The 288358-nt window shown below is 46.3% G+C and overlaps 1 long non-coding RNA gene across 1 annotated transcript; it reads right to left on the reverse strand.

Annotated features, from left to right (window-relative positions):
* Positions 1-49032: 49032 nt before the first annotated feature.
* Positions 49033-228855, reverse strand: LOC138265249 (uncharacterized). The gene is made up of 3 exons (XR_011199320.1): positions 228383-228855; positions 194066-194104; positions 49033-49155 (listed from the first exon to the last, which is right to left on the reverse strand). It is a non-coding gene; the product is annotated as an uncharacterized lncRNA (long non-coding RNA).
* Between the last annotated feature and the right edge of the window lie 59503 nt (positions 228856-288358).

Genomic DNA, 288358 nt, shown 5'->3' on the forward strand with positions numbered 1-288358 from the left:
AAACAGGACGCCGGCACTCCAGACAACTCCAATGTTTATTTAATAGCTTTTAAATCCTTTGATGGTAACAATGTATCAGCTTACATCGGCTATGTGTTTCAACCATTACGGTCTTCTTCTTAGCCCAAGTAATAAATAAACATTTCCGTCCTGCCTCCAAATCCCCCTCTGGACACGTTTACAACTGAGCTGTCACATTGGCAGCTACAACACATCTACTTGTCTATGCATCTGCCATCCATCTGCCATCCAGTGTACCCACCACTCAAGGTGACTATATTAACTTTGTATTGAACAGGTAATTTAGCTGTCATTGTTTGGGTCCTGTGTAGGAATGTTGGGCACTGTGGCACACATCTGACAACAGCCTAGATATTATACATATCATGCTAAACTGACCAGTGGCAATTACAGAAGAGGTTAAGTACCTCTGTCTCACACCAATGTGTTCTACTGGTACTACCAGCTGACGATATTGCCCAAGAACTGTTTCACAGCCATTCCTGCCATATGGAGTGTGTGAAGCATACATGTGTTCTGCATTTTTGACAAACTCAGTAAATTGCTTGTATGGGATAAGACCAGCATTGATGTTCATCATGTAGGAACCTGGTGTGTAGATATGTGCCCCTATATTCCTGCATTCTTGTACTGACACTCTGTGACTAAAGATATGTTACACACATCACAATTCCTAAGCGTAGTAGATGTGTCACAGTACACAAAGACATGCTGGTTGTGTAGGTGGTGTTTATTTACAAGTGTGGTAGTGCAATATTTACAATGTCCAGGTCTGTGACCCCATTAGTGAAATCCATACAATTGTGACACAACACAGGTCCAGGGTTGAGGGACATGTCATGGGACATGCTTGGGTGAAGTGTCTTTAAGTGCTGAGGAACATGATTTGCTAATTTGTAGGTGAGAGACGATGACAGTCCATAGCAGACAGGTCAACAGTGTGTCTTTGAAAAGTGCACATATTCAACTTTGCTTACACTGGCATGATCTCAAGCACAGGACAATGGAAAACACTGGCCATGTGGCATGGGCTGGTGCTACCGAGAACTCCTACAGCTGAAGATGATCTGTTCCACATATTCATCCTCCAACGTGTGTGGTGTCTCCTCTGCCCTTGATGGTGGTGTTGGGGAGGCAGAGGGGGCCACACACACTACGGTGATTATAGATGTGGACTCCCAATTCCTGGCAGCTGCCATCTGTGGAACAACATATGGCATCACTGCAGCAAGGAGAAACTGCTGATTTTTTAGAATAGCAGCAACATCCCTGTGGTAGGCAGCCATGTCTGCCCTGAGGGAGGCCAGTTCCCAGTGCATGGAGTCCATCTTGTTCTCAAGCATGCTGCTGCCAGTTTGGGAGGGCAGTTGTTGTGGCCTCTCCCTCATGGCAGCAGCTATGTCCCTCAGACGCTGCTGAACTCCATGCATTGGGGAGTGTGTGCCACGTTTGGCTGCAGTTTGTTCAGTGGCCGTGACTATGTAGGTGCGTATACCCTCTAGGCTGACTGCCATAGTCTGCATCCCCACCCGCAACTCCTTGGCCAGCTCCTGCTGGACTCCTACCACTGTCCTCTCAAAGCTGGTCCCTGGGTCCTTGGAGTCCTCAGATGTGTCCGTGCTGGCAGGTCGTACTACTGGGGTGTTGGGTGAGGCATCTGGGATGGCTGCTACATTATTACTCCTCCTTGCAACTGGAGGTGGTGTCTGGAGGGAAATGAGGACTTCTTGGAGGGTCTCTTGGCTAATGGTTGTCAGCTGGTCATCCAGGTTATCGGGGTACTCCAGGACAGGCAGATCAGGATGTGAGCCATCATCCTCTGCAATGAGATTGTTCAATATCAATCTTTTTGTGTTGTGGCAGTTATGTCACGTCACTGACTTACTATTGGTGGCTCATTGTTGTATTGTTCCTGTAATTCATGGTTGCAGTCCTTTGCCCCACCAGAGTGTCACATGAAGGGAAGCTCAGGTGGGGCAATTTGCTGCTCCATTTCTACTAGGTGTGATCTATGTGCTTTCTGTGGCTTGACAGTATCTTATCATTGTCAATCCTCCTTATACATCCATTTGCATGGTGAGGCCTTGCAATGAGTGTTGCAGTGCTCAAACCACAGCACCACATATGTCAATATGTCACTGTCCCAGTCTTACATGTAACCTTGCACCACCATAGGTTTGGCATTGCCAAGACACTATGCTCTTGCTACCATTGATAGCTCCCCATGTTGATGTATGTGTATGTGTGCTATATACAGAGCACATATAGACCTAGCTGAGTTCAATTTCATCTCCTGTCTGTGCAGATGGGTGCACCTTCCTACACACCTATTATCTCCCCCTCAACGTAGCCATCCTTGTACCATGATACATGAGATGCGGCATGGTGACAGTGCAGCTAATTTGACAGAGGCACAGGGGTAGACCCAGGGATGGCCAGCATGGGTATAATATTTTAGCTGTGTACATCATTATGTATGTGACAGTGCCTAATGGTAAATGAGGTTATGGACATGGCCAGTTAACTGGAGTTGAACTTAGGTCAGGGCCTAGTTTGATGGTGATTCTCCAGGTAGTCATATTGGTCCCTCATTTCAAGTACGGCAGTCCTATGACCACCTGACTGCCATTGTCTATATCAGGGTTCTGCAAAGTTGGTCCTGGAGAGCCGGGTCCATGCCAAATTTTTAGCATATCCACATTTAGAAACAAGATGTTTCAGAAATCTACATTTTTCTAAATGTGGATATGCTAAAAATCTGGCATGGACCTGACTCTTCACGACCGACTTTGCAGAACCCTGGTCTATATGATCACCCCAAACAGCGCAGGTGGTAGTGGCAACTGCTGTCAATGGGGAATGCCCCATGGGCCAATGGGCTATCACTGGCAGGTTCCCACCATCTCACAGACTGGCAATTGCACCTGTCTTGTGACACCAGAACAGTATTATGTTTAACGCTACACTCCAGGTCTGTTCCTGCATTTCCACCAGCCTTTGCATGGCGGTGAAACCCTCATGAAAAAGTTAGTGGTGATGTGGTGTGCCCCTGGGTGCTTCTGCATAGCCCATGCACCTGGCATGGGCAGTGCAGGGGGTCCCATGCCCTGCCCCTTTGCAGTTTCCACTGCCTGATTTGCAGAACTAAGTGCAGCATGTCATGTCACACCCAATGCACCCCAAGACTGGCACTGACTCAATTTGATCCACCAACAATGTTGTGCTAAGTGCCCCACAGAGATACCATGGGCAGACAGATCTCCAACCGCCATCCCAACGTGTGACTAATGATGCCAACCGCAAAGGGTACACTGCACAGGCAGTCTTACCAACACCAAACTTTGCCATGCACCATCCCCCACCTGTCAATGTGGAATCATACACCATTATGTTCACAGTCATACCCCATGCGTTGTAGGTGTGTATTTCTTTACCCATTACTATGTGTCTGACATGGTTGTATCAGAGTAGTTGTGGGCTCAGACTGTAACTGTTATGACCTACAGTTTGCTATATATCTGTGGTACATATTTGCTGTAGTGGCACATTTCTGTTCAGCATCAGGATGTGTGGTTCCACACTACACCAGTTTAGTTAGTCTGGGTGGTGGCATGTTTCTAGTGATACAGGACCAGCCTGCTATTCCCCCAGCGCCTGCTCAGATTATTATTCCCTGGACCCACAGGGCATCCTCACTGCATGTTGGAGTGGTGGCTGCCTTATAAGGATGTGTTGCCAATGTGCGGGGTGGTGGTGCTACCGGCACATGTCTGGGACAGTTGCAATGAATTGTGTGCTGTGAGATACATCACATGTATTTGGGCAAGAAGGCAAAGCAGTTGCAAGGTGTTTCTGCAAAGGACACCACCATGTCGTGACCCCAGGTATGGCATTCACCGACTACCTAGTCTCTGAAATCTTAGTCATGTTGGTAGGGTTAATATGACTATATGCAAGGGATGTTGTGATGACACAACCAGAAGCACAGTCATTATACATGACATCCATCCTGTGTGCTGCATTTGTACATGTACAGCATTTCACCAACACCAGATATCTTTTCTCTGCTTTCTACTACATCTGTTCCCTACTGATGAAGAGCTAAACCCAGAAACACTTCTAGAGGTAGCAGCACTACCTGCACCAACGTTGGTGAAAAACTACAGCGACTTTGAAGTAAATGCACTGCATTTACCAGAATGCAATGGAGTGAACTGTACTAGGATGGGAAGCAGTGTGCTCCCTCTCCCCTTGTGCCTGTGTGAGTATGGGTTTGCATAAAATCCATGGGTGAATGCACAAAAATGCCATGCAGCAGTTATGGAATGCCTACCTGATGCAAAGTAATGCAAGGTGTTGTGTTTTTTTTTTTTTAAAGCCACACAAATCAACATTTGTGTGGCTTTGTAAATATCACAAAGGATTTTACATCAGGGCTGCATGGAAAAAAAGTTACACAATCTTGGTCCGGGAACAAAATCTTTGTAAATCTGGGCCTAAATATACTCAAGTTCCTGATACCAAAAAATTAAAAAGTTGAAACTTTTTTGTCAAATCAGGATGATAAGAAAAACCGACACAGAAATAGTAGATCCAACTACCAAGCCAAGAATGTGTTTACACAGGCATAGCTTAGTCAATAAGATTGGGGAGGGTGAGCTTCAGATTTCCCAACAATCATGCTGGCATATCACTTAATAATGTATTATATGACAAGCAAGGCACGAGGAAGGCTAAAGAGGCAGGGGAGAGGAGTACACATTGTTCGTTGCATTTAAACATTTAAAACCTAATATTTTGCAAAATAATCAATATTTTTTACAACCTTCAAAACAGAGACAAAAAGAGAGTGCATGCGTGTGTGTAGTCTGTGTGGGTATGTAAAAATCCCAAATGCAATCCAATAGACATCCTACGATACCCAACTGAAAGCGCGTGTGCCCAAATACATAGTAGATAATACATTTATTGGGGGGCTGTGTATTTATTTGGGGGTGCAACGCCCACCCCCCACTCCACCACCGAAGCTACACCCCTGGTAATAGCCATTACTCCTTGTGACATCATTTCCTAGGACAGCATTGTGAACTGCATTTGATAACCAGTCCCCCTGCTATAGTCCTTAGAACTTGAGCCCTGGTTAAGTTGCTGCATGCTGCGCGCTTCAAGAGACCCCAGAAAGCAGCTGAGACCACAGACAGGAGAGGTTCTGAGCCAGATCCACTCTCCCTCCTGCACAGAACTTTAAAGCTTGAAAAACAGCGAATAGAGGTGGAATTTCTGAGCATATCTTCCAGTAACATATTCAGGCAAGCAGAGATTAAGTGATCTACACAGAATCACACACTGTTCTGAAGCTGTGATTCAAACCCGGGTGACTAGTGTCACCAGCTCAGTTCACCTACTAAATGCCCACCATGTGTTTATTGTGCAGTTTGAGATTTTAGTCTAAACCTGTTTTGTTATTGGGTCGAGATTTCAGATATGAGGTAAACATCTGAATTGTGTGGAGGCCTGACCATTACAATGCAGTGAGTTCAGTGATTTACTATTACCATACACAGGCATACAGAGGTGTGACGTCACTGAGACAAAGGTGTGTGATGTCACTTCCTTTGAAGTCACCGGGGTCAAAGATCTTGTGGTCTGCCTCGCCCCCTGCTCTGAAAGGTATGCACGAAGGTGTGTGCTTGCGCCTGTTTTTAAGGCGCTTCACTGACTAATGTGCATAGACTTAACTCCCAGTTTCTCCCAGTTAATTCATGAACTACATATCGCCCTGCCCGAAAGCAGGGAGGGTCAATAACTCATCCCAATTTCCGTGCTGTGCTGTCTCCAGCTTAAGCACTAACCGCGAGTCTGTCAGAGTTAACTGTAAGCGCCAGAAACACTGAATTTTTACGGCTCTGCACCAGCATTCAAGTGCATGATATGGCCCCATATCCGGCGCACGCTGCTAATGATTGCTTAAATATTTGTTTAAGAACTAATCAGAAACAGACTGGTGTCAGGGTGGACGCCGTGATCTATATTCCTAGAACGGTTAGGAATCTGCACCAGCATCTCGCATCTCGCAAAATTGACAACCCAAAATGGCCTCTGGACGGACCCATTAACAAACGTAATGTAAGCGCACTGATTTCCTCAGTGCCGGGAAGCCTATTGATTAAGCTGTTATATAGCATAAGAGATACATAAATATTGACCTGCTGGATTAGTGTACTTAAGGCCCATCTCGCCAAGTGCTTTACAGACAACTTTGTAAACAACAGTTTTTATCCTTTTAATATTTAACCTTGTCCGACGTCCTTTGCCTGGATTGATGAAGGAGACATCTTGACTGAGATCTGTACTAGTGACCTTCGTGCAAACCGACGGGAGGGGTTCCAGACTTATAAAGAATTGATGTTTTCAGGAGTTAGTCGCCCTCAAATAACCTTCTTTAACTTTTCCTCTTAGGGGCATATTTACAAGAAAGGGCCCCTGCCCCACCTAACGACACCATAGTTGTGCCATATTTACAAAACGGCGCACCCTGGTGGTCGTTAGGACAATATCCTCAACATTTCTGACGCTATTGTGGCGTTTCGCTCCACTAGTGTCAAATATTTTGATGCTAGTGCAGCAAAGCACAGGGAGGCCCATTGATTAAACTGGGTGTGCCATTTTAACACCTGCTCTGAGCAGGCGTTAAAAATGATGGAAAAAATGGTGCAGTGAAATCTTGTAAATTTCACTGCACCATTTTTTTGGGCATCCCTGTGTCGGAATGCCCCCTTGTATACATTATGCCTGAAGCAGGCATAATGTGGCACAAGGGGTTGCAACTTTGTAAATACGGCGCAGGGGAAAAGCCACCTTAGTGTAAAAAAATGTGAAGCTTTGGTGGCGCATGTTGGAGCTAGGGGCTTGTACATATGCCCATCAGTGTCATTCACTGTTTAGTGAATTTTCTGCATCTGTTCCCTTCGGAGTCACTCATCATGTATATAATCTTTTGCACCTGCCAACCTTACAATAATTCACCATTCAAAAGCCCCTCCTACGCATACCCTCTTTAGAATCATTCACCCTTTAAAGAACCTTACAGTCATTCATCATGTAAAATCCCTTCTGCACATAACTGCCTTGGAGTCATTCACCATTTAAAGAACTTTCTGCACCTGCCATCCTTGCAGTCGCTCACCATTTATAGAATCATTTTCACCTTTCCTTTTTGGAGTCATTCACCATTTAAAGAACCTTCTGCACGTCTCCATTGGAGTCATTCACCATTTAAAAATCCTTTGGCACTTTCCAACCTTGCAGTCATCCACCATTTAAAGAACCTTCTATCCCTGTCATGCTTATAGTCTTTGACAATTTAGGAAACTTCATGAGCATGTCCTTCTTTGAGTTATCCACCATTTATAAACTTTCTGCACTGATCCTCCTTGAAGGCATTCATCACTTAAAGAACATTCCTTACCTGTTACCCTTATTTCTCCTACCTGAAATTATTCACCATTTAACGAACCCTCTGCACCTGCCTCCATTGAAGTTATTCACCATTTAGAGAATCTCCTCCACATTCATCCCTGAAATGATTGACAATTTAAAGAACCTTCTGCATGGGTTCTTCTTGGAGTCATTCAGTATTGAAGGAACCCGCTCGATGTGTTCCCAATGAAGCCATACACCACTTGAAGAACCTTCTCCCTTGTCTTCCATGGAATCATTCACCATTTAAAGATCCTTCTAGATTGGTCCTCCTTTGATTCATTCATCATTAAAAGAACCTTCTGCACATGTAGCTGGACATTTTAAAGAACATTCTACACTTGTCAGCCTTGCAGTCATCCACCATGTAAAGATCTTTCTGCACCTGTTCTCCTTAGAGTCATTGAACATTTAAAGAATCACCTGCCCATGAGCCACCTAGAGTCATTCACCCCTTAAAGAACCGCCCAAACCTGTCAACCTTTCTAGCCATTCACCGTTTAATGACCCTTCTGCAGCTGCCTACTTTGGTGCCATTCTCCATTTAGAAACCTCCTTCACTTACCCTCCTTGGAGTCATTCACTCTTTAGAGAACCTTCTGCACTGGTCAACCTTGCAGTCATTCACAATTTAGAGAGTCTTTTTGTACGTGTTGTCTTGGAGTCATTCGCCATTTACCAAATATTCTGCAATTGTTTCACATGAACACTGGCCCTTAATAATACTTTAATATCTTATGCTCCACATTTTCAGCATTTTATAGATGACTGTAATTTGATGTACCTTTCACTTAGAAGTACTGAGTCACCCACAAGTAAGTGCTATGCAAAGCACTCTGTCGCAAAGAAAATGCATGCTAGTTGCTGGTGTAACAGGCAGTGGTTAATTTGTAAAAAGGTAAGTGCTGGGGCCCAACTTAGAGAAGTGTGACAATTTGAACTATTGCAGGCCACCTTGAGTGCTAAGTGTGGACTAGAAGCACTACTTTCTTATGGGTTTTAAGAATATGGAAATGTGAAATAGTCTGCTGGCCTTAAAAAAGGCAGACCGCCCCCTATTAAGTGCTGGTGTCTAGAAATAGGTGCCTGTGCTCGGCACCAGCAACCACCGGCACAAATTAAACACTGGGGACAGGCCTTACAGTACTCTATAGATAAGGACACATCCGTTTCCATCACCAACTAACACCTGGGAGAGGAAAGCTAAGCTTGTAAGAGAATGCGCTAAATTCTAGGTTGTTGAAGCTGGTGATGCCTCTGGACCGCACCCCCCTTACTATGCCCTAGTTCCTGGTTCCTGCGATCAAACATATATTTTTTCATGTCTTTCAAGTAAATAACCTCAGGACCTAGTTTCTCTTCCTTCTTTCCTTCCTCATACGTCCCCTCCTCTTTGGACTTTAAATCCACATTTCCCTAGCCTGGGACTTCTGAAATCACATTACAGAAATAAGACACCAATGAGTCATATGTGGGTTATACCAGACGCTCACCTATGGATTTAATGCTTCAGGTAATAGCGTTAATGTGCAGCTATCCATGTTTTGAATAATCTTTTGCATCAGCTTCAAGCGAACAACCAACCAATCACAAGAGAAGTTATCAAGAGCCATCATAATAATAGGACTGGAATACTGTAACTAATCTACAATTAATGCCAGCATTTTGTAATGATTTAGGGAAACATTTTAGTCCATCATATTATCGTTCACTGTGCCAACACAGAAAGGGACCAACCGTATGCATTTCAGACTTGGTCCTATTCCAATAGGAAAGGTCCAGCCTGAAAACATGGGCAATGTGTTGTATTGTTCTGTTCCACGCGCTGCATGCCGCGCACGGGCGCACACAGCGCGTGGAACAGAACGTTAGAGACGATTTGGACGGCGATGTAGACGGCGGCCGTTGTGGTCTCCCTCCAGGTTTTTCTAGCATGAATAAATCTTATTTATGAACCCACGGTGAGCTCACTTGGATTCCTTCACTGGCGACGAGGCAACTGAAAGTGCGCCTTCTCCCGCTTGTAAGGATCAATTGAGATCGTTTTTAGGTCTTGCGGAGTACTATTCTAAATTTATTTCCAAGTTGGCTGACAAAACAGTGAATATGAGGAGGTTGTTGTGCGTGAAAGAACAATTTATGTGGTGTGAGAATTGTGAGAGAGAGTTTTGTTTGTTGAAGAAACAAATTGCTTCAGCTCTTAAGCCGTTTGATACTAGGGATGAGATTATAATTAATACTGATGCCAGTTCTGTGGGACTGGGAGCAGTGTTAATGCAAAAAAGAGCTGGAAAGGAAGTGACAATAGCGTATGCTTCTAGACCGTTGAGTTCGTCGGAAATGAATTATTCCACCATCGAAAAGGAAGCATTGGCATGTTGGTGGGGTGTTAACCATTTCCGTAAGTTTGTGTGGGGTTTGAAATTTGAAATTCGTACTGATCACCGTCCATTGGTGGAAGTATTTTCGACCAAGGGTGCGGGTAGGGCCACGCCTAGAATAGCTCTTTGGGTGGCCAGAATGTTGGAATACAACTATGATATGGTGTATTGTCCCGGAAAAAAAAATGTGTTGGCTGATTGCCTGTCAAGGCTTCCAGTAAAGTCGGTACAGGGTGATGAATCTGAACCTGATGAGCTCATAGCTTTTGTGGACGTGGATGTAGGGAGTGTGACAGAAGGCAGGATTTCACATGAAGAGTGGATTACTGAGGTTCAAAAGGATGGCGTGTTACAAGAGGTGATGGGTTATTGTCGTCAAGGATGGCCAAATAGAGGGAGTGCTTCTTGTGAGGCTGAGTACTTTCGACAAGTTGGCGTAGAGTTGTGCATGGAGAACGGTGTTGTGTTCAGGGGTGAGCAGTTGGTGGTTCCAATTGTTTTGCGAGAACGGGTGCTAAAGTTGGCTCACGAGGGTCATCTTGGGATGAGCGCGACTAAGAGGCGGGTCAGATCTGAGTATTGGTGGCCTGGCCTGGATAGGGAGGTGGAGCATCATGTGAGAGAGTGCGTGTTGTGTGCGTGGAGCGACAAGGCTCAAAAGTTGGCGAAAGGTGATATTGTTGTGTCTGATAAGTCGGACGGGCCATGGAAGAAAATTGCTATTGACATTATGGGTCCGTTTAATATTTTAGGAAGTGTGCCTAAATATGCTTTGGTGGTTGTGGATTATTTTTCCAGGTGGCCAGTTGTAAAATTCGTAGAAAATATAAATACAATGTGCGTTGTGGAGTTTTTAATGGATTTATTTGACTCAGAAGGAATTCCTGAGATAATAGTTTCTGACAATGGTGTATAATTCGTATCTGGTGTCATGAAAGATTTCTTATGTAGATTTGACATAGAGCACATCAGAGCATCTGTTTATTACCCACAGAGTAATGGTTTGGTGGAGAGGTGGAATAGAACGTTGAAAGGGGGGTTGCAATTAGCGATTTATAATGGAGTGAGTTGGCGTAAGGCAGTGAAGGATCTGGTTTGGTCTTACCGTACTTCTCCGCATAGTGTTACGGGAAAGTCACCTTTTGAGGTCATGAGAGGTAGAAAACCGAGAGCTTTGTTGACAAAAGGTGTGGGAAGAAAGCAATTGGAGATGAGTGAAATTCCTGATGATTACAAAGTTGGAGATTGGGTGCGAGTGGTGAAGGGTGCATGGTCGGCTAAAGGGGAATCTAAATTTTCAGAGCCTCTGGAGGTGAGAAAAGTGTATAAGTATACTTTGTTGCTGAGCGATGGAAATGTGTGGAACCGAGGAAAAATTATAAAGGTTCCTCCACAGTTTAATCAGGAAAAATTGTGGGAGGTGGAAAACAGTTTGGAAAACAGTGTTGGTAAGAGTTCGACGAGTACTAGGGTAACACCCTTGAATAAGAGTGGACATGTTGGTGTGATGGTGAGAGACAGGTCGATGTTGAGGAAGCCTAAGAGGTTTGTTGATTTTGTCACTGCTTAAAGTAAAGTTGTTGGTATCCACAATATGTGTGCTACACAAGGATATGTTTTTTGTTCTTGTTACTGTGTCGATGCATTACACAAATTAATTATATAATTATCTTATTAAGTTATGTTATGTATTCTATGATATGATGTTTGATTTGTGTTGTAATCACATATATATTTGTTTATGTGATGTTGATGCATTCTATGTATTATTGTTCATTTTCATTGAAGAAAGGGGGATGTGTTGTATTGTTCTGTATTTCATTGTTCAAATAGCGGCCAGAAGGCCTATTTCCTTCCTTGCACGAGGGGCCAGGGCTCACACGTGATCCAAGAAGGACCCTTCAAACCCCAAATCCAGACCCTAAGGTATCTTGGGCCACAGGCTCTGCAAGTCTTAGAAAAGGGTAAAGCAGTATGACACGAACGGAGCAGAGAAAACCAGGTATAATGTCCTGCTTCTCTCTTGGGTAGGGATGTGCCAGTTGCCTTGTAGGGGTGGACAGAATAAACTTATTGACAAGTGTTGCATTTAAAAGTCCCTTAGACTGGTAACACTGACCAAAACATGATTGGATTTAAAAGACCACAAAGGTGTTTGGGAGGAAGGTTTTTGTGAACATTTAGTGGCAAATGGTGCATTTGTAATCGCGCTTCAGTGACATTTGCAAAACCCGGTTGGATGTAATTGCTGCATAGAAAGGGTACTCATATTAATCTACAGCAAGGACGTTTGCTGAGGAATGTTGCACAAATTAGGTTTTTCTATGGATTTCGGGCCAGGGCCGTTTTAAGACATGAGCAAAGTGGGCCCTGGCCCAGGGCCCCAGCATTTCAGGGGGGCCCTGATAGGGCCATCTGTGTTCTACAGAGAGACTTTCCCTGATGACCTTGAATAATTCTTAGTCATATTGTTTTACATACCATTTTATTTCATTTTTAATGTGGGTGATGTTTGAGAGTCCATCATGGACATTTGGCAAAGAAATGTGTTTATGTTTCATGCAACAACCATAAAAAAGTTTCTTTCAGATTTCTTTTAGAACAAAACAGGACCTCACAAATGAGAAATGGTAGGGTTTCAGAGAATATTTGTAATAATTTTAGTGAGCTGCTGCTGTTGAAAAATTAAACATACATGCCACCACCCTGAATATTAGATGTAAACACATTTAGAATCTGGATGAGTGTGCCTGTGCACTGTCAGTGATCTGTCCAAAGAGGGCACGAAAGAGCTGAAATTGGATCATATGTTCAAAGTTGCTCTGAACAGGACCCCCAAAATAATTTTGGCCAAGGGAGCAGCCAGAAAATTAAAATGCCCCCCTCCCACTTGAAACATGACTGCAAAGTGAGCAACTGTGAGCCTCTTAAGAAGAATTCATTTTACCCTCCTTCCATCTAGCCATCCATTTATCCTTACATCTTTGAATCCATCAGTCTGTCCATACCTTCAACTTTAAATATACCCACCCATTGTCCCATCCAACCATCCATCCATATATTCATGTATCCATCTCTTTTAACCATTCATTCTTCATCTGTGTATTCTTCCATAGTTCCACACTTTCAGTCAGTCCTTTCACTCGTCCGTCCAGCCATCCTTTCATTCTACATTTCACCTTTTTCCATCTTTCCATTCACGTTTCTTTCCTTTCTGCCACCCTTCCTTTCTCCTTTCATTCGTTTTCCCTGTGTATCCACCCATCTTTTCTCTCTCATTCTTACTTTTTCTTTCACATCTTTCTCTGTCATGCTCACTGTTTTGCAATGTGTTCATCTCTCTGCGCTTTCCACTATTTATGTTTTTTCTTTATGTGTTGCCTTCCCTGTACATGGCAGCTGAAACCTCATGACCCTCTCATGGTATTTTCTAGACCTGCTATTTATTAGCATTATGACATAAGGGGCCCATAGATAAGTAAGTGTTCATGTGGACCCAGTTCACCAGCTTATCAGGCCCAGTGGGAGCCCCTGCTTAAGCTGCTAAAGTGGGGGGTTCTCCACGGCCCTGCCTTTAGCACAGGGCCCCCCAAATCCCTAAGATGCCCCTGTATCGGGCTAGCAGAATATTATCAATACAATATCATCCCTCTGCTTGTCCACCCTTTCTGCAGCCACCAGCGGTTGTCCTCCTCCCTCTGTTCATCCTCACAATAAGACCAGTCTGCTAGGTCAGAGTTCACGTCTCAAGATCAAACAGCCATGTTTGGCTGATGTAGTGCTTGCAAAACCTGTTGTCATTCCTGCCCCATGACTGCAAGCACTGACCTTCCCAGTCTCTTATTGTGTCTCACTGTTCCACCGGGAGAGAACCTCACATTTACTTTAAGGGGAATGTAGATGCTGGGGTGCATACCACCAGGCTTTAAGTTGTTGACAAATCATAGCACATGTGCATGCTGCCCGTGTGATATGATGCATGCTGTATGCTGAGTAGAGCATGTGTGGTTATGAAGTCAGACATGATTGTTGCATGAGTGACAAGCAATTGGTCGCTGGCTCCTAGGGGAGTAGAAGGGTGAAGCAGTTTGCTCAATTCACATTTTTGGCAGGAATTAGAAGTGAGACAATCCACACTGCCACCTGACAACATTAGAAGGCCTAGTATTCTGTTGGAAAGACTCAGCATTTTGAGATTCTGGTTACCAGATGACTCGATGTCATAAAGGGCCCAGTGCTCCAGTCTTGGGATTTTCTTTTTCACATCACTATATTTAGGGGTGCAATCAAAGCCTTACTCAGTGGTGTATTGATGTTGTTTGTGTCCAATGCTGTTAATGAATACATGATTGCTGGTGTACAAATCTTAATGCATTTCATGCCTGTACTGGCACTCCATCAGCAGTGGCTGCAGTAAATTGATGAAATGCTGGTAGTGGCATGAAATGCACTCGGTTGTTCAATGTAAAGAGTGTTTAGTTGATTGACAACCTTGCATATAATGTACACATTGCAGAAAACTGAACCATAGTACGGAACGCATTATGTAAATTGGGTTCATGTATGAAAACGGCCCTGAACTTGCTTCCACTCACCTAGTCAGTAACCTTTTGGGCTACTATATTTTCAGTTCAATTCCATACATTAGTGGGGAGCAAAATATTAAAATAATTCCAAATGTCAGTTCAAATATTAAACAAATATTATTTCAATATTTTTATTAAATATCTCTGAACAACTATATATCTATATGACTTCCTTATATAACAAAATACCATAATTGTTACAGCCACAGCCAAAATGTGTTTCATGGTTAGAACCCCTTCAATTCAATTCCATATGTTAGTGGGGAGCAAAATATTTAATTAATTTCAAATGTCAGTTCAAATACTAAACAAATATTTTTAAGATATTTTTATTAAATATATCTGAAAAATATATATCTGTATGACTTCCTTACATCACAAAATACCATAATTTGCAGAGCTACAGCCCAAATGTTCTTTATGGTTAGAACCGCTTCTTCAGGGTTCGAGTGCTGCAAGGAAGCGTTCTCCGGGAAGGATCCACCCACTTCAAAGATGCTCTGTCTGTGTTGTGGTGGCTGATGGGTGATTGGTGAGCGCTTGCCCAGTCTGTGGCATTTGAACATCAGAGAGATGATGGAACCTTCAAGGGCATTTGAAAAGTAACAGTCACCTGGAGGTTCCACATGCTGAGATTTTGATGAAGGCAACCTCTGGACATAGGTCGAATGTCAATGGGCCTTTTTGTGTTGTGGTCCCTAGTTAATGGCTTGAGAATCTATGAAGACTCCACAACACTGACCAGAGCACTTTTGAAGTTTGTGAATCCTTCCCAGAGAACACTGCTTTGTGGGACTTGAGCCCTAAAGAAGCGGTTCTAACTGTGACACACGTGTTGGCTGTGGCTGTTTTAATTATGGTGGATCTTAACAGATGGAAAACACAAGGGAAATATATTATCTAATTGCTATACTGGACACTACAAAATCTAATAGTATGCTTGATGGATCAGCTGTATAACAGGAAAATATGTGATATAGATTGTTTTAAAAGTGAATGTACAACAGTATAATAATCCATGTAATGAACTTCTTTTGTGATATAGGTAAGTCATACAGACATATTTGTTCAGAGATTTTTAACAAAATATTGAAATAATATGTGTTTAATTTTTGAACTGGCATTTGTAAAAGATTGAATAGTTTTTTCCTAGTTAACGTATGGAACTGAATTGAATGGAACAGGTTCAACGTTTTTTGCTGTTGTTTGGGGTGGTTATGAATAAAAGCATTCTCTCGGGTGATTACCGAGTTTCAATAACTCCCTTGGCATGGGACACATTTTTAAGAGGACTGAGCTAATTGAGATGAGCCTCTGTGGGTGTGCACCTCCCTAAATCATTAACTGCAAAGAATTGTTCTAGAAAGAGTGGCATCCAGAGTTGGAAGGAGTGTCTTCAAAAAAGGCATTCAACAAACAGTTCTTCATTTTCCTGGTTCATCTCTGGGCAGACTTTAAAGTAATATGCACATAATGAATATTGTACGGAATTGTTTAGAAGACCTATTCAGTGAATGATTCCAAAATAGGTCTCAAAGTCAAAACCCAAACAGACAACATCATTATTGGTGGTGATTGTTAGTCATGCTGGACTGGGTAAAGAGAGCTGCTCTTTTCTCATCAGTAGATGGTCCTTGAACTTAATAAACAAAATAGTAAAAAGACAATGTAAAAAAAGGCATCCATTTCAGTGATTATGCAATCCAATAAATGAGTGATGGAGGCATGGGATTTCAATATTTTCAGCAATAAATCATTCGACCCTAAACTTCATTGTTCTGGTTGATTTCCTATTCTACTGTTCCAGTTATGAAGAATGCCTGGTAGTCTGCTGGGTTAGTACCACCAATCGAGCCTTCGTTACACTTTTCAACCCAGTTTTGTCATGTATCAAGAGCATAATCTGGAAGGCTATTTGACAATGAAGGATGTAGGGCAGGCGGCAAGGTTACAAGCTAGGTATGGTTCTTTCTTTAAATCATAGATTTCCTTAAATTCTCTTTAAATACTTTTTTCACTTTAGTTTATCCTTAGACTGTAAGTTTATTTGATGATGAACTTCATCAATTAGTGATTGGCTATAACTGTGCAACTAAAACAGAACATTGCATAAAGCAGCAGAAACCTCCTAAGTATTCTAAGATGTCCAGCCATTAATTTTTGTGCTTTTAAAAATTCACAAAGTTCAGACATTTTAATCTGAGGAGGCAGTTCATATATTCTAGCTAATGATTTCTGTAGACTATTCACAAACTACATGGCCTATTCAGAAAGGCAACCTACACTTTTGAGTAATTTACACATGTAATTTACTCAAACAATTTTGAGTAACTTTTCTACTTTTGTCTATTCACAAAATCCGAGAGTAAAAAGTGTAAGAATAGCCTGCATACCTAAATTACTCAAAAGTGTAAATTATCTTTGTGAATACCTCCTTCAGTTTGTGAATAGCCTCAAACCCTCAATTTGGGGAGACATGTACTTTTGGAGTAAATTTACACTCAGATTTTATGAATAGCCAAAAAGTAGCAAGCGTACTCAAAAGTATAAATTACTGAAACATGTGAGGTAATTTTGCGAATGAGGCCCTTGTTTTTACACGTGACTGCAGTAAGACCTGAAGCGATTCAGGCATGCTATCACACTTGTTAAACAAGGCGAAAACAGGGAGTTCAAAGGGATTTGGGCAGAGCCCATGCCTCAAGGTGTTTCTGTTGTTGCTGTTTTTGACAGGGGAGCAATTAAATGTAATTAAAAGCAATTGCAGTAAGATTCAAATTGGCTTAGGCAAGCTTTTGTGTGTTTGGCCTTTATCGTTGTCAGGCACATACATTACATAAAATTGAACCAAAGCCAGATAAAGGCCTGAACTGGATTCAGGCAACATGTTTGCAGTGATTTTATATGGAAACACTAATTGGAGAGCTTAAGACCAGATCTTAAGAACTGAAATGGATTTAGACAGCCCTGATGTTATTGTAAATATTTTTCATCCTATCTGTAGAGCGTAGTTAGACCCAGATATCAAGAGGGTCAGCTCGCTCTTTCATGATAGATGGTTTCAATTAAGCTCCGATAATTTAACTCACTTACTTGTTATCTAATGGGGGGCATTGGAAACAACTGAGGTAGCTGTTCTCCATTCTTAATTCTCCATAGGAGGAAGCTGTATCCTTTTTATTTTAGTGGAGAATTATCAGGAAGTGAACTGGCAAACGGATATTTCAAGTATAAGGGGTAAAGTGAGTCTGGATTGTGTGTGTTAGAGAGTTACAGAAATGAAGTATCATAAGCACACTTCAAAGATGACCCACACATGCAGTCAATGAGAATGGTTCAGCCAGAAGAAGGAGAGTAGACAAAAACAATAAACTTTTTCTCAAAAGCAAACTCAGGCCCTCATTACAACCCTGGCGGTCGGTGTTAAAGCGGCGGTAATACCGCCAACAGGCCGGCGGAAAAAAAATGGGATTACGACCATGGTGGAAACCGCCAACATAGACAGCCACTTTAACACTCCGACTGCCACGGCGGTACAAACAAACAGCGCAGCGGACACCGCCAACAGACAGGTGGGAGACAATGTACCGCCCACCCTATCACAACACGGCTATCCGCCACTTTTTCCGGGGCGGAACCAACGCCAATAAAAACACGGCGGAAACAGTACACAGAAGGGAAAACACTCACCTCTCCACACCCCACAAGGAACCAGGACGCCATGGAGCCCGAATTGCAGATCCTGCCGGCGATGGTCTTCCTGCTCCTCTATCAGGATCTCCAATGACGGCGGCGATGACCACGGTGAGTACTGCACCTACAACACAGGGGAGGGGGGAGGGAAAGAGAGTGACACACACACGCAATACGCAACACCCCCACCCCCACCCACAACACCATACACACAAATACATGCTGATACATAACATATACACCCCCCACACCCCCAGAAGAACGCAAGGACAAAAGGAAATGATTGTAACAAGTGTAATCAATAAAAATCCATTAGTCAAAAGTCAAAATCCAGTATATACAAATATGTACACCAACTACACAAGTCCGGCTAGTGCACCAATCATCGTCCGTGGACCACTGGGCCCAAAATGCATGGGCGAGGCCCACACATGATACCTGACTCCAAACGGAGAGAACACTGGAGGGGCATCACATAGAAAATACACAGGCACCTCAGAGGGAGGGGGAGGGGTGGCACCTCAGCCGGATGAACACACAACGCCACTGCTCCACAAGGGGGCTCCATGCCCATTGATGTATCCTGGGGAGTGCAAAGCCCAAGTCTCTCAAGTCTTTTCAGTGGGTGGTTTGCCCATTGATGTATCCTGGGGAGTGCAAAGCCACAGTCTCTCTAGTCTTTTCAGTGGGTGGTTTGCCCACTGCTTTATCCTGGGGAGTGCAAAGCCACAGTCTCCCAAGTCTTTCCAGTGGGTGGTTTGCCCATTGATGTATCCTGGGGAGTGTAAAGCCACAGTCTCTCAAGTCTTTTCAGTGGGTGGTTTGCCCACTGCTTTATCCTGGGGAGTGCAAAGCCACAGTCTCTCAAGTCTTTCCAGTGGGTGGTTTGTCCATTGATGTATCCTGGGGAGTGCAAAGCCACAGTCTCTCAAGTCTTTTCAGTGGGTGGTTTGCCCACTGCTTTATCCTGGGGAGTGCAAAGCCACAGTCTCTCAAGTCCCTCAAGTGGGTAGTTTGCCCATTGATTTATCCTGGGGAGTGCAAAGCCACAGTCTCTCAAGTCTTTCCAGTGGGTGGTTTGCCCATTGATGTATCCTGGAGAGTGCAAAGCCACAGTCTCCCAAGTCTTTTCAGTGGGAGGTTTGACCACTGCTTTATCCTGGGGAGTGCAAAGCCACAGTCTCTAAAGTGGATAACAGTCTCCGCTGGTTCTGGAGGGGGCTTTGTGCCTAGAGTGCTTCATCCTGCCAAGGACTGAGGTAGTGGATGTATCTCTCCACTGGTTCTGGAGGGGGCTTTGTGCCCAGAGTGCTTCATCCTGCCAAGGACTGAGGTAGTGGAAGACTTTCTCCACTGGTTCTGGAGGGGGCCTGGTGCCCAGAGTGCTCCACGTGCAGTGTGGCCGGTACAATTCCCTCACCTGGGTGTGTGTGCCACAAGATTGCCGAGGTACAGGTAGCATGATATGCCATGGAGGCAGCGACATACCCCACACTGCTGTGGCTTCGCATTCCATATGCAGGTGACAACTGTGATGAGAGTGATGCTTCATGGAAGCTGCCCAGGGTCCTGGAACTTACCACCAGCCTCGGACGACTGACCACTGGGGATGGTAGCCATGTCTGCGGTGGTGCCACTGGCTGACGATGTCACAGGGCCTCTGGCTGTGCTTGCGGTGGTGGCAGTCGCGGCGGTGCTGGCTGCGGGCTCTGTGGCGGCGGTGCTGGCTGCAGGCTCGGTGGCGGCGGTGCTTGCTGCGGGCTCTGTGGCTGCGGTGCTGGCTGTGGGCTCTGTGGCGGCGGTGCTGGCTGCAGGCTCTGTGGCAGTGGTGCTGGCTGCGGGCTCTGTGGCGGCGGTGCTGGGGGTGCTGGCGGCGGGGTCTGTGGCAGCGGTGCTGGCGGTGGGGTCTGTGGCGGTGCAGGTGGCGGTGTTCTCCGCCGTACAGGTTGGCGTCGACGTGGACAGAAGATGTGACACTGGTCCCTCAGTCAGTGCCACCATGCCCTCTCCTGACCTGCCCTTCAGTTTTTGGCCCTTCCCCACCTTTGATGGTGGCGCAGCTGTCTTTCCACTATCCCCTTTTGTTTTCCCTGACCCCTTGGTGGCAGGTGTTTTCTGCTTCTCCCTCCGGGATGTGGGCACCTTTTTCACCTTGGCAGGTGGCGGAATGTCCTTGCCCTCGCTCCGTGGCACACTGGCAGCCCTGATGGTTGGCACACTCCATGACCCCGCAGTTGCTGGCACCACTGTGCCTGCGCATGTGGTGGCTGAGGTGCTGGGCTGGGACCTGGAAAGCCTGTCCCTAGGGAAAGGACCGGTTGGGGGGGAAGGTGTAGGGAAGAGGTCAATAGTAGCCAGGAAAAGTTTTTTAGACACACTGGGACGGGTAGATGGAGGGGGTTTGGGAGTGGAGGTAGAGGTAGTGGTTGTAGGAGGTGTACGTCTGCTGAATTTTGGTGAAGGTGCATGGGCTGTAGGCTGTTGTGAGGTGGATGGCTGTTGGGTGGGTGTGTGCCTGCATTTGTGTACTTTGGGAGGAGAGCTCAGAGACACACTGGGAGAGGACACAGGGGATGTGTGAATGGTAGTGGGGGTGGTGAGTGCACGTGAGCGGTGTGTGGTGATGGGCGTGCTGGTGATGGAGGCAGTGGCTGAGGATGTAGTGCATGCAGGGGTGAGTGGAGACGAGACTGGGAGGGAGAAGGGAGACGTGGAGGAGGGGGACACAGTGGAGGCAGTGGATGTTGGTATGTGTGCATGTGTATGATGCTTGTGTGAGTGCCTGTGGGATGTGTGGTGCTTATGGTTGCCTGAGCCACCCTTGTGTGTTGAGGTGTGTGCATGCTGGTCTGAAGGTGTGCTTGGGATAGGCTGAGGTACAGGGGATTGGGTCTGGGTGGAGGAAGTTGGAGGGGGGAGGCTGGACACAGGGACAATGGCTGCCATCAGTGCTGAGGCCAGAGCCTGAAATGCTCTCTTTTGGGCTGCCTGGCCAGAATGAATGCCCTCCAGGTATGCATTTGTTTGTTGCAAATGCCTCTCAACACCCTGGATGGCACCCTGGATGGCATTCAGAATGGTAGATCTCAGGAGGTCAATAGCCTCCTCACTGAGGGCAGCAGGGCTGACTGGGGCAGGGCCTGAGGTGCCTGGGGCGAAGGAGATGCCCACCCTACTGGGTGAGCGGCCACGGGACACACGCTGAGGGGCTGCTGGGAGGGCGGTGCTGGTAGGGGGGGTGGCGGCTGTACCTGTTGATGCGGGGGCACAGAGGGGCCCGCCACCGCAAAGAAGCTCTGATCAGAGGAGGAGTCGCTGTCACTGCTGTCTGCTCCTGTCCCTGCCATGGAGCTCCCCTCGCCCTCCATCCCACTGGTGGCTTCAGACTCTGTTGTTTCGCCCTCCAGGGCCAAGTGGGATGCAACTCCCTCCTGCTCCGGTGCCAATGCTCCTCCGCCTGATGATGCTATTGCACACAAGATCAGGGAGACCACAAAAAAGGGGGGGAAAGACAGAAGAAAGACATGTTCAGTGCATGCAACACCACTACCGTTGGCGGACACTACAGACACAGCAGCCCTCTGCACTATGCCATACACTCATAGTTCCTAGATTAATCAAGGCCTAAGCCCGATTGCTGCACACATGGAAGTCACAGGAGCCTGACTAGGTGTAGATGGCACTAACCACTAGTGGGGTTGGGGTGCCACTGAGCCTGCCTCACAAGGGACCTTGCCTACCAAGCTCGCCCTGGCCTAGGGGAACTCACTGCCCACTTCCCCCACCCAGACACCTCGTAATGCGCACAGAGTCAGCTGAATGAGAGTGTACTCACCCCCTTGTGGCTGCTGTGATGCCCTCAAGCGCCCATCCAACTCCGGGTACGCCACCGCCAGGATCTGGAACATCAGGAGGGTCATGGTGCGACGGGCACCCCTCCCACATTGGGAGGCCATCCCCAGATGGGCCTCCGCCGTCTTCTTGCTCCAGCGGCGAAGGTCCTCCCATCTTTTCTGGCAGTGGGTGCTCCGTCTGTGGTGGACCCCCAGGGTCCGGATGTCCTTGGCGATGGCACGCCAAATAGCCTTCTTCTGGTGGGCGCTGACCTAGAGGAATAGTACAGGGGAAAAGGAAAATCTTTACCCGTCCGGACCGTCATACCCACCCTTGCCCTGACGCACATACGCTCACCGTCCGCACATGTAGGCCTCAGTCCCCCCCCTTTATCTTCCATCCACACCATTCCAAACAGGCATTGCCCATGCAGCATGCTCACAGTGTACTCACCTGTTTGTCTGGAGGACCGTACAGTTGTGTGTACTGGGGGAGGACCCCATCCACTAGTTTCTCCAACTCCTCCGAAGTGAAGGCAGGGGCCCTTTCCCCAGACACATGAGCCATTGTCGCTTCCAGACTGAGGTCACAGCAGCACTTGCAGTGTAGGTCCTCTCCTGTTGAAGGTCAGGTATCAAGTGAGTGAACAGACAGAAAATGGCGGTCACGTCCGCGGCGGTGCGTACCGTCGCCGCCGGCGTACATCGTCATTGGCTCCTCGGACCCATAGGGTCCAATGTTAACCAATGCAGGATTGCGCCGCGGTCTTCAACCGCCTACCGCAACGGTATACAACGCCAGCGCAGTTACCTCATATCCCCTTTTCCGACCTTACAGGTCAGGCAGCCGCCATTACAGGGGGCCACATGGCATTAATATTAACTTTGTCACACCAATGTAGGCCTTGAATACACACAGTAACAGGCACATTGCGGATTAATAAATGTGTGCAAATGACATTTGTGATACCTCAGTGTTGGCTGTCTCTCTGCTCGCTGTTCTCCTCCATAGGGCACATCTGCTGGGGAGGGTGATGAGATGGCGGCATCCTCCGGTGTACAGACCACTGGTGGACCTGTCGACAATGGAAGAGAGACACATAATAGTCACCTACAGACTTGATCGTGCAACAATCCATGAACTGTGTGCCCAGTTGGAGCCAGACCTGATGTCAGCTATCCGCCATCCCACAGGAATCCCCCCTCTAGTGCAGGTCCTGTCAGTACTCCATTTCCTGGCAAGTGCTTCCTTTCAAACTACAGTGGCCATTGCATCAGGGATGTCCCAGCCAATGTTCTCTAACGTGTTGTCCAGAGTGTTGTCTGCCCTGCTGAAACACATGCGCAACTACATTGTGTTCCCTCAGCTGGAGGATTTGCCCACAGTGAAAGGTGACTTCTATGCCCTGGGACATATCCCCAACATCATAGGTGCCATTGATGGGACACATGTGGCCTTGGTACCCCCCACAGGAGTGAACAGGTGTACAGAAACCGGAAGAGCTACCATTCTATGAATGTGCAAATGGTGTGTTTGGCCGACCAGTACATCTCCCATGTGAATGCCAAATTTCCTGGCTCAGTGCATGACGCTTACATTCTGAGGAATAGCAGCATCCCTTATGTGATGGGGCAACTCCAGAGGCACCATGTGTGGCTAATAGGTGAGGACAAGGACCCTATACAGTGTGAATAGTTTTCTGGGTATGGGGTTGTCCCTACGTGTTAGTGTGTGTCTAACAGTTGTCCCTTGATATTTGCAGGTGACTCTGGTTACCCCAACCTGTCATGGCTACTGACCCCAGTGAGAAATCCCAGGACAAGGGCAGAAGAACGCTACAATGAGGCACATGGGTGAACTAGGAGAGTGATTGAACGCACCTTCGGCCTCCTGAAGGCCAGGTTCCGGTGCCTCCATATGACAGGTGGTTCTCTCTACTACTCACCAAAGAAGGTGTGCCAGATCATCGTGGCCTGCTGTATGCTGCACAACCTGGCTTTGCGACGGCAGGTGCCTTTTCTGCAGGAGGATGGTCCAGCTGGTGGTCTTGTGGCAGCTGTGGAGCCTGCGGACAGTGAAGAAGAGGAGGCAGAAGAAGAGGGTTTCGACAACAGAAACAACATAATCATGCAATACTTCCAGTGAGTCACAGGTAAGAAGATGTCACTGCCTCCCACATCTCATACTATCGTTGGAGCTAGCATAAGTCTGTCATTTTCGCTCAGTGTATGGACCCTGACTTGTCACTTTGCCTTTCCATTTCACAGATGTGGGTCCCATTTTGTGCACTCTGCTATATTTCCTCCAGCCCTACAGCTGTGTTACATCGGTATGTGAACAATTAAATTGACATTGCTATATTCCATGGTTATTGCAATTACACGTTTGTGAAAGAACAGACTGACTCCAGATTGTTTTGTGATTGAAGTGTGTTTATTTCTGTGCAAATAAGTGGAGGGGGTTGTAAAATGGGCTGGGGGGATGTTGGAGGAATGTCCATGGCAGAGTCCAGTCTATTTGTTTCACAGGTGCATTGTCCAAAGGGGCATAGGAAGTGGAGCAATGGCAGTTGAAGGAAGGACAGGGTGACAAATTGGGACAGAAGGGTGACATTCTTGGGGGTCTAATTTCCTGGAGGGGTCTTGGCAATGTTCTCTGTCTTGTTCCTGGATCGCAGGGACCATTTCCGGGGTGGTTCTCCATCTGCAGGGGGTAGGGTGCTGGTGTTGTGTTCCTGTGGCGGTGCCTCCTGTCCACTAGCGCCGGCGGAGGTGGAGGGCTGTTCATCGTCCAGGCTAGTGTCAGGGGCCCCTTGTTGTGCCACAGTGTACCTCCTGGTGTTGACAAGGTCTTGCAGCACCCCTACAATGGTGACCAGGGTGTTGTTAATGGACTTCAGGTCCTCCCTGATCCCAAGGTAGTGTTCCTCATGCAGCCGCTGGGTCTCCTGAAACTTGGCCAGTACCGTTGCCATCGTCTCCTGGGAATGATGGTAAGCTCCCATGATGTTGGAGAGGGCCTCGTGGAGAGTGGGTTCCCTGGGCCTGTCCTCCCACTGTCGCACAGCAGTCCTCCCAGTTTCCCCATTTTCCTGAGCCTCTGTCCCCTGAACTGTGTGCCCACTGCCACTGCCCCCAGGTCCCTGATTGTCTTGGGTTAGTGGGTTTGCCTGGGTTCCCTGTAGTGGTGGACACACTGCTGATTGACGTGTCCTGGGGACAGAGGGATGGGCCCGCTGGGTGGGTGCTGTGCTGGTGTTTCCTGAGGGGGGAGGCTCTGTGGTGGCTTGTGCCAGTGTCAGGGGAACCTACTGTCCCGAAGTCCCTGATGGGCCGGGCTTGTCATCTTAATTCAGTTGTGCAAAGTTGCTGTTATCACTGTGGGTCTTGTCTGTGGGGGAACTGGACATGTCTGGTACCTCCTGTCCGGTGACGTTGGGTTGGGGTCCTGCAGGGGTGTAAAGGCATGATTATTGCATCTGTGTGTGCCATTGTGTGCAATGGGTGAGTGACCCTGTACTCCAGTGCTTGCATTCTTGTCTTGGTCCTTGTGTGATATTTGGGTTGTGGTCTGTGTGGGTATCTGAAGTGGAAATGCTCTGGTGATGGGTGTCCATGCTTTGGTGTTGCATGCAGGGCTTGGTGTTGGGATGGGTGGGTTGTGATAGTGGGGCATATGTGAGGTGTTGGAGTGATAGGGTTAAGGGTGAGGGTGAGAGTTTGTGATGGCATGCAGGTAAGGTGGGGGATATAATAGTAAAGCTTTGACTTACCCGAGTCGAGTCCTCCTGCTACTCCTGCGAGGCCCTCAGGTTGCAGTATTGCCAAGACTTGCTCCTCCCATGTTGTTCGTTGTGGGGGAGGAGGCGGGGGTCCACCGCCAGTCCTCTGTACAGCAATCTGGTGTCTGGAGACCATTGAACGCACCTTCCCCCGTAGGTCGTTCCACCTCTTCCTGATGTCATCCCGTGTTCTTGGATGCTGTCCCACTGCGTTGACCCTGTAGACGATTCTGCGCCATAGCTCCATCTTCCTTGCAATGGAGGTGTGCTGCACCTGTGATCCGAATAGCTGTGGCTCTACCCGGATGATTTCCTCCACCATGACCCTGAGCTCTCCTCAGAGAACCTGGGGTGTCGTTGAGGTGCCATGATGTAGTGTGGGTGATGTGTGAGGTGGTGTGTGTTGTGATGTTTGAGGGGATGTGTTGTGTGTTGTTTGAGGTGCGTGGATGTTGTGTAAGTGATGGTGTTGTGTGTTTGTGGATGCTGGTGTTGTTGATGGTGGTGTCTCTCTCGGGCGTGGTATTAGAATTCTGGTAGTAAGGGTTTGTGGGTGATGTGGGTGTGTGTTTTATATTGGATTGGGTGTGTGGGTGTGGTGTGTGTATGTGTATCAGGTGTGTGTATTTCGAATTGTCCAATGTGGTTGTGTTTTGTAAATGTGTGTGTATTTTTAGCGTTGATATGTGGGTTGTGATAGTGTGGGTGTATTCCTGTTGGCGTGACGGTGTCGGTTTTGTTATCCCAGTTTATCACTGACCTTTGGTGTGGCGGACTTGTGTGTGTGTCTGTATTATGGCGGATTCCGAGCTGTGGGTCGTAAAAGCTGTAGCGGAATTCCACGTGCGCAGCGGTATGTTGGTGGTCTTCTGCACGGCTGTAAGCGGCATTTACCACCAGGGTTGTAATGAGGGCCTCAGTCTTTCATTAAATCATTAAATCTTTCATTTAAGCATTATCGATATCTGGCTTAAATTCTGCTCCTGATATACTATCATAAGAAGACGTAGTACCTTCTTCCTCATCTTTGCTTTCCGCTGGGCAATTATCCTCACATTCTTTGGTGTCATTGTGAGAAAGTAGCCTCTTTCTAGCCTTGTTACCCCCACTTTTGGCCTGTTTGTGAGTGTATGTCAGGGTGTTTTCACTGTCTCACTGGTATCCTGCTAGCCAGGGCCCAGTGCTCATAGTGAAAACCCTATGTTTTCAGTATGTTTGTTATGTGTCACTGGGACCCTGCTAGTCAGGACCCCAGTGCTCATAAGTTTGTGACCTATAGGTATGTGTTCCCTGTGTGATGCCTAACTGTCTCACTGAGGCTCTGCTAACCAGAACCTCAGTGGTTATGCTCTCTCTTTACAAATTGTCACTAACAGGCTAGTGACCAATTTACCAATTTACATTGGCTTACTGGAACACCCTTATAATTCCCTAGTATATGGTACTGAGGTACCCAGGGTATTGGGGTTCCAGGAGATCCCTATGGGCTGCAGCATTTATTTTGCCACCCATAGGGAGCTCTGACAATTCTTACACAGGCCTGCCACTGCAGCCTGAGTGAAATAACGTCCACGTTATTTCACAGCCATTTTACACTGCACTTAAGTAACTTATAAGTCACCTATATGTCTAAACTTTACCTGGTAAAGGTTAGGTGCAAAGTTACTTAGTGTGAGGGCACCCTGGCACTAGCCAAGGTGCCCCCACATTGTTCAGGGCCAATTCCCCGGACTTTGTGAGTGCGGGGACACCATTACACGCGTGCACTACATATAGGTCACTACCTATATGTAGCTTCACAATGGTAACTCCGAATATGGCCATGTAACATGTCTATGATCATGGAATTGCCCCCTCTATACCATCCTGGCATAGTTGGCACAATCCCATGATCCCAGTGGTCTGTAGCACAGACCCTGGTACTGCCAAACTGCCTTTCCCGGGGTTTCACTGCAGCTGCTGCTGCTGCCAACCCCTCAGACAGGCTTCTGCCCTCCTGGGGTCCAGCCAGGCCTGGCCCAGGATGGCAGAACAAAGGACTTCTTCTGAGAGAGGGTGTTACACCCTCTCCCTTTGGAAAATGGTGTGAAGGCAGGGGAGGAGTAGCCTCCCCCAGCCTCTGGAAATGCTTTCATGGGCACATTTGGTGCCCATTTCTGCATAAGCCAGTCTACACTGGTTCAGGGACCCCTTAGCCCTGCTCTGGCGCGAAACTGGACATAGGAAAGGGGAGTGACCACTCCCCTGACCTGTACCTCCCCTGGGAGGTGCCCAGAGCTCCTCCAGTGTGCTCCAGACCTCTGCCATCTTGGAAACAGAGGTGCTGCTGGCACACTGGACTGCTCTGAGTGGCCAGTGCCATCAGGTGACGTCAGAGACTCCTTCTGATAGGCTCCTTCAGGTGTTGCTAGCCTATCCTCTCTCCTAGGTAGCCAAACCCTCTTTTCTGGCTATTTAGGATCTCTGTCTCTTGGGATTCCTTAGATAACGAATGCAAGAGCTCATCCGAGTTCCTCTGCATCTCTCTCTTCACCTTCTGCCAAGGAATCGACTGCTGACCGCGCTGGAAGCCTGCAAAACTGCAACATAGTAGCAAAGACGACTACTGCAACTCTGTAACACTGATCCTGCCGCCTTCTCGACTGTTTTCCTGGTGGTGCATGCTGTGGGGGTAGTCTGCCTCCTCTCTGCACTAGAAGCCCCGAAGAAATCTCCCGTGGGTCGACGGAATCTTCTCCCTGCAACCGCAGGCACCAAAGAACTGCATCACCAGTACCTTGGGTCTCCTCTCAGCACGACGAGCGAGGTCCCTTGAATCCAGCAACTCTGTCCAAGTGACTCCCACAGTCCAGTGACTCTTCAGTCCAAGTTTGGTGGAGGTAAGTCCTTGCCTCCCCACGCCAGACTGCATTGCTGGGAACCGTGACTTTTGCACCTACTCCGGCCTCCGTGCACTTCCGGTGGAAATCCTTTGTGCACAGTCCAGCCTGGGTCCACGGCACTCTAACCTGCATTGCACGACCTCCTAAGTTGTTCTCTGGCGACGTGGGACTCCTTTGTGCGACTTCGGGTGAGCACCGTTTCACGCATCCTCGTAGTGCCTGTTTCTGGCACTTCTCCATGTGCTACCTGCTGCTGAGAGGACTCCGTGTCTTGCACGACATCCCCTCTGTCTCCTGACGCAATTTGCGATATCCTGGTCCCACCTGGGCCACAGCAGCGTCCAAAAACCCTTACCACACGATTTGCAGCTAGCAAGGCTTGTTGGCGGTCTTTCGGCGGGAAAACACTTCTGCACAACTCTCCACGGCGTGAGGGATCCGTCCTCCAAAGGGGAAGTCTCTAGACCTTGTTGTTCCTGCAGAAACCTAAGCTTCTACTGTCCAGTAGCAGCTTCTTTTTACCCACAGCTGGCATTTCCTGGGCATCTGCCCATCTCCGACTTGCTTGTGACTTTTGGACTTGGTCCCCTTGTTCCACAGGTACCCTCGACTGGAAATCCATCATTGTTGCATTGCTGGTTTGTGTCTTTCCTGCAGAATTCCCCTATCACGACTTATATGTCCTTTGGGGAACTTTAGTGCACTTTGCACTCACTTTTCAGGGTCTTGGGGTGGGCTATTTTTCTAACCCTTACTATTTTCTAATAGTCCCAGCGACCCTCTACAAGGTCACATAGGTTTGGGGTCTATTCGTGATTCGCATTCCACTTTTGGAGTATATGGTTTGTGTTGCCCCTATCCCTATGTGTCTCCATTGCATCCTATTGTAACTATACATTATTTGCACTGTTTTCTAATACTATTACTGCATATTTTGGTATTGTGTACATATATCTTGTGTATATTTGCTATCCTCATACTGAGGGTACTCACTGAGATACTTTTGGCATATTGTCATAAAAATAAAGTACCTTTATTTTTAGTATAACTTTGTATTGTGTTTTCTTATGATATTGTGCATATGACACTAAGTGGTACTGTAGGAGCTTCACTCGTCTCCTAGTTCAGCCTAAGCTGCTCTGCTAAGCTACCATTATCTATCAGCCTATGCTGCCAGACACCCTATACACTAATAAGGGATAACTGGGCCTGGTGCAAGGTGCAAGTACCCCTAGGTACTCACTACAAGCCAGTCCAGCCTCCTACAGTCATCCTGTCCAGCTCCAGAATATGAGTTGGATGATAAACTAGAGGCAGAATTTGTACAAAAGGGGACATTTATACAACACTCAGACAGTCAACATTTCTGTAAATACCTGGCTAAAAAATTTAACTTGCAAATGGAGAATGAGGGGCCAAACACAAATACAAACATTTTCCAGCAATTGCATTGTATCCCTCCTCCCAGTCTTCCATTAAATAAAGATATTACAGAGGTTTGGATGAGAGAGTGGAAAAATCCAGAAAAGACCTCACTCCACATGCTCTTATCAAGATCGTATCCTGTAGCAAAGAGTGAACTGAATCTTCCTTCTACAGTGACTTTAGAACCAATGTTACCCACTGTGGCTGGCAAACCTTCAGTGATGTGTGATGATATCTCCATAAACTATCCAGTAGACAAAAGTGTAGAATCAGCTATGAAGAAGGACTTTGCTGGGTTAAATATAGCCTTCAGAGGTTCGATCTATTCATTCTGTGCCTCTCAGTCATTTGGTAAAGGCGTTCATGTAATATCTTCAAAAGTATTGCCTGGAAAATATTATGTGGATCTTCTAGAACATATGATGATGAAAGCTAAGTTTATATCTCATGTTTGTTGTGATGAAGTTAAAGCTCTTGCATTTTCAACCTCAACAAATACTGCTGCAAGAAGACAAAGCTATCTTCGAGATTGGAAGTCAGAAGTTTCACAAAAAGCAGCCTTAGTCATGTTGCCATTCAATTATTCATAATTGTTTGGGGGGCAATTAGATGATGTTCTCACTAGAGCTTTTAAAAATCAGAAGCACACTCAAAGGTTCAGAAAGTACGACAAACCTTGTGTAGCAAAAAAGGCATCAAGATTTAAGTTAAAAGGCTCAATGGGATAGAAATAATTCAAAATTCAAGCAGTAATTGTTTGTTTGTTCAGTCTCCTCTTAGGCCCAGAAGAAACACAAAATCTTTGCTATTCTGATCCTTTCCCTCTTTAAGATCCAGTTGGTGAGAGACTTTCACAGTTCTTTCATGGTTGAGAATATTTCATTGAAGAAACCTTGGCACAATCAGGCAAGGGTATTTAATAGACTTCTGTTCTCTACATTTAAGTTCAGAGCCAAATCAGACATTCTGCCCAATGTCTCCATTGAAGCGAAAAGCTGTTCTTCAATGAGAATCAAAGCTTCTTCAAGGGAAGGCAGTGTTTCCCACTTCTGTAAATGTGGTAAGACAAGGGGTTACTCAATACTTTTTCTTTTACCCAAATCTTTGGGGGAATTTAGGCTCATTATAAACTTAAAGCTTCTGATCTGTTTTGTAAGTTCAATTTCAAATTAGTGGCACGTCAGAAAATGTTCTTTTGTTAAACACAGGAGAATGGATGACTTCTATTGACTTAGAAGGTGCTTACCTTCATGTGCACATATGCCTACTTCAACAAAAATTGCTGAGATTTTATGTGAGAGAAAAGCACCTAAAGTATTAATTCTTATGTTTCTTACTAAAATCCTCTCAGAGAGTATTCATGGACATTCTTACATTGGTAGCTCTTCTTCCCACCAAAAGGGGTTGATTCACCCCTATCTAGATGATTGGCTGATTCACTAGCCAACCATACGTCAAGTTCATGAAAGTATAAACTGTGTTTATCTCCTACTTCAAAGACATGACTTTCTGATACATAATCCAAAAACAAATATAATTCGTTGACAGGATATAGACTTCATTGGAGCCTCGATTTCAGATGAAATTGGGAATAATATCCTTGTGCGATCAAAGAGTATTGAAGCTTCAAACATGTCTTTGACTCCTATTCAGGATGCTGATAGCTTCATTCAGAGACTTGCTTCGACTTCAAGGATATATGGTAAGCTGAAGTATTGCAGAAATCTGGATTGAAGTCCTGAATTTTTTTAAGTCTCTGTTTTGTATTCTTTTGTCATATCTTTGTATTTGTCATACATTGATCAAGACTAAAGAGAGGTCCCTTACTGATGCACCTTCTGAATCACTAGGAGCCGGTCTCCAAGGGCTTCAATATTCAAATTTCTATATCTCACAAAGTAAGAGTGGATGTGCAATATTTGTTAATCAAGGACAATTTCAAGAAATTAATTACTCTAAATCTCCCTGCGCTGGTGACTTTAACCGCAGATGTGAGTAGCCTGCAGTTGGAGGCAATCCTGGGTCCATTAACAATACAGGAACTCTGATATTAGTCAGAGAAAGTTCACTCCTTGAAATGGAAAGAGTTGTCAGTCATAAGGAGGGCCCTGTTCAATTGTGCTCCCCATTATCAGGTTTGAGTAGAGGTCGTAAGAAAAGACAATTCAGTGCTGAATGCTTATGTGAATCATTAGTCGGGAACAAGACCAGTTGCACTGGAGTTCTTAGCCTATCAGCGAGGGAGTTGGGCAAACCAGAATCTATTGATTCTGTTAGCACTCCACATTATGTGTGTGGACAATATCATAACAGATCAGTTGAGCAGAGCCCCTCCTGCTCCACACAATTGCCATTTAGTTCCAGACACATTTCAGAAAATTACCAGGAAGGTTAAAACACGGCTGGTAGATCAAGTTGCAAGTGCAGATAACACTATGCTCAAACTATTTCTGTTCAGATTTCCAGATAAGACAGAATGGGCAGTGGATGCACTTACTACACCTTGGCAGCCTCCTTATCTTTCTCTATTGCCTCTTTTTCTAATAATTGCAAGAATACTGCTAGGTTTTCTCAGAAAATGGGTAAAGGTGATCGGTGTAGTTCCTTTCTGGTCTCCAATGAGTTGGTTCCCTCTTTTGAGACTTAAGAGGCGGGGTCTACAGAAGTTAGGTCTATCTAATGCTTTGCCACTATCAATTCAAGAATACAGAAAGATTTCAACACAGAAGTATCAATGCTGGTCTCTTGTGAGCCTTTGTCTGGGTTCCCCATGTTGGATGTGTTTAAAACCTGAATCCAGCAGTTTGAGGGGGAATGGGTTCAGGTGCTGCAAAGGTACCACTGGACAGTAAGCCATCACCTCAAAGTTCTGTGCAGAAGAGTAAATACAGCTTCCTAAATGAAGAGCAACACACTCAGAGCATCAAAGGATACAGCTCAAGTTTTTTAAACATATTTTTATTAGTTCAAATTTTGCTGTGCACCACAATGCATATAGTTATGTAATAATCATCTCCATCTTCTAGCAGAAATAGAGTTGCAGTCTGTTGTAGCCCAACCATGACTTACAATCATTCCACCTGTACAAATGTCTCCAGCCCGCACCTAATTTCTCCTAAGATTCATACATGAGCAATGTTTAAACATCCCTCTTTACTTGTTGCCACCATAGCCATTGCTGTTCCTAACACTGTGTTATCATAACACAATACCTTTGTGACCTCATGATAGGATTCTAGGATGTTAAATACCTTAAATGATCCTGATTATCTGTCCCTGTAAAAGTAGCCACCATCTCCATCTATAAGTCTACTATGGGTTGCCTGCGATGTCCACAAAGTTCGTCACTCCTCAGGGCATGTCTCATCATCTTTCTTCTACCTACTATACAGTGGGTCATTTGGGAATGGCAGTTAATTGCAGTTGCTCTCTTGGCTGGTACCAGTAACCAGGTTTTGGAATTTGGAGCCTACCCACAACTTCTTCAGTCGATATAGCCCAAAGAAGCATATTTCCAACATGCCAAATCTGTTTAGAGTATCTTCCAACTTGGCTATAACCTTCAACTAAAAACTAGTGATACTGGGGCAGTTCCAGACCATAGGCATGAAATCAGCAGCCACTAGAGTGCACAGTGAGCACTCTTTGTCAACTGTCCCAGTGAATACATTTAGGCCCTCATTACAACCCTGACGGTCGGTGATAAAGCGGCGGTAATACCGCCAACAGGCCGGTGGTAAAAAAATGGAATTATGACCACGGCGGAAACTGCTCACACAGACAGCCTCTTTAACACACCGACCGCCACGGCGGTAACAGCCAACAGCCAGGCAGAAGACAATGTACCACCCACACTATTACAACAGGCCTATCCGCCACCTTTTCTGGGGCGGTACCAACGACATCAAAAGCACGGCGGAAGCAGTGCACAGAAGGGAAATGACTCACCCCTGGAGACTTAAGGAAGAACCACGCCGGTATGGAGCCCGAGTTGCAGGTTTTCCCCATGCTCGTCTATCTCCTTCTTCACCATGAATACCAACGCCGGCGAAGATGACCATGGTGAGTACTGCCGCCTAGCACACATGGAAGGGAGGAGGAAAAAGAGAGTAACATACACACGCAACACCCCTGACCCCAACACCATACACACAAACAGATGCAGTAACATTGCATATCCACCCGTACACCTCAGGAAGACTGAAAGGACAAAAGGAATTGATTAAAGTGAGTGTAATAAGATACAATACTAGAAATATACGCCCTTCAAAATCAAATGGAGGGACACTGCCCAGTCCACAATGTCCGTGGGCCACAGGGCTACATCACATATGCCAAGGCCCCACTTGACTCCTGCCACAACACGGAGAGAACATTGCAGGGGCATCAGGTCTAAAATTCGTAGGTACCTCAGGAGAACGGGGAATGAGGGGGCACCTCAGCTGGAAGATGGAGCAACACCATTGGTCTTGGGGGGACAACATGCCCTGCGCGATGTCCTGAGGAGTGCAAGGCCACAGTCTCCCAAGTGGGTGGTCTGCCCACTGCTTGGTACTGGGGAGTGCAAGGCCACAGTCTCTCAAGTGGGTGGTCTGCCCACTGCTTGGTCCTGGGAGTGGAAGGTCACAGTCTCTCAAGTGGGTGGTCTGCCCACTGCTTGGTTCTGGGGAGTGCAAGGCCACAGTCTCCCAAGTGGGTGGTCTGCCCACTGCTTGGTCCTGTGGAGTGCAAGGCCACAGTCTCTCAAGTGGATGGTTTGCCCACTGCTTGGTCCTGGGGAGTGCAAGGCCACAGTCTCTCAAGTAGATGGCTTCTCCACTGGTTCTGGAGGGGGTTTTGTGCCCAGTGTGCTTCATTCTGGCAAGGAGGGGGTGAGTGGATGCCTTCTTCCACTGGTTCTGGAGGGGGCTTTGTGCCCAGTGTGCTTCATCCTTGCAAGAAGGGGGTGAGTGGATGCCTTCTTCCACTGGTTCTGGAGGGGGCTTTGTGCCCAGTGTGCTTCAACCTGGCAAGGAGAGGGTGAGTGGATGCCTTCTTCCACTGGTTCTGGAAGGAGCCTTATGCCCAGTGTGCTTCATCCTGGAAAGGAGGCGGTGAGTGGATGCCTTCTTCCACTGGTTCTGGAGGGGGCCTAGTGCCCCGTGTTCTTCATCCAGGCAAGGAGGGGGTGAGTGGATGCCTTCTTCCACTGGTTCTGGAGGGGGCCTTGTGCCAAGTGTGCTTCATCCTGGCAAGGAGAGGGTGAGTGGATGCCTTCTTCCACTGGTTCTGGAGGGGGCTTTGTGCCCTGTGATGCAGCACATGGGGAGTGCAAGGTCACATTCTCTCACCTGGGTGTCACACCCACAGGATTTGCATGGGCCAGGATGCACTACAGTCCATGGAGGCAGGACTACAAACTGGCCGCCGGCGGTGGAGGCTGCTCAGTGGTGGCAGTGGTGGGGCTGGTGTCGGGGATGCCAGTGGTGGGGGGAGTCTCCAGCCCGTCCTCTGCAGCCTCAGAGGGCTGCCCACAGGGGCTGCTGCTGCTGGTACTGCTGCAGGCAGGGATGCTGGTGGCGGTGCTGGTGTCGGGAATGCCTGTGGTGGGGGGAGGCTTCAGTCCGTCCCCTGCAGCCTCGGACGGCTGAACCGCCATGGTGGGTGGTGGGATCTCTGATTCAGTCCCTGCACCAGGCCTCCTGACCTTCCTGCCTGCAGGGGCAGGCCCCTTGCCCTTCCTATCTTGTGGTGCCTCCTTGCCCTTGTCCTTCACAGCTGTTGGTGCCTCCTTGCCATTCACAGCTGGTGGTGCCTCCTTGTCCTTGTCCTTCCCAGCTGGTGGTGCCTCCTTGCCCTTCACAGCTGGTGGTCCCCCCTTGCCCTTCACAGCTGGTGGTGCCTCCTTGCCCTTCACAGCTGGTGGTGCCTCCTTGCCCTTGTCCTTCACAGCTGGTGGTGCCTCCTTGCCCTTGCCCTTCACAGCTGGTTGTGCCTCCTTGCCCGTGCCCTTCACAGCTGGTGGTGCCTCCTTGCCCTTGCCCTTCCCAGCTGGTGGTGTCTCCTTGTCCTTCCCTTTGGCAGCTGGTGCAGGCACACTGTCAGTAGTTATGGCTGGTTCCTTGGAGCCTCTCCCACCTGCAGTAGCTGCCGACACTACTGTGGCCGTGGACTGGGTGGCTGTGGTGCTAGCCTGGGTTCTGACCACCCTGGTCTGACGTGAAGGGGGGGAGGGATAGGGAAGAGGTCAACGGCAGAGAGGAAAAGCTTCTTAGGGACACTGGGGTGGGAAGAGGGTGAAGGTCTGGGAGGGGAGGAAGAGGCAGTGGTTGTAGGAGGTGTCAGTCTGCTGTGTTTGGGTGCAGGTGCATGGGCTGTATGCTGTTGTGAGGTGGATGGCTGTTGGGTGTCTGAGTGCTTGTGTTTGTGTACCTTGGGAGGAGGGGGCACAGGCACAGTGGGAGAGGACACAGGGAACGTGTGCATGGATGTGGGGTTGGTGACTGCCAGTGAGGGGTGTGTAGTGATAGGCGTGATGGTGATGGAGGTAGTGGATGAGGATGTAGTGCATGCAGGTGTGAGTGGAGATGCTACTGGGAGAGTGGTGGACGAGGAGGAGCAGGGGACACAGTGGAGGCAGTGGATGTTTGCGTGTCTGATTCTGGATGTTGTTTGTGTGAGTGCCTTGGGATGATGTGTGGTGCTTGAGTTTGCCTGAGCCACTCCTGTGTGTTGTCATGGGTGCATGCTTTTCTGAATGTGTGCTTGGGATAGGGTGGGGTTCAGGGGAATGGGACTGGGTAGAGGAAGTTGGAGGGGGGAGGCTAGAGACAGGGACAATGACTGCCATCAGGGAGGAGGCCAGAGCCTGAATTGATCTCTGTTGGCCCGCCATGCCAGAGTGAATGACATCCAGGAATGCATTTGTTTGTTGCAAATGGCCTGCCAGCCCTTGGATTGCATTCACTATGGTTGACCTCCCAACAGACATGGATCGCAGCAGGTCAATAGCCTCCTCACTCAGGGCAACAGGGCTAACTGGGGCAGGGCCAGAGGTGCCTGGGTGAAGGAGATGCCCACCCTCCTGGGTGAGTGGGCACGGGAAACCCGTTGAGGGGCTGCTGGGAGGGCGGTGCTGGTACAGGGGGTGGTGGCTTTACCTGTAGTTGGGGTGGGCACAGAGTTGTCTGCCACCAGCAGGGAGCTTCCATCGGAGTAGGTATCCCTGTCAGAACTGTCCCCTCCTGTCTCCGCCGTGGTGCTCCCCTCGCCCTCCGTCCCACTGGTGTCTTCACCGTCGGTGGATTCGGCCTCCTGGGCCATGTGGGATGCAGCTCCCTCTGACGCCGGTGCCAGTGCTCCTCTGCCAGATGATGCTGATGCACACAAGGACAGGGTGACAAAACAAAAAGGGGGGGAGACAAAGGCTACACTTGGTCAATGGCTGCCCCAACAACACCACTGGCGTACACAGCACACTCACACAGGGAACAGGCCTACGCACTATGCAATGCACTACAAGTCACAATGCTAGTCACCAGCCCTAGGACAGGCATACCAATAGCAGCATACCTGAGACCCACAGACCCCTGCCCAGTAGTGGAGGCCTACTATCTTGGTTGGGGGACTTTCACATCAGAACCCTGCCCAACAGGGGACCTACCATGCAATGTCCTGCCCGGCCTAGGTGCACCCACAGGCCCACATACCCCACCCGGAGACCACCCCACCATGCACAATTTGCAGATTTGGAAACTGTACTGACCCCCTTGTGGCTCCTGTGATGGCTTCAAGCGCCCATCCAGCTCTGGAAAGTCCACTGCCAGTATGCGGAACATCAGGGGGGTCAGGGTTCCTCGTTGGGAGGCCATCCCCAGCTGGGCATCCGCCGTCTTCCATTCCCAGCATCTCAGGTCCTCCCACCGTTTCCGACAGTGGGTGCTCCGCCTGCCGTAGACCCCAGGGTCTGCACGCCCTTGGCGATGGCATGCCATATACCCTTTTTCTGATGGGCGCTGACCTGAAGAAAAATAAACATAGAAAAAGGTATCAGCCATACCGTCCGGCCTCTTACACTCATGGCCCACCATATCCCTCACATCCCTTTACGCACAGACATTGCCCACCATACATGCAGCACTCTGCCCAGGACCCTTCCACACCTCCCCTCTTACACGAGGCCCTCACACACAGCACTCCATACATTCATGCTCCATGCATCGTGCTCACAGTGTACTCATCTGTTGGTCTGGAGGCCCATACAGCTTTCGGTACTGGGGTAGGACCCCATCCACCAGTCTCTCCAACTCCGCAGAGGTGAAGGCAGGGGCCCTTTCCCCAGTGACTTGAGCAATGGTCAGTTCCAGACGCAGGTCACAGCAGCACTTGCAGTGCAGGTCCTCTCCTGTTGAAGGTCAGGTAGCAAGTGAGAGAACAGATAGAAAATGGCAGTCACGTCCGCGGCGGTGCGTACCACCACTGCTGGCGTACATCACCATTAGCAACTGTAACCCATAGGGCCCATAGACAACCAATGAGGAGTTGCACAGTGGTACTCGACCACCTCCTGCAACGGCGCACCACATTAGCGGCATTACCTAATTTCCACCTGTCCATCCACACAGGACAGGCAGACGCCATTTCGGGGGGGGGGGGAGCAGGCCATGGCACCTAACTGCATCACAGTACACATGGGCACTGTTTGGGCCTATCCAACAACATACTGTTTCAGTCACAACATGCAATGCAGTGTATAGTTTGGAAATGTAGAATACTGACCAGATGCTCATTGTTTTGGCCCCTAGATTGCAACCGCTGCGGACGAATAGGAGATGGAGACATCCCCCGTGTAAAGACCCCTGGTGGACTTGCCAACAATGGAGGACAGTCACATTATCTTCACCTACAGACTTGACAGGGCCACAATCCAAGTGCTGTGTGCCCAATTGGAGCCAGACCTGATATCTGCTACCTGTCACCCCACTGGGATCCCCCCTCTTGTGCAGGTGCTATCTGTGCTTCATTTCTTGGCAACTGGTTCTTTCCAAGTGACAGTGGGCTTGGCAGCAGGAATGTCACAGCCAATGTTCTCAATAGTGCTAACAAGAATGTTGTCTGCCCTGATAAAACACATGCGCTGCTACATTGTTTTTCCCCAGGTGGAGGATTTGGCCACAGTGAAAGTTGACTTCTATGCAATGGGACATATGCCCAACAATATTGGGGCAATTGATGGTACACATATTACCTTTCTCCCCCCCGGGGAAATGAACAGGTGTTCAGAGATCGAAAGAGCTTTCAGTTGATGAATGTTCAGATAGTGTGCCTGGCGGACCAGTACATCTCCCGCATCAATTGAAAGCATCCTGGCTATGTACATGATGCCTATATCCTTAGGAATAGCAGCATCCCATATGTGATGGCTCAACTCCAGAGGCACCGGGTGTGGAGAATAGGTGAGCCCATGGTTCTCACCCAGTATATGTTGGTGTATGAGTAAGGGGTTGGCCCTGAGGGTTAGTGTGTCTAACAGGTTTCCCTCAATATTTTCAGGTGACTCTGGTTACCCCAACCTCTCATGGCTACTGACCCCAGTGAGGAATCCCAGAACAAGGGCAGAGGAACGTCACAATGAGACACTTGGGAGAACAAGAAGGATTATAGAGAGGACATTCAGCCTCCTGAAGGCCAGGTTTTGGTGCCTCCATCTAACAGGTGGTTCCCTGTGCTAGTCACCCAAGAAGGTCTGCCAGATCATTGTGGCATGTTGTATGTTGCGCAACCTTGTATTACGTCGCCAGGTGCCTTTTCTGCAGGAGGAGGAGGCTGGAGATGGGCGTGTGGCAGCAGTGGACCCTGTGGACAGTGACGAAGAGGAGGCAGAGGATGAGGATGAGGACAACAGAACATACAACAGTACTTCCAGTGACACACAGGTAAGACACTAACTTCACCTTCCATTGACAGTTATGTGTTGGATATTGGCACTGGAAGGCTGATTTTCCCACTACTATGGCCACTTACTGTACCCTTTGGCATGTCTATTTTCAGATATCTGTGCCCCACTCTGGCTCCTGGTGTGTTGACTGCAGCCAACTACAGGTCATACCTATGTATACATTACTGTACAGTTGAATTTAATGTTTACAGCTTGTTAAACAAATACATAGTTCAATCAATTGACAGACTCCATATTTGTATTTTTTACAAGGGTTTTTATTTATGTGCTAATAAGTGGAGGGGGTATTGCAATGGGCTGGGATGGTGGTGGAGGAGATTCTAGGGTAAAGTGCCAGTCTATTTGTATCACAGGCGCACTGTCCAAGAGGACACAGGAAGTGGAGCAATGGCAGTTCAAGATGGACAGGGTGACAGAGTGGGACAAAAGGGTGACTATCAGGAGAGTCTTATTTCCTGGTGGGGGTCTTGGCAATATTCTCTGGCTTCTGCCTGGATCGCAGGGACCGTTTGCGGGGTGGTTCTCCTTCTACAGGGGGAGGGGTGCTGATGGCCTGTTGTTCCTGTGGCGGGGACTCCTGTCCACTAGCGTCAGCGGAGGTGGAAGGCTGTTCATCGGTTTGGCTAGTGTCAGGGACCCGTTGGTGTGCCACTGCCTCCCTCATGGTGTTGGCCATGTCTGCCAGCAGCCCTGTAATGGTGACCAGGGTGGTGTGGATGTCCCTCAGGTCTTCCCTGATCCCCAGGTACTGTCCCTCCTGCAGCCGCTGGGTCTCCTGCAACTTGGCCTGTATCTGGCCCATCATCTCCGGGGAATGGTGGTATACTCCCAGGATGTTGCCGAGTGACTCGTGGAGAGTCTGTTCCATGGGCCTGTCCTCCCTCTGTCGCACAGCAGTCCTCCCAGCTTCCCTGTTGTCCTGTGCCTCCGTCCCCTGGACCGTGTGCCTACTGCCACTAACCCCAGGTCCCTGATTTGTCTTTTGTTTGTGGGGTGGCCTGGGGTCCCTGTAGTGGTGGACACACTGCTGATTGACGTGTCCTGGGGACAGTGGTATGGGCCCCCTGGGTGGGTGCTGTGCTGGTGTTTCCTGAGGGGGGAGGCTCTGTGGTTGTCTGTGACTGTGCCTGGGTAACCGACTGTAGGTGATGGTTGGTCATCCTGATCCAGGCGTGCAGAGCAGCTGTCATCACTGTGGGCCTCTTCCGGGGGGGACTGGGTGTTGCTGGCACCTCCTCTCTGGTGACGTTGTTTGGGGGACCTGTGGGGATGTAAACGCAGTGTTATTGTTTCTGCGTGTGCCATCTTTTGCTTGTGTGTGTTGCCCTCTATGGTTGTTATTGCCCTGGCAGCTTAGGCTTGTGTGAGTGGTGATTTGGTGGGCTAGGTGATTGTCTCAAGTATGCATGCTTTGGTGATGGGTGTCCATGCAGGTCTGTGATGTGTGTCCATGGATTGGTGTTGCATGCAGGGCTTGGTTGTGGGAAGGGTGGGTTGTGATGGTGGGTGTGTGGGAGGTGGTGGAGTGATGGGAGTGAGGGTATGTGATGGCATGCAGATAGGGGGGGTGAAAGTAGTAAAGATTTGACTTACAAGAGTCTAGTCCTCCTGCTACTCCTGCCAGGCCAGAGGATGCAGTATTGCCAAGACTTGCTCCTCCCATGTTGTTAGTTGTGGGGGAGGAGGTGGGGGTCCACTGCCAGTCCTCTATACTGCTATCTGGTGTCTTGCTACCACAGAACATACCTTCCCCCGTAGGTCATTCCACCTCTTCCTTATGTCATCCCTTGTTCTTGGGTATAGTCCCATGGCGTTGACCCTGTCCACGATCCTCCGCCATAGCTCCATCTTCCTGGCAATGGATGTCTGCTGCACCCGTGATCCGAATAGCTGTGGCTCTACCCAGATGATTTCCTCCACCATGACCCTTAGCTCCTCCTCTGAGAACCTGGGGTGTCTTTTTGGTGCCATGGGTGTAGTGTGTGTGGTGTGTGTGAGGGTGTGTGGGGTGATGTGTTTGGGTGTGTGCTGTAAGGTACGTGGATGGTGTATGGGTGATGGTGTTTTGTGGCTCTGGTTCTGTGGGTGCTGTTGGTCTGTCTCTCTCAGATGGCTATATTTTTTAGTCTTAAGGGTTTGTGGGTAGTGTGGGTGTGTGTTTTATAGTGGTGTGTGTGTGGTGTGTGTATGTGTGTCAGGTGTGTGTAGTTTGAATTGTCCAATGTGGTGTTGTTTTGTATGTGTGTGTGTATTTTGAGCGTGGCGGTATGTACCGCCAATGGTTTTGTGCCATTGAATGTCCGCTGTGGTGATTCGTGGGTCATAATGCCGTGGGCATAGTTCTGTTGGCGTAACGGTGTGGGTTTTGACACCGCCAGTTTATCACTGACCTTTGGGCTGGCGGACTTGTGTGTGTGTCTGTATAGTGACGGATTGCTATGTGTGGGTCATAGTATGTGTAGCGGTAAACCGTGGCGGCGGCAGTATGTTGGCGGCAGTCAGCATGGCGGTAAGCGGGACTTACCACCAATGTCATAATGAGGGCCTTAGCCTAATTCTTATGAGGTAGGATGGGGAAATTAAACTGTGTACATTTAAATCTAGGGGTAGATTTACTAATGTTTCATACAATGTAACACAGCAAGGCCATGGGAGAGAGCTGACCTGTGCCATATTTACAAAGACATGGCACTGTTCAGCTCTCTCCCAGACCTGGCACACTTGTGGCTGCCTAGTACCAATGCAGGCACTCTTGTGCCATGGCAGAAGAGTGCCTACCTTGTTGGCAGTATTGTTTTTGTGCAGGAAGGAATGCCTTCCTGAAAAAAACAATCCGTAGAGGCTTATTCTTCTTTCCATGTGTGTTGCAGAATGCAGCACACATGGAAAGAGGAATTAACAAGAAGAAATAAAGATATTTCTCTTTGTTACGTCAAGTCGGATAGATGTACTATTTTGGTGCAAACTAGGTTTACAGTCTTCAGTAAATATGGGTTTGCATCAGCATCCATGAGTGAATGCATAGGAAAGCCAATGTCCTACCCATGGAACGCCCCCTGCAAAGTAATGGAAAGCTGTGTTATGTGCTGCTTTACTTTTTTTTACTAAGCCATGCAGAGCCATTAAAATTGAACATTGAAAAGTATTTTGCATCAGACTGCATCCTAGTGTTTCTAGAAACTCTTTTTGGATGCTCAAGGACATAATCTCATTCTTTATCTCTCATTGCTCTACTGATGGTTTTTAAGGTCGACATGCTGTCCTTGAACATGACCACGAAAAGAACAGTCTTTTCTAACCAGAATATTATTCTGCACCCACCGTTAAAAGAAAGGAGAATCTGTAGAATTTTGTGTGTTTGTGGCTCCAATTGACCCCCTCCCCAAATATGTCATAGTTCCTGTTCCTGCGCAACACAGATTAAGGACTGAGTTTCAGAGATGCCACCTTCCTCTATCATAGAGGCTAGATTATCCAATGCCCCTTCTTTATAACAATCACTAACAGTGAGGATCCCTGCATTAGAGCACTTCTTCATTCTCCTTGAAGTGAAGAACTCTCCCTTATAAGTAGGGAAATCCACAAGCAGTAGTGCTGGATGATGGAAAGGAAGCTTCTTTGTGTTTTTTACCATCCTTTTGCTGCTATGCATTGCTATTGCCAAACATTTGTAATGTTCAGTTCAGTGCATCTATGTGCCCATCAGGAGAACCTTAAGCACTCCTTCCGGATGTGTCTCAACAACAGACCTCAGCTTTTACACATCATACCCTCAAGCCACCTAACTATCCCCTATGCGGTGAGGTAGTATAGCTCATAGTCTGGAGCCCTCTGCCCCTTCACTTGTTGATCCCTGTAATACGCCTAACAATACCTTATGCCTCCCCTTATCCCAGATATGTTCCCAAAGAAGTGTCTTCTTCTGGCTTTAATCCAGGATTAGGGGATCCAAATGGGAAGGTTTGCAAAAAAGATACAGGACCCATCGGAGCATCACCATCTTAGACAGTGCTATCCTTGCTGCCATTATAAGTAGTTTCAGAGAACACCAGAATTCGACGTTGCATTTCACAGACTGTAATTCTCCACCCACCTTCCACTCCCTAACATCTGTATGGCTTCTTGTCACCAATGCTTTCTTCCTCCAACTGTCACTGACCAGATTCCAGTTAGAATCCCTCGCTTACATTCTGATGCTACACCCACCATCATGCAACATAAGACCTAATACATCTTTCCCCTTAAAACATCATAAATAATATATTCAATGTATTCTCACAACTATAACTACAATATACAAAGTAACAAATAGACATGAATTGACATAAACTTATAATTAAAAAATCATATTTCTGAACGTTTTTAGGAATGTCACCAATGTAATTTTCAAACTTGTTAGGTAACTTTTTCTTCCTTAAAGACATCCTTTCTTCAGAGCAATCTTTACTCACACTCTCATGCCTTTTATCGTTGACTTTTAATTCATTTTTATTTTCTACCTTCAGCTTCTGAACCACAATTTTGATTTGTTCCACCACTTGCCATCTTCTACCTTGACAACATTTTTATAAATAACCAACACCTTCTTAGGCACTGAAAACTTTGACACCCCTTTGGGAGCAATGTAAGAATTTTTAATTCTTACATAAGCCCCCATATTTATGCTAATTGTCTTTCTTGGCTTCTCCACATATTTGTTCTGAGCTTGTATTCTCTTGTCACACACATTGTTTATCTTATTCTTATTAATAGAAATATCTCCCATCCACTGCCTTGTTAATTTTGACGCTGGAACTCTGCCCCTCAACAACACAAAAGGTGACACATCAGTGTTCGCATAACGTGTAGTCTGCACTGCCCATAATAATGTCTTAAGTTCCAGTTTACAGTTCAATCCATTAACTCTAGCTAGCTGCACATTGTCTTTAATGACACTATTCAATCTTTCAACAAGACCATTGCTTCTTGGATGATATAAGGAACTTTTGGTATGATTGACTCCTAAACATTTCATAAAATCAGACAACTGGCAAGATGTAAATTGACAGCCATTGTCCATCACAATTTCATCAGGAATCCCCTCCTTGTCGAAAATTGATTCCAGGAATTCAATGACCTTAGTAGTGTTAACAATTTTCACAAATTTGACTTCTGGCCATCAGCTATAGTAATCTATCAACACTATATCATATTCCAACACCACTCCAGACAGTACCATGGGACCAATAATGTCTACAGCCAGCTTGCTCCATGGTTTGCTGGGCACACTTATAGCTTCAATCGGGCAAGGCAATGGCTTGAGACTTGTCACTAACAGCACACATCATACAGTCCCTCACATAATGTTCCACACTCTTGTGGAAACCTGGCCATCAAAAATATTCATATATTCTCCTTTTCATTGCAAACATGCCTATGTGCCCTTCATGAGATAAGGCTAGTACTTTCTCCTTATACCTTCTGGTACCACCAACCCATTAGATCGCATTACCATTGACTATGGACAATTCTACAAAAACCTGCTTGTAAGCCTCATTAAGCTTCACATGATTTTTCCATTCAGTCCAACCTTGTAAAAAGTAAAATTCCTTTCTTAAATTCCGTCATCTGTACATCTGTGTCACATGAAGCTTCCAATTCCTCTTTCCTTATAGCACCTGCTTAATGACCTTCCACTGTGCATACTAGTTTAGTTCAGTGTCATCCTCAGTTCCTCAGTCCATCATTCACCTTCAGCACCCACACTGGAAGCAGGAAGGCGAGAAAGACAGCTTGCTAGCAGATTTTTTGCTCCAGGCACATATTCAACATGATAATAATATTCTTGCCATCTGTATTGCCATTTAGCTATCCTTGGAGTCGCTCATTCACCACCCTTTGTTGTAAATAGTTGTAGTAATGGTTTATGATTCACCCTAACAGTGAAATGTGTGCCCCACAAATATGGCTTGAAATGAACAATTCCCCACCAAAATGCTAATGCTTCTCTTTCTGTCACAGAGCATGAAGATTCAGCTTCCCTCAAACTGCGAGATGCAAATGCCACCACTTTGTCCTTACCGTGCCTCTTTGGATAATACAGCACCCAGACCTTTTTGACTGGCATCAGTCATAATTATTGTCTCATCTCTGGTGTCAAATGGTTTCAATGGAATAGCATGCATAATTTCCTTCTTTACTCAATCAAATTCTCGGTTACAATCTATATTCAAATTTAACATTTTTCTTTAAAAGAGTCCTCATGCTGTATGTTTTTTCCACACATCTGGGAATAAATCTGATATAGAATTCAGTCAGTCCCCATGAAAGATCTTAATTGATCCTTATTTTCAGGTGCTTGAAAGTCCTCAATATCCTTAACCAGACTTAATTTAGGTTCCAACCCTTCTACTGACAATTTGTATCCTAACTAGTCAATATTTGGTGTGTTAAATTTGCATTTGTTTGCACTGAGAGAAACATCTATGTCTTTTAAAATGGATAAGACTTGATCCAATCTTTTATCATGTTGCACTTTATCTTCCCCAAAAACTAGCACATCATCTTGGAAAGCTACAACACCTTCAATATCTTTATGCAGACTTTCTACGACACTCTGAAATACAGCAGAAGCTGAGGTTACCCCAGATGCCATACGTTTAAATTGAAATAATCCTTCAGGTGTTATAAAAGAAGTCAAATGTCTAGATTCATGATGAAGATGAATCTGATGTCATGTCTAATAAACTAAAAATGCTAGCTTTCTTCAAAGTGGGTAACATTTCAGTAATGTTGGGTAGAGGATGGTGATCAACCCATACTTGATAATTAAGATCAGGCAAATCTACACACATGTGAATACAGCCATTACTCTTGCGAGCTATAACAATAGGGGCAACCCAATCAGATGATTCAACCCTTTCAAAAAGATCCTGTTCACATAGCTGGGCTAATTCTTTTTTACATTCTGCTTGTAATGCTAACCGTACTCTACAAACCTTTTGTACTTTGGGATTTGCCTTCTCAACCAGACTAATCTTGTGAGTGAAACCCTTAAATATCCCAAGTTTTTCCTGGAATACCTCAGGATACACACTCTCCCATCCATTATTTTTGATAGATAAGACTTGTTTGTAATCTTTACCTAAAACTACTTGAGCAGGGTTGTTAGCAACCAACAATATACCCAAATTCTTCTGATCATGCCAACCTAACAAACAGGCATCATCTTTTGCTCAATAAACAATTCCTGTTGAAGTATTACCTTAAAAATTGAGTTCAGCCTCGTACTCCCCAAGTGTCTCTATTGGTTTACCTCTGCAACCTACTGGTTTTATAGTGGAATCCTTTCATTTTATGTGGCTAAAAAATTCTTTCCATTTTTGTTCACTAAATAATGTGAATGGAAATCCAAAATCTGCCATTACTCTCACCTCATTTCCATCAATGATTATAAAGGTCTTTTTACTTTGTCTAAGCACACAGCACACACAGCAACATTATGCATATCATTTTTGGACATGTCATTGATTGTAAATACCTCATACTCATCACTAGTTGTGTCGTCATTATTTTATGCTCTACTGTCTTCCACTTTACAAATTTTGCTATGTAATATTTTTGCTGACGACCTACAAACCCTGGCACAATGCCCCTTTTTTATGCACTTAGCACATACTTTGTCCACAGCAGGACATACATTGACATTTCCCAAGTGAGATGTGCTACCACGTCTATAAAGTTCAAATTGTTTAAAGTTTCCTTTTTTGTGACTTTTTCAGGCAAACAAACCACTCCTTTCTTTTTGCTTTTCTTATTTTTCCCCACTATTAATACACTTTGTTGATGTGATTTTGACTCAATATGTTCATTTGTTCCATGTACGATGTAGTATTCTCTATTCTGGTTGCAATTTCTACCACTTTATTCAACGTTAAGAGCGGAGTTGATTATAAGGTTTCTTGCAACTTCTTATTGATAGATTTTTCAACCAGTTGATCACGTATCATTTCCTCTTCATAGGTTTTGTATTCACAAGATACTGCCAAAATCCTTAAAACTCCCACAAAACTTGCAGCAGATTCACTTGTTACTTGAACTAATTTGTAGAATTCATGCCTTTTCATGATGACATTTTTACATCCCTTAAATATGGTGTCAGGAGATTTGATGGCTGAGGCATATTCATCAATACCCCATCTCCTTCACCTTCTCCTAATGTAATTATCTCTTGAGGAATGTGTTTGAATATTTTGCATCCTTCTGATCCTAAACAGTGCAGTAAGATTGCACATTTTTTCTTGTGTGTCTATATGTATCACCTTCTAGAGCATCCAAATATACTTCAAAACTTTCCTTCCACAATTCTTAATCAGATTCAGGAGAGGCAGGACTTGGTGAAAAAACAGGAGGTGTAATTATTGAATGTTGTATTTTTAAAGTAATATATATCTGTACACAATAGTCTAGTAGATGAAGTTTGCTTGAAATTCTAAAGTGTTTCAATTATACAGTATCTGCTAATGCATGTGAATACACAGTGGATGTAAAGTGATGGGCTTATAATGTAAAATGTTGACAGTTGGTGAGATACTGTTTACTGTTGTGCATTTGTGCATCACAGATGAGTTAATTAAATTTATTATATAATCTTCTCTAGATGTACTTGTCAATGAAAGCGTAGCGTAAAAGATTAGTGACACGATTTTAAAAGAGTGCGTATTACTGTAACTTCGAAGGAATAAAAGCAAATTATGTTGATCAATGATACGCTTTTAGAGGTGTGTGTATCAGCAGTGTTTCAAAAGCTTATGTGATACGCTATCAAAAAGCGTGCATATCACCAAAGCTGAAGGAAGTTGCCATGGAAAGTCAAAACATCCTCAATATGGCTGTCAATGTGAGGAGGCTATGTTGGGGTAGCAAGGTCACGTAAGAAGAGTGCGTCACACAGCTGCATCAGCTTTGAAGTCACGTGGTGAAAATCAACGGAGCACAGGGTAGCGCGGACAGCGCGAGAGTTGTACTCACAATTTTAAGAGTTTCTGGGTATAAGAACATCTCAGCCAAGAGTCAACGTTCAAAGCAGTGATGTCCACACCGAAAGAGGCTGGCCTCGAAAAGGCGAACACCGCGAATTGGCCCAGAATAGTCGAGTCTGCAAATCAAGCACAGCAGAATCACATGTGGGATGAATCATCCTGCTGGGGTCCCTGGTCGCCAATACAGAGTCGTGGGTTGAATTCAGGTAAGTTTATTATACATATATATTAATAATGCAGGCCGATCGTGAAAAACTTCTTTCCACCAATGCCTCCTTCCTCCAACTGTCACTGACCAGGTTCAATTAGAATCCCTTGCTTGCATTCTAATGCTGACATTCTACACCCAATGTCATGCAACATAAGACCTAACACTTCTCTCCTAGGCCCCTGTGTATAATACATTCCTCCCATCCCAAACCATATTCATATTCTTCATAACAGCACTAAGATATCCCCAGTGATCAGTGATAAACGCTTTTTGCATACCTATTTGTGAGTACCACCGCTTCTGGGAATTGCGCCAAAGAGATTCCCTTGTAAATCATGAAAAGCTTTGTGTTTAGGGATGTTTTGCTCTTAGGGGTCAAACTGGTCTGATTTTATTTTTATTTAGTCCTGCAAATAGGGGTACAGATGACTAGCAAGATCCTTACTGAACATGGATAGGGTGAAATTATCTGTGCGTCCTTAGTGGTGGTAGTAAGTGAACCCATTCCAATGAATCCATGTACATATCTGTCAAGAGTGGTACAATCAGGAATGCATAGTTCTGACAGCGTTCTGCCGGAAAGCTGACTGAACTAGGTACCTTGCCCTGAGCAAACTCTTTGCGAGCCGCTTTGATTTAAATTTCCATTATAGGGCCCACTCACTGACTCCCTGGCTTCATTTGTCAACCGTGTCAGGGTAACCTTATCTGGGAAGTATGTTCTGCTGTAGAACTCTCTATCATGCTGTAAGAACACCTTGTGGGTGGTCATCTGGGTATGTACAGGATCCCCAATCTGGTTTCTGATTAGGATTATGAGATTGCTATTACCCTCAGAATGGATCAGCCAAAGGCCTCCCCACTTTGCCTTCCTCCGCATGATTTGTACTTAAGAATTCTGTATGGCTAATGGCTCTCAGGCATTCCACTGTGGTAGCATACTTCTCTTTCTCTTCAAAAAGTTGGGGGTTAAGTAAGCGATCAGCCAAAACTTCTACCTCCATTTTGAAATAGTGCCATCCAGCTTCATTAATTTCTCCTCTAAGGTCCTTCTGACTCCTACAACTTGACTCAGGCAACGCCTACATACCACCACCTTAAATGCCTCCCATTCGGTGCTAACATGCTTGCTCAAGGTCAATGAGAGCTCCTTTCGACTACCCTGCTGGCTAAATATGCTTCACGTGCCAGGAATCAGGGGTCTATGCTCGTTCTGCTTTATGCTCTATGACATTGGCTCCCCATCAAGGGTGGGCCACCGGCCTGCTCGCTATTGCACCTAGACCGCCAAGTGCCATGGTGCAGCCTGCAGCATCGGCCCCACTCTGCTTCCATTAATTCTTCCAGGGCACATGTAGGATTTCCTGGGGGAGCCAGGAAAGGGTATTGGTGTCAGACCCCACTGTGAATCCGTACTCTCGACAGGAGCCACGCACTGGCACAGAGCTGACCATGATCCTCCATCACACAATGGCAGCCGCCATCTTGGGCCTATGCAGCTGCAACAATCATCCACCCCGGATTCCGTTTCAGGCTGACTCTGAGGCCACTGAAGCGCTCCCCTTGTTCCCCACCACACCCAGGGATCAGATAGGTCTGATCTATCCCTCCTCGGGCCTGCAATTATGTAGGATGTCAGGGGATACATGCGGACAGCTGGGAGCTTGCTAAAAAGCAGTCATAATTGCTCACAGCTGACCACGAGTCTCATGTGTACAGCTCAAGCTTAATGTGTCGTCACAAGCCATAAGGTACGTGTTACAGCCTCTGGATGTGTGCAGAAACCCCAGTTTTATAGTCGTGTGAAGGACAACTGCCTAGCAGTCCCCAACAATCCTGTCTTTATTTCCAGGCTATGTGAATCAGATATAGCAAACCTATTAGGAAAACTCAGTACTCAGCAAAGTTTTCTGGAGTTTAATTTAAGAGGTTGGTAATTGTACCAGTTTTGCTCTTGACTGTCCAGGAGCATTGCTGCTATTTTTGTTGGTTCAGCCAGGAGTATGTGTTCCATCTGACTTTTCTTGTGTGATATATTGCTCCAGGTTGGGGAGGGGGTTTTACAAACTGACTTAGTTCTGACCAGGCACAGCTGACAATTAACCTGGTGACCTTTGCAGTATGTGGAAAACCAAGAATACATTTCTTTGAATAGGTGTTCCACAAGGAGTGTAGAGGTACAGCACGTGTATTTGATATTACTGCACTTCACTCTCAGAATAGATCAGACACACCAAAGGTGATAGGGATGTTTGCAATAAATCTTACATACAAGTTTACAAAAGAGGGCCAATGGTGATCATAGGTCTCTGGGAATGTTTGTTTAAAATGGACTCTAGTATGTGTAAAGGCAAATTGTGAAGGTGCCCTACGAACAATGCAGCTAGCATTAAATTCCATGCTTATTGCTATTTTCTTTTTTCACAGTTTGTATATCTGTTCTGAGATGTCTAACCACTAGCAATTGCTTATGGTAGCATTAAAACCCACCATTCTTTTGCCCAACATGCCACCTCAGATTAGACTATGTTATGAATAAATCAGTCTTGGCCCTGCTCCAATAGGAACAGTCCAGTCGGAAGTGCCAAGCCTGGTCTTCTGAGTAACTAAATCCATTACATCTCCATGGAGATGGTTGGAAAATATGGAGGACTTGTGAGCCTGTTTTTAAAAGGTCTTTTTTGGGAAAGGTAGCCTCGCAAGTCATCAGTCCCAGTATGGGAATTAACTTTATTTGTGAAGGTCTTACAAATCTCTGCTTTCAAAGCAAGGGAGGAGGTAGATGGGAAATTGTGTTCACTTAAAAAGTTTTTCTTATTGGCAATAACATCTGCTAGAGAAGATAGAATTAAATAGCAGCTGTTTCTTTTAGGAGTCTCTATTTGCAAGTTGTGATAGTTGTTTTACGCTTTGGACCTAGTTCTCAATCAAAGATAATTTCTCCATTTCATGTTGAACCAGAGATTACCCCCACCTTTGTATTTTCCTTCTTCTTCAGGAGAAAAGTTGTGACATTTATTGGATGGGGTTAGAGCCATTAAAATCTTTATTGCTTGGTTAGAGGACTATAGACTATGTGAAAGTCTATTTATGAACGCTGGAGGTTTTTGATAGAGACATACATCTTCTCCTTCACTTTAAGCCTATGAATAAGAGGGAGCGGCTTTACCGGGCCCTGTTCAGGGATGTTCGCCTTGCTGAATAGCAGCTTCATGGGCAGAAACAGAAGGCGCATCACTTCAACATATTTGCAGACATGCTACACGGGTTACACCGCTGTATTTATTTCACATTACAGATTGCAAATGGGAAATGTAAAGAGATTCGAATTTGCAACCGGTGTGTTAGCTGCTGTGGTTTCAGTAGCTTCTTTTAATATCATCAGGATTTTTTTTAATTTCAGGCTCTTGTTTGTGAATACTGAAATTTCTTTTCGCGAAATTCACGGTTGTGATATGCTACTTTGTTATATCTCCATTATGTGAGGGCAAGACAGGGAGGTAATGTCCTGATTACTTACCAGTAATTTTCATGTAAAGACTAAGAAAAGTAGGGCAGTGGAGGTAATGCTCTGATTACTTACTGGTAATTTTAATTATTCTGAATACCCTTTCTCGCCCTAATACATTCATAATTTTTCCTAACCTCCCATTCTTTCACAAATTGATTCTTGGGGATGACAGAGTTGATGGAGGCTTCCTGGACTATCATATGTCCTCTGATATAGCCAGAATAGTCCAAAAGCGTGGATTAAAGCTGTTAAAAAGGGCCATGGTGCCTGTGAAGGTGTGGCACCCCTCATAATGTAATCACTGAGATAAGGAGGGCTACTCACAGTAATGATGATTACTGGTACGTAATCAGGACGTTAATCAAAACAGGTACAATCCAAGTCCCGTTGCAGTCAGACATTTCATTGGGAGCCACTAGGGGAAACATCGTTAAAAATATTGGGGCAGATTTATGGAAAGTGGTGCTGCACTCAGTGCAGCGCAACTTTCCTTGCACCCCCTACCGCCACCATGTGTGCGTCGTATTTAAAATACGGCGCACCATGGTGCAGGGTAGGGGGCAACAGCGTCATTTTATGTGACACTATTGATGTACTCTGCAGGAGTAGCGCCAAAATGTTTGTGCTACTCCATGGGAGAACATAAGGGCCCATTATAAATAACTGTATGCCCCCCTTGAAGTTAAAAGTGCCGAAAAAATGGGGCAAGGAGATCTCATAGATTTCCTTGCGACGTTTTTTCAGCCCCCCCTAACGGGGGAAAGCCCCCCTTGCATAAATTTTGCCTGGCGCAGGCATAATGTGGCGCAAGGGTTTAAAAAGTGCCGTAATGCAAGCATTGCACAACTTTGTAACTATGGCGCATGGGAAATGCCACCTTAACACCACATTAGCGTCAAAATAATTTTATGAAGTAAATAAAATCAAAAATATATAACAAATAAAGAAAAAAGTGAAGCACTGTGATCAACGAACAAAAGTTCAGCAAAGCTTACCCATACATTTTTATTTTTTTAGTCCTTTTTTTGTCATTCATATAACGTTAGTTTTCTGAAAGGCAGAGTGTTCGAACCTTTTCTTAGTTACTGATGTGGAAATATCCTGGCTGTCTCCAGACATTCAGAACCACTGACAGGCAAAATTAGAGGTGCTTTGCAGCTGAACATGAAGACAAAAAAGTTAGCATCACGGTGTTCAGTTCCTTAAATGTGCCTTTGTTCAGCACAAAAAGAGAAAATACTGCCGCCGTCATAAATTGGAAGGAAAGCAAAGGTCTGACACGTAGCTGGACATTTCAGACAAAAAGGAGATTATTGGAGACATGAAGGAATGTCACGGTTTGAGCTAATCTCAACACCGCTCAGTGCTTTAAAAAGTCACAGTAGGTTTAATGTGCAAGAACTATAACCACTTCCTTTGTATGCAACTCCTGGTGCACACCATGTTTTTCTAACTTTGTAACAATAGAACACATTGTGGGCCAGGCATCGTGAAAAATGCACCATAGTCAGTATTACCTGGCGGGGAATGTTAACTGTAGTAAATCACTATACAATAATATACTATGCACGTGCTCTAAGCATCTTATACTGTCTCTGCCTGGTCTGAAGAGGTGGGGGGAGTTTTAGTCCTCGTAACTTTTGAATTTTTCTTTAAAGTTCACCAGCGTAGAATGGAAAACAGGTGTATTTTTTTTTTATTGTGGCGAAAAGGCCCCGTGCACAGGCTGCAACATTCTGCTGCAGCACAGTGTTATGTTGTGAGAGAGACCGCTGGCCGAGGAGAACCCCTCTGGTATCATCCGGTGGTCTCCCCTATTGTTTAAATCCACAGGTGGTACGCTCCTGACGTAGCCGTGGGGAATGGGGGGGCCCGAGGAGAGAGAGACTCGCTCTAGTCTCTCCGCGGGCCTTTTCGGGACGACAGGAAGTGGCGCGGGTGCGCCTGGATTGGTGGACAGGTAAGTGGGGGTGGGCTTTAGGGATGGGTTAAAAGGGGGTAGAGGGGTGGGGTCGGCCTCTTTCCAGGCCGACCATTACAGGGGGGGCCGGAGGCTTGTCTTGCCAAAGGCTAGTTATACCAACTAGAACGTGTCTGTTAGTTATCTCACTGTGTGCGGCCCCTAGCAGAACCCTCCACGTGAAAACGTAACACACAGGACTAGGTGCATCCTGTTCGGCAGACATGTACCACTGTCACTGTTGTGTTGGGTATCCATCATTTTCCCGCTGCTATAAGCCACGCGGCAGGACTTCTGGCAGCAAAGTAAGTAGATGTAAGTATGTTGTGACCAGACGTCTCGGATTTTCTTGGAGTGTCCCGGTTTTTTGGGGACTGTCCCGGTGTCCCGACTCTTCTCCTAATTTTAAATGTGTCCCGGTTTTTAGGACAAAGGTCATATTATTAAATAATGTCACGGTTTTTGGGACAGAGGTCAGATCTTCTAGGGAAGCAAAAGTTAAAGAGGCCTAAAAACGATGAAATAATTAAAGTATTTCATCTGTTACTGTCAGCCAACACAGTCCCCTGTCTGCTCCTAGCAGAGAGACGAGTGGGGAGCAGAGAGAGATGGGTGGAGGTGGGTTGGGGGTGCAGGGTGGGAGGTCAAGCCATAGCTAATTTTATATATGTAGTCTTGTACATTTTGTGTGTGTGTGTGTGTGTATGTTTCTATATACACACACACACATGTATAGGCACACATTCACAAAGCTATGCAAAAAAACGGGGTAGGCCAGATATAAAAGTGAGAGTAATGTCTTTAGTCCTTCTTTTATGTCTGACCTGTCCCGGTTCTTGCTCCTCAAAATCTGATCAAGTAGATGACCTGAAGGCACAGCAGCAGCATAGGGTGATAAGATTTTCAGACCAAAAATACGGGATAGACATAGAAATAGGAATCAATTGAAATACTGAGGATTATTTTTAACACTGATTCAACTCTTATCAAATCCTACCGTGCTGTGCGAATGAGACTAGGCAGCACAGCAGGAGACGTATTTACTTTTCCAATATATGTAGGGATGCCGGGACAGTCCTTGAAAAACTGGGACTGTCCGGACAAATCCAGGGGGATCTGATCACCTTACATCAGCATCATTCTGCAGGAAATTGGCTCTGTTACTTATGTGATACAAGACTTTCCACAGAGTCGGAGACCTTCACCTGACTTCACGGACATACTTTTTCACCTTGTGCACCCCTACTGACAAGGTTCATCTATGTGCCTGAAGCGGCTCACACTTGCCATGTGCCCAACTACCTCACACTGTTTATCCATCCAATCCAAGCTCCTAGCACCATTTCTCCTAGTGACAGAAGGTGTGAGATCAGTGGTGTCTTGTGAGCTTTCTGACCAGTGGGGCATACGTCTTTCGGTTGGACTCCATTACATGCAAAGAAATGCAGTGAATCTGATCGCCTATGAGCGTTCATGGGGTATGGTGAAAGGGTTCGTCTTGGAGAAAACATTCAAAATAAGTCTAGGTGTGCATTTAAAGCACATTTTTTTTTTTTTACATCTGATGTTCCATTGCTTAGGTGCAATATAAACTGTCAAATATATCAATTATAGTTTCCAATATATCCATCCTTTGCCCTTAGCAAACAGTACCACATCTGTGTTTGCTCAAAAGCACCATAATTGCTTCGAAGTCATCACTTGGGCTTACATCACTGGAATAGCATAGATTGCTATCATCCGTAACATCACAATCATCACCTATTTATGACCATATTATTGAATTAATTATAGGGACTAATCTAGTATTGAATGTAAAGTGTTCCACTTAACACGCATTATGAGGTGCACTCACTATAGAAACATATGACGAAACGTATGTGGTATGACTTTTAATGAAAATGTCATTGTTGGAGGATGGATCATTAGTAGGGATAAGTATGCACCTACCACTAGAAACAAGACCCCCACCCAACATAGGGTCCAGTCAATGTCTCAGTACATTAGCCCCAGGCTCAACCCTTGGTAGCTGGCTGCAAGGAGGCAGGCTTAACTTAGGAGGCAGGTATGTAAATAAGTAAGACACAACACACAATAAAAATCCCACACCAATTTATAAAAATAGGAAATATTTTTATCTTTAACATGACACCAAAAGGATAAGGATCCAATATAGGAAACCAGAGACATGAATTTGTAAAGATTAAATAAAAAAATGTGCTTTCAGGTGCTGAAAAGCCAATAGTGCCAACCGGGCACATCTGGTCACACTAGACTGGGACCAAGTCACAATTCGAGGCCGACCGCGATGAAGCCCTGCTCAGATACTCTAAGTGGGAGGCCTCAATCAAAATGTTACCTTCGGAATTAGAAGCTTTTCTGGAGGATTTTCTCTCAATGTCATGCAGTCCTCTCCAGCAAGCCGATTTTGATGCAACTTTGTCAGAAGGCTTTTCCGTTAGGCCCCAGTCAAATCCTGAAAGTCTGGAGCTCCAGAGCTTTCAGTGGGACAAACTTAAATTCAGGCTGGGTTGCGGTCGAAGGCTTGGATCTCGACTTCAGGTCGGTGCCTCTATAGATCTTTTTCCAAAAGTTGCTCCAAACTTCTCCAAACATCTGAAACTTCTTCCTGATGTCCCCCTTATGGTTTCAAAGTGTCCAAAACACAAATCTGAGGTTTTAGGGGCTCTGAGATGGTCCTTAGAAGTTTGGACTACAATTCCCACAATGCACCTGGCCAAATCCTTAAAAGTGCTCTGGATATACTCCAAGCTGAGGACCTTTTGTGGAGATGGTGCACTGAAGTTCTTTTAACCTGTTGCTTTCAGGGAGTCCACTCCTTAATCTTTTTAGAAGCAAAGCAAAGTCCTCAGGGGTGTACTACCAAGTGTGCAGCAGGAGCAATCCTTCAGAGAGCAGTCTTTTGAGTGCAGGCCAGGGTTCCAGCAGGGCAGTCCTCTTTCTCGTTGTCGTTTCAGGCAGCAGATTTGAGTTGCTATACAGTTCTCACATTTTTATTCATTGGTCTGGAGGGAGAAGCAGGGGAGCACCCCTGTCCAATGAAATGCAGGGAGCCACCCAAAAGCATGACAACTTCCTCCAAAGTGTGGCATATTCTTGTCCCACAAAGCACTTCACTTTAAAAATCCAAGATGGAGGATTCCTCTCCAGGAGAGTAAGACCTGGCTAAAACCAACCTACTGGTGTGGCTCATTCCCATTAACACTCCCCTTCCAGATCATCTGCAAATTCCATTCCTTGGCTTGACATCTGGCTGGGGGGATACATAGAGAGGGGGTAGGCTCGGCTGGCATTCCTTTCTGTCCTGTTCACTTTCAAGCCCAGTTTGATTTATCCAGCCCTCTTTCTGGCCTGTGCTCTGAAGCTGCAGAGCTCCCCCCACCAGATAACCTCAGCTCTATGCAGGCCACTTATCACTTTATCAAAGCAGCCTAGCTAAGCCTGTTAAGGCTGACCAAACAGGGGAGGCTGCTAGAAGGCTGAATTGTGGCTCACAGAAAAGAAAGTCTTATAATGTATTTTCTGCAATAGTTATGATTAATTGAACAGTGGCAAATTCATCATTACCAATCCTTTGAGTCCTTGAATGACATTTCTACCTTCTTCCTAGCAATATTTATACTTCAATAAAATATTCCAAAGTTAACCTATGGAGCTACGTTTCTACAATGGGAAAAACGAAATGGGCAATTGTTCCCTCACAAGGCCATATAAAACATATTTTATAATGTCCCTGCTTATAGTTACATAGCACCCCACACATGGGGCACCTACGGGAGACCTTAGGGGGGACATATGTAAAAATAAGATAGATTACCACTTTGGAAGTACCTTTAATTCCAAAGTCGGTTTTGCATATATTTTACTTTTGAAGACAGTCTGCAAGGCAGGGCTCCCTTTAAAGTGACAGTAGGCAACTCAGCAGTACACCTTTCAGTGCAGGAAATCAAGTGGGCCTCTAAACCTCCCTGCTTTATTATATACTAGGGTCTTATAGGTAGTTTGAATCCCCACTGACTTATTATATACTAGGGACCTACAGGGGCCTGTCATTGCAAAATGTAATTATACCCAATTACCATATACCTTTCTCATCAGAGCACTGGCCCTGGGCCGGGTTAGCCGAGCCCAGAGCACAGTCGGAGTCAGTTACCACCAGTATCATTCAGAAACAATTGAGGTGAATAGGGCTAAAAGGATGACTTTCTCATAGTAATCATTTATTAAAATTGTATTTTGATATTTGCATTAATTGGACTGACTTACCCTAAACTGTAATAGATTTCATAATGTTTATCCTGAAATTATTGATTAACATTGAAGAAATGTTGAAGCAATGTAGTTGCCCATCATATCCATTTACATGTGTTAACAATTCATTTTGTTTGCATTTTACTGTAATGTGGAGCTTAAACTGACAAAGCATAATTAACATTTTATGCTGAAAGACATTAACTTGCAGAGTTTAGTATATCACCCACCTTTTAGGGACTTCAGCCTCCTTAGAACTAGGCTCGGTACATTTTTGCCATGTATTTGTGAATGTACTGTAGGTCGACCACATGCTTGTAAATCTACGTCTCTCAGCGGTGATGTAGTGTCACCTATCCCAGAGCCAGTGGACATTTATTGAAGAAACATTATCATCCAATCCACAGCCAGTAATTTTTGCTCCACATGAGAGTAACCATAGGAACATCTACATTTTCTTAATTTGCTTCATCTTTAAATAACATTTCTAACACAGGGATCTTTATCAATCAGTAGCAGGCCTAGGTTTTTATACATGCGTGCAATCTCAACTTTACAAAATGCACATAACCACTGACATTGCAAAGAAGATGTAAATGTAGGCCAAATGAAACTGCCATAAAATGCTAGAGACAGTTCAGGAAGGGCACTCATGAAATGTTTTAGTACGTTAGGGTGTGATGAGTAGGGCTGCCCCTCCAGATCTAACAATTGTAAGCCTTAGGTAGGTGAGCTATCCCTGAAGTTAGGCAGATACACAGCTCAGACACAAGATCTACCACACAGGTTACAAAGCCCCTTCAGGATGGTAGAGAGAAAACAAAATGTGAAGAAAATGCACCATCACAGACATTAGTAGAGAGTGTTACAGAGTTATACATGGTGAAAGAATAGTGCAGGCCTACGTTCCACAATGATACAAGACAGGTGAAGAGGTCACTGGAAAATAGAGTGCATGATCAACAAGGTCTTTGTTAAAGGACAACCTGTGTTTGCCACCTTTGAGGAATTTAAGGTCACAGCACACAAGCGCCTATTCAGTGTTCTTGGTAATTTGAAAACATGACTGAAAGAATATGAGCAGGAGATAGGAATAGCCAAGTGTACACAGATTCTAATTAGGAGTCTTGGGAGAAGAGCAATAATAAACACATGCATACATATGAAAGAAGCATATAAATGGTTTGTTAAGCATTGTTAGAATTACAACAAAAAATCTGTAGAGAAAAGGTTAGGAGTTTGAGGACACAGGTGATGTGATGTTTTGAAACAAATAATATGGGACTATTGATTAACCTATTATATGCCCTTTTGTAAACAATCATTGCTCAGCAGCTGTCTGTGAACAGCCATTTGAGCAATGCTATCAAAGCACAATGTCCCGTTATATTGGGCACCACACAACCACTTAGGTAGGGAGTCACCAGGTCATCAAAACACATTAGTTTGTTAGAAGCAACTGCCCTCAGTCACTAATAGGTGATATGCTTTATCATCGGGTATTGCTCCTCGTCAGGCCAGCGCTGCAATGCCTGGCAGGCTCCGCAGGAGGGCTCTTTGCTGGAGATCCTTGCTTGTGGTTGACAGGAAAAAGTGAGATGTGGGGAGGACTCGAACAAGTAAAGTTAAAATTGACTATGAGTGCCAGATTGATGTATTGCAAACAACATTATTTAGTACCTATGAATAGGTTAAAAACAAAGTGGGAAATGGCCAGGTATAATGACCTGCTTTCCCCCAAGGGGTGTGAAAAAAAGGTGTGTGTGTGGGGGGGGGGGGGGGAGGGGGAGAGTCCCTCAGCTCAAAAAATGTGAGAGGAGGAAAACCAAAATCTGTGTGAGAACAACTATCTACACTACAGGAATTGTGGTCGACATGTTTCCTGCCCTAATAATCCCTACGGATCTGGTGGCTATTCATCAGGACCTAAAGAGTACCTAGAACTCCCTAAGAAAGTATGAGTGCTCTTCACTAGTGAGATCTATTAATAGTTTTGTTGGAAAACTGTTCCTCTAATGGTGAAGACCTTCTTTGTTTCAGTAATGGTCCCTTGAGAACACATTGATGCTACTACTCCAAGGCTATCATGTATGAGCTCCTTGGAGTAGAGCTTTTCTTCACCTACCCATCATCCATGAACCCGAAACAGCCATTTGAGACCAGCTGTCTACCTATGTGGGGATAGCTACTCTCCTCGCTGTGACTGTAAGCTTGCTTTTTCCTTGCCAAGGGGAGTCCTGTTTTTCTTTATTTCAGTTTCCCAACAACAGTTGGCACAGTGGGACAGCCGAAAAGCTGATGTCGCTAAATGTTACCTCCAAATACGATCTGAACACTCAAATCACCCTCCTGGGCTTAGTGTCCAGAAGTCATTCTATGATCTATGAGACGCATGGTTTGAGGGTTAGCCTCTCTTCAGTGCAGAGGTAAATGACTAGTTGCTACCCACATAGTTTACAGGTTAGAGTCAGACAGTTGTGAATAATATTCAGAGTAGTTTAAGTGTTTATAATTTTTAAAAATGTTGATGATGAATGCATTTGTGTGCATGTAACTAGACATATGGCCATAGAGTAATGTTACTATTGACAGAGTATAATATTGTTGTGATGTATAATGTTTAATATGACTGTTGACTGGTTTCCTATTTGTGAGGACTAGTGTAAGAAATTAAAAACATTGAGTAAACAGATAAAAGATTAGATTATAAAAGCTGCTAGCAATTCAGGGGGTTATGGAGACTCCTTCAGAACGCATGCAAAAGATCATTCCATGTGATCAGAAATGGTTACTCAGTATTTGTGTTCTCGTTTGCCTCAAGAGTATTGTGAATCTCCTAACATTTTCAACAGGGTGGTAAAAAAGAATCTGTCCAACTTTCAGCGTGCCAGTATGTTGTTACAGAATGTTGATGACATATTAGTTTGCAGTTCAACAGAACAACAGTGTAGGGAAGATACAATGGTGGTCCTTATCAGTTTGGCGGTGTTGAAATGCCCCGCCGGCAGTGAAGGTGCGACTGCCGACAGGGTGGCGGTCTGGACCACTGTATTATGATTCAGATGGGAAAATGTGAGCAGACCAGCCACTTCACCACTGCTACCGCCAGAGTGGGAGAGCCGCCGCCGATGGCCATCTTCAGGCAGGCAGAAAGGCCCTTCCCGCCCACCGTATTACGAAATACCACACCACCAAGATTTCCAGGATGGAACCACCGCCACACCAAACCTGGCGGAAGTGAGCCATACATAAGGAAACACTCACCGTAGGGACACAGACGACGCCGAGGCCGACATGGAGAGTGAACTAAAAATCTTCCCAGGGCTGATCCTTGTGACATTCCTCCAGGACCGTGACCACTGACAAAGATGACAACGGTGAGCACAGCCACCTAGCAAACAAGGGAGGGATGGGGACATTACACACCCACACACGCACACTGACACCCTTACACACACACACACACACACACACACCCTCACCACCAACACCACAACGCACCCCCCCAAACTATGTACACAATCTGTACAGGTAGACACTTACCTGACACATGCACAGAAAGAAAATATGAAGCACATACCTGTGTACACGACCCTCCCACTTTAAAACGCAGGACTACAGAAGAACATTGCACCAACATGTCTGTTGGTCGGATATATTGATCCAGAAACTGGAGGCAGAAAAATAAGTACAGACAAGGCCATGGGCCAGTCCACTCAAATAGTCCAGTTCGGCCCACAAGGCCCCCACTTGACTCCCACCATGACCATGGCCTCCACAGGGAAGGGGCATCAATGGGGCAGGCAGGCACCTCAGGGAGCAGGGTAGGTGATGGTGGGTGTGGGGACTCCGGCTTGGGAGGAGGTTTCCCTGGCTTAGGTTTCGGAGTGGGTGGGGTTTTGGGCTTTTCCCTGGCTTAGGTTTCGGAGTGGGTGGGGTTTTGGGCTATCCCTGGGAAGGAGTGGAAGTGGGCTTGGACCGGGGGGGTGGGAGTGGGATCAGGCCTCATACATGTTCTTTTCCTCCTTGGGGAAGGGGCACAGGACTGTGAAGGGAGGAGTAGGGAGGATTCTGATGAGGAAGGAGTGGATTTGGTGAGGCCAAGGTAGCGTTTTGCAACAAGACGGGGTGGGCCAGTGGGTTCCAAAAAGGTTGACACAGGAAAGGAAAAGCTTCTTAGGTGCAGATGGTGGTGTTTTGGAGACAGGTTTGGGTGTTGAGGTTGAGGGAGTGGAATTATTTGGTGTAGGTGTGCTGTCAGTGGATGCAGGTGCGTGCTTCGTCTGCTCATGTTTGGTGGATAACTGTTGCGTGGATGTGTGGGTACGTTTGCATGTACTGGGAGAAGGGGCGGAAACAGTGGGAGTAGACAGGCAGCTAGTGTAGATGGATGCTGTGGGGGTGTCTACAGGCCTGGTGAGTGTGCAGCTAGTGTCTGTGAAAGTTGTGGTGGGTGCGGGTGTGGTGTCTGGGGTGCATTAGTGGATGTCAGCAGTTGTGGTGACTGTGAGAATGGTGGCTGGGGCAGTGACTAAGGGTGCAGAGAATGCGGGTGTGCATTGTGAGGTGACAGACAGGGAGGAGGGGTGGGCGACACAGTTGGGGAAGTGGATGTTGTGGTGTGTGCACTTGGATGTTAGGTGTGTGCCTGCTTGTGGTGGGATGTGTGGTGCCTGTGTTCCTCTTTGAGTATCTTGTGTGTTGTCTTGGGTGCATATTTGTCTGTATGTGTGCTTGGGATGGGTGAAGGGAGTGGGGTGCTGTAAGGGGCAGAGGAGGTGGGAGGGGGGACGGAAGAACCAGGTACACTGGCTGCCGTCAAAGAGGAGGCCAGAGCCTGAAAAGATCTCTTTAGGTCAGACATGGCACTGTGAATGCCTTTCAGGTAAGCATTGTATTGCTGCATCTGGGATGCCAGCCCCTGGATGGCATTCACAATGGTTGTCTGCCCTACAGTGATGGTTCTCCGGAGGTCTATAGCCTCCTCATGGAGGGCTACAGGCCTGACTGGAGCAGGGGCAGAGGTACCTGCGGTGAAGGAGAGACACACCCTCCTTAGTGAGGGGGCACGGGCAACTCAGGGGGTAGCTACTGGGAGGGTGGGGCTGGTATGGGGGGTCGCGGAAGATGTTGTAGATCCGCTGGTCCCAGAAGGGTCCGCCACCACCAGGGATCTGCCATTGGAGGAGCTGTCAGAGTCACTACCTGCTGTGGTAGTTGCCTCTCCCGTGGTGCTCCCCTTCACCCTCCATCCCACTGGTCCCCTTTGCGTCGGTGGTCTCAGCCTCCTGGGTCCCATGGGCAGCAGCATCCCCACTCGCTGGTGCCTCTGCTCCTTCACCAGATGATGCTAATGCACACAAGGACTCAAGAACACAGAGAGGGGGTGTTGGAAAAAAGAAGGAAGTAGGCTGTCAATATCTGATTGAATGGCATGTTGGCACAAATGCACTCCCACCCACCCCAGACACTATCCCTCAACATTACCCACTACATCAAGGTAGGTACCTCTGGTTGGTGCTCTAGCTTCCACACTACACTGACCTACCTACACTTTACTGGCCAACTACAACAACATCCATTCCCTACATTTCCAAATAGGTTGAGTTGGAACAACGAAGAGGGATGCTGTCCCACCACAATGTGTCCAGTCTCAGAGGACAAACACCAGACCCACTAGTCCACCCATGGGACCTGTTACATGGCAAAATACCTACCCCTTCTAAGCAATTACAATCCCACTGAAGGAAAGGGGGACGCCTGCATGGACACACCTGTATACCACCCAGCCATTACTTGCCAACCACCCTTTTGCACCCGACTATACTTCACAAAAAGCAATCTGAACAGTGGTGGTACTCACCCCCTTGTGTCTGCTGTGCTGCCTTCAAATGCCCATCCAACTCAGGATTAGCCACCACCAGAATCCCGGCCATTAGGGGGGTCATAGTCCGACAGGCACCCCTTCCTCGTTGGGAGGCTGTCCCCAGCTGGGCCTCTGTGGTCTTCCGTGCCCAGCGTCTCAGGTCCTCCCACTGCTTCCTGCAGAGGGTGCTCCGCCGGCTGTATACCCCCAGGGTCCGCACTTCTTCGGTGACGGCTAACCAGTATCCCTTCTTCTGATGGGCGCTAACCTGCATGTAACACACAGAGGAAAATGTCGCTGTGAGTGGAGGTGTACCATTAATCAATCAATCAACCAATCAAAAATGTATAGAGTGTGCTACTCACCCGTAAGGGTCTCAAGGCGCTGGGGGAGGGGGAGTCAAAAGGGGGGGCGATTACTGTTTGAAAAGCCATTTCTTAAGATGTTTTCTGAAGAGCAGGAGGTTCTGAGTCTTGCGGAGGGTGGGGGGGAGGGAATTCCAGGTTTTGAGGGCGAGGTAGGAGAAAGATCTGCCTCCGGAGGTGGCGCGTTGGATGCGGGGGACTGTGGCGAGTGTGAGGTCGGCAGAGCGGAGGTGGCGAGTGAGAGTGTGGAAGTTTACTCTTTTATTGAGGTAGGTTGGTCCAGTGTTGTAGAGGGGTTTGTGTGCGTGGATGAGGATTTTGAAGGTGATCCTCTTCCTGACTGGAAGCCGGTGAAGGGATCTGAGGTGTGAGGAGATGTGTTCATGGTGTGGGAGGTCCACGATGAGGCGGGCGGCTACGTTCTGGATCCTCTGGAGTTTTTGCTTGAGCTTGAGTGTGGTGGCGGCGTAGAGGGCGTTTCCGTAGTCTAGCCTGCTGCTGATGAGTGCATGGGTGAAGGTCTTTCTGGTCTCTATGGGAATCCATTTGAAGGTTTTTTGCAGCATGCAGAGGGTGTTGAAACACGAGGAGGTGATGGTGTTGATTTGCTGGGTCATGGAGAGGGAAGGGTCCAGGATGATGCCAAGGTTGCTTTTGTGGTTAGCGGGCGTTGGTGGGGATCCTAAGGCGGTGAGCCACCAGGAGTCGTCCCATATAGTTTTGTTGGGGCCGAAGATGATGATATCTGTTTTGTTGGAGCTTAGCTTGAAGTGGTTTGCTGCCATCCATTTAGCGGTGTCAAGGAGTCCAGCGTGGAGGTTGGTTTTGGCGGTGGTAGGGTTTCGGGTGAGGGAGATGACAAGTTGGGTGTTGTCTGCGTAGGATATGATGGTGATTCCGTGAGGTCGGAGGATGTTGGCGAGCGGGGCCATGTAAATGTTGAAAAGGGTGGGACTGAGGGAGGACCCCTGGGGTACTCCGCAGATGATCTTGGTGGCTGTGGAGTAGAAGGGAGGGAGGCAGACTTTCTGAGTTCTTTCGGTGAGGAAGAAGGCAAGCCAGTCTAGGGCCTTGTGTCGGATAACTACGTTGTGGAGGCGTGTGCGGAGTATTTGGTGGCAGACCGTATCAAAGGCGGCGGAGAGGTCCAGGAGGATGAGTGCTTATTTGGTGGCAGACCGTATCGAAGGCGGCGGAGAGGTCAAGGAGGATGAGTGTGACGGTCTTGCCTTTGTCGACTTTGGCTCTGATGTCATCAGTACATGCGATGAGGGCGGTCTCAGTGCTGTGGTTCTTGCGGAATCCAGACTAGGAGGTGTTGAGTGCGTTGCTTTCCTCTAGGAAGTGAGACAGGCGGGTGTTCACTAGTTTTTCAGCGACTTTGGCGGGGAAGGGGAGAAGCAAAATTGGGCGGTAGTTGGTGAGGTCATCAGGATCTGCTTTGGGCTTTTTCAGGAGTGCGGTGACTTCTGCGTGCTTCTAGGAGTTTGGGAAGGTGGTGGCATCGAAAGAGCTGTTGATTACGGTGCGAAGCTTGGGAGCAATGGTTGGGCTGGCTTTGTTGAAAATGCGGTGGGGACATGGGTCTGAGGGGGAGCCAGAGTGGATGGAATTTATTGTTACTTCGGATTCTTCATTGTTGGTGAGGACCCAGGTGAGTAGTAGGTTGGGGGGGGTGAGTCGTTGCTGATCGTGTCGGTGCTGGGGGTGGCAAATGCCTGTGGTGTGAAGCTGTTGTTTATGTCTAAGATTTTGAGGTGGAAGTGGTTGGAGAGGGAGTCGCAGAGGTGTTGTGTGTGACTGGGGTCAATGTTGCTGGCTTTGGGTTTGGAGAGCTCTTTGATGATGGTGAAGAGTTCCTTGCTGCTGTGTGAGTTACTGTCTATGCGTTCCTTGTAGTAGGCCCTTTTGGTGAGTTGGTGATGTTTGCGTATGGTGGTTTTGAGGGTGGAGAAGTTGGTGGTTGAGGGTTCCTGTCGCCAAGCTTTCTCTGTTTTGCGGCATTCACGCTTGGAGGCTTGGAGTTCAGTGGTGAACCAGGGGGTGTTCTTAATGTTGCGGGTGGTGATGTTTCTTCTAAGAGGGGCGAGTGAGTCTGCGCAGGTTGTGATCCATTCTGTGAGGTTATGGGCAGCAATGTTGGGGGCGTTGGTGTTGGGGGTTTCTGAGCAAGTTGGCCATTCAGGTGTTTTGTGGGGATCTTGTCCCACATGCGGTAGGGTGTAGTGTGTTGGTGGTGGTGTGTGGGGGGTTTGGAGAAGGAGAAGTGGACGCAGTGGTGGTCAGTCCAGTGGAGTTCGGTGGCGTGAGTGTAGGTTATGTGGTTTCTCGAGGTGAAGATTGCATCTAGTGTGTGTCCTGATGAGTGGGTGGGTGATGTGACCAGTTGTTTGAGTCCGAGGTTCGTGAGGTTGTCTAGAAGGGATGTGGAGTTGTGGTCGTGGGGGTTCTCCAGGTGAAAGTTAAAGTCACCAAGGAGGATGTAGTCTGTGGAAGTGAGGGCGTGAGGGCTGATGGTGTCAGCAATGGCGTCACAGAAGGAGGGGCGGGGACCTGGTGGTCTGTAGATGGGGGTTCCTCTGATGGTGGTGTTGTCGTTTATGTGAATTAGGAAGTGCATGTGTTCTGCGCTGTCTAGGGTGTCGTGTGTGTTGGTGGTGACCTTAATGGTGTTTTTGTGAATAATGGTGATGCCACCTCCTGGTTTGTTTAAACGGTCTCAACGATGGAGTTTGTAGCCATCCGGGGTGGCTGTGGCTATGTCGAGCTCAGATGAGGGGTTCATCCAAGTTTCCGTGAGGAAGGCAAAGTCTGGTGAGTGTGATGTGATGAGGTCCCAGAGTTCGATGGCATGCTTGTGTATGGAGCGGGTGTTTAGGAGTATGCAGTTTAGGTGGTTGCGGGGGCTGTTATTGTTGTAGTGTATGATGGTGTTGGTGTGGTGGGTGTTAGTGGCATTGTGGGGTGTGTTGGTGTGGAGGTGTTTGGTGTTGCTGTGGGTTGTGGTGGTGTTTTGGAGTGTGTTAAGGTTGTGGGGCTTGTTGGTGTTGGAGTAGGGTCTGTTGGGGTGCGTGAGGACTGTGTGAGAGTTTTTGGTGTTGATGTTGTGGTATTTGTTGAGGGGAGCATTGGGGTTTGTGTGGGGCGTGTGGGTGTTTCTGGTGTTTGTGGGGGAGCAGGAGAACCGGCACACATTCCGGGTGAAAGGTCCCTGCGTGTGTTTGGGGTTGGCTTGGGTGCAGGCGGGGAGTAGTCCTGGGTTGATGGAGTGGAGTGTGGTTGTTGAGTAGTGTTATCTGGGGGGGGGGTCTGGTTTAGGGGGACCAGGGGGACTGGCACTGGGCGCAGTCCAGGAGCGAACGGGAGCAGACGGGCTTGGCTCTGGTGCGCCATTAAGAAGGTGGGGTGGGAGGGTGGAGCAGCTGCGAGGCAGGAGGGAGGGCCACTGGGCGTGAGGCACAGGTGGGTGCCTGTGGGTGGAGGAGGGCCTCAAACTGCTTTCCAGGTAGCAGGCGGCAGGATAAGGGGCACGGGGGCAGGCTGGTGGTGCCAAGGGGACTCCTGGCCAGAACCCGGTCAGGTAGTCACACGGGGCTCCGTGCAGCAGGCGCCATTAAGAGGGTGGGGTGGGAGGGTGGAGCAGCTGGGAGGCGGGAGGGAGGGCCAATGGGTGTACGAGGGGGGTGGGCCGCAGGGGAGGCAGCGGCGGGGAGAACAGAAATACGGGTGGTGAAAAACAGGCAACGAAAGATATACAGGTGGACACGGGGTCAGAAACACGATATGCGAAACAGCGCAGAAAAACACAAAAGGTCAGGAAAAAGATGGCAATTACAAAATAGACGCAAAAAACGGCAATACAACGGCAATACAATTTACAAAGAACACAGAAGGATTACTTACGCGACAACCAGGGAATGCCTACCACTAGGCACCAGGGATGAGGTGCAGGCGGTGTCTGCGGGTGGAGGAGGGCCTCGAACTGCTGTCCAGGCGGCAGGATAAGGGGCACGGGGGCAGGCTGGTGGAGCCAAGTGGACTCCTGGCCAGAACCCGGTCAGGTAGTCACAAGGGGCTCCGCGCAGCGGGCACCATTAAGAGAGTGGGGTGGGAGGGTGGAACAGCTGGAAGGGAGGGCCACAGGGTGTGCAAGGGGGGCGGGCCGCAGGGGAGGCAGCGGCAGAGGGAACAGTGACCGGCCAGAGCCAGTAGAAAAGCAGGCGGTGAAAAACAGGCAACGAAAGATATACGGGGAGGGCACGGGGCAGAAACGTGCTATGTGAACCAGCGCAGAAAAACACAAAAGGTCAGGAAAAAGATGCTAATAACAAAATAGACACATAAAACGGCGATACAACGGCAATACAAATTACAAAGCACACAGAAGGATTACTTACGCGACAACCAGGGAATGCCTACCACTAGGCACCAGGGATGAGGCGCAGGCGGGTGCCTGCGGGTGGAGGAGGGCCTCGAACTGCTGTCCAGGTGGCAGTTGGCAGGATAAGGGGCACGGGGCAGGCTGGTGGAGCCAAGTGGACTCCTGGCCAGAACCCAGTCAGATCAACACATGGGATACAACAGCACCTGAAAATTTACCATGCAAACTTACTGTCATCCACGAGCCAACACACATATGACCTGACACACTGTACCTATCCATGCCCACATTCTCCAGCCACGTGCACAACCCTCTGATGCATTGGCACACATTCCTAGGACGCATGAATACCACACATCTGGTTCTCTGGTCGCCCATACGGCTTTGCGTACAGAGGTAGGACCCCATCCACCAGCTTCTCCAACTCCAACGATGTGAAGGCTGGGGCCTGTTCCCCTGTAGCCCGTGCCATTTCCAGGACCGGAGTCAGGACACAGCAGCACACTCACTGGAGTAGTGGCCATCTTGAGGTGCAGGAGTCAAGTGGAATAGGCAACCCAAATGGCGTTGGAGACCGCGGCGGTGTGCACCATCACTACTGATGGTGATCTTGATTGGCCCCTGTTTCTGATAGACAGCAATGTTAACCAATGAGCAGTTGCACGGCAGTGAACACCACCTACTGCCATGATGACATACGCCAGCGGTATGATGTCACTACCTACTCTCCACACCTTGTATGACAGGAGGCTGCCATTTTATGAACAAAACGTGTACCCAAACAGGACAGGGGCAGTGCATATGGCGCCATTTCATCTACCGTCAGGTAGCTAGGGGTGACATGACAAATACCTATACCCATATAATGGTTGCAAGTATGCCTACACTGTTGAATGTCCCTTCCACAGCAATCACAACACATTGCCCATTCAGGGTTTGATCCTGCTTCGGAACTGATACTGTGTAGTGTGTGTGGAATACACATGCAATGGATGTGAGAGGTGAATGGAGTGTAATTAGTCTAACAAAACAGCTATCTACCTTTTTTCCTCATAGCTTCTGACCCATGTGGAGAGGTAGGGCTCCATCTGTCTCCAGACCCCTGGTTGATCTGGCTACCATGGAGGAGTGCCACATAATCATCACTTTTTCGCCTGAACCCTAACACAATCCGTGAGGTGTGTGCCCAATTGGAGCATGAACTAATGCCTGCAATAAGAGACCCATATGCCATCCCTCCAACATTGCAGGTACTATCAGTCCTACATTTCTTTGCAACTGGGTCATTTCAGGTGACAGTGGGCATGGCATCTGGTGTGTCACATCCAATATTCAGCAACAGCCTTACTAATTTCCTGTATGGCTTCTTACGACACATGCAGAGCTACATCCAGCTTCCCCAAAGCCCTGATCTCACTTTCGTCAAATCAAATTTTTATGCCATTGCCAACATGCCATATGTGATTGGTGCCATAGATAGCACCCACATACCCCTAAGTTCCCCCGAGCCTATGAACAGGTGTACAGGAATCGCAAAAATTACCACTAACTGAATGTGCAGTTGGTCTGTCTTGCATATCAGTATATCTCACAGGTGGCTGCATGATTCCCTGGATCTGTCCATGATGCCTACATACTGAGGAACAGCAGTGTGCCACACATGATGACACTACTACAGGGGGAGAGAGCCTGGCTAATAGGTGGGTATGTATGACACAGATTTCCAGTCAAACATGACTGTGAGCTTGTTTGCATTGCAGCAAAGTGTGTTTTTAACTAACGTTTAGCCCTCTTCTCAGGTGATTCAGGATATCCAAACATGCAGTGGCTACTGACACCTGTGAGAAATCACAGGACATATGCAGAAAACTGGTACAATGATACCCATGGTCGCACAAGAAGGGGAGACTGAGCGGACCATTGGGCTCCTGAAGGCCAGATTCCACTGCCTGCACATTCCTGGTGGATCACTGTGCCATGCCCCTGACAAGGTGTGTCAGATTGCAGTTGCCTGCTGCATGCTCCATAATTTGGCTCTGAGGAAACATGTTCCACTACTGGAAGAGGAGGATGCTGCACTGCCACCCGTGGGATCTCAGGGGATGGATGAGAGTGATGGAGAAGATGAGGGGGATGAAGTTGACTCCAGGACCCAGCTAATACAGCTCTTCTTCCAATGACTCTCAGGTATATGTTGCACTGTGATGTTAGCTAGACTGGGCTGGATGTCAGTGGCAGATGGTGACTGTACCTCCACAGTTCTGTGTCGAGAGGAGTATGTGTAGGTGTGGATGTTTGGGGATCCAAACAGAGTGTTGATCAGAGTGGTTGCAGTAGTTTCACACATCATCATTACCAGCATGAAACTGTGATGGCTTTTTTCTCCACATACCTCTAAAAGGGTTGTTGTCTGGAGCTCATCTGGATATGCTTCATGGATGTAACACTTGTGGTGGGGCAAGGGCTGACAGTTGTCCTGGCAGGTTGGCATTCCTAGACACTATGGTGGGTGATGTAATGTTCAGTTTCATCTGTCCCTCTACATACATATCCATGTACAAATGTGTTTTTACACATGTCTGAGTAGTGCATAGCCCACATTAGTTATATGTGCTACCTTTAACCTAGTTCCCTATGCTGAAATGGGGGGGGGGTGTATGTCTGGCAGCAAATGTGGCAACAGTTGTATTGGTACAGTGCAGTTAAAATTGTGTTATATTTCTCTTGCCAACAGATGCTGCTATGGTGTCCTACCTCTGACATATGGCTACATCATGAGTGTTGAAGGGATGTATTTAACATTCCTGGAGTGTGCAATGTCACTTACTTTCAACCCACCTCTCTGTACAATGTGTTCCTGCAAGATGTGTGTACTTAGGTTCATGTTTGATGATGTTGGATACATTTAAATCTGAAATATTGGTATGAAACAATAACAATATGTTGGTGTGATCAGGCACTGTTTATTGATGTTGTGCATGACAATAAGGATGGGAATGTGGAAGGGATTGGGCACATGGTGAACTGAGTACTCTATTTCATTTCCACAGCTGTTGATAGCACAAGGGCAGAGTCGATGGGGCCAATGTAAAATGGCCAAATGGCAGTGGATAGCCAACACAATGGCTCAGTGGCACATAAGGGAGACGGTTCAGGGCAGTCACTTCTTGGTGGTGGGCTTAGTCTTGGATACAGAGTAACTGGGTTGTCTGGCTCTCCGGCCACATCTGTGCGGGACTTCCTGGGCTACAGGGGAAGTGGTGCTGGTGTCCTGTGAGTTCTCTGGCAGGGCCATCATTCCACTGGCTGCTGCAGATGTTGCTGGCTGGGCTTTGTCCTGCCTAGTAGAAGGGGCCTGCTGGTGGGTAGTGGACTCTGGGAAGGTGTAAGGCAACCTCTGCAGCACCCATTGCTCCATGGCCTCCTGGTGGTGTGACACATGCAGCCTCTGGTTGTCCAGCAACGTGGCCAGGATCTGGCCAATCTTGTCCTGGCAATGGTGGTATGCCCCCAGGACCTCTGATATGGCCTCAAGGGCAGCCGCATCCCTCCTTGGCCCTATACCCCTGGGCCACTGACACCCTCCTACTGGAACTAGCCCCCTGTGCCTGTGTCCCCGCCACAGCTGGGCAGGTCCCACTTGCACTGGGACCTTCATCATCTTGCCCTGTGGTGGGTGATGACTCCAATCCCTGTACAGGTGGGCAGACAGTCCGTGGACTGGAGACACTGGTGTGGGGACGTTGGGCCCCTGGTGATGGTGATGGCTGAGGGGTGGGGGTGACTGTGGTGTCCTGGCTAAGGCTTCTGGAGGCTGACTGCCCAGTGCTGTGGGATGGGCGGGGGAATTCCTCTTGGTCCAGACATGCAGTTGCACTCTCCTCATTGGAGCCTTCTTCTTCTGGTGGGGGACTTGCACTTCTTGCCATCTCAGGCCGGGTGGCATGGGCTGTGGTACCTGTGTGTCACATCATTAGTTTCCTGTAATGTGTTATGAATTGTGGCTAGTGGGTGATGGTGCAGTGGCAGTCCTAGAGGGGATTTGGCATTGACAGTAGTGTCCCCGAGTATTTTTGTCATTTTCTATGTGTTTGTTTTGTAGTTTTTGCCATTATCGTATTTCTCTTCTGTTTTCTGCCCCCTATGCTGTAATTGCCATTTCCCTTGCAGCACTAGCCATCTGTTTGTTGTGCTACCATTCCCAGTCACTTGCATGCAGGGGCACTTCGGGATAGGTGTGATACATTTTTAGTTAAGGCATTGGTGGTGCATTGTGGGTGATGTAGTGCAACATACATTACATACAGGGGTTTTTGATTGTGCTCACATGGAAGTGTCGTGAGTTGAATGGGGTGTTGTGGGCATGCAACGATTCTGGGTATTATTGAATTTGGGATGTTGGATGTACATGGGATAGGGTGTTTAGTGATAGTGAGAGGGATAGGGTGAGACATGCATTACAGGTGGGATACTTGGTAGGCGAGATTATCTGACGTACCCAAGTCCCTCTGGGTGCAGGATAGCCAGGACCTTCTTCTCCCGGTGTATTCTGGAGGTGGAGGGGGGAGGCCCCGCCAGTTTGCTGTACTGCAATTTGATGTTGTGATGCCATGAATGTACCTTTCCCCGCAGGTCGTTCCACCTCTTCCTGATGTCGTCCCTTGTGCGTGGATGGTTTCCCACTGCGTTCACCTTGTTGACAATCCTCTGCCATAGCTCCATCTTCCTGGTGATGGACATCTGCTGTACCCGTGCCCCAAACAGCTGCAGCCCGACTCATAGTATTTCGTTCACCATGGTCCTTAGCTCCCTGTCAGTGAAGCAGGGGTGCTTAGGAGGTGCTATGGTGTGTGATGTGTGTGGTGTTGTGAGGGGGAGTTGGTGGGGGTGGTGTGGTGTGTGTGTAATTTGTGTTGTTTAGTGCAATAGGTTTTTAGAGTGTGTGTGTGGTGTTCGTGGTAATAGCTATGGTGCAATTGGCATTGCAAAGGATTGTGGGATGTGTGTGTTTTATAGTGCTGTGTGTGGGTATGTGTGGTATGTGTATATGTGTCTCAGATGAGAGGCTTTTGAATGACCCAATGCTTGAGGTTGTTGTTGGTGGGTGCCATCACTATCCGCGGTGGTCTGTGCCGCCAATGGCGTACTGGCGTTGAATGGCCATGGTGCTGATTTGTGGATCATAATTTGGTGGGCAGTTTTTTTATGGCATGGCAGAGACGGGTTGCTGAGTCCCACCTTTCCGCTGTCGTTGGCCCTGGCGGTGTGAGGTTTAGCAGATTTTTGGCTGTTTGGCTTTTTGTACTCATAATACAGCGGAATGCATTCCGCCGACACTGCCGGTCTTTTGGCGGCTGCCAGCACGATGGTTGGCAGTGTTTCCCGCCAAACTCATAATGAGGGCCAATATCTCTTTTGGTTACTGTCAAGCTGAGAGGACATAAGGTAGAGAAAGACAAAGTTCAGTATTATCACGAGTAGGTTCATTACCAATTCAGTTATTGTCAGCTTCCGGTTGATGAGTAACTCCTGAGAGCAGCCTCCATATGTCAAATAACTGAGCCAGAAACTGTTAAGGGAATGCAGAAGTTTCTCAGCCTCTGTAATTATGTGAAACAATGGGTCTTTGTTTACAGTACTTTAATAGCACCCTTGCTGACTTTTATTAAACAGGCGAAAGACAGAAATGATAAGATAATGTGTTCACCAGAAAAGTGGGAAACTTTACAAAAATTGAAAACTGAGATGCCGAATGCCTCAGTTTTGGGGATTCCTGATTACACTAACAAGTTTTATCTCTTTTGTCATTGTAATGGTCAAGTGATGACAGCTGACTTATGCAGAAAATGTCAACTAGGACCTAAACCCATTGCATACTTTAGTGGAAAGTTGGATTCAGTGATGAGAGGACATTATCTCTGTGAGCAAGCTCTCACCACTCCAGCCTTTGCAGTACAGAAGAGTACCTCCTTTGTCATGGGGACACCTTTGATGCTCTATGCAGAACATGCAGGGTTTGTTATTACTCAAAAGGCTAAGACCACCTTAACTATACAAAGAGTATCAGGATAAGAAGTGATACCATCACTACCATCTTTGAAGGCTCTGAAGTGTCATACGGTGAATCCTGCAACATTTTTTGCTTATTCTATATTAGACTCTGAGGATGATACGCATGACTGTCCAATGTATATTCCTAATGAATCTAGTAAAGTAACAGAGGATCCCATTCCCTCTAGTATTGTCTATTTTGTTGATTGTTCCTCTACTACTGACTAGGATACAGGAGTCAGACACACAGGTGCAGCAGTAGTCAGGGCACAACAGCATGATTCTTCAGGTGCACTCATGTACTGGAGCAGTTAACACTACCAGCACATTATTTTGCACAAGCAGCAGAATTGATAGCCTTGATAGCAGCTCTTAAGCAAGGAGTAAGAAAAGTAATGAGGATCTATTCAGAATTGGCTAATGTAGTTACTACTGCACATTCCAGCATTATGAGATGGAGAGGGGAGGCTTTCTGATGTCAGATTGGAGTTCTGTTATGCATAGGAATCTCTCAGAGGCTTTAGTAGAGGCTCTTGCTTTCCCACAGACAGTGGCAGTTGTGAAATGTGTGGCACATACAAACGGACAGGATTTTGTGTCATGAGGTAATACATTAGCAGAGTGGGCAGCTAAAGATGCAGCTAGACACAAACCCCCGTCTGTGCAATCCGGTTCATAAGATATCCCTGATTTAGTGGCCCAGACTGCCTTGCCGCCGAGCCTGAAACAAAAGCTATCACATATAATGTTACACCTCATTCTGCTGAGACAGAGCGTTTACATCATCAAGAGTTACAGGAAGCTGTTCCATTGCATGAGAAACAGTTATGGGAGACTAGAGGGTGCTCCCAGTCAGGGGGACAACCTAATCTATAGACAAATATCTACAGGTAGACCAGTGATGCCTTGGGCTTTACTTAAGATACCTCTTGATCAATAGCACTTGCCAGCCCATTCCTCGAGAAATCATTTTTCTGTGCAAATACAAGACTGGTTCATTCCCACTTTTATGATATGCTTACAATGTACATTCATAACTGTACTGTTTGTCAACAATTTTCTCCAAATACCACATTGAAAGTGATAAATTCTATCATACCACAACCACAAGGTCATTTTAAGGCTCTCCATCTCAACTTTGTGGACATGACAGAAAGGTGCAACAACTATTGGTATCTCATAGTTGTGGTCTGTCCTTTTTCTCGATGGATTGAAGCAAGACCGTGAGTCCACTGAGATGCTACGTTTCTGATTCATGAGGTGATACCCCGCTGAGGAATTTTAGATGGGATAAGATCTAAGATCTGATAACGGCACACACTTTGTTAATGTGATTTTTCACACATCTCACAACAATGTTAGGGATAAAGCATAAACTATCTTCTGTTTATTATACCCAGAGCAATGACATAGTTGAGAGCCTAAACGGCTTACTGAAGAATAAGATCAGCAAGCTATGCCCACAATGCATAAATATGGTTGTATGGCTTAACATTAGCACTATTCTTTCTTACAGTTACTCCTAGTTCTGATCATAACCTGACACCCTGTCAGATAGTGACAGGAAGACTTATCTGCCATTAGAAGTAAGGTACAGGGAAAAAGTGCAGCTGGCATTTTGACTGATAAAATGCATGTTTATCTCACCCACCTAATGAAAACTATAAAGTTAGTTTCTAAACAGGTGACCAAAGGAAAGGAAAAGTGCACCACTGCTGAGGTCGACCTCCCAATTAGGCACATAGGTGACAAGGTGTATGTGAGGATCCATCTATTGAATGTTCAGATTAAACCTGCATCAGACCAAGTACTGCCAGCAATGTAAATGGAACAAGAGGGGTGGAGAAGACTGTGATCATAAAAAATACCACCCTCCACCTCTGCCTATGGACGATTATTTGAACCAGCAAAACAAAGGTTATGTATTTTTGTTTTCCTTTTCCTTGTTTGACTTTTGGCACAATCATTTCTACTATTGCTTCTTTATATTAATGTATAGGTTAATTCTAATATCACACACCTGCGAAGAGAACTGTCTACTCACACTAATGTATCTCATAGTATTCATACTAGGTTGTTAGATAACATGTGGTATCAAACACATGCCAGACATAGGATTAGAAAGTACCAATGAATTGTGTTTTGTGTGCTCATTTATTCCTCATGTCACAGGATCAGATAGGTTACACTTAACTAAAGAAATATTCCCAGGCACAGCTTTATGTCTTTTATGTCTCTACCTGTGTAGGATTAAGGCCTGAATGTCGCCAACACATGTTAGGGTAGTATATATTCTAGCTAATGCTAAAAAATATGACTCTTTAGCAGACGTTTTATACATCCTTACAGACAGGCAGGACATTAAGGATGAGATATCACAAATGAAGAAAACAGGTCACCCTAACACTGCATAATGGATACAAGTGATGTTAGGTTTAGCGTTTATAGTAGCAATACGCCCACCCGCTGAGTGTAATAGTTACTAGTAAATCCTTTATCTCCAGATTGTGTTCACAGGCCAGGATTTAGAGTTTCTAGGTCGGTTTATGCCCAAGATCAATGGCATTCTGGTACTGAATTTTCCTGTAGGGCCATGTCTTTATGGAATGGTACTGATATTTTCTAGATGCAGTAAAAAAATGTGCACGTATATGGGATGATAATGTTGCACAATACACTTGGATGGATTGTACAGTGAGTCCTCAGAAAATCATGAAATTAATGTTGGTTTCTTTATGTTTCAAAGGAAACAGCACCATTAGTGTAGGACAGAATATCAACTACAGTGCCACAAGAGATAATGCGACCTGCAGGGGAGCACCTCCAGCCTCATGGGCTATTATTGGCAGTATGGAGAACTATTGTACATTCAGTTACCAACGAACTGGAGAGGCCTCTGTTCACTAGTGACTTTACACGCTCATGTCCTGGTAATTCTGGGAGTTAACCTTTCTATGCTACAGGAACACATTATGAGTGGTCCAATGCTTTGCTGCATTATCAACGAAAGAGAAGAGCTGTAGAATATTATGGCACTAGCACTTGGAAGGATGTTCCCAAAGAGTACTGGTTGTTTAATGATGCTCAGTTATTCTTTGGAAGCATTCTGCTGTTTATTCAGGCAAAATAACTAGATAGGAACTTCTGAAGACAATTAATACCACAAAAGATGGATTTAATGACATAAAGGAGAAGTTATGTGCCATATGAATGATGATTATGGATCATCATTATGTACTTGACCTAATGATAGCCATGGAATGGGGGTATGCGCCAAGATAGGAATTGCTTGTTGTACCTATGTCCCAGCAAATAATGCAGACAATGGATCTTTGTCAAAGGCTATACAAACTTTGTATAATCTGTAGAAGAAAATGGTAGATGAAGGAGGTGCCCCAGATAATTTGTTCAGTGGGTGGTTTGCTTTACTACCAACCTGGATGTCAGGACTGTTAAAAGCTTTATTGCCAGCCCAGGTGACACTGTTGTTGATGTGCTGTGGTATCCAATTAATTATAGCATGTTGTAGAAGGATCAGTACAAAGGCATGGGGATGTTTTCAAATAGAACACCTACACAAGTAGTAGACACTCGTGGCAATACATATTATCTAGAGCCAAGTGCAGATTTAGGATTAGAGCTAGTAGTTGAAATATCAACTAGGGAGGAATGTTAGAGAGGAAATGAAATTTAAAGAAGATGCACCATTGCAGAGATTAGTAGAGAGTGTTATAGAGTTATATGTGGCGAAAGAACAGTGCAGGCCTATGTTTCAAAATGATGCAAGACAGGTTAAGGGTTCACTGGAAAATACATTGCATGATCAGCAAGGTCTTAGTTAAAGGAAAACCATTGTTTCCAAGCTTAGAGGAATTTATGGTCACAGCACACAGGCACGTATTATGTGTTCTTGGTAAATTGAAAATGTGACTGAAAGAATATGAGCAGGAGATAGAGTTAGCTAAGTGTACACAAAATCTGGCAATGATTCGTGGGAGCAAAGCAATTATACAAACACACACATACATACGAAAGAAGCAACTTAATGGTTTGTTAAGCATTGTTAGAATTACAATAAAGAATGTGTAGAGAAAAGGTTAGGTGTTTGAGGGCACAGGTGATGTGATGTTTTGTAACAAATATGAGACTATTGAGGAACCTGTTATTTGACCTTTTGTAGCAAACATGGTTCATGTAACTATATAAGCAGCTGTCTGTGAACAGCCATTTGAAACCAGCTGTCTGAGTTGGAGTAGCTACTTTCCCTGCCGTGATAGTAAACCTGCTTTTGCCTTGCCAAGAGGAGTCCTGTTTTTCTTTATTTCAATATCTCTACAACAAGGTGTAAGCAGTAGACATACCTCTGAAATTAATGTGCTATTAGAGGCGAAAAATACATTCAACAGACCTACAATTTGAGAATACGTTCCTGATAATCTATCAAAATTCATCAGGAAAGATCCCTGCGTGGATCACAAAATAACTAAAACAAGGAAATGTCACTTATCGACAAGCAAATGATGTCATAACTTCAGCAGTAAGTGCTTGCAGTTCAGCACTAATTCTCACTCAGATACCTGTTTTAAATATTTTACATATCCACCTATGTTGTCGGCAAATATCAGTTGGTTATTTTCTGAAAAAACACCAGTTTTGTCCTCGTACAATGGGCTTTCATTTTTGCTAAATTGCATTTTACTCCACCTATTGTAAGAGTTTCAATCCTGACCTGCGGCACAATATGCTGAATCCTACACACATCTTTGCCTGTACATTTAAGTCCAGTCTGCGGCTATAGTATTGGGACACTCAGATAGCTCAGTCAATCTACCCTATTCCATATGTGCATTAAACCCTGTAACTTCTGGGCTGGATTAACCTCACCACTCTGCTTCTGCCCCTCAAAGCTAACCTGCGGTCACTTGCTACTTGTGTATAGGGATCCCCTCACACCACAGCCAGTGCTCCACAATATTAAACTTTTACCCTCCAAGCAATTCCTTTACTAGGCTCACTCATAGCTCTGCCAGTGCATCTCAACCACATCACAGAGACTACTCTGCTAAATCTGCATTAGGTTCCATCAAAAGCTCTGTCAATATGTTTCAAATCTAACAAGTAAGAGCACCCTCCCCCCCCCCTTATTCCCTTATTGGTACCGACCTATAGCTCCGCCAGTGACTCTGCATTACCTCCGGTGTACTGGGACAAACAGCAAATGTAATTGGAAGAGAGGGAAGAAGACACTGACCTTAATAAGCTGTAACGTTCTAAGGGTATAGTTGACAGAACACACTGGCTCATTTAATTTAATGAAAAAAGGAAACTTGGATTAGACATTTAGAAAGTGCTAAGATACAAAAATGCCAGCTTGGCAGTAGATGCATCCAGGAAGTGTGCTCTAACTGTAGGGATATCACCACAGTAAGTATGGAGAGGCTAGGAACAGAATGAGAACAAGACTAAGACACACATCCTGCCCCCAACTTCTGTTGTGTGAGGCTTCTCTGGGCTTTAACCAGGTACTTATACATTACCCATCTGCAGTGATGCAGAGGCAGATACCTGGATTTCTAGAAGAAGATGGAGTACAACAGAGGAACATAGTGGAGACTGCGCCATTGTGAAGAGCCAGCTGCCTCAGTCTCTGCCAGCCTTTGCCGTGATTCTTGGCCTTCAGCTGAGAATGAGTCCAGGTGGATGGGGGAGATTTGGTGAGGTGGGGGGTCACTTGGAACCTGTTATAATAACAAATAATATGAAGATACATATGAGAAAATAGGCTAAGGCATATAGGTACAGGCTCAGCTCTCCCTGTGCTGCTGCATCGCTCTTGCTCCTGTCTTCTCCTTGACTTTTCTCCCCTTTTTTGTGTGACTTCTTGCTTTTCCCTCATTCTCAGTGCTTTCTCCTTGTTTTTTTCTCTCTCATTTTTGTGTCCCTTCTCCTTGTTTTCCCCTTGTATTCAATGCTTTCTCCTTGCTTTTCCTCCTGTTGTTTGTGCAGCAACGCCAGACCAACACCTCACTACCAGAATTCTGAAGGGCTCTCACGACCTGGCTACTCTATTGAGCATCTGGGACCTGCAAGCACCTGAATAACCTGTCAGGTGATTAGCCACACTTTACAAATCCTGACTGACTGTGACTTGGACACTTTTGTAAAAGAGTTACAAAGAACTTTGGTTCAAACCTTAAGTTGCAGCCTGCCCATCTTTAACAAGCAGGAACTACCCTGAATAATCTAGAGGATTGATAATATAAGATACAGACTGTGCACTAAAAAAGCTTGATACAAATATCTACACCCCCATCAGATCAACTGAGTGAAAACCTGCTCACCATCACTGCATCAGAGTGTCCATCTGTACAGAGATAGTACCTTGTTTAGAGGACCAACCCTGCATAGCTTAAGTGCCCTCCTGTGCATGCAAGATGCTTCCTGTAACATGTAGAGGAAGCTTTCAATGCAGCAGCTGGACTAGCTGACCATCATAATCTGCCCTAAGTAAATGTGTGCTTCTATATTATATATGTTTCTTAGTTGGAATTTGACTCTGAGTGATGTGTCTCTTCATTGCAGTGCAAATGTGGTTGTAGATTGTGTGAACGTAGGTTGCACAGTACTACAAGCAGTCCTGACTCCGTGACCTTCATGTCTTGGCTGGCTCCCCTCCCTAGGAAGATGCAGCCAAGATAGGGTCATGTGTGATAGGAGGTCGGCCAGGCCACATGGCATGGTGCCCTAGCTTTCCTTTAGCTCAAGAGGTTGAGATTTCTAGTTCTAGGCTTGAGTGCATGCACTGATGTAGGCAGAGTAAACAGGGCAGGCTGATTGTACAGGAGGCAGGCTACAATGGCAGGACAGGTATAAGCAGCAGTGTTGCCTCTTGTTCCCGCACCCACCAGCTCCCTTCATCCTCACCTCATTGCCTGCTGCTAGTTCATGGCTCAAAAAAAAGTCTTATCTTGACCAAAGATGATCTAAGTTCAGCCCTCAGGTCCCTGTCTCCTCTCCTCATTGGGTGATCCTCACAGAGCTTTACCGAACCTTGTACATAGCTGTTGAACCTGAGCTTTTGCCATTGCTTGGAGATGCCGCCTCATGACTAGGGTGACTGGATGGTGACCCCAGTCAGAACTCTGGGCCAGGGAACGCAGACAAGGTTTGAATCAAGCCTAGAAACCTCCAGAGCTCCCCAAAGATCAAATACCATCTGCTCCTATCATTAAAGCTGGTGTTGACTGATCAGCTGAGGGAAGGTCAGGGGAAGCCGATTGGTCCAAGTGGCAACTAAAATCTTGTCAGAACAGCTTACTCTTCCAGGTTTTCCTGAACTCTCTGGGTTGGGGGTGCACTTCTACATTCAAAATGTCCTAAGGTATAGTATCTGGTACACGAAGGAACGTTCCTGCATGTTTCTTCTGCAGAATCTCTTTCAGCGTGTCTAGAAGTCATGGGAGGGAGAAAGGTTCCAACTGGGAACATGAAAAGGAGCCAACTTGTCCAAAACCATTGGCTCCTGCACAGGGCGGGTGATGTACTGGCTTGAAAAAGAGACAGTAATGTGATTTCAACATTGTTGATATGTGTTCATGCCTTGCAAACTCTCTTTGGTGAAGCAACACTTGCAGCTGCCACCTCAAAACTGATTAATCTAGTTCTCACATAATATTTGAAACTTGACATCCCCATTATGAGTTGGGCAGAAAGATAGCCTGGACAAGGAGCTGTGAAGAAGCCAAAGGAGACCCCGCAGTGCTTTTCATAACACAAGAATAAATAAACTTGGTGTCTGTCACTCATTTTCTTCCTCCTTGCTTCCTCCTTATTCAAATGTTTGCCATGGACTATAGGGTCTTTCCCATCTTTACCTCTTTGCCATGGAAGCACAGCTTCTTTACAATCCTTTTGACTGGCTGACTTGTATTATTCCACTGATTACATTTAGGGAATTACTTTTTTCTTTTTCTTTAAGCACTCCATAAGAGTGTGCAGTTTCTTCCCCACCAAAACAATGCATCTCCCTTGTGAGCATTCCCCAATACTCCCTACTCTGCACCTTTGCTTCTCTCCCTCATGTGCTATTTTCCATCTACCCCAATGCCCCATACGCTCTGTTCCCCCACCCCTTCCATTGCTCCAGCCTTTTTTAAATCTTTCTTGATAGTTTATTAAATAAATTCCCCTCTGGTACATTGCGCCCCTTGCCATTTTCTCACCCCACACACTCTCTGTTAAGTCCCACCACCTGTTCCTTTATTGCTCCTGCACCCTTGTAGTAGGTAAAAAATGGGAAGGGCCTGGCAGGAACCATTTGCAGCTGTGCTGCTCTACTTATAAAAAAGGGCTTTCAAGCAGATACAAATATGTTGTTTATTTACCAATGTAAGTGGCACCCACCATTTTGGATCAGTAAAAAATAGTCACAAAATGCACCCATGCTGATGCAGTTGATAATTTAGAGCTGTCTCTCTTGTCACAGACGTCAACAATACGTGACACTATGGCCCTCACTACAACTTCGGCGGACTTGAAAAAAGAGCGCTGAAGCCGCGGGCGCAACAATACCGCCAGAGCTGGCGGTATGCGTAGCACCCTATTTTGACATTTCCGCTGGGCCCGCGGACGGAAACAGCGTTTCCGTCCCCTGGCCCAGCGGAAAAGTCACATCCACTATGAAGCCGGCTAATCATAGAGCCAGCGGCAATGTTGATGTGCAGCGGGTTCGGGCAGTGAAATGCGGGATGGGCTGTGCCTGGGGACCCCTGCACTGCCCATGCCAAAAGCATGGGCAGTGCAGGGGTCCCCAGGGGAACCCCGAGTCCCCCTTACCGCCAGCCTTTCCATGGTGGTAAGGCTGGCGGTTGGGGACTCAGCTCTGCCCTGGGGATTATGACCGCCTGGCGGTATAGTGGAGGGGCCAGCGGTATGGCCGTGGCTAATGCGCCACGGTCATAATAAACTGGCGAAACACCGCCAGCCTGTTGGCAGTGTTACCGCCAGTGTTCCGCCGGCCGCCACGGTCGTAATGACCCCCTATATGCATTATGTTAACCAAAGTACGAATAGTTTGAATGTAGAAAGACATAAGAAACCGTTTTAACTATGCATTTGTTTAAACTAGTGTTAAAAATCCTGGAGGTATCGCTAATACATCAAATGTTTGCAAGATTTAATTGATTTGATGTTATAATTTAGGCCTGAGACTAACAGAATGAATTGAAACGCTATTGAATTTCTCATGATTTATGATTTAAATATGTGTGCAAAAATAGAGAAATGCAGTTCTGCATTATCCCAATTGAAATACACTAGTAGAGTCTTTTATTCATTTGAAATGAATGTAACATGCACACTAATGAAGCATAATTAATTTTGAATTCATACGTTTGCATATTAAAATTGTGTTTATTAATAAATGTATTAATCAAATGTATTGCTTTAATCAAATTGCTTTATAAACTTTAATATATTGTTGACCAGTTGGACTTGGGTCATATTTCCAGATGCCCTTTGACCAGACCCTTTGCTGATGAAAAATCCCTGAACGCTGAGCCCCTTAGAGAGGTATCTTCCTCTCTTCTTTGCCCCTTTGAGATGCCCCACTGAAACTTAGACATTTTCTCCCTGCTCCCTGCCCCCTGCCCCCTGCAGAAGACTCTTGATCGAGCTTCCGACATGCTGACGATTTCCCTTTTTATCTATCTTTTGCTCGCCTTAGTTAGTACCTTGTTACTCGAGATTTCCTTTTTCCAAATTATTTTTGCCCTTTCTGTCCTTTTTGTCTTTTGCCCGCATGTTTTTTGCCCCACACATGCTAATCCTTAATTTGGCCATGGTAGGGTTTTCCCTTTGCTTAGCTCAAAACTATAAATTTAATGATTTGAAACTGACTGATGCTTGCTAAGCCTGAGCAGTGTTTACTTTCTATATCACAATTGATCTTGTTAATGTTTTGTGTTTTCCTCACTGAATGCTTAATTTTATTAATGTTAGTCCGCCTGAATCTTTTTCATCACCTTGGGCAACCCTAGGTGATTCTGTATCTTTATAATTTTGTCTTGAGAATTATTTACATGACTTTGAGCTTGAGTTTGTAATAAGTCCCTTAACTTTATTCTTGACTGGAGTTTTCCTTGTATGGCCAAATGGGCCATACTCTTTAACTTAATTGGTTTGTATTGAAATTGAGTTGTATGGTTCTACCACACCCTGTCGCAGGGTACAAAGGTCCATCAGCCTCGATGAGCATTGATTCCTGCAAAGGATGAAAATGCTCTAGCAGAAGTGCGCACTTGTGTGATGACACATGGGTGCGCCTACAGTAAGATGCTTTTATGCATTCCTTCATGACACATTCTTTTTATTTTTGCCAAACATTGGCAAAAGGCATTTTGATTTTTACTGATGCTATACAGCATCGCCAAAAAGCAAAGTCGATAATTCTCAAAGGCAGGACCATTTGCTTTGCCAGTGTTTGTTTCTAATGGGTTAAGCCTATATTGTTTACCTGTTCTGTTTTATTTTACTTTTGGTATTTCCCTTCCCCCATCTGCCAGATATTTTCTAAATGTTTTGCATTTTCCATGATGAATTCCAGCTGTTTTCTACTAAAAAACCCAGAGACAGATTGATTAAAGGATTGTGTTGTCCTTTCGTCATGCAAAGTAACACAAGCACAACGCAACACTAAAGTCAGATTTGCCAAGCCACACAAAGCCACCTTGCGAAGCCCTGCAGTGCTTCGTAAATCTGGAGTAACGCAAGGCAGTGCAAGTCGCTGCCTTGCGTTGCTCTGCACCAGTTACTCTGCCCCAGGGAGGCATTCCATAGGTTGAGTGTGGGTGTTACCATGCAGCCACACTATAGGTATTACCATGCGTGGTATACCTGGGAGTGTGTCAAAATGCTACGCCTTTCCCGCTGAGCCATTCTAGGAGAAATATCGTTATGTCTCCTTGTTTTTCCTCTTTCTACATGGGCTGTATTCTGCAGCACACGTTGAAAAACGAAATAGCCTCAGAGGATTGTTTATGTACAGAAAGGTGCCACTTCCTGCACAAAAACTATCCTGCCTGCAACGCAAGCACCCTTGCACCATGACCCAAGGGTGTCTGCGTTGCCTATTGGCAGCCACAAGTGCACCAGTGGAAGGAGATGACAGGAATTTAATATTGTATATGGCACATTCCTGCCCTCTTCCCTTAATGCAGTGCAGTGGCGAGCAATGCAGCAAGGTGTCTTGCTGAGTTGCATGAAATTTTGATAAATCTGCCCCGCAGGATTGTATATTTTAAGTATCTCACCAGAATCCAGAATCCTGGGGTATAGAGTCCAATTATTCACAGACCATTTCTATGCGTCCTTCTGGAAACAGCGCTCACCCACCAGATTATCACCGCTAGTATTCATTCTCCCAAAAACAAGAAAATGTTAAATGTAGCTTTTGATGTTGCATGTTCAGAGTCCTTACCTCAAATTAATTTTTAGTCTTGTACCTTATTTTTGCCATGGCCTTTAAGATAGCTTGGTGATACAAGCCCCTGCTGCAGAGAGTGGCATTATTAAGATATTCAATACTTTTGCAAAATATAATTATTTTATTTATCAAAAAAAACTATTGGCCTCATTACGAGTCTAGTGGTCTTGAGACTGTCAGTCTCACGGTGGCAGTCGGACAGCCGCAGTCCAGGCGCCTGACTGCCACATTAAGATCCTGGCGGTTGGACCGCCAGGGGACCTCCGTCCCCGCCTGAAACATGGATCCCGCCGGGCTAACGACGCTCTGACTCGTGCTCATCCACAGCAGCGCTGAGTTCAGCACCGCCAAACTGAGCACGAGTCCCCTTTCTGCCAGCCTTTCAATGACAGGGTCCCCGCTATAGAAAGGCTGTGCAGGGGGCCCCTGTATGGCCCATGGCATAGGCACTGCAGGGGACCCCTGCTAGCACCCTCGGAATGCGCACTGTCTGTTTTGCAGACAGTGCACATTCCGAGGGTGCTGGTGTGCTACAGTATTGGCCTCAGAGCGCCGAGACCAATACCGTTGTACTGTTCCCACTGGCCTGACCAGTGGGAACATTGTAATATGATGTTCCAACCGGTCAGTCCGGTGGAAACATTGTAATACAGCGGGGGTGAGGCAGCCGGGTTGGCGGCTGCCTTATCCAAGTGAGTTTGGCAGTCGGCTGGTAATCAGGTCCTTTATCCCTTAGGAACACATCTAAAAAACTCTCACCTATATTGTGTTTTTTTATGTAATAAGTATTAAAGATTATGAAAAGTTATGTATAGAATTATTCTTAAAAAGTGGTATTTAACTGCGACATCAGAGGCCCTAATTTTGGCAGGACTTATTAAAGTTCACATTTATTGAACACACAATATAGGCATTTTGTGTGTAAGGTATTTAGAAACAACAAGTCATTTAAAATCTGCATCTCCAATGAAACGTTCTTGGCAATAAAAATGCAGCCAATAGAGAGGAACAATAGGGTAGAGAGAGGTCTTACAAGAGGGGTAACGAACAGAGAGTAAGACATGACACCCTGAGGGGATTAAAAGAAAAAGGGTATAGGAAGTTGCTGGAAAAGTGCAATTGAGAAAGAATGCAAATAAGTCATTTTCTCTGAGTTAAAACAGAGATACTCTACTCGTCCATCCTGGTGACGAATCTCTTGACTACAGGTTTGATAATCAGAAAGCCTTTCATTGAGTGGAAAAGGATAGTACCAAATTAAAGCGCCACCTTAGCGCTGCCACAGTGTCATTTTTTTAGACTAAGGCGGTGCTGAAGTGGCAATTCCTCCTGTGCCATATTTACAAAGTGGTGCAGTGCATGCATTGCACCACTTTGTAACCTGTTGCTACACATTATGCCTGCACCAGGCATAAAGTATGCAAGGGGGGCGTTTCAGTGCTAGGAGGCCTGCAAAAATGGTGCAATTAAATTTAACCGATTTCACTATGCCATTTTTGGCGTCATTTTAAACTCCCGCTCAGAGCAGGCGTTAAAATGACGCTCCCATACAAACCTATAGGCCTCCTTGCATTTTGCTACACTAGTGTCAAAATATTTGCCACTAGTGAAGCAAAGCGCCACAAAAGCATCAAAAATGTTAACGCTGTTCTACTAACGCCTACCATTGTGCGCCATTATTATAAATACGGCGCAACCATGGAATCGTTAGGTGCATGGGGGGCACAGAAAAAGAGGCACATCAGCTCTGATGCGCCACTTTTTCTTAAATATGGGCCTAAATGTATTGTTTCAGAAAATTAATGCCATTTACCGCCAGCATTGATAGGAATAATTATTAGAGTTTATGAACCTTAAAAAGAATAATAAAAGCATGTTCTTGTAAAATGTTAATGTCAAATAATTGTGCATATTTATTTTAAATCTGGAATTCATAAAATAAAATATTACAGCACATCATGTTAAATGTGTGTAGGTAATTATTTTTTTAAATAGACTTAGTTCATTTAAAAGCAACATCCCTAATGAATAAATGTAAAAATTGAAAGCTACATCATTTTTTTACTAATATGTATTACAATGTATTAAGAATGTACATCATTTTTTCATATATTATTGAATTGTTTAATTAACATTTTAATATTAAGAAAATGTTTCGATTACATTTTAAAATATTTTAAAATATTTATTTAAATTTTTTTTTTACAAAATTCCCAAAATGAATACATTAATTTTAAAGTCTACATTATTTTAATTATTTTGTGTTATTTGCTAAGGAGCATTAAGTCTTTGCCTCTGTTATTTTCTACCAGAGTGTGTTGCAATACCTGTGAGTGGCCATATGTGGTACTTGGCTTACTCCAAACCTGGGTAGTTTTGCACTTTTTTGACCGCGGTAACCTTAGAAGAACAGTTTTTTAATAGCTTTGGGAGTACTCTTGTGTAGGTGTGTGTTTTGTTTTTGCATGTCTCTCCCAAAACCCCTCCGTGACCATTGCTAAGCACTTTCCTTTTAGAAGTAAGCATTCCACATATTCAGGCCACTCCCCCTTCATCCCACCCACATTTACTACTAAAACGTAGATCTGCGGGTGTGCAGATTTCTGCACTCATGATGGAGATCTCCGCATAGAAAAGTAGGGGAGGTGAAGGTGGGAGTTTCCCAGCGTAGGTTTGTAAATTGCCTTTTGTGGTACATGAGTAGCAATATTGTGGTACTACCAAAAGTCCTCTAAAAGGGAGTTTGTGAACAGGTCCCACATGTGAGTAACTATACATGTGTATATTTATCTTTGTGAATAGGCCCCTATGTTTTAGCTTACACTGTTGTGGCTTGTGCTCGTACAATTGCATCATTGGGACCATTCCACATTAGTGCTAACTAATACATTTTGCACATGTGCTAAAGCATTCTATGCAACCAGTTTGCCTGGCCTGTTCACATTTTGCTTACTGTCTCTCGTATCATCGCCATGATATGCTAGATTTCTGCACAGCTACTTTTCCTAAAGAGGGCTTGGGAAAAGGTGCATGAATTACTTACGAGGTGACAAGTATTTTAAATAAAAGGTGCGATTAGCATTAAAAACTCTGGGGCATATGTAAGAGCCACTAGTGCCTCCGGAGCGCCACTTTCGTGACGCTTGGGTGGAGCTAAGCCCTGCGCCGTATTTACAAGGTGGTGTTAAGCCACATTTTTGGGCTTAATGCCACTTTGTAAATACGGCCCCTTCACACGCAGCACTTTGTGTGGAAGGGGCGTGCAATGGGTGTTGCTGTGGGCCACAGCAACACCCATTACGTTTTGACGCTGCCTCAGATTTACGAGTCTTTGTAAACCTGAGGCAGTGCCAAAATCTAACGCCACCCCAAGGGTGGCTTTAGAGTGGTACACTGAGGAGAAATGTTTTTCTATGTGTGCTGCATTTTTTGTAGCAAATCGCTATTTAAGATTGTTTTTGTGCAGGAAGGTTTTCCTTCCTGCACAAAAACAATCTCCTCCTCAACACAGCCATCTTTTCACTATGGTGCAAGGGTGGCTGCGTTGGTGCATGGCAGCATATTTAGCGCCGGTCAGGGGAAACACAGGGGTGCGCTGTATTCTAGTAAATACGGTGCATCTCTGCGTTTTGAAAATGACAGTACACAACGCTGCCAAATATTGGCGCAGCACCATGCACCATCATTTTCCCTTAAATCTGGCTCTTTGTTGGTCATTTTATCACTTTTTATGTGGTTAGGGCGTGGCTTCCCAAATGTTTCATTTACACAATCCTATTCATCTCTACTACCCCAGGTTCAGCAGTGTCCCGAACGTTGTACCTTTATTTTTTAAATTACCTACGAATCATTGCCCTCTGTTGAGGCATTGAAAGTAGTTAATCCCACCTAGTGTAGTTTGTTGATATGCAATTATAGTCCTTAAATTGAAGTTTATAGTGATGGGGGGGGGCTAGAAATTAACAGCTGTTGACTTCATACGGAGCCCAAGGCGCTTAGCACTGGTCCTTCCAAACTTGCCCCCTGCTGCAAACAATACAAGGGTCCCTGCCTGCCTCATGTCCCCGTTTCAGACTTTGTCTGAAGTTGAGATGCAGGCAAACAAATACAGTTAATACTAATCCTCCAAGCAATCTCACTGGCTGGCATGGTTCCAGCATTCCAAATAGAATGATAATGACAATTATCATAATATTGTGATTAATCTGTTTTGACAAATCCAGCTCTCAAACATTTGGTTTGAAAAATCCATTTTAAGCTAATGAATCATTCCGAAAAATATAATTTCAAGAGATGTTGTGCCTGACGACAGTCTTTTGAAGTGGGCCTCAGGGGTGCTGAATGTGGGGGCCATCTCACACAAGTGGCTAAATATGAGCCCTGATGCACAGTTTTGGGAGCTCGAGTCACAGGGGATGATGAAGTTATTTTGAAAACTGCAATGTACAGTGAAAGACACAATAAAGGGACAAATCTTACCACAGCTACCCCCGTCTGTACCCATCTCAGTCTGTGTGTGATATTACTGTGGAATTCAAACATCTATTTGTCTTTCTGTTTCCTGAAGTATGCATTGTGCTTTACTGACACCAATATGAAGGGAGAGGGAGAGATTATTCAGCCATTAAGTCATGCAACAGATATCATATATGTATATTTCTTTAACATGCAAAGCAATTCACCATATTACAACAGGTTATATTACTGCGCCCAGAGGCGTTTATGAAAGGTGATGTTTTTTTTAAATGAATTTAAAAGCATGCATGCCCACTGCCCCTTCCCTGAAGACACTACGGGCCTCATTACAAGGCTGGCAGTCTTGAGACCACCAGCCTCGAGGCGGCAGCCGGACCGCCGCACTCCAGGCAATCTGACCACCACATTACGACCCTGGCAGTTGGATCGTCGGGGGACCGCCATCCCTGCCAGGAACATGGTTCCCAATGGGCTGACGGCAGTCGGAGTCATGGTCAGCCACGGCTGTGCTGAGTTCAGCACTGCCTTGCTGATCACGAGTCCAGTTTCCGCCACCCTTTTCATGGCAGGGACCCCACCATGAAAAGACTGGCGGAAACCCAGTGCTAGGGCTCCTGCACTGCCTTCAACCATGCAGAGGCCCCCCTGCCCGGCAGCCTCGGAATGCGCACTGGCTGCTGAGTAGACAGTGCACTTTCTGGGGGTGCCAGGGGCTCCCTCTGTAACACTGCATTGGCCTCAACTCCGTGTGCAGCTGAGGCCAATGCCGCTGTGCTGTTTCCGCTGGACTGACCGGTGGAAACCTCCAAACATGGAGGTTTCCACCGGTCAGCCAAGCAGAAACGTCATAAGGGGCAGGGAAGGAAACCACCAGCTCCGCGGCGGTCTCATCTCCATGGGGCTGGCGGGCCAGTGGTTGGCCCGCCAGCCTTGTAATGGGGCCTTAAGTGCCAAGTCAGTTGCTACATGTGCACTATATGTGGCTTTGATGTTTTATTACGCATGAAGTAACATTACAATCTATTCATTCAAACTCAGGTGGCGTTTTAACAACACACATCCTGAACTCACATATTTGAAGGTGCTCTCATATGTGATATTGAAGAAAAAGGAGCTCTGTGAAATAAAGTATTTGACTAGGATAAAACAATTTGGTCAAGCGTGGTAGCTGGGATTGGCCCCAGGTTTTCTAGTTTCACATTGTGCAATTCAGTCTCCAGTTGGCATCTCTTTGTCTCTTCTTTTGCTATAGATTCAAGGTCGCTGCTAATTTTAAAATTTTCTTTTGCATGGCCTTAGAATGGGGTGGAAGGCAGCAGCCACATGAAGAGTTGGCTCGTTTGGGCGCGAGGGTCCAAAGCGACCTCGAGCTGAGCTGAGCATCTGGCTGAAGCCTGGCTCGATCTTTCAGTGACTCGCCCATCTCTAGTTTTAACTCGAATTGATCAAATGTTCCTAATAAAAAGCACTACATGAGGTGTTGTACAATGGTAGACCTGTTGCAAAGGTTAATTGGTATTCTGATCAGTTGCTGACTGCTGTCTCCGGTCGTTAAACATGTACTAGCGTGGTAAACCTTCTCTCATGTAGAGCAGTGAGTTTTAATAACAACATAGCAAAATAATATTGCCATAGAATGTGCCACGTTATTGCCACATAATTTAGTCGACCTTTCCACATAATTTAGGCTTCTCTTTCAGCATTATCTCAGCGGCCCAGACTATTCCCTACTCCATTTTATGGCTTTTCCTCATTTATCCTTTAAATACTCTGTATCAACATCCCCTCAAAAATACATTTATTAATGATTTAAAGTATGCTTAACGTTATCACTCCCATGGTTCGATTCTACAACAGAGCCTTTGAGGGTTGACATTGGGCCAAAACAGTGAAGGGGAAAGCGAGCCCGGCTTTCAATGCATTCCAGTATTTATGTGTCATCAGGGACCCAGTGTGTTTGTCACTTGGGGTTTCCGTTTGCTGGAGAATATTAAAAACAGATGATATCTTTCCTTCCATTTCATTCCTGAGCAAGCTACCCTTTGACCTCCAAGACTGCATTTAATTCACATTTAATGATGCCATTATGTTAACATGTGAATGACGTTTTAACTAGGGGGAGAACTTCAGAGTTGATAAATTGTCAAGATTGCTCACTCATGTATAAATTACCTCCAGTACTGATGCTGGATTAAAAAGACATAAAAATGTGAAAGGGAGGACAGCTGGACACAGTGTGATGGACAGAACATGCGCCTCCTATCCATCATGTTGTTTTATTAAAGTGTAATAAATGGCCATGTGGAAAGTATCTGGCAGACAGCGCATTGTAGGCCAGATGCACAAATATGTTATGTGTGTACATGTGCGGTTTTACAAACGGGGGGGGGGAATTTGCCCCTTTTTTGCACAATGCAGCATGCAGTCAAAGTTGCTGCGCCGCAATGCGCAATGAGGAGAAAGTAGTCCTGTCATGCCTGCTGTGGTGCACAAACAGACTGCGTAACACCTGGCACAACCTCTGTGTTCTTCATGTCTAGGGCAGTGCTTAAATTGTAAATAAAAATGTGCCGGTGCCCAAAGCTCTCCTCTCAAACTTGCGGCTGCTACAATTAAATGTGCGAGCACGGAATACTGAGGCAGCGTAATCCTGAAGCCATCTCGGGCCTCTCCACTCCATTTACAGCCACTCCCTGCCCCTTCAGCTCTCTCTTGCAGCTTTCTGCTTTCTCCCTTTGTGACACTTTTTAGTTTTTCTCTTCAACCGTCTTTCCCATATGTCTCTTTTGGTCGCAATAAATTCTTGAGGCATAAAAATAAGTACCGCCCCACAAAAATAAGTGCTGGTACCCCGCACCGAAAACAGCAAGCACAAATTAAGCACTGGTCCAGGGTAGGGCTTGTTATGGAAACATGCTCTTCCAGTACAAAATACTACACCTAGACAAACTGTAAAACATTCTACACATTGCTGTGCAGCACAATTGCACATGTTTGGAGAAATTAAAACCTTTCTCCAATTGAGGGTCTGTTTCACGGTGGCGGTACATTTTGACGCAAAGCACATTTTGCCTATCACAGTTGATCAGCTTTGTGTCAAAAAGTATGGATACTGGCGCTAATCCCCCCAAGTTACACCCATGTAACTCTGATTTGACGAAGCACAACCCAAAACAAAGCAAAGTGCAATCTGCTTTGAGAAAAGGGCACCTTTCCAGCACAAAATATTTTTTTTTACTCTGGAAAGTAACTACCCTTCCATAACTTTTTGTCACTTTGTGTGACTTTGCTCCAGGACAAAGTCTTGGTAAATCTGCCACAAAGTTTTAACGCGCAAAATGCAATTTGTTTTGCAAAAGGCTTGTTGCTTATACATTTTTCCTACATTCAAGAGCTGCATGCCACAGGGTGTGGCAGGAGCAGATCTTTGTCTGCTGCACCTCTCCTACACAGCACTACTACTGACCTCACACAGAACTTCTGCTGGGGAAGGTGAAATGAAGGCAGTGGAATCACAGGGGACATTGCAGGCCACCATACGACAATGTTCATGCAATGCATGGGTGTCCTGACTTAGAGATAGGGATGTAGCCCTTTACATTTGTCTGCAGTGGGCCTTTAAAGCCTTTGCAGGGCAATGTGCATGTCTCCAGTGCGAAACTGTATGCACAGCACAATGCAGAGTTTAGGAATGTGCCATTGTGCAGTTACATTTTTTTCTTCCTTTTCTCTCCACAGAAAAGAAACTTTTTTCCAAGTAGGTATTTTTCTCAAGTCCCCACACCACCATCAGGTTTTCTTAGCAAACTGAAGACCATGCCAATTCTCAGCACCAGGTGTGAGGTTCAAGCTGGTGGGAGTGAGAACTTCAGCCAACAATACTTGATGCTGTCAAAATTGGAACATGGCTCCTCGCTTCTATGGGATTCCCAAGATCAACCTCATCCCTTTAAAGGCAGATCTTCGGAGTGGTCACTGATGTGAGGGAATATGATCTTATTTTACCTCTGATAAGCTCCCCAAATGGCCCCTAGTAGAAACACAAAGACGTATAAGCTGCACACATTACCTGAGACGCTGGTCATTTTGAAACACCAAACTACATCTGAAATTGGTCATCTCTGTGGTCGGTGCTCTCTGATGTGACACAATTCGGTGAGAATCCCCAGTTTTTATGAAAGAAATAATGGTAAAACAAACCTCAAGTTTTGGAACATAGATATGGACTCAATCCCATCAGTAATTAGAATGCTACCTTCATAGGAAACCTAAAAAAAAAAAAGAACAAGAGAAGCTTTTGTCCCAATGCATCTTCGCCCCATAAGTGGACCCCCACAATTGAGATCTAGTGATTGATCATGACAAAGTCATTCCACTGTGGCCCTCATTATGAATTGGTTGGATTTTGGTGGGGGCTGGGATTTCGGATTCTAGGCAGTATCCTTGCACCACAAACTGGTGAATACTAGTTTTGTCCCCAGAAATAAAATAACCACATGGACCCAGGAGTACTAGGTCCTTTGCCATGTATTTATCCATGATTTCAAGGGCTAATCTGCTGCTCAAAGGGGGCAGAAGATTTCAGCGGGAGCACCAACAAGGGTTGTGGATGAGGGTTTAAGAGGGTGGGAGTGAAGACCGGATGAGCGATGCCCATTACCTCCATGTTGTGCTCTGGGTTTAGAGGGAGGAGGGGTTACCCAAAGCCCTGGCCTCTGACATTGGCCTGGGCTGTCCTTCTGGGAGGGGGCGGTTGCATACAGTCCTGGGCTCATGGCAGTCCTTCTCCTGTGAAAAGGGCTTCGGAGGGGGTGGGGTATAGAGCTGAAGAGTGAAGGAAGGGGGTGATGGGTTCAATGAAGTCCTGGTCCTAACTGAGGAGACATTATGTACATATTAGCAAGGAGGGCTCCCAAACAGCAGAGTTAAAAGGCTCCCATTGATACAATTGATCCCTGTTGGGCCCCCCCACCGGACCAGTTCCCCTGGTAAGGATTTGGTCTGATTCATTGTTTGGCAATGGGACTCCTCACGAGGTACAGCAGGGTGCATTTTATCCTGCATATAGTAATTCTACAATGGAGAAAATGGGCTGAAAACGAGTCTGTCTGTCCCTGTAGCATATGTAATAGTGATGACATGCCATCACTGTGGCTGACTACCTCTCTATCTCTACCACCCTGTGAGAAAACAGGGCTGCTTGCAGAGGCCCCCTAACTTTTTGCCCCCATTTTTCACTTTTTGCTAGTGTTTTCCTGACTCTGATGGTGCCCTGGCTACTGTTAACCAGACCCAGGGCCTGTGCTCTGTGTAAAATGAGTATGCAAATTAGGCTAATTATAATTGGCTATGTCAACCTACCTATAAGTCCCTAGTATATGGTAGGGCATGTAGGTTTAGGAACCCCGGCATAGGTAGTGCATCCCCAGGTGTACTGCTAAGGTGCCCAGTGTCATTTTAAAGGCAGGCCTGGCTTGATGGCTGCTTTTAAATTAAAGTTATATACAAATTCGACTTTGGAATTAAAAGTACTTCCAAAGTCTTAGACTACCTTATTTTTACATATAAGTCACCCCTAAGGTGTGCCCTTTGTGACCCTAGGGTTGGGTGCCATGTAACTATAAGCAGGGACCTTACAAAAATAGTTTTATAAGCCCTGGTGAGGTAAAACAGCCAAATTAATTTTCCCTCATAGTAGTGAATGGCCTCCATAGGCTAGAATGGGGAGACTATTTTCATGTATAAAGTCCCCTTAAGCATCAGATACCTCAAGTTTGGTATCAAATTAATTGTTATAATAAATCCCACAATTTACAATTGTTGGATTTAATATAACGTCTTCAGGTAAAGAGTTTTAAACTCTACCTAAAAAGTTGCCAACTTCAGCCCTGTAGTGCTCGGCTCTGATTGCCCAGCCTCTGGCAGCCTGGCCAGGCTGCCTAGATGAATTGTGAAGTAGCCTGGGTTGAACACAAAGAGATGTGCCTGGGGGAGGCGTATTCCCTCAGCAGATGGAAAAGCAGGAATGGGGAGGGCTGCCAAACTAGTCTTCAAAGTCAGGGAAGGACATTTTGAGTAGCCCAGCACTTCCCTTATATTCTGCAAGCCCGACAATTAGGTGTCCCCCTGATTAGATTAGAAGAGGGCAGGAGAAGGGTGTGTTTAAGATTTTTAGCCACATCAGTGGGTGGGCTCAGCCAGATGTAACCTCCAAAAATCACTTTCAGACATGATGGATTTTTGAGGAATGTTGCTCCCTGGGATTGATTTTTGGCACACTTCCCAGGAAGTCGTCATCACAGGGGGAAGGACCCTGCACCTGATTGGAGAACCAGGACCCCCCTATTTTTCACCTAGGAGCAAGGATAAAACTGGCAGAGTTGCACCCATGCCTCAGATCCCTACCATATCTCTACAAGGAAGTAGTACAGGAGAAGAAGGACTGCCTTACTGGACCCCTGACCTGCACCTGGACACTGCACTCTGGAGGACTGCACCAGACGCACACTTGGGCTTCACCACAAGAAGGACCTTGTCTGGCTTCAACTGGTTCAAGGAGGGACTCCCTGTTTGCTACAGGTGAAAATTGCTAACCAGAATTAGCTGACCAGCTGACCACTGTCCAGTGGCCAAGTTGGAGTTTGCACCAGGTGCATTCTGGGAGTTGTAGTCCGCACCCTCAAGGAGCATCTCAGAGCTTCTGGAACCTTTGGGTGAGCTGTGGACCCCAAAAGAACCTTAAAAGAACATCTGGGGGAAGATCCAGAATTTTGGAGAAGTTTGGAGAACTTTGGGGAAAAAGCTCAATAAAGGGACTGACTCGCTGCAGCAACTCTAGCCGGCTTACCTCAACCGCGACCCGACCTGATTTGCAGGCTCGTCCCGGTGAAGAAAATCTCTGAAAAAGTGACTAAGTCCAAACGTAGAAAGTTGACCGGGACCTCCCAGGCATTGTATTCAAAGAGGGCTCCAAGGACGTCGGATCAAGATTCAGGTTTGCTCCGGTCGAAGGATTTTCATCTCGAAAAAATGGCTCAATCCGAAGGTACAAATCTCTCCTGAGGGCTCCCGCAACGTGTATCCAAGGAAGAGTTCTAGGAGGTTGGATTGGACTAGCGACTTGGTCCTGCTGACGAAAATCTTCGAGAAAATGACTACGTCCGAAGGTAAACTTTTGACAGAGGCCTCCCGCGGGCTGTAGCCGAGCAGGGCTCCATCACGGTCAGCCCTAAACTTTGACTTTGCCACAGTCAAGGTGCAACCAGATGACCAGATTGGCGCTCTTCATTTCTATGCGCTAGAAAATAGTAATTCTTTACAAATTCATATCTCCGGTTCCCCTTATCCGATTTTATTAGTTTTGGTGTCATTTTAAAGAAACAAATATAATATATTTGTATAAATTGGTGTTGCATTTTTATTGTGTTTTGTGTTTTACTTATTTACTGTTTTGTGATTTTTAAATGCTTTACACATTTGTCTCCTAAGTTAAGCCTTGTCGCTCGCTGCCAAGCTACCAAGGGTTGAGCTAGGTTTAATTTATTGAGACCTAACTGGACCTAAGTGGAGGTTAGTGGCCTATTGCTAAGTGTAGGTATTTACCTTCCCTTATTAATAATCCATTTTCCAACACTCCCTAACTCCTGGGTCCACCTTAAGCTATCTAGATGCAACTGCAAACAAGCATTTGCAATGCAATGGGTCTCCCATTTGCTCGAGTTAGAGCTATTAGCGTTGTAAATTCCTAACTGGACTTTTCTTGCCACTTCAATTGAAAATGAAAAGTAAAACAGGTGATGTAAGTGAGCCGATTCAAAGAGCCACAGCAGTCATGAGCGCGAAGGAAAGACACAAAAGAAGTTTGTGTGAAGTCAAACATATTGGAAAAGGTGCAATTATCCATGTAACAGGGTTGATGGCCAAGGCGGTAACAAAACTGCCCCAAGAAGGGATGAAAGTGAAGCATTTACCGATGATAAAGGAATTTTGAAAGGCAAGCCCATGAACGAGTGATAGTGGTTAAAAGCCAATAGATTAGATTACAACAGGTCAAAGCGCTTGCGCGCATGATCTAAAAATTAATGTTTACCAATGCTTGTTCAAGATTTCTTTTCATACTATTTGACATTTGGGTGGCATCAACTTGGGGTTTTAGTTTTTTTTCGCCTGTCCCAGTTTCTGAAAGTGTAATGTGAAATTCAACATTGTTTAGCAACATGGCAGCTTGAATTAGCTGGAAATTGTCGATAAATTCAAATGATCCAAAAGGGGACCCTTGGCCCAAAAATAGCCTTAAGATGCCACTGAGGGTACTGTGGGATAGTTCTAGGTCTACAGAAGGTAGACTAAAATGTACATTGTGGTGATGAATCGTTCATATTGAACCTGAGTAAAGTTTTTTCTCAACATCTGCATGAAGTCGTTCAAAAGTCCCAGACAGCGGTAGCAGTAGCTCACTCGTGTTTCTGCTGGACAGCGCACCACAAGTGCTGGCGGGGACGGATGGCTGCGCAAAACAAACGCCTACTGTATGCCTTTACGGCCTGAGAAAAAAGACGCCCTGTCCGTCTTCCGTGAAGGTTTCTGGACATGTGAAAGCCGCGATTTTCCACGGCCCTGCAGGATGCTCCAGCCAGCGCCAAGAGAAAGATGCCTAACATGACTTTTTATTATTGACTCTTGCAGGAAGCGCGGGATCCTGTCTGGGCCTCGGTCTGCGCAGCACCTGACTTCAAAGGGCCCGGAACAGCGGGCCTTTTTACCCGAGGAATGTGCTGCCGCGCGGGCAGTGGGAGTGAAGGAAGCACCGGGGCGGCTGGGAGATTCATTGCAACGCGCGCGCCATGTTTACTCAGCAGCTGAGGCCGTTCCTCCGGCACTGGGCTTGCGGGGGGCTTCATCACTCACTGTGTCCGCGGCTAGGGTGAACCTGTGTAGGGCCGTTCATGCAAACAATAACAAAGGGTCATTATTCTCCAGGTCTCCCACTTTTAGAGCCCCACATTTGTGCTGTAACAATAAGTTAAAGACTTTCGAGCAAGCCTGCAATATTTATTATAGTGGAGGCAGCCAACCGGCCTGATACCAAGAGATGGCGCCAGATGTTAGGTCCAACATGTTTCTCCTCTCCTGAAAGACATTTTGGGGCATATTTAAGAGTCCCTAGCGTCACCTTAGCGCCGCCATAGCTTAATTTTTTTTGTGCTAAGGTGGAGCTAAAGTGGCTTTTCTGCCGTGCCATATTTGCAAAGTAGTGCAATGCATGCATTGCGCCACTTTGTAAGTCCTTGCACCACAGTATGCCTGCGCCAGGCATAATGTATGCAAGGGGGGCGTTCAGGCACTAGGAGGCCTGCAAAAATGGCACAGTGAAATTTAAAAGATTTCAATACGCCATTTTTGGCGTCATTTTTAACGCCTGCTCAGAGCAGGCGTTAAAATGACTCACCCATAGAAACCTATGGGCCTCCTTGCACTTTGCAACACTACAGTCAACATTTTTGAGACTAGTGTAGCAAAGTGCCACAGTAGCGCCAACATTTCTGACGCTATTGTACTAATGATCCCCATGGTGCGCTGTGTTGTAAACACAGTGCAACCATGGTGTTTTTAGGTGCTGGTAGGGGGTGCCCAGAAAAAAAGTGGCAAATCATAGCTGATGCACCACTTTTTGTTAAATGTTGCCATATTTTTTAAAACTTTGAAACGGGTTCTCATCATGAGGAGGATCCGCTTTAGTTTGTTGACCTGGGCGCTACAAAAACATCTGACATCCCTGCAAGAGAGAGATACAAAGAGGGGAATTGTAGGGTACTGGAAGAAAGGCATGAGGTGGAATTAAAACTAGGCAGCCTCAGCATTTGTCAACACTGGCATTCAGCAGTGCTGGTGAACTCCAAAGAAATACTTTGGGTCTGCACTTATTTTAATTTCAGAGATGAAGTATTGCATGCAGCATGCACAGACCTACTGACCTTCAACACCGGCCCAAAAAAGAAGCTTCCTTTGTATAGACAGGACTTCCGTAGTAGGACATCTCTCTCATAGACTTCATATATGCTGACTGTTATGTGCCCTGAGCACCCATGGAGCCCCAACTCCTGGACACGATAAAGCTGGGAAAAGAAGCGATTTAACTTTTGGAGAGAGGAAATGATAAAATACAATGGCCATCAGCTTGGAAGCCATTCCTTTATTTTTAAGCGCCCCCATGCGTAACATTTTGAATGTAAATGCTGTCCATCACAAAAACAATAATCACTAGTTAGTTGCTCAGACATGACTCAAGTCATGCAGTATTGGGTGGATCCCAGCACAGTAGGGTCATTAGGACAGGTGTTGTTTCTGACTCGCTCAAAGATGTACATCCAGAGATGTACACACCATAAGACACGGACGTCGATTCACGGAACGTCATGGGTAGTGTAAGTGACATGTCACACCCTCTGATCCCAGTGAAGTCACGATTGTGCCTGTGCAGTCATGAATTAGTATTTGTTTAGTGGGCAATCTGCCATTAGCCTGACTTCGCAGCACCTTTGCTGTAGCCCAGGAAATAATTTTCTTAAAATGTCTTTGTACACCAAGACTGGTTCGGTTTTGTGGAGAATTGTAGTTAGCGGTGCCTAATTTGTGCTTCTTGTTTCCGGTGCTGAGCACCGGCACTTATTTTTGAGGGCAGGTGCTTATTCTTCTGCCTCAAGGATGTACTGCAAGCAAAAGACACACACGGGAAAGTCGGAGGAAGAGAAAAACGAAAAAGCGTCACAATGGGAGAACGCAGAAAGCTGCAAGAGTGAGCTGAAGGGGCAGTGAGTGTCTGTAAATGGATTAAAGAGGCCCAAGATGGCTTCAGGATTTTGCTGCCTCAGTATTCCGTGTTCGCACATTTAATTGCAGGAGACTTGTTTAGGAGGCTTTGGGCACTGGCACGTTATTTCCAAATTAAGCACTGGTGATCAGTATTATGTATTTCTCATCCTCGACCATCTTTAACTAGAGGTGAATACACACTATTATGACAGGCCTTTTCCTTAGTTCACTGTACTTTAACTAGAGGTGAAGGACAGGGGTTGGGAAGTGCCTTTTTGCCCAGCTACTTCCTCCTGGGGCCCTCAAACAAGGCTTGCCAAAGGGCAGTGGCAGCAGCAACTACTCCCGGCTGACCCCATTTGTCATCCCTGACTTCAGTCTATGAGGCAGGGCATGGTCAGCTTATACCAAAGTCAAATGGTAAAAGATTAAACCCAGGAAGCCTCTCAGGTGGAACATGACAATTTTACACATTTTGCCAAAAAATTCCTAGGCTATTAAAAAATTCGTTATGGTACACTGTAGCTGGCACAGACCTCATACATTTAACACATCATGTACCAGCTGCCCAGAAGTAAGAAGCGATCATGCACAATATGAATATAATTGACATATACAGATCTCAAGGACATGTTTTTAAGTAGATGCATCAGAAAATCATCTTTTAAACACACTGACATTGTTTTTTTGTCTATAGAAATGTCTGAAAGGTGTGATAGAAGTACGGTATACAATTACACTTCATATGGAAATTTATAATGTTGCCCTTAAACTCTCATATAGAGACAATCCAGTTCAGCCTGTGCAATTGGTGGAAATATGTCTCCCTTCGTATGATTTTCTACAATTCAGTGGATTACTGCACCTGTGGAATAACGCACATGTTGCAGAGGTTTGTGAGAAACCTGTAGGTAATTGATCCAAATCCAACCCTTCATCCTTCTGAAGTGGAGAAATGTAGACGGTTGAATTGAGAAATATTAACAGATATAATTAATTGAGTACTGGAATATAAGAGATAAAGTACCACCATGCATATGTTGTAAAGATGTTCAAAGTCATAGAGCTGGTGTCTGTGCTGGCTATCGCTCTTAAAGAGCCGCCATCAGTGCAGCTCCAGGATGGGAGGCTTGGTAAGTTCAGAGGGTGGTAGGTGTGAGGACAGGAGATCAGGTTCTTATATGTATAATATTTGAGTAGGAGAGGGGATGGCAAGGCCCAGTGTTGACCCACTACCATCTGCTGTTGTAGTGATAAACAGTAGCTTCAGGGGATGTGCTTGGGGCGCGTTACCCTGCAAATAAATGCATTCTTGGCTTGGTGGTTGAATCTGGGGATCCTGAGTCTGGTCTACTATCTCTGTGTCAGTTTTTCTCATTGTAAACCAAAACAAGCATTTACAATGCATCGGGTCTCGCGTTTGCTCGTGTTAGAGCCGATCGCGTTGTATACTCCTAACCCGACTTTTCACCTATCGGGCAAAAGTGCATTTATGCACGTAACCCGAAAAAGTGAAATCAAGTAGGTAAAGCGCTCGACTTCTGCCAAGCGAGATCGGGCTCGTAAATTAGTTTAAAAAAAAGTCCCCCTGCCGGATGGAAAACAGCGAGCCTCGCATGTTTTCTGTACTTGGTCGCTGCGCTCGAGGAGGGCTAGCCACCGGAAAAGGCATGACCTATGCGTGCCTTCGACTAATGAAAGCAAGCCGATTTAATTAGGGAAGCCCACGAACCAATAAAAAGCACTGACGTGAAGTTGACAGGGCACGGAGCCCTTTTCTAAATACTAAAGAGTCTCCCTGCTATACGCATGCGCGAACGCATGCAAAGCAGGCTCGACCCTAAAAAGACGAAGCAGTGTTTTTTATGTATGAGAAAGAGAACGACCAAGATACTGTCTGCATGATGAAATTCAAAAAGTAAAACTAGATAAATTGGAATCAATACTAGCTTCCCCGCTTGTCCAAATTATGTGATCCTAGGGCAAAAATTTAATTTCACAAAGCTTACTATTTCTTTATCATCATGTATGAGTGCAGTTTTAAATACTTGAGCTCAGGATGTGCACTGTTCAAGCACCTCTTGTATTTGATTCAATAGACTTTAATTTTGCTCCATCTATAATGAGAATCTAGGCCAGGTTTGTGGTTTACATGACTACTGACATGCCTCTTGGTTCACTTGGCACTGTCCTTTAAGAGGGGTAAGTTATGAATCTTTCTAAAAACTACCACTTTTAATAAATGTCTATTTATGCTACCATATAATCTGATGTCACAAGATGAAACACTTCTGTGCATTAAAGAAATACACTGTTTTGAATTTTGAAGAGATTGTATGATATTTTTGCATTATGTTTGTTGCATGATATACATGCCAAATGTTTTAATGACTCAGTTCGTGCAAAGACTTTTGGTGCCAAGCAAGAACTATGGCCCACCCTATTAATTAGCCTCTGCACCCTGCTCTATTTGCGACTAAAATTTAGTACATGGGGCCATCAGTCACTTTATAAAATTATTTGTAAACAGCGAGAATTAGAAACATGGAGCCCTGCCCACATGCACCGATTTTCCAACTCTACTGACAAGGCTTCTTGTAGTAGAGACAAAGAAGAGTGAGTGCAATGAAAATATAGTTAAAGTAAGTGATCCCAGGGAAGGACCTCAAGGTCATTGTGTTGTACATGACTGTAGTCATGGGGTCCCAGGGAGAACTACAGACCCAGGTGGAAAGGGCCAGGATGTAGCTTCTGCAGCAGTGTTTTTGGTGTAACACCTCTCATACGAATTATTGATCTGGTAGTTGAGTCTGGGGGCTCTGAGTTGGGTCTGCTGTGTCTGTGTTGGCTTTCCTTGTCATTCTCATTTAACTGAGAGGTTTCGCCTTGCTCATTTTTATGATCAGAATCTTAAATATATATATAGTGACTGGTAAATTTCCTGCTTTTGGAATTCACAAACATTGGCAGAAGTAGACTTGGATAGATGTGCCAGCCTTAACTTTCCAGGCATACTACTGGTAAACAAATGCTCAAAAGGTCATGGATGAATGCTTGCAAATAGTATAACTAGGGGCAATTGCTCAGGGTAGCATTCCAACACATTGTTTTTTGCCCACTGTGTACTCTAGGCTGAGGCCCATCGAGTGTAAATCAGTATTTCCACTGTTCCTAATGCAAACAGTCCATATGAAACCTTGGTCACCTCAGCCCTCCACCTTACAGCTCATTGCCTTTTTCTTTGGGAAATTTGAGATTCACAACCCCCAAATCTCACTGACTGAGCTATGCCCGTGGTGCTAAACTCCACACCCTGAAATAACTCAGGGTATGCAGTATTTCAAAATTAATTTTGCTTTGTTGGTGTAAGCGATTAGAACATAACTGAGACAGTACATAATAAAAATCATAAATCTATATTTTAGGACAACCAAAACAATCTTGACAACACCGAAGAGTGTATAAAACCTTGCAAAATTATGCTGGGACCTGCCCACAGAATCTAAAAAGAAGTTAATCACCTACAAAATATGTTTTGTTAAAAATACTTAAAAAACTGTTGGCTGCCTTACTCACAAACCCTTACTTTACATTCTCATTATAAAGCGCCGAAAACTGAAAACATTGGCTTGAGGTCATATTTAGACGTCTAATAGTAATTTCTAGAAAAAAAAGTAATCGATCACAATGCTTATTGTAGTTCCTGAATCAAAGAATGCTAAAGCGGCCAAATTAGTTTGACTGTTGTTGGCCAACATAATACTAAAAAAAAAATTCCTTTGAACATCACTCAATGATAGGCAAGTCCAGAAAGCAGGTTGTAAGTATTTGTTGTCAAGGTTACATAAGCTGCATTTCTATGTTTCACCATCTTTCATTAATCAAGGCGATAGGCACAGCAGAGATCATAGGTGAAACTTAAAAAAAAATCCATTATTACACGTTTGGTAAAAGCTCAACAATGTATGTTGCTGTTGTAACCTCTGTATATCTAATGTTAGTATTAGTAAATGAGCACTCTTTTGTTGAATTGATATTATTGGTAAGTAAACCGATCTCTTGAAATCTCCTTTTCAATTAAAGTTTTAATGATATACCTAAACATGGTTCCTTACAGTGTGAAGTACTCATCATAAATACTTTTTCTAATTGCTTTATAGTGGCGCACCTTTATATGAGGACCATGATCTCTTTACTTCTTGTGAAAATACTCTTGTGATAGAATCCTGTTTTGCTGATGTTCTCCTTTAGGAATGCATTGCCAACATCTTTTTAGCCACAATATTAACTGCTGAGCTCATACCTTAACAAATCCTAAAAAGTATTTTTTCAATATTTTTTTTAATTTCTAGGGTTGTTACACTTTATGGAGTCTAATCTCACATCCACTATGCAGTGATGTACCTCTACTGAGATAGGTAAAATTGATTACATTTTGGAATCGAAAGCTTGCAGCATTGAGTTTGCGGAAAGGCTACAGTATTGAGGATTAAGGGCTTTCAGGCCCGAACCTGGCCCAAAACTGTAGTCTTACATTTGCATTTTATACGCTCTTACCATGAGTTCCTCAGAAGATTTCTGGCAAGCTCCTGAATGTGATTGATCTTTTTATAGGCGGGTCAGTTTCTGCTATGAACTGGCGCCTAGAGCAAGAGGCGCCACCCTGATTGGGACCTATTGGAAAAGCCAAGTTTTCAGTTTTGTGCAGAACTGATGGTTCTGATGTTGCAGGGGCGGTTGCTCCAGGTTTTAGAGGCCAGTCGCTAGAAGCCTCAGCCACCATCTGTTGCTCTTCTGATGGGGGACTTAAGCGAGCAGGAGATTACAGAAGCAGAGCTGTGTGGTAGGTGTGTGGAAGCTAATGCTGTTCAGGTATGCAAGATCTTGGATGTGCAGTGCTTTTTATATGTGTGAGGAGAATAGAGCACAAATATGGATGAAGAGCCAGTGGAGGCCTTTGATATGTTTTGAAATGTGAGAGCGAGTTTGAGTTTGAGCGTTAGTCTGGCTGCTGCATTCTGGATAACCTAGAGTCTCTTGGTGAGCTGAGCGATGATGCAGACATACAGTGAGTTTCCATAGTCCACCCTGCTGGTGATCAGGGCTTGGGAGATAGTTCTGCTGATTTTGAGTGAGAGCCATTTGAAGATTTTCATGAGGAATTTGTGTGTTTGGAGGCAGGAGGAGGCAACTGAGTTGACCTGACTGGTCATCAAGATTGGACTGTCGATTATGATCCCTAGCTTTCTGGCTTGGTTTGACAGGGTTTATATAGGTCATAATTATGAGGGCCACCAGACCAAGGACCAGAGAAAGGGTTTCAAGATTTATGTTACATGGATGATAGTGGCCCTGCTCTGGCTCCTACCCAACAAGTCAGTAACCCTAGTGACTCACATATTTAGGTATAATTAATACAACATCATGGAGAGGCATACAGAAACTGAACTCCATAGTCGAACAAGAAAAATGTTTATATAAATATTTGTACTACTTAATATCTCCAACGTTTACTGCATAGAACACATAAATAAAAGCAACATTTTCTCAGGAAATTATGCTCCACATATAAGTCTTTCATTTTTTTTTTAAATATATTTTTATTATTATATCAACAATGAGATACAAAAATCAAACGACAGTTGTGATACATATTTATGCAATTATTTACGTGTTCCAATGCTAATTCTTCCATTGTCCATGCATACTTAGCGGTATGAATACGATTATGCGAGTGGAAGAGGATTCTTGGAAACATTATGTTCACAATGAGTGCAAAAAGAGAGAAAGGGGAAAAAAAAAAACATGCCATAAAGAGTGCTAACCTAAAAAAATAAATAAAAAAAAGAGAGGATTGAGTGAGTGAGAGATAGAGTGAGGTCGTATTTGGGGCCAGTGCGCGTGGCGGATGGGGGGAGGGGGAGAGGAGGGAGAGAAGGGCGCCTCCAGGCCCCCCAACAAACAGAGCCCCCGGAGGCAGCTGGAGCTACGCAGCATGTGCTCTTATCATGATCAAGTGTCGGGGCAGGCCAGGGGGACCCATCAGCCGCCCACAACCCCGGACGGGGCAAGGAGGAACAACCGCCCAGACGGGAAGGAGCCACAGCAGCAGGGCCGTCCAGGGCAATCTACGGCTACAGGTGCGTACTCTACCATGGTCTGATCTATTGCCAGCGAGCGCCCGTTACTCACTGTGATTGTGGTACATATTTCCCCAGACTCCACAGATTCTACTATTTCTTGTTGGTATGCCATTTTATTGTGTTTACTGGATTAACCTATTGTGTCCATATTTCAAACTTGAACTGTCAACTGCTAGGTATTGCCTATCATTGACATTTGGTTATTTATTTACTTAGGGGGGTCGGTTATCATCCTTGCTTTCCATGGTTATCACATAGGAGTTCCATGTGTCCACTCCTTTGATCTGGATCCCTTTTTCCTGGAGTGATTGTAGTGTCTGTGCTTCCGCCTTGGCCCAGCGCAACAGCTCGGATTGCCACTGGTTGATACTTGGCGCACTAGGCGCTTTCCAATGCATGGCTATTAAGCGTCTATACATCACTAGTGCTAGTGCTATGCATCTGTGAGTCTGTTTCTGCCTTTTGGATCTTACCACTATTCCAAGTAAACATAATTCAGGCTTGAGAGACAGCGAAATGTCAGTCCATTCGGTTAGCATGCTTAATATGTCGTTCCATGCACGCAGAAATGGAGGACAGTCCCATGTCATATGAAAAAAAGTGGCCTCTGTATTGCCGCATCTGGGGCACTTCTGTGGCGTCTGGGGGAACATGCGCGCTAGACAATGGGGTGATAACTATGTTTGATGTACATAGTTAAACTGGGTATAGCGGAAACGGGGGTTATGTGATGCTTCATAGATCATTTTCATAGCTTGGTTCCATGCGTTCTGTGAGAGTGGTTCTGGTAGTACCTGATTCCATCTGTTTTTTGCTTGCTCCTGTCCATGTTCAATATGTGTGGTCAGAATTTTGTAGGTCCTCGATACATTCATTGGGGTAGCTATGTTGTCAATCAGATTGTGTAATATAGGAGCCGTGTTTGGTTCCCCATTTCCGCAATTCCAGACTGAACGTACCAACTGTCGTATTGCACCGAAGGCAAGAAAACTGCCCTGTCCCAGGGTATATGTATCCGCTAGTGCCTCATATGTTGGAAGTTGCCCTTCACTGTAGATATCACCTACGGTAAGTATGCCCTTCTCGGGCCATGTACTCAGGCCTACCTTGGTTGCAATCTTAGCAATTTTGGGGATGGCCAATAATGGGATCCTGGGGGAGTACTGCGTTTTTTTGTCTCCTGTGAGAGCGTAGCGTCCCCATGCCCAGTGTGCATTATTCAGTAAGATATTCTGTGAGTGTTTAAATCCATCTCGATTCATCAGGTGTTGCAATATATCAGTATGTCCTAGGTCCAAGTGTATCATCTGTGTTTCTACACCCGTAGGGTTTCCGAGCCATTTAAATATCCATTGCAACTGGGCGGATGCATAATATAATTCAAATCTTGGTGCCCCCAGCCCTCCTAATGTAAGTGGTTGATATATTTTGGATAATGCTACATGCCGCCAGCCATTGCCCCAGATTAAGGGGGTGATTCTGACTTTGGCGGGCGGCGGGCCGCCCGCCAAAGTACCGCCGTCAGAATACCGCTGCGCGGTCAAAAGACCGCCGCAGTAATTCTGAGTTTCCCGCTGGGCTGGCGGGCGACCGCCAGAAGGCCGCCCGCCAGCCCAGCGGGAAACCCCCTTCCATGAGGATGCCGGCTCCGAATGGAGCCGGCGGAGTGGAAGGGGTGCGACGGGTGCAGTTGCACCCGTCGCGATTTTCAGTGTCTGCTTGGCAGACACTGAAAATCTTGGTGGGGCCCTGTTAGGGGGCCCCTGCAGTTCCCATGCCAGTGGCATGGGCACTGCAGGGGCCCCCAGGGGCCCCGCGACACCCGTTACCGCCAGCCAGGTTCTGGCGGTCAAGACCGCCAGAGCCAGGCTGGCGGTAAGGGGGTCGGAATCCCCATGGCGGCGCTGCCTGCAGCGCCGCCATGGAGGATTCCCCAGGGCAGCGGGAAACCGGCGGGACACCGCCGGTTTTCCGTTTCTGACTGCGGCGGTACGCCCATGGATGCACCGCCAGCCTGTTGGCGGTGCATCCGCGGTCGTTGGCCTGGCGGTAGTCTACCGCCAGGGTCAGAATGACCCCCTGAGTCTATTAATTTGCTATTCAGTGGTCTGAAAAAGGAGGAGGGCAATGCCAGTGGGAGGGCCATAAAGAAGTACAGTAGACGTGGTAGTATTAACTTCTTTGCTATGGCCACTCTACTTATGGGCGAAAGCGGAAGCGAGCACCAGAAAGGCAGAGAGCCCCTAACGGATCGGATCACTTTTCCCAGGTTGCCGTCTTTGAGGTCCTGGGAATCATGATACACATTTATCCCTAAATATTTAAAGGTGGTGTAACACCATTTCAAGCCACCCGGATTGGAGGTTAAATGATATATTTCCAGAACCGGTTGCATAGGGAATAGGCATGATTTAGACCAGTTCACTTTTAATCCGGATACGAGCCAAATTGGTGCAGTAATTTCAATAAGTCGGGTAGAGATTCCGTGTGATTTCGTAGGAATATTAGTGCATCATCCGCGTATAATGTCACTATACGGTGTGAGTGTGTCCGTCCGGGATGCCCCAAGCCGGGGCTAGTGTGCGAAGCCGGGCAGCTAAAGGCTCTATAGCTAGGACTAATAACAGTGGGGACAGTGGGCAACCCTGTTTGGTGCCTCTCTCGATGCTGAACTTCTCGGATATCATGTCTCCTGTTTTAACTCTCGCTGTTGGGTTAGAATATAGTACACTCACCCAGTTAACGTATGTCCTGCCGAAGCCCAGGCGGTTGAGAGTTTCAATCAGAAAGGGCCATCCCAGCGTGTCAAACGCTTTTTCAATATCTAGTGATACAGCTATCTGGTTATGTTCACCCACGGGGGAGTTTGCCATAAGGTGTAGTAGATTCCGTATGTTTAAGTGTTGCGGCCCGGTATGAAACCGGACTGGTCATGGTGAACCAGGTCCGGCATCCATGGGAGCAGGCGATTTGCTAGAATTTTACAGAGCAGTTTGCAGTCTGTGCTTAACAGTGATAGCGGCCTGTATGAGCGAACATCTAGTGGGTCCTGGCCTGTTTTAGGCAGTACCGCTATCAACGCCTCATGTAAGGTGTCCGGTAGCTGACCGTATTCTAGAGCCTCAGTTAGCATTGCTAGGTAAGGTGTTAACGATTGTTTTGGGAACGTGCTATAATACTCTATGGGAATGCCATCACTGCCCGGTGCTTTGCCATGAGTTAATTGTTGTAGGGCTTGTTGTATCTCTGCCATATCAATTGGTTTCTCCATGTCCACCAACTGAGTAGCAGTTAGGTGGTTTAATCTGATGCCACAGAAGAACTCTTTTAACTGTTCTGCTGAGGAAGGGGGGGGCCTGTATAATGCACTATAATACTATCTAAAGGTGCTGTTTATTTCCACTTGAGTATTCACAGTTATCCCTGTATCCAGGCGAATGGCCCCAATGTGGGGGTTCCGATGTTCATTTCTCAATAGCCATGCCAGTAGTTTTCCTGATCTATCCCCTTCCGCATGTGTATGGGCCATGTAGTGCCTTAGGCGCCTAGCCGCTTCGTTCCACTGTGTACGTAATCTGTTGAGCTCTGTGGCTGTGACAATGCCCTCTATTTGTTTGCATTCTGCAATGCGGAAGTCCTGTTCTAATTTGCGGAGCTCTTGCGACAGTGTATGCTGTACCCCCACTGTCATAGATATGCATGTGCCCCTCAAAACTGCCTTGTGTGAATTCCATTCATTTGCCCTGGAACTCGATGTCCCGGTATTTAGGGTAAAATACGAGGAAATGTGTGTGGCTATTTATTTTCTGAACGGGGGGTCTTGTAGTAATCGGGGTTGGAGACGCCAGGTTGGAATACAAGCGCGTGTCCTACCCCACCTAATGTGGACGATAAGTGGGCAGTGATCCGAGATTACCCTAGCGGTGTATTCTGCTGCCGTGAATCTGTGTGTTAAATCCTTCGAGGCGAGGATGAGATCCATGCGGGTATGTAGTAAATGTACAGGGGATTGATAGGAGTATTCCCTTTTTTGAGGGTGTAGGTGTCTCCATACATGTATCAGGCTGCGGTCTGTTATCCATGTTCGTAACATCTGTGAGTTTTTCGCTACTGGGGCAGCTACCAGTGGGGGTATGATCTATCCATATCTATTTGCAGGACACAGTTCATGTCCCCGCCCCAAATGCTTGGTATTGTTAAATCGTGTGATAAGTGAGAGATCGTTTTTTGTAGGAATTTGCCACGTTTAACGTTTGGGACATATACCCCGTTTATCGCTAGCGTTTCACCATCTAGTGAGCCAACTAATTGTATGTACCTGCCTTCTTTATCCGTAGTGCTGCGTTTTACTATGTAGGGGACCCTTGGCGCTATCCAAATCAGCACTCCTCTGGCAAAGGTCGATGTTCCAGAGCAATATATTTGTCCCGCCCATCTTCTCTCAATCTGCATAATATCTTCTGATGTGACATGTGTTTCTTGTAGAATAGCTATGTGCAGGGGTGTGGAATTTATTAAAATATCTACTTGTCCAGGGGACAGGTTGCTTCTCAAATCTACTTGTCCTGTAAAAAGATCTACTTGTCCCTTTGGTGCCATGTAGTGTGGCGACAAATTATGGCAGCAATTAATAGCCTCTCTGATTATGCCAGGGCTACTACCATAGTAGGGCTTAAATACTTGGAGTTTCAATCCCTACTGTAGAAATTTCCTTATTTTGCCACCTTTCTGCAGATCTGCATACTGGGGCTGGAGGAAGCAGTAAGCAATAGTTCCAGGGCTGGAATGCCTTTGAGTCTGCAAACCTACTAACCTGCATGTTTTAAAGATTTTTAGCAGCTTCTCTCTAATATTTTCCCATAATAAGAAAGGTTGGACATTTACTCCTGACAATGGCAGAATTAGAACTTCTTCCAGGGTTGGGAAGAAAGTGGCTGGAGGGAAAATGAACTTGCAAATACTCAATAGATTTTCACATGAGCAAATCTACACATCGTATTTACCCACGCTAAAATACAGTTCACAAATATTTTATAAGGGTACGACATATACCATGGGTGCACTTTTGTGACTTTCTTTAAGAATTTGGGGCCACAAGTAGGTAGGTTCAGATTTGTGACCTGCAAATTGCGAGTCGCAAATCCGAATGTAGGATGGTGTCCTTGACACCATCTGTGATTCGCAAGGGCTTCGCAAATGCCCACATCATGAATAATCATGAGGTGGGTCGCAATTTGCGACCCCCTCACGAATGGTGACCTGCTGGAGACAGCAGACCACCATGTCTGTGACTGCTTTTCAATAAAGCAGTTTTTTTTGTAATGCAGCCCGTTTTCCTTAAAGGAAAAAGAGATGCATAACAAAAACGAAAAATGAAACGTTTTCGTTTCATTTTTTCAGAGCAGGCAGTGGTCCACAGGACCACTGCTTGCTCTGAAAAAATGTTTACAGTGACATTCACAATGGGAAAGGGGTCCCATGGGGATCCCTTCCCTTTTGCGAAAGTGTTAGCACCCATTTGAAATGGGTGCAAACTGCGATTGGTTTGCGCCCGCGTTCGCGGTCACAAAACAATCCTACATTGCACTGCGAGTTGCAATTAGGAAGGGAACACCCCTTACTAATTGCGAGTCACAAACCCGTTTTGTGATTCGGTAACCAGGTTACTGAATCGCAAAACTGGGTTTGTGCATCGCAATGTGCTTTTTGCATGTCGCAAACAGCGAAAGTCGCTGTTTGCGACATGCAAAAAGCTACCTAAATGTGGGTCTTGGTCCCTAATTAGGTCTGGTGTTAACAAAGACATTTTGTTTTTATTAAACTTCTATTTCTCTCTCTTTCGGCTGGCTTTACTGTGAGTGATCGCATTCTGCTCTTCCACAAGGAGCATATTGCCACACAAAGTAGTTTTGTTCAGTGTCAGGAACTACAGTGGCAATCAGTGACGTAACGAAACTGGAGGGTGCCCCTTTGCAAAGAACATGGAGGAGCCCCCTCTCCAGACTCACTCAGGGCAGGTGCTGTGCTGACGGGGCCCCCTGGAGGGTGGCTGCGGGGCCTTTGTTATGCCGCTGGTGGCAACGTGTGCTTTAAGAGTTCAAAAACTTTTTGGGGGGGTTTTGCCAATGTTTGTTACAATGTTGAGGGCCTGGTAGCTCCCACAACAATAAAGTGTTACAAAAGCCATGTCAAAACAAGACACCCATTGATGAAACTAAAAGACTTATAAAAATATGTCAGATCAGTTGGCTTTGTCAGTGTTTGTTTATTTTCATGCTTCCCATAATCGTGTTGAAAATGGTTACACTGATTTTCCATTAGAAATATTTTTGGGAAATACTAGCATGCATCAACACATTTTACTAAATGACACTTCATTTGCATATAATCAGAGAGCATTCTGGGAGCATTATACTTAGCCTCTTAGCCTAAACTTTTCAAACATGTGTGTACACGTTTTTCTTTTTTGTACTGGAACCAACGTCAGTAGTGAAGTGTGACCTTAAAACATTTATTTACAGCACGCACCCTAATAATGAAGGCTTTCAAATGACGTTATTCTATTGCGTTTAGATATTCACGCCATGCCTTTCACATTCCATGTTAGTATGTTGTAAATAGGTTCCTTGTGCGTTATATCGTGTGGTATTGTTTAAATCCATAGGGAAACACACAGCGGGTCACAGTCTCACTCTCTGACCTGCCACCCAGCCCCCCCCGCGTGTGCGCTCCAGCAATCAGCCCCCCCACGCCGCCGGCCCCCGCGCCATGCAACATCGACCCTGGAGAAGGGGCATAGACCCCGATATAGAGAGAAAGGATAGGAAAACCAACAAAAAAGGATATTTTGGGCAAAGCCATATTTGAAACGAAGTGGCACAACCGGTACCTAAACTAGAGTCTGAGCAGTTCAGTTCCATTCGGGTACCGTTCAGGTGGTGGGGGATGTGAGTTGGTTGAGGTAGGCACCCTCTTGGCCCGCCTCCAATATGCTTCTTTCCCTGCGTAGATCAGAGTGCAGTGATGTTGTCCAGTGTTGGTTACACCACGGCTTATAGGATCACTGTCGGTTCAGCCGTTGTCCCAGGGTGACCATATTTATCAGTCTTGATGCTCGGGGGAGGGGGGGAACCGCCTCCGGCTGCCTCAGGACCAGACGACTCGATAGAAGCACATTCCATTGGCTCCTAATTCACATCTGCCAGGAGTGGGGTGAGGTCAGGTCCGACCAACAATTGAGATAAGGATGAACTGGATCTGCTACTTGGTGAGCCACTATCGTTGATATCCACTTCGCTCGTGGTGGCTGAGAACGATTGTGCAAATGTGCAGGCTTCTTTTAAAATTTGCGCTTGGTCGGCAGCCATCTGTGACTTTGTTGGGCGCACCGTTGTGTTTTTCTTTTTCTTTCTCCTAGCACTGGGAGTAATCCATGCCTCCTCCGCCGCGTCGCCTGCTGATGGAACGGCCAGGCCCTAGGCGCGTATCCATGTCCAAGCATCCTCCGGCGTGGAGAACATAAGAGTCTTTTCATCAATTATGATTCGGAGGCGAGCTGGGAACATGAGTAATTTTGTGGTCACGCAGTATTTGTTTAATTTTGAAATATGATGTTCTTTTATGTTGTACTTCCATTGTGTAATCTGGGTAGGCTGATATGTTGCTGTTTTCCAAGCTAATTGTGCCTGTGGTTCTGAAATGTTGGAGAACTAGATCTCTGTCTCTGTAATTTATGAACCGCACTATCAGAGGTCAGGGTGGGGCGCCAGGCCGGGGGGGTCTTCCAGGAATTCTATGTGCTCTTTCTATTACCGGGACCTTGGTGTTGTCCTGTATTTTCATTATGTTTTTCAGCCAGTTTTCTATAAATTCCTCTGCTTTGGGAGTCTCTGAGCGTTCCGGGATGCCCAGGAATCTGATGTTATTACGTCTGGAACGGCCCTCCGTGTCCTGGGCCCTGTGCTGCAGTTGCGTTAGTCCCAGTTCCATTTGTTGAATTTTGGTTCTCATGCTTGTGACCTGTATCGTTAACCCTGTCGTTAAGCTTACGATGCAATGAGACTTCTAACACTGCAGCATCGATTTTGCCTTCTAGTGATGTCTTGGTGCCCATTATTGCTTGCAAGAGTTTGTCGAATTGCAGGGAGTGTGTGCGCAGCATTTCGCCCACCTGAAGAAGTGTTGTGATTTGCGTGTCAGAATGACTTGCGGGAGGGGGGATGCCACCGTCCATGTGGGTCCCCGGTTTCGGGTGTTTTGGCTTAACCATTGCGTCACAAGGCGATAGTCACCGCTGGGCTGCTCGCTGAGGCTGATTTCGGATAAAGTTGCCAAGGGGTGCAGGATAGTCGTTTAAGGTTGCTCACGATTGAGCGTACAGGCTAATGCCCTCCTGGGTTAATATATGTTAAGGCCCCGTCATGAGGGCCAGGATCTAAGAGAAGCGGAGGCAGGCTGTTGTCACTAGATTCACGCACTAGGGCCCGGTACCGGCCCAATCCCAAGGGCACGGGTCCAGGCGCCCGCGGCGAGGGAGCCCAGCGCGACTCACCGTGGTAGTTGGGGCCACCCAGTCAGAGGCCCGAAGGATGGTTGCTCCGTCTTGGCAGGAGCACTCCTGCGCGTTGATGCACACGGCCTGAGTCTTACAGTTCCTGTTCACTCATTCACGCTTCAGCCTCTGCAGCATCAAGTAATATTGCTGAGCCTTGTGCGATTCCCCCAGCCCCGTGGCGTTACTCAGACTCCTTAATCAAGAGGTTCCACAGCCTCTGGAAATCAGCAAGCCTTTGTAAGGCTGCTATCTTTGAGATTATTTTGGCTCCTCCCGAAAATATTGTCGTTTCAGTGCTGATGGCCCTGGGTGCCCTTCTGAGGCCTCTCACAGGCATGTGTAAGATCAGCTGCGGTCTCCGCGGAACCCCCACCTCAGGGGGCCCGGTCCGGGTGGCCGTAAGAGGGGGGGCCCGACTCGCCCCGGCAACGCGGCAATGGAAGGTCCGATCCGGGACCCAGGGAGGCCACGTCTGGCAGCAAGTGGCTCCCACCTCCCCTGCGCTGAGCGCAGAGAGGCCCCACAGGCCCAATCATCGGCCGCAGCGCCTTCTCACCACAATAGTTGGGGCCGCCCAGGCATAGGCCCGAAGGATGGTTGCTCCGTCTTGGTCGGAGCGCTCTTGTGTATCGGCGCACACGCCCCTACACCCCTCTCACGGCCGCGTGTGGAATCAGCTGCGGTCTCCGCGGAACCCCGCCTCAGGGGGCCCGGCTTGGGCGCCCGTGACAGGGAGGGCCCGATTCACTCCGGCAATGAGGCAGTGGAAGGTCCGGTCCAGGACCACAGGAGGCCAAGCCCGGCAACAAACGGTTCCCGCCTCCCCTGTGCCGAGCGCAGGGAGGCCCCACAGGCCCGATCGCCGGCCGTGGTGACTCCCCGGGGTCGGGGAACCTGCGACGCGCCGGGCAGCGCCCGAGCACCCCTGGTCACCGGAGCTCCCCCGTCACTATTGGGGGTCCCCGTAGGTCGCTGGTGCGGTGGAGAAATGCCACAGGGAACAGGATATCTGCTCCATTTGGTGGGCCGCGAGCGGAGCCTCTGAATCAGGCATCCGCTCCGGCCGTCATCTTAGCCACGCCCCACTCACATATAAGTCTTTCATGCTATCAAATTTTCTCTGATTGAAAACAATCTCAGTGATGTTCAGTCAAATAATTTTCTGTTGTTGTTTCCTGTATATTTAAAATCACCATCACCAATAGAAACAACAGCCCACCAATATGGTCTCAGTTAACACGTGTTTCGTAGTGATGAACCACTTCTTCAGGGATACAGTGTACAGTTGTCATGTAGATAGTTATGCAAAACACCATTAATTTTCCAAACTGGTACAATCAGAACAGCAGATACCGTCATTTGTGTATTCTCATGGATGACCTTTATCTCCAATCAGAGCAAAATCAGACAGGGAAGGGTTAATAGAAATAAATCGTTCTCTGCTCATCCAAGCAGTGAAACCAGCTGTTGGCCCATTTCACTTTCTAGTGGCATGATTCATTCCCTCCTAACTAAAGTGTTTCACTAGAAAATCACTGATCACCAAAGGGGGCCCTCATGTGACACATTCTTTGATATTCAAAATGACTTTTGTTTGGAGGTGTTCAGCAGATGCTTCAGAAAGAAGAGAATGTTGATGATGTGGTTGGCCATGCAGCCGCGCTCGCTGTCAGAAATTGACCAATTGTTATAACGCATACCACTAACTGAAATGTGTCTAGGCGCTTTAATGGTTAGGGCTATCGTTGCCTAGTGAGAGAAACAATGCTTACTTAGTCCACCATTTAAGGATGGAAGGATTGGCCCGCCCTCCTGGAATTCAAACTTGTGACCTGCAGGATGCACACATATGATTACAGGAGGCACGCAACCACTAAACTATCTGATTGGCTAGTTAATGTAGTGATCCTATCACTGATCAACATCATGAAATGTTTACACTTTTATATCCAAATTCAGGGACCAGGTGCTTCATCTCATATGACTGCATTCATAGCCACTGTCTTGTCTGTCTGGTTTGACATTACCACTGTACAGTCTGAGCACCCCTGCCTTCCAGTTAGCGAATTGGACTGTGTGGTATTTTACACACCACCATTGATGTCTTGGCCATTGAGAGAAAGTGGTAATATAACTCAATGGCCTGAAGCGGACACTGCATAGTAAGCTATGGTCTACATGGTTGCATCTAGGCCTGGGTGAAATTTTCATTACAATGGCATAATTGTTGCACTTTTGGTAATCTTGTGTAACAAAAGCTACGTGTAATTACTGAGATTACGCCATCATGCCATGTAGTGTAGCTAGACCCCCATTCGGAGAGAAATTGTAACACGATCCGCATCTTCCCGATGCGAGCTGCAGAACGCGGGCACTCAACAAACACTTCAGGTAGATTGTGTATAGGGCTGTATGAAATTTTAATTGCACCAGAACAACTGGAGTAATATCAGTAATTACGTATCACTCTTGTGATGAGAAAATACAAAAATTACCCAATTAGGCCATCTTGAGTAATTAAGAGTAATTTGGGTCAAAAATCCTACCCCAGGAGCACAGGAAGCATGGACTCAGAGACAGAGGCTGCTGCTACTGCTGTCCATGTCCAGTAGCATTTAGTGCTATTTTCTTAGTGCAAAGCACATCCTCGGGCCCGTTTTGGACACGAGGGTGCAATTTGCACTAAGGAAAACCTGGATTATGTTTCTCGTATAATTATGCAAAATTACGAGTATTTTTATGGTAAATAAGCTAGAGAGAATGACGCCAGTTATGCCAACCTCTAAGATTTTTACCCGAGCGAAACGTTCAGGTAATTGTTAAGTGCAAAGCTAGAAATCCAAAAGGAAATGGCAGTGTTTAAATATATCAGCAGTTCCTTTAACACGGGTGGTAAACAAACACTTCAGATAATTTTTTTTGACTTGAGTGGATTGTCCAAGTTATTTTTTACCTCAAGACTAGAAATTCAAACACGAGCGCTGTGTTTTGAATGTGAGTGACCGAAAATCAACTTGAAATTACAATTTTGAGTTGAATTTTTACCTGAACAGACAGATCGACTAATTTTGTGAGTGTTAAATGCATCTTGCCTAATTCCACATAATTTTGGAGTAATTTTGCATAACTATGCTAGAGAAAATTTACGCGAATTATGCACACCCTAGCTCAGATACCAAAAGAACTAACTCAGCATTTGAGTGATAAAATGTGTAGTATTGATTTATATTATAGTAACAACATTTATGCAACTTTAAAAAAAAAAAAAATTAATTGTTTTATTCAGTTAAGCACAAACCAAAGAAACAAACATTAATTCAGCAGATCTCTCGACAGGAGGATAAGGATATGTGAGAGTCATTACACATCATATAACTACTGTGGTATCCCATGTCACAGGCGTGGCTCTGCCGGTTTCTCTCACTGTATACTGATATCCAGGGATCCGTTCCAGGAAAAAGGAAAACAAAGAAAAAAAAAAAACCTCCGTATCGGAGGAGTGCAACAGTCCGCCACCCCGTAGCAGGGAAAGGGCAGTAACACCCAATGGTATTAATCTAACAACGTCGAGCAAGAAGAACTGCAAAAGGATACCGATTGCAAAAACCTCTAAAAACAGGCAGGTGGAGGACACAGCCACATCGCGCAGGGTTATCACACAGCAAGGTAATTCGCATTATTCGGGGGGGGATTGAAACGCGCAGATAGGGGACATCAGTCACACAGCACTCTCAGTCTGCGCCGCCAGGTATTCATTTAAAGGGCTCCAAATATCTTTGGGACGGGATCTCTCTGGCATGAGTTCCCAGAATACTAACCACTGGTCATGGCAGAAAGCCGCATCTCGTAACCAATCCGATCTGCGGGGGGCTCTCCCTCGGCCCCAGCACATTGCTACTCTTCGCTTAGCCAGCAGCATGAGTAGGCCCACTAAACGTCTATGCGGGCCATGCACCTCGTCCATATATCCCAACAGCGCTATCTTAGGAGAGAGGGGTATCTCCTCCTCTGTCATTTCAACAATCGACCGTCTTATCTCCTCCCAAAACGTATACACTTCCGCACACTCCCATGCCAGGTGAAAGAAGCCCGCGTCCGGAGCTCCACAGCGGGCGCAGCGTGTGTCCGCTAACAGTCCCATAGAATGTAGTTTCCTAGGCGTACAATATATTCGGTGCAGAAACTTGAAGTGTAGCAAGCGCAGTCTATAATTCGGGGACAATATCCTCATATGAGCACAGCAGCTATGCCACATCGCTTCCGGTATGGGCTCCCCCACATCTCTCTCCCATGCAGCCCGAGCGGGTACCACAAGGCCGCCCCCCTGCTCCTGCACAGCATTATACAGCTTGGTTATCAACTTGGAGGGGGATCTCGCGCTACAGAGTGCCTCCAAAGCCCGAAACTCGGAGGGAGCATCCAGCTCTTCAAAAACACAAAACCGCAACAAAGCGCGGACACGGAGAGCACAAAAGCGCTGCATCGGGGTGCCATCACAGTTAGAGAGTGCACCAGGGACATCCAACAGCCTGCCGTCCACCACCCAGTCTCCCAGCACCAGCAAGTCAGCGTCTCGTAGAAACCCGCGCACCCCTCCATCCCGAAACATCTGGGCATCCGCCACTGCCATAACAGGCAGCGATGGAGCAAAGGGAGCCGACATCCCAGCCCGCCGCATCAACTCTCTCCATGCTCCCGCAGTGCAGGAGACCGTGTCTATTCCTCTAGAACGGGGGAGAACCCGCCCGCCGAGCGCGCATACCAAGCCGTCAGGCCAGACAGAATCACTCTCCGGTGCAAGGTGTGGCATATAACGGGTCGGATTCAGCCAATAGTACGCGAAATGTGCCTGAGCACAGTGATAATATAACTCCAGGTCTGGGGCTGCCAATCCGCCTCGCTCAAATGGCAGCGTCAATTTCTCCCAAGCGATGCAGGCTGACGCCCCGCCCACGCCAGCCGCACAAGCGCAGATCTCAGGCGCCGGAAATAGGCCTTAGTGAGTGGCAGGGGAAGATTCACGAATAAATACAAAAATTTAGGGAGTACCACCATCTTAGCAATAGCAATGCGACCAGTCAGCGAGAGGGGCAGAGCTCTCCAGACCTCCACCTTTTCCTCTAGCCATGTCAGCGCTGTCCCGTAATTAGCAAGCCGAAGCGTTTCCGCATCACGGCACAGGTGTATGCCTAGATAGCGTACTGGCCCATCTGCCCAAACCAAAGGATATCGCAAATCGAATCTCTCTACGCTAGGGGTTAGTGGCAGGATCATTGATTTCGACCAATTAAAAGTGACCCCAGAAAAGTTCCCAAAGCGAACAATTTCATCTAATAAGATATCTAGATTTTGCCCAGGATTGCGCACATATATCGCGATATCATCTGCATATAAAGTTATCAAGACAGGACGTAGCCGGAATTGTAGGCCGCTATTACTATATTTCTGTCGCAGTCCTGCCGCCAGAGGCTCCATAGCAGCCGCAAAAAGAAGCGGAGACAGCGGGCAGCCCTGTCGCGTTCCCCGCGAGACCAGGAATGGAGCTGATATACCCCCGTTAAGGCGCAACCTGGCAGTAGGCAGAATGTACAGCAACCTGATCCAATTCACAAAACGCGCGCTGAGACCCACTCGGTTCAGAAGCGCAAACATATATTCCCAGGCCAGAGAATCAAAGGCTTTAGCCGCATCAAGAAACACTGCAGCCACATCATCGCCTGTCTCTAGTGATGCCAGCACCGCGAAGAAAGTGCGCAAATTATGACTCGTGGATCTCCCGGGAATAAAGCCCGATTGATCTGGAAGCACCATTCTAGAGAGTAGGGGCTGTAGTCGGGTCGCTATCATTTTTGCAAGAATCTTATTATCAATGTTTATCATGGAGAGTGGACGATACGAATCGCATCACGTCGGGTCCTTCCCAGGCTTCAAAATAGTTATTATTAAAGCCTCCCGGAGGGAGGTCGGAAGCGACCCCGTCGCCAGAGACTCCTCATACACCTCCAGCAAATAGGGGGCAAGGATGTCCCCATATTCTTTATAAAAGGCAGGGGTCAAACCATCGGTGCCCGGAGACTTATCCCCAGGTAGACTTTGGATCGCCGCCACCACCTCCTCCACTGTGAACGGCATATCCAAATACATCCTATGTGCCTCTTCAAACCATACTAACTCAATGCTCTCAAAATACTCCTTCATATCTGCCTCCCTAAGCCCCACCGGAGGCACGTATAGCTGCGAGAAGAATTTAGTAAATACCTGCATCACGCCTCCCATTCCAGTCACCCTGCCTCCCTCTGCATCTATCACCTCAGTGACGTAATTGCTGGCCCAGGGGCTGCGCAATAATCCCGCTAGTGTCCTTCCGGCTCTCTCACCCTCGCCATATCTGCGAGCCCGTGAATGTCTCCCAAGGAAGCAAACCTCTTGAAGAGATGCCTCCTCATACAGTGACACCTCACGCCTGATTTCGGCAAGCACCTCGTTTGACCATGTCGCCTCTAAGCGCCGTTCCAGGTCCTCAAGCCTCCTTTCGATATCAGCCATCTCCCGTCTTAAAGCTTTCACTATCCCATGCTGCTTTGCTAGACACACCCCACGGATAACTACTTTGAATGCTTCCCATACCGTGCCAGGGGAGTCTACCGACCCCCGGTTCTCCTAAAAAAATAACTGAATAGCCTCCCGTACCTCCGCACGGAAGGTGTCGTCCCGGAGAGCACCGCTGGGCAGCCGCCACATCACCATCGGTTGTAACTCACTAGGTATCGCCAGGTCTAATAACACCGGTGAGTGGTCTGACAGCGTATGGGGGAGATGGTCTATTGCTCTAGTCCAGGCCTCCACATCTCTAGTGCCCAGCCACCGATCAATACGGGACCAACTACTATGGAAGTAATTCAGGCAGGTACCCTCCCGCACTCCTGTATGTCTCTGCCTCCACAGATCTACCAGCGCGCCGCTATCCATTACTGCTGTCAATGACCTTGCTGCAGAAACATGCTGCATCCTGGCCGCACTCTCCCGGTCCAGCCACGCATCTAAAACAACATTAAAATCTCCGCCCCAGATCACAGCCCCAGCTCCCAGCGACTCTACTTGGCGCCATACCTCCAGGAAAAACTCCGGGTCATCCACATTTGGCTCATATACTGCCACTAGCCGGCAAGCCCTGTCTAACAACACTCCACTCAGTATTACGTATCTACCATTGGGGTCAGCAATAATTTTGCGCGTGCGTCACTGCAGTCCCTTACGGATAATGATTGCAACCCCACGAGCGTAGCTAGAGTATGTCGAATGGTGAGCCTCCCCAACCCAGCCAGCCTTCAGCCTACCAACTGTCGATGCCAACAGATGCGTTTCTTGGACCATACAAATGTCAATGCCATGACGCTTAACATAAGCCATCACCAGCCGGGCTTTTCGATTATCATTAAGTCCCCGCACATTCCATGTCAAGCATCTCACAGCAGAAGAAACATCATCCCCCATCCAGAACCACAGTCATGCAACTCCGCACATGGACACAGCCCTCCACCTGCCAAAAACTTAACAAAAAAGGAACCAGGAACATTTCCCAATTCGACCCCTCCTCCCACCTCCCACCCAGGCCCCCCAATCGGACCCTCATAGTGACCCATCCAACCATCCCTAAAGCCCAAACTGCAGGCATGTAACAGAAAAAAAACGGAATCATCCGTGGGGCAGAAGCCTGCCATACAACTCTCCACCCAGATGGTCTAGTGGAGAGGGGCCACGGGCAAGCAGCAGCTATACATCAGGGGCAGATCGCGGAGCGGGCCCACACGCCCCCGCAGCCTCAGAGGTAATGGAGTCCCGAACCTAACACTTAATCATTGTCACTGAGAGAGGCGTCTTCGGGGCTCACCCCCCCCGGCATCCCCGTCCCCCGCTGCTTAGATAATCGTCTTACGAACTTATTCGCCTGCTTTGGATCCGAGAAATACAGCACTTTGCCTTCATGTCGCACCCTCAATTTAGCTGGGTATAACAGAGCAAAACCGATTCCAGCCTGGCTGAGCAAACGCTTTATCGGTAGAAAAGCCCGCCTCTGAGCTTGTACACCTGGGGTATAATCGGGAAAGAAGTTAATTTCGGAGTTTTTATACATTAGAGGACTTTTCTCCCTGGCTAGCCTGAGCACAGTATCTCAGTCCCTATAATTCAATAGTCGTGCGATGATTGGGCGTGGGGGAGTGCCAGGAGGGGGGCGAGGGCCCAAGGATCGATATGCCCTCTCAATCACCAACAGCCGAGAGAGCTAGCCAGCGAACAGCTCTTGTAACATGGTCTCGACGAAGTCCTCCATGCGTCCCATATCTGTTGCCTCCGGCAGCCCCACGATGCGGATGTTATTACGTCGGGACCGGGCCTCCAGGTCCTCATTCTTGTTTCGTATCACCTCCAGGAGACGCTCCATCTGTGCAATCTGTTCTCTATCGCCACTGCGAGCATCCTCTTTCTCCAATGTGCGAGTCTCCAGAGTCTCAAACCTAGCATCGTGGTCATCTACCCGGGCTCTGATGCGATCAAGCCGCTCCGATACATGATCCAGCTTAGCGTCTATCCCCGCCAAGCTGGTCTTGAGTTCCATAAACATGGATCTCACAGACATCTCTGGAGACTCCTCCTCGGCGTCTGCATCTCCAGACTGGGAGGCGGAAGGGGCGCCGCGTTTTTCTCCTCCAGAGAAGGAGAGTTTAGCCTGTCTCTTATCAGCCTTGCCCATCTTGCAGTATTACACGTATAGTGCAACTACCACGGTCCAAATGTACCTATCCAAGATAGCAAGTCTCTGTCCCCAAAAAATCACCTGGTCAGCTGCTTCGTTTACCTCACCAGGCTACCAGGCGGCCCCCGGGAGCACCTGGCGATCTCCTCCTCTCCCAAGTCAGTCCGTTTCCATGTGTGGGCTTCATAATCTCCACCAGCAGCAGGGGGGCTTGACACAGCACAGGGGGGCCAGGGGGGAGGGGGTCAGCCGGCCACCAGATTACAAAAACCAGGATACTTAAGCTCCACGAGCCAGGAGGGATCTCAGGAGCACAGCGCCGTACCAGCCAGGGCCTTCGACCCCCGACCCCATCCCAATCCGCCCCTTACCTGGTTCTGTGCTACTAGCACAGTGCAGGGTTCCAGAAGCGATCCGCAGGGCACCAGAAAAGTATGTGTGCAGGCAGCCGGGGCGATATCAGAGACCACCAGGCGGATCCCTCAGCAGGCCCCGAATTCAGGCCCTCTCCTCCTCCAGTCACAGCGCTCTCAGTAAGCGCTTATTATCAACCGGGCCCCGCTCTCTCCTGCCGGGGGCCCGGGGATCTGAAAGCTCGGAGGGAAACTCCAGCCGGGGGTCGGGAGCGGCCCACGATGTCGGGGCCCCCAGCCGCCGCGCGCACCAGGATCCAATTCAGCAAAAAAAAAAAAGGGGGGGGGAAGCCGCGGTCCGACACGACCGCCGATCAGGCTCCCCCGAAGTCCCTCTCGCTCCCGTCCTCTCTCCCCTCGACCGGGGGGGCGGCCGCAGCCTCCCCTCTCTCCGCGCACACCGCGGGAGCCGGCGCGCGCGGTAGACCGCCGGCGCCAGGCCTCTCGGCACTCCTCCGTCCCCCGGGTGCCAGCAGCTTCCAGACCCGGCTCGAACAGCGTCGTCGGAGTCCCTGGGGGGAAGCCCCAGGGGCCCGCTCCCTCACTACCGCCCGTAGGATAGATTACGTCGGATAAATTGCCCGGCCCCGGCAGAGCCTCACAGAGTGACGGCCATCTTGCCCGGTGGCCAAGTCACGCCCCCACCACATTTATGCAACTTTAATATTTTAAAGCCAGTGTGGTCTCTACTGAAAACGTAAACGTTTTTGTTTGTTGTATATTGCAATAAGCTTTTACTGACTACTTACTTTTAACATGTTAGAAACTCCGTACCTAAACAAGCCACTGACCAAACCCAGATTTCAGAGGCGCAGACTACCTCGAAACCATCAACAATGCACTTCTGCAGCACTTCTGGGCACACCAGCAGTGCTTAATTTATGCCGGTGGCTGCAAGAGATGGGCACCAGCACACATTTTTTGGCAACCAGGACTTATGTTTTTTAACATCAGACTTTGACGGTAAACAAGAGAGGGAAATACGCATAAAGAAGAAAGAAAGGTTCAGTAAAGGCCAGCAAACAGTGACAGAGTGAGAAAGGGAAAAGAGCCCGCTGGTGTGACATATAGAGACTGAAGGTCCAGGGTGCTGTAGGAAAGAGGCATAATGTGGAACCAAGATTAGGCAGCCTTAGTATTCGGCAATCCCAGCATTCGGCAGTGCCAGTGGCCTTCTCCTGGGAAACTATTCGGGCTCCTCTCTTATTATTAATATTGTTTAGATTAAGCATATGAGACTAGTATCAGGTCTTCTCAACATTGTATGATGTGTTTTTTAACTCTCCCATCAGCCACATAACAGTGTGGCTCGAAGAGAGAAGGACAATAGTGGCTCCAGCTTATGGGGAGCACGGTGGCTCGATAAGGCAGGGACCACAGTGGCTCTAGGGGACGGGGAGCACACTGATTCGATGCAACAGGGACCATAGTGTCTCCAGGTGACTGTGAGCATAGTGGTTTGATGTGACGGGGACAACGATGGCTTGGGCACCAAGCACGTCAAGTTCCATCAGCAAGGCAGGCCAGATTGACTAGGGTCTCTGAAGTACTTTGGAGGCCTGCTCAAGCTCTGGAGGTACCTCTTTGGTCATCACATCAGTACAGCGGGTTATGCCATTGTTCGAGAAGTGAGACGCAGCGGCATGAAACCCTTGTTCATGGGGGTTTCTCTTGGTGCACAGAGAGACAATCTTGTGCCCTTTGCTGGTAGTGCACTATGTGGACCTCTTAACATTGTATTGCTGTGGAACCAGTATTAGGTATGTTTAAGCTACCAGCCTTTTCATGCCCTACCACCTCTACTGAGCACACAAATTCTTTACACTCATGCGCACTGAGACTACAGAGAGACACCCAAACATACACTTTCCCAAAGTATTCAGGGTTGGACAGGGTGGGCTTTAGCACTGGTGGCACCCTGTGCGACAATCTTTTTTGGCAACCCCCCCCATGACCTCGTCTTCATATTCCCACACTACCACCCAGCAAAAGTGCCCCTCATCTCTCCATAGCCCCTCTCTCACATACATTTAATTTATTTTAAAGCTATGGTAAAGGCTGGCTTTACTACACCCAATCAGCTGTCCACATAAAATACAGATCTGTTCTTTGCAGCAGGTACATTGACCCTCTGTGCTACCTTACTGCCACCAGACAAAACTAATCTCTCTCTGTCAGGAACATTAATCAAGAGAGTTATCTTGACATTTTTATGGTTGACTGAGAGCTGAACGCACATGGAACTTTGCTTCGGGTGCTTTTAAATTATAAATGATTGCCAAACACAGTGGCCCCTCCCCTGAGGTCAGTGTCCCCCCTCCAGGTCAGCGCCCAGTACGGCCGCACCAGTCGCACCACCTCTAAAGCCGGCCCTGGGACTGGATTTAGAATAGTAAATTATCTATCGTTCTAATATTTGCATCACTATTTACTCCAATTTTGAGGAGCATCGAAATATGGGGGACATGAACTGCCCTGTGACAGTAGAACAGCACACCACACAAGCATCTCCTTGTTGTGTTTATTTAGGATAGTCACAATCCCCGAAATACACCCCCAGGAGAAAAAAGAATCATATGACTATGTTTTCACACACACTCAACCCCCCCCCCCCCCCCCCACAGGCCCAACCCCTAAAAAATGTTAAACAGTAAATTAAGCAGTGCTAGTATATAATTTCTAATGTTATGTGTGTCTTAACTGTGCTTTTGAAACTGTTTATGTCAGTAAAACAGCAATAGAGTTTCAGGGATTTTAGAATTAGTGAAATAGTCATGGAGTATTTTAGGTTTGAGATTAAGTGAATGCTCGCATGGGGGGCGTGTACCATTGCCGCCCAGTACAGAGGGGCTTGTGTAAATTCCTGCTGATTTAGAAAGCAAAAATATTTCTCTACATCTAATTAGGAAAGCTAAAGCCTACAGCTTTCAGTTAAACAGCGTAGGGGGAACACAAACAGAGCTAGCGCAGTTAATGCCGCCAATTAGCAAGGTTTGCAGTCTTGTTAAACTGACTCCTAATCCCCGGTGCCCCCAAGGGATGTTTATAGACTAGAACCTGGTGGGTCCGAACCTCTTAAAACGACTTTTATGTGCAAAAAGGGGACATCAATCATAAGGTATGATTCCGACGCACGTCAGTCAGGATTTTTTTTTACCATCTATATCAAAACACAGGGAATCGAAGAGGGAGAGTTGATTCGTGGGAATTAAATTTCTCCATTTACTTGCATTTCAGCAAAGGGAATTTTAGACAAGCGAATGCTAAAATAACACACTTTTTTAGCTTAAAATCTGTTCCTGGAACCTGGCTTTTGGCACTACGGTGGACTGGTTGGGATCGGCAAATTATACTTGCGACCCTGCTTTGGGTAGGCGAATGGCTGCAACAGGCCTTCTCCATTGAAGGGTTTGGTGATTGGAATAGGACTGGGATCTCCAAGGTGGGAGACGTTTGGCAGGGAGGGCACCTTAAGTCCTATCAGGTGTTGCAGGAAGAGTTTGGACTGCACAGGTCTCAGTTTTTTAGATACTTGCATTTATGCCATGCATTGAAGCAACACCAGGGTTCCTCGGGGAATGTTCCTGAATGTAGTCCCCTGGAGTCCCAGATCCGTCTGGGACCCATTGAAGAGAAGTGGATTTCACGAATTTCTAAATCCCTTATAGTTCTCTCACCAGACTTGTTTGTGCCCTTCAAGGTAAGATGGGAACAGTGGGTGGGACCCCTGGATGATTCTGACTGGAATGCCATGCTGGATACGTGCATGGCACCCAGGGTGCAGGCTGTCTCTTTGCTGCTCCAGCTCATCCTACTTAATTACCTACAAATTACCTATAAGACACCAGAGTGGCTTTGGTGTGCAGGTGTACTAGAGTCACCGGCGTGCTGGTGCTATTTGGGGACACTTGCTCACTTCTACCATATGGTATGGGATAATTGAAGTCCTGTCCAGGTTACTGGGAAGACCTATTGACCCTCGTGCCCGTTCTACTGGGAGTCCTGAAGGGGAAGTGTGATGCCAGTGGGGATATGGCTTTGATAGAAATTGAGGTGGCACTAGTATAAACAGATATGGCTAATTGGTGGAGGTTGGTCTCCTTCTCCGATAGCTGCCTGGAAGCAGGCAACAGATTGGTGCGCAACACAAAAGAAGGCTGTATACACAGCTAGGGAATGCCCCAAAAAGCATGCAAAGGTGCGGTGGAAGTGGACGGAGTATCAAAGAATGTTTTGTAGTATATGATCTGGTGTGATGTTGTGGTGGACAATCAAGTGTATCATGCTATCTTTGGGCCTGTGGAAATGTTGTGTGTTGTTAATTGCTTAAAAAATAAAAAATTCAGTATACACATAAAAAATTAGCTTAAAATCTGGAGTTTCTTGCGTAAATCAGAAGTTCTGATGTGTATGTGGTGCTATGTTTTTCATGTGTGTAAAAAAAAAAGGTAAACTTCACACTTGTATAGCGCACTACTCACCCATTAGGGTCTCAAGGCGATGTACGCATACCGCTGTGGAACCCCTCCTGGCTTTTCCCTGTGAGGCGCCCACTCCTGGACAGCCCCAGGGTGAAACCAGGCATCCAAGCACTGTGAGGGCTGTTGTGGAGATTAAGGGCCAGATGTAGCAAACGGTTTGCGACTCGCAAACGGCGAAAATCGCCGTTTGCGACTCGCAAACCTCAGTTTGCTATGCAGAAATGCATTTTGCGAGTCGGAACCGACTCGCAAAATGCATTTCAGAGTCGCAAATAGGAAGGGGTGTTCCCTTCCTATTTGCGAGTCGCAGTCGTATGCAACTCCGTACGCGGTCGCAAATGGAGTCGCAGTTACCATCCACTTGAAGTGGATGGTAACCCACTCGCAAACGGGAAGGGGTCCCCATGGGACCCCTTCCCCTTTGTGACTGGACCCCAAATTATTTTTTCAGAGCAGGTAGTGGTCCAAGGGACCACTACCTGCCCTGAAAAAATCCGAAACAAAAGGTTTTTTTTTTTTTTTTTAAGTGCAGCTCGTTTTCCTTTAAGGAAAACGGGCTACACTTGAAAAAAAACAGCTTTATTTAAAAGCAGTCACGGACATGGAGGTCTGCTGACTACAGCAGGCCTCCATACCCGTGAGTGCCCATAGTCGCTATGGGGCCGCAATTAGCGACCCACCTCATTAATATTAATGAGGTGGGTCTATGCGACCCCATAGCGACTCGCAGAAGGTGTCTGAGACACCTTTCTGCATTAGGTTTTGCGACTCGGAAATTGCGAGTCACTCGGAGTCGCAAATCCTATTGTTGCTACATCTGGCCCTTAGTAAGCTATTGCCAAGAGTTACAGAGTGGGACCCATTAATTAGATTAGGCACCAAGGTGAGAATTATCTTGTCCAAGGGAATTGTGCCCAAGACCTGCCAAGGTGGAAATTGAACCCTCGTCCTGGGTCAGGTCTCTGTATCAGGGTCTGCTGCTCTAACCATTGTGCCACACTTGTGTAGAGCACACAATCTGGCACTGGGACAGTAACTGGTTGCAAGGTTTCTGTTGGCGTGTGAAGATATCAGTAATTTAAATGGGTACGTATGTTCCTGTGTTGGGTGAATGTGTCAACCGCAGTCAGTTGTGGAATAATGTCCTTGGTGTTTGATGGGTGACATCAGAGGGTTTACCACGTCACTTACATGTTTTCTAGGATGGTACCCTGGCTCCTTACCCATGGTGGTAGTGAGAGTAGTTACGTGCTGTAGGAGTCAATTCATAGTATATTTACTCTATGTTGAAAGTGTATTAGGAGCTCAGTGTTAAGGTGCGTGCTTGTATTGTGTTGTATTCCATTATATATATAGAGTTCAATACTCCTGACAAGGTTGAAAAGTGCTCCTCTATGCATCAAGTTCCTGGTCACCTCGTCAAAGTATATAATTGAGAAGATGTTGGATATAGTATGTCCAACCTAGAAGATGCTTCTCAAGGAGTGTAAGGTTCAAAGGTGTGCCTCAGATGGTGGGGAGTACCTTCCTGTACATAAGTATGAGACGCTGGCTGTGAAAACAGATGCATTCGCGCAGACCTAGTCTCCAACTTATACAGCTCATATTCTACATCTTCTGATTCAAGGGAGAATATTTTTTTATTGCTCATGGAAATTTTAGGGGACTGTCGTGTTTTTTTTGTGATGAGGCACGAGGTTGTCAGTTTGTTAGACTGCAGATGTGACAGCTCAGAATCCGTGTATGTTCTTGGATGTATTTACATTGCTGACATTAATTTTTATTGCTTGTGTATATCCTTTTTGTTTTTGAAGTGTGCTGTTTGCATCCTTATGTTGGTCATAATGACACAGTGCTGATCGAGTTGCCCTTGCAGGTTAATTTATATTATTTTGCTCTCACGGAAACATTGTTGGATTTAAAGCATTTTGTTAAAAAAGTAAAGCTGTGTGCACAAATAGGCTTTCTTGAAGATGCAACGAAAGTATTGGCCCTTGGCAAAAGTATCTTCAATTCACTATTTTACTGTGTATGCCTTTTAAGTTCACCTAAAAGAGAAAAGCAATCGATAAAATGCCTGACTTTGGGGGTCATTCCGACCCTGGCGGTAAAAACCGCCAGGGCCGTGACCGACAGAAAGCACCGCCAACAGGCAGGCTGGCGGTGCTTTCCTGCCCATTCTGACCGCGGCGGTAAAGCCGCGGTCAGAAAAGGGGATCCGGCGGTTTCCCGCCGGATTTCCCCTGGCTGGGCTGAACCTCCATGGCTGCGCTGCAAGCAGCGCCGCCATGGAGATTCCGACCCCCTTCCCGCCAGCCTGTTCCTGGCGGTTTTTACTGCCAGGAACAGGATGGCAGGAACGGGTGTCGTGGGACCCCTGGGGGCCCCTGCACTGCCCATGCCACTGGCATGGGCAGTGCAGGGGCCCCCTAACAGGGCCCCAGCATGATTTTCACTGTCTGCATAGCAGACAGTGAAAATCGCGACGGGTGCAACTGCACCCGTCGCACCCCTGCAACACCGCCGGCTCCATTCGGAGCCGGCTTCTGTGTTGCAGGGCCTTTCCCGCTGGGCCAGCGGGCGCTCCCTTGGCGGGCGCCCGCCGGCCCAGCGGGAAAGTTTGAATGGCCTCCGCGGTCTTCTGACCGCGGAGCGGCCAATTGGCGGTTTCCGCTTGGCGGGCGGCGCCCGCTGCCCGCCAATATTGGAATGACCCCCTTAATCTCAGCCCCTGCTAATTACTCTAGCTGTATTCTAATCCATATTTTTTGCCTACTAAATTGCTCTAAACTCAGACCAGTTTTATGTATGTATGCATGTACATCTGTATGTATGCATGCATGTAGGTATGTATGTAAGTATGTGCTATTTCTGTAGTGCAAACCAAGGCAAAAAACACCAGCGGGCTCTAAATGGCCCAGGGTAAGGACATAGTCAATGAGCGATTGGAGGGGTACCCAGTTTCTAATAGCCAAAGTGGATTACATCATGATGGAGTGCTGTTTGAACAGGTGTGTCTTCAGTTCTTTCTTAAACTGGAGCATGATTAGGGCAGTTCTGGTGGATACTGGCATGTTGTTCCAGATCCTGTATAAATGGAGAATGCCTGTTGCCCTTTGCTTTTTAATATTTTTGCACATCTTGGATCCAGTGTGTAGGTCTCCCTCTTGGCTGTGGGGGTGTTGAGAGCCACTGGAGATTGTGAGCTTGTCCGCCAGCTAGGCAGTGGCACAAATTAGTCTTGGTCCTTTTTCAGTAGGAACTGTTCAGCCTGATTTGTCAGGCTAGGTCTCCCCCAGATGGGAGCAAAGCAATCACAGGACAGTTTTGGCTTGTTGGGCCTCATCAGTGAGGTGCAGCTTGAGTTCAATGGAACAGTGAGCCCAGGAACCATGTCTGGACATTCTTACTGTACTCATGTATGCATCTCACTTAGGAAAACAAAAAAGTGATGGGCAGAATGCTCAAATATATCTAAGACACTGGTAAATACGTGGTATGCTTCAGGCCATCTGTCTTTTGCCCACAATTCCACTCTAGATGACTGTCACTCATTACCCTGCAGTCAATTACATTGGGAGCCATTACATCCCAGTTTTTCATAAGGAGTGCCTTTACACCTTATGTCATTACATTGGGAGTACCTATACATTGCATTCCTTTACATCTGTAGTCCTTTAAGTCACAAGACAATGGGGAAGTATTACTTTTAACCCCTTTGTGTTTAATTTATACATATTAATATTAATGTATAATATATGTAACTTGACTTACAGTTATATATGTATATTCTTTCTCTCCTGACTATTTCTATATACCACTCATAACTACCCATCACTGAACCAGAAAAACTCCTTACTACCCCTAAATTTAACACTTTTGTGAGGCCTAAAAATGTCATAAATTACCAATCCCTGAGTCCCAAACACTCCTTTATTATCCATAAACACAATCCATCCCTAAGGCATAAAACCCCTTACTGCCCTTTTGCACTACCCATCCTTGATCTCTATAAACTCCTTACTACACCTACAGACTACCCATTCCTGAACCCTAAAATCTCCTTACTGCTCTTTAAGACTACCCATTCCTGAACCCTAAAAACTCCTTACTACCCCTAAATTCAACCCAACTCTAAGGCCTAAAAGCTCTTTACTACCCTTATAAAGTACCCATACTTAAAGCCTAAAACTCCTTAATACCACTAAGCATAACCCATGACTGGGGCCTAAATACTACTTACTACCCCTATGCACTTCCCATTGCTGAACCCTAAAACCCCCTTACTACCTCTCAATACAACCTATACCAGAGCCTAACAACTCCTGACTATGCATGGCGACTACCTATCCTTGAATCCTAAAACCCCTTACTACACCATTACACTACTCATCCCTGAACTCTAAAAATTCCTCACTACCCATATACACTCCCTTCACTGCACCCAAAATTTCTGTACTACCCCTAAACAGTACCCGTCCTTGAACCCTAAACACCTTTACGACTCCTACACACTACCCATTCCTAAATCCTAAATAAGCCTTACCATCCTTATACACTACCCATCCTTGAACCCTAAAAAACCCTTAACAATCAATTAATCAATTTGCAGGGTGCACTTATCCTTCATTAGTGTATCCAGGCAGAGTAAGCTGCGTGGTTCGACTCAGTCAAGGGGCAGATCTTAAGCTGTCTTCTGAACTCCAGGATGGTGGGGGACGACCTCAGATGGAAGGAGTCAGAGTTCCATGTTTTCGCAGCCAGGTAGGAGAAGGCTTGTCCTCCCTGGTTACACCTGTGGATGCGGGGGTGTGGGCAACATAGTGGGAGGTGGATCATAGATCTCTAGTAGGGTGGTAAAAGGTGAGGCAGTGGTTGAAGCAGGGGGTCCTAGGTTAGGAAGTGTTTGTAGGAGAGGGTCAGCAGTAGTAGCAGCTCGGGCTGTGGAGGGCGTGGGGCAGGGAGGCGTGGAGGGAGAATGGGGGATGGGGAAATACACATTTTATTTAATTTTAAACAAAATCACTTACTCCCTCCGCCGTTCCTCTGTCCCTCGACGCTCCTCGCTGCAGGCACAGGCTCCCAGCCTGCCCTGCGCCAATCCCGATGCTGCTCAGAGAAGCCTCAGGATTCGCTGGGAGTGCCCAGCCAGGGCACTCCCAGGCAGGCCGGGAGCCTGTGCAGGCTCTCTTCAGCCCTACAACTGTGTTGCCGGGCTGGAGACAGCCCACTGCACATGTGTGTTTGGCCGGCCCGAGATGCCCGGCCAAACACACATGAGCTGTGAAGGGGGAGTGCTGAACACTCCCCACAGTGCACGTCACCCCTGTAGCCCCGCCCCTTTCTAAGACAACTATAATAAACATAGTCTATTATTGCTTTCTTTGAAAGGTTTTGCTGCTGCTGCTGCTGGCGGGGGCAACGCTCCTCCGCCCAAACGGAGGAGCCGCCACTGGTCAGAAGCTTGAACTGGCATGGCTTGTGTTGGAGCGAAAATGTTGGTAATGCTTGTAGTGACCCAGGCAACAACATTAGGTGATATTTGTACTCCTGTTTAAAAGCTTAACGTAGAAAGCTGAAATGACACATATTTTAAAAGTGCACGTTTTCATTCTGTGTTGGTCACAATTGTGCCCACTTGATTTAACAATGTGCTAACAGGATTTAAATTAAGCCAAAGTATATTTTAGACACTGGAGATTTTGCTAGTCTTCAAACAAATTAATAATGGTAATGTTTAATGTATGATTCATGTGTTTAAATAGACGTGCGCAGAAAAATAATTGCACTTCTTTGTCATACTTAATGTGATGCCTTAACACAGTTTGCAATATTAAATGAAATATTTTTACTCTCTTTGCTAATGTATTTTAACTTTGAATATATACGTTTGAATATTATGTGTGTTTATTAACTGCAATATTAATGCATCCAATTTTTTTGTGTTAGCATAACTAGGCAGGCAGACCTCGTATTTGTAGTCATGTAAGAGTGATGAATCTTTCTTCTTTCTTTAACATGAATTCTTCCATTAGGTTGATTCTTGTGAATAGTGGAGGGTCCCATTGTTCAATGTACAAGCTAAATTACCTTGATTCTGGAACATTTAGGCCTGAGGACTAAACTTTAAATACTGTTAAAATTAACATGGGAAATGTTAAAATCATTCAACACCTTGGGAAAAATCTGCAATATATCAAGTGATATACAAAATTGTCATTGACCATTAGAGTCACACGGAAAGAGGAGATGACTTCAGACTAAACCTGAGAACTCTATGCTATGTTGCAAGTTTACTTGGAATTCAACTTCTGATTGGACATTGCCCCTTTTGTGTGATATGGACCCATCGAGCTGACCAATCAAGATGTTTTTGGTATTTTGATTAGGGGATTGGACTTCGTAAGTTTTAGTTATTTGTCCCAGAGTCTTCTTCTGGTCTTTGCCCTGAGCAAGGCTCTTGCTGCTCTCTGTGCAGTCTGTGTTCTACACTCCCCTGATGGTGCTTCTAACGGACTTTGCGGATGATCCACATGCTTTGCTGATGAAATTCTCTTGAATGTTGTTCCTAGAGAGGTATTTTTTCTTGCAAAATGCTGTGTTTCCCCTGACCTGTGTTTTTCCTTAGTAGACGTTAACATGCTGACATCTATCTACTTTATTTTTCTAGTAAGTCTTACTTGCCCCACATAGGTGGTTTTTCAAATTATTTTTTGTCTTTCCTTTGTCTTTTGTCCGCATGTGTTAGCCCATTTCAACACATACATGTCCCATTTTGGATAGTTGCAGGGACAACCTATGTCCAAACACTGAAATGTGTCTTCTTCTAATCTGATTTGACAAATGTTAACACAGTCTGATTTGAGTTATGTTTCTGTTGTCCAGGTCATCTCTTTAATGATATGTATTCTTCTTCTTGAATGCTTAATGGTGTTGATGCTAATTGTTTAAACAGTTGTTTCGTGATTTTGGACAACCAATGGTGTTGATTTATCTTTACAGTTTGATTCTGCATACAGCTTATATGACTTTAGCTTTGTAGGCATAGAATAAAGCTTTGAAGCTTTTCACTGATTGGAGTTTTCCTTCTGTCACCAGATTGGTCATGGTATTTAAATTTCATGGTGAGTTTGAAATGATTGTGTATGGTTAACTCCACTCCTTACTGCGTCGAAAGATTCTTCGACCTTGGAGAAACATTTGATTCCTGCGAAGGATGAGAAAACGCATTAATACTTGTGTATGGGGAGCCAGTGGAGGTTGCTTAGGTGTGGGAATATGTGCGTGCATCTTGGGAGATCGAGAATGAGTCTTGCTGCTACATTCTGTATGATTTGGAGTTTTTAGTAAGAAGTGATGTGAGTCTGGCGTAAAGGGTGTTGCTATAGTCCAGGCCACTGGTGATGAGGGCTTGTGTGGCGATGCGTCTGGCGTTGGTGGGGAGCCACTTGAAATTCTTGCGTAGGAGGCGGAGGGTGTGGAAACAGGTGGAGGAGACTACATTGACCTGCTTCTTCATGCTGAGTTTGTTGTCATTGCTGACCCCTAGGTTGCAGGCATGTTTTATCGGGGGTGGGGGGTGTAGGTCTGATGGCTGCCAGGAGTTGTCCCAGGGAGAGGTAGAGTTTCCGAGTAGCAGTACTATGGTTTTCTCAGTGTTAAGCTTGAGGCAGCTCTCCTTCAACCAGTTGGCTATGCTGCTCATGCAGAGTTGAAAGCTAGGTGATGACTATATACTACCGTACCTGAACCCTGCTTACTACCCCTATATACTACCTTTCCCTGAAAATTAAAACTCCAAATATTAAATGCAATTTAATGCTCTCTATTCCTCTTTCTGTTGTTTTCTCTCTCTCTTTCTCTCTCTCTCTCTATATATATATATATATATACTGTGCTTAATTTGTGCTTGTTGTTTCCGGTGCTGAGCACAAGCACTTATTTTTGAGGGCCGGGGCTTATTTGTTTGCCTCAAGCATTTGTTGCGAGCAAAAGACACATATGGGAAAGAAGGAGGAATGGAAAAACGAAAAAGCGTCACAAAGGGAGAAAGTAAAAAGCTGCTAGAGTGAGCTGAAGGGGCAGGGAGTGGCTTTAAATGGCTTGAAGAGGCCCGAGATGGCTTCAGGATTACGCCTCCTCAGTATTCCGTGCTCCCGCATTTAATTGCTGCAGCCGCGTGTTTAAGAGAAAGACTTTGGGCACCGGCACCTTTTTATTTACAAATTAAGCATTGTATATATATATATATATATATATATATATATATATATATATATATATATTGAGAGAGAGACAGAGAGACAGAGAGGTTAAAGTAATGTTATAGTTAGGTGAATTTATCAGTGACATCTCAAATTTTTCATAGTAACCAGTAATGGCCACCATTTCATTTCTAACATTCATACAGCTAGCCAATCAGAGTGCTCACTCTTGTGAGACTCCTGCAAGAGTGTGAAGGCTTATGAGAAAAATGGGCCTTTCGACCAATCACAGGCCTCCATTTTTAAATTTGCGAACCCAACCATCCAAATATACAATTATTTTTACCCTTAATTTCTCAAAAACTACTAAATGAATTTACACAAATCACAAAAAGCACAATCTGCACACCAAGATCTAGCTTCCTGATGAATTTGGTGTAATTCCGTTCAGTGCTTGTTGCTGTAGCTGTGGCTAAAGAAGTCTATAGAAAATGCATGGGGTTTGTATGTTTAGGGGCACCCTTTTATTCTCATCCCCAACTTGACAGATCACCAAAAACTTCCCATGAAGGAGCTGGGGTGGATGAACTTTTTTTTGGAAAGTTTTGTGAAGATTCGTCCAACGGCTTAAAGTTATTAGCAAACCAAAAAAAACACTCCTTCTATGGAAAACCAGACATGTGGCGAATATTAATATCAATACCTACATATATATATTCTCTAAAAAAACACAAAGTTTAAAGGGCGTTATAGTTAGGTGCTGAATTTACATGCACAAAACCATAGAAATTCAGCTGATATAGTTATTTCAAGTAACTAAAAGTCATGCCCTTAGGTAACTGTAACTCGCACCCTAGCAGCCATATTCTTTAGACCACGCTTTGTTTTTGTTTTCGGTTTTAATTTTAAATTTAAATTATTAGTGATTTAGAAACCTATAGGAAGGTATGAGGCAGTTTAGCAAACTCTACAGAGGTAGAGACAATTCTTTTTAGTGATTTACATTTTTAAAAAAAGTTTATGAAGTATTGCAGTACTTTCCAAAAGTATCAAGAATGCACAGCGGCACTTTTCAAATTTTTAAAAAATTGAGAGAGGGTAGTAGAGGGCCGAGGGTATACACTACACCACTCTATGCCAGTGACCTTTACATTACTTCACTCTTCGGCATGGCACTCTACTGTACACTACTGTACCCTATGCCACTCTACTCTACTCTGCACCACTCTGATCTATGCCACTGCACTGTACACAACTGCACTGTAGACCACTCTACTGTATGCCACTGCACTCTATGCTACTCTACCCTACTCTGCATCACTGCACTCTAAGCAACTGAACCTTTCACCACTCTAATCTACTCTGCACCACTCTCCTCTATGCCACAGCACTCTATTCCATTCTACTCTGCACCACTCTACAGTTCACCACTGACTCTATACCACTACACTCTACGCCACTGCACCTTACTCTGCACCACTTCACTCTGCGCCACTCTACTCTGCACCTCTGCACCACTATACTCTGCACCACTGGAATCTATGCCACTACACTGTATGCCAGTGCGCTCTACCCCATTGCACTATACTGTGCCCCACTCTATGCAACTGCCCTCCGTGCCACTCTACTCTACACCACTCTACTCTATGCCACTGCACTCTACACAACTGTACTCTTGTCTGCACCACTCTACTCTACGCCACTGCACTGTACACCACCACACTCTATGCACTCTATGCCACTGGACTCTACTCTGAAGCACTGCAGTATATGCCACTCTACTCTGCACCACTCTACTCTAGACCATTGGACTCTATGGCACTGCACTGTACACCTTTGCACTCTATGCCAATGCTCTCTATGCCACTGCACTCTACTCTGTGCAACTGCAATCTGTGCCACTGTGTTCTATTCTACATCACTCTACTCTATGCCACTGCACTCTAAGCAACTCTACCCTGCACCATTCTACTCTATGCCACTGCACTCTACACCACCAATCTCTTTGGCACTGGACTCTACTCTACACTACTGCAATTTATACCACTCTACTCTACTCTTTGTGCGTTTATATATAATTGTATATAAAAAATACTAACTATAATGTCACTTTAAACTTTTTTGTGATTTTCAGGTTGTTTACGTGATCTAAGATGATATTATTACCATGCCTAATTATAATGCTACTTTAACCTTAACTTTGTCAGTGATTTAGTGATCTAGTGCCCCTGCTGTGGATATCTTTTGCAGGGAGTTGGCCACAGAGCCTGGCCTTCAGAGTTTGGAGTCAAGCCATCCCTGCACCAAACACCCCACGGTGGACGGCCAATACACCACAGCGCACAGCATTTGGTTGCTTACCCGGGAGGGGGGGGCTGGCTGCTGGGCCTGGCCTCTGGCCAAGGGGTCATGGTATCCCTATCCTGCCTCATTATACTCTATTTTTTAAACTTTCGTAGGACACAGGGACCAAATCTCGGGGTCCTGTAATGGTGGCCACAACTATTTCTTCAGCTTTGTGGAAGCCCTTTGTATCGCCCTGTACCACAGACCATCGCCGTCCTGCAGTACCCAAATCAACAACAGCAAAAAAAGCTCTCTGTGTCACTAAGGGGCCTTATTTTTTAGTTTTTGGTGTTGCAGGACTCATGGAGGGTCAACCACCCTGATATACTTCACTTTTTATCCCCTTAATAACTATCCCAAGCACCTTTTTAAATGCATATTTCTGGGACAACTGTGTGTGTGTGTGCATATATTTATATAAGATACACTTACCAGTAAATGCCTGCAATGTAATCACGAGGGGTGAGCATAAGTCATGTAATTCCGTGTAGTGCAATCATGTGGATTTACCAAAGAATTCCACGAGATGACACAGAATTATGCGAGCATGGTAATTCCGAGTTTACCACTATTTCTTAGGTCAAAAATGCCCTCTCACATCAAAAATAGATGCAAGGATGCATTTTGCGCAAATAAATAAATGCAACAGAACATAAATAGCGAGGATGAGCAGACACTTGCCCTCGCTAAACCTGCTCCTAGGGTAGGATTTTTCCACAACTTACTCATGGCATTTAGTGCTGTTCAAAATCTACTCTTGTGTATAAAATTGATGGCTGGATGCATTTTGTGCGAAGGAATACCCCTAAATGCAACAGAACACAAATTGCGGGCAGCGACTCGTGGTAGCTAAATGTGCTCCCGCAGTAGGATTTTTCCCCAACTTACAACATTTAGCACTATTTTCTCTGTGTAAAATGCACACTTGTGTCCAGAATGCAGCAAAACACAAATGGGGAGCATGAGTGGCCGCTCGCTACGTGTGCTCTGCAGTAGGATTTTCCCCCCAAATTGTGCCAGCAGGTGTAATCAGATAATTATCTATAATTCCAGGTCACTGAGTAACACAAAATGACTGAAATTACTCCAATTACTCTGGCATAATTGAGATTCCGCCCAGGCCCAGTAATGACTTTCCTCATGTGCTTTCTGAAACAACCATCGAAGCAAAGCCTGTGAAGTAACCTGACATACAAAGTACACAGAACCCAGAAATATGCCAATCAGTACTTGTCCGGCCCCAGTAGCAGCAGCCCAGACTGCCTTCAGAGTTTTGCATTTCATCAGGGAGATGCTACTTGAGTCCAATGTCACAGTGAACATGGGGCCAACATTGCATTTAGGACATCTCACCTACAACAAGGTTTTGTTGGGAATTCACATCAGTGAGACACTGTTTTAGAAAGACTGAAAAGTTCAGGAAGAAAAAGTAACTAGTTTAGTTAATTTCGACTTCCTACATACAGCCTGTTGTATTTAGAAATAAGTGCACTACTCCTTTCTGTACTGTAGAAACAGGAAAATAAATGTTCTTTCATACTATTTTTACTATAGTAAAACTAACAAGGAGTTAACAAAACTGCCCCAAGGAGGGTCGAAGGTGAAGCATTTACCAATGATAAGGAAGGATTTTTGAAAGGCAAGCCCAGGAACCAGTGAAAGTGCTGGGCGTGAGGTGAACGTGGTTAAAAGCCCACAGATAGATTACAACAGGCCATAGCCCTTGCGCGCTCGACCTAAAAGTGTGAGTGCTTTCATTTGGATTTTCAAGGTGCCAGTGTTGTAATTAAATTACACTAATACATCATTTAGGGCTTTCGAATATTAATAAAAGAAAAAGAGTTTTAATTACCAACCCAGAGTCCCACTCACACGCTGGATCATGGTAGTCTGTTTCTATCCAATCGCCAAACGGATCTACCACGTGCCCCTGGCAACCAACACAAAGTACAACTGGGCTCTTAATTGGGGCCTCACAGTAGTCGAGGTTAGTGAGTTAGGATGCCCAATATAGCAAGAAGGATGGTGTCTTATGATAAATTATGTTCTGAATCCTCTCTCTATTCTGCCCTAAGTATACTTTACTGGTGGCAATAATATGGTAACAATCATCCTTCATGTGATGATTTACAGACTACTTTTCTTTACCACGTGTAGGCATGGATAGTAAGACTGAGGTGATTCATGTGATGTCCTATCAATTATTGAGTCTAAAAACGCGTTTCCATGCATCAGTGCACTCCACAGACTCTGCACGCGACAGGACAACACATTTGAGTGTCCTCGTCCTCTTCGCTGCCTCCAACACACCTCTAAAATTCTGAGTGTGTGCTCTTCTGTCGCATTTTGGGTTTCTATTTCTATAAGGAGGATTCAACGTCATGTGCCCTGCGCCGTGGGAGCCTAAAGCCATCCCCTGCTTTTCCGCCACTTGGCCTGACAGACCGGGTAGAGCCAGGGACAACGGTCCATCGAGGTTTCTGTCAACCTGATCACATCTTGGCCAGAGAGTTTTAGCTTTTATAGTGGAAGGTAAACAATTGCGCTGGTTCCCTAGAGTTCACCATCAACCAGGCTACGGAGGAGAGAGACGACATTTATACACACGATATTGCACAGGGTAATGAAGTTGTATTAGTAACTAGTCACATGACTAAAAACATGCCTTCACCTGGGTCTTTGCTCATCATTTTTTCTTTCTGCTTATGCAGGGAAACCTCGAGAGAGAGGGTGAACCCACGGATCAATAATTTTTCGGTCTAGAGTGTAGCAGGTAAATAACAAGCATTAGCAAAGACAATATGCATTGTCTTTGGGACCTATTTACCTTGCCAGTGATGTTTGCCATGCCACACAGCATCTGCAATGCTGTGCAGAACGGCTAAAGATTTTTTTCTTTTAAAAAACGCCTTTCATGAGTTTAGCCATGTAATTTTGTAGGTATTCACAAACCACACATGAGCGTACCGACAAAACGACAGCCACTTTTTGTGTACATAGCAATCCAAGTTGGATTGGTAACTAGAAAGACAAAAATGAAAAAAACAAAAATCATAATGTGGGAAGGCAGGAGTAACCAAAGGGGGCGTATAAAAAACATGGGGGCAAGGGAAAGGAAGCACCATGTGGGGGCAGAAGAAACATGGGTGGCGTAGGTTGCGGCAGGAGCAATAGAGGGCAAGTTGGGGGAAGCAAAATAGAGGGTGTGGGTGAGAGAGCCAGAGGACAGAGAGAAAGAGCACAATGGAGCACTGGGTGAGAGCAAGCGAGGGAAAAAGAGCAAAGTGGAGCGGATGAGGGAGAAACACATGGGAGAGACAGTCACCCAGGAAATGAGTGCATGAATGCAAGCGCAATATGGAGGGGTGGAGGGAAACACGTTGGCAACTGAGAGCAGCATGGACAGCAGGGAAGAAAAGTACATGAAGGAGACAACTGGAAAACACATGCACTCCTATGGAGTGCTTAAACCAAAAGAAAAAAATAATGCTTGAAAAGTTAGCAGTGGAACATAAAAGCCAGCCAGTCAAAAGAAGTGGTAAAGAAGCTATGCTCCATGGGAGGGACAAACACAAAATTGACCAGTTGGGATACGAATAAGAAGCTGGGCAAATGACAGTGACAGGAAAACCAACCAATGATAAGCAATGAGTGGGCTCCAAGTCCCTGTATGCTTTTATTAGGCCCACAAATTGTCTTTCATGGAAGTAACGCTCTTTGAAAAATAATGAACACAGAGCACACAGAACTATGCTTTGGAAAGAATACCAGAACGTTTGCAAAAAAACATTATTGTGGATATAGGTGCGATGAAAAAGCATGTATATATGTTTAAGCAGTGTTAGAAGAAAGTAACACGGAGTACACGGGAATGTGCAAATTTAAAAAAATGTAAATGCAGATAGCAACAACGACGTTTCTCACAGTGCAAAGCAAGAACATAATTAAAGCAGTGTAAAACCAAAGCAACACAGAGCACAAGGATGTTAGGCAAGAGCGGCAACAGGAAGTGCGGTGTGTGCAATTTAGGTAAGGGAGTTCGCACTAGGGAGAGAGATAAACACACATGCACTCTTACACAAAAGAAAGTGTATTTCCCTTAAAGCGAGCTTAGAAACAAGGCAAACAGACGGTAAAGAGGCATTGCTCCACTGGAGGGGCAAAGAAAAGATTGACAAAAAAGCCAACAAATAGGAAGCAGGAAAATGAGAGTGGCAGTAAAGCCAGTGGTTAGCAATGGAGCAGCTCCAAGCCCTTGTATGTTCATAGTGAGCCCATACACACAGACAGCACATGCTCTTAAAGTCTCGGCCTAAAAAGGGGGTGAGTACACGTTTAGTGACACTATACACCAAGACCATGACATATCCAAAAGCAAATAGTGCTATCGTGGTGTCTAGAGAGGTGCTGGATTTTTGAGCGCTCTGAGTTGCTGAATTTATGGTGACCAGGCCTGTAATAAATCTGCATTCTCTGCTCCTTTCCAGCAGCCTCCCAGCATCCTGGCACATTGCTAGTTCCCACCCGTGTTATGTGTTCAGGTCCAAGCAAACTCCCTTCCTCTGCCCACCAGGGAAATTAAATCAAACCTCCACAGCCACCTCTCAGCATCTTGGCCAGATGGCAAATGGTGTTGCAATAACAGATGGACATAAAAACACAGGGACCCTGGCGACAGCTATCAACTTGAAAGGGTCACACAATCATGATCTGCCCTGAATTTGAAGAATAAAGAAATGCTACTAACAGAGGTAAAGCAGACATTCAGAAGGCTGCAATGACCAAGGAGCAGTTCACTTAGAAAACTAATAACAAAGCAAGGACTGAATTAGTGACAAATGACAGACCAATTTGCTCTATTACGATTTTGAGGTTAGTTTTAATTGTATGCTTGGACTGTATGTTTTATCGACTTTAGTCACAGTAAAAGGTGAAGAGAGTCCCCTGCCTGTGGTATTATGGCAGGGTAAAGGGTGTAATTAAGTTTCCTCTAATGTCATCAGGGCGCCAAGTGATGTGTAATTTCTATTTCAATTACCTGAATTTGGTAAAGGCACTGTTGATCAATAGCTGACAAAAGTCTATGCTAATGAATTTACAACAGATGCATGCCCTGTAATTGTTCTGATTATTACCTCTTTTATAGGAAGGTTTGAGGTGTGTTTTATATCATTGACATACTTATTGACTGAATAACTGAGATCACAAGAAGATGTGGGACTTTTGGGTATGGCCTTTGAGATGTCTTTCAAGACCACTGTTTTCTTCCAAAAAAGAATCATACATAATATCTATACACACAGAGGAGTTTTGGCTCAGTGTACTACATCCCTTGGTCTGTAAGCTGTCATTTACATGTTGGTTGCACCCACCACAGCATGGTGAACCGGGTCAGCCTACCTCAGTCATTGACTCTTTTCACTTTGAGTGACTGCATTTTGCTTCTGCACAATGTGAGTATCTGCCCTTAGAGTAATTCCTTTCTCATATGAATTTAAAATCACTACATATAAAAATCACACCTCCCAGAATGTCTCAGAGTGTCTGAAGCTGAGGTAAGGCAGAATATTAGTGCTGCATTAAACACCTAAACAAACCCATTCCACACTTATGTACCCCTGAAAGGTACCCAACTGCTTCCCACCTCCCCTGTGTACAGTGCTACATAGAGAGGCTTTGCACCATTGAAAACCTGACCTATTGCTCAATCAATCAATCAGTATTTATAGAGCATGGCTACTCACCTGTGAGGGTCTCAAGGTGCAGGGGGGGAGGGAAGGGGCCTCATCCGAAGAGCCATGTCTTGAGGTTCTTCCTCAAGATGGTGAGTGACAGGATTTGTCTGAGGTGTAGGGGGAGGTTGTTCCAGCTCTTCGTTGCAGTGTAGGTAAAAGATCGTCCATGTGGGCGGAGTGGAGGGATCTGGCGGGGGTGTGGAAGGAGACATGGTGGTTGAGGTAGGCTGGCCCTGCGTTGTGTATGGCCTTGTATGTGTGGGTGAGGAGCCTGAAGGTGATTTGCTTCTCGACCGGTAGCCAGTGGAGGGTCCTTAGGTACTGTGAGATGTGTTCTCAGCACGGGAGGTCCAGAATGAGTCTGGCGGTGGCGTTCTGGATGAGTTGAAGTTTTTTGATGTTCCTAGTTGGGGTGCCGGTGTAGAGGGCGTTGCCGTAGTCGAGCTTGCTCGTGACTAAGGCGTGGGTGACTGTCCTGCGACAGTCTGCTGGGATCCATCTGAAGATCTTCCGGAGTTTGCGGAGTGTGTGCCAGCAGGAGGAGGTGACAGAGTTTACCTGGCATGTCATGGATAGGGAAGAGTTCAGGGTGATTCCTAAGTTGCGGGAGTGCTCGGTCGGCGCAGGGGGGGCGTGAAGGGATGTGGGCCACCATGAGTGGCCCCAAGCTGAGGTGGCACTTCCGAAGATGATGAGCTCCATCTTGTTAGAATTGAGCTTGAGGCAGCTTTCTCTCATCCAGGTGGCGAAGGATTCCATTCCTGCGTGAAAGTTCCTTTTGGCCGTGCCCGGGTCTTTGGTGAGGGAAATGACAAGTTGTGTGTCATCGCCTTATGACATGATGTTCATACTGTGGCTTCTGACGAAGGCAGCAAGAGGGGCCATGTATACATTGAGCAGTGTGGGACTCAGTAAGCATCCTGGGGGGACTCCGCAGTTGATTCCTGTGGGTCTGGAGGTGTTGGGCGGGAGTCTGACCCTCTGCATCCTCCCAGAGAGGAAGGAGTGGATCCATTCCAGGGCTCTTCTGTGGATTCCTGTTGTGGAATCTGGTGCGCACAGTGCTGTGGGAGACCGTGTCAAAAGCTGCTGAGAGGTCGAGGAGTATGAGTGCTGCTGTGTGGCCACGGTGTAGGAGTAATCGGATGTCATCAGTGGCTGCCACGAGTGCTGCCTCTGTGCTGTGATTGCTGCAGAAGCTGGACTGGGAGCTGTCCAGGGAGTTGTTGGCCTTGATGAAATTCCATAGTTGTGCGTTGAGTGCTTTCTCTAGTGCTTTGGTGGGGTAGGGTAGCAGCGAGATGGGTCCGGAAATTCCTTAGTTCTGATGGGTCGCCCGAAGGTTTCTTCAAGAGAGGGTGTATTTTGGCGTGTTTCCAGTCCTCAGGGAAGGTGTCCATGCTGATGGAGCAGTTGATAGTGTTACGAAGCTCAGGGGCGATGGATGTGCTGGCTCTGATGTATATGTGGTGTGGGCAGGGTCCGAGGGGGCTCCAGAGTGTGTGCTGTTCATGATGTTGACTGGTTCCTCTTCAGTGAGCGTGGACCAGTCGTGGATGGTCTGGGCAGGTGGGTCGGTTTCAGGTTCCAGTGTCAGGTGACAGAAAGCTGTTGTAGATGTCCTAGATCTTGTGGTAGAAAAAGGAGGTGAGTTTGTCAAAGAGGTCTTGTGACGGGAGGATGCAGGTGGCTTAGGAGGGAGCATCTGTGAACTTGTTGATGACTGAGAAGAGTTCCTTAGAGTTGTGTGCGGAGGAGTTGATGCGCTCCTGTAGTATGTCCTTCCTTGCGTTCTTGATTTTTTGTTGGTGGGCGGCGGTTGAGGCTCTGAAGGAGGTGAGGTCTTCGCTGGATCAGTTGTTCCTCCATTTTTTCTCTAAACATCTGTGGGTATGTTTTGATTCTTGTAGTTTGGGGGTAAACCAGCTGACCTTCTTAGGTACACATTTGGCTGATGTCAGCTGGAGAGGGGCTAGAATGTCAGCGCATTCGGTGAGCCATGCGTTGAGATTGTGCACTGCTTTGTTGGTGTCGTCACTGGGGGAAGGGAGGGAATTGGCGAGCGATGAGGTGAGTTGTTTGTTGGCGATTTTGTTCCATTTGCTGTGGGGGGTTCTGGAGGTGCGGGTGCAGCTGCTGGATGCGGTGATTGTGAAGTGTGTGGAGTGGAGGCCGGTCCAGTCTGAGGTGGAGATGGTCTTGATGGTGATCCTGTTGCTTGAGGTGCTGTTGGGGTCCAGTGTGTGTCCTGCGATGTGTGTGGTGCGGAGACCAGCTGTCTGAGGCTGAGACTGGTGAGGTTGTCGTGTTTGGGTTGGTGCGGTCCTAGAGGTGGAAGTTCATGTCATCGAAGAGGAGGTAGTCAATTGACACCAGGGCCTGGGGATTAGCGATGTCTATGATGTCGTCTATGAAAGCTGGGCGGCGGCTGGGTGGCCGGTACACCAAGACGCCATGGATGGAGGAGTTGTGGTTAAAGTGGACCAGGAAGTGAAGGTGTTCCATGGTGGTGCAGTGATCTTCTTGGTCGGCCTTGACACGTAGTGAGGACTTGTGTACGATGGCGAGTACTCCACCTAGGCGGGAGGGCCGGTCTCTCCTTAGGATGCTGTAATCATCGGGTATGGAGATGGCAATGTCTGGACCCGAGGTGGGGTTGGTCCCGGTCTCAGTGAGGAAGTCGATGTCCGGTCGGGTGGTGTTGATCAGGTCTTAGATTCGGTGGTGTGTTTGTGGAGGGAGCGGATGTTCAGGAGCAGGCAGTTGATGGAGTTGTGGAGGTTGTTGGTATCTTTATGTGCCAAGAGTACCTTTGGTTTGTTGAGGTTGGTGCTGAAGTTGCAGTTCCTGCAGGTGAAAGGTCCATAGTTCTCTTTGGGGGAGATGGTGCAGCAGTTGTTGAGACATCCGGTGTTGAGGCGGAGGAGGGTCTCGGAGTCGTAACGGAGGCAGTCCAGGGGGTGGTTTAACAGAGATCCACGGTTCATGGCGCTGGGCGGATATCAGGTGCGGACAGGCGCAGACAGGCTTGCCTTTGGCACACCAGCGGCACGGCCACGCTGCAGCTGCCATTAAGAAGGGGAGGGGGCGGGGGAGCAGTCAGCTGGGAGGCAGGAGGGCGGGAAAGGTGCATGGCAAGGGGGCAGAGGGAGAGGGGAAAAAGGAAAAAGCATCAGGGAAAAACAAGGAGTGATAGAGGAAAAAGGCAGAAAATGCAAGAGTGAGAGAGCGAGAGAGAGAAGAAAAGGAAAATACTTACTTTTCATGGCCCCCAGACCAGCAGGGATGAGGTGCAGGGACAAGCCTGCAGGTGGAGGAGGGCCTCGAACTGAGAGTCAGGAGACTCTCAGTTCGTCCCAGGCAAGAGGCAGAGGCAGCAGCCAGAGGAGCTGGAGAGGGCAGCAGACGCTGATTCTATATTCTGCTTTACAACCTGAAATTTATAAAATTACTCTAAACCTTTTCTGAGAAGCCCAGAGACCATATAATGGTTAAAATCCCCCATCTAATTCAAGTGTACACATATATTGAGAAAGTTCTGGGTCGAACCCATTATGCAAATTAGGTGCTAACCCTTCTCCTTAACAGTCTAATCCGATTCCATTTTCATGTAGTTGACATCAGTGTTTTTAAAGTGCCTAATTTCAAGGTGTCGACAAACCTTTCTAACTTTTACATGATTTTGTGAAAAGGTTCCCTTTTAAGAGAATCATTCTATCAGATTTTTCGAGCCAGCCTAAAAACTTTGTTAAGAAAGATGTTAGGTGTGGTGCCCCGACACCTTCTGTAACGTCCAACCTTATTTAATTTTCCTTAATTACCACACTTTACTTTGGCTGTCTGTTCATAAGGCTTTAGCTGTTTTAACATTTTGGGACTCTACTCGGAAAAGAAACACATGGTCACAGAATCTGTAGAATGAATAACGCTTTAGTACCATGCGAAGTGTGTGACCAAAGCAGAGTTATGACAGCACGCGCACTGCTGTCGGGGGCCTCCGTGAGCGACCATTAGAGGGTTCCAGAGAAGCTCCACAAATACATCTTCTTTGAGGCAAATTGCCCCGGGCCCCGTGCTTTAGAAGGAACCGCAGCTCCTTCATCAAAATGAAAATTGCTTTGGGGGGGGGGGGGGAGTGGAGTAACAGCCGGTGCCGCGACCTCGGAGCTGGGGTAAGCAGGGTCGGATTGGGATCACAATTAGGCCCGGGCACTCCCCAAAAAAGTGACCCACGGTCCCGGATTGCAACTCTCGTTGATGGCTATTTGCTTAGTCTTATAGGATTTATTTTTAGAGAAATGTTGTTAAATTAGGCATTTGAACGTTTACGCAGCTGGTAAAGTCGGTGACCACTAGAAGCACTGCAGTTCCTCCAGGCTGGTGAGGAGAAATGAAAGGGCCACAACCACATTTCTGACTAGGGATTCCAGCTGGCCGTTTGTACTTTTTAACAGCATGACCATTATTTAAATGTCTTAGGTGAGACAGAAATGAAGAAAATCACCCTAATCTGGTATTTTTAATTTGGGCCATTACATACTTTAAAAGCAAATGTAATGCAAGAGCACATTAAAAATATTTTCTTAAAGATGAGTTACACCTAGTCCTAGACAAAGGCAGAAAAGCCAATTTAAGAAGGAATGTGGATTTTATTCAAAGATTCCTAGTTACTTATCAGGGCTCAGGCCTTTGCAGAATTTGGCTGTTTATTATTTTTTGTGTGTAGCTTTATATAGCGTGAACTCGGCTCAAAAGTATTGGAGCCATATACATGAGCACTAGTTACACTGCACAAGATCAAATTCAGTTGTATGTAGGCCTTGAGAAAGTATTTGATTTGCCCACAAGCACACAGGCTTCTGAGGGATGCTGGAACTCAAAAGTACTTTACAGCCAATTTGTTTTGTTGTCTCTGGAAAAGGTGCCTCACAGTGAGGCCTATGCAATCGCCCTCCCCCCAACAGTCTAAAAGACACTAGGGGCGAGGTGACAACATCTGACATCCTCCAAGGAGCCCTCTGCATACTCCCTACTCACCATGGCCACGATGTGGTGGCCCAGCGGGGAGGCATCAGGGGGAAACTGCTGCTGCGCTGGGTCAGACACATGGGAGGTCTGAGATGAGAGTGGCTCAAGGCTGTCTTGGGTGGGTGGAGGCATGGCCAAGATGAATACACATTACAGTGGCCTGGGGGCTGCCAGAATATAAGGCTCTGTGGGCAGGTTAACTGAGGCACTCATAAAACCAGCCCACCTGTGACCCTGAAGCACCGGCCAATCGTCCAGTTCCCGACTGCCTGCCTTCCCAATCTGACCCTGGGTTTGAGTCTCGGCGAGGGCTCAACATCCTGTGAATGTGGGCAAATCGCTTAATCTCCCTGTGCCTACCAAAAATGAAGGTGATGAAGCAGAAATGAAGGTTTTTCATTTATTAACGCTTAAACGTAGTGTGAAATAATCATGTGTGACTTTAACCGAACTAATAAAGATTGTACGGGGACAAAATGTGCCCTCAGAGTAGTTTGCCATCATTTATAAGCGTGCTTTATATAACGTGGTGTATTAGAATTGCACTAATCCGACATAATCATAAACGTGTGCTACGATTTGCTTGTTTGAAATGCTTTAGCTTAGCATAACTTTAGTGGAGGCTTTGGCCTAGTTGCCTGGTCTCACGGTTTAGATGCCCGTATTTTTCCACTGTGCTAATAAACGTGTATTTTTGCTTGAAGCTGTACTTTTCCACAGAAACCGTTCACATGCTTATCTTAAGGTTTCGTGCCAGCCTGGCATATTTTCTCTTTACTTCAAGGTCGATTTGCAGGTGCGGACAATGGAGGCTCTGAAAGTGAGCTAATTGGTAGACAATGTTGCAACTTGCGTACCCATCTCCAAGGATAATGTATGCTTAAGTAAAAGCTTGAGAACTGTCATTTTTGATTGGACAATTTGAAGCTAACCTATGAACCCTCCAATGGAGACCCTACTGGATTCGAACTGTTGTCTATAAAAATCAGGTGCATGAGAAGAAGGTAGCCATTGCGCTATCATTACGGCCATTACCCGGACACTACGCCATTTTGTAGACTTCGTAGCTATTATGGCCCACTTTGCTGCGACGCCATTTTGAGAGACTTTGATTCTTTCTCTAATCGAGAGAAAGAGACTTTAGATGATTCTTGCCCTAGAGACTTTAACTTTGATTTGATCCCTTGCATGAAGTAGTAGTTATACCTTGCCGCCGTGAGGCAATTGCCCCGTCCATCCCTGCCCCTTTGCCCCGTCCTATGCTGATCGAAACGGTACCCATGCTGATCGAGAAACGGTACCTGTGAGACGAAGACTTCCTTGATTGCTGATCGTAATTGGTAAATATGAAAGGAAATTGTAAAATTGCATTGTGTTTCTTTTAGGTAACCAACTGCTGATTTTGATAAGATCCCTAGTTAGGAGTTTTCTAAATTAATGTTGCTAAATTGTTTTTGCATGAAGTCCCACATGCTGATGCTAATTTGAGGTTAGAAGAGGATTCCATATGTCGCACGATGCAATTTGAGATCTTGTTATGCTGACTAAATGTACGCAATTAGTTCATTACAGATTATCGTATTAGTGATTTGCATTGCTATTATCGAATGCCTTGTGATTCAAATGCTACATAGATTACACTTGTTTCGCCGCTATGGACAGCTATTAATGTTCATTTACGTTTATCATTTGGTGTTGAGACACATTTATATTGTGCTAGCTTTGTTAATATAGGGAAATAAAATTCACTAACTTTGCAATAAACTGGTGTGGCTATTCCTGACTGAAAGGTCAGGGTTCGCCGAAATGTATTCTGGATTAATTGTTAAGTGTTATGTTGATCAAGGTATTGCTTATGTTCGTTATTGATTATTGATTTGATACAATTGATTGATTAAGAGTACAGAGAGTTCCCACTTAGTCAAAAGATTCATCGGCCTAAAGAGCGTCCGAATGCAGGTAAATTATCATTACGGACCGCTCTATCAGTAGATGGTAGCAGAGGACGGTTTCGTCTTTTGGGACCCTGTACTCTTAAAGTACATGGTGTTGAATTAACGGTTACGCATTTTGAGACCCCACTTGAGAAGTTGAATTAGATTTTTCTTGGGTAAAATAGATTGACAGAATGATGATGGGCTAGGTCCACCGCGACTTTCCCGGGATCTCGGAGCTTGCGAATGGAGAGAACGGAGGTGTGGAATCAGCGTTGGCGATACTAGTGATGGTATGAGTGAAGTTAGGGTTTTGCGCTTGCACAGCTTATTGCCGCAGGGTGTGTGAAAAGGTTGCGAGGATTTTTTTTTTTTTCTTTCTTTAGAGGATAGCGGAGGTGCGACTCCGAGTGTAGAAGTAGTGAAGTCGTCGAACTTCATAGAATTAGCGGAGGTGCGGCTCCGAGTGTGAGAGTAGGGAAGTCGTCGAACTTCATGTGCGTGTGGCGCTTTGTGCATAAAAAGGTCCACGTGGTTGTTATTGTTGAGACGGGCCCTGCGAGGTCAAGAGACTCCGGAGTATGTTGATCTATGTTGTGGTCTGGGCGGTTTAGTAGGTTGATCGGGCGTGGTCAACAAGTCGGTACGTGTGTTAGGGAGTGAAAGAAACTTCGACTTCGGGCTTTGACAAGATTCTAAGTGCACTAGAATAGATCACTGACAAGTTGAGAGTAAGTCTGCGGGTCAGATTTGCTTGCGAACGTGGGGACCGAGAAAGACGGAATAGCGGCCGAGGCTAGTGAAAAGTCCCTAAGGTCCTGAAGCGACTGTGTTACCCTTCCTGTAGTAAACCGACAGATCTGTAGTGCCGCAGTGTGTGTGAGTGTGACGTCACTAGGAGCCGCGCTGGGATAGGTTGGTTGCAGAGAAGGGTCGCGCACGGATTGGACGCAGTCCGTGGGGCTCGATTGGAAGGGGAAAGGCAAGTGAAGAGTATTTCGGGAATAAAAGTCACCTATTGATTACAAACTTTGTGAAATAAAAGACGAGAAAATTAAATTCTTTAAAGCATTCAGGAGCGCGATGAAGGGGGAGTCTTACATCAAAGCGAGCGTAGGAGAGGAGACGCCACCCGAGGGTACACCAGCTTACATTGTAATGGAAGAGAAGGGGGTAGCTCCGTGCCTTTGGCTAAAGCAATGGCACAAACTGACAGAGAAACATGGGAGCGTAGCGTTCCCGATACATGGGACATTCAATATAAGGATTCTAGAGAATTTGAGATTCACGATGTACGACATGAAGGTGCCCCCAAGGCCAGCACAGTTTGAGGCTCTAGCGATTTGGGAACTAATGGCCAGACAGCAACAGCAGAAGAAGTTCGAGACCAGGATGAGAAAGGTGGAAAAGAAACTAGCGGACGCTAGGTGGGATAATGCACAGAAGGTGTGGAGGTCAGATGTATTGCAGGGGATAAAATTGTTTCCTGCAATTACTAAGGAAGAAGGGGAGGCAGGTAAGAAAGCTACCTGTAAGACGGACAGGAAGTGTTCCAAGGATAGAGAGGACGAGGAAAAGTTGAGAAGAGAAGAGGAGTTAGAGGATGAGGAGCTAATAATGCAATTGCTGAACGACCGTCCACCACCTTATGCGGAGGATGGACAGGGTCCAAGTACCAGTTCTGCCCCTCCGGCATCGGTACAGAACAGTGAAACCCAGAGTTCAGGAGCGTCATCGGGATCTAAGGACCCGAGTTTATTGTTCACCCCGCAGATACCGCAGGTTAGGAGAATATATCCAGATGTGCCCATGTTGAAACCAGCAGAAAATTATCAGCCGCAGGTCCCAAGGTATTATAGCAGCGATAATAGTACGGGAATGGTTCTAGATCCGACCGTAATGGGAGTACAGAATGGTCACAACCAGACATTGACACAAGCTGAATCAACCCAGTTTTTGATGCCCCAAAAGCAGATGCAGGGGGGAAACGCACATGCTCAAATGACGGGGAGTCAGATGGGCATGCCGGCAATGATGACCCATGGTGTGGGCATGAACATGCCACAGAACATGGGAAATGGACAGAACCCAGATGCGATATCACTACCCATTACTGTAGGTCCACCGGTACCTTTGTACAGTCAGCCTAACTTGGGTATGAGCGGTCAGGGATCAATGCTGCAGAATGGGACAGAAAGGAGGTGCATAGAGAACACTCCAGGGATAACTCAGATAGCGACTCAGCCAAATGGATCTGGGTCCTTGATGGAGTTTAGTCCCATGTGTGCTCAGTCAACACTGGTGAGGTCGAGTCCCCCACTGATAATACCTTTAACATCGAACACTGAAAAGTTGCCGCAACCATCAATGGCAGTCGATGTGAACGCTACACTGATGGGGTTGAATTCGCAACAGCTGACACAATGGTTCAACAGTCTGAATTCCACACAAAGCTCAGCCAGTGGGAAGGGAGAAGATTATCTGAATAGGATGAGGTTGAACATGGAAGCACAAGAATTGGTGGAAGGGACTATGGGTGTGAATAGATTAGAGTCTTACTCGGAAGAGGAGCTGAGGTATCTATGTCCAAAGATTACGAAGGAAGTGAACAAGTTACATAAAAGCTTGCAGGAAATAGCTGACAAAAACGGGGTTGACATAAACAAGACAAAACATCTGAGCAGGAGCTACAGGCTGGATTTTGGGGCCACAGATTTTGAACACATGAGATCAGCAGGCATGAAGGCGCACCTTAGAGAATTGTTGCAGAGTGCACAAGTGTGGAGGTGCTTAGACAAGTGGGAAAGCAGGTGGGTAAAGAGGAAGGAAAAGAGGAGGGACAGTGCTACAGAGCACAATGAGAAAAGACCGCAGAGTAGTGATACAGTAACTATGTTACCAATGAGGGAGACAGCAGGGGGAAAGTTAATACATGTACCATGGCACAGAAGCGACATCCAGTCTTTTACGGATGATTTTCCTAAACTGAGAGAGAAACCGATCGAATGGTATCAGCAGACTGACAGGTTTGTGAAGCTTGCAAAATGTCTCTGGGAAGACCTGAACACACTGTTTGAGATTGTGGTTCCGGCAGATTTGTGGGAGGATTGCAAAAGAGCTGTAGGTTGGCCGACAAGTGAACCAGAGAGAGACAGGGAGACGGGCGCACCATCACCTATGGTGATGGGCTTGTACTATAAGGTGATTGAGCATTTGAAAACGAAGGTACCCGCGAAAAACGTGGATTGGCAGAAGATTGATCGAACTGCCCAAGAGACTAAAGAATCGATTCATAGTTACTATGAGAGGTTGTTGAAGGCGTTCAAGAATGACAGTGGCACGGAAACAATTGAGGCGAAGGACATGCTCCATTTTGTCTTCAGATTTGTGGAAGGGCTGAGGCCAGAGATAAGTCAGATGATAAAGTCGCATTTGATTTGTTGGCAATCGAAACCAATTGATGAGGTGTTGAATTATGCGAAATACTGTAGCGACGAAATTGAACTGAAACAGAAAAAGTTGAAAGAGAAGGTGATGATGATGCAGCTTAAGGCAGCTCAGACAGGTCTGCAGGGTTTGCAAGGGATGCAAGGGTTCCAACAGCAGGTACCGCAACCGCAGCCGCAGTTGCAGGGAAACATGGCGTTTCAGCCACAGGCCAGAGGCAGAGGCAGAGGAGGTTTTGCGAATAATGGTCCGGATTTGAACACTGTTGTGACGGGTGTGCAGGCAATGAAGAAGGTGATGCCGTGTCACGTGTGCGGAATTGTAGGTCATTGGAAACGCGAGTGCCCGATGGTGGTGCAGGAAGGTGCAGGTGCAGGTGTAGGTGTAGGTGTTGGTCAGCAAAACAATGATGTCAATGCATTTCAGACAATGAGGGGACCGAAATTGAGGGGTCCAAGCCCAAATTTTCAGACCATAAATCAATTGCAGGGATTACAACCTATGCAGCCGCAGCAGATGCAGATGCCTCGTATGCAGATGACGCAAATGCAGCCGATGCAACAGCAGTTACCTATGGTACCTAATCAGCAAATGCAAATACCATTGGCACCAATGAGTCAGCAGCAAGTGATGGTTCCTCCACAGGTCTCGGGTCAGGTAATGAGTACAAATGGCACAGTACAACAGTTCCCATTACACAGTGAGAGTGGAATAAACAATGTATGGGAGAGTGAAGGCTCAGAAGAAGAAGGAGATTGTGTGCTTGCAGCATCCTTGGAAGTTGATCAAAGGGGTCCGTACGTAGAGGGAAGAGTAATGGGTCATCGTGTCTCGTTCTTGGTTGACACAGGAGCAACACGTTCAACTGTTAAGAGTAGTGAAGTACCAAATTTGCCACTCTCAGGGAGGACAGTTCAAGTGGTGGGAGTAGCAAACAGGCACCTGACGAACCCAATAACAGATCCGGTACCAGTCAGCATCGGTAACTATCAAGGGGTACATCAGTTTGTGGTATGTGACTCAAGCCCAATAGCACTGTTAGGGAGAGACCTATTGTGCAAATTGGGTTGTTCGATAATGTGTTCGAACGAGGGAATAACAATACAGACGAGCAGTGATGGGGAAGAAGAGGACAGTGTAGAGGGGGATGAGGTGGAAACAGTAGATGAAGAGTATCCTCTGATTTGTCTTTTCCCGATGATAACTGAAGAAGATATTCCTGCAGAATTACGGGAGACAGTCGGAAAGGAAGTGTGGGACATGACAGGGAAAGAGGTGGGATTGATGAAAGGAGTGGAACCAGTGAAAGTGGCTGTAAAGCCCAATGCAATCTTTCCCCAGACCCCACAATACCACATGCCACAAGATACCCTCATGAAAGTTGCTCAACTTATTGACGAATTTGTAAAACAGGGGGTACTGAAAGAAGTGTTAAGCAGTCCATGTAATTCATCAATAATGGGACTAATAAAGCCAAGTGGAAAGGTCCGACTTGTGCAGGACTTGAGAAAAATAAATGACATCATAGTCAAGTGCTGCCCTGTCGTACCGAATACAGCTGTGATAATGTTTCAAATTCCTTGCGATGCCGAATGGTTCTCAGTCATCGATTTGTCACAAGCATTTTTTTCTGTGCCTCTTCATGAGGACAGCCAATTCCTCTTTTGTTTTAAATTCCTAGACAGAGTATACAGTTGGTGTCGAATTCCTCAAGGGTTTTCTGAGTCACCGTCAATCTTCAATCAGATTCTAAAGAAAGATTTGGAAGCATTAGAATTGCCATTTGAGTCAACCCTAGTACAGTACATTGATGACTTACTGGTTGCATCAAAGACAGAAAGTGGCTGCACAGCCGATACCATTGTTCTGTTGAATCATTTGGGAAGGAATGGACATAAGGTGTCTCCTTCCAAATTACAGTTCTGTCAGAAGAAAGTGAAATACTTGGGTCACCAGATAGAGAAAGGGTCACGGAGAATAATGAAGGAAAGAATAACGAGTGTACTTCAAATGAGTCCACCAAAGACAAGGAGGGAGGTGAGGAAGTTTTTGGGAATGGTGGGCTACTGTTGCCAGTGGATTCCCAACTTCTCAACTCTAGCGAAGCCTCTACTGAAATTGACCCAGAAGGATGCCTTGGATCAAATTGAGCTGAAGGGAGATGAGATGGATGCTTTTGTTGAACATAAGAATGCATGTGCAGGGCTCCAGCTTTAGGTATGCCTGACTACACAAAACCTTTCACATTGTTTTGCCACGAACGTGATGCATGTTCTTTGTCTGTCTTGACGCAAGCCCATGGTGGCATAAACAGACCAGTAGCGTATTTTTCAGCTACTTTGGATCCGGTCGCAGCAGCACTCCCAGGGTGTTTGCGCGCCGTAGCAGCAGTTGGTATCAGCCTCACTCAGAGTGAAGGAATAGTGATGGGACACCCAGTAACAGTCATGGTCCCTCACTCAGTTGAGATACTTTTGACCCGCTCCCGAACGCAACACATGACTGGAGCAAGGCTCACAAGGTATGAAACGATAATTCTGGGCTCACCGAATGTGCAGCTGAAAAGGTGCACTACGTTGAATCCAGCAACGTTGCTCCCTGGAGAAAATGCTGAAATTGAGAACGTTGAAGACGTCGAGCATGACTGCCTTCAGGTGACTGAATTTTGCACAAAACCTCGACCGGACATTAAAGATACTAAACTTGATGAAAATGACCAAATTCTTTTTGTTGATGGTTCATGTCTAAGAGACGGGATGGGGATTTTGAAAGCAGGATATGCTGTATGTACTGTAACAGGGGTCTTGGAAGCGGGATGGCTTCAAGGAGTCTATTCTGCACAAGTAGCAGAAATTGTAGCCCTTACAAGAGCTTGTCAACTGTCTGCATTGATGAAAGTCACCATTTACACTGATAGTCAATACTGGTTTGGGATTGTGCATGACTTTGAACAACAATGGTCACAGAGAGGGTTCCTGACTTCTTCAGGATCCCCAGTGAAAAACGGGGAGAGAATACGGGAATTGTTACACGCCATTCAAGTGCCAGCCGAAGTTGCAGTGGTAAAGTGCAGCGCTCACACGAAAGGACAGGACTATGTTTCTCTGGGAAATGCATATGCGGATCAAGTCGCAAGATTTTGTGCCTTGAACTGTATATTACTTAGGGACGAATGGAATTCGATAAATGAGCCAGAACTCGAACCAGCTGAAGCATTTGCCTTGAAGGTCGTAGATACAATAGATGAACTAAAAGCACTGCAGAATAACGTCAGGGAAGATGAGAGAGATTCCTGGATTAAATCACAATGTATAAAGAGACAAGATGAGTTATGGGTTTCACATGAGGGAAAATTTGTTTTGCCAAACAGTCTCTTATCACAGCTTGCGCGGTTTTATCATGGGCAAGCTCACCTAGGGAGAGATGCCATGATAAGATTGTTCAAAACTGATTGGTTTAACCCCAGATTTCGTCAAGCTGCAGAAGCAGTTTGCCATCGATGTGTCACCTGCCAGCAGATGAACCCAGGAAAGGGAACAGTTGAAATGCGAGCCACATTGGTAGGGCAAGCGGGCCTTTTAGTCGAATGCAGATGGACTTCATTGAGATGCCTGTGCATGGAGGTCTGAGATATGTGTTGGTGATTGTGTGCATTTTTAGTCACTGGATTGAGGCATACCCCACACGTAGAAATGACAGCCTTACAGTTGCGAAGCTATTGTTGAGGGAGTTGATACCACGTTTCGGATTCCCGATCTCTTTAGAATCAGATAGGGGAAGTCACTTCAATAACGAGGTGATAAAGTTACTTTGCGAAGCGCTGAACATTGAGCAAAAGCTGCACTGTAGCTATCGCCCTGAAGCCTCAGGACTGGTGGAGCAGATGAATGGTACACTGAAATCGAGAATGGCGAAAATGTGTGCATCGACAAATTTGAAATGGCCTGACACATTGCCCTTAGTGCTAATGTCAATGAGAAACACCCCTGATAGAAAAACTGGATTGTCTCCGCACGAAATTCTCATGGGCAGGGCTATGAGACTTCCTGCAGTTCCCGCAAACGCGCTTTTGAATATTACAGATGATATGGTGTTAGACTACTGCAAAGGACTGGCTGACGTGGTTCGCTCTTTCTCTCACCAGGTGGAAGCGACCACCTTGCCACCGATACAAGGTCCAGGACACGCACTGAAAGCAGGTGACTGGGTCGTGGTAAAGAAGCACGTGAGAAAGTCGTGTCTGGAACCCCGTTGGAAAGGCCCTTTCCAAGTGATCCTGACAACAACTACCGCTGTGAAGTGTGCGGGGGTTCCCAACTGGATTCACGCCAGTCACACAAAGAAGGTGTTGTGTCCCACAGATGAGGAAGTTGAAGCGCTGAAACTACCAGTGCCTGACAAAGCAGTGCTGAGTGCTGAGGCAGAGCAAAACCGAACTGAAAGCGGACAGGCAGAGACGGGAGAGAGAGAGATATTCTCTGAGGACGAAGAGACCAACTCGCTTGGGGGAGACCAAGGAGAAAGTTCAGACAGCGACGGAGAAACTGAAGGTGACAAACAACCTGAAGCAGCTGAGGGTAGCAAAAAGCCTGAAGCAGCTGAAGGTGACAAGGAACCTGAAGCAGCTGAAAGTGATAAAGAGCCTGACGAAAGTAACGGTGACGAAGGGCTCGAAAAAGTTGAAAAAGCAGGAGAGCCTGATCAGAGGAGGGCTTTCCCAGAAGCAGACGGTATAGAAAAAGAAAAAGAGAACGTAATTGATTCCCCAGAAGGAGGGGACGAGGCAGAACAGAACGAAAAGGTTCAAGCTTCCGCAGAAAAGATTGCAGGTCCATCAAATGGACACGGTGCAAAGAGAAGACTAAGTATTTCACCAATAAAAGAAAGGGGTAAAGAAAGTTTGAACGAGGGAGGAAGGCCAAAAGTGAAAGAGAAAAGAAAGGAAGTGACTGTTGTGGAACAATCGTCAAGTGAAGAAAAAGACTTGACAAAAGAGGAAAGTACCAGCGAAGCAGAATCAAAAAGAGAAGCAAAATTGAAAAGGAAAAGGATACCAAACAGGAGATATTCCGGTCCTGAATGGGCATATGCAGTCAATGACGATTGGACTGACGAGTTTGTATCTCTAAGCATCGAGAACGAAGAAGAAGAAGAGATACCAATAGAAAAGAAAAGTTTTATAGACTCTGTCGATTGAAAGAGTAATAAATGATATTGCTTGCTACAATCTAACGTGAAACAAACAACCAGCTGAGACATTGCTAAACCGGATGAGACTTGCTGAACTGATAAAGACTGAGTTATTGCCGAATTAAGACAAAAGCTGCTAACCGATCAGTGACTGGCCTTTTTGAAGAAGACGGTGTGAACATTGCGCTCGCTCAGCTTTGTAACTGAATTGCTAAATAGTTTTATTTTATAGGTGCTTCTAGCTCTCTGATTCTACACAGATCATGACGCAAAATAATAGAAAGAAATATTGTAAATATGTGTGTATAGGCTTGGTAATTACATGTGTACTAATAATAATGGCAATTGTACTTGGAATGCATGGAAAGGGTGAGAATGAGAAAATTGAGGCTTCTACTTTTGCTCCTGTCACTGTCACTGAACTAACCGCTTTGAAAAGACTAGCATTAGATGAGAGACTCTTGCACGATAAGAAGGAGCTTTCGTATAACGTTTTCTATCGCTTGCTAACAGAATATGTTGAGACTATGGATGCGAAGGATTGTTATGTGTGTACACAGATACCTACATCAGTAAAGGAAGGGGTGACTTATCACCACATGCCTCTTACATACGGGATTACATGTAGTATAGTAATGTCTAGGTTTTATGGTCAAACTAACATACAGTATTTTTACTCAAATTATGATGTTACCTTTGCATATGTTCCTATAATAGCGCAGCTAAGCCAGACTGCTAAAGATTGGGATGCTAAAATAATGAGGGAATTTTTCGAGCCAATGCAACCTTTTGAAACGGCTCACGCTCATAGGGAAAACCTTACCTGCTCGCTCTCTGCAGTAGAAATAAGCTTTTTAGATCGCACAGATGATAGAAGGGCACAAATGAAGGCGAAATTAGAAAAGGAGCTACATAAGAGGACTTCAGTAGATAATTATGATTTTGCTGCAATAAAGACACAAGGGAAAATAGCTTTAGATGCTTGGCATGTAGGGAAATTTTGTATATATCGAGGTGAATCTTATTATGACAACATTTTTGTAGGAGCGAGTGAGTGTAAACATACGTTTATCTTTAAGGCCAAATGGACATTCATGATGGACGGACTTGACCCTGTCATTCCAGGTGTATATTACATTTGTGGGTATAATGCCTATTATCGTCTTCCAAAGGGGTGGTGGGGGAGATGTTATTTGGGTATAGTGTTCCCAAAGGTTTATCAACTGGATGACCTATCGATGATTCAAAAGACATCTGGATCCCATCGTATCCAGAAAAGAGAGACCGCAGCTGCTGTGGTAGGAGATATATTTGGAGCCATGATTCCTTCATTGGGAGTTGTGTTAAATTCCATCAAAATAAGAAAGTTGTCTACTATAGTGGATAACATGTTGACAAAGTTTTCAGGTGCCATAATCCTGATAGATGCTGAACTTGCAGCGGAAAGAGCTATGACTCTTCAAAATAGGCTTGCTTTAGACATTCTTTTAGCAAAGGATGGAGGTGTTTGCAAAATGCTTGGTGCGCGACACTGTTGTACCTATATTCCTGACAATAGTGTGAAAATTAAAACTATGCTTGCTAATCTAACAAAAGAAAGTGCAGATTTGAAGGAATTGAAAGAACCAGGAGTGTGGGAGAAGGTTGGAAAAGGACTTGCTTCAGTGGGACATTGGATTGGGGGAATTTGGAATGGAATATTGTTGAAAATAATAGAGGGAATTTTAATAGTGATAATTTGCATATTTGGAATTTGGGGAATAAAAAGGGGAATAATAATGATTATGGAAAGAATTAAGAGGAGAAAAGAAGAGAAAATTATGAAAAGAATGGCAGAAGAATACAAAGCGCAAACTAGGGGAATTAAAAGGAAAAGGGAACTGACAGAATTTTAATGGAATAAAATTTGTGGGCATGGTTTGGTGTGATGACTAGTAGTCATCAGAGGAGGGATTGATGAAGCAGAAATGAAGGTTTTTCATTTATTAACGCTTAAACGTAGTGTGAAATAATCATGTGTGACTTTAACCGAACTAATAAAGATTGTACGGGGACAAAATGTGCCCTCAGAGTAGTTTGCCATCATTTATAAGCGTGCTTTATATAACGTGGTGTATTAGAATTGCACTAATCCGACATAATCATAAACGTGTGCTACGATTTGCTTGTTTGAAATGCTTTAGCTTAGCATAACTTTAGTGGAGGCTTTGGCCTAGTTGCCTGGTCTCACGGTTTAGATGCCCGTATTTTTCCACTGTGCTAATAAACGTGTATTTTTGCTTGAAGCTGTACTTTTCCACAGAAACCGTTCACATGCTTATCTTAAGGTTTCGTGCCAGCCTGGCATATTTTCTCTTTACTTCAAGGTCGATTTGCAGGTGCGGACAATGGAGGCTCTGAAAGTGAGCTAATTGGTAGACAATGTTGCAACTTGCGTACCCATCTCCAAGGATAATGTATGCTTAAGTAAAAGCTTGAGAACTGTCGTTTTTGATTGGACAATTTGAAGCTAACCTATGAACCCTCCAATGGAGACCCTACTGGATTCGAACTGTTGTCTATAAAAATCAGGTGCATGAGAAGAAGGTAGCCATTGCGCTATCATTACGGCCATTACCCGGACACTACGCCATTTTGTAGACTTCGTAGCTATTATGGCCCACTTTGCTGCGACGCCATTTTGAGAGACTTTGATTCTTTCTCTAATCGAGAGAAAGAGACTTTAGATGATTCTTGCCCTAGAGACTTTAACTTTGATTTGATCCCTTGCATGAAGTAGTAGTTATACCTTGCCGCCGTGAGGCAATTGCCCCGTCCACCCCTGCCCCTTTGCCCCTTCCTATGCTGATCGAAATGGTACCCATGCTGATCGAGAAACGGTACCTGTGAGACGAAGACTTCCTTGATTGCTGATCGTAATTGGTAAATATGAAAGGAAATTGTAAAATTGCATTGTGTTTCTTTTAGGTAACCAACTGCTGATTTTGATAAGATCCCTAGTTAGGAGTTTTCTAAATTAATGTTGCTAAATTGTTTTTGCATGAAGTCCCACATGCTGATGCTAATTTGAGGTTAGACGAGGATTCCATATGTCGCACGATGCAATTTGAGATCTTGTTATGCTGACTAAATGTACGCAATTAGTTCATTACAGATTATCGTATTAGTGATTTGCATTGCTATTATCGAATGCCTTGTGATTCAAATGCTACATAGATTACACTTGTTTCGCCGCTATGGACAGCTATTAATGTTCATTTACGTTTATCATTTGGTGTTGAGACACATTTATATTGTGCTAGCTTTGTTAATATAGGGAAATAAAATTCACTAACTTTGCAATAAACTGGTGTGGTTATTCCTGACTGAAAGGTCAGGGTTCGCCGAAATGTATTCTGGATTAATTGTTAAGTGTTATGTTGATCAAGGTATTGCTTATGTTCATTATTGATTTGATACAATTGATTGATTAAGAGTACAGAGAGTTCCCACTTAGTCAAAAGATTCATCGGCCTAAAGAGCGTCCGAATGCAGGTAAATTATCATTACGGACCGCTCTATCAAAGGTATCCTTGTGAAGTGTAACTCGTGCTTATGTAAAGCTCTCCAGTATCTTTGGTTTGAGTTCGTGCTATATAAGACGCCAAGAAAAAAATATGTTTACGGATATTTTCATTGAAAGCAAGCTTATTGTCTTCAACAATAGAATCAACTTAAGTGCCACACCACTAGATGGCACCAGCCCCCATGTTTTCTCATCCTCTGGTCTATCTTCTTTTTTTTAATGCTTAGGAAGAAGAGTCCAAAAGGGCCCCACATTAAGTTTTGGTCCCAGGCATTGAAAAGACTTCTGGCAAGCCTGGCAGGACAGCCCTGTGGGCCTCTACTCTATTGCAATGGTATGGGAATTATGGTTAGCAAAGAATTCCCTTGGAATTCGACTGCAGTTGCAGGAAGCCCAAACCTTGGGCCCCAAGAGTTGAATGGTCTGCTATTAAGCTGGCTCTGAGCCACCAGTGGGCACCTACATTGATTCACAGCCTAGTCTCCCTTGATGAGAAATGAGGCACAGCAGATGCAGGGGGGTTCTTGGACCATAGTCCTGATATATTCAGGTCTGGGTTAAGCTCTGTGGGTCACCAGACCCAAGACTTACTGACCTCAGTAGGACAAACTAGGGTGACTAGGATCCTGCGTCACTGCCTGGGGCGGAGTTTTATCCTGCCAGTTGTCACACACTCATGTATGAACAATGCATGCCAACCAGCGAGGAGCTCGGCAATGCCTACATTCAGGCATTAACTTCAATTCAACAACATGCCAGGGCTAGCGGAAGTGACATCACACGCCCTTAGACCTTCAATTTCAATCACACACATGCTTCCAGATATAGACACACTCTCTCTCTCTCACACACACACAAGCAGCACATAACATACTTTTAAAGGCATGTTTTTTACTTACCTTAGCTGCCAGAGAAGGTCACATTCCGGCTAATGGTACTCCATTTTTTATTACACTAATATTGAATAATGAAACATTATCCGTTTTTAGGGTAATAAAAAAAAGAGAGAAACCAAAGAGAGCGGAGCCCCAGCCAACGAGCTGCCCTTGTGTTTTTGGCACTGATTTTGCCACCTTGAGGCCAGGGGTCGCAAAGACAGAGCCAGAGTCTCAAGGGGCAAGCCGGGGGTCGCAGGTGCAACCCTGTTCATGAGTTCACCAGCTTATGTGCCTCGTGCACTGCTGACCACAGGCCACCCTAGAGCAGGGGTGGGATCACATTCCTGGGTTGTCCCATCAGCAAGCAACTATGTACCCCTGCTTGAGGTAGAGAAGAAGGATAACACTACCTTGCACATAGAAAACCCTGTGAGAATAAGATAAAGCTGATGATTTATGTATTTCCATGAGTGAGTGAGATGTATGTTTAACTAGCTTCTCAGACTTGTGTGGTGTTGTCAATAATTTGAAATTGATTCTGCCCTGCTGCCATGGGTGCAGGTACGTGTGAGTAAGCAAACCTCAGAATGTGGTACCCGGGATGTGAGAAGGAGCTGTTCTTGGACCAAACTGAAATTTGTAGGTAGGGCCCCGATAACAAGATGGAGGAATCGACTATAATGAAAGATAGCTGAGAATGCTTCCTTCTAGGGATGCACCTACATGATGAGTGCTCAATACTGTACAGGTCAGCGTTAAACCCAGACACACTGCAATAGGAGGGGTGGGCGCTGCACATTAGGGATACCGGCACTGCCCCTACCCAAGAGGAGCAGGATAACAATAAATACTCTGCAAAAGATTTGAGAACTTCTTTAATTTCTGCTAAAAGAACAAACAGTGATAGATAAAACATCAAAAAAGGCAACATGTTGAACATGCATTGCCGAGCCAATATAGCTGGCCTTTTATATATACATAAGTGCTTCTGCATTGCCTGGTATTTTTATTTGACATATCGGTGAGTGTGAAAATGAGATAAGGAGTGGATGAATGAATGGATGCGTCAGGGCATGTATGTATGAATGTGCACTAATTTTTTTTATTTTGATTAATCTGTGCACTTGTTGCAGTGCAGCCCTGAGTACAGGAATACATGTGAGTGTATGTGAATGAATGTGTGAGTATGTACACAAATAGGTATACAGGAGTGAATTAGTATAGGAGTGAATGAGCTAGTACAGGAATGAATAAATGAGCTTATATGATTAAACAACAGTACAGGAATAAATACAGGAAAGGATGAGAAAACAAAAGTGAATGAGTGCAACAGTTAATGCACTGGGTCCAGGAATGCATGCTTGAGTGTACAGGACTCTATAAGTGCAACAGTGAAAGAGCACAGAAAAGGATGCCTAAATATACAGGAGTAAATTAATGCAGCAGATTATGAGTGCAGCAGTGAATGAGTGAATACAGAAAAGAATACCTGAATTTACAGGAGCGAATGGGTGCAACTCAGAATGAGTGATTACAGGAATGAATGCATGGGAGTTCTGGAGTGAATAAGTGAGGTAGTGAATTAGTGAGTAAGTACGAGAATGAGTCACCGTATAGGAGAGAGTACTGCGATAATGAGTTAGTACAGAGAGGAAGAAGTGCGTTTATGTGAGTGAATGGGCACAACAGTGAATGAGTAGAGGAAAGAATGAGTGAATGAATGCGGGACTGGGTTCAGGAATGAATGCTTTTGTGTTCTGGAGAGAATACGCACAGCTGCAAATGAGTGCAGGGGTGAATCAGTGACTGCAGGAGAGAATGCATGAATATTTAGGACTGAGGCCCTCATTATGAACATTGGCGGTCTTAGCCGTCAAATAATGAAGGCTGTGGGGACCACCACAGGGGGCCTTCCACCACCGCCAGGCTACCGCCTACAGGCAGCCTGACGATGGCAGAAGTCATTATCCGACAGGGCAGCGCTGCCCTCTGGATAATGATCCCTTTTCCTCCAGCCTTTCCCTGGCAGGTTCCCCTGTCAGTCAAAGGCTGGTGGAAGGGGTGCTCCAGGGCCCCGCTGGAGGCCCTGTCGTGCAGGTCTGTGCAACAGGTGCTGCTGCACGCGCCGCACAGCGGCAATGTCACGGCCCTGCAGAATGTTGTTTATTCCGCCGGGGAGGTCTCGAGGGGGCTGGCGGTCAGTGAAATGACCACCAGCATGAACACGGCGGTAAATACCGCTGTGTTCTTTTCCCGCTGTGTTCATAATGACCCCCTGAATGTCTGTCTGCAGATAATGACTGAGTATGGGAATGAATGACTACAGCAGTGAGTTCATGTAACAGTAAGTGAGTGATTGACGCAGTCAGTGCTGACAACAGTGGGTGTGTGCTGTTGTGAGAGTGTGTTAAACTAGTTGTGGAAGAGATCCTTCCGACAGGCCAGAACTATAAAATGAAAACAGATGCATCTTAAAATGTAAACTCAGGTTGCAGAGAAGATCCAGGAGTTGAAAGGATGATACTAGGAGAACATGTTCACAGGCTCCCCATGTTGAGATGACCTCTTAAGAAACGGCCCCCCAACCAGGGCTCCATATGACACGAAAACAGTAGGTTAAAAAACAGAACAACAAAAATCGTCCAACCAGAAGTACATATATATTCACACACATGTTCACTCACATACATGCACAGACATTCACAACTCTAGGCTCCCACCTTCTCTGCCCTAGTGACTGCCATGCGCTATATAACAAAATATGGTAAGAATATAAACAAGCATTTGCAATGCAAGGGTCTCGCATTTCTCTGAGTTAGAGCTATTAGCAGTTGTAAACTCCCATCTGGACTTCTCTTGCCTCATTAAATGGAAAAAAGAGTGCGATCGCGCTGCTACAGATCACTCGTAGTGAAACCTATCGGCAAAAGTGCAATTATCTACGTAACCGGCAAAAGTGCAATTAACTATGTAACAGGGTCGATGTCATGCAAAGGGCTCGACTTCTGCCAAGCGAGATCGGGCTGTGAAAAAAGAGAAAAAGTAGTCCACAACCCAGACGGAAAACAGCAAGCCTCATATGTTTTCAGTACTTGATTGCTGCGCTTGAGGAGGGCTAACCACCGGAAAAGGCATGACGTAGGCATGCCTTACACTAATGAAAGCCAGCAGATTTTAAAAGGCAAGCCCACGAACCAATGAAAGACACTGACGTGACATGGACGGGGCTCTGAGCCCTTTTCTAACTACTACAGCGTCTAGAAAGCGATACGCATGTGCAAGCGCATGCTAGCGCAGGCTCGACCCTAAAGATAACAATGAAATGACAAAGGTCGTAGGTCGACTCGGGGTGTGGTACTCAAAATTAATAAATGAAGTAACACAGGGATGACAAAAAAAAATCACAGGTTGAGAATGTCGCGTCTTAAAATTAGACTTAAAGCTTTGTGTTTTAAAACCATAATTTAGGCTCAAAAGAAAATTTTTCTCCTGTTAGGGTTCTACCTACTCGGTTGGCAGGGTTGCTACAAAGGTTAAACAATGCTGTAATAAACACAGCAAAACGTTTGCTTTTGAAATGTCTGGCAATGGGCACTATGGAAGATGTAGATTTTATCACTTAACATCAATAGTGCGATTCTGCCAAGTGTATTAACAGCTGGTGAAGAAACAGAATACTGCACTTATGGTGACCATGGCAGTAATTTGTAACAAAAAGTCTAGGGGTGGGAATGGATCTCTGGACTTGTTAGACAGACTTATAGACACATCAAGCACTTTTGAGCCATGTGACCATAGGCTGAAAGTATCTCTAAATGCTATCACGTTTCCAGAGACAAGCTTGGTACAGTTCTCTGTGTTTACTTTCACAGCTGCTGAGCCAACATATTACATGGCTCTTCAGTGTTACATCTTTCTGGGAAGGGGAACCAGCTGTCAGAGCAGACATGTAGTGCCTGCTCTTCATAGTGCAATTGACATCATCATGTTACATATTACGGGACGAGTCACAAAGATAAACTTAGACCTGAAGTCTTTAGTCCTGAGAGGCTTTTTCCTCTTCTGCAGCACACATAGACAGAGGAAAAAACAAATTTCTCCTCATTACACCTCTACTAGGAAGGCATATCTTGTTGGCACATTCCAAGGTTTACAAGTTCTTGTAAATCTGGGAATGCTTCAAAATCCATGGATGTTGCTTCGAACACCCATGAAACACTCATGGAAACTCCTCCCTGGCGCAGAGTAATGTAATGTAGAGATTTGTGCTTCGTTACATTTCTCAAGATTTACTAAGCCACGCACGGCCACGCAAGGTGGTCCTGCGTGGCTTCATAAATCTCACTTAAGGTTTGTGTTGCTCTTGCACCATGCAAGAGCGACACAAACCAGGCAATAAATATGGCCCTAAGTTTAGACCTGAAGCCTAAGTCTAGACCTGAACTTAGACTTCAGGTCTAAACTTAGACTTCAAGTCTAATTTTACCTTTGAGAATTGGGCCCTACATATTTATGAGTAAAATGCAGACATTACACTACTCCTGATGTGCTCCTGGCATGCAGCAGAAGGCAATGCTATTCAAGCTCTGAAATGCAGACACCTGAAAGACAACCTAATAAATAATCTGATAGCCACAATATAAACATCACCAGTGAAAACAATGTACGTGGTCAGGCTGCATAACAGCACCCATAGATGAGAAGCTGCATCTGGTTCTCAATTAACTAGGATGAAACTGGTGTTGTCTTCCTTTTTTACAGAAAAACTGCAGAATGAATGAATGGCTCAGGTTGCTGCAGAAATCTAGTAACTTTTAAGTCATGACTTCAAGTCCTGGCAACGTCCACTGGCCAACTTCTTTAGGGCTTATTACACAAACTAACACTTTCCATCTCTCTTTCTCTGTATTCTGCAGTTGCCATCTATATGTGGGGCATCAGCTTATTGAGAGTCCAGATCTATAAACCAATCTGTTAACCACTAATTGACTGAGAGGCTTAGACATCCTTGTTCACCCCTTACACTTCCCTTAGATTGTTACATTTTATTTTTATAATGCCCGTTTTGTCTCCTTATGGGGGTGTAACCCCACCTGCCACTCAATGATTTTTTTTCTTTTTCATCCTATTTTCCCCATCTCCCCAAATTTATTTTATTATTTCATGTTTATATTTTCAAAATTTTTGTTATGGGGTATTCAATGTAAACTTTTTTTTATCTTCTGTTTCCAGTTGTTTTCCTGATCTCTTCCTTCTCTGTTTCCCTAGATCAGATCTGCTCTCCCTTCATGAGGCAAAATCCCACTGAAGCAGCATCAGTTTTTCTCTCCCTCCGCCCATGCTTTCTCTGTATCTTTGTGGCGCTCTTCTGAACCACCCCACCTCTAACTTCTTCGGTTAAGTGCCTGGGTTTCACCCTCAAGTCTTCTTGGAACACATCAGTCAGTTGGTTTCTGCATGCTGGTTCCGGCTTTTGCTCCACCAAAAAACCAAGCCTCACTGCCTCCTCCTGCCTTCTCTTCTACTGTCTAAGCGCTTGTCCCTTCAAGACTGAACGAGGTAACCCAATCCCTCGTCGCCTCCTGCATCATCACTCTATACTCTTAAGTGTTGTGTCTTGCTCTGCTGCCCATCTTATTTCTGGCCCATTTCTTTATCACTTCTCTTGTCACCTCTTCATTACAGCTTTGTCCTTCAGATCTTCTGCATGACTTGTAATGCACTTGTCCTAAGACAGCCTTTTCCACTTTTGCTCACAGCTGCTTGCAGACCCCAGGGAAGGTGGACCTGGAGCCTTCTAAGGTCCCAGCTCTGGGGCATCACTGGGACAGCTCCCTCCACACTGCATCAGCCTTAAGCTGGTGTCCACCAGATCTGTATCTGCCATGTGGCTGCAGGGCTGTTTAGTCGAACATGGCTACCAGCTTGGAATAGCTGCACCTCCTTCCTGACTTCCACCGCTCCTTTACTGGTTGCTTCCGTAGTGGAGCTGCTTTAGCGGTAGAGTGTCAGGCTGCAAGGTTGCAGCTACCAATAGTGCCACTATATTTTATTACTCAACCAGTGGACAGGGGAGGAGGTGTGGGGCTTGCCTGCCCATGGCACCCTTGTTATGGCATGGCTAGGCTGTCGTGCATAGACCCGAGCAGAGGCTTTCATCCAGGATCCTCACTGTGAGTCAGGTGGAGCAGGGTTTCCGTATGGAGTGTTGCTCTGCACGATCAGGAATGGCCCTGTATCGGGGTGTCGTGAACCCTCGCTTTAGCAGCTATAGCTGGGGTAGGGTTTCTTGTGGTCCTCTTTGATCTGCAACTTGGCAGATAAAATCTCATAATAAACATAAGAAGGATGGGCTTACAGAAAAGGGAATAAAGGATAAACGAGTGAATGCATGAGTGGGGGAAAGTATCGATGGTTAAGTGAGTGAAAGGGTGCAGGAATGAAAAGGTGGATGGATGAGTGAGTGAAAGGAGGGGTTGAAAGGGTAGATGGGCGAATTAAAGGATGGGTGGGTGAAAGGATGGGTGGGTAAGTGAAAGGATGAGTGGGTAAAATCATGGATGAATGGATGGGTGGGTGAAAGGATGGATGGGCTGGTGAAAGGATGACTGTAAAAAATCAGTAGATGAGTGAGAGGAAGGATGGGTAAAGGAATGAGTTGAGGTAATGGCTAAATGGGTGGATAAAAGGATGACAAAGTGAATGGAAATCTGAGAGGATGGATGGATGGACAGACAGACAGATGGACGGGTGGATGGATGGGTGTGGGTGAAAGGATGGCAGAGTTAATGGAAAATTGAGAGGCTGGATTAGGGGTTGGGTGAAAAGAGGGCAGAGTAAATGGAAATCTAAGAGGATAGTTGGATGCAAGGGGTGTCATTAACCCCCTGCTTTAGCATCAACAGTGGGGGATTTAATGAGCCTCTTTTACCTGCAACTCGGCAGACATAGGCTCATAGTTAACACAAGTAGGATGGGCATATAGAAAAGTGAAAGAAGGATGAACAAGTGGATGCACAATTGGGTGAAAGTATGAATGGATGAGTGGCTGAAAGGATGGAGGATGAATGGATGGGTGGGTGGGGGAGTGGGTGAACGGACTGGGGTGAAAGGATGGGTGGGTGAATTGAAGGATAGGTGGGCAAAAGGATGAATGGCTGGGTGGATCACTGAAAGGATAGGTGGTTAAAAGGATGGATGAGTTGGTGAAAGGATGAGTAGTTGAAAGGATGTTGATGTGTGGGTAAAATGATGGGTGGACAAGTGGGTGAGAGGATGGGTGGATGAAAAGATAAGTGAGTGCGATGATATGTAGATGGGGAAATTAAAGGATGGCAGCGTGAATGGAAATCTGGGAGGATGGGTGGGTGGATGGGTGGGTGGATGGATGGCTATGGGTGAAAGGATGGCAGAGTAAATGAAAAATTCAAGAGGATAGATAGGTGGTTGGGTGAAAAGATGACAGAGTAAATGGATGGATGAAAGGATGGTAGACTGAAGAGAAAACTCAGGGGATGGATGGATGGGTGGACAGACAGACAGACTGGTGGATGGAAGGCAGAGTAAATGAAAATCTGAGAGGTTGATGGATGCATGAATGGAAGAACAACAGTAAATAGAAATATGAGAGGAAGAATGGTTGGACAGGTGGGTGAGAGGATGTCAGAGTAAATGGAAATCGGAGAGGATGGATGGATGGATGGATCTCAGGGTGAAAGGATAGCACTACAAATGTAAATCTGAAAGGGTGGGTGGATGGATGGGTGGTTGAAAAGATGGCACAGTAAATGGAAATCTAAAAGGATGGGTATACATATGGGTGCATGAGAGGATGGCAGAGTAAATGTTAATATAAGAAGATCGATGGATAAAGAAAATCTGAGAGTATGCATGGATGTCAAAATAAATTGAAATCTGAGAGGATGGATGTAGGATGTAGGATGGATGGATGGATGGATGGCTGGATGAAAGGATGACAAACTAAATAGAAAACTGAGAGCTTGGATAGGTATGGGTGAAAGGAAGGCAGAGTAAATGGAAATTAGAGAGGGCGGACGGATGGGTGACTGAGTGAAAAGATGGCAGAGTAAATGGAAATCATCGATGATGGATGGGCGGGTAGGTGAAAGGATTGTACAGTGAATGGAAAAATTTGAGGATGGATGGATGGGTGGGTGGGTGGATGGAAAAGTAAATGGGAATCTGAGAGGTTGGATGGAACGATGGATGGGCATGGGTGAAAGGATGGCAGAGTATATGCAAATGTATAAGGATTGATGGATGGATGGGAGTTAAGGTGAAAATGTGGCAGAGCGAATGGAAATCATCAAAGATTGATAGATGGGTAGGTGAAAGGATATAGTGAATGGGAAACTAAGAGGATGGATGGATGCATGCATGGACGTACTGCCAAGTACATAGGAATATGAGACAACAAATGGATGGACGGGTGAGAGGATGGCTGGAAATGGGAGTTTGAGACAATAGATGGATGATGGATCAAAGCTTGAAAGGACAGCAGAGTAAATGGAAATATAAGAGGATGGATGGGTGAAAGAATGGTAGAGTAAATGGAAACCTAAGAGGATGGATGGCAAAGTAAATGGAAATCTGAGAGGATGGATGGATGAAAGGATGTAAAAAAGGATCAATTGATGGATGAAAGATTTTATTGATGGATAGCTGAGTCAAATGATGACTGTATGGGTGAAAGGATGCATGGATAGATGCATGCATAGATGATGGACGGGTGAACAGATGGATGGCTAAAATGGCCAATGGATGGATGAAAAAATGAAAGATTGAATGATGGATGAAAGAATGAACAGATGACAGAATCTACAGGTGAAATGGTGGATATCAATGGAAATATGGTAGGGGGAAAGGAGGAATGGATAGATGCTTGGACGAAAGCGACAATGGAGCTTTTCTAGAGAGGTTGAGGCTCACTTGCTTCTTTTGCTTGGTGCCAGTAAAGCTTTGGTTTCAAGTGGGGGGTATTTCAATTTTCTGGCTATTCCCTTGCCCGGTATTGTCAAGCGTGGGTCTTCTGGATGATGCGTGTATGCGTGTAATGGCTTATTGGTTTAAAGAAAGGGCCTCATCCTCAGAGGCAGTTCAAGACATCCGATTGGAACAGGAAGTCTAGCAATGCTTCAGAAAATAATTCAGCAAGAAGGGAAAGAAACTTGAGACCAGAGAAACCCTGTGAAACAAACAGTGAGATGACGAGGAGAGTAGTACACAGGAACTGGAGAGAACATATGGTCCACGAGGTTCAATGAGCGAGCAATGGTACAGAAACAATTGTGATGCAACTTGACCTGAAAAATGAACCTTTATATAGCAGAGAACAGGACATGATATCACTCCAAAGTGAAAGGTTCTGCCATTTTGGATTGGATTGACAAGGAGTACGAAATTGTAACATATGACTTCATTTGTTTACATTTATCATACATATGTATATTGTGTTTAAGTGTCTTCAAAAATTCAAGTATGGGTAAAGTATTTCTGCTCCCACCTCCTCCAACTCCTATTTCAGGCAATGTTTGACCTGAAGATAGCCGCCATCAAGGATGCCCTCATGTCCTCTCTACAGATGGTTAAGCATGGCCAAAATGTCAAGAGAAGAGATGCGCTGTGGCTGAGGAGAAAAACAGCCACAGAGGTAGAGCCTGTGCCCGGATATAATCCGAGGGAAAACTCCTCCTAGGTTTCCTGGGTGGGGGATGCCTGAATCCAATTTTACTTGCCAAAAACAGCCAATGAGCTCACTTTAGGCTTTGGCTGCAGCAGCATTCAGCAAGGCTTCATCATTCTCGCAGTGTGTTACTACACAGTGCCAGAAAATACATCTGTGGTGGTTTCATCTTACCAGTACCTTAAACTTGTAAGTAGGGCATAAATGTACATAAGGCCTGAAAATTACCCATAAGTAAGTGTCTCAAGGCCTCCTTATTACCATTTGCAGGTTACATCATTTTTCTTCAAGGCACATCTGTTAGAAATGGGGTCTTTGGTTGGCAGTCAGGTTACCCAATGTCCAAGCAAGGACCCTCACTCTAGTCAGGGTAAGTCACAAACAATCCAAATTATCCTGTGCCCACCCTCTGGTAGCATGGCACTGAGCAGGCAGGCTTAACTTAGAAGGCAATGTGTTAAGTATTTGTGCAATAAATCATGCAATAACACAGTAGAACACCACAAAAATACACCACACAGTGGGGGTCATTACGACCCTGGGGGCCGGCTGTATGTTGGCGGTAAGACCGCCAACAGGCTGGTGGTGTTCCGCCAGCAATTATGACCGTGGCGGAATTGCCACGGCCATACCGCCGGCCCCTCCATTTTCCCGCCAGGATTCCGCCTGGTGGTCATAATCCCCAGGGCTGGGGATTATGAGTCCCCGACCGCCGGCCTGTCCATGGCGGTACACACCGCCATGGAAAGGGAGGCGGTAAGGGGACTTGGGGTGCCCCTGGGAGCCCCTGCACTGCCCATGCACTTGGCATGGGCAGTGCAGAGGCCCCCATGCATAGCCCCGTCGCGCATTTCACTGCCCGAAATGCGCGACGGGTGCTACTGCCGTAATAGAGCCGGCTGCAATGTTGACGTGACATTTCCGCTGGGCCAGCGGACGGTAACACTGTTACCGTCCGCTGGCCCAGCGGAAATGTCATAATAGGGAGACAGAAATACCGCCGGCAATGGCGGTATTCTGTCTCCCGCGGCCTCGGCCCCAGTGTTTAGAAAAATATATAATATTTATCTGGTAAAATGCAGGTCAAAACGATTAAGATGCAATAAGTATATGTTGAGATATCACTGTAAAAATGATATAAAGTGTCTTTAGTCTCTTAAAAGCAATAAATGTCTCTTGCTACCACAAAGTACCTGGTTTGCGTTCAAAATCTCTGCAAGGAACCGCAGAGGAGGAGATGCGTGGAAAACAGGGAGGTGTGCGTCGATTTCTTGGGCCGCACACAGCGATGCGATGTTTATTTTTCACGCAGGGAAGGCTTTGCGTCGATTTCCGGCGCTCGGTCTTGGATCTTCTTCGGGTTGCGGGGATTTTGGATGTCCTGGGGACGATGCGTTGAAATCCGGCACTGACAGGACGAAGTCACAGAGTCTGCGCCGATCCGGTGGGCGTTGCATGGAAATTTCAACCACAAGGCAGGTGCTGCGTTGATTCCTCTCAGGAAGTCAGGCTGCGTTGTATGGCTCAGCTGTGCATCGATGCAGTGGGCTGTGCGCTGAATTTCCGGTTGCTACGCTGGCGCTGCGTCGATCTTCTCGTTGCGAAGTTGGGCTGCGTCATTCCGGTTCGGCGTGCAGTGAATTTTTCACCACGATGCAGGCTGTGCGTCGTGTCTGGCAGGCTGTGCATCGATTTTCAGTGCACAGGGAGTTCTTCTTGTAGAGATGAAGTCTTTTTGGTCCTGAGACTTCAAGGAACAGGAGGCAAGCTCTATCCAAGCCCTTCGAGAGCTCTTCTCAGCACAGCCAGAGAGCAACAAGGCAGCAGGGCAACAGCAAGGCAGCAGTCCTTCACAGAAAGCAGTCAGGTGAGTCCTTTGGACAGCCAGGCAGTTCTTCTTGGCAGGTTGCAGGTTCTGGTTCAGGTTCTCTTCTCCAGGAAGTGTCTGAGTTGGTAGGGGCAGAGGTCCTGTTTAAATACCCAAATGTTCCTTTGAAGTGGGGGACACTTCAAAGAGTGGCTTAGAAGTGCACAAGGTCCCCTTTCAGCTCAATCCTGTCTGCCAGGGTCCCAGTAGGGGGTGTGGCAGCCCTTTGTGTGAGGGCAGGCTACTGTCATTTGACATGTAAGTGTCAGGCCCTTCACCCTCCGAGCTCAGGAAGACCCATTCACAATGCAGATGTATGCAAGTGAGACTGAGCATCCTGTGTTTGGGGTTTGTCTGAGTGAATGCACAAGGGAGCTGTCAACTGAACCTAGCCAGATGTGGATTGTAAGGCACAGAAGGATTTAAGTGCAGAGAAATGCTCACTTTCTGAAAGTGCCATTTCTAAAATAGTAATATTAAATCCAACTTCACCAGTCAGCAGGATTTTGTATTACCATTCAGGCCATACTAAATATGACCTTCCTACTCCTTTTAGATCAGCAGCTACCACTCAAACAGTATATGAGGGTAGCCCTAATCTTAGCCTATGAAATGAGCAGGCCTCACAGCAGTGCAAAAACAAATTTAGGAGTTTTACACTACCAGGTCATGTAAACTACACAGGTACTTGTCCTTGCTTTTGTCTACACAGCACTCTGCCCTATGTTTACCTAGGGTTTACCTTAGGGGTGACTTATATGTAGAAAAAGGGGAATTTTAGGCTGGGAAAGTACTTTTAAAATGCCAAGTCGAATTAGCAGGGAAACTGCACACACAGGCCTTGCAATGGCAGGCCTGAGACATGGTTTAGGGGCTACTTAAGTGTGTGTCACAATCAGTGTTGGAGGCCCACTAGTAGCATTTAATCTACAGGCCCTGGGCACATATAGTGCACTTTACTAGGAACTTATAAGTAAATTAAATAATCCAATTGGGTATGATTTAATGTCATCATGTTTAAAGGGAGAGAGCATATGCACTATAGCACTGGTTAGCAGTGGAAAAGTGCACAGAGTCTAAAAACCTGCAAAAACAATATCTAAAAAGTGGAGGGAGGCAGGCAAAAAGTTAGGGGTGACCACCCTAAGGCAGTTAGGTCTAACAACATCCAAGTCTTTATTTGTTGCTGTGTCTGTAAGTATGTTTATCTGTGCGCTTCTTTGTGTCCAATGAAAATAAAGTCCCAGGTCCAAGGCCCAGCTCTCCCCATGCTGCAGCATCACTCTTTCTCCTGTCTTCTCCTTGCTTTTTTCAGCACCTTGAGACCCTCACGGGTGATTTGCAGTGGTTTATAACTCCATGATAGAGTGAAATCTGAGAAAAGGCAAATCTGTTGGTGAGACATTTCCCTGGCGCTAGCTCTCGGACACCACCACTGAAAATGATTGTTTGTAGTTAGATGCCAGACGCACGCCTGCTGCCAATCACACACCGCCAGTAAAATTCATCGGGACACACATACAGTGATACCCATCATTAGTGTAAAAGGTCATTTATTTAGGACAGGATTTAAACATAAACATCAATAAACTTTAAATGTATACCCCAACTTTAACAAACCCCAACTCTTCAAAATTTCCTTGATCCTCTTTCTCTCTTCCAAAACCTCTCTTCGATTCTCCTCCCCTAGACACTCCCCTGTTCCCCTCATGCCCTACTTGCTTGGAGCATACCCCCCCCCCCACTCTGATCCTTCACCTCCTTGTTTTTCCCCTTGGAAGGGTGGACAAGCCCGCATCTGGCTCTCCACCCTCCCCCATCTTCTGCTGAACCCTATAAAACCACCTGCCCTAACTGACTCTCAACCCCCTTCTTCCATCCCCCTTTCCTATAGCTCCCTAATGTCATCTTCCCACCTCCTAACTTCCTTAAGCTGCCGGGTGGGTGGGTGGTCAAATTTCCGCTCCTTCCTAACACGGTCGGCACGGAAAGAGGCCGACCCTCCCTCCCACCCCCCTTATAAACCCTCACTAAAAACCCACCCCCACTTACCTCCAGCCAAACCGGCTCCCCTACGCCACTTCCTGTCCTCCAGAACATGCCTGCGGAGAGACTAGAGCGAGTCTCTCTCTCCGTGGCCCCCTCCATTTTAGTAAATTTTCTTTCTCCTATGACCCAAACTTTCTAGGTATTTACACTAGTTATCAACTTCAAGTTCTGATATATGAGGGAATCAACTGCCATTTGGAGCAATTGTGTTGGAACCTCCGCCCCAGTACCAGTCTGTAGTCCTTGCTGAAGCGCGTCGATTTACGCCTGCGCAGGTCAAAGCGGAGACCCTAATGAGTCCCGCGCCACTGTGCGCAATTGGCTGGCGGCCACCGTCAATCCGTCAGTTTCACTTCCCCTAAACACCAGATCAGCTTGAATCGATGCTCCATTCAAGTCTCGTCAGCTCCAGGCTGGTCCTTGACGTCCTGTGTTTGTCCAAAATATTTTCCCAGTGGCTGCGGTGCTTCTGGCTCTATATATCACTCGCTGACAGCCTAGGCCTGCAATTTAGACAACTTGATGCTGTCAAGTGGGGGGACATTTTGTTTTTCAGTCTTGTGTTTTCCTCTAATGACAGACACTTCATCTCTGCCAAAACCAATTACGTGCATCTCCAGTAACACGATGTGCGCTTTCTCCTTCAGTTTTGTGGGCTTTTTCATCGCTCACAATTCTCTGTGCTTTGTCAGGCCTGGCGACGAGGACCTCTCATTCATTCCAGGAAAAAGCAGCTTTGTGCTAATAACACCGTGACAGCGCACGCATTTGCCTGGGAGGACAAAAATAGACAGCTCTGTATGAAAGGTATTGTTCTGAAGAGAGCGGTGGTAAATTTTGAATAACACACTTTGCTTTCATACTCAATGTAGCACCCTTTCCTCAAATAATGAGGCACTTGTGCGGTCTGTGTTCACCGCCCCTGCGGAAGCTCGGGTGACATGGTCTTGAAATTGAATGAGACAGCAGGACGTGCTTTCTAAACAAGCATCTCAGATGCTTTGATACCCAGGTATATAGTCAAGACCCCTTAAGCTCGGGGTGTGCAAGGTATTGCTGGTGTTTAGCTTTCTCTTTCGCTTCCCTGACAATATAGCCAGTGCTTTAAATGGAAAAATAGAAGTGTAGGTACTCTGTACCAGAGTACCTGCTTGTTTCTGAGAAGTGCTGGTATTCCCCATTTAAAAGTATTACATTGTTCTTGAGAAGAGCCGGTACTCTCCCTCGCAAAATAAAAAAGTGCCGGTACTCAGTACCGGACAGTACCAGCCCATTTAAAGCACTGAATATAGCAATAATATGTCGGGCCCATGCACCTTAGTGGTTTGTAGGTGCGGGGAGAGCAACTTCTGGTCAATGAGCAGCATGGTGTTGCGTGGGTCTCTCATGATCTACTCCTTCACTATACATCTTCGCCTCAGTCCTTATTAGGATCAAGTGAATCTTCCCTTGCACTGGCGTAATATCGCCTGAGGACATTGCTAATAACCTGATACCACAATAGTTGTTGCACCTTTTAGCAAGAAATACATCTTTGCGTCCAAAATGGGTGGAAGGATGCATTTGGTGCAGCATGAATATGGCTCCACCCCGCTACTTAATCTATAATGTATAAATGACAATTCATATGATGTGTGTTCTAAACATATTAATGTAAAGTGGTGCACTTGAATTCAGGAATGAAGGGCATTCACTGTAGAATTGGGGAATTATATATACTGTGTTCCTTGAACTTATTAAATGAAATGTAATTATTTGAAACAAGTAAGAAAAACCATTTTCATATTAATGGAGTACATTTGCCTTAGAAACTAGAAAAATCTCTGTAAATATGTACACTAATTTTTGTAGTTCAATGTTAAAAATGTGGTTCTTGGTTAAACTTATGTTTGTGTATTTACAAATGTATCGCATTAATTCTAACTCAAGCATGACACTTTATTTGAGGTTATGTAACTGACATATACATGAATGTTGAAATTAATATGCCCGTACTTAACACAAAACTAAATGTACATTAGTGAATAATAATCTAAAGTTGTCTTTACTACGCTTGTATCTCTTTCAACGTGAGAAACTGTTTCCCATTTCTGCTAACATGTCAATTCTTGGCAAGTCCACTCACACTAAATGTTAGCTGGAAAATAGATGTGCTATTGTTAAAGTAACAGAGAGTCTGTGAAAGAGGCATTGATGGAAGAACATGGAGAAACTGAATGTCAGATGACTGACCCTTATTCACACATTGTCAATGATGTCTAGAGGACCAAGGACAGCAGCGTACTCAGTACTGCTCTGGGAGAAAAATGTATATGTTTCAACTTAAAACATGAGACTGAAGAATACAGTGGTGCTCCTGGTGGCATGATGAGGGGTGTTACCTAACAAAATTGTGTGGTAATAACTAGCGTCATCACAGATAGATTTCAGGACTATCCCTTTGGACTTTGAGAGATACAGACCTTTGACTCCCCCTTTGTCTCTATGCTTTGCTGAGTGTGGTTTAGACTAACACGTAACTCTCTCTAAGAAGACTCTTGACCAAGCTTGTGAAATGCTGACACTTTTTGTCTCTTTTCCCTATTGCCTAGGCATATAATCTCCCCTTTTAGCCATAGCTTTTTGACTTTTTGAGATTTTCCCTGTCATTTTTATAGATACATTTAGGTAGATGGCCTAGATTGTACCCAGGAATAAGAGAGAAGACCGAAGACTTTTCTCTGAGCATCAAATTTTACTGCTGATATTTTGTAATGCTGTAACTAAATTCTCGGTTTGCCTTATGCTAATTTGCCTGAACTTCCTCAGGCGGTTTGGTTATCTTGTTGTTCTGAATCTCTACATGTTTTTGTGATTCACTTATATTAAACTGACTGTTAACTTGTAATAACATTCTTAACTTTATTTCTGATTTGGGTCCTTACTGTGTGACCAAATGGATTACACACTGTAAATTGATGTTGACTTGGTAGAGAGCTAACTTCCTTCATCTTTCCTTTGAAGAAAAAAGAACCATCACCAAAGCAAGATGGGCGAAACGTTCAAACAGATTTCATGCTAAAATATAAAGCCAAATGTAGTTTTACATTTTGCACAATTAAGCATAATTTTGCATACTATTTCCAAAATTCCATTAAATTATGCCACAGCAAATTGTATGACTCGTGCGCACTCCTAGTGTTCTTTTAGTCTTAAATTGGGGGCCTGGTAGAAAGCTATTCACTCTTTTCTACTTGGCACCCTCTTCTTTTACCATATAAGTAGCCTGCATTGGAGTTTCCCATTTCAACATATCCAGTGGCTAAGAAGGCAGACCCAAGGTTTGTTAGCTGATCATTGGATCTATTTAGGATGAACTTGTGGTGCCAACCATGGTAGCGCAGGCTGAAACTATGAACTGAGTAGTCCATCTGCTTAAGGAACTGTACTTACCCGCACTTGGAAGGAGATCATGACAGGAGAAGCAAATGAGTGTAAATAATTGCAGAGGGAGGTGATGAAGAAATCAAGTATAGGTTGAACCTTTGAAGTGTTTATTGCACCAAATTACCAGTCTGCAAATCAAAGAATACACTGAAAAAGGGGATCACCCTAACAAGCCAGTGGAAACAAGCTTCCAGAGCAAAGGCAAAATGCAACTTTATACTATTACTGGAGACCAGCCCTAGTACTGATTCTGCAACTAAAGTCTTAGCATGAACATGAGTAGCTCCATACCTGAACGAATGACAGCTAGACAGGAGCGGCTCGTGGTGCTCTGAAAGGGCGGCGCAGCGCATGCATGGGGGGTGATTAATTAAAAAAGAAAACAACACTCACCTGATTCCTAGCCGCCGCCTCCACCTCGCCGCTCCTCTGCTGCAGGCACAGGCTCCCAGCCTGTCCTGCGGCCAAACCGAACATTGCTGTCATGACTGCACATTCAGATTGGCCGGAGCACCCAGCCAGGGTGCTCTGAGGCAGAGTGCAAGTCTCTGCCTGGTCTCTCCAACCTGGCAACACAGTGCCGGGTTGGAGAGAGCCTAGTGCGCATGTATGTTTGGCCGCCCGAGACAGCCAGCCAAACATACATGCGCACTGAGGGAGAGTGGTGTGCACTCCTCATCTGTCCCCGCCATAGCCTGTGGCCACGCCCCTTTCACTATAAAACGATAATAAACATAGTTTATTATCGTTTTATAGTAAAAGGTTTGCAGCTGCTGCTGCCCTTGGGGGGCGGGGGTGGCGACGCTCCTCCGCCCTAGCGCAGAGGTGGCACCTGCAGCTAGTACCTGTCCTTCACAGGTAACAATAATATGTACAAATTCAGCACAGGAAGCTGGTGTAGCAAAGACTATATCATGAGTGCCAAGGTGCAGCTGGCCTTGCATCGTAGATGGGCTCGTCTGGTGAGCAGAGTAAGCAAGCGCAGAAAAACATGTAAGGAAGTGGTTGCTATATTCAAGCACCAGGGTTTTTTAATTTTGTTGTCGGCAAGTTCCCCATTCAAGTCCTGAGAGGTCCTTTGTACTTAAGAGAGTGTTTCTTTATAAGAGGGACCCCTGAAAAAGTATGAACTAGAGTTCAAGTATACATATGAGCTTCAAGTATGGCACTATAAGATCAGTCTGAGGATTTCATGGGCATGTTTCTTGAGGTGCTACCACTAGAGACAATAAGGTAGATTACAGAGTAGAAAAGAATCAAGAAATGGTAAGATGTAGTTCACCGAGTATCGCAGAAAATACCTGATGCATGCTATTGGCCATAGTTTTGGACACGGCACCCCTAGGGATTGGAGCAGGGATCACTTTTCAAGGTAGGAGGTAGTGAGATATGCACCAAAACATGGCGGATGTCCCATTCCCTCAGTTTATCACCTCACTTAAAACTGATGAAGCATTGTTATTTTAGATTGTGGAAGAAATGGCGGATATGCTTTCGGGAAAACTCTGAGTGCCTGGAAATGCTGTTGGGACGCCTGTCCTATATGAGATGGGTCTTTGTATGCCATGTACACAAACTTTTTGCAAGCCTGGGACTACCGTGCATGGTGTGGTGATTACAGCCAGAACAAAAAAATCATAATGACTCCTTTGTGCTGGGAGACACGCATCATTGTATCAGGGACATTTATTTTTTGTTTTTCAAAAACAAACCCTTGGTTTGGTTGCTTGTTCTAGGAAAAACTACCAACCGCTCTGCCACACTACCTGGCAGCATTGTGACATTTTGATGACAGAGTTCCAGCTGTGGAGAGCAAAGCTTTATCAGCAAAGTAGGGCTGATGTACTAGTGGCAGACTTTAAAATTGGTGGGTGTACTGCAGAAGAGGCAGAGGATGCCAGGTACCTCCATTGCCCTGTATTTGGAGTCCCTTTCACCACACTTTAAACAAAGCCCTAGGTCTCCAGAGTTGAGCTACAACTTGGATGTATGGCATTAGAACCCTAGTCAGTCTTGTGTGCACTCAAATCTATTTCAATCATTATGAACACAATCTGTAAAGCTAACCTTCAGACACATTCTAACACATGCAGGCAATCACCAACATTTGTGTGCTGCATTATGAAGGTAATGTACCAAACACTTCTGAGTCAGAGATAATTAATCTCATTAGGTAACTCATTAGGTAACTAAGCAAATCTTTTTGTAGTCGAGGTGGGGAGTAGAGAAAGATGTTTAACCCCTTAGCTGCTGGGCCGTTTCCCCCCCCCCTCCCCCCCCAGTGCTGAGCCCTTTTTTGGCTATTTGGGGTAGTTCACGCTTAGGCCTTCATAACTTTTTGTGCACATAAGCTATCCACGCCAAATTTGCGTCCTTTTTTCCCAACATCCTAGGGATTCTAATGGTACCCAGAGTTTGTGGTTTCCCCTGGAGGAGACCAAGAAATTAGCCAAAATACAGTGAACATTTCGTTTTTTCCAAAAGAATGGGAAGAAAGGGCTGCCGAAGAAGGCTTGTGTTTTTTTCCCTGAAAATGCCATCAACAAAGGGTTTCTGGTGCTGAAATCACCATCTTCCCACCTTTCAGGAACGGGCAGACTTGAATCAGAAAACCAAATTTTTCAACACAAATTTGGCATTTTACTGGGACATACCCCATTTTTACTATTTTTGGTGATTTCAGCCTCCTTCCAGTTAGTGACAGGAATAGGTGTGAAACCAATGCTGGATCCCGGAAAGCTATACATTTCTGAAAACTAGACAAAAATCTGAATTCAGCAAGGGGTCATTTGTGTAGATCCCACAAGGTTTTCCTACAGAAAATAACAGCTGAAATAAAAAAATATTGAAATTGAGCTGAAAACAACAGCCATTTGTCTTTATGTTTTAATTTTGCCCTGCGATGTCAGATTTTTGAAAGCAATATACCGTTATGTCTGCTGGACTCTTCTGGTTGCGGGGATATAAAGGGCTTGTAGGTTCATCAAGAACCCTAGGTACCCAGAGCCAATAAAAGCTGCACCCTGCAGTTGGTTTTCATTCTATACTGGGTATACAGCAATTCATTTGCTGAAATATGAAGAGTGGAAAATAGGTATCAAGAAAACCTTTGCATTTCCAAAATGGGCTCAAGATAAGGTTTTGAGGAGCAGTGTTTTTTTGCACATCTCTGAATTCCGGGGTGCCCATACTAGCATGTGAATTGCAGGGCATTTCTCAAATAGACCTTTTTTTTACACACTCTCTTATATTTGGAAGGAAAAAATGAAGAGAAAGATAATGGGCAATAACAATTGTTTTGCTATTCTATGTTCCCCCAGGTCTCCCGATAAAAATGATACCTCACTTGTGTGGGTAGGCCTAGCGCCCGCGACAGGAAATGCCCCAAAACACAATGTGGACACATCCCATTTTTTGACAGAAAACACAGCTGTTTTTTCCAAAGTGCCTGCCTGTACATTTTGGCCTCTAGCTCAGCCGGCACCTAGGGAAACCTACCAAACCTGTGCATTTTCGAAAACTAGAGACCTAGGGGAATCCAAGATGGGGTGACTTGTGGGGCTCTGACCAGGTTCTGTTACCCAGAATCCTTTGCAAACCTCAAAAAGTGGCTAAAACAAAAAGTTTTCCTCACATTTCGGTGACAGAAAGTTCTGAAATCTGAGAGGAGCCACAAATTTCCTTCCACCCAGCGTTCCCCCAAGTCTCCCGATAAAAATGATACCTCACTTGTGTGGGTAGGCCTAGCGCCCGCGACAGGAAATGCCCCAAAACACAACGTGGACACATCCCATTTTTTGACAGAAAACACAGCTGTTTTTTCCAAAGTGCCTGCCTGTACACTTTGGCCTCTAGCTCAGCCGGCACCTAGGGAAACCTACCAAACCTGTGCATTTTCGAAAACTAGAGACCTAGGGGAATCCAAGATGGGGTGACTTGTGGGGCTCTGACCAGGTTCTGTTACCCGGAATCCTTTGCAAACCTCAAAAAGTGGCTAAAAAAACAAGTTTTCCTCACATTTCGGGGACAGAAAGTTCTGGAATCTGAGAGGAGCCACAAATTTCCTTCCAACCAGCGTTCCCCCAAGTCTCCCAATAAAAATGAAACCTCACTTGTGTGGGTAGGCCTAGCGCCCGCGCCAGGAAATGCCCCAAAACACAACGTGGACACATCCCATTTTTTGACAGAAAACACAGCAGTTTTTTCCAAAGTGCCTGCCTGTACATTTTGGCCTCTAGCTCAGCCGGCACCTAGGGAAACCTACCAAACCTGTGCATTTTCGAAAACTAGAGACCTAGGGGAATCCAAGATGGGGTGACTTTGTGGGGCTCTGACCAGGTTTTGTTACCCAGAATCCTTTGCAAACCTCAAAAAGTGGCTAAAATAAAAAGTTTTCCTCACATTTCGGTGACAGAAAGTTCTGGAATCTGAGAGGAGCCACAATTTCCTTCCACCCAGCGTTCCCTCAAGTCTCCCGATAAAAATTATACCTCACTTGTGTGGGTAGGCCTAGCGCCCGCGACAGGAAATGCCCCAAAACACAATGTGGACACATCCCATTTTTTGACAGAAAACACAGCTGTTTTTTCCAAAGTACATTTTGCCTCTAGCTCAGCCGGCACCTAGGGAAACCTACCAAACCTGTGCATGTTCGAAAACTAGAGACCTAGGGGAATCCAAGATGGGGTGACTTGTGGGGCTCTGACCAGGTTCTGTTACCCAGAATCCTTTGCAAACCTCAAAAAGTGGCTAAAAAAACAAGTTTTCCTCACATTTCGGTGACAGAAAGTTCTGGAATCTGAGAGGAGCCACAAATTTCCTTCCACCCAGTGTTCCCCCAAGTCTCCCGATAAAAATTATACCTCACTTGTGTGGGTAGGCCTAGCGCCCGCGACAGGAAATGCCCCAAAACACAACGTGGACACATCCCATTTTTTGACAGAAAACACAGCTGTTTTTTCCAAAGTGCCTGCCTGTACATTTTGGCCTCTAGCTCAGCCGGCACCTAGGGAAACCTACCAAACCTGTGCATTTTCGAAAACTAGAGACCTAGGGGAATCCAAGATGGGGTGACTTGTGGGGCTCTGACCAGGTTCTGTTACCCAGAATCCTTTGCAAATCTCAAAAAGTGGCTAAAAAAACAAGTTTTCCTCACATTTCGGTGACAGAAAGTTCTGGAATCTGAGGGGAGCCACAAATTTCCTTCCACCCAGCGTTCCCCCAAGTCTCCCGATAAAAATGATACCTCACTTGTGTGGGTAGGCCTAGCGCCCGCAACAGGAAATGCCCCAAAACACAACGTGGACACATCCCATTTTTTGACAGAAAACACAGCTGTTTTTTCCAAAGTGCCTGCCTGTACATTTTGGCCTCTAGCTCAGCCGGCACCTAGGGAAACCTACCAAACCTGTGCATTTTCGAAAACTAGAGACCTAGGGGAATCCAAGATGGGGTGACTTGTGGGGCTCTGTCCAGGTTCTGTTACCCAGAATCCTTTGCAAACCTCAAAAAGTGGCTAAAAAAACAAGTTTTCCTCACATTTCGGTGACAGAAAGTTCTGGAATCTGAGAGGAGCCACAAATTTCCTTCCACCCAGCGTTCCCTCAAGTCTCCCGATAAAAATGATACCTCACTTGTGTGGGTAGGCCTAGCGCCCGCGACAGGAAATGCCCCAAAACACAACGTGGACACATCCCATTTTTTGACAGAAAACACAGCTGTTTTTTCCAAAGTGCCTGCCTGTACATTTTAGCCTCTAGCTCAGACGGCACCTAGGGAAACCTACCAAACCTGTGCATTTTTTAAAACTAGAGACCTAGGGGAATCCAAGATGGGGTGACTTGTGGGGCTCTGACCAGGTTCTGTTACCCAGAATCCTTTGCAAACCTCAAAAAGTGGCAAAAAAAAACAAGTTTTCCTCACATTTCGGTGACAGAAAGTTCTGGAATCTAAGAGGAGCCACAAATTTCCTTCCACCCAGCGTTCCCCAAAGTCTCCTGATAAAAATGATACCTCACTTGTTTGGGTAGGCCTATCGCCCGCAACAGGAATGGATCACACAAGGGTCAATGTTAGTCCTTGCTTGAGGTCTACTGGTAACCCTAGAGTGATTCATTCCTGAAGCAGGCACTAGGCGCAGGCACACTAGTGGGGTTGTGTTTTTATCAGGACAAGTGGGGAAACACTGGGTGGTGGGAATTTTGAGGATCCCTGCAGATCCCTGGACTTCTGCTCACTGGAATGCAAGGAAAATGTGTTTTTTAAGCACATTTTGTGATTTCAAGGGGATTCTGGGTGAAGGAAAACTGGTGAGAGCCAGGCAAGTCCTGCACCCTTGGACTCCCCTGGTACTAGTTTGTTAAAATTAACCCACCACTCACACTGGTTGGTTTTAGCACCTCCAGAAATTATGGTTTCAAAGCATGATTATTTATCAAAGTATCTGAATATTGAAACCAAGCCTTCTGAAGGTGGGCCATAAAGCCGCGTCCAGGCACCAACCTCTTTATGGTCCATTCACACGCCATTCACGCACAACAAACAACCCTTTCATATCGCCAGCCACGGGCCCAATCCAACCAATCACTGCACTCACATTAACTTACCGCTGCCAGACAAGTACCCATCACATTCACATGCCACAGAACGGAATAAGTTTTACTACATTTTACCACCTGTCAAGTAACTGCCTCCTTCTTCCTTAACATTACCAAATGCATGCGTAACGAACCTTTACTAATGACTCCTGTGACAGCCACCTGAGGCTCAGGAAGACATGTTTTTCATGCGCCTTTAACGCAGTCACTGTGCTAAATCCAACTCCTTCCAGTTTGTGGATGCAAGTTGGGGGTGTCCGAGTATGCCGTACAAAGCGATTCCTCGAACTGAGTGAGCATATCTAGCTTTGAAACTAAGGGAGACATGCTGGGGATTTCTCATGATGTTACCTAAAGAGAAGGTCATAGGCTAACTGCCTCCTTCTTCCTTAACATTACCAAATGCATGCGTAACAAACCTTTACTAATGACTCCTGTGACAGCCACCTGAGGCTCAGGAAGACATGTTTTTCATGCGCCTTTAACGCACTCTCTGTGCTAAAACCAACTCCTTCCAGTTTGTGGATGCAAGTTGGGGGTGTCCGAGTATGCCGTACAAAGCGATTCCTCGAACTGAGTGAGCATATCTACCTTTGAAACTAAGGGAGACATGCTGGGGATTTCTCATGATGTTCCCTAAAGAGAAGGTCATAGGCTATGAAAAAGGGTAGTGTTTGGTACATAGGGGAGTCCATGAGAACGTAGCATATGTCCCAGCCAACATTATGTGCAGTGATGTGACTATAATGCACTTATACAGCAAACTGAACATCTACTAAGTTCTGATGGAGGATGAACATGAAAAGCAGGTCAAACACTGACCTATACAAGTCATTCTCCTTCAGTGCTGGGATGGCACCAATGGGTTTGAATCCATAGGTGTAGATGATGTACATCTGTACTACCTTTACTATCTGCCTTCTACCTGTGCAATAACCCTGTGAAGGCACTCCTACCATAAGCTTTCCTTACCCATCCATGTCTCTGTTCTCATCAGAGTCTTGGCTAATCCTGTATAATAGCCAAGTGAACCTATACTAGTTTGTGGAAGCAAGTTGGGGGTTTCCAAGTATGCCTTACAAAGTGATTCCTCGAACTGAGAGAGCATATCTACCGTTGATAGTAAGGTAGACATGCAGGCGAAGAAAGGGTACTCCGTGGCAATGTGGCATATGTTCTGTCCACTAGTATATGCAGTAGGGGGAATATAATGCATGTTAATTGAACAGAACACCAACCACGCCAAAAGGAAGTCCATGATGAAATAAAATTCTGTGGCTCCTTGCCTAACGAAGCAGTGGCCCATGGACGTTCGGTATCCATGCACTGCCACTGAAAGGATTACCCAACGGCAGCTCAACCTCAGTCGATTTCCCAGAACTTTGCTTTAGTATGATACAAAGTAAAGCATGTAGGGATACAGAGGCCTGGTTGTGATGGACACTGGGGACAGTAATACCGACTCTCCTGCCGCTTTCCATGCTTCGAGCACACTTTACAGCGACGGCATGGACGATCCTTTTTAGGTGTTTTAGGAATGCGATCAGCAAAGTGTCGCTCCTGCAGCCTTGCCACATCCTCCAGAACATATGAGGTGGAGGCTGCTGCTTCTTCTGTAACAGCAGTGAGGCTTTCTATTACAGACAACTGGAAGTCAAGGAAAGTCATGAGTCTTCCTGTGGTTGTCTGACGGTAAACAACATACGCATTATATGTTGCCATCTGAATCAGGTGGGTAAACAGTTTCTTGTATCAAGTGCGAGTTTTACGACACACATTGTATGGTTGAAGAACCTGGTCGTTCTTGTCCACTCCGCCCATGTACTTCTTGTAATCAAGTATACAGATGGGCTTGTGGACTTCGGCCATCTGACCCCAAACCGTGATGGGAGAAGTGCTCTCATCATGAATTGTAGTGAGCACGTATACATCATGCCTATCTAGGAACTTGACTGCGAGCAGTTCGTTAGAACGCAATGCAGTACTCTGGGATTTCTGGAGCTTCTTGCAAACAAGCTCCCGCGGGAATCCTTTGCGGTTACAACAAACTGTACCGCAGACCACAGTGCCAGCTTTGTAGAGCTCACTGAACAGCTCTACTCCTGTATAGAAATTGTCCACATAAAGGTTATAACCTTTGTGAAGAAGTGGCTGGACAAGTTCCCATACAATCTTACCTGTGACCCCTAACGCGGGAGGGCAACCTACAGGGTTTAGGGTAGAATCCTTCCCTGTATACACTCTCAAGCTGTACACATAGCCAGTAGAGCTCTCACACAGCATGTACAGCTTTATGCCATAGCAAGCTCTTTTGCTCGCAATGTACTGTCTGAAAAGCAGCCGTCCTTTGTACAGGATCAAGGACTCATCGACTGCTATATTCTTTCCAGGAGTATAGATGTCTGGAAACCTGACAGAGAAATGTTCCACGACAGGCCGAATTTTGAACAACCTGTCATGATCTGGATGGTCCCGGGGCAATGCAGCAGAATTGTCATTGAAATGCAGCATGCGCTGCAGTAGCAAAAAACGATCTCTGCTCATGTATGGTGCGAAGATGGGAGTTATCCAAACCGTGCAAGTCGTCCAGTAGGACTGCAAGGTGGGTTTCTGCACTAACCCCATTTTGAGCGTAAGGCCCAAAAATATCTTCAACTCCGCCAGCGAAGTGGGAGTCCACTGGCGTGCCCTAGAACAGGGCCCTAGAGTGCCTCCGCGCTCCCTCAGAAATTGGTCTGCACGCAAATTTGTTTGCTGCACAACTTTCTGAAGGAAGTCAACATCCAAAAATAGATAGATGTAGTCGACTGGCAAAAAGTTAGCTGTATCGACTTTACATCCAGCGTCACCAGTAAAAGGTGGAATTTGGGGCTGAACCAAACAGGGGGGCTGCCAAGAGAGCACTCTCTCTGTGCTTGCGGCAGCAAGCACGTGCTCTCTGGGTTCGGCTAACCCAATGTGGTCCCGCTGCCCAGAATGTGCTTGCGAAGGGACAGCACGGATGTTGTCATTGTCTCCTTCAGACTCACTGGAAGAGGTGTCGTCGGATGGGACTCCGCCGACTGAAAAATCAGTCCCAGAATCTGCCCCATTGTCCTCTCCCTCAGATGCTGTCTCAGTGTCTCCTGTCTCAGTCTCTGAGCCTACATCAGAACTGTCCTCCAGAGCCCGAGTTAGGGCTTGATCAGCAGTCATCCAACAAGACGCCATCTCTGCAACTGGCTAAACTGTCCCTCTAAATTACTAGCCTACGTAGAAGGCAGATAGTCACAAAATTGCTTGTGGGTATGTTTGTTGTGTACAATAGGAAATGTCGTCACCTTACCTTCGCTTCTTCTCCAATTCTGCAGATTCTCTGAAAACACTGAAAAAAACAAAAAAAGAATGTATTACTTCACCTTACCACACACCCTGTGCAACAGTAATTTTTGGTGCTCTGCCTCCCATTACCTCCTCTTCTAATTCCCTCAGTACTACCCAGCAAAAGTGCCACTCATATCTCTATAGTCCCCCTGGCATTACATTTGTTTTAAAGCGCAGGTAACGCTTGCCTTTACTAATCCACTCAGCTAAATACATATAAATGTATCTCCTTTGCAGCAGGACAATAACCCATCTGCGCTACTTTATGGCAACTGCCACTACAGAAAAGACATGCATGCATGCATATATATATATATTGTGTGAACAAGAATCTCACCGCACTCCACGAGGTTCAAATTGGCATCTTTTATTGCAAGCAACAGCCACATAGGCGTTTCGACTCTCAAGGAGTCTTGATCACAGTAAATGAGTCCCTCTTTTCTTTCATTGTTTATACTTGCAATAAAACATGTCAATTTGAAGCTCGTGGAGTGCGGTGAGATTCTTGTTCACAAAATATTTTCGAGGTTGCTCTCCTCCATCACTGAGCACCGGCAGTGGAGTGCACTGCGCAACAATCTTTTAACCAATTTGTGTTGCATATATATATATATATAATAATACATATATATATATATGTTTAGAAACAAAGTGGTTGAAGGGTTGCTGGGCGGCACACTCCACTGCCGGTGCCCAGTGACAGAGAAGAACAATCTAGAAATTATGTAATGCCGAAAAATTTCACCGCACTCCACGAGGTACAAATAAACGTGTATTTTATTGCAGTCAATAACCACCAACGTGTTTCAACTCACCAAGGAGTCTTGATCACGGTCCTCGTGGAGTGCGGTGAAATTGTTCACCATTATAAAACAACACACAAAAGAAAAACAAGTATTTACAATGCAATGGGTCTCGCATCTGCTTGAGTTAGAGCTATTAGCGTTATAAACTCCTAACCCAAGATTTCTTGCCACATAAATTGATAATTGAAAGTTAAACTCTTTCACATAAGAGAGCCGATTCACAGCGCCACGGCCACCATGAGCATCAGGTGAAGAGATACACAAAAGGAAAAGAAGTTCGCTCGCAGTTAAACGTAACAGCAAAAGTGCAATTAGCCATGTACCAGGGGCGATGGCCAAGGCGGTAACAAAACCTCTCCAAGGAGGGACAAAGGTAAACCATTTTCCAATGTAATCAAAGGATTTTTGAAGGGCAAGCCCACGAACGAGTGGTAGTGATGGGCGTGAGGTGGGCGTTGTTAGAAGCCCAGATACACACCAACAAGTCAGAAAAGCAGCGCATGGGCGCTGCAATGCTTGACCTTAAAAAAAAATATATATATATATCTATCTATATATATATATATATATATATATATATATATATATATATATATATATATATATATATATATACACACATATATATGAGAGAGAGAGAGAGAGAGAGAGAGAAAACAAGACACTCATGTCACAAACTTTTTTTTTTTCATACATGTGTGCTTGCCCTTGGCAAAGCACACATGTATAAAAAAAAAAATGGCCCCATTGATGGTCACCCTAAGGGCTGACCACCAACAATTTGTTTTTTTTTCCTGTCTTTACCCTGGGGGGGCGATTGGCCCCCCCAGGCAAAACTACATGTTTTTTTTACCCCTGGGGTCGGCCCGTGTTCTTAGGGCCGACCCCGCCATTTTGTTTTAATTTTTTTGGTTTTTTAAAACTTTTTTTTTAAATTGTGGGGGGCGCGATCGCCCCCCAAAACAGTGGTAATAAATAAATAATGCCGGGGGGGGCGCCCTTTTACAAGGGGGCCGACCCCCTCAAAGAAGATCCCTGGTGCCTAGGGGCGTTTCCTGGCCATGGATCGTAGCCGCGCTGCGATCCATGGCCAGGAAACAGTGCCAGGGAGGCATCGATGGAAAGGGGAGAGCCTCCCCTTTCCATCGATGCCTCCCTGGCATCTGGGGAGGCCGTTCCAGAGAAAAAGAGAATGCTTACCTGCTTCTCTTCTTCTCCGGTGGGGAAAAACTGTACGTAAAGGGGGCGGGAGGGAGATGCAGAAGTTCTTCTGCGTCTCCGATGGGGTTAAAAAATATAAAAAAATCCTCCGGTGCGATTTTTAACCCCCTCCCTGGTGTCGGCCATTGGTCGTGACCCGCACCAGGGGGCCGACGCCCGCAGTGAAAAGGTTAATGCAACCAAGTGGACCAGTGACATGTCATATGAATGCTACCTCAAATTAGTCCTGGCTTTTTAAGCATCCTGCATACTTTGACAGGGATGCTGTTAAATTGAAAAACTACTAAAATACAAAATGTTCTTGCCAAAATTTAATACTAAGGGGGTCACTGTGAGTTTGGCTGATAGAAAAGGCCGTTCGTCAAACTCCCATGGTCAGGTTGCCGACAGTGTGGCTGCCTTCCCGCAGACCCCATTAAGAGTTCCCTGCTGGGTCAGCGGGGAACAGCCAACAACATTGACACCGGCTCATAATTGAGCTGGCGACAATGTTGCAGTGTGTAGGAAGCACCAGCACCCGTCGCCCTGTTCACTCTCTGCAATGCAGACAGTGAACAGCGCAATGGTTCTGGCCATGGGGGCCCTGCACTGCCCATGCCAAGCCAAGTGTATGGGCAGTGCAGGGGCCCCCCTGAGCCCCGCTGCACCCTGTCTCCGCAAGCCTTTACATAGCGGTGCTACTGCCATGTAAAAGCTGGTGGAGAGGGGGGTTGTAATCCCCAGGAAAGGCCCTGCCTGCAGTGCTGCCCTAGAGGATTAGGACCACCAGCACCACCAGTCCCTCTGTGGAGGTAAACTGGCGGTGCTGGTGGTCCGACTGTGGCACAACCGCCACAGTCGTAATGTGGCGGTCAGACCGCCGCCAAAGTGGTCGGACCACCCCTCTGGCGTTGGTCAGACCACCACCGCAACCCTGGTGGTCTAAAGACCGCCAGGGTGGTAATGAAGCCCTAAGTGTCTGGCTAAAATGATTTCAAAGTGTGCTTGGATGAGATGCCAAGACTGGCTGAAACTGCGCAGAGGTCTTTGCCAGACTCAGGCAAAATATCTGTTATGTTGGCATAATCTTGTGTAATTTCCAGCATTTTGTGTTACTCCTATTATATGAAATGGCTGAAATTATGGCACTATGCCACATTGCATGATTTTCTGTCCATTCAGAGATAATCTAATTCTGGGAGCACAGGAACTCCTACCGCTCCTGGGAACACTGGAAGTCCTTGAAAATGCAAAACGTGAGCACCTGATGTTCAAGTTGTGTGCGGTTTAGCTTTTTTCAGCATAGAATGCTTCCTTGCAATCAAAATGGATGCAAAGATGCATCTTGCATTAAAACATTAGCACTAAGGCCTTCATTATGATCTCGGCGGTTAAAACCGTTGAGATCCATGCTGGCGGTCCATAGATGACCGTCACGGCGACTACCCCCCTGCCGGCCGTATAATGTTTTCCCCGCTGGGCCTTAACAGTGACAGCGGCTCCAAATGGAGCCACCGCCAATGTTGGTGTGTGGCGGGTGCAGCTGCACCCGTCGTGCAGATCACTGCCCGTAAATCGGGCAGTGACCTGCGCGGTGGGGCACTGCACTGGGGGCCCCCAAATTGCCCCAAGATACCCATTCAGCCAGCCTTTCCCTGGTGGTGTGAACCGCTGGGAAAAGGCTGGCGGAATGAGTATAATTATCCGGAAGCGCTACCCTGTCGGATTGGAATACACCGCCCCCGCCAGCGTTTCTGCTGGCGGTGGCGGTGTATTCTGCCGTGGGGTTTAGGGCAGGTCATTATATGGCGGTCCAGACCACCAGGATCATAATGAGGGCCTAAATGCCCGGTTTGCAATTCATGTATTTAATTGTGTATAGGGAATTTATGCAAATTTCGTACACCTGTGGCTTTGCCAAATGGCTTTTTGTTGAATTGCCAATTGCACATTGTTGGAAATGGCCTTTCTGCAGGGTCATCCCCAAACATTTTGCCTTCCTCCTCCTCTTTTTTCTGACCTCATTTTTGCTGGTTTTAGGACTCTGCGCACTGTACCACTGCTAACCAGTGCTAAAGTGCATATGCTCACTCCCTTAAAACATGGTAACATTGGTTATAACCCAATTGGCATATTTGATCCACTTGAGCTACTAGTGGGCCTACAGCATTGGTTGTGCCACCGACATAAGTAGCCCCTTAACCATGTCTCAGGTCTGCAATTGCAGGGCCTGTGTGTGCAGTTTCACTGTCATTTCAACTTGGCATTTAAAAGTACTTGCCAATCCTTAAACTCCTCGTTTTCTACATATAGGTCACCCCTAAGGCAGGCCCTAGGTAACCCATAGGGCAGGGTGCTGTGTAGGTAAAAGGCAGGACATATCTCTGGGAGTTTTATATGTCCTGGAAGTGGAAAAATCCTAAATTCATTTTCCACTGCTGAGAGGCCTGCTCCTTTTATAGGCTAACATTAAGGCTACCCTCATAAACTGTTTGAATAGTAGATTCTGATTAGAAAGGGGTAAACAGGTCCTATTTAGTATGGCCAGAATGGTAATACAAAATCCTGCTGACTGGTGAGGTTGGATTTTATATTACTATTTTAGAAATGCTACTTTTAGAAAGTAAACATTTCTCTGCACTTAAATCCTTCTCTGCATTACAGCCTGTCTCCATCCACGTCTGGGCTGGGCTGGTTGACAGCTCCCTTGTGCATTTCACCCAGACAACCACAAACATAGGATTCTCAGTCACGCCTGCACACATCTGCATAATGAATGGGTCTTCCTGGGCTGGAAGGGCAGAGGGCCTGATACTTACATTTCAAAGGACAGTGGCCTGCCCTCACACAAAAGACTGCCAAGCCCCCTGCTGGGACCCTGGCAGACAGGGTTGTACTGAAAGGGGACCTTGTGCACTTCAAAACCACTCTTTGAAGGCTCCCCCACTTCAAAGGCACTTTTGGGTATGTAAACTGGGTCCTTGACACTACCAAACTAGACACTTCTTGGGACAGGCAATCTGCACCAAAACCTGCAACCTACCAAGAGAAGCTGCCTGGCTGCCCAAAGGACTCACCTGGACTGCTTTGCTGTAAAGGACTACTGCCTTGCTGTTAATCTGCTGCCTTGCTGGCCTCTGGCTCTGCAGAGAAGTGCTCTCCAGAAGGCTTGGATTGAGCTTGCCTAGGGTCAAAGACTTCATCTCTTCAAGGAAACTCCTTGTGTGGTGAAAATCGATGCACAGCCTGTCGGAATCGACGCACAGCCTGTCCAGCGGTGACAAAATCACTGCATCGCTGAATCAGAATGACGCAGCCCAGCTCCCTGAGTGGAGATTGAAGCAGCGCCAACGTTGCGACCGGAATTTCACACACAGCCCTCCGGATCGACGCATTGCCAAGCCGGAATGCCGCATCCTGACTTCCTGCAAGAGTAATCAACACACTGACAGTCGTGTGGAAGAATTTCCGCCACATCACCCACCAGATCGATGTGTCAAAAGACCCTGCATCGCAAAGAGGATACAAGCCTGCGTGCCAGAAATCGACGCAAAGCCCTTGTTGCGTGGAATAGAATCGATGCATCATCTGTGTGCGCCTGGAAAACCGACACACATCTACCTTTTTCCATGCATCTCCTCCTCTGCGGTCTTCGTGTGTGTAATGTTGACACAAACCAGGTACTTTGTGCTTGCAAGAGACAAGTGTTGCTTTTAAGAACTAAAGACTCTACTTAGCATTACAAAAGTGATATTTCAACTTGTGATTATCAAATCTTGATCGTTTTTACCTTAATTTAATCAGATAAATAGCCTACATTTTCCTAAACCTGTGTAGTGTCTTTTTGTTGTGCTCTCACCGTGTTGCTGCATGATTTTTGCACAAATACTTTACACATTGCCTTCTAAATTAAGCCTGACTGCTCATTGCCGAGCTACCAGATCATGGGCACAGGATAATTTGGATTGTGTGTGTCTTACCCTGACTAGGATTGTGATCCCTATTTGGACAAGGGTGTATACCTCTGCCAACTAAAGACCTCATTTCTAACACACAATACCTGACGCTACTAGGATTTGATGCTGGAGTTCAACATTTTAGCACTTTAGTTTGCGAAACCAGCCTCTTCCAATCACAAATGCAATCATTTGAATAAAGTATTAGTAAAGAGAACATGGCTGAGTATTCTGACACAAATTAGCAAACACTTTCTAAGAAGACATTAGTGGATCAGAGAATCCAATAATAAGCATTCGGGTATACAGTTTGGTGATTTGTCAGTAGAGGAGTCTCTACTTTAGTACACAACATGTACTTTAAAAGAAAACTGAAGGAGCAAATCCTCATCTCCCTAATTGAAAAGCTACAAGAGAGGATTTAATATGGATTGAGTTCTACAAGGTATTCAATGCAATGCTGAAAATGGGGTTTCTGAGAAACTCAACAACAAAACAACTAATGGCTTGTATTCCTGATATTACATTAGTTTATTGTTATTCAAAATGTATTTATAAGATAATGCAGCCTTGTCCAGGTGTTTTTAGCTAACAACATGAATCCCAATAGCTCAGAATTTGCAAACAGAGAAGGAATATTGCCAGAGGAGCTCATTGACATAATACCTAGTTGCAAACAAATACATACTGATGTATTTGGCTATGTATCAACACTAAGGGCCTCATTTTGACCCTGGCGGACTCCTGACCTGTCGGAGTTTGGCGGGAAGCCTTTTCCGCCCACCAAACTCCTAATGAGGGCCTAAGTCACTAATCCTTGAACCTGGTGAAGTACAGCTTCTGTAAAACGAGAGATGCAGAGAGAAACTGCTAAGCTGATTCTAATCATACATGAATTGCTCTGATAGAACATAAACTGGAAAGACCGCAATTAAATAATGTTACTTTTTTAACGTTTCTTGAACAGATATTTCCGGTCTGGCCAGACCGCCAGGCTCCACTGAAGTTTTCACTAGCCATTAAGGAAGGACTCTGTAGCAGCCTGACTGCCACATTTCTATGTTTTAGATTTTCTACTCATTGTGCTCAGAATTCACCCTAATCACCATTATACTTTGGAAGTCAGGTTGTCCTTTTGGAAACTATCTCTACCTATTCGGACACAACCTAATGATCTTTGGAGCATAAAACACCCAGTGAACCACACTCTTATGAGCCCATAAAGTTTTATACACCTATTTTTGTTACCCTTGAAAAAGTTCTAGGCCTGCGCACCACTTAGAGGGCAACACATGTGTTGGCTGTTCTAAGAATAATCTTTTTTGATTGGGAAGTATCTGTACAAGTAACATTAAATCAACATTAATTGGATATGATCTTTGTAGTTTGTGGTTTATGTTCTATGAAAGCAATTACTGTATGATTAGAATCAACTTGTCAGTTTCACCCAGCAGTTCATTAGCATGATTGGACTCCTATATTACTTTTCAGATGATTCACTGAAGCAGAAAATAGGAAGCAAAATGTCCACTAATTATATCAGAAAGCACTGCTTAAAAAGTTCCAGCCAACACATCTTTTGCGCTGGTAGCCACTTTTGTAAGGTTGAAAAACACTTAGGGGTCATTCCGACCCCGGCGGGCGGCAGGTGCCGCCCGCCGGGCGGAAACCGCCCAAACACCGCACCGCGGTCAAATGACCGCGGCGGTGATTCTAACTTTCCCGCTGGGCCGGCGGGCGATCTCAAGAAGATCGCCCGCCGGCCCAGCGGGAAAGCCCCTGCAAAGAGGAAGCCGGCTCCGAATGGAGCCAGCGGATTTGCAGGGGTGCGACGGGTGCAGTTGCACCCGTCGCGATTTTCAGTGTCTGCAAAGCAGACACTGAAAATCATTATGGGGCCCTGTTAGGGGGCCCCTGCACTGCCCATGCCAGTGGCATGGGCAGTGCAGGGGCCCCCAGGGGCCCCACAACACCTGTTCCCGCCAGCCTCTTCCTGGCGGTGTAAACCGCCAGGAACAGGCTGGCGGGAAGGGGGTCGGAATCTTGCAGCGCCGCCATGGAGGATTCCCCGGGCCAGGGGTAAACCGGCGGGAAACCGCCGGTTGCCCTTTTCTGACCGCGGCTTTACCGCGCGGTCAGAATTGCCCATGAAGCACCGCCAGCCTGTTGGCGGTGCTTCCGCGGCCCTCTGCCCTGGCGGTTTCAACCGCCAGGGTCAGAATGAGGGCCTTAATACTTGCATAAAAATATTCATCAAATTCAAACAGTACAAAAACTAACATAATAAAAAAACTATGATCGATACAGTTTCGGTCTGATATGATTCTATAAGAGTAGAAATTCATTATGGAAATACTAGACCACATTTAAAGTCTTGCCCTAATATATCATTCCATAGAAATATTAAATGTTCTTTATCAGTATTCATCTGTTACAAAATTAATTATTAATACAATTTGAAAGAGAATAATAGTTTAGACAAGGGATACAGAAGGGTAAAGCCCATGACTCATTTATGTAAAGTCTTTAAGTGACAGAAAGTTACATTTTTGTTCTGTTCCCTCTTATATCAAGGTTACTCAGAACTTTCTATAAACCTGTTTGATATCCCACCTGAAACAACTTATGTGTTGGTCGTTATAGATGCCAAAAGTTGCTAGACCACCATACAACATGGGCATGGCCTTGAGGCAATAAAGGCCCTCATTATGACATTGGCGGTAAATCCCACTTACCGCCACGCTAACCAAATCAAATCAAATCATTAACATTTATAAAGCGCGCTACTCACCCGTGCGGGTCTCAAGGCTCTAGGGGAAAAAGGGGGGGGGTTATCGCTGTTCGAACAGCCAGGTCTTTAGGAGTCTCCGGAAAGCGGAGTGGTCCTGGGTGGTCCTGAGGCTGGTGGGGAGGGAGTTCCAGGTCTTGGCCGCCAGGAAGGAGAAAGATCTCCCACCCGCCGTGGAGCGGCGGATGCGAGGGACAGCAGCGAGTGCGAGGCCAGAGGAGCGGAGGAGGCGGGTGGGGACGTAGAAGCTGAGGCATCTGTTGAGGTATTCCGGTCCCTTGTCGTAGAGGGCTTTGTGTGCGTGGGTGAGAAGTCGGAAGGTGATCCTTTTGCTGACAGGGAGCCAATGCAGGTGTCTCAGGTATGCGGAGATGTGGCTGCTGCGGGGTATGTCGAGGATGAGACGGGCCGAGGCGTTTTGAATGCGTTGCAGGCGATTTTGGAGTTTGGCTGTGGTCCCGGCGTAGAGGGTGTTGCCGTAGTCCAGGCGGCTCGTGACGAGGGCGTGGGTCACGGTTTTTCTGGTGTCGGCGGGGATCCAGCGGAAGATCTTGCGGAGCATGCGGAGGGTGAAGAAGCAGGCGGAGGACACGGCGTTGACTTGCTTGGTCATGGTGAGAAGAGGGTCCAAGATGAAGCCGAGGTTGCGGGCGTGGTCTGTGGGGCCACCAGGAGTCGTCCCAGGCGGACGGGGTGTTGCCGAGGATGAGGACTTCCGTTTTTTCAGAGTTCAGCTTTAGGCGGCTGAGCCTCATCCAATCTGCGACGTCCTTCATACCCTCTTGTAGGTTGGTCTTGGCGCTGGCGGGGTCCTTGGTGAGGGAGAGTATAAGTTGGGTGTCGTCGGAGTAGGAGGTGATGATGATGTCGTGCTTGTGTACAATGTTGGTGAGGGGGCTCATGTAGACATTGAAGAGTGTCGGGCTGGGTGATGAGCCTTGGGGTACGCCGCAGATGATCTCGGTGGGTTCTGAGCGAAACGGAGGGAGGTAAACTCTTTGGGAACGGTTTGAGAGGAAGGAGGCGATCCAGTCCAGGGCCTGGCCTTGGATCCCGGTGGAGCGGAGGCGGGTGATTAGGGTGCGGTGACAGACGGTGTCAAAGGCAGCCGAGAGGTCGAGCAGAATGAGGGCGACTGTTTCACCGTTGTCCATCAGGGTTCTGATGTCGTCAGTGACTGAGATGAGGGCGGTTTCAGTGCTGTGGTTGGTTCGGAATCCGGTTTGTGAGGGGTCGAGCAGGTTGTTGTCTTCCAGGAAGGTGGTCAGCTGTTTGTTGACGCTCTTCTCTATTACTTTGGCTGGGAAAGGCAGAAGAGAGATGGGGCGGAAGTTTTTTAGGTCGCTCGGGTCAGCCGTAGGTTTCTTTAGTAGGGCGTTGACTTCGGCGTGTTTCCAGCATTCGGGGAAGGTAGCAGAAGAAAAAGAAGAGTTGATGACGGTCTGGAGGTGCGGGGCGATGATGTCGTCGGCTTTGTTAAAGATGAAGTGCGGGCAGGGGTCCGAAGGGGCGCCGGAGTGGATAGAGTTCATGATGGATTTGGTTTCTTCCGTGTTGATGTGGGACCAGTTGTTGAGGGTGATGGCCGTGTATGCCGGTTCGGGGTGTATGGTTGGGTCTGGTGTCCGAAGCTGTCATGGAGGTCGCTAATCTTGCGATGGAAGAAAGTGGCGAGGGATTCGCACAGATCCTGTGAGGGCGTGACGGCGTTGGCGTTGGCGAACTCCTTGACGATGCTGAAGAGTTCTCTGCTGTTGTGTCTGTTTTTGTCCAGTCTGTCGGTGAAGAAGTTCCTTTTGGCAGCGCGGATCAGGTGGTGGTGTTCGCGGGTAGCGTTCTTGAGGGCGGTCATGTTGTCAGCGGTGCGGTCCTTGCGCCAGGCTTTCTCAAGGGCGCGACAAGTTTTCTTTGATTCTTTGAGGGTGTCAGAGAACCAGAGAGGTTTTTTGGTGTTGGTCTGTCGATGCGTGCGTTTGAGGGGAGCAAGGATGTCTGCGCAGTTGGAGATCCAGTTTGTGAGGTTGAGGGCTGCGTCGTTGGGGTCGGTGGTGAGGGTGGGTTGGTTGGCGGCGAGTGCGGAGAAGAGTTGCTCTTCGGGGATCTTGTTCCACTGTCGACGAGGGATGGGTTGGGTGCGGAGGTGGCGGGTCTTGCGTCGGAATGTGAAGTGGACGCAGCTGTGGTCGGTCCAGTGTAGGGCGGAGGCGTGGCTGAAGAAGACGTGTTTGCTGGCGGAGAAGATGGGGTCAAGCGTGTGTCCGGCGATGTGGGTGGCGGTGTTCACCAGTTGTTTGAGGCCGAGGTTGGCGAGGTTGTCGAGCAGGGTGGTGGTGTTGGGGTCGTTGTTTTGTTCCAGATGGAAGTTGAGGTCACCTAGGAGGATGTAGTCCGGCGAGGCGAGGGCGTGCGGGGAGATGAAGTCGGCGATGGCGTCGCTGAAAGGGGCGCGTGGCCCGGGAGGACGGTAGACGAGGGATCCTCTGAGGGTGGTCCTTGGATCGGTGCGAATCTGAAAATGCAGGTGTTCAGCGGCGAGAGGGGTGTCTTCGGTGGAGGTGGTGACGCTGATGGAGTCTTTGAAGACGATGGCGATACCTCCTCCTACCTGGTTGGTGTGGTCTTTTCTGGAGATCTTGTAGCCTTCGGGGATGGCAGTGGCGATGTCAGGGGCCGAGGAGGCGTTCATCCAGGTCTCCGTGATGAAGGCGACGTCCGGTGCTATGGAGTCCAGGAGGTCCCAGAGTTCAATGGCGTGTTTGTGGACGGAGCGAGCGTTGACTGGGATGCACTTGAGGTGGTTGATGGCGCGTGGGCTTGTGGTCGTGGTTGTTGCGTGGTGGAAGGTGCGTTTGCAGGAGTTGCAGGCGAAGGGTCCATGGGTGCGTTTGGGGTGAGCTTGGAAGCAGGTGTTGGAGCGTCCTGGGTTGAGGGCGTGGAGGGTGGTGGGGTCGTAGCGGGTCAGTGGGGCTTGGGAGAGCTGGGGACCAGGGGTCGTGGCGCTGGGCGCGGGCCAGGCACGGACGGGCACAGACGGGCGCCAATGGCGCGCCCGCCGCGTGCGCCCGCTGCGCAGTCGCGCAGCGACCGCCATATGAGGTAGGAGGGGGGGGAGGGGTCAGGTGGGGGCGAATGGGAGCTGGGGGGCGGGGGCGTGCAGGAGGTCGCGGCGGGAAAGCGCGAGGGAGGGGGGACAGGTAGAGTGAGAAGAGCTGGGGGAGGGGGGTTTAAGGGTGGAGGGGGGTGAGTGTTAGGAGGTTTAGGAGATAAGGGAGAAAGATAGGAGTAGGGTTGAGAAGATAGGGGAGGCGGGGTTGTAGAGGTGGGTGAGGGTGAGAGGTAGAGTGAGAGGATAGGAAGATAGGTAATAGAGGGGGTGAGGGAGGGGGGAGAGATAGAGAAATAGATAGAGAAAATAGATAGGGAAATCGATAGATAGGGAAATAGATAGAGAGATAGGAAGATAGGAGGAAGTGGAGAGTGAGGGAGTTAGATAGTGGGATAGAGAGATAGAGAGATAGGTAGATAGGAGGAGTGAGGGAGGTAGATAGTGAACGGGTTAGATAGGAGAGATAGAGAGGGGGATGCGAGTGGGGGAGGGGGATGAGGCAGGAGGGCAGGCGCGGGGAGAAGAGGACGGAGGAGGCAGAAGAGCCGAAGACAAGAAGAACAGAAGACAAGAAGAACAGAAGACAAGAAGAACAGAAGAACAGAAGAACAGAAGACCGGAAGGAGAGAAGAAAGGAAGATCAGAAGACCGGAAGGAGAGAAGAAAGGAAGACCGGAAGAACACAGAAGAACATAGAAGAACACAGAAGAACACAGAAGAACACAGAAGAACACAGAAGAACACAGAAGAACACAGAAGAAGATACAGAAAAACGAAGAACAGAGGGCAGAAGACCACAGAAGAAGATGAGGAAGAAGAGAAGAAGAGTGAAGACGGGGGAAAGAAGAGTACAGAAGAAGATTACAGACGAGGAGCGAGGAGGAAGAACAGAAGAACAGAGAAGAAGAAAAGAAGAAAAGAAGCAGGAGCAGGAGAGAGGGTGAGTAGCGCGGGGCAGAGCGAGGGGCTGAGGGGGGGGGTACTTACTGTGAGGTGGGTCTCAGGAACTCAGGAACCTGGAGGAGCTGCAGCGGCAGGGGGAGCGACCTACCCTTGGGTCAACTTACCGCCGCCGCAGCGGATATCAGTTCACCATATTATGACACACACACACAAATCCGTCACTATTCAGCCACATACACAATTCCGCCAGCCCAAAGGTCAGTGATAAACTGGCGGTATCAAAACCCACACCGTTACGCCAAAAGAACAACGCCCATCACATTATGTCCCACAAATCACCACGGCGGACATTCAATGGCAGTAAACCATTGGCGGTACATACCGCCGCAATCACAATACACACACACAAACAAAACTACACCACATTGGACAATTCAAACAACACCCACCTGACAACCATACACACACCACACCCACACACCCAAATCACTATAAAACACCCACCCACATTACCCACAACCCTTTACCATTACAAACAATTGCCACCAGAGAAACAGCAAGACCACAGACACAACCAGAGCCACACACTACCAACACCAATACACCACCCAGGCACACCACATCACACACCCCAACACATTACCCTACACACCCTCACCTACACACCTCACAGAACACCATGGCACCACAAAGACACCCCTGATTCACAGAGGAGGAGCTAAGGTTCATGGTGGAGGAAATCATTAGGGTAGAACCTCAGCTATTTGGAGCACAGGTGCAGCCGATATTGATAGCTAGGAAGATGGAGCTATGGTGGAGAATTGTGGACAGGGTCAACGCCATGGGACAGCACCCAAGAAAAAGGGACGACATCAGTAAGCGGTGGAATGACCTCCGGGGGGAAGGTACGTTCCATTGAGGCAAGACACCAACTCGCCGTACAGAGTACTGGCGGTGGAACCCCACCTCCTCCCCTGCAACTCACAACACAGGAGGAGCAAGTCTTGGCAATCATGCATCCTGGACGCCTGGCCGGAGTAGGAGGAGGATTGGAGTCTGGAAAGTCAACTCTCTACTACTACTACCCCCCTACCTGCATGCCATCACAGACCCCCACCCTCACTCCCATCACTCAACCACATCCCACACCCCCACCATCACATCTCACTCATCCCAATGCGAAGCCCTGCATGCCATACCAATGCATGGACACCACTCACAGCCCTGCATGGACACCTATCACAAAAGCATGCACACTAGAGAGAATCAGTTATCACATCACATACCAACTTACACTAGTGAAAACTGCCAGGGCAAATACAATCAAAGAGGGCAAGTCACGGATGCATAATATGTCAGACACAGAAACCATAACACATTATTTACATCCCCACAGGTACCCCAGTCAATGTCAGTGGAGCGGAGGTGCCAGCAATATACAGTCCCCCAACTGAAGAGGCCCCCAGTGATGACAGCAACTCTGGTCTTCTGGATCTGGATGAACAACCTGGCCCATCAGGGACCTCTGGGCAGTTGGTTACCAGGCCCAGTCATACACCACCACAGAGCCTCCCCTATCAGGAAACACCACCACAGCACCCACCCAGCGTACCCACACCTCTGTCCCCAGGACACGTCAATCAGTAGTGTGTCCACCTCTACAGGGACCTCAGGCCACACCTCATACCCAAGACAATCAGGGACCTGTGGTCAGAGGCAGTGGGCACACAGTTCAGGGGACAGAGGCACAGGCCAACGGGGACACTAGGAGGACTGCTGTGTGCCAGGGGAGGACCAGCCCAGGGAACCGACTCTCCAGGAGGCACTTGTAGAGATCCTGGGAGCATATCAACATTCCCAGGACACGATGGGCCAGATCCTGGACAATGTGCAGGAGAACAGGCGGCTGCAGGAGGGACAGTACCAGGGGCTCAGGGAGGACTTGCAGGACATCAACACCACCCTGGCCTCCATAGCAGGGGTGCTGGCAGACATGGCCAATATTATGAGGGAGGCAGTATCACAACAGCGGGCCCCTGCCACTAGCCAGACATCTGAACTGCCTTCTACCTCTGCTACCGCTAGTGGACAGGAGGCCCCGCCACAGGACCAACAGGCCACCACACCCCTCCCCCTGCAGAAGGAGAACCACCCCGCAAACGTTCCCTGTGATCCAGACATTAGCAAGAGGCACTTGCCAAGACCCCCACCAGGAAATGAGACTCTACTGATTGTCACCCTTGTGTCCCACACAGTCACTGTGTCCACCTTGAACTGCCATTGCTACCCTTCCTATGTCCCCTTAGACAATGCACCTGCACTACAGACTGGAACAATATCCTGGACTTTCCTTCATCATCACCCCATCCCATTGCACTTGCTCCTCAATATTTTAGCTCTCACCCTTGGGAAAATATAAGTATGTCAACTTTTTCAAGAATGTATTCATTTAACCATGTTTAAATATTGCAATTCAACCATACTATTATCTCGCAGACCTTCTTGCGTGAGTAGCACAGGGATCCACCTGTTAGATGGAGCACGTGAACCTGGCCTTCAGGAGGCCAAAGGTCTGTTCTATAATCCTTCTGGTTCGCCCATGTGCTTCATTGTAACTTTCTTCTGCGCTTGTCCTGGCATTCCTCACAGGGGTCGGCAGCCAAGATAGGTTGGAGTAACCAGAGTCACCTGCAATATTGATGGACAACACTTAGCCACACACTGTCCTATATGGCCCACACCATACACATACACCAACATCTACTGGGTGGGGACCAGGGCTCACTGTTTAGCCACACCATCTGCCTCTGTAGTTTGGCCATCACATTTGGGATGCTGCTATTCCTGAGGACAAAGGCATCATGCACCGACCCAGGATACTTAGCATTGACGTGGAGACGTACTGGTCCGCCAAGCACACCATCTGTACATTCATAGAGTGGAAACTCTTACGATTTCTGAACACCTTTTCGTTTTGACGGGGGGGACAAATGCAATATGTGTTCCATCAATCGCCCAAATTATGTTGGGGATATGTCCCCATTGCGTAGAAGTCGGCCTTCACTGTGGCCAAATCCTCCACTTGGGGAAATACAATGTAGCTGCACATGTGTTTAATTAGGGCAGACAACACTCTTGTCAGCACTATTGAGAACATTGGCTGTGACATTCCTACTGCCAAGCCCACTGTCACTTGGAAAGAACCAGTTGCCAGGAAATGGAGCACAGATATAACTTGCACAGGAGGGGGGATCCCAGTGGGGTGACGGATAGCAGATATCAGGTCAGGCTCCAATTGGGCACACAGCTCTGTGATTGTGGCCCTGTCAAGTCTAGAGATGAGGATGATGTGCCTGTCCTCCATTGTTGCCAAGTCCACCAGGGGTCAGTATATGGGGGTATGTCTCCATCTCCGATTCATCCGCAGCGGTAGCAATCCGTGGGGCAAAAGAGTGAGAAGCCGGTCACAAACTGAACAATGGGGCTACAACAGAACATTGCATGCTGTTAACTTGTAATGGGTCAGTGTGAATTGTCCAGTATGTCCAAATTTTAACAGTGATGCAGCAATTATCCAGGGAATGCCCCTCCCCCTGAAATGGCATCCGCCTGTCCTGTGTGGGGGGGACAGGTGGAAGTGAGGTAATTTAGCCGACGTTGTGTGCCGTTGTGGGAGGCAGCCGGGAACTCCTCTGGTTATAATTGGGCCCTATGGGTTACAGTGGCCAAGGTGATCTACGCCGATGGTGACGGTATGCACCGCTACGGACGTGACCCCCATTTTATATCAAATTCCTCACTTGCTACCCGATCTTCAACAGGAGAGGACCTACACTGCATGTGCTGCTGTGACCTGTGTCTGGAACCTACCATGGCCCATGTGACTGGGTAAAGGGCCCCTGTCTTCACGTCGGAGGAGATGAAGAGACTGGTAGATGGGGTCCTACTCCAGTATGGACTGCTGTATGGGCCTCCAGACCAACAGGTGAGTACACTGTGGGCACGATGCATGTGGAATGAATGCATGGAGTGGTGTGTGTGAAGGCCTCGTGTAAGGGGGGTGGAGGATGTCCTCTGGGTGCCGTATTGGTTGTGTGCTGGGCCATGTGTGTGGAAATGGTGATGTGAAGGGGTATGGTGGGCAGGACTGTCTGACAAAGACTATTTTCATGTGTGTATTTCCTCTGCAAGTCTGCCATCGCCAAGGACGTGAGGAACCTGGGGTCTACGGCAGGTTGAGCACCCACTGTCGGAAACAGTGGGAGGACCTGAGACAATGGGCACGGAAGACCGCGGAGGCCCAGCTGGGGATGGCCTCCCAATGAGGAAGTGGTGCCCATCGAACCCTGACCCCCCTGATGGCCCGCATACTGGCAGTGGATGGGTGCTTGAGGGCATCACAGCAGCCACAAGGGGGTGAGTACAGTGCCCATCATCACTACTAACGCCTGGTGGGGTGGCATCCCGGTGGTGGATGTGTGTCAGTGGGTGGCCCTAGGCCAGGCCTGACATTGCAGCGAAGGTCCCCTGGTGGCTAGGGTTTAGAAGGGATAATCCTGCTACCTAGCTCGTAGGCATCCACTACTGGCCAGGGCTGCGTGGGTCCCAGGTGTGCTGGATTTGCCGGTGTGTGCCCCTCCCCATGCCTTGGTGGCTAACAATATCAGTGGTAGTGCAATGCATAGTACATAGGCCTGGTCCCTGTGTGTGATGGTGCTGTGTATGCCAACGGTGGTGTTGGTGCAGCCACTGACCAAGTATATCCTTTGTCTCCCCCCCTTCTTGTTTTGTCACCCTGTCCTTATGTGCATTAGCATCATCTGGGAGAGGAGCAGAGGCACCGGTGACAGAGGGAGCTGCATCCCACAGCACCCAGGAGGTAGAGTCCACTGATGCTGAGGGCACCAGTGGGACAGAGGGCGAGGGGAGCACCACGGCGGAGACTGGAGGGGACAGTTCTGACACAGATAACTCCTCCTATGGAAGCTCCGTGGTGGTGGAGGACACCTCTGTGACCACCCCAGCTACACGTACAGCCACCACCCCCATACCAGCACCGCCCTCCCAGCAGCCCCTCAGTGAGTTGCCCTTGCCCGCTCGCCCAGGAGGGTGGGCATTTCCTTCACCCAATGCACCTCAGGCCCTGCCCCAGTGAGCCTTGCTGCCCTGAGTGAGGAGGCTATTGACCTCCTGAGATCCATCTCTGCAGGGCAGTCAACCATTGTGGATGCCATCCAGGGGCTGGCAGCCCAGATGCAACAGACTAATGCATTCTTGGAGGGCATTCACACTGGCTTGGTGGCCCAACAGAGATCGATCCAGGCTCTGGCCTCCTCCCTGATGGCAGCCATTGTCCCTGTTTCCACCCTCCACCCCCAACTTCCTCTTCCCAATCCCATTCTCCTCAACCCCAACCTATCCCAAGCACACAGGCAGACGAGCATGCACACAAAACATCACATAAGAGTGGTACAAGCAAACACAAACACCACACTTCATCCCACAGGCACAGACACAAACACCATCCAGATGCAGACATACCAACATCCACTATTTCCACTGTGTCCCCCTCCTCCTCCATCTCCCTCCCAGTTCCGTCTACACCAGAGGTCTTCAAATTGGGGGGTCCCAAGTGATTCTAGGGGGGCTCCAGACTCCGGCCAAAAGAAGCATTATACAGATAACAGGCCTTTGTTTTAAGCAGAAGCATGTTATGGCATTTTTAAAAAGGTAACAGTACTTAACTGCAATATTTAAATAGGCCTAGACATATTTAAACATTGCCATTGTTATAAAATAATTGTGAATAATTCTGAGGTGGGCCCCAAGGATTTTTATTTTCCAACTGGGAGCGCGCGGCATTACAAAGTTTGGAGACCACTAGTCTACACTCATACCTGCATGCACTACACCATCATCCACTACCAGCATCACCACCACACCTAGCAGAACACACACCTCACTGGCAGACACCTCCACAATAGCCATGCACACGTCCTTTGTGTCCTCTCCCACTGTGTCTGTCCCCCGTCACCAAAGGTACACAAACGCAAGCACTCAGACACCCAACAGCCATCCACCTCACAACAGCGTTCAGCCCATGCACCTGTACCCAAAATCAGCAGGCAGACACCTCCTACAAACTCTCCCTCTTCCTCCACTCCCAAACCTTCCCCCTCTTCCCGCCCCAATGTCCCTAAAAAACTTTTCCTATACACCATTGACCTTTTCCCTACCCCTCCCCACCCCTGTCCTGCACGTCTGCCCAGGGTGGCAAAAACCCAGCCAAGCACCTCAGCCACCCAGTCCACGGGCCCAGTCGTCACCATACCCACTCGTGGTGGAAAAGGATCCAGGGCACATGTCCTGAGGGTAAAGGAGACTGCACCAGGCAGCCTCAAGGGAAAGGAGCCTGCCACAGCTGCCGGAAATGAGCAAGGAGCCTGCCCAAGCTGCTGCCAGGAAGTCAAAGGAGCCTGCCCCAGCTGCTGCCAGGAAGACTAAGTAGCCTGTCCCAGCTTCTGGTAAAAAGTTAAAGGAGCCTGCCCCAGCTGCTGTCCGGAAGACTAAGGAGCATGCACCAGCTGCCAGGATGAGCTAGGAGCCAGCACCAGCATGCAGGAAGGGCAAGGGGCTTGGGGCAGGAACTGTGACGATGCCCCCACCACCAACCATGGCTGTGCAGCCGTCCGAGGCTGCAGGGGATGGGCAGGAGCCTCCACCACCAGCGGCACCACTAGTGAGCAGCCGTCCGATACACAGAATCGGCTAACATGTTAGCACTTACAAGAATATTGTTAGACCTCACACAATATGCCCTAAATAATTATTATTTTCTTTAACAATCTCAGCTGAATCATCAAAAAGGAGGAACTGCTTGAGTTCAGTTTGCTACCTCCTATACCAACCCAGTTATGGGTTGATTGAAGAGGGAGCATGCCTGGCACAATAATCTTTTCAATGCTGAAGACAAAATCATATTAAGGGACTTTACATAAATGGTGTCCTCATGATTTGGAATAAATCAGTGAAAGACCTACTTCTTGCTTACCATAATTTTTGATTGGAAACTGCTTAAATGTCAAGCTGACACTAGCACTGTACAAGAAAACACAAGCCTTCCTTGACATAGAATTATATGTGACAACAACATACTGGACATTAAAATTCATAGAAAGCCAACAGCAACACATTACATTTTACATGCTAGTTCAATTCACCCTAAACACCAAGTTAACAATGTGCCTTGTGGTGAATTGCTAAGAACAAAACAAAATTGTAGTGATGAAGGCATCCAAGATTAGGACGCATATCAAACGCTATTGCATTTCAAGGAAAGAGGCTACCTTTCCAAAATTCGGACAGTAGCCAAAAAGAAAATAGATGCTAGCTCACACACATATATACTGAAAGAAAAATATCTTGAAAGATTGAGGGGCATATTTATACTCCGTTTGCGCCGAATTTGCGTCGTTTTTTTCGACGCAAATTCGACGCAAAATGAACTCCATATTTATACTTTGGCGTTAGAGGCGTCTAGCGCCAAAGTACATGGAGTTAGCGTCATTTTTTTGCGTGAACACCTTCCTTGCGTTAATGATATGCAAGGTAGGCGTTCCCGTCTAAAAAAATGACTCCGATGCTATTGCGTCGGATTTATACTCCCGGGCAAAAATGACGCCCGGGAGTGGGCGGGACTAAAAAACCTGCATTTGCGCCGGATTTTAGCGCCTGGGTCAGGGCAGGCGTTAAGGGACCTGTGGGCTCAGAATGAGCCCAGAGGTGCCCTCCCCTGCCCCCAGGGACACCCCCTGCCACCCTTGCCCACCCCAGGAGGACACCCAAGGATGGAGGGACCCACCCCAGGGAAGAAAAGGTAAGTTGTGGTAAGTATTTTTAAAAAAAAAAAAAAATTGGCATAGGGGGGCTGATTTGTGCCCCCCTACATGCCACTATGCCCAATGACCATGCCCAGGGGACAGAAGTCCCCTGGGCATGGCCATTGGGCAGGGGGGCATGACTCCTGTCTTTGCTAAGACAGGAGTCATGTTAATGGCGTCTGGGCGCCAACAAAAAATGGCGCAAATCGGGTTAAGACGTTTTTTTTTGCCTCAGCCTGACTTGCCCCATTTTTGGACGCCCAAACGCCATTTTTCCCTACGCCGGCGCTGCCTGGTGTACGTGGTTTTTTTTCACGCACACCAGGCAGCGCCGGTCGGCTAACGCCGGCTAACGCCATTCAATAAATACGGCGCCCGCATGGCGCTTCAGAATGGCGTTAGCCGGCGCTAATTTTTTTGGCGCAAAACTGCGTTAGCGCAGTTTTGCGTCAAAAAGTATAAATATGGGCCTGAGTCACCAAAATAATATACATTTGTAATGAAATTGAAAATAAAATTTCAGTACACGCGAGAGTGTTGACTAAGGATGTTGGATCAGCCTTAGTAGCCATTGAAGATAAAGTACCAGAGTTTGTGGAAATATCAGGATATCATCTTAACGCTGGGATTATTATAGCTACATTATAGCTACAGTTTTAGGGTCAGTATAAATGCACATGTTGGACAAAGAGTAAAACGTAAACGAATGCCTTGCTTAGGCACTGCATAACAATTATGAATTCAAAAATACAACAGGGTTCTTACTAGGCATTTAGGGTGGTGCAATATCATAGAGAGGATGCTGCTTCTGAAGTTTGTCTGCCTATTTCAGTCCATCCCATTTGTGGACCCCAGTGAATACTGTCAGACTGTACAAAGCAATCAGAAGTTTTATTTGCGGTGAATTCTGTCTTATATTGTACAGAATTATAGTATAGGATGTAGAAAACGTTATAGGTCAATGTTTTATTTTTTCTGAAGATACCATAAGTAAACGAAGGAACAGTCCTTCCCGACTTTAAATTGTACCTCTAGGCAGCTATAGAAGAATGTATTGCACAATCAGTAGTGCGTAAAACATCCTACTTTATGATATAGGACACCTGTTTGCAGGCAGATGCTACAGATCTTTTGTTGAGAGTTCCCCATCTATGCTACTGCTTCCAATTTCAAGATTCGCTAGACTTATTTTGGCATCTGGCAGGCATGGCAGCATGCTTTTCAGGTTTCAAACTTTACATAGCATACATCTCTTATTATCTGCAATTATTTTAAATAAATCAGAAAGTGAAGGTCAACCTTGTGTTAGAGATAATGTAGGGCATTGGGCAATGCTGGAAGTTACTCCTTGTGGTTTGCATGTTATTACTCAATTACTATGGCCTTGAATAAGATGCCTCTGGTGCCATAAATAAAATCTATTTAACATTGACTGACTCCTTAGTTCCTATTATTAAGGGAGGTGATTTTGGAGTAGCAATGGTTCCTTTAGCAACAGATTTTTGACCATCAAATACAAAGGAATTCAAGGAGTAATGAATATCACTTATTAATATGTTCTCTCCATAAAGGTTATCGATTACAGGTTGTCTGGTGGCTGAGCCCAAAGAGGCTTCATTTGTGCAAGTCGTGATACAACAGCCAAGTTAGATTATATTATTTTCCTATTTCAACAGATGAAGATTGCTTAGAGGCATAAATTAGGCCTGTTGTGATATCACACAAATCACATCCATCCCCAGTAGCAATCAAGAACAAGTTCCTTTCAGTAGGGAGAACGAAGACAGGGAGACCCTCTTGAAAGTTAAACAGGACCCTGCTGGCTGATAATGTCTTAATCCACCAAACATTAGAATAGATGGGTGTATTTTAAGAGAAAAATAAAGGCTTTTTATAATTATCGCTAGGGATATGTTCAGAGCCTTTTTTCCGTGGGCATGTCATAAGATATACAGCCAAGAAGAGGAGGACCGAGAGCATCAGCCTTAATAGATAAGAGCATGAAGATTGAAATGCACAAATTTGGTGAATAGTAATATCTTATCATAGAACATTGCAAAGATTAATTAATCCCTTTGGATTTTAAATGAGAAATGCTACAAGTTTGAGCCTCATCAAAACAACATAGGGCTATAAAATGGATGTGAGAATAATACTAGTCTCGCCGGCAAAGGGTAAAGAGGATCCAGAGTCAAACTAGTGAAATTACAAATCCTGATATGTGGCTAGCAGAGAGCAAAAACAAAGAAAACAAGCATTTGCAATGCAATGGGTCTCACATTTGCTCAAGTTAGAGCTATTAGCATTGTAAACTCCTAACCGGACCTTTCTTGCCGCATAAACTGAAATGAAAAAGTAAAACAGTTTCACATAAGCGAGCCGACGGCCGCCATGAGCACGAAGCAGACACAAAGTGAAACAGAAGCTCGCTCGCAGTGAAACGTATCGGAAAAAGTGCAATTATCCAAGTAACTGGCAAAAGCGCAATTATCAATGTAACTGGCAAAAGTGCAATTATCTATGTAACAGGGTCGATGTCATGCAAAGTGCTCGACTACTGCCCAGTGAGATTGCCCTGCCTATGAAATAAAGAGAAAAAGTAGTCTAGAAACCACACAGAAAACATGGAGCCTCGGATGTTTTCAGTCGTTGTCCGGTGCGAATGAGGAGGGCTAAACACCGTAAAAGGCATGACGTATGCATGCCTTTCACTAATTTAAAAGGGAAGCCCAAAGTGATGGGCATGACGTGGGCATGATTAAAAGCCCACAGTGAGATTACACGCTTTGCGCGCTCGACCCTAAAAAGATATTTAAAAAATCTAAATCTGAGACACACTTTCCCACATCATCACTACTGGTAGAGTTTCTTTCTAAAGTACCCTTCTGTTTAATCAATGAATACGATAAAAATGGACCGATGGGCAGACTAAAAGAGAAAAAGGACTTGGAGGCGGTTAGGACCAAGATTCTCAAACTCAGGCACTGATGGTCTCCCAAATGAGAAAAACCTTTGGGTCAAGCTTCATCCTTCAACTCACAACTTTAACTTTTTTCAACAATATGCAGGAAGAATTTCTTGTACCACCCTCATTTGTGATGGGAAGCTTAGTAGTATTCCCAAAACCGAACAAGAATCAAACGATTCCTACCCACCACTTAGACTGTTAAACTGAGATGACAAACACTGATGAGAATTTTTGCTAACAGGTTTGTGCCTCTGGCTGCTTCTACAATACCAAAGGAGAAAACTAGGTTTACTCCAGTCTCTTTGTTGGCTGAATCATAGAAACATACACTCCAGAAGGTCCAACACTCCCTCCATAAATGCCCCATTATTTGGGGGTATAGGCTACCAAGGAGGTGTGGACCCCTTATTTTTTCCTCAATGTGGGTATATATATCTGCAACAAAGTATTGGTAAGCCCATATGTCAAGTTAATAGTCCAAGCCTTCACATCAAAGTCATATTTAAATAAGCATGTTCAGCCAAGTCAGTAAATCCAATGGAAATTTATTGTGAGGTACATAGAGAACAAACGCCGACACGTGTTTCGCCCTCTGGTGGTATGTAAACCTGGGGCTTTCTCAAGGCTATACAATAATTCTTATGGATAAGTCCTTGTAAAGATTCATTGTCATATTATGTTGATCAAGAAACATATCAAAGCATCTTGAATGCTGGGATGGAGTAACCGAGTTACGAAGTGTCACGGGATAAATCCGTTTGTTGGCTGAATTATAACACTTTTTTCTTTACTTTAAGCTATGTCACAAAGCAGCACATGCTGCTGTGCTACATGCCTCAAAACACTGACAATGGCAATAGAATTTGAATAGGCGAAACCTATTCACTTTGTAAATTCTTGTTTGGACTGTTTGGAACTAGATTATGCTACTTCTACTAGCACAGGTAGCTGAGACACATCTGGTGTGTATTCTCTGATGGGCTAATGATCAACCCTAAGGCGATTACAGGTAATATATGTTAGTGTTGTCGTATGCGTTAGCTTGTTTTACATTGTTTGGAGGGAATAGGTGTCCTAAGTGAGTCGCACTGTAGAAATGAATGTGGTTGCCTGTATCACACCACAAGCCAGGCTGAGCCCCATGGTAGCAGTGAGGAAGTGCGGGTCCCACACCACCAGCCAGTCTGCGCTGAGCTCACAGACCTCAACAGTGAGCCGGCACTCTCCGACACAACCAGCCTAACTGAGTGGCCTGGCAGCAGAGAGCCCGCACTGACCCGACACCACGAGCCAGGCATGGCTGCGTGGCAATAGAGAGCCTATGCTTCCCACACCACCAGCCAGGTTGAGCCACATTACAACAGTGAGTCTGTTATGTCCCACACCACCACCCAAGTCGTGCTACACTATATCAGCAAGTTTCCCTTCCTCAAATTACACTGAGCTCTGAGTGGGTGACCTACAATTATGTTGCAGGTTTGGGTAATTTCTGCAGCAAGAAAAGGCAAATTATGTGGCATAATGTGGGACATTCTGTGATAGTATTACTTCATTATTTTGCCATGTTTACACTTGTTAACACTGAACTGGCCATTGGTTGTACCTCATTAATACCAGTTCAAGCAACCAAATAAAGCAATAAGCAACAGAAAGGTGAATAGTCAACCTTTTCAAAAGGCCTTTTACTGTGTGGCAACACCTGTGGCTCTGTTTCTAAGAACTTATGAACCATTGGAGCTGGAAACATTTGTTTTCTTAAAATCTGCAGGTCATTCAGCAGTTGGCAGCTTATGTGGTAAATGTGGCAAATCTATTATTATGGGAAGAAACTCTGTGGCCGCACAATTGCATCATTCCAGTAGCCTTGATTATAAACACAGAAATCCAATGAGAGCACTGTCTAAAAGAGGACTGTAAGAACACAGTTTGCAAGACGTTGTTATGTGCACGTTATATTTGAGATGTTCACTTCAGATGTAACAAATATGTGACATGTATTTTAATGTTAATCCACATCCTGTAATCAATTTCCATTCTGTGGTGCAAGACACATGGCAGCGAGTGGATGAGTGAAAAAAGGGTTTAACCCTGGTATGGGTGCTGTTGCACCATTAATGCTAAATGAGCTGCTGTACGCAGACCTCCTCTTAACAATGTCACACTTGGCCCACAGCTCACAAAATCAAAATGTTGATGCAATGCTAATGTAAAGTGCCACTTTCCACAAGCATTTAATGACAGGGCAGTAGTGCCAGAATAGACCCTTCACATAAACAGAGAACTTGGAAGTTATTTGTACATCAGTCTGTTGGAGTTGTTTATTCAGTTTTATTTCTGTGCATTTACAGCATGCAGAACGTGGATTTACTCTCAAACTTACATTTACACACTGACATAGTGCTATTGCTTTTGGAATGAATTTGCTATGACGTGTTAAAGTGCTTTGATCTGACTTATACTAACAAGGCGCCAGTTAGACCTCAACACCATCTTCTCCAGCATTGCTATCTTCTCTTGCATGTTCACTGTTCATCACTTTTGCAGCACACAGTTAAGCAGGGTTTTTTTTGGTTTATTTTCATTGACACTGTTATTGTTCAAAGAAAGCTTTCCATTATGGACACAGTGGTGTTGCCATTTCTCGAGGCCCTTCTGCTGGCTCACCTTACATTACAGCATTTATTCACAATAGTTTGCTGCTGTTCTTGTAACTGGTTTGTTCTTCCATCTCTGGAAGACATTAGCATTGCATGGGCAGAATTAATATTCATGTAGTGGGATGCGCTTAGATAATATGACGTTGAATAGAACCATGCCCTGATTTTCTAAAAGTGTAATTCTTTTGTTCACACCATGGAGATTTTGCATACATGAATGATCTCTTATGCAAGGAAACTGTATCTAAACCACAGATTTTGGAGTAGAGCTTTCTTAAAGAATTTCTGATGCTACTAGGGATGCTGTCCAGTTTCTTACTGATAGTCCAGCTCATTTGAGCCTTAGGGTTTTTCTTGGTTTCTCTCTTTATTCTGTATTGTTTTATTTGCTTAAAGCCTTCGTGAAAACAGCTTTTTGCTTTTGTGCTTATAATTTATGTACCACACCTTTAGAAGTTTTGTAATAAATCATATAAAATTTCGATTCCTGTATTTTAACTCAATTATTTTGTAAGTCCTTACTGAAATAACTGTACTTTTTATATTTTATAGGGTGCGCAGGATGCATTGTCTCGGGGACACACTGCCTCATGAAACTGTGGTTTAACAGCATCTCCAATTCATCCACCCATGGGCTTGCTATTGAGGTGTCATTATTGGAGTGTACAATTTTAGGTTTGCCCATGCCCACACTTAACCCACTCTCCAAAACCAAGACTGACAGGTCTTTCCCAATGCCCAGATTTTGGAAAGTGAGCTGAGCAAGGCCCTACTTATTGCATTTGTAAGTGCATGTAGGAGACCTGCATGACCCTCCCATTCATATCCTTCTAAACTGCCCCAGCCCTATTCTTTTGTGTTCATCTTGCCATAACTATAGTTCAATCTCCACTACCTCCCAGTTACTCAGTCTGTGTACTCTCCACCTTCTCATCATGTGTTCTCAGCAGAAACAGTGCAAGAATTTTTGGGTGTCGAAATGATATAATCTTGCTGCAGGGTGCTATGGGGGGCTAGTCCTGGTTCTCATCCCCGTACCTTCATGGTATCACCTCTCTCTCCCACACTCTGCCATTGACTCTGATGTCTCTCCACTTCCACGCCTTTGCCATGTCATTACGCCTCACTTATCACTCCATCCCATCAGAGGCAGAATACAATCTGCAGCTAGGGTGGGGAGTGCAAGAAACAAGGGTGTATGCATCCATGTGCGGATATCTGCAAAACACTAATCTAACTAGAGAGCACTGAAGCCCTGACCGTCGGAGGGATTCCCAGGAGAGCATTCAGAACCATTTACAATGAGGCATTATGTTTGGGGTGGTGATTCTTGTGTTGTTCTTTGACTAATTTCTGAATAATAATTATAAAGTTGATAGGGATGTTGTTCCAGATCCTGAGTAAGGAAATGGAGGTGACCTGTCTTCTAGGTTTCTCTTTTTGCATGTATTGCCCCCACTCTGTTGATGTCCTGCTTCTAATATGATGCTGTCCTCCTGAGATGGCTCATTACATGAGCAGCTTTGCAGTGGTGGCGTGTCCTGTATCCTTGAATGGGATACTATTATTATTGAAGATGTGTGCTTGGAGGGAGGGCTAAGCTTTTTATGAGCCATGCTGCATGGTGTCAGATGCCTTTCAAGTGATACAGGGTGATGTCTTCAGGCCACAGAGCAGGGAGTGGCCTCCTTCTAGATGCGAGAGGACTTAGGCTTGAGCTTTTCTTCAGAAGTCTGAGGTTTCACGCAGGAAGCGGATCAATTTCTTCAGGAGGGAGAACTAGTACCAAGCTGTCTTCAAAAGTGCATGGGCTTGTGCCATCAGTCCTGTTCCAACTGAACATGGCAGCTTGTTGGCTTTGATATTGTAGCATCCACTGCTTATAAATGTTCCTACACATCACATGTCAACTGGCACTGTAGAGGGGACCTGTTTTTTTTCTTATCCATGAACATGTTTCAAAGTATTATTTACGAAGGCACTGCCAAGTGTACAGATCCGTCGCACAGACATGTGCTGCCTGGCTCCCACCTAGATACAGTTATGCTGTAAACCAAAGAAATACTCTAATGTAAATTCTTGAATTATGATGTTGGCTTCTGTACACATAGCTGGATCTGGTTACTGGCCACTGCTAATACCAGCACTTAAGTACTGGAGTACTGGTTTGCCATCTTCAGTGTGTCTGAGTGGGTATAGAGGACATTTAGGGACTGATTTAGAGTTTGGTGGAGGGATATCCCATCCACCGAAATATAAATCCCATTATATTCTATAGGATTTATATTTCAGCGGACAGGATATCCGTCACCGTTGTGATGGAGTAACCCCTCCCCCAAACTCTAAATCAGGTCCTAAATGTAGTTTACAGAAAAATCGACATGTTGCAAACTATATAACTACAAATGCATTCTATGTAGGTTAGACCTGGAGATATAACATGATCAGGAGAAAATATGACCTCATATTTTTTATGACAACACAGTTTTCCCCCAAAGAGATCACGTCAGTGGGCCACTGTGGCACACAGCACAGCAGTATGAACGGGCTTGAGACTCGAGGACTAAAGTGAAGATGATTAAGCATACATCAGGGCATGGCCAGCATCACTGATGAGGCAGTTTTGTGGCAGTGTTGACACAGCGTATAATGGAGGCGTTAGAGTTGGCAGTCATGGGAAGACAGAATATCAGTCCAAGTAGAGGGACAGATAGACTGAAGGTGAGGATTGGAACCACATGAATGGCCTGATATGAGGAAGGAAGCAGAGGCACAGCTATCGTTAGAGCATTAGTGGCACTAGAGCTAATGGCCATTGAGGACACCTTTACATGCAAGGGTTTGCTTTAAGGCTCAGAGACCACAACCCTCCCCAGAAGAGAGAAGTGCCGGCAGAACCAAGTCACAGAAGCAGACCGAGCTTCTTGAGTACTGAGGAGGAAGGAGATGGAGAGCGGGTACCCCAAGAGGAGCAGTCCAGATAATTAAACCATTACTGAATCACTGGACACTACTGATTGTGCTGCTTGGTTTTGTGAAAAATGCCCTCACTGACTTGCGTAAATTCATCACTATCCTGCTGGTGTTAGCTAAGCGGGGGGTAGCTATACATTGGGGTTGACGCCCTAAACCTTACTGCCAGGAACAATTAGACACCTTTGGGGACTGATGTTGACATGTTTTCGCCCCAAAGACATCTGGGCTCCGTAGACATTCTATTTAATAACACACCAAGGCGTGGAAGGGTCAGATGCTTACCTTTAGGATGCTAGTGCCTGAATTATCCTGGCTCCGTTCTGGGGGAACATGCTATATTGGTGGGAATTATCATCTCAGGAGGGTGAAGGGGACCTGATACGTTTCTGAGATGATCCTTGCCTTTATGCTGCAGTGCCCCATCATGTGGGTTAGATGCTCAGCTATTGCATCCGATTGATGTGATCAGCGATGATCTGTTTATCTATGCAGTGTATACCCGAGTAGATTGTTATCTTCTTATGTTCTACTGAGCCTGGCACTTATGTTGCTACATTTTTTGTTTGTACTTTTTGTTTGTACTTTGTACTCATGTCAATGACACCAAAAAACAAAAAAAGGTGTTCCTGGGGCTGTATTTTATGCTTTCTGGTCGAGTTAAAACTTTTAACTTGAAAGGTGACATGTTACATAGTGTAGAGCTGCTCTTTCTCACCCTTTTATCAGCATGCTCTGATTGACACATATATTAGAGTCATCAAATCCAATTTCACATTCACCTGCCTCTAAACAACAAACTGGGCACCCAGACAATATCACTGAATGGCATGATCAGAACCTCCACTGGATGAAAGACAACTGTTTTTGTTTGGAAATAACTCAAACAGAGATACTGACACTGGGAGGCACCATAGCCAAAAAGTTTTTTTTTCTGTTGGGACTACAAACCACAACAATCCTCTAGGAATGGCACATAAAGCAAGAATCTTGGGGATCATTTTCTACTCGGGTCTGTTCTTTCGTCAAATCAATGCAGTAGTCAAAGTTTCACACCTACAAATTTCCTTACACAGAAAAATATTCCCACTTCACCCATAGAATTGACCAGATCCTTTGTAAGGAGCTGTCTGGGCTATTGCAATTATATCTATAGAGGACACTCTAGAAAGTTCATTGACAGACTACAAAGGTGACAAAGACCAGGTAGCCAAACTATGCCTCAACCTGCATGGACCCAATTACATCACACCAACCATAAGACCTCTCCACTGGCTTCCAGTTGAGTCAAAGGTTAAATTCAAAATGCAATGTACCATCATAGGTCTGAATGGAACAAATGGCCTAGATATCTTGAAAACATAGATCCTAGCTATACTTCCTCCTGGAATCTGATCAGCTAAAACAGTGGTTCCCTACCTGTGGTCCGTGAAGCCTCCCCAGGGGGTCCACAGCTGCTTAAAAAATGAAATAATATTAACAGAATAATAAAGTGTATATACATAGAGTGGCTAAGTGTAAGAGTGAACATTTTTAAACGTACTGTAAATGTCAAGGAATTTAAAATTGGAGGCTAAAAATTTAATTAGTATCCTCAGATTGATTTGGGAGAGCAGTGCAGGGGCATCAAACAGAATAGAGTATGGACGGTGTGTGGCTTCAATTGAATCTAAAAAAGCTCCAACCTACCTATTGAAATTATTTTCTTTTCTTTTTCTTTCTATTTGTTTGCAAATGAAATAAAATGTGTTGATCATTTTTCTATGTGTTTGATAAATGCTTGTTTCTGTATTTTTTGTTGCATTGTTTTGCATTTCAAATCTTCGTCCATGTTTAGGCCGGGGTCCCCGGCTTCTAGTAATGACTCAGTGGCGAGTCCGTAGATTCCAATAATGATTCCGTGGCCAACCCTGGGTTGCAGCAATGATAAAGTGGGGGTCCACAGAGGTGAAAAGGTTGTCAACCACTGAGCTAAAATACAACTTATGTATCCACACACCCTCTGATGACAGAAACAGAAGAAAGTCCAGGGCCCTAGAAACTGGGATACTTTGTATCCCACCCTGAGGCAGAACCCAATTACCTCCGTTTCAGAGCATGTTTGAAAATGTAACTCTTAAACTTAGTGTTTAGATACTTGCTATCCAGTTGGGGCAGCTTGCATACTGGACTGAAGACTTGGGTTCAGTGAGTGGGTAATATTGGAGGGGGGGGTCACAACCCCACATTAAGATGAAATCCTGCTACCTCAAATAAGTTAACCCCGAACTGAGAAAAGTACAGTTCTCCAACGTAACTGCCAGGCTACCTTTAGCTCTGCATAAAACTGATATGAACACATAAATAGCCTTTAATACTACTTTCTTCTCAAGGGTTGAATGTCTAAATAACGAGGTCAAGAAAATCAATAACAAGCATATCAACTGCGGAATAGCAATCAACTTATTACCAAGATAACGCTGCACTGGGGACCAGGGGCGGCCCATCCGCAATGGCAAAGGAGTGTTGCACTCCTGCTGAAAGGAGGAAGCAGAAAAATAAAATTATAATAAAGGCATTTTTATTATCATTTTATTTTTCCACTTAGGTAGGGATGGGCCTGCATTCTCAATGTTGCTGGGGGTGGGGTGGGGGAAGGAGTCCTAGGGGCACTCCAAGTGTGCATGTTGGTTGGAGACGTAGTGCGGGCTCCCACCCCCTCAGTGAGCGGCATTTCAGCCCACTCAGGCCAATCCCGGTGCTTCTTTCATGCTGTGTAACAGCATGAAAGAAGCGTCTGGATTGGCTGGGGAGGGGAGGAAGGCAGAAGCACTGAGGCAGCAGGAGTGTTGGAGGCAAGGTGGCATGGTGCGGCAGGTAAGTGTTTTTTTTTTTATTTGCCCTGCACTGTGCACTGCCACAGCAGCCCTTCCTACCAGCAGCCTTCCCTGCTGGGGATTTGTTTTCTTTATTTTTTCTGCAGTGTTTTATAGAATGCACTTACCCTAAAAGCATCAGGGAACTTTTCAGGAACATCAGATTACATTACACGTCAGATTTTGATTTTCAGACACAGGGAGATTAAGGGCCAGATGTACTAAAATGCAACTTTGCATTTCCTAAATAGCAACTTCATAGAAATTGCTATTTAGGAAATGCAAAATGCTATGTACAGAAATACCGATTTCCTAATACCGTTCCAACAGGATTCTCTATTAGGAAATTGCAAATAAGGAATTGCATTACATTTGTGTCAATGGGCCGGTTTTGCATTTCCCAAATAGTGATTTCCAATTAGGAAATCGCTATTTTGGAAATGCAAAACCAAGCATGGCTATGGGCAAAAGGGCCCCCTTCGGGCATCTCAAAATAGTGGCACACACGTAAAGCACACATATGCCCAAGGGGCATGTGTGTGCTCTATTGCAATTGAAGAAAAGCATTTTGTGGTGCTTTTTTTTTTTTTTAATTGTACATTGTTACCATCGACTTCAGGTTGATGGTAATTGCATTTCCTAAATGTCCAAATCACATTTATGAAATACATCAGAATAGGAATCACAAATAGATCATTCCTATTTGTGATTTCCTATTCTGAGGAGCGCATATTGCTATTTCCAAAAGGCCTTTGAACATCAGAAAAGGTTGTTTTGTATTTTCTAACGACCCAAAATACCGATTCAGACCATTAAGAAATGCAAAAAGGCTCTGTACATCTGACCTTTAGTGATTTGTCCAGAATCACAGGATAGTGATCCCATGCCGGGATATGAGCTGGGCTACTCAGTTGCAAAGTCAGCAGTCCTGTCATTAGGCTACATCTCCTCCCATATACTGAGTACATAATGACTATGCTAACTCCACATCTACTGACCTTGAGGATATGGTAATAGATGATGGCGCAGAGTTAGTCTATGTCAACGACCATACAAAGATCTCCATGTTTTTGTCGAACACCTTTTCAAACCTAGTTAGACTCTGGTCTTCCAGGTGATGGTGCAACAAAACTGTCGGGGCCCCATGCAAAGAACATGGCGGAGGGGCCCCCTCTAGACTTACTGAGGCCAAGTGCTGTGCTGAGGAGGGCCCCTGGAATTCCCTCTCCTCGAACCTCGGTGGCTGCGGGGGCCATTGATACGACACTGCTTCCAAGGGAACCAAAAAGCCATTGGGAAAGTCACCTCCAGAGAACCGAAAATGTCATGATATCACACCAGTGGAGGAGTCTGTAGGGTGACCAGACATCCCGGATTTCCCAGGACAGTCCCTGTTTTTAGAGGACTGTCCCGGTGTTCCCGATGCTTCTCTTAATTTAAAACAAATGTCCCGGTTTTTGGGACAAAGGTCAAATCATTGCATAAATCTTCCGGTTTTTGGGACAAAGGGCAGATTATCTAGGGAAGGATAAATTAAAGACGCCTACATAATTCAAGTAATTTATCTGTTACTGCCAGGCAACACAGTCTCCTGTCTGCTCCCAGCTGAGAGACGAGTGTGGAGCAGAGAGGTTGGTGCGTTGGGGGTGCATGGTGGGAGATCAAGCCATATGTATAGTCTTGTATATGTGTGTGTGTATGTATATATATATATATATATATATATATATATATATATATATATATACACATATGTGCATGTAAACACACACATGCATAGACAAACATTGACAAAGCTATGGAAAAAAACGGGACATGCCAGATATAAAATTGAGTGTAAACGTTTGTCCTTCTTTTATGTCTGACGCGTCCCGGTTTTTTGTTCCTCAAAATCTGGTCACCATAGGACTCCGTGCTATGGAAACGCCAGTAAAATAACATACGTTTAAAATCAGCTATGGTCAGAGTTTGCAATGTGTGAAAAGTCTGCACCCCTCTCAGTGGTACTATAAAGCAAGTCTGTTATTGATGTCAAGTGATTGTGTTTTGCCTCCACCCCCCATTATCTTTAGGGGGCCCCTATTCGGCCCAATGCCAAGGAATATCTGCAAGATATGGGAGACTCAGGGGGCCTCTCCGCATTCTGCTGGGGGGTAGGGGGGCATTACTTTGCGTCACTCCACTGACCTTCCGTGGTTTCTAAGGACCATTGAGCAATGCCCGCTTTGTGTTGCTGGCTACACACACGAGTCTCTGCCTCCTTCCAGGACTGAAGCTCACCGCCCCCGTCCAACGCCAGCAGCATGAGATGGAAAGTCCCAGGGGGCGCCGCACTCTCAAAGCCTCTCTGTGTTCCAATTGTTTCCTGTTCCGTTCCCGGATAGATGCAAGGCCGGGCCCGTCTCTGGTACACAAGTGACTAGCTGCGCCACGCCTATTGATATATCTGGGTTCTGTAGGGAATGTCCTGCTGGCAGCGGGGATCACAACCTCCCATTGGACACAGTGCAGGAGCCGGTCCCTTCTCCTGCCTCTCGAAGGCTAAGAAAGCCCTCTGTCTTCAAGTGCGGCTCGGCTCGGCTCGGGTTGCACGGCCATTGATGAAATGCAGCCACTCGAGCCGCGCACGAGGCAGGCGTCGGAGTTTAGGGGACGCTGGCTTTCCTTAGCGAAAAATCGCCCCCGCCCGATCATGGGAACTGCTGCCTCGTGGTTTGTGAGCAAATGTAAAAAGCCTCACCTGTCGCGACAGGAAACGCGTCTCACCTGTGCGGCCTCCTCGAGGGAAACGCGTGCGGTTAGACGCCAAGTCAGGGTATGAAACGCTACACTAATGCTCCTATAATAGAATATTAATCACTAGGTATGAGAACCGGGCAGCTTAGTGCAGCAGGTGCAGAGGCACCAGGCTCACGTTATTCAGAGGCCCTCCGCATCCCGAATATAGCTGTCTTTAACTAGCCGAATGGGGCTCGTGATCCCTTCGATATTACTAGAACCAGGGCCGAGCACGTGGCTTAGGTCTCCAGAGACCGGAATGTAGGGTCAGTTATCGCTAGCCCCAGTAGGGAGGGATTATTTTGTAACCAGGGATGTAGCTTGGTCAGTAAGGGGGTGGGTGAGCTTTGTATTTCCCAACAATCACGCTGGCACGTAGTTTTAAAATACATTATATGACAAGCAGTGTCATAGTTTGACTCTTGCTCTAGGCAAGACTGCTGGTTTAAGGATGACAGGTCTTACGTTTGTAGGTGACTATGCCAGTCCTACAAGTCGCAACTCTCGTCCCAACCCTCCCGACTCACAAGCAGCAAGCACCTCACCAAAAACCCAAACAGTAAAAGCTGATTTGTGGCAGCCGTTACGCATGGACTCGAGTGTGACATCTCAGAGAGTGTGTGGTTAAACTGAGATTACCCCTTTCTCACATGAACAACAAAAAGTTTCAATAGGTTTTATTTCAACAGAACTGCAATCTACAATAAATTGCATGGGCTGCGATGATTAGGATAATGAATAATGCAAGAAACAGAATGGTAAGGACAAGAGTCATTATTACAAAGACCCCCAGCATGATGCAATATCATGAAAAGACATGAAGTGTGTAATATGTCCTAATACCCTAATGAGGTAAACCTAATCTTTTAACTAAAAGAGAGCTAGGTGTGATAAACCTAATCTTCCAATGCCATGTCCATGAGAAGAGCCCCCCAACCCTCGTTACCTTGGAATGAGGTCTCTAGCTCAGACTCCGTAGGGAGACGAAGACTGGGTCAGCGTCAAGGCGTCGTGCAGCATCGATAGCAGTGATGGCATCTGGTCGGCATCCCTCTTACTATCTGTTTAAGTGAGGAGTATTTATACAGATCTGCTTGGACCCCTGACATAGGTCTGTTCCCAAACAATAGATAACAAGACATGCTTGGGATGGTAATTTATATAAACAATTCCCTCGAAGGCGTGAAGAGGGAAAGTACCTAATGTCAACACCTACCATTTGTTTATCTTTGTCGCTTATATTGACGCCTTAGCGTGGTGGCACTGATAACGCAAAACTAAAACATGAGCCTAACTAAACACAAGGCAGCCATCTTAAAATTTTTAATTAATAAATGCATTAAAACAGAACAAACTAAGTAGGGTAAAAGTCACTAGATGACGGAGGCACGAGTCTCCATGCCAAAGGCTAAGCTAACTCCTGTTTCCCATTAAAACAAACTAAGATTCACTACAGCAGGGAGCACAAGGCGCTAGTGGCAGTGTAAAGGGAAAGGAATGCAGATTGGTCGGGGCACTAAGTGTGAGAAAACACAGTGTTTTGTGAAATAACCAGCATTTTTTAAATATTCCCAAACAGGGTGAGGGAGACAGTGTGTAAACGGTTTTGTTTGTGTGTGTAAAACTCAGTCGCGGCTCACGGGGGAGGGAAGGGGTGGGGCGGCTGCTCAACTGGCTCCAGTACTGGCAGGCACAGGCTCTCAGCCTGCCCTGCAGCCAATCCTATTGCTGGTTTCATGCTGCTGGAAGAATGAAAGCAGTGTTAGGATTGGACGGAGCGCCCTGGCTGGGCGCTCCGAGACAGATTGGGAGCCTCTGCCTACTCTCTCCAACCCGGTAACACAGTGCCTGTGCGCATGTGTGTTTGGCCAGCCCAAGGCGGCCATCCAAACATGCATGCGCACTGAGGAGGAGTGCTGTGCACTCCTCCTCCGTCCCTGTCCCTTTTACAATAAAAGCAGAATAAACATAGTTTATTATGCTTTTATTGTAAAAGGTTTACAGCTGCTGGCGGGGGGCTGGGGATGCTCCTCCGCAACAGCGGTGGAGCAGCGGAGGAGTCACCCCTGGTAAAATTCCTGGTGAATACCGACAGACACCTCACCATACCCAACTAAAAGCCTCTGTACCCAGCTATTAATCAAAAGATACATTTGTTAGTGGGGTGTAACACCTCGCACACCTCCCCTGAAGCTACACCCCTGTTTGTAACACAGTGCAGAGTACACAAAGAAAACTTTAGCACCTTTAAATGACAGATTAAGACTGGTCCAGCCTCCTTTGCAAGATATATGGCAATGTAAGTGCACTCACCTATTTCTAACTTACGTGTTCATTTAGGCGAGAATCAGTCCCTTACGTGTTACGATAAACTTCTCAGACCTGCTGCATTGACAATAAGCTTTGTCACAAGGCCATAACATTAAAAACAATTGCAAAATTACAGTTAGCTCAGCAATATACAACCTCTCCTAAGGGGGGCTAAGAATGATTATAACTATGTAGAAGTTCTACCTCCAGTGTTTGTCAGAGGGTGTAACGGACACCAAAATCCGTGAGATTCCTTGTAACAAAATATCCATCTACAGCCTGTAATGCCTTGTAATGATAATACACCATTAAGTACCTATTGATGTTTATCCTTTTCACAAGTAAATTAGGCCTACTGTCTTTGTTGTAATATTTTTTTTTTTAAAGTTCAACCTTGATCATTGGCTTTTCATCATAACCAATTTAAGCCTACTGCATTGAGCACAAGCAATCCCAAAATCCGAAAAGTGAAATGCAAGCACTTTCTTTCAGTGGAAGTGCAAACCTTCTGCCCAAGCAGATCTACATGTGGGCAGAGTCTAATATCCGCTCTCAGTACTGTTTTTTAAGGCTCTAAAGCTGAGCAATATGACTTACGCTGGGTGTGATGGGAGAGCAGCACTGACAGCTGCATCCCTTTGGGAGAAGACTAAGAAAGGGAATCATTTAAGGGCATCTTGAGGCAAAAAATACCACCCTTCGATTCTTGCTTGTGAACCTGGTTGCCTACTTTGTAACCCTTTAGTTTTAACCAATCTGACTATTGGACTTTAAAATATAGAGCGTCAGATTTGGCTAATTTTAATTACTGGCTCTTTTTGCTAGCCTCTCTATCACGTTGGGGCCTGATTTAAAGATCGGAGTACAGCATTTACTCCATCAGGGTGACAGAGTAAAATTCTCCATTGCCCTGACAGAGTACCTGTACTCCGTAGTTAGAGTTGTCTGCTGGCCCTGCGAACAACTCTAGCCATTGACAGGAACCTCTGTCACAATTGATGGCCAGCCCTCAAACTTTTAGCTTGTTTTTGTTTGTTCAAAGACAAAATCCTAAAGCAGGATTTTGTTTTTGAAAAACTAAACACTACTGAGCCCCACACCATGGGAGTTTTTTCCATGGTGTGGCGGGTTCATTTAAACATTTTTACTGTCCCTTACCGCTAGGTTTTTCATAGCAGGAATGGATAGTAAAAACTGGCCATTCGACTGCCCACTCTAAATTAGGCAGACAGTCCAATTGGCAAACCTCCAATAGCCTTTACTCCATCGGGAGGAGTATGTAAAGGCAGAGCAAGAGTAGGCTCTATCGCTGACATGTTTAAGGTTCATCTGAATGTAGATCAGGTGGGTGGACTTTCAGTTTGGAGGTAGGGTACTCCCTCACTGCTGCAAATAATTACCCTATCTTCCAAACTTTAAATCAGCCTCTAAGTTATAATATGCTGATGCATAATGTTTTCCATAAAGATTAATGTGAAAATAATTTACAATGACCTGTTATCTCAATCAAATGTCCAGTGATGTCACTTCCTACAATGTCACCACCAAGTCTGAGGATTTAAATGGCATTGATGTTACTTTTGCAAAGTCTGCGGGACTGCAGACACTGCCAACATGTACAGCTGGTTTCAGCTCAACACTCACAGAGGTTAGGATAGGCTCAACCCTTTAGCTGAACAGATACCAGACTGAAATGGTTAAAAAAAGACTGTGTTGGCCTCACTAATCTGCAAACTTGGTGTACTTCTGTTTACCACCCATATATGTGACTTAGGGCCAGATGTACGAAATTCCGGCATTGCGATTCGCAAATTACGAGTCTGAGCGACACACAATTTGCGAGTCGCAATGCCGGATGCAGCATGGTGTCCCATCTGCGAGTCGCAAGGGGGTCGCAAAGGCCCACCTCATTAATATTAATGAGGTGGGTCGCAATTCACAGCACTCACAGCAATTCACAGCACTCACAGGGATGGTGGCCTGCTGGAGACAGCAGACCACCATGCCTGTGACTGCTTTTGAATAAAGCATTTTTTTTTTTTTTTGTAATGCAGCCCGTTTTCCTTACAGGAAAACGAGATGCATTACAAAATGAAAAATGAAACGTTTCATTTTCATTTTTTTAGAGCAGGCAGTGGTCCATAGGACCACTGCCTGCTCTGAAATTTTTTTTTCAAGGGCATTCACAAAGGGGAAGGGGTCCTATGGGGACCCCTTCCCTTTTGCGAATGAGTTACCACCAGTGTGACACTGGTGGTAACTGAGATTGATTTGCAACCGCGTTCGCGGTCACAAAGCAATCCCACATCGCGCTGCGACTCACAAATAGGAAGGGGAACACCCCTTCCTATTTGCGACTCGCAGTCCCATTTTGCGAGTCGGTAACCAGGTTACCGACTTGTAAAATGGGAATGGGCATCGCAATGTGGCTTTTGTGCCTTGCACACAGCGATTTTCGCTGTTTGCGAGGCGCAAAAGCCTTTCTACATCTGGCCCTTAGTCACAAATGACAAGTTGGTAATTGGTTGAAACTAGGCTATATTGTATGGCCTAAGGATGGTGTCTTTTATTTATAATTTAAAATGTGGGCGCCATTGACATGCTCTAGCTGCACTTTATTGACGTGTTTGATACTGTATTACTTAAGAAAATCAAAAGTTCAGTGGGAATATAAGAGCAGTATCAAGGCTTTGTGGTGTGTATGGGCTGGGTTTTGATATTTGGACCAGCTTCTGATTGGCCAATTTCCACCTACTTATAGAAGCATTGGAAATTGACAATTCCTGACTTCTATGTATTCTATTATGGAGTTTTGGCATACAAACAAAATTCTAGAAAGGAGTTCTGAAAATGTAAGCATAACTCTGGAATTCCAGACATGCTTCCAGAATCAGGTAGTGATCTACTCCTGATATTTTGAAATATTCATAATACTGGATAACTGCATGGAATTTCTGAATTTTGATTGTTCTATCATCTTCTGCTTTTTAGGTTATTGAGTGATTCACAAATTTGCTCCATTGCACTTTATTCTTCAATGAAAAAAAAATATCACTTTCACCCAGTACTAGGTGGAAGACTGTTTGACAGGTCAATTTTATCTGACAACTAGTACACATACATTTAAATGAGCCAAAGAGTCTATTGGTTTCATCCACTTTCTTCGGAGAACTGTATTCCTTTTTTATTTCAACCAGGCCCACCGTTCAGTTTTGCTTTTAACTTGGCATCCGGAATGACACTTCCTTCCAAGGCTGAATTGATCCCAGATGAGAACTAGGTGGAAAACATCAGAAAATCAATTTGTTCCCTGCAGGGGGAGTAAGAAGTGTTTCCTTTGGCTTCTGATTGGCTTCCTTTGGTTTCAATATCTAAGCACATTTAAAAGACACAAACCGGTCTGCAGAAGCAATGCCCGTGAACCACAAGTACTTGCCAGTGCTTTGTGTGCCACCCTCTACGTCTTTGAATCTGTTTACAAAGCCTTTTCATGTGCCAGGTGTGGATCTCTGGTATGATCCCTGAGTAGCAAGCAGAATAAGATGGTTACTTAGACCTCTGTAGGTGGCCTACCAGCCCACCAGGTCTGTGGAGCGCCTGCCTCTGCTCCCCTGGTAAAGAACCACCTGCCATATTTTGAGCCGATCTCACTCTCAACAATGCATCCATCAGTGCAGCAGTTCTTCTATAGGCAGAGCTATTTGCCGAGCAGGTGATTTTTATTTTTGTCCTCCTCAGCAAATCTTTTTGTTCCTCCTAAAATAAAACTCCAAAAGCAGTAGTTTATTTGAGAAAATCAAAAAAGCAATGACCTTGATGCCGAAGGGGTCTCATTCCTGTGGTCAAGGCCATTGGTTGACCTCCCTTCCTGTGAGGCATGGTGGTCCCAGGCAGGGTAATCCAAGTGACGGTTGAACCACTATCGCTGGAGCTGAAAGTCCTTTGGTAGATAGCCTGCAAGGTCATGGTTTTAACCAGCAGAGCCAGCTGAGGGTCAACCAGCAGCAATTCTGGAGTTCCCCCACCACTGAATGGGGCGAGAAACAGTGAGTGTGGTGGGCCTGCATCATCCAAACTAAAACTGTTAACAGAGGTGAGCTCCCCTAAGTTGCCTTTAGTTGTATGTAGAATACATAGCAGGTCATGTTTAAATGGGAGACAACTGAGGCACATTCATTGATACAGAGTGGAGGAAGAGGTGTTCATAAGGGGGGAAGCTTCAACTGCCCCCTCCAGCACCCATGAATGAATGGGAAGATGTCTTTGGGATGGAGTGACATGCCCTCGTCGATAGAGCTGCCCAGAGAAGGAGACACCTCTTCAAATGAAGACACTATGAGCCATGCATCTGAAACGGGCACATGCTCCTGCACATGGGCGTAGCTTGGTCAGTAAGATTGGGGGGGTGTGAGCATCAGATTCTGCAAAAACCACGCAGGCACATAATGTTACAATACATTATACGACAAGCAGGGCACACAAGAGAGGCTTAAGGGGTAGTGGAAAGGGAGAAAAATGAGGATTGATAGGGGGACTAAGTAAGAGGAAACACAATATTTTGTAAAACAACCAACATTTTTGAAGGCTTACAAAACAGAGAGGTAGAGCGTGTGTGCATGCTTTTGTATATATGTAAAAAGTCCTAATGAAATCTGACAAACACTTCTTCACAACCGACTCAAAGCATTTGTACCCAACTATTTATCTGAAAAAGCATTTATTGGGGGGGGGTGTAACACCCCAAACACCCCTCCTGAAGCTACGAGTCCTGCATTAACTTGTGGTAGGCAGCCGGAACGCCATTCTGCGGGGATCTACCTGCCTGCAGAGCCTTCTGGGCCAGTGTTCAATGAAACTGGGAGTGTACATCACTGTCCCTGCGTGCTCTTCATAGAGTGGCAGGACGGGCACCGGCAATCACCAGCACAGGAACATGTGGAGAAGGTACATAGAGGGATGAGGCTTCCTCTTCCTGGAGAAACTGCACAACCTGGCTGTGAAGGGTGAGAGAGGTTCTCCCCTGTCCACAAGGAGTTACATTTGCTGAGGCATTGTCAAGAACCCTGAGGGTTGAACTGGAGAAATATGAATTGGCCTCATTAACACCCAATCTTCTCCTTTGATAAATAAAATATGACCTTCCCTGTAGGGCAGGGACACTGAGTAAGATAGCAAGCAATGCTGCAGCCTGCAGCAGTGAAAGTGATTATCAGGACAGTTCTCTTTTAGGTGGACTTCAAGAAAATATTTGGAGTGTGTAAAAAGAGAGTGGCTCTCTATTTCCACACTATGGTACTTTTAACAAATATGAATAAATTGAGTTTCAAATCAAAAGGAAGTTATCCAAATCAACTGCCTTCTGCTTCAACTCTAGCGTGTTATATTTAAAGGCTGTTTAAAAAAAAAAAAAATTTGTTTCATACTTCATAAAAGTAGTCATCACTTAAACCATCAGAACAGTCCTCACTATAAATCAAGCAACCAATCCAGTATCTTAGGCATGTGCAGTGCAGCCTCACTCCTGCAAATCATTGATAAGGCCATCCGCCACTTGTCATACTCACTGTGTTCCAATGAAAAATAATCCCAGTCTTGTTTTATAAACGCTCATCACATGGCATTGGTATAACTCCACCATATAATGTATTAAACCAATAACAGAATACAGAAACATATCGTGCTCTGAGTATCCCCAGAGTATGTTATGTTATAGGCCTGAGGGTGAGGGCGGGAGGTGGGAGGGGGGGGAGTTAGAGAGTCCAAGCCAGAGGGGGAGGACAAGAAAAAAAGAGGGTCATAGACAGGGCCAGAGAGCTGGCTCAGTCATCACTTCAGGAAATCAAGTTTCTGGGAGATTGTCCGCCCCTACAGTGTCATCTTTTTCCATGAAGGAAGATAATGTAGCCTCCCAGTAGTGAACTGCTCTCCTATAAGTCCCTTTAGGTGGAACCACTAGCTGCTTCTCGCTTCAACCTAAGTTAGCTTTTGGCTAAGAGTGAGGCTATGTCGAGAAGTCTGGTTTTGGCTTGTACTTTCCGGCCAGAGAGAATAAGCCGAGAAGGCATATCTCTGATGCAGGCTTGAGCCGTTTATCTGTCGCCCGTTATAGAAAGGACATAACATGTGTAGAATATATAGTTATGTCAGGGAATGCCCAAAACATATGGTTAAAATCTGCTCCCAACGTATGGCATTTGGGGCACTCTGCTTGTTTGAAAAGCATTCATTATTTTTTATGGGGTTCATTGGGTCCTATGGAGGATGCAGGCGTGACTTAACCTGAAGCAAGGGTTATGAGGTATTCTAGGAGCGGCTTCCAGTATTTTCAACCAGTGTGCTCTAGTAATGTTTTTGAGCCTTTATTTTCCATTTATTTTTAAGTAAATTCGAAGGGTCAATAATATGTGATCTCAGGAGTCTACTGTTCAACATTGTTATGTCCTTATGTGCACCTTAGGCAGTTACAATAGTGCGTAGTCCCTGAGGTACAGTGCGTTCTTCGGTGCCTACTTTCCAAACCTTCCTTATTCTTCTATCTCAGTCCCATGAACTAGGAATAGGCCTACTGGGAGCCCGATCTCAACCAACAAATCCTGAAACGTTATCAATGCTTCCTCTACGACAATCTCCAATTCTATTCCCCTCATTGTTCCAGTCTTTCAATCAATCTTTCTCTATCCCGTTATATAAAATACAACCATAAAACACAGAGAAACATCAAATTTAAAGGTATAAATATTTAAAAACATTCTGTTAGAAATTTATAAATCCAAAATCATCTACAATCTTCTCATAAGATAAGTATCAAACAAGTTTAAAAATTGACACAGTTCCGCCAACATATAGCCTCTTTTAAAAAAAACAACCCCCCACACACCAAAGCTTCAGGGACCATACGTAGCCACAGATAATCTGGGCGATATTGCACAAAACCCTGACTTTTCAGTAACGGAAATAGAAACCTTTGTCTAAAAGGTGCATAAAAGTCACAAAAAAGGGTAAAATAAATTAACGTCTGTGGAGAGGCCCCATCACACAGGCAAATTTGTGTAGATTTAGGATCATACTGGCCGAGCGGGAAACACAAGTTACTTCTGATTATGCCTAACTGGAAGTGAGTAATAACTGCCCTTTCCCAAACACTTTGAACCATCAAAAGGTATGCCTCAGGACCCGCCTGCAACTTCAGCATTGAAAAGTCCCTCATAGTTGGTTTCATTAATTCCTCTGCCTCCCCATTCCTTCTCCAGATTTTAAAAAAGCTCTCCTTCACCCAACGCTTGTCAGCGTGTTTTAAACATTGTGGGGCATTAAAGATCTCTGGTCGGCCAAGAAGCGTGGCAGCCTATTTGATATAATCTAACCAAGGAATATCCAGGCCTTGGTCACAAGCCAGGCAATCACAAATCACCTCCCTATCTGAGGAGGCACAATCATTTGTCCAAACAGAGATCCATAACAGGAGGGGCACAATCTTAATGCCGTCACCCACAAATTCCAAGTCCAATTCCTTGTGTAGACAATACCCAGAAGTGTTTGGCCTGACACCCAGTAACCTTCTGCAGAAGCGATTTTCCTCTATTTGGGGAGTCATACTAACCGAATAACCCCAAATTGGGGCCCCATATAAGAGGACCGGAAGGCATTTTTGCCTATGTACCTCAAGCAGCGGTAATATAGGCTTATTTCCCACTCTCACTGCAAAATCAAAAGTAGCCTCTATTAAACCGTGCATTAAACCATGCACATCGCCTCGAAATGCAGGGTACCCATGACCCCTTATCATCAAAAGTCACACCAAGATAAGGGAACTCATGCACAGGACTGATGTTTTGGCTATTAGTCGCCACTGCCCCTACTGTATTCCGCGATTTACCACAGACCACAAAGTGGGTTTTACTAATAATAACTTTCAAGTCTAAGTCAGAGATGAAGTCAACATAAGCATTGACCGCCACACGGAGGCCATTTGTAGTACAAGCCAATAGCACTGCATCATCCGCATAGATCAAGGACGGCACGCTCACTCCATTTCCTTTGGGGACATTCTTGCTCCATCAACAAAGAAATTGTGCAGGCCATTTGGGTACAAAAGAAACAGGATAGGAGCAAGAATACAGCCCTGTCTCACACCCCTATTTAAATTAAAAGGTTCAGTGCATTCCATATGGGCCCCATATCTCACAGAATAATTTGTTCCAGAGTGAAGATCTCGCAGCAGCTCCACGATTTGTCTCTCCAAGCCCGTTGTGGATAGCAGCCCCCATAGCTTACTACGATTTACTTTATCAAACGCATTGCTAAGATCCATAAAAACAATGTAAAGAGTACGCTCCTTTGCCCGAGTGTATTTACCAATCAACAAAATTAAATTCAAACACTGCTCCTGAGTCCCAAGCCCTTCCCTAAAACCATACTGCACCCTACTTATCAAATCATGTGCTCTCACCCACTCCTTAATGTGCTGTAAAACTATGTGGCCCAAAAGTTTCACCAGTGAGTCTAGGAGTGAAATAGGATGAGAGGACTTGGGGTCACTGCGATTTCCCTGTTTAAACACAGGCATGCAGGCAGATGTCCAAGAGCGAGGGATTCCTACACTCATTGCCACATTTAAGACATTCACAATAATAAGTGCCCACAACTGCGAGTTACACTTATAAAGATCCATGGGAATCACATCAGGTCCAGGCACTTTATGACTCGGGCTTTCCTGTGGGGCAACCACCACCTCCTCCAATGAGAATCTAATAGACTGGTTTGGGGTAAGATCAACCAATTCATCCAGTTCTTCACCAAGTGTCACTCCAGAAAAAACACTACGAAAGTGACTCACTCATGCGTCGGGAGGAATATTACAGCCCAACCCCTCAGATGTACCAGTCTCAAGGGTACCCCTATTCACTATCTTCCAGAATAAGCTTGAATTCTTTGTGCGAGATGCAAACCCCAAATTCTCCCATGCCTGCTCTTTCAGCTGCCGTTTTCTCACCTTCAAAGCAAGCTTATGCTGTGCCCTCACACTACTCACATAAACTTTAGCTCTAGGTTGCATCTTCAGCACCATTTTCAGGGTTTTCCTCGCCATATGACAGGTTTTATCAAACCATCCCTGATACTTAAGAGAAGCCCCTACATTTGTGCTCAAGATATCTCTGATAGAACCACTTATTCTATCAGAAGCCGCAATCACCTTCACCAGTAGGGGGGATTCTGCCAAGAGAATCCCTACTATGAGGTTGAAGTTTTTGCTCACCACACTCTCCACCACCTATGGGATATTTGCCTGCCGCCAACATATCCTTTGACCCTGATCAATTGCTCTTAGGCCAACGGCCCAGCAATCGCCGGTAAAGACCTGTTGCAAGGAAAGTTCAGAGACACCGTAATGGGGGCATGATCGCTAATATTCTGCTTTAGTACCCCCCTTGTCAAACCAAATTTCTCACTGGGGTGGACACAAATACATAATCAATTGTGGACCCACCGCTACCCTCAAAGGTTGAGTCCTGTTGATCAGAAACAGTTTCCAAGTCAAGACAACCCCAAACTCTGCAGCCCCTTAATAAGGGTCCTACCCCTCGCGTTCTGTAACCCCTCGCATACAGACAATCTTTAGGCCTGCTCATAAGAATTTTCAGCAGCTACAATCTTGAAATCTCCAGCTACAATCACATGAAATCCAATAAAGCAGGCCTCCAACCTCCCCTTCAGTATCTGGAAAGCAGAGCACAGGGCCATAATAATCCCGCACTGCATTATAAAAATTTACCAGGTGTACATTATACTTACTGGGAAACATAACCCAGATAATGAGTATTCCCCAATGGCTACATTTAACCTGATATGCTCTATAAATCTTGAAGATACGGACCAAGGTGACTAGGCCCCCCCTGGAGCGGTGACCGGGCACCCGCTCAGCAGGCACAGCAAACCTTTGAAATCCATCCCATTCTGCAGCCCCCTTTGACCATGTCTCTTGTAGTAGGATAAAATCAAAGCCTGGTATAAACCCTACCCATTGCGTGTCTTGTAGCTTGGTGTCATACCCTGCCACATTCCAAGAAATTAACAGAGACCGAAGGAACACCTCTCTCACTCCCCCACACCTGAAATTAAAGCTGAGGACCCCATGAGATCCACCTGGTCACTATCCTCCTGTATAGAAAAGCTCACCGTCTTACCAGTCAGTCGTTTACCTCCAAATCCGAGAGGGCCGCAAGTCTATTATTCAAACTGAGCGATGACAAGCCCTCCAGCAAGCTGGGAAAACCCCTTGCACAAGGACCATCTAAATGGTGGGTGTGCCTATAAAAGAACCCCAGGGAAACTATGCCAACATAGCAGGAAAGAAGAAAATGAAAGGCCATCCCTGGGTATCTACAATTTACTATAATACAATCCCTCTTCCCTTCTTTCTCCAAGGAGGGCCCACCCACCCATTCTCCTTCACTACTTTCTCCAATCAGTCTCACACACAAAATGTCCACTAAGTCATTGCAGTTGAAATCACAATTTTTGCCCCACCAGTGTCCAATCTTATTCTTCAGCTGCTCGGTAGATTCACGTGCGTCTGGAGATAACGGTGGCACATTTGTGAGGATTACCACATAGGGGGCACAGTACAGTGGAAGCTCCAACCGGGAGTATGGGGGACCAGAGAATAAATGTGAATTTCTATCACCCCTCTGCTCTTGGACCGGCACCGCCTCCCATCCGGTCATGCTGGTAGATCTCCTCGCAAAACCATTACTTCCAGCTTCGCCTCCAGACTGATCCGATTTTCAGGGGCCACCACCACATGGCTATCAGAAAGTCTTCCTGTGTTAATATAGGAACACTGGGGAGGCCGCTGGAACACGCCATCCTGAGGCGCTGAGGTGATCCCTGATGGAACTCCCTTCACCGGGATGGGCCCATGACACTCAGGCTCCAGAGTCTTACGCACTTGGGCTGAACAGGACTCCACCCTGGAGTGCTGCAAAGAAACTGCAGATTTTTCGTTTAAGGGAATCAGACAGGCCTCAATCAGCTCCTTAAATTTCTCCTGTAGATTTTCACTCCAAAAACGTGCCTCTGCCCGGTACAAATACCCTCCTGGGTGCCAGGACAGATCATTTGGTCAGGGGGTGCCACTTTATATTTTTTCCCTGTTTTTTTCAATGACTTTTTCTTTTTATTATAAGGACTGCTACAGCAAGGGGAGGAATCGGAGGGAGTCCCATTTCGATTTGATAGAAAACCCTCAGCCCCACTATGCCCTCCTTCTGCAGGGGGGAGGGGGGCTTCAAAAAATCTGCCTGAAGTACAGCAGGTGTATAATCATCATTGACAGAAATCACGGAAACATTTGCATGAGCAGAAGCTCAATGCCAGTCACTCATTTCCATCAAAAGTCGTCTTTCCGCCAGGTCTATTTCCTTCGATACTACCCCAACTGCGCGGGCTAAAAAAGAGTCTAGTGATGAATTTAACCTCTCTCTACCCCCTGATGCTTGATACTCTGATATGAAGTGTCCTCTTTCTGGCAATATTTCTGACCCACCCAACACCTTGCAGTGCGCCATGAAACAGTTTTACACTCTAAGTGAGTGGGCCTTTGGAAACACCCCCTCACCACGTATCCACAGAAATAGTAGATGGAGGTACCCCTCACCCGCTGTGCCAAATATCAGGGCAGAGGGCCATGAGATAGAAACAAAGTCTTCAGAGGGGTGGATGCGGATGGGCCCAGATGGGCCCACTCTTCGCCCGGTCTTAGCCCGGGCGTGTCCCGCACCGCAGTGTGCCTGCTGCCTTTTAGCATCCCTGGCCTCCTGACCGGGGTGCTGGGAAATGGGTCCTCTGCTGACCACAATGAAATCCGCTAAAGCGCGCCCCAGATGATATTTATCTTATCAACCTGGGACCGAAATGAAAAAAACAATAAATCAATCAGGCATTAAATTATGGAATTTAAATTATGTCACCTAGGAGTTGAGTTGTGCGTCCACTAAATAACAGTTGAGACTCTCCTTGTGAGGTCAGAGGAGAGTTGGAAGTCCTTATAGTGCCAAGGTTATCAATGAAGTGAGGAAAAGTGTGTCCCATGTGTTTAGATGTGACCATAGAACATCAAGAGAAGTATGCAGTGCTCCTATTAGGAGTATTACAGTGCGGGCGCGAAGGGTGCTCTGATCTGGCTCCCTCGGTGACCGTAGTGAAGTCGAAGGCACCTCGCATTGCCGGATTAAAATGCGGCTGCTGTGAATCCTTGGGGGCAGGGAACCTCCGACTCGTCAGGGAAACAAGAGACAGGTGGGACACTCGACTCGGCACAGTCTTGCGTAGTTGCGTCGCAGTGTTTGGTGCCCTTCCTTGAAGTGCTGCTTACTGGACCTGCCGCTGTTCACTGGACCTGCAAGTAAGGAAACAAACCCACTCCACGTCATCAGGGACACAGTGTTCCAGCACTGGCTGCGCAAGGGGCTTTTAAATAAGCCCCAGAGTTTGAAAAAAATGGAAGCCCATTAAAGGACATATGGATGATGCTTGCTAAAACAAAAATCCACGCTTTAGCCAAAAGTTAATCTGATCAAAACCGCATACCGGCAAGGGTCCCCGAGGCATATTAACAGGAACCTGATGAGTAAACTATTGCTGTTCTTGTACCTTTAAGGAGTCTTGTATATTCAAATTTTTGTTTGAAGGGTTCAGTAACAACCATTTCAATAACGGACTTCCAGGTCTGACACATCTTTGATCCACATTTCCTTGAATCTGATATGATATCCATCTCATTAACCAGGTCAGCTGGGCTGCCAGGTAATAGGTCCTCCATGTCTGGGGCAGCCAGCCTACCCGCTGCAGTAAGCAGCTGTAATTTTTTGCCAGAGCTACCCTCCGCCTGGTAGTTCCCCATGTAAGATTTGTCAATAGAGTAGCCAGCTTGTGGAACCATTGTCTAAGAAAACACCACACCTAGGGCCAGATGTACAAACCTTTTTGCACGTTGCAAACAGCGAATTTAGCTGTTTGCGACGTGCAAAAAGCACATCGCGATGCCCAATCCCCGTTTTGCGAGTCGGTAACCTGCATTACAAAAAAAAAAACTGCTTTATTTAAAATCAGTCACAGACATGGTGGTCTGCTGTCTCCAGCAGGCCACCATCCCTGTGAGTGCCACCACTCGCGAGGGGGGTCGCAAATTGCGACCCACCTTATTAATATTAATGAGGTGGGCCTTTGCGATCCCCTTGCGAATCGCAGATGGTGTCAGGGACACCATCCTACATTCTGGATTGCGACTCGCAAATTGCGAGTCGGTCTGACTCGCAATTTGCGAGTCGCAATCCAGATTTTTGCTACATCGGGCCCCAAGTACCAAAAAATAATAGAAATGGGGAGGTAAGAAAATAATTTTAGCTATGGCTACTCTACCAGCCACTGACACTGGTAAGGTTTTTCAAAAGGGTGTCCTATGTCTCAGTGCAGTTACTGCGGTACCCACATTACCCTCAGCAAGGTCCTTTTAAGTTCTAGTAACCTGAAACCCCAAATAATTTATTTCTGATTGTTCCCAAATGGTGTCCGCTACTAAATAGAGCAGAGCATCTCCTATTCGGGATAGCTAACTAGGAATGCACTTGGTTTTTGCCAATCAATGCGCAACCCAGAGATGTCGCCAAATGTATAAGGAGCTGGATTGCTCTGTCCAAATTTACTCTACTATTTTTCAATAATAGGAGCATATCCTCAGCTTACAACATCACATAATTTGTGATGGCTTCGAATAATGTGCTATTACAAATGCCCCCTTTTTCACCTTACATCCATTGGTTCCAGTGCCATTGCAAAGAGCAGAGGGACAGCAGACATCCCTGCCTTCTTTCTTGCTTCACCACATATGCTTAAAAATAACTCATTCAGATTTCACTCTAGCAATGGGGAAAGTGTACAGATGTCTACCCAGGCACCACAAACGTGTCCTAGGCCCAGTTTATTCAGTACCATATATAAGTAGCTCCTTTCCAACGTATTGAATGCCTTTTCAACATCTATTGTGAGCACTGCTGCCTCTTCATTTATGTTGTCCTCATCCCCAGTATGGCTATAAGTTGTTGTATATGAATTGCTGTGTTCCGGTCTGGTATAAACCCAGTTTGATTTGGGTTTATTAAGGAAGCACATATGTAGCAGTAGGTGTGAAGCTAGCACTTTGCTTACAATCTTATAATCTACATTCAGCATTGACAGAGGTATTTATGCTGATATATCCACCCCGTCTTTGTCTTTTTGATGTAAGCACTAGTGCTCCTCTAGTTGGTAGGGAAAGACTACCCTCCTCTTTTGTCTTCTTGTACAATTCTGCCGGATTCAGTGCTATTTAGTTCATGTATGCTGGGTAAATCTTCAATGACAACCCATCTGATCGGAGGATCTGCTTATGTGCCATTCCTTTCAGTGCCACTCTAATTTCCTCATGAATGACATCACCCCTTAGTTGATCTGCTCCCTCCTGGGGCAAGCAGGGCAATAATAGTCCTTCCAGGGAAGTCTAAAAAATTTGCCACCAGTGTTTTTCACCTTCGCTGTGTATCACTGCCTTTAATAGTTTTTGAAGGTGTCTTTGATAACCACGTGAGTGTAAGCCTAATGTACACTGTGCTATAGTCAATTCAAGTATCTGTGTGCCTCTTTTATTAGGATTTGTTAACCAAGCCAACAGTGGGCCAGCTTTAACCTTTCTGCGTGAGTCCATGTCATACATTCTTTATAGTTGTAGCAGCGCAATTTTTCCACATGCACTGCTAGTTCTTTTTTTCCCTCTAGCAAACGTGGTTGAAGTTCCGGGAGTCTGTGCTTCTCCAGTGCACTGATCAACTGTTTCTGTTTAGTCATGTTTTGCAGTAGTACCAAGTGAGCCCCACCACCTCAGCAATGCTTCCCCCCCATAATTACTATGTTAAAGGCTTCCCATTCTACAGATATAGAGGAAGCAAACCCCTTATTATCAATAAAGTAGTTCTGGATTGCTTCCCCTATAGTTTGATGAAAAGTTTGATCCTACAATGCCGTGTCATCCTCCAACTTGGTACAGAAGGTCTCACTCCACCACACACCAGTGTCATGAGCAATAAATTGTGATCAGACATAGTCCTAGTAAGGGATTCACTGTCTGTCACCCCTAAATGCATATCTAGCGTACATAAAAATGTATCTAGTCTAACAAGTATGTCATGCAAGCCGAGAAGTATCAATAATCAGTAACAGTGTCATACAAAACTTTCCATGAATCAACGAATCTGTGAGGCTGATTGACAACTCCTCCAGAAGGAGTGGTTGAGACTTACCCAAATTTATGTTTATGAGCCCTTTTACATTCCACAATAGAATCTTAACAGTAGTCACTGCATCCAGTATTTGAGGCCCCAATGAGAATTACTGTCCTGTGACCCTTTCCGCATCTGGGCAGCCACCGCCACCACTTCTATTTGTTCTATCGAGGTTGTTCTTCGGAGAGGATCCCCCATTTAGCCCAGTCGTGGCCGGCAGGCATTACAGGGGCCGTTGGCGTGCAGGGGGTGTTGCGGGAACAGGGGGGGGGGTGCCATGGGGGATAATATTAATAACATTAAAAACTTACCTGTACGCTGTACTCCGCTGCTGCTCCTCCGTCGCCTCTGCAGGCTCAGGCTCCCAGCCTGCCCTGCGGCCAATCCTGACACTGCTCAGAGCAGCAACAGGGTGGGCTGGGAGTGCCCAGCCAGGGCGATCCCAGGCAGACTGGGAGCCTGTGCGTGCTCACTCCAGCCCTGCAACACAGTGCCGGGCTGGAGAGACCACAGAGCGCATGCGTGTTGGGCCAGCCCTAAACGGCCGACCAAACATACATGCACATTGAGGAGAGTGCACAGCGCACTCTCCTCGTCCCTGTCAGCCCAAATGAAAGATAATAAACTTAATTTATTATCCTTTCATTGTTAAAGGATTTGCAGCAGTTGCTGCTGTCAGGGAAGGCGACCACTGATTTAGCCGCTCTATTTCTGTTATTTGTGATTCTTTGAGGACACAGGCCTGCCCTGTCCGCAGAGGCATTTGAGAGTTGTGTTTCTAATGATTCCCATACTTTTGTTCCAGAGTCTGTCATAACCCTTAGCTCTGCAGGAAACATCGTGGCATATTTAATATTTATTGAACGCAGCTTCTTCTTTACTTTAAGAAAGGTGATATTTGGTCTGTGCACTGTGGCAGTGAAGTCCAGAAAGAGCATTAGTCTATTTCCTTCCACAGATATTTCTTCTTTCTACCTGGCCTGCTGCAAAATATAGTCCTAGTCTTGACCATGCAACAACAGGTCTCGCTGGAGCACCCAGTAAACAAAGCTGCACTTGGAACCTTTTGTTAGTTTCGGGAGATCAGAAAGGAGAAAGACCCTCAGGGGCAGTTAACTGATTAAGTTATGTTTCCAGAAATATAATCATTCATTTTCCTTCTATTCATTCAGATACACCCAGAATTCCAATATTGCTCCTCCTGGCTTGTCCCTTGGCATCTCCAGCCCTATATTTCTGCATTCCTCACCCACTGCTTGTTCACTCGTTCTAATCCTCTTGACTTGTTTCTGTTGATCTTTGTGAAGCATCCCTGTATCAATAACCAGTGCATCTGTTTTCTCTTCTAGTGCATATCTAGAGGATTGTATAGTGTCTAGGATACTATCTAGCTTGTCTGGTTGCTCAACAGTGTTACCCTTACTCCAGGTGGTGCAGCCATCTCACCTGTAATTTTTGGCAGGGAAGACACTTGTCCATCCACATCCCCTTCTCTAACTCTGGCGTGACACCTCATGTTCAGCAAACATTGACACAAAGCATGCAACCCTTAACACCCAGCAACCCCATCTATCATTTCCCTATAAAACAAAATCACCAGAAGGAGGTAAGCTCTACTTCAAGTTCAACCGCATTGTATGGATTTCAAAGGGACTGCAATATCAAGTTCAAAGTTGCTACTTGCACTGAATCCACTAATCACAAAGGGAACAGTAGATACACTTCCTGTAGCTCTGAGTAGGTTGTTATACCAATTTCCAGCAATCTATGTGTACAACTGCTCTGTACTTTCAGAACCCTCACGTTCAACATTTCCAGGGCCTCCAGACCAGCGGCGTGGGCACACATCTCACCAGAAAGTCCTCCATTTGTAAATGGGATTGTCTGTGGAGGTCACTCCTACAGCAAATTAATTACTGCAAGTGCCTCTCGAAGTTGGACATTCGGTGCTCCTCTACTGCATCACTTCCGCAGCTGGTATCACACCCTGAAGGCCTGTTGGGTCTTGACTCCCAACATCTGACACCCCCACAGTGCTTTGGCATGTAGGAAGCCTTGTTCTCTTCATGGGACACTCGGGGGAACAACAGTTCAGCCTCATCTCAGGCGCGCTCCACTTAGGGGCAAGCAGGAGAGCATATTTCCTACCCATCTAGGGAGAGGAGTGGGGCCCATGGGTAATCAGTGGCTCCTGTCACTCAGCCTTTGATGATGACCGACATTTTGGAATCACTGATACAATTTTTCCCTTCTCTACAAAGTCAAGTTTATTTGTGGTAGAGGGCCAGAAATCACTGCCTTTTGCTAGTCTCTAGCGTAGCAGCTCTCTCAGTCTCAAAATATCTGTGTTAGGGAGTGCATTGACTGCAGAATGTCGCCAGCCAGGAGACCAACTAACTGTGTATTACTCCATCGGCACCTGGCCACGTCCCAGTAATATTAAAAGGCTAGTCACCTTATTTGCATATTTGACCATTGTGACTGCTAAAGGTGGGGGACAGGTGAAATTTGTTAGGGCCTGATTCAGAATTTGGTGGTAATGAAAGATCCCTTGATTTCCAAATGGGAACCTAGCAAAGGAATTTCCACCATTCTGTAAATTGTAAGAGGGAGATAATTCTTCCAGTGGAATTCTTCTTCAGCATTAGCACTTCCCTGATCTGCGTTTCATTGTACCTTTAACCGGGTGCACTAGACACAGATTGGAACATTGTGCCTTATCACAATGAAGACACTGTCTGCAGCATAGCTGAAAATCTGCGCCTGTCCTGGTAGCAGTGAATTACTGAAAGGCGGGTCAGCAGTTTGAATCTGCCAGACCACCTTTGACTATGCAGGTGGCAACCTGGTCTGCAGTTGAAAGGGAGACAGAAATTTCACAGCAGGCAGGTTCAGTGAGTGACTGCACCCACCTAAAGTGGGATGTCTGGGTGGAAGCCCAAAAGACCCTTTTCTTCTTCCCCAGGGGGGTCCTTAGTGGGTGTGGGTTTACACTGTGTGCATGGAAATGGCCTGTGGCAGATCGAACAGTATAGAGACAACGGAGAGAAATTGCAGTGCTCAGGTAAGTGGTTTATTTCAGAGTTAAGGGATTGTTTATATTTTTATCCTTAGGTTTTTACTGGGTTTTAAGGTCTCAAGTCGTTGTCTTCTCTTCCTCTCATAGGGTTTTTCTTCTTCTTTTCTTCGTTCTCTCGTTAGGTTGGTGTTCCGTCTGTCTCTCAGTGGGTTCCAGCAGTGCGGTACCGGGAAAAAGGAAAACGCTACGGTAAGTGGGGTATTACGTATGTCTTATGATTGTTTTAACTAAAGGGGAAGAGGTAAAAAGGGTGGGGTTGTGCCGGTGGTGACTTTAGGGCAAAAGTGAATAAACTCCTTACAGTGCTCTATTATGTGGCTTACTCGTGTCTACATCTGTGTCCTCCAAGTTCCCTCCCAGTCCTCCCCTCACTCCTTCTCAGCCCCCTTCCCCAGTGCCCTCTTAACCGTGGTATTCCCTCTGGTATCCCACAAAGACCGTACCTTAGCGAGCCACGACCCTCCTGGGTCGTGGCTGGCGCTGGGGTTTTCCGTCAGTGGATGTTCACTGGCAACGCTCTCCTGCTCCAGCACCTCGTCGTTACTCCGTGTTTGCACGGTCCTTCCTTGGTCTCCCGTATCGGCTCCTCCGTTCTCCGCCTCTCTGTGTGCTCTTCCGTCTTCTCTCTCCCCGACACCGGAATCTCCCTGCCTCTTCATTGCCGCGGCCCGGAAACCCTCCTGGGTTTCCCCGGTAACACTGGGACGCCAGCCTCTGTCTGGAAGCGTTCCCACGGCAACGTGGGAACGCGGAAGTGACGTGTCGGAAGTATCCGACACGTCGATATCAGCTAGCGCCGGGGATGTGTTCGGGGCCGCCCGTTCACACACCCCTTCCCATGAACGGTCCTGCTCTAGGACCGAAGAAGAGCAAGGGAAACGAGACAAATAATCCGCAGGACCCTGGGACGTGGCGGACCTGAAAGGAAAAAGGCTGCAGTTCAAGGAACCATCGTAAAATCCGGGAATTTGAATCTTTATGAGCGGCCATCCAGGTGAGGGGAGCGTGATCCGTGTATAGAAAAAAAGGTCGGCCCAACAGATAATATTGTAAACTGTCCACCGCCCATTTAATAGCTAAACACTCTCTTTCGATGATGGGATAATGACGTTCCCGAGGAAACAGTTTCCTGCTGATAAATACGATAGGGTGATCATGGCCCTTCCCATCAGGCTGAGCCAGAACCGCCCCTAGTCCCACATCGGAGGCATCTGTATACAAATGAAACGGTATGGAGAAGTCTGGACATTGTAATATCGGTTCCTTAGTCAGATAGGATTTTAACCTCTCAAAACTATTCGTTTGCAGGTGAGAAAAAGGTAATAACTGGTTAGGGTGGGATTTGGACAGGAGGTCTGTGAGGGGAGCTGCAAGGGTGGAATATCCAGGTATGAACCTTCGATAATATCCTACTAGTCCAAGAAAGGGCATTATTAGTACCTGGTCTCCTGGCTGGAAAACCCTCAATTTACTCCCTTTGTCATAATAATGTTTTTGGGTTGTTTGGGCCCGTTCCATATTTTCCCGTACCTCTTCCCATAGCCCTTGTAAATGGGACCTTAAGTTGTGGGTGTATTCCAACAATGGTCTTCCCCCTCCCTCAGCTTCTTCCTCCCAGGTTTCGATGGCCATGTCTAAAAGGGAACGGGGTTGCCGTCCGAACACTAATTCAAAGGGGCTATGTCCGGTTGAGGCCTGTTCATGAGATCTAATTGCGTAAAGTACTAGCGGTAATTTTTGATCCCAATCTCTCCCTGAATCATTGACTATTTTTCTCAGTAGGGTTTTGATGGTCCGATTGTAACGTTCCACCAATCCATCCGTCTGTGGATGGTAAACAGAGGTTTTGATTTGGGAAACTCCTAATGTCTTACACACTTGCTTCATGAGAGTCGACATGAACGGGGTCCCTTGGTCTGTGAGTATTTCGCGGGGAAACCCTATTCGAGCGAAGACCGTTATCATTGCTTGTGCGACTGTCTTTGTGGTCATGCTTGTCAGTGGAATGGCCTCGGGGTATCGGGTGGCATAGTCAACAATAACCAATATATATGTGTGACCTTTAGAGGAAGGCACTACGGGTCCAATTAAATCCATTCCCACCCTGCTAAATGGAATGTCTATGATGGGGAGGGGTACAAGAGGTGCTTTCTTAGGTCTACCAGGTTCGGTAAGCTGACACCTGGGACAATGGGAGCAATATCTCCTTATGTGGGCAAAAACACCTGGCCAATAAAATCGTCTGAGGAGATACTCTTCAGTTTTTTCCCTCCCAAAATGCCCTCCCCCTGGTTGATTGTGGGCTAGGGTCAGGACTTGATTCCTATAGGCTTCCGGTACTATTAGCTGATGTTTGCGATCCCCAGCTAGGTTAGTGGTCACCCTATATAGGAGATTTCTTTTAACCAGGAAATAAGGACCTACCTCCTCAGTCTCTTCCGTTTTTGCGGACTTCCAGGCCTGAGCGAGTGAGGGATCTTCTCTCTGTTGGTGATGGAAACTTAAGGGTGCTTCATGTGTTTCTGCTATAAGTCTATGGGGTTGCTCCTGCTCTTTATGAATCCGGAAATGTATTCTCTCATCTCGCTTTTCTCGGCGTGAAAGTTTTCTACGGGTTAGAGGACATTCAATAGCACTTTTGGCAAAAGGAGCCTCACCCCACCATTCCTGGGAAGTTTCTGGACTTCTAACATGATCTAGGAGTTCTTGGAAATGGTTGTAGTCTGTACCAACGATACATTCTTCAATAAGTTGAGCCATTACTCCCATAGGAAGTAAGTCCCTGTAGTTTCCCCACTCTATGTCAAGTACTTTCAAGGGGTATTGCTCCTTGTCGCCGGGAATACAGCAAATATTGACCCACTGACTTGTTTCCCTATCTATCTGACTTATTAAGTCTTCACGAACAACGGATTGGCTGCAACCCGAATCGATGAGAGCACATACAGACCGCCCATTGATTTTCAGGGTTTTCTTAAATTTAATGTCTCCCCCTCCTGTACAAAGGACGCGTCGCCTGGTCAGTCCTATCTCCATAGGTTCACTTCCCTCTAATTTCCGCGGACACCTACGGGCTATGTGTCCCCACTCTCCACAGTGGTAACATTGCGGTCCCTGTAAAGGAGGACCTTCTACAGGTCTGCGGGGGATTGGATCCTCTAGGGAAAATCTCGGTGAAGGTTTGGGATTGGGTACAACAGGTTTTATGCTGGGTCTGGGCTGTATACCTCTCACATCTGTGGATCGATGGTATGCGCAGGCTAAGTCAATCGCCATGTCTGTATCTACCTTTGGATGTTGTCGTATCCAGTTTTTGGTAGAAGGAGGTAAAGAGTCTAAATATTGTTCGAGGACAATTGTTTGGATAACATCCTCCCGGCTATTCCCGATGGGACCCAACCATTTCAGGGCCAAATCTTTTACGCGGAAATAAAAGTTCGGGGGTCCTCATTTGGTCCCCACTTTACTTTCCGGAATTTGACTCGATAGTACTCTGTGTTGTGTCCTGCCCGTTCTAAGATGCTGGTTTTTATGCCTTTGTATGGTGTTGTTCCCCCGGGATTCGCGGCTTGATATGTGGCTTGCAAGAGTCCGGTAAGCAACGGTGCGACGTATTGCCCCGATCTTTCTTCCGGCCATTGAGCCGAAGAAGCAACTCTTTCAAAGTTAGTGAAGAAAGACTCCGGGTCTTCCCCCTCCTGATATTTCTGTAACACCGAACTGGGGACTTTGGGGTGGACTTTGCTGGTGGCGATTGTCTCTGTGAGTTTCTTCATTGCTGATTCGTGTACCAATTGGTTGTTTGCTAGTATCGTCGCTTGGCTTTTCAAGGCAGATTGTAAGGCCTCCCTGTCCTCTTTCGCCTCTCGTTGGTGTGCCTCCCATACTAACTGCAAATGGCGTTGCCCTTCCGCCAGTTGTTTGATCATATCTTCTAGAGACGGACTTTCACTCATGGTGTATACTGTTCGGTTGCCCGCGGTAGGTTCCTTTCCGCTATCCCACTTCTGACACCACTGTGGCAGATCGAACAGTATAGAGACAACGGAGAGAAATTGCAGTGCTCAGGTAAGTGGTTTATTTCAGAGTTAAGGGATTGTTTATATTTTTATCCTTAGGTTTTTACTGGGTTTTAAGGTCTCAAGTCGTTGTCTTCTCTTCCTCTCATAGGGTTTTTCTTCTTCTTTTCTTCGTTCTCTCGTTAGGTTGGTGTTCCGTCTGTCTCTCAGTGGGTTCCAGCGGTGCGGTACCGGGAAAAAGGAAAACGCTACGGTAAGTGGGGTATTACGTATGTCTTATGATTGTTTTAACTAAAGGGGAAGAGGTAAAAAGGGTGGGGTTGTGCCGGTGGTGACTTTAGGGCAAAAGTGAATAAACTCCTTTCAGTGCTCTATTATGTGGCTTACTCGTGTCTACATCTGTGTCCTCCAAGTTCCCTCCCAGTCCTCCCCTCACTCCTTCTCAGCCCCCTTCCCCAGTGCCCTCTTAACCGTGGTATTCCCTCTGGTATCCCACAAAGACCGTACCTTAGCGAGCCACGACCCTCCTGGGTCGTGGCTGGCGCTGGGGTTTTCCGTCAGTGGATGTTCACTGGCAACGCTCTCCTGCTCCAGCACCTCGTCGTTACTCCGCGTTTGCACGGTCCTTCCTTGGTCTCCCGTATCGGCTCCTCCGTTCTCCGCCTCTCTGTGTGCTCTTCCGTCTTCTCTCTCCCCGACACCGGAATCTCACTGCCTCTTCATTGCCGCGGCCCGGAAACCCTCCTGGGTTTCCCCGGTAACACTGGGACGCCAGCCTCTGTCTGGGAGCGTTCCCACGGCAACGTGGGAACGCGGAAGTGACGTGTCGGAAGTATCCGACACGTCGATATCAGCTAGCGCCAGGGATGTGTTCGGGGCCGCCCGTTCACATGGCCCCGTGCAAATGAGGGAACGCCTTTTGAGATGACTCCAGAATACATGAAGTACAATTGTCTGTGGACCCTTCTGGAACACCAAAGTAGTTAATACCCCCAGGGCACCTTTGGTAGTGCAGAAGTTCCTGTTCTGTTAAAAGCATAGGAGACCTGCTGAAAGTGCCAATTTATAATATGATGCTAATCATGTGTACAAAAGAAGACTTCATGGTGCTAAAGTTAGAGCTGAATATTGTAAAAAGAAATTAGGTCACATTTGCAGAAGCCACAGGTTTTCTGTGCTTACCTGGAAGTTGCCATGGACAGCATTAGGCAATAAATTAATTATTTTAAATATATTTTTTATTTATTGAAAGCTTTTTATATAGTGTGCTCTACCCAGTAGGCTGTCGGAGCACTTTACAATAGAACAATTTCTTCACGGAGAGGGTTTTAGGAATGCACTGCAAAACTACACCACCACCTCTAAGTCTGTTGCATTTTTGTTTAAGGACCATCAGAAGATTGGCTGCCAAATATCAGATCTTCCTGCTAGGACAGTAAGGAGAAAACCACTTACAAATAAAGAAAGGAGCATATCCTATCAAAAGGCCTATGAGAAGTGCAAAGGCTTCAATTTAATATCCTCGTTCACTGGAGGCCTAAGAAGGGCCACCAAAAGAGGGGCAGCATGAGCAGAACGCCACCTAATTTTGTAATATCTGGATTTGTGTTGTAATTCACCAGGAAGACCAAGATAAACCTGGTTTTACAGTGCAAGTTAATCTTCTTTATTCAATAAAAGAGGCCCAACCTGCCCAAGTGTCCTATGATGAGAAGCACAAGATGGAGCTAAAGCAGGTACTTGAGCGAACCTAATAAATTTGTTATCAAATCTAATTCCCAGATTGTTCACGGACTCAACTGGAGACTTCCCATCTCTCTAGTTCAATAGGATGCTGCCCAGAGGTCAGGATTACCATTAACCACCATTACCTGTATCTTTTCTGAATTAGGGTTAAGCCAATGGCCAACCAATCTTGCATTTACTGGAATGTCCCCTTAAATGTATTGTAGGCTTACTGGGGGTTGGATAACCCAGCCTATCGTTTAGAATTATTAACAATGGGGTTCACACGACTTATGGATATGCTACATGGCTCTCCCCTCCCCAGGGCTTCACCCGAAATTACCAGCCAGGTCCTACATGGGGGCGAGCTCCAGGGGGTCTTCTCACCACAGTACCCTGGCCTGAGTGAGTCTGTCCAGAAAGGGGGGGGGGACTTCATGTACTATGCAGGGGGCACCCTCAAGTTTTCTTCCATCACTAGTACAGTTTTATCAAATCAGGCTGATACTGTACCACTAAAAATATAGCAGCCCTCCAGGCCTGCTGATAGGAGCCCAGCGGAGGACGACCTGTTCGCTCCATTAATAGTTTAGAAGTCTTGCTGGCACTGTCCATAGCTGTGATGAGACCCCTGCTGAGAAGTGGTGGCCCAGCCCATTAGCAGCACAGCAGCCGTTCTGATGTGTGCTGCCATTGCCCATAGCTAGCGTCCTGCTGAAGAGTCCTGTCCTGTCTATTACTAAGGAAGCAGTCTTGAAAAAAGCCAACACTGTCCATAACTAATGTGTCAGCCCTACTAAGAAGTGTTTCTCTGGTCCATTACTAATACAACAGCATAGGCTGCTGTGCAAAATGAATACTTTCATGAGGGACTTGAATTTCAGGTATAAGGTTTCATTCAAATTGTGCATGTGGAGGGAGGACATTCCACCTCATGGGGCCCCATGTGGCAAAGCACCTGTCAGTAAGACGTAGGCCTGATTTGTGGCCCTGGATCTGTAGCACAATCTTGGCTCAACAGGGTACTTCGCGTCATTGGTTCTGGAGATTTTGTTCTGTGTGTAGGCGATTGTAGTTGCCACAAACAATGGAGACACAAGTACATTTAATTCTGATGTCTACTTTTAGTCAATGCAGGTTTGTACGACTTTCATAGACATTATCTCTTCTATGCTTGTTTGGCCCAAGGCGTACTCTGCATTTTAGGCAATCTATGGCCTGCTTTGGAGTTTATTGGAGACACCTAGTTAAAGTCAGGAGTGTTGCAACTACACAAGTCTATCTTATTAGCTGTATATTTATAGATCTACCACATTTGCCAAATAAGCTACTATGTACAGCATAACTTAGATTTCAGGAAAAACATTTCTAGTTCAATGGATAAAAAGGTACTAAAAAGGTACCACGCGTTTGGTAACTTCTCTAGCATTCTTGGTGGGCCATTCAGTTTCTTTTAAAAGCTGAGTGCCTAGCAACCACTGTGAAGAACTTGATAGGCTACTCATTAAGTATGCAAGTGCTTGGCAGCCGGCCAGAATTGTAATGTTTTTCAAATGATTATACAGTGCCAATGCCTAACCATTCAAGATGTGTCCATAAGCACCATTACTATAACTACCATTACACCACCAATGTTACCACCACCTTTAATACCACCATTGCTGGCACCATACTTACCACCAAAACCACCATTACCATCACTGTAATTACCATTACCCTGTTATCATCACCACCACTATTACCACCGCCTTACTTCCATGATGACCTGCACCACTACTAAGACCTTTACCACTTCCGATATTACCACCACCGTTACTTCCATCACCATTATCACTATCACTTTTACCACCACCATTACTACCACCACAATTACCATCATCACCACCACCACCCTTACCAGCACCACCATCACTATCAGCGCCACCATTAACACCACATTTACTAACATCATCACCAACAAATCAACCATTTCCACTATTATCTTCATTACCTCCACCATTACAATTACAGCACCATTACCATAACGTTCTCACGTTTTGTGAACTTTGTGATTGACAGTTTTGTGCATGTAATAGAAAGACTGATTCGGACATATGTGTGCGAGACATTGCCTTTTTGTTCAGTCATAACACAAGAACTGGCACAGCCAATTGCTCTAGCTCTAATGTGGTAAAAGCATGCAAACAGCATCTCTGCATGCAAGCATCACCATATGAAAACCAGACATATTTGCATTTCCAGTGCTTGTTCGCACAGTGTAGCTATGCTATAACTCCCCTTAATGTAATTGACTGAGAACCTTGATGTCTGTATTCCAGCGCCATCAGCCAATGCAGAAAGGTATACATTATGTTCCTATCACACTGATCATGCAACTAATAGTGACGCTTTCTCAGAGTGGCACTGATAATGCAAATCAAAACATCTTTATAAAATGTAAACAACTTCAGTCATCTTAACAGAAATAATAAATTAAATGGACTAAAACAGAGCAAGCTACGTAGGTTAAAAGTCACTAGGTGACGGGCACAGGCCTGTAAACCAGAAGGCTAAGCTAAACTCCTGAGACCCAATGGAACTAAAATGGATTCACCACAAGTGTATTCAGGAAAGCCAGCTCCAGACACCTCTGACCTAGTTGCCTCACTGAGGTAGGTTGCGGATTACACGTGGAGCGACAAAAGCAAGAGCTGATCCATCATCTTTCTCATCAGAAACCCAGCCACCATCCGCAGCAGGGCTTGCAGCCTCCTGCGCTGCTGACAACCGCGTGCAGTTCATCAAGTATGTCTTCGGTGTTGTTAGCAGTCAATTTCAAATACACCACATCCAAAATGACTAAGGGCCTGATTCTAACTTTGGAGGACGGTGTTAAACCGTCCCAAAAGTGGCGGATATACCACCTACCGTATTAAGAGTTCCATAGGATATAATGGACTCGTAATACGGTAGGTGGTATATCTGCCACTTTTGGGACGGTTTAACACCGTCCTCCAAAGTTAGAATCAGGCCCTAAATGTATTGCATTCTGATGTGATTGCTTTAGAATTTGCAGTAGCGTTTTGTTTATTTATGAAACTTGCCCTGCAAATTATGGACTCAATCACATGGAGGTCAATTCACCAAAATGCTAGGGGTAGCGGGAGTGACATCACACGCCATTTTATCTGTACTTTCACTCTCACACACACACATGCTTACACATACTCACACATTCACTCATAGACACGCTCTCTTTTACATAAGCACACACTCACCCGCAAGCACTTACCTCAGCTACCAAGGAGGGTCATATTCTAACTAACTGTACTCCATTAGTATTACACTAATAATGAATAATCTATTATTCATTATTAGTGTAATAAAGAAACTAATTGAAAACAAGGAAGTAAAGCCCCAAGCACTCAGTCCATAAGGACCAGCTACTCCTGTGTTCCTGGCACTGATTTTGCCACTTCTGAGGCCAGGGGTCGCAGAGGCAGTGCAGGGGTCCCAAGGGGCAAGCTGGGGAACCCAGTTGCGACCTCTGAAGACCCCTAAATGACGTCCATGCCCGATTCGTAAAAGCATTTATGAGTATGGGAAGTATTAGTATTTTTTTACACACTCTTACATACCTCCTCTTAGTAAAAGTGCAAAGAGGGTACAGTACTTTCTATTTGTACAAATGTTGTATTGCCATTCCCTGAATATTCCAAGCTTATAATGACTTAGCTATTTTGCAGCCAGTCCTCAAAGCAGGAACGAGTTCATATAAGAATGCTATTGAAGTACCACTTTACATATGCTAAAACTGCCTTTGTGAAAAAGCCTCTATGTGTGGCCTTTGGATTCCACCATATGCTGGTGCTACTTGTATAGGGCATTCACCCTCTAGCATTTCACATCATTGGGACCATGCCCCAAAGCTTTTCCAGAGCGTCACTACAACTGTTTGATAAAGGCATCATGTACACATGCATAAAGTATGTGTGATCTACAAACTACTTTAAAGGTGCAGAACAGGGTAGTTTACATATGTAAAGTGTACACAACTCATTCGAACACTTCATACAAATAGTTTTCAACAGAGCAGACTTTGGGGTGGCATGACCGGTGCAGCTGCAGCCAAAGCTGATTTTGATGCAGGATGCTGTGTTAAAAAAAAATAAAAAATATGGTTTTAAAAGCAGTTGAACTTCCTTGTGTGTCCAGCAGTTTTTAGGCAACAAAAAAAATATCAAGATAGTTCTGATGATTAATATTACTGCTCTTGAGAGATTGGAATTTTGTCTAGTGGCAGCTTTGACTCATCATAAACTAGTACAGAAGGATAATGTGCCTGCTGCAAAGAACGTGTACCATGCAGATCACAAAACTGTGAGTGAACTATCTGTGGCACTTCAAAAAAGAAAAAGAAATGTATGCCAGAGAGGGGCTATGGAGAGATAAGGGGAACCGTTGGAGAGTGGTAGTGAGGGAATTCGTGGAGGAGGTCATGGGGAGTGCCAAAAAAGACGGGTGCACCAGGTGCCAACAGCACTAAAGCCAGCCCTGGTTTTAAAGTTAGTTAAGACCAGTAGGTGTCTGCTGAGTGCAACACAGATGAGATTGGAATTATTTTCAAATTAGAGGAGCACCTACACAGTTTTAACCGCTTGCGTGCATCCGACCGCAGGGGGCTGTCCAACACCACAGTGGACTTATGTGTCAGACGGCCCCTGGCTTTCCTAGCACCCACCTATGGGGGAAGCGCTGGTGCATCCCTGTGGGCCGTCGACCTACACCCCCCCACCAGGGATGGCTGCCACCCCGACCCACCTGGCGATCTGATGACATCAGTGCGCACTCTGCGCACTGGTGTCATCAGAGCATGCCGGCGGCGCTGAGAGCCATTTGCTTCCAGCGCTGAAGGAGAAAGGAGGTAAGTTATTCCTCCTGGGAGGGTTGGGGGGGTTTCAAAGACTCACCAAAAGGTATAGTTTTTCCTTTTCCTTAGTGTCCCTTTGAAGTGTGTTCCTGCTGCATGATCGCGCATGGCTTTGCGCTTGTGCAGCAGGAATACTACTGGGCCACAAGATTTTTGTTTGTGTGTACATGTGATTTGGTGATTTTAGGAGCAACCCCCTGGGCATGGGCCGCCTCCTTTAGAGGGCATATATTTCGGCCGTTTCTGCCCCCCCATTGGGAATGTGAAGAAAATATGTTTTTTAGACACATTTTGAGGTTTGCAAAGGATTATGGGTGACAGAACCTGATGAGAGCCCCACAACTCACTCCATCCTGGATTCCTCTAGATGTCCAGTTTAAAAAAATTTACAGGTTTGCTAGATGTCCCCGGGTGACGGCTGAGCTAGAGCCCAAAATTCACAGCTAGGCACTTTGCAAAAAACTAGCCAGTTTTCAGTGGAAAAATATGATGTGTCCATGTTGCATTTTGGGCTGCTTCCTGTCGCGGCCAGTTGGCCCACCCACACAAGTGAGGTCCCATTTTTCACAGGAGACTTGGGAGAATGCTGGATGGAAGGAAGTTTGTTGCTTCCCTCAGACTGCAGAACTTTGCATCACAGAAAAGTGAGGAAAATTGGTTTTTAAGACATATTTTGAAGTTTGCAAAATATTCTGGGTGACAGAACCTGGTAGGAGCACCACCCCAATCAAGATTCCTCTAGGTGTCTAGTTTTTAAAAAAGTACAGGCTTGCTAGGTTTCCCTAGGTGCCGACTGAGCTAGAGTCCAAAATCCAGAGCTTGGCACTTTGCAAGAAAACAGTCAGCTTTCAGTGGAAAAATGTAATGTGTCTACGTTGCATTTTGGGGCGTTTCCTGTTGCAAGCACAATGCCAACCCACACAAATGGGATACCATTTTTATCAGGAGACTTGAGAGCATGCCTGGTAGAAGGAAGTTTGTGGTTCCCCTCAGTTTACTGAACTTTGCATCACATAAATGTGAGGTAAATTGTTTTTTTATACTTTTTTCAAGGTTTGCAAAGGATTCTGGGTGACAGACCTTGGCGAGAACTCCACAAGTAATCCCATCCTGGATTTCCTTAGGTGTCTTGTTTTCAAAACTATACACGTTTGCTAGGTATCTCTAGGTGCGAGCTGAGCTAGAGCCCAAAATCCAGAGCTAGGCACTTTGAAAAAAACTGTCAGTTATCAGTGGAAGAAAGTAATGTGTCCAAGTTGCATTTTAGGGAATTTCCTGTTGCAGGCAGTAGGGCGTATTCACACATGTGAGGAACCATTTTTATTAGGAGACTTGGGGGAATACAGAATAGTAGGACAAGTGTTATTACCAATCGTCTTTCTCTGCATTTGCACCTTCCAAATGTAAAACAATGTGTAAGAAAGCAGTCATTTTAGGAATTGCCCTCTAATTCACATGCTAGTATAGGTGCTCACAAATTCAGAGATGTGCAAATAACCACTACTTCCTAATTCCATATCTTGTACCCATTTATTTAGGGAATACATACGTTTCCTTGATACTTATTTTTAACTCTTTATATCTGACCAAATGAATTGCTGTATACCCAGTACCCATTGCAGGGTGCAGCTCAGTTATTGGCTCCGGTAGCATGGGTTCTTCGAGTAAGGCAACACAGCACTTGCGCCGCTTTGACTTATTCCATATCCATGAGGCCATGCAAAGTCAGGTAGGGTGGCTTTGCTTTGCCTCACAGGTATGATTGACAGGCTTGTGCTGTTGGTGTGTCAAAAAAAGTGATGCTACGGTGATGCAAGCTTCTCATAAATAAGCTCCAAAATATTCTAGTTTTTGGGGGTCTTTCACTGGCAGGTAGCTACATATAAAATAACAGCCATCCTAAATTAAAAATAAATAAAAGAAAGTTGTTACTCAGTGGGAAATACACTGTAGTGCATTTTGAAACCTCTATTAGTTAAAGCACTGCAGAGGTCTGTGTGTAACCAGAGAAAACAGAAAGCACTGTGAATATGCAAGTCATTATTTTATATTTGCATTACACACAGTATAAAATAGACTACTACAAAATGTGCAAAATGTTTTACCATAAAATAGTGCTTCCAAAATATAGATTTTAGTAATGCGCAGACCATACGTAATACAGTTTGTTTTACATAAATGTCCCTTCAACACCTCCTAAGGGGTAGTAAACACTATGTAAATACAATTACAATTAAAAGCATGCAATTCACAGTTAACAGATGTTAACTCTTTTTACTACCACTCAAAAAAAAAAATCTTTGTCATCACAAAGCTTCCAGTGAATTGATCCGGCTCCCAAACATCCTTTACATTTGCATATTACTGTTTACATTTACAGATTAAATGGTAGTGCATATTTCTATTTTTTTCAGGCAAGCAGGCACCCTGGAAAGAATGCTTCTTTAGATGTCTGCCCCTCCCTCGGATTCACTTAACACGAGACTCACTGAATGACAATTCAGCTGACGCTTTCTCAACTATCTAAATTAACCTTTCCAGGACGGTTGTCGTTTTCCAAAACGAAGACGTTTTGGATTCAAGGCAGAAGTGGCTGAGGAATGCGTGCCCCCCCTTCCGATGACTCCACAGCCACACTGGGGGTCGCTAACCACAGGTTGAAGACCTCTGTTTTACACCCATTTCTGTCACTAACTGGAATGAGGTTTAAAGCACAAAAAATAGGAAAAATGGGGTATGTCCCAGGAAAGTGCCAAAACTGGGTTGAAAAATGTTGTTTTCTGATTCTAGTCTTCCTTTTCCCGAAAGCTGGCAAGATGGTGATGATTTTAGCACCACAAACTTAATGCCATTTGCAGGGAAAAAACAGATTCTTTTTTCTGCAGCACATTTTAACAATTTTTCTGTATATTGGCTAATTTTCCAGTCCCCACCAGGGGAATCCACGAACCCTGGGTACCTTTAGAATCCTCATGATGTTGGCAAAAAGGCATATAGCATGGATAGCTTATGTGGATAAAAAGTTATGGTGGCCTAAGAGTAAACTACCTCAAATAGCCAAAAAAAGCTTAGCACAGGAGGAGGAAAAGGCTTAGCAGCAAAGTGGTTACATTTGTGAGGACTTAAAAATATTTGTCAATGCACTCCACGCGCTCATCAGCACATCTAACTTGCACTTAAATATTCCAAGTTAAAGTGTCGCAGAAGTGTGGAAAAGGGCACTGAAATGTGTCATTCACACAGAGGATGCAGAAAGTGAATATGTTCCACGCAAGATTATTTATGGTAATCGAAACATAGAGTTGAACATTTAAAAGAATTATTAATTGTCCTAATCATATTTTATATGAATTACATAGAGCATGTACTTGTGGAGATGAGAAAATGAGCATAGTTGGACAATATACATGTTTATCAATTAATTGTAAACGATTATTTCAACGTGTATCATTCATGTGTGTGCATAAAGGGTACGTTTGTGAATGAGGCAGGTCAAACCAAGACTGGTGCTACATTAAAGACATCTAGGCAGCCTCCTTAGGACACCACAGCAAATAGTGAAAAGTGTGTGATATATAGCAACAAATGGTCTCAAAATGGCCTTGTTGTTATGGGCGAGGGAGCATAAAAATGAAAAAAAAAACATTTTTCCAGAAGCACTTGAAAACCCTTGCACTGTAGCTGGCATAACGCTGACAAATCACAAATATGCAGAGGTATTAAATAAACAATTTGTAACTGACATTAATTTTTATACATTATTTCCGAATCTTTCACTTTAGTATTCAGAATTATTCACCAATGGGTTGGAAGCAGATGCAAAAGTTCTCTGACAAACCAAGAGGTGTTTACACCTAGCCCCCTTGCAATGGCAAAAAAGTACCATTTTGTGGTCAAGCATTGGTATTTTTTTTTTTTATGTTTTTATTGAAATTTGCAAAACAGATCTCTGTACCATGATTTTATGATCACATTAACAGGATTTGGTTGATCTAGTGAAACCTTTACATTCAAACAACAAAAACAAAATGTACACATTAAGGTCCAGTTATATTGTCCAGTATTTTTATCTGCTGCTTCTGGCTGATAAGTCTTGTATTTTGGTGTAAGTTGGCCCCTCTTCCCTCCTGGGGTCTGCTTGTTAGTAGTGGCCGGGGGTGCAGTTCTATTAGAATATTAATTGCGTGTGTTGGAGATGTGTATGTATGTGAGTTCTGTGTAGGTGCCCTTCACTTGGTGGCTAATATGGGTATCAGCAGGTATTGGTCGTGAAATTGGATGTGCCCACGACTAGTGTGTTGTGTCACGGACGGCTGCGTGGCAGTGTTGTATGTAGGCGGGTGTTGTCTGGGTGTTTGTGTTGTTCCGCAGTTCATGGTGGTTTCTCATTATTTTTTTGCCTCTAGTTTGGCTACTAGCATTTCCCATGCTTCACAACCTGTGTGTTGTTGACCCTCCCGCGCTAGTTTCCTTAGTACCTGGTGTTCTGTGCGGGACCAACGCAGCGTGAGGGTGTGCCAAGCTTTCAGATCGGGCGCGTTGGGTGCTTTCCAGTTCATGGCTATCAATCTTTTGTACATCACATAGACCAGGTCTGCAAACTTATGTAGTTGTTTATGTTTTTTTTCCTTTGTCCTAAGCCCTAACAGGCAGGACTTGGGGTCCACTTCCAGTGCGAGTCCCGTCATTTCTGTGATTTCTTTTACCACACCAGTCCATTCCTTTTGTACCCGAGGGCAGTCCCAGACCATGTGGTAAAAGTGTGCCATTGGGGCATTACATCTAGGGCAAGCCGGGTCGGACCCAGGGAACATTCGTTTAATCCTGGCAGGCGCTAAGTATGTTTGATGTGTGTAGTTGAACTGTGTGTAACGGAATCTGGGATTTCTCGACACCCCGCGGGTGTGGTATGGGGATTTCGACCAGTCTTCTTGTGAAATCGGGTCCGGTAGGACACTCTTCCACCTATCCCTTGCCCTTTCCAAATTGGGTTCAGGGGACTTACTCAAGCGTTTGTATAGGTTCGACACTTCTTTTGTTTGGGTGACGTAATTCAGCATGTGATGTAGTGTGGGAGAGATCTCTGGCTCTTGATCTCCGGCCACCCATGTTTTTTTAATTGAGTGGCATATGGCGTGGTAAGCTAAAAATTGTCTCGGGTTCACTGCTGTGAGGGCTTGTATAGATTCAAATGACATTAGTTTTCCTTCCTCAAAGCAGTCTCCCACTGATTGTATGCCCGCTTCTGACCAGACCGCGGGCGAGTGCGACCCAGCCTCGGCCCAGTCAGGGAGCCGTTCCAGTGGGATGAGCGGCGAGTAGGGGAGGTCCTATTATCCTTTTTGAACGTACCTCCCCAGCATGAATATGCCACTGCCATTAATGGGTTATCAATCGTGCTTTTTGGTTTTTTATTTGTTAGCCATGTGAGCAGAGGAGCCCCCTGAAGTCGAGCCGACAGCTAAGTGGACTCCGCCGACTCGGGCCTATGGACCCAGTTCAGTATCCACTGTAGCTGTGCAGCAGCATAGTAAAGTTCAAAGTTGGGGGCGCCCAGACCACCTGCGCCAATTGGACGCTGCAACGTGGAGAGTGCAACCCGCGTCCTACCCCCTCCCCATATGAGCTGCAGTAAGACCGCATTCAGATTGCGGAAAAAGCTCCTAGGTACACTGAGTGGCAGTGCCGCAGAGTAATATAGCAGCCTGGGCAGTATCAGCATATTCGCTACAGCCACCTTACCCAGTGGTGATAGTGGTAGTTTATTCCAGAAACGCAGCGACCCTTTCATGGAAGCCAGTGCTCTCCCCAAATTACCATCCCTGAGATCCTCTGTTTTATGATATATGTGGACCCCTAAGTATTTAAATGTTTCGAAGCACCATTTCAGGCGTCCCACTGGGGCGTTTTCTTGTTTCGGCAGGGGCCATCTAGTTAGTGGGAACACGCACGATTTTTCCCAGTTTACCACTAGGCCCGATATCCCTCTGTACTCGGACAGCAGTGATATTACTGAGGGCAGCACCTCACTTCCTTTCCGCACATATATTAAGGCGTTGTCTGCATATAGTGATATAGCGTGATATAGCCCATTTCTAATTATTCCCCACCTGTCCTTCATTGCGCGTATTCGCGTGGCTAATGGTTCCATTGCTATGGCAAACAACAGGGGGAAAAGGGGGCAGCCCTGCCTTGTGCCCCTAGTGATCGGGAAGCTATCTGATATGACCCCTCCCATCTTCACCCTGGCTTGAGGTTTGGTGTATAATGTCTGTACCCAGCGTATATAGTTAGGGCCGATTCCCATTCGCTGCATGGTGGCAAATAAGAAATCCCACTCTAGTGTGTCAAATGCCTTCTCGATGTCTAGTGAGAGCACCATTTCATCGTATACGTTCGGGAGAGTGTCTCCCATTACGCTCAGCAACCTCTGGATATTTAGAAAGGTGTTACGTTTTGGGATGAACCCGTTTTGGTCTTCATGTATCAGGGTGTGCATGATGGGGGCTATCCTGTTAGCCAACATTTTACCTAATATTTTACAATCTAGGTTTAGAAGCGAGAGTGGTCTGTAGGATTTAACGTCCGTGGGATCGCGCCCTTGTTTAGGAAGAACCACTATCATTGCCTCTCTCTGTGTTGGAGGTAATATCTTGTTGGCCCATGCCTCCTCGAACACTTTCAGCAAATGAGGCTTTAAGCGTGCCGAATAAGTGGAGTAGTATTCTATCGGGAGACCATCTGTGCCTGGTGCTTTGTTTCTGGGCATTTGGCCAAAGCTAAGTTTAATTCCCCCAGCGTCAAAGGAGCCTCCAGTGTCTCCCTATCTGCTTGTGAGAGCTGCGCCAGGGGTGAGCCCACCAAGAAGGACTCAAGTTGTTGGGTCGTGCAAGTTGTGCGTTTGGTATATAGGTTTGTGTAGTATTCCCTGAACGTGTCGTTTATCTCTTCCTGCGTGGTGGCCATTGTGCCTACGCCTGTCCCTATAGCCCCAATGGGAGACCGCTGCCGGTCCTTGCGTAGGAGCCATGCCAGCAACCTGTCGGATCTATCTCCTTCCGTTTGTAGTCGCATTAAATGGTATTTGTGGTCATGTCGGCAGAGTCTGGTATCGGCTTCGGCGTACTCTGTGCGCGCTTCTTTTAGCTCTGTGTAGGGTGTTTCATTTTGTGCTACTGCAATTTCTATTACTCTCAATTTCTTTTCCAATTTGCTGACCTCTGCGTGTAGAGTGTGTCTCACTCCCCAAGTGGTTGAGATGCAGTGGCCCCGGACCACTGCCTTGTGTGCATCCCACTCTACCGCTCTTAGGTTTGTAGATTTGTCATTTATATCCCAGTACTGTCTCAGTGCTGTGTCCAGTGCCTCTGTGATCATGGAGAGCTTCCACCTGTAGTCTCCACGTGGGGATCGCTGGGCGCTTTCTACCCCAATTCAGTGTTATTTTAAGCGGTGAGTGATCCGATAGTGTCTTGGCTAAGTATTCTGTCCTATTGACCATTGCACATAAGTCCTGGGTTCCCCATATTATGTCTATTCTGGTATGTACCTTGTGTGGTATTGAGTAAAATGAGTATTCCCTCTGTTGTGGGTATTTCATGCGCCATACGTCGTGGAGTCTCATGTCCCCAGCCCATGCCTGCAGTGGGCATCTGGCGTTTCTATTTGCTGTCGCTTTCGAGAGGGTGTTCGACCTGTCTAATACCGCATTCGGTGTGCTATTGAAATCGCCGCCCCACGTGGCCGGGGCTTCAGGGTTTACCAATAATACCGGAGTGAGTGTACCCAGGAATTCAGCTGTCGCACTATTAGGGGCGTAGATCCCAATCAGCGATAACTGTCTGCCGTCTAACCGACCTTCCACTGCCACGTATCTGCCCCCTTGGTCTATCCTGTGCGAAGTTTGGAGATATGGGACGCCACCACCTATCCATATCAAAACTCCTCTAGCAAAGGCTGAGTAGGATGTGCCTATGATCTGTCCTCCCCACTTACCACGCAACTCCTGTAGATCAGGGTCCAGAAGGTAAGTCTCCTGTAAGATGGCAATGTGTGTGCCCTGGCGCCTGAGGCGTGCATGTACCCGGGACCTTTTGCTCGGTGCCCCCCAGGCCCCTCACATTCCAAGTGACTATTTCATATTAATGTTTGGTGTGCTTTGCGTTTTGAGCCATGTGCTAGTGTGCGGTGAAACTGCGTGTGACACATCCCAATTTGCTAAGCCCTTCCAGGCACCTCCCGGCCCTGCCGAGTATATAGTTAAGCCTATCAGCCTCAGCAGTGTTTTCTGTGTTTTGAATAGACCTATAGTGTACAAGTTAACTATTTCCCCCCCCTCCCACCCCAACTGGTTCCCTAACCCAACTATATACTCTTGATAAACTACACAACCCGCAGGTGTGTGAACAAACCTGTGTCCATGTGGATATCTGTGGGGGAGCTATTTTACCAACCAGATGTGGCTCTTTTACGGGGCTCACATCCTTCCGCAGACCTAGTCTGCAAATGCAGTTGGGCACTCCCGGGGTGGTTGCCCCCCCCCCACTCGCATATTCTGCAACTTCAAACAGTGCGCCTAGTGGAGAGAAGAAAATTTGTTCAAAAGATAATCAACGGCAGAGGTAACATCCTCCGACGTTTAATTGTGCACACAGGTGTCCTATGAAGTCCTTCAAGTTTAGCAATCAGTTCAGATGGAGGAGCAGCTCAGCAGCTTACAGTCAGAGTGCATCCGCAGACCTGGGAGTGAGCTTCGGGCCCTTTAGCACGTCTGTTAATGTAGAATCCGAGCTAGCCGAGTCTGATTCCAAGCTGTCCTCGGGGATCACCCGGAGAGCCTCGAAGGAGTTCTGTGTTAGCAGGGGAGTTTCTTTCAGAACTTTCGCCCTTAGTTCGTTTCTTGGTGCGCTTCTGCGAGGAGGAGATTAGCCATTCCTCACCCTCGACCGTGCCCTCCTGGGATCGTGCAAGCCCTTGGGCGTGGACCCACATCCAGGCATCCTCTGGGGAGGTAAACACGTGAGTGCGATCATCTGATATCACTCTTAATTTAGCAGGAAACAGTAGGGCATACTTGATATCATGCTCACGTAGCCGTTGTTTAATTTTGGCGTAGGAATTACGTTGTCTCTGTACCCCCTGAGTGAAGTCTGGATAAGCGTTAACAACTGAGTCCTCATATCTGAATGGACCTTTGTTGCGGAACTGCTGCAGTATTGCATCGCTGTCTCTGTAATTTAGGAATCTGGCTATCAGCGGTCTTGGTGATTGGCCCGGGGCCGGGGGTCTCCCCGGGACTCTATGCGCCCTTTCCACAGAGAAGAACTTCGATGGGACCCCATTTAGTACTTCTTTGAGTAGCCATTATTCTAGCGATATTTCCGAGCTTTGCTCCAGTGATTTTTCGGGGAATCCTAGAAAGCGTACGTTGTTGCGGTGGGATCTGCCTTCTGCCTCCTCCGCCCGTCTCCATAATATCTTCACCTCTGCATCCAGGCGTTGAATTTGTTTTTGATTATCCGAGGCCGTGGGGGTCAGCTCACTCAACACCTCTTCCGCTGATTTCACTCTCTCCGACAGTTTGCGATGGTCCACTCTAAGTAGGTTCAAGTCTTGTGATACTGTGTCTATTCTACTTTCCAATGAGGATTTAGTGTCCATGATCGCTTGTAGCACTTTTTCGAATTGTGAGGAGTGGGCTTGGAGTGTGCTTTCCAGTGACTGTAAGGTTGGTATTAGCTGTTGGTCGCTAGGTGCTGGTCCATGTGTATTTCGGTCTTGACTTTTCGCTGATTTGGATTTCCCAGCCATTTTGCTTTACTGTTGGGCAACTTCCGAGGTGCTGCGCGGCGTTATTAAATATTACTTAGGCGGCAGGTGACACTAATGGTGCACCCTCGCCCCACCGTGTGTGGCTCTTCAACTTGGTGCGCTCAAGACCTCTTGTGTTCACTCCGGGCAGGCCAGGCAGCAGCCCCCTGTGTATTTTTTGTGTGCCGATATGGCCTCTGGCCGGAGTGGTGGGGGGGGCGGGCGTCAAAGGCACCCCAGGAGCAGGGGCGAGGAGGGGGGGCTGCTTCCTCACTCCCCCGACCGGTTCCCCAACAGGCACAGTGCCCCCGTCGCCGGCCCCGCCAGGAGGGGGAAGAAATCCTCATTTGGTGCTGGGCAGGGAGCCACGGCTCCGGTTTATAGATATCCTTGATGTCACCGCCGTGCCCGGGGCGCACAGTCACTGATGCGGCGCCGCGCACCTTCGCCCGCGTTCGGGCCGAAACTGCTCTTTTGTTGCTGGCCCTCAGTTGGAGGGCGTTTGGCGCAGCGCGCAGCCCCCAGACCTCTGCTGGGGACCCGCCGCACAGCAGAGGCCGGGGCGGCACGCCCAGAAACCGGGGCGCCGGAGTCGCGGTGGCCGCCTCCTCTCGGCCCCGGTAGAAGGGAGGAGGGAAGGGGGGCGGGAGAGAGCCCAAGCCAAGGCCTATCCCCCCTGAATGGGAGCCCCCCTCCACAGCCGCTCACTCACCGCGCTCCCGTCCTTTGCGGGCGGGGCCGCAGACCGCGCCCCACTCTGTCGCAGCCACCACGGCCTCCCTGAGTCCTCCGGGCTCCATGCGGCCCCCGCCTGATCTGTGTAGCTGCGTTACCGCACGCGGTGCCGATCGGCTCCTCCGTTGTGGCCCGGCCCCCGAGCCCAGTCACCGCTCCCGCGGGTGCCGAGTGCCGCTCCGGGAGCGCCCTTAGGATATTATCAGCGAGCCCGAGACGGAGCTCACGATTAGGCGTCCTTCTCGGCCGACATTTTGGCGCCTCCCCCGTCAAGCATTGGTATAGCACACAAAAAGTTACAATTAGTGTGTTTGTAAACAACGGGCCTGTATCACAGGGTGCATTTTTGTAGTACTTATTACTACAAAATGCAATTCACAAACCTTCATGTGGAGAGATCCACCTCTACCTCTCCTACCATTTCTATGGAAAGATCTTTACACATGTAAGTTTTCTATTTGGTGGTAAGTGTTGGAGGGACCTAGGTAATTGTGTGAAAATAGGGAATCTCTATTACAAAATGAGAGAGTTTTATAGAAAAGGTAATGAAGGGTTTAGGGATGGACAGGCTACTACACACACCCACCCACAAATGAATAAGCCCATTGCTATTCGCAAACTACAGTTGTAAAGTTTTTACAGCCATAAAGGTAACACAATAGTGGAAAGTGTACTACAGCCCACTCAAAGATTAAGTCAAGCACCACACCACACACCACACTGCAAAACTCTACCCTGGAAAACAATGGAGTCAGGGAATTAATACTGCATAAGAGATAATAATAATATAAAATGATTCTAATATGTTGTATAATATATTTAAAAAATAGTTCGACTTTTAAAATATACATGTATATATTTTGTCTAGTGTTAAAAATATGTATAGTTATTAAATAAGTATAGTATTTTTTGTGAATAACAAACTTCTGAAAATAAAATTAAATACAATTTTAAAGTTTTGTTAAAAATTTAAAATAATTTAAACAAACTCAGCACACACATTTTAACAAGATTTATTACCTATCTGTGTGTAGGACGTCTTATTAATTATACTTTTGGAAATGTTATTTAGAAATTAAAATTTGAATTATTTAACACAGTAAATCTGATGTGTGAATGTGCTGTAATACATTATTACATTAGTTTTATGTGAATAATAAATATTTTAAATTATTTCACATTTATATTGTATATTAAAATATTTGTAATTTTCAAGGGATAATATACCTTAGTAATGTCTTAGTAATGTCCCCTACAGTTACCCACAGAAAGACCTCCACTACAGTGCCAAAGCTCTCCACCTATGTGTGAAAAGTTACTAGTAGTAACTTTATACTCGTACATTCAGTCTTAGAAGTCTCCATCCCCTGAACTGAGGGGGTGGACAGATGTAAGTCTACATGTAGGTGCAGGTTTACACTCAGAAATAGTGATTTGCACAAAAGTATAGATTTGAACCTAGGTGCAGGAGTAGACTTACAGATGAATACATTTACACATTTAAATTTACCTTCAGAAATGGGCCTCTGAGTAGTGTCTTCAAAGACCCAGTACAGAGAGAACAGATTTCTGGCACCAGCAGAGTGCATCAGATAAGCACCAACAGCCACCTCTATCAGCCTGTGCCACCTGCAGACTGACCTAGGGCACAACAATAACAAGATCTCGATGTAGTACTTGGATTGGTGTACTGATCCTGTCTGTTAATTCCATTTTGTCTCTTGCTCCTTTCTCCTGGACTAGTTTGATAGCTTGCTTCTGAGCTTCCCCAACTGCCTAGATGTTTCAACGTTCTAATCCTTCCTTTGAGTCTTCATGGGAATGAAGCATCTTTTGAGGTTTTGCTGGGCTGTTTCTGTAATTTTCTGTCACTAGAGATGGAGCTACTATTATACGTTCTTTCAGGACAGGGCCCTTGAGAATGCCTTGATTGGATTGGGTACCTGTTGATGGATTGTTCTCCAGTAGATTTCCATAGATGGCCAGGGCCCATTCGCTTCCTCTCCCACATGATGTCCTTGCCTAGTTCATTTGAACTAAGCAATTCTCTCTAGCTCTTTTCTCTTACAGCCAGGTCTGCACAAATCTTGCAGTTCTCTTCTCCAACTCTCCGTTTTGGTTATGCTCCTTATTTGTGGGCCAGAAATGATGCTAGGCTGGTTAGTGGCAATAAATATGCTGTTAACCAGCCTAGCATCATTTTCTGACGCACTACCACTCAAATCTGACTCCTGTCTTAGTAAAGACAGGAGTCATGCCCACCACCCCAATAGCCAGCCCAGGGGACCAGTGTCCCCTGGGCAAAGCCCTAATACCGAGCACCAGACAGGGGGCCCCATGTAAAGGCCCCCCAATGGCACAGAAAAAAAATTAACTTACCTGTACTTACCCAGGATGGTGTCCCCCATCCTATGGCGTCCCTCTGGTGTGGTTAGGGGTGTTCCTGGAGCTTGGGGTGGGCATATGTGGGCCCATTTCATAGTGTTTAGCTATGAAAATGGGTCCACAGGTCCCCTAATGCCTGGCCAGACCCAGGTGTTAAATAATGGTGCTAAGCAGGTGATTATTTTGGTCCTCCTATTCCATGCGCGTCATTTTTGCACTGGAGTATAAATAAGGTGGTAGGGGGTTAGCGTGACAATTTGGATAGGAACGCCTACCTTGCATCTCATTAGCGTAAGGTAGTTTGCCGCATCCACAATATGACGCTAACCCCTATATTTTGACATTAGATGGGTCTAGCGTCACAATATCAATATAGAGTTAGCTATGAGGTGTTTTAGGGTAAATATTTTTGACTCTAAAACGGCGCAAGCCTAGTATAAATATGCACCTAAGAGTCTTCACCAGGAATCTTCAGGCTATGGGTATTATTAGAGAGTATTTAAGCTTGTTCGAAGGCAGTTCCTTGGGTGCCTCTAGGTGCTTCCTTGTGGGAATTTCATGAGTTCAGATTTGTAGGTTAGCACACCAGCAATCGCCAGGAATTTGAGAAACGCCCAAAGCAGTTGGACACTTATAGATGGTTTTCTGGACAAGCAGTCTTGTGCAGTGCTTCATTTGAAAATAAAAACGTGCCCAGAGCTCTGCTCTGAAACACCCACCCGTTACAATTAACTGTGCGAACACAGATTACTGAGGCAGCGTAATCCTAAAGCCATTTTGGTCCTCGTTAATCCATTAAAAGCCACTCCCTGCCCCTTCAGCTCACCCTTGCTGCTTCTACTTTCTCCCTTTGTGACGCTTTTTTGTTTTTCTCTTCATCCCTCTTTCCCATATGTGTCTTTTGCTCACAGTAAATGCTTGAGGCAGAAGAATAAGCCCCGCCCTCAAAAATAAGTTCCGGTGCTGAGCACCGGAAACAACAAGCACAAATTAAGCACTGGTCTTGTGGAGGAAAGCTGTTGCACAGACTCCCTCCAGCACGTCACATTTCTCATTGCAACAGCATGAGGAAGACCACAGCAGGCAGTTCCTCTTTTCTTCATTGGTATTGTGCACCAGGTTGAAAAGCGAGATAGGGAACCCACTCCAACACTTCGGTTGACTCCTGTGACCTCCCTCCTGGTTCGGCGTGACTGCAGACAGTAGTCATGCTTAGTATATTTTCAGCTCAAATGGAGGTGATAATGGAGGTGACAGGGAGACCCATTCCAGCACTCTGGTTGACTCCTGTGTTGCTACTCTTCTTGTCTGCGACAAATGCAAAAAGAACAGTTGATGGATGGAATGTAGACCAAATCAAACATTCACCCCAAGTCACAGATCTGGGTTTAATCCATCAGTTTTCTTTGCTCACCATGCCATTCCAGTTTGGACCCAACTATATGCAAATCAGTCTTGACCCTGTTCCCCATGGGAACAGTCCAGCCCAAACTGCCAGGCCAGGTCCTCCCTAGACCAGAAACAAGCATCCTGGCACCAGTTTCGGGGTATCACCCCTCTTCAGCCCGGCTAGATTGAATCTGGTGGCATAGTGAGCACGGGACTCCCATCTGGGCATACCCGTCCCACTTGGGGCAACAAATGCAAAAAGAACAGTTGATGGACGGATTGTAGACCAAATCAAACATTCACCCCCAGTCACAGATCTGGGTTTAATCCATCAGTTTTTTTGCTCACCATGCCATTACAGTTTGGACCCAACCATATGCAAATCAGACTTGACCCTGTTCCCCATGGGAATAGTCCAGCCCGAACTGCCAGGCCAGTTCCTCCCTAGACCAGAAACAAGCATCCTGGGACCGGTTTCAGGGTATGACCCAACTTCAGCCAGGCTAGATTGAATCTGGTGGCATAGTGAGCACGAGACCCACGTATGGGCATACCCTTCCCATTTGGGGCGACAAATGCAAAAAGAACAGTTGATGGACGGGATGTAGACCAAATCAAACATTCACCCCTAGTCACAGATCTGGGTTTAATCCATCACCTTTTTGCTCACCATGCCATTCCAGTTTGGACCCAACCATATGCAAATCAGTCATGACCCTGAACTGCCAGGCCAGGTCCCATGCTCACTGTGCCACTGGATTCAAGCTAGCCTGGCTGATGAAGGGTGATAACCTGAAACCGGTCCTAGGATGCTTGTTTCTGGTCCAGGGAGGACCTGGCTTGGCAGTTCGGGCTGGACTGTTCCCATGAGGAACAGGGTCAAGACTGATTTGCATATGGCTGGGTCCAAACTGGGGTGGCATGATGAGCAAAAGAACAATGGATTAAACCCAGATCTGTGACTGAGGGTGAGTGTTTGAATTGTTCAGCACTCCATCCATCATCCTTTTGTGTTGCTAAAGTTGCACTAAGTGGGAAGGGTATGCCCAGACGTGGGTCCCGTGCTCACTGCGCCACTGGATTCAGGCTAGCCTGGCTGATAATGGGTGATACCCTGAAACTGGTCTTAGGATGCTTGTTTCTGGTCCAGGGAGGACCTGGCTTGGCAGTTTGGGCTGGAATGTTCCCAGGAGGAACAGGGTCAAGACTGATTTGCAAATGGCTGGGTCCAAACTGGGTGGCATGGTGAGCAAAAGAACGATGGATTAAACCCAGATCTGTGACTGGGGGTGAATGTTTGCATTGTTCAACACTCTGTCCATCATCCTTTTGTGGTGCTACTCTTCTCGTCTGAGCAGGTTCCTCTTCTGCGTCACCACAGCTGGGCTTCTCCTCTGGGCACACTTCTCCTGCAGGAGTGACTTCTGCTCCCCTTGGACTCTGGGCCCCTTTCTCTGGACTTCATTCAAAGGCACACCCACAATTCTCCTCCAGCAGATAGTTGTACTCATTCAGGTAATGTTTACGCATGTCTGGGAAACAGGCTGTCACAGACAGCACACTTGGATCATAAGAGTTTCCATTTCCCTGCCTACTATTACCTCGTTGAACAGTGAGAAATCTTGGAACCATTGGAGAAAGCCTTAACTTCTCTCTTATAGTCTTTTTCCAAAGAGAGCACATTGATTCCACTGCTACCCTTCTGAAACCATCTTTAGGGGATTTTCTCAGTTTTTCTATCTCATCTCTCCAGAGCAGACACAGCCTTTGTCTTCGGGTGATGCTTCCCCAGCAGAGAGTAATGAGGGGTGTCTCCAGGTGTCACAATCTTGGAGCTCCATTCAGATTTCTATTCCCCTGGCACAAGGACTGATTTCAATGCAACAATATGAATTATACATCCAGTTTGACTGCAACCCATTCACAACCCCAGGAGAAGTGCTTTCTGGTCACAATCAGTCTCCCTAGATGAGTTCAGGGGACACAGTGGAACTCCAAACCCTATTTTGCAAATGAAGAAGAAACTCAAAATAGCTCACAGAAATAGAAGATTTATTTCAGAATGTTTATTTCTAAAACCCAAGTTTAGGACAAAATATGAATGTTAACCACAAGGAAGGAGAAAATAAATGCAGCAATGCATGACATGGACAGTAAAAAGACTATGAACATTTGTAACATGGTTAGCAAGTTCCTAGCATCTTAACACCCTATCTCTACTTTTAAGCTCTATGCTAAATTTTAGCTGAAACAATAAATAGCAAGGCTATAATCGAGTTTCTTAAGATGAATTGCACAGCATACCTTCTCTCTGTAAAAAATAGTTGATTAGCTATTCTCTATCACAGCTTTTGCTAGTGAATGATAAATATCACATAGCTGAAGGCCACTCCTCTGCACTACTCACAGAGCCGCCTTTGATTGAGGCTGATTACTGCTGCAAACCGGCATGACCTCTGGGGTGATAGTCTTACAGAAAAGCCCCTCGAACGTATGTTCAGATAGCTGGGTTCTTACAATTTATGATCACCCATTCTAACTCATATTTATAAAAATGAAAGAGTACTTGCAGGCACTGAAGCATAACAGGGTGCTAAATGCATCATCTTGATTTAAATACAGATCATATGCTCTGATAGCTAAAAAGAGATGCACGCTTCCACTGTACGCATTCATAAAGTTATGGCTGCACCGATAACAAAAACAATAAAATATGTCAGCCAATATTTTTTTTTAAAATATTTTTTTATTAACATTTTATTATTTAATAAACAGTATTATGTTTACAGCACCATCTTGTTTGCTTCGTCTTAGTGCATAACAGTGTTAATATCACTACTGTCTACATTGTTTGAATGTTCTACTTCATTAATTATTCGATAACCTTTATACTTTAAACTTATGCAAGAATAGAACATCAGTGGCGCTTCTTCTCGTATGGGTTGCCCAATTGGCCTAGTGTAGCAGAGTCATGTTTTTCTAGCTATTATACAACACCTTTAACTCGTTTCAAACATTAATCAACTTAAACTTAAACACGATGGCAATGTAGGGGGTGGAGGCTGCTAATGCAGGGGGATGCCATTTCTTGGCTTTTCCAGTATGTATGGTGTCATTACTCATAGACTTGTCTGGTTTCAGGTGGGTGGGGCGTCTACTGGGTCCAACCTGTCTGTTAATCAATGTCCTGGGCTCTGTCCCCTGTTGTCCGCCTTTTGTTCAATCTCAGCCTTATCGTGTCTTCCCTTATCATGTCCTAGAGGGCGAGGCAACATCTCCTCCCTTCCTATGTTTATCCAGTCTCCACTCCTGTTGGTGTGTCTGCGTCCGCTGTTCTCAATATATTGTCCCAGCTTGTCATTGCTACTTCCCATTTCTGTGCTATAGGGTGGCGACGCAGTCCCCTCCCCTCCTCGCTCTTCAGGACCTGGAGTTCGGCTCTAGCCCATGTTATAACGTCTTGTCTCCACCCAACCCGGGGGGGCCGAAACTGTGCCTTCCAGTTCTTTGTGATCTGTCTCCTATATAATACCAGTGCCAGACTCAGAAATCGGGTCTCCACTCTTCCCCGCGGCAACCCATCCCCAAAGCCCATCAAACATCTGTCAGGGGTCGGAGTCAGGTTCATATTAAGGAGTCTCGATAGGTCGGACATCACCTCTTCCCACCCCAGTTGGATCTCTGGACAGGTCCATACCATGTGGTCAAAATTTGCGTCTACATTTTTACATCTGGGGCACACCCTAGGAACTCCCCCATAGATTACTGTTAGCCGATGTGGGGTGAGGTACGTTCTGTGGAGGTAATTATATTGTATATATCTCAGTCGCGTGCTGCGAGCGACGGTCCGGGGGTAAGCCAAAGCTCTGTTTCATTCCGCATCTGACGGTTCCCTACCGACTGTCCTCCCCCATCTCTCTCTCAGTGGCCGCAGGGAATCTAGTGCATCCTCAACTTGGACTCGGTATAATTTAGATATCAGATGGGACTCATCTCCTGATGTCAATAGGAGATGCAGCACCCTGTGGGTGGCTGGTTCCGCGTTGACCGTGATCCAGTGCGTTTTCAGCACATGTATCAGTTTATGATACATAAGGAACTGACCCGGGGAGACTCCACTGTCAACAAGATTAGTGAAAGACCTCAACACTCCCTCCTGAAACAGGTCTCCCACCGTTTCTATTCCTGCTCTCCTCCAGGTTCCGAGGCTCATGCCTCCCAGGTTCCTCTCACCAGCCTCGATCGTAAGTACCGCCAGGGGTTGGGCCGGAGAGTACGGGGGGACAGTGCCATCCCTTTTCACGCACCTCTTCCAACATGCTGACGCCACTTTTGTCATCGGGCTGTGCATGTGGGGATTAAGCTTCCTATTTGTCATTCGAGCAATGAACTGATTTATGTCCTCCACTACTTGGTCGGCGTACCTCTCCAGGTGACCCTTACCTGTGAGCCACCCGGCAATCCATTGCAGCTGGGATGCCAGGTAGTAGGCTTCAAAATCTGGCGCTCCTAGACCCCCCTTGTTAGTTGGCCTGCATAGTATCTGGAGCGAGGTGCGTCTACGACCATCATCCCATATAATTTCCCTGAGTAGGGTGTTTAGTTCACGAAACCACGCTGTTGGAATCAGAAGGGGCAGGTTAGCGAAGTAGTATAGAAGCCGGGGCAGCATGACCATTTTGGACAATGCTACTCTGGCCATTATCGTCAATTTCAGCGATCGCCAGAACCCCACCGAGGACTTTAGAGATCGTAGAGCTCTGCCCAGGTTACCCTCGCGCAAGTCTGCCCTGTCGTGAAACACCTGTATGCCCAAGTACTTAAAGGTTCGAGGGGCCCAAATCATATCCCCAGGGCATGTTGTCGGGCGTTCACCGCCCGGAGCCATAGGGAACACGCATGTCTTGCTACGGTTGAGGCAAAGTCCAGATATGTTCCCATAGTTCTCCAGCACTCCCAGCGCCCATGGGAGATCCTTCTCTCCGTCCCTAAGGTAGACAAGTATATCGTCAGCATATAGCGAGATGATATGTTCTTGGTGTCCCCATTCCACTCCTCTACCCACGCCCTCCCGCCGCATCTGGGACGCCAGCGGCTCGATGGCCAGGGCGAATAACAGTGGGGACAATGGGCAACCTTGTCTGGTTCCCCTGTGAATTGGGCAAGTTCCGGACACTGTTTTACCTGTTCTCACTCTTGCCAGCGGTGACGTGTACAACAAGTCCACCCATTTGACCCAATCTTCACCCATTCCCATACGGAGCATTACTGCTCTCAAGTAGTCCCATCTGATCGAGTCAAATGCCTTCTCAAAATCCACCGCGAGCAACACCCCTGCTGCAGGTTTCATGTCGCTAGGCATATTCAGGACCGCAAAGAGACGTCTCAGGTTTAAGGAGGTGCTGCGATTCGGGACGAAACCATTCTGGTCTACATGTACCAGAGTTGGTACAAGAGGGAGTAAACAGTTGGCCAAGATCTTGCTTAGTATTTTAAAATCACTGTTTAGCATTGACAGGGGGCGGAAGTCAGTCACCGAAGGTTGCCTAGATTTTGTCTTAGGGAGTGGGACTACCATTGCCTCTCTCATGGTGCACGGCATTATCCCATTCTGTAGCGATTCTGTATACATCTCTACCAACTGGGGGGTCAGTTGCTTCTCTAATTTTTTATAAAAGTCCATGGGGAGGCCGTCTGTTCCCGGGGTCTTCCCTGAGGCTAATTGAGCTATAGCTTCACTGACCTCTGCCACCGTCACTGGGCCCCCCAGCCTATCCCTGTCTCCGGCCATCAGGCTCGTTATAGGTATATGTTGTAGGTAATTATCAAAGACCTCCGTACTGATTTCAGCCGGTTTTCCATATAAAAAGGTGTAATATTCCTTGAATGCATCATTTACAGGGCCTGGTCTACTTCTGCATGACCCTTCCTTATCCAGCACATTTGTGATGGGCTCGGCCTCTCCACCCGGCCTCACCAACCAGGCTAACATTTTCCCAGATCTACCCTCTTCAGATTGTAGGGAGGCAAAGTATTTTTGTGTGCTGTGGCATCTGAGTTGTTCTTCGATCTGGGAATGGTCCCTCTTTGCCTGATTATATTTCTCATTTACTAGTGTGCCAGCCCCCTGAGTAAGTTCTCCCTCATGTATTATCTTCTCTAGCGTAGTCAGCTCCCTTTCAAGTGTGCGTCTCACTCCGGCCGATTGTCCAAGACAAAAACCCCTTGTCACCACCCTGAGGGCCTCCCATTCCGTAGATCTAGAGGTGGTGGATCCACTGTTAAATTGAATATAGTCAGTCAGATGCTGTCTCAGGGCGTCTCTATCTGCTGGGTCCTCAAGTGCTGTAGGGGACAATCTCCAGGCCGGAATGGGGGGCCTAATCTCTGCTGCCATCCATGTTACCAATAGAGGGCTGTGGTCGGACAATGTACGGCCCAGATATTCTGAGTGAACCATCCCACGTGCAAGGTCTGCCGTACACGCCACCCTGTCGATTCTGGTGTGGAGTCGGTGAAGGCCCGAATAATATGAGTAATCCCTGTCGTGTAAGTGTTGTTCCCGCCATATATCCACCAGCCCCCAGTAGCTCATCCATTCACTAAGTTTCCCAGCTATCTTACTTGACATTGCACCCTGCAGTGGGGGGGAGGATCTATCCAAGTCTACATCTAATATACTATTGAAGTCCCCTCCAACCAAAAGCTCTCCTCTCCTCTGGCGGGTGAGGTGGCTCGATAATTTCGTCAAAAAGGGGATCTGGTCTTGATTTGGGGCATACATGCAGCATAGGACAATCGGTGTGCCGTATAGCCTTCCCTCCAGAATCACGAACCTCCCCTCACCATCTATGTTGGAAGCTTCTATCTCTAGGGGAACCCCTGCACGGATCCAGATCATTACTCCCCTTGCGTACGCTGAGTACTCTGTTGCGAACACCCGCCCCCTCCACCTACGTCTCAATCTCTCAGGTTCACCAGCCGCCAGGTGGGTCTCCTGTAGCATTGCTACCTGTATATTCCTCCTTTTTAAATAAGCCAGTATTTTGTGTCGCTTGGCCGGTGACCCCATCCCTCTAACGTTCCACGTTAAGAAATTGTATTCTGCCATGTTGGTGATTTTTAAATTTACATTGGCTACTCTTTGCTACTCTTACCGTCTGCTGTCCCCTGATCATTAGTGAAGCACTGTTGTTACGCAACCATTCACCACCCCTTGCAATCCTAACTTTTAACTGCTTATCCCAACTCCCCCTCCCCAGGGCACCTCTCAAACAGTAGGCTGCCCAAAAACAGAAAAAACACCCGTGCAACAGTGCAGCATGTTTCATCTTTTAGTTGCAGTTCTCGCCAGTCCACCTGTACAGGCGAGATTCCAGTAGGGGGGTGGCCCTGCACGGAGGGGCCATTAGTGCACCATTTGCGCCCGCCCCAGGGTGTCTGGTAAGCCTCTGGGCCTCAGAGGTCATCTGCAGTTTGTGGGGTCACTACCGGGGCCTGCACCGAGCTGCTCGAGCCCCCCACCGATGACATCACAGTCTCGTCAGATTCACCGCCAGAGTCCTCCCGGGGGGTCCCCTCTCCGTTCACACGGGCCGCTGCCTCCAGTGCTGCTCTTCTGCTACTTTCTTTTTGGTTCCAGGATGGCGCCAAGCGTGGGCGACTTTGGGTCCGTCTTCCCCTGGGGGGCCGGCGCGTTCCACCCTGGTCGGGCCCCCCCTCCCGAGCCGCTCTGTCTGGGTCCCATGAGCTTCCAGCCATTCCCATGCCTCCTCCGGGGATTGAAGAAATGTTGTTTTACTGTCAAGCATTACTTTCAGCTTAGCCGGGTACAGCAACGAATATTGTATACCTTCGTCCCTTAGAGCCCTTTTGACTGCCATGTATGAGGCACGCTTACTCTGTACCTCTACTGTAAAGTCCGGGAACAGCGTGACTTCGCCATTTGCTACCTTAAATGGGCCCTCTTCTCGCGCCCTTTGTAGCAAGATGTCCCTGTCTCTATAGTGCAGTAATCTTGCGATCACCACTCGGGGGGGCCTGCCCGGCGCCAGGGGCCTCGCAGGCACGCGGTGTGCTCTTTCCAGAGTGTAGAATGAAGTCAGCCGGCCCGGTGCCACCACTGTGCTCAACCATTTTTCCAGGAATTCCACCATATTTGATCCTTCTGCCCCCTCCGGGAGGTCCACCACTCGCACGTTATTCCGCCGGCTTCTCCCCTCTGCGTCCTCAGCTCTTCGCTCTAGTCGCATCACTCTATCTCTGAGATGCGACATTTCGGCCTGCAGGTCTTTTTGTTTTGGTGCGATGTCGGCCAGTGTGGTTTCTGTCTCTTTGACTCTGTCCGATAATTTGTGATGGTCAGCCCTCAAGAGGCCCAGTTCGACCGCGACCTGATTGATGTCGTGTTGCAGTGTTAACTTAGTGTCTTCTATCGCACCTAATATTTTGTCCAGGGTGTCCTGTACATCGACCTGCAGTGGACCCCGCACGTCCCCCCCCCCTGCGCCCGGGGGTCGCTGTGCCGTCCATGACTTTAGCCCTGTGGCGGTTCTTAGGGGACATCGATTACGCAGGAGATCGTCCCCCCCAGTGGCGAATCTGACCACGGTGCGTTAGCTCAGGGGATCCCCCATCTAGGACTTCCGTCTCAAGCGCAGTTCAAAGCCCGCAGGGGCCGCCAGGTAGAATCCCATCAGCACCAGAGACCCGTGCTTTCTCGCTCTGGATCTCCGTGGACTCGGGGCGCGTTGCACCAGGACACGAGGCACCACACCAGTTCGATCACAGTAGTCGCCACTTCAGGGGCCAGACCGGTCCGGTCAGGCAAGGCGCCGACTATCTACCATCCCCCGCGGTGGGCCACCGCGCTGGGTACCGCGGACCGCTCCCATCCCGTTTCGGCAGGCGAGCCCTGCTGGGCAGTTCATCCACTCTTAAGGAGGTGCCGCAAAGCGCCGCTTCGCTGTGCCTTACCCCCGGGCCATCGGCCGTCCGCCGTCCGCCGTCCGCCGATACTCAGTTCCTCGATTGGCATGCCCCAGTCGGGGTCACCCCAGGATTCTCATCTCCCCAGATGCAGCCGGGCGATCCTTCATGCTCTGTGGCCCGGGGCCCGCCATGCTAGTCCCAAGCTCAGGGGCCAGCGCTCCGTTTGCGCAGTAGGCCACCACGGGCCCGACCATCCAACAGGGGGCCCCTCTATCCGCCGATCGTCTCGCTCGGCCGAGGGTCCGGTACTTTCCTCCCTCAGGGCTGCCCTCCCGGGACCCGGCCCGTTCCGCAGGTGTGTGCCGGTGTTCAAAGTGGGTGTCCGCTACACCAGAGGCCCCTTCCGCCAGACACACCGTGCCGCATGCAGGGTCGGCGCCACAGCAAGGCTCCCGGCAGCCGGGCCCCCGCCAGGCCCAGGGACTCCGGTCTCTTCTCCTTACTTGCGAGGGTGAGGACGGAGGGCCCGCACGCACCCCCGGTCGCCGTCACACCGTCCTCCGCGGTCTCGGGAACACAAGGCTTTCCACGATCAGCCCTGCAGCAACCCCCAGGCAGGAGGGGGGCCGCCCCGTCTCCCCAGCCGCGGTCGGCTGGCTCCCCCTCAAACGGCGCGCGGTCCAACGCCCAGCCGCGTATCCGCTCATTCGCTCAGTCCGGCTCCCGGCATTAACGCGGCGACAGGCCCAAGGCCGAGGGGCTCGCCGGCCGTCTCCGACGGGCTCCGCCAGGCTCGCTCTGGGCTCCACTGGTGCTCGGGTCACCCACACGGGTCCCCGCACTCGCTCCCCGTCAATTTGCCCCGGGGGGTGGCCCAGGATAACAGGAGAAGTTTAGGCCCCTCCGGAGCAGACGGATCAAGCGTGCGCCATCTTTGGCTTCGTGGCCACGCCCCATATGTCAGCCAATATAAGAGGCAGGCATGATGCTAACACCTCTGTGCACGTCTAACACTTCATATAATAAAAATAGAAGAGGTCTAAATGTAGCTTGTCACAGTGTTGACAACACAGGGAGAAATATGAAGAAGAGTAAAGTTCTTGCACTTGACAATGTTTAGTCTTTTCGAGTAGCTCCTCTAGTATAGACAGATGCCAGGCCCTGACAAAATGGTCCATCCTGCACTTACGGAGGAGAACTCTGTCTCAGCCTCCCCACATCCTCAATATATTCTAATGGGCGTGCTCAGGAAGGGGCAATTCCGGTAGGCCACTGCTCAAAGGTCACTGCTAGTTCCCCACAGGGAACCCCGTCTTCATTCTCTCACATGCCTGGTGCTTCACAAAAGCTTCAGGAATATCAGCAAAAGACTTAGCTCATCTGGTAGGTGGTTACCCAGACTCCATTTTGTGCCATGCTTAACCTGGGCAATTCAAAATGGATCCCACTGGTCTAATAAGTACACTCTTATATGGCCTAATAAGTACATAATAACAGTCACCTGATAGTCCTTGCATACATACTGTACATTCAGGATGCCAGTAAAGTATCCAGTCATGGCATCTAATCAGACCTTTCGAAAGCGAGGCTGGTAGGCTTCTTGCTCGTTGCCAGGGATAGGAAAAAGAACTGTCTATTACTAAAAAGTCAAAAACATTAAGCTGCCACTACTGCTAAATGTCTATGAATTGGTACTTGGAGAATGTTCCCATTTAAAAAGGAAGGCACGCTTGGTGGACTTCTACAGGCCACAGACCCCCACTTTTGGTCCTCAGTACCTTTGGACGTACAAGGCCTCAGTTTGCACACTTGATGGCAATATGTAATGAACGCTAAAATGCAAAATTTCTTTGAATATTTGCAGATGGTTAACTCAGGGTAGGGATGGACACTTGCTGAACCAAAAGGGGGCCTTCCCCTCCAAATACCCATGAGCTTTCCTGCTTCCCCATCATTGTATTGCAAGTTCTCTCTAGGGGTGGATCATTCAGGGGGATGTTTGAGTAAGAGTACCCCAGCGCAGAAGAGGAGCAGGGATGAGGAAAAGGGGCAGGGTCGGACCGGGTCAGAAAGTAGGTCTGGGTACCAAAATAATGGTGCTCCCCATTACTAAATTAGATAGCTAAAAATGTGGTCCATATTTGCAGATCAGAGCAGGTTTGACCTTGTAATGGTATGCTGTGTAAGTATTTTGCAAAATATAGGAGTATGCTTGGATGTGTGCCTGCTGCAGGCAATGTTGGTAGTAGTATCAAAGAAATGAACAATAAATAAATGGCCCACCAGGCCATAAAACAGGCCCACAAACAGCCAAACATATGACCCACACATTGACCTGTTAGTCCAGCCCTTCAGATACTGCCTGATTGCCCGTAGGCCAGTCTGATCCTGAAGAGGAGATAGGGGTCAGTAGCAGTTTTTAGGTAGTCAGGGCAAGGAGACTGGCTAAATCTTTGGTGACATTTAAAGGGCTAGTCAGGCTGAACCCTTCCTGGAGATGAATGATCCTCAAAATGTTAGGACTATGACAATGAAAGGTAAGACTCAGTGTAATAGAGATTGCCAGCAAATAAGTAATCAAAACATTTCACCTGATCCTTACGATAGACCATCAAAAGCCTGTCAAGACATGTCTGCACCAGACGGCAATCCCACATTGATCAGTGTGGTTATTATACACTGGATGAGCTCACATTCACGGTGGCTTACCATCAGTGATTAGTATGTAAACACAAATCTCTAGTTTGTATTGTACAAAGTGCATTCCACTCTTGTAAATCCTTGACCTGCTGCTTGAAATGTGATATTTGATGAAGGAAGTTTCTGAAAAAAATGATATGCTCTTAAGTTCTTATTTGAAGACTTGGATGCCTCATAGCACAAAGAAGACATTACCGATAATGAGTTAAAATACTGCCAAATTTTAAAACAGTAGTCAAACCTGTTGGAAATTCCTAGGAACTATTAACAAATTATTTCTACTGGCTTCCCTTTTCCAGCATTTGCCTTTTGGAGACTAGAATATTTGACCAGTTGAAGAAGCAATGGAAATTCTACTGCTCAAATACACATATCAACTGAGAGCACCAGTCACCGGTAAACACCAATAAAAACAATTATTTGCATAGGTTGCTGAGAATGGCTCAGCCAATCAAAAGTGTTAAAATACTCTCACTGACTGCTGTTGTTTGCCTGCACTGTAAGGCCAGTGAGAGTATGAAGCAGAGACAGCTGGCCTGTTTATCTGCCTCTGTTGGTGAGACTGGGGTTTTAGTGTTAATAGCCTTATTGCCCTGTTCATTAACGTGTGGTAATGGCTCTTCCCCTCATTTCATGCCTGTGGCTAGATCCCATGATTATGGGGAGGCAATTAACAGTGATTAACACACTTAGCAAAGGGCAACAACCGCAGTTAACACTAACAGCAATTCAATAGCGCTTAATTAACATCGAGTGCACTTTTCTGGATAACTGTGCATATCCCCACATGGCAGCAGTGGGATCCATTAGAAATAATTTGTAACCGGTGGGCTGGAATTTCCCTCCTGGAAGCAGGGTGGGGTTGAAGGTTTTCCAAACGCCTGTTTTTCTCCTCGAAGTCTGAAAACAAGGCCTTCAAGTGCTTTATGTTTTCTGAATGTTTTTTAGCAAAGAAAGCGGGGGTCTTTGTGCCAACAGAGCGGGCTCAAGTATCAGCCGGGAAAGTGTTCAGATCTGTTCCTTTCGACCTAAACTAACCCTGCACCCTCCCCCCCCCCCACCCTCACCCACAGCAAAACATTCCAGGGCTCCATTCAGTGGCTGCGCAGTCTTATAACAAGACGGCCTGGAACAGGATACATCAAACAAAAACTGCAGAAAAATAAACCAAGAACTATTTCAGGAAAACAAAATCTGTTTCTCTGGTTAGCCAAAGTCCAATTTAATAAAACAACCAGGGCTTCTGCAGCTCTGTAGAAACCTGAATTTCCTGGGTAATGGTTTTGTTCATTTGCCTCTGTTAACTCGGGCCATACCGCCTCTCTCGGCATATTATTTCACAGCTTAAAACAACATTTTTTAAATTGAAATTGATGTGCCGTGAGACTATTTGCTTTTTTTTGCAAATGAAAATAAATGTAAGTAGACGATATGGTTGGACGGGAGCTGCTGGTGGTGGTACATAAGGTTCAGTTGCCATGCTTTGTTTGCACTGTATTTATATTATATTTATATTAAGAATCGAAAAGAAATTTGTCTTTGGTTCAAACAGCTGGGGTTCAAGATGGCCTGGGTGCTTTGGGAACCTAAGAAGCAGCAGTTTTGTATAAATATAGCAATTAGCACCTGGCAGAGCTTAATGAAAAAACTGCAGGGGCCTAAAGTTTTTCTTGGGTTCCTGCTGCTGAATGTCGGGTTTGTTGAATTCAAGGGCTGCCTAGTTTTGGGTCCACCCCATGGCCAGTGCTTAGTTTGTAAAATGATAAGTGTTGGGACCAAAGTTTTGCTCAGAAGTCCCCAGCCAGCGCTGTTGAAAGTCGGGGTGCTGAATAACAAGGCTGCGTAGTCTTGATTCCACCACATGCCTCTTTAATTCATCCCTAGACACTCCCTGCCTCTTTACCTCAGTCTTGCAAATTCTTTTTCAGCCTCCCTTTCTCCGTTTGTAGATGGTTTTCCATCTTTCTCTTCCTTTTTCTTTCCCCCTTTTGTGTTTTTCTCTCTTAAACTCTGGGACAAAGTCTTATGGGAAAAATGAAGTGAGGGTGCCCCGCCCCCCGCGAACACTGCCTCAAAGTA

The sequence above is a fragment of the Pleurodeles waltl genome, chromosome 11 (assembly GCF_031143425.1).
Source record: "Pleurodeles waltl isolate 20211129_DDA chromosome 11, aPleWal1.hap1.20221129, whole genome shotgun sequence".
NCBI classification, from domain to species: domain Eukaryota; kingdom Metazoa; phylum Chordata; class Amphibia; order Caudata; family Salamandridae; genus Pleurodeles; species Pleurodeles waltl.